General features: G+C 39.1%; 1 pseudogene; it reads right to left on the bottom strand.

Annotated features, from left to right (window-relative positions):
• Nucleotides 1-248,488: 248,488 nt before the first annotated feature.
• LOC142858298 (succinate dehydrogenase cytochrome b560 subunit, mitochondrial pseudogene) lies at nt 248,489-249,084 on the bottom strand (annotated as a pseudogene).
• Nucleotides 249,085-288,358: the final 39,274 nt, after the last annotated feature.

The following is a 288,358-nucleotide window of genomic DNA, read 5'->3' as shown; positions in this document are numbered from 1 at the left end:
CTCTTTTGTACAATATTTTTAAATATTAATTTTATGAGAATGAGTGTTTTGCCTACATATATATATGTATATGTACCCCATTCATGCATGTGTATACAGAAGTCAGAAGAGGGCATCAGATACCCTGTAACAGGAGGAACAGAGTTACATATGGTTGTCAACTGTCATATAGGTGGTGGGAAACAGACCCAGCTTATCTGCAAGAGTAACAAGTGTTCTTAACCTCACAGTCATCTCCCCAGACCCTACAACTATTGTGAACATACCTGTTTTCATAATGCAATAGTGAAATCAAATCTGAACAGCCCAAAGTCACATAATAACACTCAGTTTCAATTACAATGGCTCCTTCATTTTGCCTTCTCAGAGGACAGTCTAATGGGGTGGGGGCAGTCAAACTGCCGTTTGGGCAGGTAGAAGTCTTTCAAGCTTGCTGATTTACTTAGCTTGGATACTTCATTCTTTGTTTTCACAATGTTTTCTTTCTCAGACAAAGCGCACCTTCAAGAAGATAGACTAGTTATAATATTTTATGCACCCCATCTTTGACATGATGGAGCAAAACTTAAAACCCCAAGACAAGGCTAGATGGGTGCTACTCCTTACATACCAGACAGAGAAATGAGTCTAACCAAGAGACGAGTGGGGTTTCTTTGGAACATTGCTAGATCAGGACATTGTCTTAGATAACTTTCTTGGCTGTATTATATACTTTTTGTGATATTAGATCAGTTTTGCTAGGAACATTTCTGCTAAGACTGATTCTAAAATTTGCTAAACCATCATGGCTGGCCATAGATGTGAGTCGCACTTATACATGAAAAAAGAGCTGTGGGTGATGAGCCCCAAGAAGTAATTTAAGCAATAGTTCTTCAATCTAATTCCAGACTCACACTATCAGAAGCACCTGGAAACTTGCTAGACGCCACGCTCAGGTTGCTGCATCAGAAACTCGAGTGAAAATTAGCAGTCACCATTTCCACATAGCTCTGAAGTGACTCCAGTGCTTGGGGACTGCTGATTAGGGATGTTCCTGTCAGGCACTGTGAAGCCAGGGATCGTGGAGGAAAATCAGAGCCCTGAGTTTCAGCTGTAGCTCTTCAAAGAACTGGAAATGCACCATTTTCAAAGGGAAGCTGCAGCAATTTCCTAAGATGCAAATAAGCAGAAGGGGAAAGGTCTGCTAACGTTACATAGTAGAAGCAGGCCATAGAGCAAGGGTGGTAGAAGTCTGTCTCCAGTTGTGGTCCCATGAAAAGAGGATTGCTCAGAGACCGCAGACCTTCAGACATCCCTACACATATTTCCACATAAAAATGCTCAAGAGGTTTTGTAGAATTGTTATTGAAGGCTACTTTCTGCATCGTTGCCTTTGTACAGAAGGATGTGTTGAGTGAAGGACACTTCAACATAGCCAAGGTTTGCCCATGCTGCCTCCTGTGTACCTTGGGCCTCCAAACTGCCACTGCCCTCCTGCATCCGCCTGGGGCCCAAACTGCCATAAGATGTAAGACAGGAGATGGCAAAGGAAGAGAGGAAGAGAACACGGGTAAAGAATGCTTGAGGGAAAAGGAGAATGATCGTGAATGTGGGAAGAAGAGAGGGGAAAGGAAGGTTTCGAAGATATAAGGGCGAGAAAAAGAGAGTTCAAAGGAGAGAGGCAAGAAGCGAGGACCCGAGGGGCTGCAGAGAGGACAGAAGGGTGGGGCTGCCCAGCAGCTGTTTGGCATAGGCGGCTTGCACCATCCATTTTGCACTGACTCCTTCCTGTGTTCGTCAGCGTCTGCGACGCGGTGATTAATCATTTCATGTCAGAAGCCCTAAACCTATTCAATGGAAAACAAATGCCATGGCACCCAGCCTTTTGCTTATCCCGTGCGTGCTCTTCATAAGCTTGCTTGGATGAGGCCGTCTGGGACCAAGATGGTTTTTGCTGGGGACTTCTAACCACCTCCCCCCTCCCCGCCCACACCACGCAAATTCAGGGCAGCTCCACATGTTGGCAATGCTCTGTGATCTCCAGAGCCTTGCTTGTTACAGGGATGGGGCACTAGCTATAAAGGTCAAGTTGTTCTAGTTAAACAAACAACCAACTTTTAAAGAGCACATAGGCCCTGTTACTTGCAAGGCTTCTTCTCTGGACCCCAAAGCATATGATACTATTGAGGCCCTCCATCCTCCCAACAGCCCTTGTGGCAAGGGTTGGCATTGTGGTCTCTCTAGCAAACTCCTTTGGGATCTTTCTCCTACCTTGTTCACACTCCTCACTCCATTCCCTTGTCATTTTCCCTTCATCCATACGTAGTTGACACTGGAAGAAATGAGTTTAAAAACGTGATTTGCCCCGAATTGCACAAAGACAAATTGTCTCCTAATCTGTCACTTGCTCTGGAAAAACCAGTCTGTGTAGCCTAACGCTGAAGCATTCTGACTCTAGAACCATGAAAAGAAATCTTCAAATCCAAGTTTCCCATCTGGGTAGCAGTGAGCATCCATTAACGTTCATCAGCAGGTGGCTTCAACTTAGAGTCACCTAGGAGACAGAGCTTTGGGAAAGTTTGTGAGTTCACTTCCAGGAAGGACTGGCTGTGGAGAAAGCACCTCGCCCTGAAAGGTAAGTGGTGCCATCCCAGGGTTTGGGCTTCTGGCTGGGACATGACAGGGGAAAGGCGGAAGCTAGACAAACAAACAGCCTCGTTCCTCGTTTCTCTTCTCAGTCAGCCATGTGAATAGCATTCTGCTGCCGTAGGTTCCCACTGCCATATTTTTCTATCCAAACAGTTGTGAATTAAATTCTCCAAAACCAGAAGCTAAGGTGAACCTTTCTTCCCTTAAGTTGTTGTTTGTGTTTTAGTCACAGCTAAGGAAAGACTACACTGGAAGTCCCAATCTTTGCCACCCGTAAACTTTTGTTTTTTCTCATGTGCAAAGATGCTGAGACTGGTATGACCTGAAATGATCCATGCTCAGTGTGACGTGTAGCCTGTGCCCATTCTCATGAATTCTTTTTCAATCTGATAATCAGACACCCAAGGAGAAGTTGAGGAGGATAGCTGTACTCCAGGGATGAACATTGCTTTTTAACATTCACTACAAGGCAAAATGAGGAGCCTATTTCCTGAGAAGGCTTAAGGACTTTGACCGATGTAAGAGAGGAAAAAGACCTCATTGCTTCCAAGATCACACATAGTCTGATTCAACATCAAATCACTTTGCCTCACAATCATGACCACACTTTAAAAGACATGTGCATTCTGCCCTTCAAAGCTTTTCCTCCTTGTGTTTTGTGTGCTTGCTTTGCTGGTATACTCAAGAAGGGGTGTGTGTAGCTGTCTGCTGAGAAGCAGCAAGGAGAAGTGAGGACTTAGTTGGTCCTAAGCACATCTTCTTACTAAGACCTATTAGAAAGTCTGTGGGTGTGATTTGCATTACCAGACTTCTTGGCACTTCCTCTTGACAGCATTCTTATGTGGTAAGGATGAATAACTTCGTTTGCAGAGAAGGAAAGGATTTAGGGAGCTTTCTACAGATCACATACCGTAAAAATAATAATAAGTACAAACAACCCCTAGGACCAGAAATCTAGCTGTCATGGGTCGGATCAGCGAGGTTTCTTTGTGTTTCCACAGTTCCTCAATGGATGCTAACAAGGACAACTATGGGATTTCCTCCACTAGATAGCTTCTGGTTCCATAGTCCAGAGAGAATTTGTGGGTGCAGGGGGTGTGGCTCTCAAAGTAGCATTTCTGGCCTGGTTCTGCTAGTCTGAGTCCTGTGACTACCTCACAGAAGCAGTATCAGGGCAAAGGCAGGCTGCATCTGACTGCTCTCTCAGGCCCCACTGATTCTTGCTCAGTGAGAACTTTCTTAAAATTACAGAGCATATACAAGACGATAGCAGATGAAGCAAAGGAGGGTCAAGAACAGATCCTCCGTGGATTAGATGAAACCAACCCACACCCCCTTCCAGGCGTTCTTCTAACATAGCTTCATATCATTGGGTTATAATTAAGTTATTAGAGAATTGTGTGTATGTACAGAGGTGTACATGTATGTGTCTAGACATGTATGTGGTCTAGTAAACATTGGGCATGTTCCGGTCAAGGTCAGAGAATGACTACTGGTGTTATTCCTTCATGCTCCTTGTTTACTTGAGGCAGGGTCTCTCACTGGCCTTCAACTTACTCTTCAAGTACATTGCACTTGTAGGTCAGAAATCTTTAAGGCCTTGCCTATCCCCTGATACATCATCCCCCCCCCCCAATCATAGTGCTAGGATTCCAGGGGGGGTTCACCATGCTTGCTGTTTACTATGTGAGTCCTGGGCCTCAAGCTCAGATCTTCAGGCTCACATGGTATCCTGGCTAGTTTTATGTAAACTTGACAAAAGCTAGAGTCAAAAGGAGGGAACATCAATTGAGAGAATGCCTCCATAACATCCAACTGTAGGGCATATTCTTTCTTTTCTTTCTTTTTTATTTAACCATTGATGGGGAGGACACAACTCATTGTGGGTGGGGCCATTCCTGTGCTGGTGGTCCTGGATCTTATAAGAAAGCAGGCTGAGCACGCCATGAGAAGCAAGTCCTTGGTCTTTGCGTCAGCTCTGGGCCTCTAGGCTCCTGCCCCGTTTGAGTTCCTGTCTCAGCCACCCCTCTGCCAACTTGTTTTTAGTCATGGTGTTTTATCTCAGCAAAAGAAACCTTAAGAAACATGGTGGGTGCTTGGCCAACTCAACCATCTCCCTATCCTTCCTAATGGAACACTACATGAAATTATTCTAATGATGGAGAAGGGTCATCTGTCTATGTGTTACTTTCATTGGTTAATAAAGAAACTGCCTTGGCCCTTTGATAGGACAGAAAATTAGGTAGGCAGAATAAATAGAATGGGAGGAAGAAGGCAGGGAGCCAGACGCAATGGAGCCAGCTGTCAGATCAGACAAGCTGAATCTTTCCCGGTAAGCCACCACCTTGTGGTGCTACACAGATTATTAGAAATGGGTTAATCAAGATGTGAGAGTTAGCCAGTAAGAGGCTAGAGCTAATGGGCCAACCAGTGTTTAAAAGAATACAATTTGTGTGTTGTTATTTCGGGGATAAAGCTAACCATGCAGGAGCTGAGCAGGACAAAAAGCAGGCCTGCCCACAGCTCCTGCTACATTCTAATTCTGTACTTTAGAGCTTAAAACACTTAAAAGAAAGTTTTTTCGCTTTTTTCTTTTTGATTCCACTCATGGATTATTTGTAGTTTAACAAGAATAGCAAGATGCCATGTTTATTTGTTTGCAAGTAATAGGTGAATTTTAGCCCATCCTCAGTCCCTTGCCTGGCAGCCTAACAGGAGTCTAGACAGTGAATTTATTCCTCTCGGGACTGCACTTTATCATTACAGGGTGCTCTCTAAATCCACTTTTAATTCACTCTTATGTCTTGGCGGGCGTGGCTGCAGGCCTGAAATGTCCTCCCACAGAAGAATGAACAGAAGCCTCAGCTTCAGCGGTGATGATGCAGAGCCGTGAGGTCCTGATTGTCAGGCGTCTCTTAGATGGAGAAAGAGCATGAAACCTAAAGATAAGAAAATCTGAACCATTCAAAATTCCTCCTCTCTCCGAAGCAGTTTAATCTCGAAGCGTAGACACGGCAGAATTCTATCTTAATATTTTCTTACGAGCAAAAGTATAGACCCTCTCTTGAGTAGACGTCTAAATTCTAAGAATTTCGAGAATACATAAGAATGCTAAAGCAAGGGCTGGGGAGATGGATCGGAGGTTAAGAACACTGGCTGCTCTTCCAGAGGACCTCAGGTCGATTCCCAGCTACACGGTGGCTCATAGCCTTTTGTAAGTCCAGTTCCAGAAGGTTTGATGTCCTCTTCTGATCTCTCAGGGCACCAGGCACACACCTGGCATACTTTCCTGTATGGAGGCAAAACACCTGCACAAATAAAAGAAAATACTAATTTTAAAAGAATAGTCAGTTAAGGGTTGTATGGAATTAGGAAAATATAAAAGATGTTATCATTCATCTTTTATACTTAGCAGCCCATCTCGGATCTTATTACTGGGGTCTTCCCATCATTTTCCACTTGTTTTATTCTTCTTCGGAAGTCGATGCTTATAATAGGTTTCCACTTGTGATTTGAGTAAGATACTTTGAAGGAGACAGACATTTGGATTAATTTCAACCATCCCTCTTGCTCCTGTTCTCGGGCAGGACAGACTGAAAGTAAGTATCCTGTTTTCTAGTGGTGGCTGCGTGGACACCAGCATGAAAACCGAATAAATATTCTCTGCAGTTATTTCTTTGCTCAGTTTCACAGCATGGAAAACGAATGTGTGTGGCTCACGGTGCTTGCCTCCAGGTGGTTTATATTATAATAATTTCCTAGTGATTTGGAAGCTATTCATTGAGCATCTACTACGATCTGGGCATTATACTAAGGAGAAAATGAACAAAATTGACACAGTCCTTGTATTTTAAAAAATTAACAGGTTAATGAGAATTAGAGGTGAGGAAATGCTATAACAATTGTCATTATACGGTGAATCACAGGAAGAAACATAATCCACAAGACTGTGGCAGGCATTTGTATCAAAATATCAGATAAGTTGAAAAGTAGAAGAGAGGGACATTAAAAAGGACTCAAGAGTACCTTAGGAGAATGAAGCGAGAAGGGGGAAGTGTTACTGGGACCAAGTGAAGAATCTTCTTGAAGCTAGAGAGGACACTAAGAAAGGCTGGCTCACACAGGAAGGGGGAAACAGTAAGATGTGAAAGCAGAAACGGATTGACACCACCAATCAAGGAACAGCTTTTGATACCAGATGAACAATTTTGAGTTTTAGTTCAATAAGCCCATGGAGCCAGAGAGATTCGAGCTGGGAGTTCTCACTTTATTCTCACATAAGAGGGAGTCTTCTGCTTGCAATATTAGCACTGGAGTCAGGGAGCTCTTACAATAACCTGATGAAAGGGTAAAATTACCAGGCTGGAAAGTGGGAAGGGAGGAAAGTGAGCATATGCTGGAATTTTAAAGGGTGTTCCCCCAAAACTTGGTGTTTGGTAAAGTGGAAGCAGAGCTGTGTTCAGCTTGGTGGGCTTGATGCTTGGGTGGGTGTCAGCCCCAGGTGCGGAGATGGGGCCCACAGAACAAAAACAGGTTTGAGTAGGAAGACGAAGGCAGAGGAGAAGGGTAGCAAAAACATGTCATGTGATATACACAAAATAAACACTGGGAATTTTTCAAGCCAACTCAGAAACATGGAAGCGTACTAGCACCTCACATCTGGAGAACATCTGGAAGAACTCGGAAGGGGCAGGGAATGAAGCTATGGTATATTGAGTAAGAGCGAAGAAGAGTACGCCAAGGCACTGAACTGGGTTAGAGTCATCAGTTGTCATTGTCATTGTATCTAGGATTTCCAGGATTTCCAGACTGAGTGAATGAGCCAGATAGTCTTTCCAAAACCTATGACATATCTTACTCCTAACTTCTCTAGCTTCTCATTCTTCCATAAGTGAAGTTGTAATTGTTACCACGGCCAAGAAAACCCCATCTACCACACAGACATTTTCTCCTCTTTTCACATCACAATGGCCCTTGACTTGCTCCACTATGAAAGTTCGGTCTCCTCCACAGGTCCTGGGGCAACCCCATCTCATGATCTCAACATGTTCATCCTCCTTCTATGTTTACCCCATGCTCTCTTGCTATCAGACTGCGCTCAATTGTCACCCAACTCATAACACTCTGGGGAATAATCTGCCATTTAGAATCTCATCAGCTAGACCTCCCCTTCTCATCACCACCAGTTAGGACTTAAGTCTGAAGAGAGTAACATGTGTGTTATTAATATTATTATCATTATTATTATGATATCCCAAATCCTAATATACTATTATTACTTATTATAATATTATATTATCTCTATATCATTATATTTATTAGTTTGATAAAATTCCAAGTCCTAATATACTCTTTGCTACCAAGCACATTAGTTTGATGATAATATCCCAAGTCCTAACATATTCTCTGATGCAAAGCTCATATTTGTTGAGTAATTAAAGAGACGTGTAGGTTTGTGCTGGTTTTCATATATGCACTGGCTTCAGCCACTCTTTTAGCAATGCTTTCTTCTCTAGGAAGACAAACTGAAAATAGCATGCAGTTAATTCTTGTAAGGAACGCATCTTCACCTTAATTACACAGTAGAATTATCAGAATGGATTTAACATAATATAAATGTGTGGGTCCCACTCCTGGAGAACCTGACCTAAAGTTAAGGATTTGCTCATCCTAGGAGAATAGTAATTCTCTATTGACAGGCACTGTTGGGAGGAGGAGAAGAATTTGAAATGTAACCAGAAAAACAGGATTTTGAAACTGGAGGTCTTTGCTGCCATGTCTCTCCAAAGTTCAATGCTATGGGCCAGTGAGGTGGCCTAGTGGATAAAGATTCCCAAGTTTGATGACCTGGGAACCATATGGTAGAAGGAGAGAACCAACTGTCACATGTGGCATCCACTCACGTGTGTCCTCCTCCCACATTAAATTCATAAATATTTAAAAACTAAGTTTAGGGCCGACTTGGTAGTTAAGAGCACTCACTGCTCTTGCTGAAGGGCTAGACTCAGTTTTCAGCATCAACAGGACAATTCCCAAAAACTTTGTAAATCTAGTTCTGGGGATTTTGATACACTCTTGGCCTTCTTTGTCCCAGACTCACATGTGAAGCACTTACATAGATTTGGGCAAACATCCATACACATAAAAAAAAATATTGGCACTATTGAAGCTCATTGCTTTGTTTTCCTGTTATCTCTTCCACAGTGACTAACTCCATTCTTTTCTGCAGTCATGGCCCTTTTTCATGTTTTCTTCCCAATCTTCTAGCTATAAAACCCACATAGAGAAACTCTCTGAATATGTCTCCAACTCTTCTCCCTCCATTTCCAGTGACCTACATCCACTAGTTGGCCACAGAGTGCTCGTGAACAACTGCTTCCTATTTCCCTAAGTCAACCCTCATAATTGTCCCGCCTAGGTTATCACCAAAGCTAATGAGGGTCTCTCGTGCAGGACTTCATCTTCCACACAACAACTACACTCTACCATCCCATCACTCTAAAATCTCAAATTCCATCATGTAGCTCTCCTCATTTTTTTTTGCCTTAGCATCATGCTCATATCAAACCCTAATCTACCTTTCTGAAGTATTATTCTAATAAGTGCTCTTGGAAACTGTCACCTTCAGATAAACTGGGTGTACTGATTACTCATGGCAAGCTCATTCTTTTCCTGCCCTTTTGACATGTTTCTCATGTCTAAGATTGTCTCTACTCTCTTCTTTCTTATAATTTCAACCCATCTATTAAAGCCAACTCACCTCTTCAACATAGCTTACCCTAATCACCCAAGCATCATCTCTGCATGAACTCATAGCAATCATTGTTTATACCACTCATTTTGTACTTAAGGTTAAATCCCTCTGTGAAATTTCTCTGAATTTGTGCTGCAATTTGATGTCTCATTTTCCCAAATAGCTTATAAGCTGTCAGTGCAAGGATAAAACACAGTTCCTATAAAGCTCTTGAACATAACAAGCACTCAAGTTTATTATTTAAAGGAATGAATTGATGCATGAATAATCATCTGGCCTTAATGTATCCAGGTGACTACATGTCTTACTTTTGATGCTGATGGAAAGTCTTCTCCCCAGCGACCTTTCCATGTCTGTAATCTGAAGGGCTGCTGTGGTACCTAGATAGATTATCCAAGTCTACGATGGAGAAAATCAGATGCATGCAAGGAATGCAGAGGATAGGACGCTATGCTTTAATATGGTTGAAATTTCCTTAAATCCGAAGAATCTCCAGGAGAAGTGGGTTAGATCATTTCCTGCCCTATCTCTGCCTTTTTTTTCCCCCTTTGGACACTCGGTCTTAAGCCTCTTCTTTCTTGTCACTGCTTTCTAAACCCCTACACCAGTGTCTCTCAAGCTTTTTAAAGCTGTGACTCTTTAATACAATTCCTCCTGTTGTGGGGACCCCCAACCATAAAATTATTTTCTTGCTACTTTATAGCTATAATTTTGCTACTGTTGTGAACCCTAATGTAAATATCTGATATGCAAGATATCGGCTATATGACTCCAAAGGTGTCATAACCCACAGGTAGAGAACCACTCCCTTCCTCACGCTCATTCCCACAGAGCCTCACCTTTCCTCTTCTTAGTTCTCACCATGGGTTTTCTCTAATGGAGCCTGCAGGCTGTCATGGAGCCTCAGACTCGATTCCATATAGCCTATGAGACGGGAGAGGGATGACATAGAAAGTTCTTGAGACTGTGAACCTTTCTATGGTGCAAATGTGGTCAAGTATATGCCGCTTGAGAAATGTCAATTCTGTTTCGGTCATTGTGAAGGAATCCCATTCGGTTGTTTTAATATAGTAGATTTTTAGGATGACAGACAACAATCAGTGGTGAGGATGTGTGTACTCTGTGACCAAGGGGAACAAAGAGGAGGGAGAATACAGGAATCTTGAGATGACATCTACAGGAGACCACAGGGATAGAAGAAACCCAAAATGTATAATTTTCACACACAGAAAATGATAGTTTCTCTCTGGATGGAGGGAGGTTTCTGTGCTATACATAAACATCAGTCATGCTGAGATTATCCCCAAACAGGCTTGAGCCTTGTCTTTCCACAGGAAAACAATTTAGAGAGAACCTCAGACTTGCGGCAGAGGGACTGTAGGACTTACCCCAGAAAATACAGCCACTGGTCCCGTCTCAGCCAGCTTCCCCACCCTGCTATTGGAAAGAACATTGTAAGAACCTCTCTGTATCTGTGACCACCAGGTGGCAAATAACATCAAGAAGTGACTGTGTCACATTGCAAGCCAGAAAGTATCTCTGAAAAACATCAGTTTCATTCCATGCATTTTACAGATTCAAAAGAATTGGATCTAACGAATTATTGCTGTTTCACACTTACCATGCATGTAATGCAGCCCCCAGAGCAAACTGTGCCTGCAAAGTGGACTTGCTTTTCATAAGGATCAAGTGCTTATTTGGACTGAGCCTGATATTTTGGGTTCCCCGGCATCCAGGAATGTTTCTGCACTTGTTCAGCCTGCCTTTACATCTTGTCCATAAGACACCCTCTGACTGTGCTGCTGAACTCAGCTGAGCATGACTCTGTACCACCGCTGCCGCTCCACGGCTATCTGGACTTCCTGGGAATACCAGGAGCCAAAGCCACAATCTAGGACCATCATCTTCCCATCTTACTTTGGTACAGGCCATGTGTTAAAGTCTGAGGTAGCCTAGCATAACTCCCAAATTTCTACTGTCTACTCCTTTTTCCTCTTGTGAAAGGCATTAAGCTTAGGGGCAGAAATCTTGCTTTGGTCAACAGTTAGAAAACTGGAAAATCCTTCAAGTGGGCTGGGGCAGCTTCTCTGTCTTTTTTTTTTTTAAATAATGTTTCTATAGTTATCCACAGGAATAAGAATACCTAAGGATTTCTTAGATTTCTCAGAAAAAAGAAATAAGAAAACAGATTTAGAGTGGCTATCATGGGGCTTTGCACATGGTAAATGCTTAATTATTATAATTATTTTTATTAATAAGAACCTGGGCACTTAGTTTTCAAAGCTTTTTTTTCTATCCAATGAGTCTTTAAATTCTTACAATATAAGAATTCTTACCTCACACATTGTTAGCATAAATTGTCTCATGTACTTTGAAACAGGGTCGTTTTTTACACTGAAAGAGAATTGACTATTTTGAATGACTATACAACCTGCCAGCCAAGAGTTCAGATTTCTCTGTGTAGCTGCCTTTGTCTGGAAATGCATAGTGTAATTATTTGAACATTCCCTTTGTGCTTTTCTTTTATTATTTTATGAAAATGACTGAGAAACAGGAAAATGAATGTGCTCATAGTGGTGGCGGGAAGCTCGGGCACCATAAATTTACTGTAGTCGAGACAAAGATGGCAGTCCCTAGATATTCTAGAATTGATGAATCTTTGTTGGGGCCTTATGATGATCAAGTGGGTATGCAGGTACGAAGGAAACGAATAAAATAGCAGATAGAAAACGTTGGAAACATGGCTATTATAACCGCATCTAACTGATAAATTATTTTTTTAGGAACCGCTTTCATGCTATTTAGCTTTCTTTGACCAGAAACTCTGTATACACCTTAAGCGAGTTACTACATTTCCTTTATTAGATCTGCACGTAAAAAGAGTTACAGACGCATTCTTTCTTGGGGATCTGCTAGCAGACAAAGCTGATGTGAAAACACTACTAGCAATAATCGTGTTCCTTCTCTAGAGTATGTCTCACCTAGTCTTGTTTCAGATGCATAGAAAACATAAAATAACAGCACAATTTCCCCCTAAAAGGGCAGTGGGAATGTCGCACTCCCACGTATATGATGTGCTGCTGCTCGTGGACTTACAGAGTATCTCTCAGGATGTACAGGGTCCTTGTTGCTGCTATATTTAACACTGCCAAGTATGCTGGCTGGTGCTTGCCCTGGCAGTAGATAAGACTCTATATTTCTTTGAGCTCTGTAAACACGGTCTATTTATACTCTTGTGCATTTCTTGTTAACTAAATACAAAGTAGACTGTATTTAATAGTTCTTATCTCATTTTTGAATAAGACATATTCAAGGTGGGTCACTGGAAAAGCTTGGAATCCAGGTCATGTTTCTTTAAACAAAATGACATTTCTTAGTAAAGAGGTTCCCAGTGTCCCCTACAGAAATATATCTGATTTCAGAAAAGGATTGATTCAAATAAAAATGTGTTTGTATAAGAAAAATTATTTTCTGCTGAGAAAACACATAGTTTGGGGGTAAATTTATAGTTCTGGCCAGGTCATTAATATCTGGTTGTCAAAAAGTATTGGTTTGAACAAAAATATGTTGTAATAAAAATGCATTGTTTTGGAGAAATTTATTGGCCCCATGAAAACCTATTCGATTCAGAGAGATGTGTTGATTTCAATGAAAAATCTATTTGTTTTAAGGGAGATAATGCTTGGCTCTCAGCTTTTCTGTGGGAAATCTCTTTGACATTGATATTCATTTAGAAAGATGAAACATAGATGTGATTAGTGGAAAGACTGTGAGGCGCGAATGCAGGTCCTGTTTGGTCAATAATGCTTAACAGGACATAATGAGTGTCAGACTTCAGAGTGCATTGACAGACATCAGCCAACGACTCCTTTCACGTAGCTCAAAGAAGAATGTGGCTGGCCATGATTATAGAGCATGGACATTCACTGTCACACGAGGACTAGGGAGATGGACAGAACTCCTGACCCCAAAGGAGCTGTAGTTCTAAAAGTCCTTTTATGACTGTCCCTAGTCTGCTGCATGCCATACATCCTTCTTCTCTGCCTGTTAAAGATCGAGGTCCTGAAATATTTTTTTTTAAAAAAAACTTTTCCATAGATTATTTTTTCTGAGTAACTGTATACTGTAGAAAGATGATCATAATCACATAATGGCTTTGAGTTGACTCATTTTGGGCAAAGTCATCTGTTCATCTCTTCCAATTGTCTGTCCCTGAAAGTTGATGAGAAACTCCAAGTCCAAAAGCAATTCTGATGTTTTCAGCTGTTGACTTCAAGCAATACTTGGCAGAAAACCATTTCTTTAAAAGGGCTAGATAATAAATATTTTAGGATTTTTCAGGTCGTGCATCTTCTGTCAACCTTCAACTCTGCCAGTGTAGCATGGAAACAGTCACTGACAAGAAAATTCTTAATTTCCCTGGGTCCCAGTAAGTATTCTGTGTGTTTTGTGCAAATAGCCTACATACTAAATATAATTGAGGACTATAGTAAACATATAGAATCAACTTGCTGTACATTGTACAAGTAATTGTGCACTTAATATACCATTAAGAATGCAGTCATCATGCAGATATCAGGTAAGGGAAAAATATGGAACAAACAAACGAAAACACATAGGCAATCCCCATGAGACACATGTGGCGTTGAGGGAATTCAAAGAGGAGGCTGTTGAAGGAGGAAGAGCTTGCCTAGCATTCACCAAGCTTTGGGGACTCAAATGTAATTAGAGCCTGGTCTATTTCCTTTGTGCTAAGTACAAGTTCATGACACAACAGTGGTTTTAAAGCATTAGACAGGAGGAATTGTGTTTTAGGTGTGAACTCTTTCTCTCGGGAAAGCTTTAGAGACAAATGCGAACAAAAGGTGTTTCTTAATTCCAACAAAGGGCAGACACTGGGTTTTGCCTTCAGCAAAAACAGTGCAGCTACTGCTTAGGCCAATGACCATGCCTTTGCTTTGTACATTGATCAAGTGTGGTATTTTTCAAGATTCTAAGATTCTAGGATCCCTTGGTAGTACTAATTTGGACTCTGCAAGTAGGATCAGCAAATCCACCAAATATGTGTTGATTCCAGTCTAGATCATTCTGCACACCCAATATTTAGTGTCTCTTCTGCCGTAAGTTATTTGAGGCAACTATTCATAGATAATTCACAGATCCTTTGCATTTGTTTTTTTTACTATGGATTCATATAGTACCTTCTCTTGCCCTAAATTCCTTTAACATCACGGACTCCAACAATACATATTGCCCAAGAAGCAAAGGCTGCTTAAACTACTCTGTACCTATTGAGAGACCTTTTCTGAGTTAGTTTACCATTATTGTTTATTATTCTCAGTCAGGATGGAAGATATATATATATATATATATATCAATACATTTCTTTCAGATGCTTCCAATTGGTTCTCCCATCACTATGGCCCCAATTTCACATCAAAATAATTAGATTATTCTGATAAGTGCCATTCATATTTATTCTTATCATGTGATTTTTAAAAGGCAGAGGAAATGACAAGGGATAAGTCCGTGGATTCAGGTTCACACTTCTACTCTCATAGTTTAAACAGGAAGAATGAGGATGCTCCATCACCACAGCTTCCTCTCTTTGCTGGTGGTAGCACGGGATGGACTAAGAATTATCACCATCCACATATGCCGTGTAACTCAAGATGTTTTCTGCCCTTTGGACAATGGATTCCTACAAAATTTGTCTCAGAGATAGGAACTAGGCAAGGGACTGTGTAGATTGAAGTTTCTGTCAGTCAGTGTTTTATTAAACCAATACAAATGATAAATCTTTACAGTGTATAAGAGCATTATCCCACAGTAGGGCTGTAATTCTCTTCAGATAGTGGACATCAGATGCCTGATTACCCAGGTTGTTCTTCAAATATTCGTCTCTAGTTTTATAAATGTTATGTTCATCTCAATGGTTATCTATCCATTTTATTTCAAACAAACAACATGAAGTTTCTCAACTGTGACTTCTTCTTTCTTTAAGCCAAGCGTGTGTGTACTGACTGCTCTAGGTACCTGAGACCCATCACAGGACCTTTCTGAGGAAGAGAAAATCTGTATGTCAGTCAGCCTTATGAGTGGAGACGTCCCTTGTTAGTAGGAGCAAACAAAAGAGGCATTAAAGGACTATACAAATGGCACAGGGTGAACCTGTTCCCCATTGTCTGTAATAGATATGAAATGCAAGCAGAGGGAGATTAATGCTGGGGAGTCATGGCCCAAGCACTCCTGAGGTATAAGGTGCAAGTTTAATGTGTCTTGGTGCTTGGACCTGCAGCCTTGTGACATGCAAATGAGCTGGTTCCACTCCAGCGGGTAACCAGATTATCAGCAAGGCTAGGGCAAGGTTGCTCTACCAGTAGGAACTCAGGTAGAGAATTCGCTCCAGGCACCAAGTCTTTCTGTTTTTCTCACAAAAGATTTTCATGAGAATCAGCTACATAAAGGTCATCAAGGAAAACCATGGGTATTTAGCTTCCAGGGTTACTTGCCTGGGTGGGAAAACGATGAGACTGACCTTAGCAGAATCTTATGTCCTTTGATTTTCATTTCTCTTTCTTTCTTTTTGACATCATGGTCTTACATATATACTTAACAAATCAAAAAGGCACCCTATGAGAATAGAAAGGTGCTGGAAACAGAAGCTGCATATGTGCAGCCTAAGGAACTGATGGGAAACTATGGCTGTCATCTAACGCCTAGGTCCACAAAGGCCTTAGCATTGACTCTTAGTGTTATAAGGAGACATAAGGTGCATACAGTTCAATTGCTTTTTGTTCTATGTTTAAATTTACTTTAAAGAAGAACAAAGATAAAACAAACAACTCCATATGGATAGCTCAGTTATTTCTTCATGCATCTCTAGCATAGAAAAGTTGCTGAATCAAGAGAATATCCATCCCATTTTTAGAAAGTAATATGTTCTATATGACTTTCATTATATTAAGCTTTTACTCATGATTTCCTGTCTAAGGCTATAAATGATATATTGAATCTCTGTATTAGTTACTTTTCTAATTTCTGTAACAACATCCTGGACAACAAGTAACTTAAGGGGAAGAAAGGTTTGTTTTGATTTAGTTTGAAGAACTACACTCCATCATGGCAGGAAAAGCATGGTGGCAGGAGTATGTGGTCACTCCAATCAGGAAGAAGAAAGTGGATGGGAAGTGGGGCTGGGTTGTAAAACCCTTAGTTCCACCCTCAATGACCCACTTCTTCCAGCAATGAACCAGCTTATAAAGATTATACAGACATTCAAAATAGCATCAGCAGCTAAAGACCAAATGTTGACATAAACAGGGCCATGGAGAACACTTTGAACTGATTCCATGCCACCACACATGGGACTGTGCGGGGCACTTCACACTGAACCATGCTATCATGAGACTGTGGGGGGCACATCACACTGAATTCATGCCACTATACATGGGATTGTAGGGGACACTTCATACTGAACCCATGTGTGGGGGCATTTCACACTGAACTCATGCCTTTGTACATAGGATTTTGGGGGGCACTTCACAGTGAACTCATGCTATCAAATCTACTAGGCCTTTTCTGAATCTTCACAGAAATCAAAGACCTCCACGCTTGATGTGGGATTCCTTTCTGTATGCTGTGAATACCACTGGTTAATTAATAAAGCTGCTTTCGTCCTATAGCAGGGCAGAATAGAGTTAGGCAGGAAAACTAAACTGAACGCTGATAAAAAGAAGGCAGAGTCAGAGAGAAGCCATGTAGCAGCTGTAGGAGACAGGTGCCAGACAGAACCTTACTGGCAGGCCACAACCACATAGTGATACACAGATTAATAGAAATGGGTTAATTTAAGATGTAAGAATTAGTCTCTGCCTACACATGCTACTTCTGAACTTTTTTTCTCCCTGTGTAATACTTAGTGACAATCACCATTGGCTTTTCTTTACCTCCCTTTTCTAATATCATTTGTGTTGATTTCAGCCATTTCTTGTTCTTGTCCAGAATCTCAGAGCTTCATGCCCTTATCAGGTAGTCAACTGCTGACCTGGGGGAGTGTGTGTGTGTGTGTGTACACCAATTTGTGCATATGGAGGCCAGAGGAGGAGTTACTTGTCCTTATGTGACATTTTATCTGTTGTTCCCTTAAGACAGGGTCTCTCCACTGAACCTGGCAGCCAAGAAAGCCTTAGCAACATGTCTCCATTCCCAAACACACTGAGATTACTGAAGCAAACATAGACATACTAACTTTTTTACATGGGTGTTGGGGATCTGAACTCAGGTCCACTTGCTCATTCAGTAAACACTCCTAGTCACTGAACCTTCCAGCCACTGCTTTTTGCCTTATTAATCCTACCTATATATGTAACAGACAAAAAAGAAAAAAAGAAAATCTGCAAAAAAAAAGCACTGTTTCCTCACCCCTCACACAGTTCATGACTAAAGCCTAAACAAGGAGCAGATTACATATGAGTTTACCAGAAATGAAGGTCCAAAAAAAAAAAAACCCAAGTACTGCACACTTTATGGACAATTGATTAAAAAACATGATTAGAGAGTGAGTTTTCAGATTTGATGATAACAAACTCAGTAGAATTTCACAAATTCTTATCATTCAGCTATTTCAGAAGGAATTACTAATGATGGCCCAGTCTGTGCATTTATCTTTCTCATTTTGAGTGTAAAACTGCAGAGGGTTCTAGAAGGAGAGAAAATAGCTTTGATTTGAATGTGAAATTGTTTTCTTCCTGCTCATTTTTCTTCAACCATTGTTCATAACAAAATTTTCTATGACTAATGATGCGTAAATCCCCATGAGTTAATTCTGGAATGAGGGCTAGAGAGATTGGGTAAACATCTTCCTATTCAAAGTTATAAATAAAAAAAGATAACGTTAGGGCTACTTGCCCCCAAAGCATAGCCTGTGTCCTTCTGTGCATGTTGACAAATCCAAGTATGGATTCTATCTCTAATCCAACTGTGCTTTCAGTCTTTGCTAAGATCATTCAGCCTTTGGATTTTCAAACTCCTCTGGCATTTTGAATGAGATGACCACTTTGGGATCACATGTTTAAAAGCTTGACCCACAGTGAGTGGAACTCTTTGAGAAGGACTACAAGGTTTGACCTTATTGGAGTGGTCTGTCACAGGGGGTGGATGGACTTTATACCAGACCCAGTCTTTCCCATGTGTGTGTCTTTTCCAGCTTCAACCAGATGTAAAGCTCCCAGGTACTGCTCCAGGGCCATGCATGTCTGCTCCCTTCCATGATAATGATGGGCTATCTATAGCTGCAAGCAGCCCCCAGTTGAATGCCTTCTATTATGAGTTGCCTTGGTCATGGTGTCTTTACACAGCAATTGAATAGTAATTAAGACACTCCTAATCTGCAAAGTAGAAATAATGGAATCTAGAAATCTATGTACAGGGTAATTGGAAGGCTCACAGTTCAGTAGAATTTTGCATTCCTAATCTCAAATTTGGAAATACAAAATCCAGAATGTTTCAAAAGCAAAACTTTTCAGTGTTGACATGATGCCACAGGTATAAATTTCTATAACTGACTTCTTATGACAGGTCATAGTCAAAACACAGGTGCACTAAAAATATAGCATAAAATTCCCTCCAGCCTATGTGGAATGTATATACGAAATACAAATCAGTTCTGTGTTTAGACTTGGCTCATATCCCCAAGATAGCTCATCATGAATATGCAAATATTTCCAAATACCCAAAATTTAAAACATGAAACACTTCTAACCTAAGCATTTTGGATAAAGGATATTCACTTTGTACATGCAAAGACACTGGTAGAAGAATAGACTCTCTCTATTTTTCTTCTTTCCTGGAATGAATTTAAAGCTGCAGATCTTTGCCAGTCAAGATTCAAACAGAGAAACAGAAATGACTCTGTCTGCTTCAAACAATCAGACGTGCGTGGAGGAAATTGGTCATGGTGATGAAAGAATTGAGAAGCCAAAAATGATAATGAGATGACCAGGAAACAACTACCATCCCTAGAAATAAAGACTCACCTCCAGGAGATAGGATTATCAGATCACAGAATCCAAAGAGACTCAACAAAATTGGAATAGCTGCCTATTACAACTGTCTGCCAAAAGCTGAGATGCAACAGAGATGTGTTCTTAAGTCCATGTATATAGGAAGGAATTACAGCCAGAGACAATATACAGAGTAGAGAGAAGAGAAGACATTGCATTTTCTCATCCACTCACCTCCAACCTTCTTCCTACCATACAGATTGCCAAATACAGTACAAAAGACTCTGGGAATTGTAGTTTTTCTGAAATACAATAAAAAAGAAGGAACAGCAAAACAGACTCTGAGTCTTGGGGTGAGGGGAATTAGTTTTGTGTCCAAATATTCAGTGATTTACTTCCAGAAGAGAATGGTCTTTCTCATATCTTTCATTCCTTTTACCAGAAAGCAACTACTCTCTGGCTATCCAGCCAGGTTTTTATTGAACAAGACCATTTCTTGCTTCATAAGATGACTAAAGATCCAAGAGAGAGAGTCAATGACATGTAGACCCCAAGATTTCTTTCTCCATCTTTACTTCCTGCAGTAACTTGGTCTACAAAAGCTTTACAGCTGTTTAAAATATCCATATTGTATTGGTTACATTGTAAGTTTGGTTTTACATTTTAAATTCTTGCCATTTAAAACAAAATTATTTACTTTTTGCCTCAATTTGCCAAGGAGTTCTATACCTTGCAAATTGCAGAGACATTTAATATTGAGTACACTAAAATATTCACATGTTCTAGGAACTTACCAGAAAGAGTAGTGTCAGGATTGAATTTTATTATGAAAAGAATCGTTTTCTAGCGAATCTGATTTTTCACATATTGGATTTGATTTATTTGATAATTCCATTTGCTATCCCTCTGACAATAAATATTTTATAAACTGTTGTATTAAATGTCACAAGAGAAGAAGCAACAAAATATTATATAGATAAAGACAGAAGGAGGTAAGGGGGAATAAATTATAGCCACTGGTATATCAATATAAATTCATAAAAGAAGTTGTAATCTAACTAATCCTTGGCAGAACTGATAGATTTTTTTAAAAAAAAACATATACAGAGAATAAGCAAAAGTCACACTAGTGGGAAACTGTAATATCTGCTGAGTAAATGTGTAAGGATATCTGGCTGTAACATAGTAGAATTGGGGTGAGATGTGACTTATATGTTGGGTGTGGTGAGACTGTGAAGGATCTTGAAAGTTACGTTGAAGTATTTACAGTGTCCTTGGCAGTAGGGCATCCCTGGTGGTGGTTTTGTTTTGACAGCAGAGAGATATGACTAAGATCTTACAAACTGATAATATTCATTTCTACACCTAGGAATTCTTTTTAAAGATATTTTATTTTATTTACTTTTATTTGTATAAGTATTTGGCTGCATGTTTGGATATGCCCTGTGAGGTCAAAAGGCATTGGACTCTCTGGAACGGAAATTGCAGACTGCTGTGAGCTGCCATGTGGATTCTGGGGACCAAACACATCCATTTCTCCGGCCCATCTAAGACTCTTTTAGAGGACTAGGGAGATGGAAATGTGCTCACTGCTCAAGTATGCAGGCCTCATTTAAAATCTCCATCTCCCCAACAAAAAGCCACGTGTGGTGATGCATACTCTGGTGCTAGCACTTGGGAAGGCAGAGACAGGAGGGTTACCAGAGTTGGCTGACGCGTAGTCTAGGCTAATTGGTGCGCTCCAGTTCACTAAGAGCAGTCTCAAGGAGTAAAAGGGGAAACGGTTGAAAGAAACAACTAATATGAACCTTTTAATTGATTTTTCTTTTTAGAATGGCAGCACAGTGAGCCATATATATATATATATATATATATATATATATATATAAAATGTCACAGACTAAGAAAAGCAAATATAAAAAAATGGTTCCGATTTCCAAATTAATTATATATTAAAGTATGATCTTATAATAGTTGAATTTACTGTGTCCTTTACCATTTGTAGAAAAATAACAGATTAAGATTTTCAAAATAAGCCTAATATTTTCTAAGTATGATTTCAATCAACATCCCCCCCCAAAGAATACAAAATCAGTGTAAAACCTAAAATAAAACTAATTAAATCCTATAAAGGAAATTCCAAACCTTCTTTAGCTCTTTATTACCTGAAAAGATAAAGGTTAAAGGCATTTGTCTACATAGTCTTCCATATTATTTAAACCGAATACTCAAATATAACCCATTTAAATCAACTTCAAATTTGTATTATCCCCAAACTATGATGTTTTCACCCACTCCAAGAACCATTTCTTCTCTTCTGGACTCTGCTTAGAAAATTGAAGTAAAGGAAACCAAATTAAGTAAGAGCGAAAAAACGAACATTGTAGTGCCCAACACAATGCATTACAAGTAAAGTAGAATTGTCTCACCTACTGTGGTGCTGTAAAACTTTAGAGAGGAGACAGGACCTATGAATCATCAGTACCAATGCCTCCTTATCAGTCTGGGTGTGAATGGTGCTACCTCTGGGGGCACTGAAACTAAAGACCTGAAATGAATAATCTAGAACCATACAATTGATGCAACTTAGATCCAGATGTATCCAATTTAATTCCAGGCAGTTTAAATGTTTCCCACTCAACTGGGTGACCAAAGCATTTATTAAACTTGTGGTATTAGTTCTCTCAGTTCTCATTTGAAGAGCACACTAAAGTTGGAGAAAGTAAGGGAAGAGGAAGGGAAGGACTTTGGTGGTCTTTAAGGGAAGGTAAAATCTATTGGCCATCTAAAGATCAAACCCAGAGGCTAAATCTCCTTGACTTTTCTTAGAATTTATAGTGTGAGCAGTTGTATGTGGTTGACTCATGAGTTAAACCCCTCTACATCAGAAGACAGTCTGTGCAAACAAAGCACACAGCTCAGAGCAAATGCCAAGCCCGGTGAAGACGTCACAGTCTCAGTCTCGGCCCAAATCCAGTGGCAGCAGATACATAATGCATGACCAACAGGATTTCTTTCTGCTCTTCTATCTTGGCTGTTGCACAGGCACAAACCCCAGTGGAACCAAGTAATCAAATACAGATTTAGAGTCATTAAATCTTCAAGGGGAAAGTTTTTCAAACATTTGGTTTGAGCAGTGCTCACAAGCTGGAGAAGCAACATGAGAAAAATCAATTAGAAGTAGGAAGTTGGCTTGGATAATAGAAGAAATTATAATAAATTTTCATTATGACCTTGAGTTTTACTCCTGCTATTCTACAAATGGGACAGTTTAGAAAGCAGATTCTTTTTGTTCCTGCTCATCCCTTGGTTCTCTCTAAAAGAGCAAGACTGGAAGGAGGCAGCATGAATTTTGCTTCCTCATTCTTGCTAGTTATGAAACTGGAGGATGGTGTCTTAACTTCTGAGACCATCTGGCTCTTTATCTGCAAAATGGAAGAAAGTACTAGTGTCCTCGCAAGAACTCAATAAGGGTTACAGAATGGCTGCTTTCCACTCAGAAGAGAGTACATAAATTCATGGCTCTCTTGCTATTACACTTTAATGCAAAAGGCTTTTTTAAACTGGTAAATGAGTTTGTACTTTACCCTCCCATTATGGTCTCTACAGATAACACTTTTGCATTGTTCTTTTTTCTGAGACTAGGGCTGTGAGTATGAATATGGTTCCTTAGAAAAGGTACAAAGAAAGAGAGAGATCAAATAAACCTTGTTTAGTAATACAATTTCCAAATAGTAAAAACATAAATAAAATAGATAGATAGATAAATAGATAGATAGATAGATGGATGGATGGATGGATGGATGGATGGATAGATAGATAGATAGATAGATAGATAGATAGATAGATAGATAGATAGATAGATAGATAGATAAACTGTAGAGGTGATTCCTGTGCATGTAGTCTATCCCCTCGAAGTTCATGTGGGCAACTTCATTGTGTCTGGTAAATACAGTTTCACTCCAGACCTATACCTTTTAACTCTTATAATCCTTCTGCTCCTCTTCTCTGATAATTCCTGATCCCTGGGGACCAGGGGTTGTAGTATAGACGTCCTATTAGAGCCAAGCACTCTACAGTTCCTTTTACTCTACCTGTGTATTTGTTGTGCTTCTCTATTGATCACCACCTACTGCAAAAATAAGCCTCTCTGTTGCAGATTTTAGAGATGCATTAATATATCAGCTTGCATAGACATGATGATGGTAAGTTATTGTGTCCTTTTATGAGAATAGTTCTTCCTAGGGCCTATGGTCTAGCCTGCTGCTGGTTTTTGGTCCAGTTAGTAGTACCAGGCATAGGTTCCATTTTATGTGGTGGGCTTTAAATTCAACTAGAAAGTGGTTGGTTGGTTCTATAACATTTGTGCCACTACCCTACTGGTGTGCACATCTTGACCAAGCCAGTCATTCTTGTAGCTATCAGGGTTCACACTGGGTGAGATTCTTGATGACTTTTCTTCACTGGCAGCATGCTTTCACCTTCCAGCATTATGAAAGATAGCCTTCTGGAATAATGTTCTCAGGGAAGTACCAACTAGATTTTCCCATGTGCTGTGCTGCAAGCATGTGAAGTCTTCAGCAATAGAGTTTTACTATCAAGTTCTGGAGGATAAACAAGAGGAATGGGCATAGTGGGCAGGATTTGGAAGGGTTGTCACAACCCACTGACCAGTGACATGAAAGAGGTAACACATACCAGGCATTGAATTTTTTATTTGATAAGTCTATGGTATCTGGAAAAGGCATTATCCTTTTGTTGCAGGGTAACTCCATTTAAGAGCCCTTCCTATATGTTTATGTATGTATTTTAGGAAGCTTCCATAGTAGGAGGTTTCCATGGGGCATTTTAAAGTCCTCTAGTGTTAGTCTTTTTTCCCTGTGTTCCTTCCACTATCCTGCCCTCCTCTCCCTATTCCACTTAACTCTTCCTGTTCTGTTATTGCCTTTCTCCCTTCAGATTACAATTATTTTATGCCCTCCCTTTTAAGTTCCCACTGACATGGCCACCTGTACTTTTTTTTGTCTACTATGGGTTCTGCAATTCAAACACAGATATCTGAAGACTTAAAGCTGGAACTCCCTTTGGCTATGCCTGCATGCATAAGACTTGAAGAAGATCAAGCTAGCCAAAATTTTAGCATGGTTTGGGGGAGAGGACCATGAATTCCCATTACAATCTGAGGAGCTATTGACAATTAATAGCTTGCTGGGGAGGGAAAATCAGTTTTCTTCAAGAATGCGGTTGTGAAAGGCTATCCATACTTTAGTATATGGATGCATACTCAGGAATATTAAGGCATTAATTAAAGGAAGAATACATGAACATGGTAGAGAAAAGTGGTAGGGCTGTATGAGAGGTGATAGAATGTGCTTAATCACAACCCATAATATGCACATATGATAAAATATTTTTTAAAATAATAAAAGGAATAAAACTAAAGAAATAAAAATAATAGAGACAATGTACATGCTAATATAAGAGCTATAATAGATGAATTTGATTGGGCTTACAGTTTTAATATCTTTGACTTATTCTCTATTCTTCTGCTTTACCCTCTTCCTCATCTTTTTTCTGGATCTACTTGTGTAATAACTGCATTACATGTTTTTTAAGTTATGCCTGTGCTTTCCCATAATGGAAAGACAGAGACAGCCTACAGCCTACAAATAGACAAGGACACAATCTTGCATCATCAACTGACTAAATTCCTTGAACAAAAATATTATTGATGTGCATATGATCTACGTTCCCACTAAGTCTCTCACTGGCTATGGGAGAATGCGATACAATTAGCAGCATCCTTGGCTGAGCCTTTGCTTCCTTATATCCTTCACTAGACCCATGTTAAATGAGGAAAAATATGTCAAGAGGAAAGGGTATGTTGTGGACAAGACAAAGCTCTTTTACTACGTTAAATTTTAATGTGTGTGTGTATATGTATACATGTTCACGTGTGTATGGAATCACATACGTATATGTTGATGCACGTGCACATGAGCACATTAAGGTCAGAAATTGCTGCCAGGTGTCTTTCTGTATTACTTTCTAGTTTTACTATGGTAAGTTTTTTTTTATCAAGTTATCAGTGTTCATTCCTACAAACACTTAAAAACTAGTTCTAAAACCTTTTAGTAAATAATCAGTCTTGTGAGATAAGTCATGAAAGCTAGTGGACAGCATAGTATTGTTATTTTTAGTTTAAAAGAGGAAAGACAAGGCTAAGGGGGTGAAATAACTTGACACAGAGAAAGATGAAATGTCCAGCCTGGCTCTGAAACATGCTTCCAGGGCAGTGTCCTTCCATCATGATTGGGGAAATAGAAAAGATGGTTGCAAATTTTGGACAACATAGTCCTTGTAAAGAAGATAGTATAACCCTCAGAATGTGGGAGAAGAAACATACATCCAACACATGTGATGTAATCTCTGTTCTTTTCCCTCAAGTTTATAAGAAATTCCTAGGTTGTAGTAGGAGGTTGCTTGTTTCCTGCTTCCTAGACCTGAAATAATCACTCAGAAACTGTATTAATTAAATCACTGCTTGGCCTATTAGCTTATGCATATTTCTAGATAACTCTTACATCTTAAATTTATCCATTTCTATTCATCTGTGTATCGTCACATGGCTGTGACTTACCAGCAAGATTCTGGCACATCTGTCCCAAGTGGCAGCTATATGGCTTCTTTTGACTCTGCCTTCTTTCTCTCAGCATTCAGTTTAGTTTTCCCCACCTATCTCTGTTCTGTCCTGTCATAGGCCCAAGCAGTTTCTTTATTCATCAATGGTAATCACAGCATACATAGGGGAATCCCACATCACTAGATCCTATGTTCTCTAGTGAACATAGTTCGAACTTTAAAGAAGGTTTGTTTACCCAGTGTGATATTTCTGTTTTCTTTTCTGTGGTATTTCCAGAGATGATTGTTGTTGTCCTAATTCCTCCTAACATTTGAACTAATTTTTGCCATGCTGTCTTTACTTCATCTCTTTCAATCACAATGATATGAGATTAGAAATAGAAATAAGCCAGAGAGAAATGTCAGAGAGTAAGTGAATGATAAACACCAAGGCTATGTCCAAGGGAAAATTCCCAAGCGTTTACCACAGAAGTTGTGCTGGTACAGTATAGTCCTTTATTGCACATTTGCCAGACACTACGAGGGCAGTCTAGTCTGTGATGAAAACAAAGGGACAGCTAAGACGAAAGGTCACTTCGTCTAGGTTAATAGGGTAAGGTTCACACTCCCTAGTGAGATAACTTTCAAAATTCTCTATTTACCACAGCAGACAGACTTGACATGGATCTTCCACAAATAATTTCCACAACTTACCCTTGACCTCACCTATGAATTTAAATACTGAGACTTCTTTGCACCTGTATAATTTTCTCTCGTTCCATTTTGGAATTCTAGCATTTTCTAAAGAACCCGGGGAGATCTTAAGACTTTGTAAGTTAATAAAACTCTCCAGAGTAGAAGCTATCATCAGTGGCTTCCGTCCCTCAGCTGTAGGGGTAATAACAATATTGTCAGATGCCAAAGGACAGGAATGCAGTGCTTGGCTCATGGGCCAGCCAGCAGGGACTTGTTGAAATCCAACTCCACTTTGTAAGTCAAATGAAAAACCACATGCAGTCCCAGTCAGGATTAGAAGGGCAACTTCTGAGCTATCACCTGAAAGCCCCGCTCTCACACATTTGATTTAAAACAATCACTGCGTATTTGCCATAGACTTTTCTTTCATTATAGTCCAACCCTGATATTTAATCAGTCTCTGCTATGTTCTGTTTGAACAAGTTGATGCTAAACCACAATAAAAAAGAAGGGCCCAAGAAATGTCACCACTGCCATATTATCCCCTCTCTGTGAACACATTCATAATGCATTATGGTTTCAATAGGAAGGTTGTTTGTAATTAAAATTAATACAGAATTAAAGCTGTATTTGTGGTGATGGCCTCCTTTAATTTGGCTTTCATCAATTAGATCAGAAAATTGGAAGGTGGGGGATGAGGTACGAACTGTGAATTAGGAATTTATATTACATTCATTAATCATTACATGAAGGAAGATTTGAGAGCTAGTCTCTCCTTTATCTAACATCTCAGACTAAGACAGCATTGCATTCACTAAGAAAGTGCCTTTACATACTTTATTAAGCATAGCTAGTAATAAAATGAAATCCTGATGAACAAAAATCAACTGAGATATATCTTCTGGGTGGTTGGGGCTTCTGAATTCATTGTTCTGTCTGCATAACGGTGTTTTCACTTTCCCCCCACTTACAGGTCACCTCACTTCAGTGTCTCCTCCTTTCTAAGGACTCCTTATTCCTTCAGCTAGTGGCAAAGAGATGAAAGACAAGCAGTAATGAGTGAAAAGGGCGCCGGTGTGTGCATGTGTTTATCGGCTACATGACTATAAGTTATGGGGTGGTACGTCAGATAGTTGATCTCTCTCTCTCTCTCTCTCTCTCTCTCTCTCTCTCTCTCTCTCTCTCTCTCACACACACACACACACACACACGCACACACACACCTCTCAGAGCATATACTAGCCAGAAATAATCACCATTGTGGGTTATCTAAATATCATTCTCTCTACATAAATGTGAAAAACCCTTCCAAGTGCTATCTCCAAAGTAGTGTGACCTGAAAAACATCAAAGAGTGAAGGTGCTCCCTGAAAGACATCAAACACTAAATCCAATTTTAAAAGAAAAAAATCTTAAACATACCCAATGAATGGAGATATTAAATCAGCTAATAAATAAATACAAAGGAAACCATGGACTGAAATGACTTCACCATAGAATACCTTCAGGCTTTTGAAGAATTTATACAATGTTTCACAAACTCAAAACAGAAAAAAAAGCATTTCTTTTTATGAAGATAGTATTAGCATGATAACAAAAAAGGCCAAGGATATCACAAGAGAGAAGATTATGGACCCACATTTCTTATGAACATCAGGAGTAATATCTAGTTTCTCTAATATCAGGAACAACACAGGAATGTCTATTTTGAGCCAGTTCTGTTTAATATTGTATGGGAGGTTCTGTTCAGGAACTAGAGAAAAAGGAAGAAATGTAAGGCAATTAAATTAAAATAAAATAAAACTCTTTTTTTTACTCTAGATCCTGTGATATATATGATCTTGGGCCAGCAAGATTGCTTAACAGGTAAAGGCTCATGCTGCCAAGCCTTAGAACTTGATTTTAGTTCCTTGGACATATGCTTTGAAAGGAAAATATCTACCCAGAAAGTTGTCCTTTGATCTCCACATGCATGCAATAGCATGTATACATATGAGCATGGGTATACATGTGCATGTATGTATAGGCATGTATATTTGCGCACAAGCACACACATACAAAAAAAATAATAAAAATGAAATTATTTCAGAATTCATTAATATTCTCTTAGAGCTAATGAAAGAGTCCAACAAAGCTTCAAGATAAAAGAGCCATATGAAAGATTAATTTTATTTCCACATATGCATACAACTCAAAAATGAATTGAGGAAGTAGTATAATTTATAGTAGCATCATTGTGCATAAGATATGTAAAAATAGTTATAAAAGTGCAAAAAATAATCAATGGAAACTATAAAACACTTCTGAAATGTAAGCATCCTTGGTTTGTTGATTAGAAGACAACATTATTAATATAATGATGTCACCTAAGCTTATCCACAGATTTGATAAGTCTCTATCAGATTCCCAGATTACATCATCTTTGAGGAAATGTTCAAGCTGATAGTTAAATCCATATGGAATGGAAAAGAGCCCAGGACTAAAGCTTCAGAATTCAGAAATCACACTAATTCCAAAAGTTATCATGAGGTGACTGTGTTCAAGATGGGTACAATGTGCTACTGACACAGAAGAGAAGTATAGATCAACAAAATGAGACTTGCAACTGAGAGCTAACTAATTTTTTAATATTTCAGAAAGAAACCTGCATAACTGTAAATTGGCTGATTTCAGATGAGCCTTCTCTAAGGAATTTTCCCTCAGAGTCGACTCAAGAGTCCCCAAGACCAAGTTCTGAGCATAAAGATTTATTTGCCTCAGAAGATGGGAAATAAGAAACAAAGATAAGAGATAGAGGACAAGGGAAAATGGAAGTGAACAAGGGAAAGGAAGCAGGGGCATTTGTCTTAGAGGAGGAAGGACTGATTGTCTCTAAATAGAGAGGAGACAGGCATGGTCCATAAACAAATGACAGTTTAAACAGGTGAAGGAGGAAACCTTGTGTTAGGATGAGGTGTTTAATTTCAATTGGGCATGTTAAGTAGGTGAGCCAAAGGGGCTTTTGATTGCTGGACTTCAATACTTTGATAGCTGGACGTTGGTAGTCAGACTCAAGAGGAGGAAGTGGACAAATAAGGGAACAGACCATGGACTAGTTTTAGGAATGTGATCTATTGGTCTTTAGCAAGGCAGAGAGAACAGGGGAGAAGGGCAAATCCTGCCAGATACATACTTGCCATGCTCAGGCTGGCATCTTAGCCTATCTAATAGAAACAAAACAACGACAACACAAAACAAGTCTTTTCTACACATGATGTGTTATCTTCCTATTTCTGTGCAGATGTCTTAATGTGTCATTGGTCAGCTAAATAGTAGATGAGGGGAAAAAATCCCTTCCTAAGACAGTCCATCTGAGAAATAGAGAAGAAATGATACAGTTAGATGTTGCAAGGAGGAGGGGAGCCAGTTGTTTGTCCTGGCTGCCGGGCTCCCAGCCACCTGGCTAGCTTAGCCCTGAAATAACCACACAGAAATTGTATTAATTAAATAACTGCTTGGCCCATTAGCTTTAACCCCTTCCTGGCCAATTCCTACATTATTGATTTAACCCATTTCTTTTAATCTGTGTATCGCCATGTGGCAGTGGCTTACTGGGGAAAATTCCCAGAGTCTGTCTCTGGCAGATTCATGGCATCTCTCTCCAACTCTGCCCTTCTTTCTCCCAGCATTCAGTTCTGTTTTCCCTGTGTACCTAAGTTCTTCCCTATCAACAGGCCCAAAGCAGTTTCTTTATTAACCAATGAAAGCAAGAGAAAAACAGAAGAATCTCCTACAGTTAGATGACATAATTTACTTCTATTTACAGATTTGATATACAGATTTGATATATATATATATGCATTAAACAGCCACATTGCTGAGGTCAAGCACCCCTCACTTCTTTTGGCCTTTTGCTTTCTTTCAAAATATCATAATACAGCCAAATAGATATTCTGAGTTTATCTAGGTAGGAGTTTGAATGAGATGTCTCCCAGAGTCTCAGGCATCTAAATGCTTGGTCCCCTGTTGGTGATACTGTGGGTAAGTTTATGAGGTTTGGCCTTGCAAATAAAGATAAAGTATGGCCCTGGGCGTAGCCTTTGAGTTTTCCCTAGTACCACCTTCCTTTGGTGTTTTAGACATTGTAAATTCTCAACTTGTTGCCCCAGTCACCATGTCTGCCTGCTGCCATACTTCCCTTCAGTGATGGTGATAGGCTTTTATCTCTTTGGAACCATGAGCCCAAAGAAATGCTTCCTTCTGTAAGTTAACTTGGTCATGACATCTTATCACAGAAATAGGAAAGTAACTAATGAATCTAGTTTCTGGAATCAACTGTAAATTTGCAGGTAACATCAAAGACTGTATAGCAGAGCAAACTTTACCATGCAAATGCAAAAGCTAAATTTAGGCAATGGGACACTCTTCAGAATTAATTGAATCAAAACAAGAGCACTATGGTAGTAAAAGGAGAGGTAAGTTTGAGATGAAGTCCATGCAAGAATCTTCTGTAGTACTGGGGATATTTGTTTCTTTTTAAGTTGATTGTTTTTATGTACTTACACTGCTTAAGATCAAACTCTGGGTACACTTTTGTTAGGCAAGTTTTCTATCACTGAACTATAATAGCTACAGCCCCCAAACTGCTGTCATGAGCTAAACATGTTGATTTATTATGATCAATAAGTATAGTATAGTATTTGATGCATGTGGGTCTATGTATTCATGTTGTCTTTTAAAAATAAAGATATTTTAAGTGGGCTAGTTCATATTATGATATAGGCTTAATGGACCTAGTTCAGTGACTGGATATGTATCTGTTACATCACAGGCTACAGTGAAAGTTTTTGAGTAGAGAGTGACATGATTATAATGGCCCATTAGAAAATTAATCAAGCAATGTGTGGGCTAGATTAATGGACCAAAGATGAGAAGACATTCAGCAGATTATGAAGCAGCTTCAAAAAGAGTTAATTAAAATATGACCCAGGGCAAAAATAGATGTGACAGGGTTTGCAGATGCAGAGTGAGTCTTGAGAAGTGACTGCACATGTTTAGGGAAAATGAGATTTAAGAACAACCAGGAAGACTTTTATGGACCATTTTTTTAAAAAAAATTTAATGTATGTATTTGGTTTTCGGTGAAACAAGGTCTTACTGTGTAGTTCCAGGGCAGCCTCAACTTGTGATTCTCTTCCTCAGCCTCCTATGTTCTAGGGTTAAAAAAAATATAACACCAAGACCAGCATAAGATTTCCTTAAAGAGCTAAGAGATTGGTAGTGTAAACAGCAATATAAGTCAAAAGAATGCATGCTAAGTATTCATAAGCATTATAACAGCAGAAGTGTAGACCACACTGCTAGCCCAGTCTTCAGCTAAACCCTTCGTTTTCCACCTGCTGGTCTGTGAGCCCGAGTAACTAAACTTTCTAAAAGCACAATAGACTTGCCATAAAGTGGGAGCGATGCTAGAATTCATTTCAGGGGCTACTGTGAGGAGGATTCAACACCACCATGCAAACAAGAGGGCCAGGCTGGCAGTGAAGAGGATGAAGGCTGCAGGGGCTCATCTGGACCCTGAAAGAAATGCCTGGACACTAATAAACATGAGAGCCCACCTTCCAAATGCTTAAAGGTGGAGGAAAATAGATTTCTAGGGGGAAAAGATGGAAAAAATTTTAAAAATTTGCTGGAATTTCTGAGTGCTTATAGTGGAGGTGGGGTCATTTTCCTTTGTTTTGTCAATACTTTTGTCCTAATATTTTGTTAGGATTCTAGAACTTTTCCTCTTAGGAGTAATTCAGAGATATAAGGGCCATGTGGACTGATTGCTCATCTGCCTGCCATTAGCAGATACAGGAGGATGAGTTTCATATACCTCCTACCCCTCTGTGCATCAACTGGATTCTAGTCATCTGTGCATCAAGTCTCAAGTTGCAAGGTTCCTCAGTGCCCATGGATTTGGCGGTCCTATTGGTTTTGTGGTTATAATAGACACGGTTTGCTAACTTTACAGGAGACATGCTGGATCATAGACTCCCAGGTTGTGGTGATTTTTTTTCCACTCCCCTCCTCTTCCTCTTTGTTTTCTGTGTGGTTTGCCTGCATTTGGGTGTGTGCACTTATACCCATGCATGTACACAGAGGCAAGGAAATGATGCTGGGTGATCCCTTCTTCACTCTCTTATGCCGAGACAGGGCTTCTTGTACAATCCAGAGTTCATACTCTGATCCAACTTTCCCTGGGGATCAGGTCTCTGCTTCTGGAGCCCTCCAGACTTAAGAGATTGTAATCAAGAGCCCATGCTTGTCAAACTTTAATGTGGGTGCTGGTGATCAGGACGATGGTCCTCATGCGTGAGTCACTGAGCCATCTTCCTAGCCCTACTCTGTCTGTTGATTGGTCCAAACTAAAGACAAGAACAGACTTCTTTAGCCCAAAGTATACTTTAAAGAAACTGAGCTTAGTGCTCAATTGGAGGGTATTTCAGAGACTTTACACTAAGACAGAGTCTCACTTAACATAATGCCTGACCTTCCCACTCAACAGTCAGGTCCAGGTTGTTAGCATCTGACAGAACCAGAACAAAGCAACAGTCTTCAGTTCTACATTTATTCTCAGTGTTGCCCGAGTAGTAAATATTTGACAAAGGTCTTCTTCGTTGCATTCACTTGCTTCCTCTCAGCCTTATTAAATGATACCAAGTCCCTCTTCAAACAGAGGGCTCCAACTCCTATTCTAGAGTGCTGGCTTTTTTGGGGGAAATTAATAAGGAAGAATATCTTCATGGAGGTATGTTTTTTTTTCTCTAACCACAATCAAGTGTCCTTGAGAACCTTGTTTCACAATGCCCAGTGACTCTCAGTGTCATAATCCAGGCTCAAGTTGATTCATTTGCTCAAAAGATATGCTGCCTGCCTCGGATAACAATTTTAGAATGATTTTGATATGAAACCTCTGCCTTTTCCAAGATAACTTGCAAGAGGCCACATTTCCAGGGAAACAATTTTGAAAAGAGGAATTGATTACTATATATATTCCAAATATTCCAGAAACTTGCCCATATATGACTAATGCATGAGGACCCTACTTCTGTTCATCAGTACCCACATTAAAAGTCTGACAAACATGGGTTCCTGTATATAATATAATATATTATATAATTAATATATAACAATATATTATATATAATATATATTACTACATATATATCATCCTGTATATATACAGTACATATACAGTATACATACAGGATGATATGAGTAAGTTTCTGGAATATTTGGGACTGGAAGAAAAAGGTCCTCAGGGAAAAGCAAATACAGTGAGATGAACCCAGCATGCCATGGGCAGTTCGCCCCTTTGAAGTGTTTCCAGAAGCCATAGGTAGAAAGATACTGAAGAATTGGACAAGAAACTTCAGAATTCCTAAAGAAAGCCACAGCTGGGTACATGCCTTGGCAATTTCTTGGGACTGAGAACACAAAAGTCAAAATTTAGAATGTCTAACTGTTGAGGGTTGAGACAGGTGCCATAGGTAATTAATCTTGAAACTTTTAACAATGTTCTTTCTAGACAGCAACCGGAATTCACTGGAGACCCTAACCAAAAGCACATGAAAACCTCCGCTGAGATTTTGGCAGTTATAGTAGTGAAGAGATAAGGTTTGATCTTCAGGGTTTGGCAATCTGGATGTCTGACCCGGGAAAATATTATCTGTGTTGGTTAGGTTTTGTCATCTTGAGAAAATGCCTTCATCAGCCTGGCCTGTAGGGAAGTCTGAGGACCATTTTCATGATTAATGATTGACATGGGAAAGACCAGACCATTGTGGGTGGTGCCACCACTAGACAGGTGGTACTGAATTTGTAAGAAGCAAGCCAGTAAGATGATGGGATAATAGATTTATAATTGTGAGTTACTGCTTTTAGACAAATATATTGGTATCAATTCTTGTATATTGAAACAAAGTTAAATTATATTGACTATTGTATGCATGCATGTTTCTATGTCTGTTTAAAACATTTTTATGTATTGATATATATTGTATTGATATATATATTGTATATATTTACCACATTGCAATGTACATTTCTACCTCTGATTAAGATATTTATATAATGTTTGTGTATTGATATATATTTACCATATTGCAATGTATATTTGTACAGTGTTTATATTTGGAGGTCATTATCCTCATTTGTTACACAGTTGTTTATTGTCTTAGTCTTTAAGTTAGATAGATATTGAGAATTATATAGATAAATAGTCATCTAAGTTTGTCATTTATAATCAGACTAATCAGGTTCTTTAGATATATAGAGATTATACTCAGTATAGATAGATAATCTTCAACCTCTTCAAAGAGCTGTAGAAAATGGCCTTTAATCTAACTCAGTCGGTAGAGCATGAGACTCTTAATCTCAGGGTCGTGGGTTCGAGCCCCACGTTGGGCGCCATTTGTAGTAATAAAGATGGCGGCGGGGCTGCCTGCCCGGCTAGCTTTTGCCCCGAAATAATTACACAGAAACTGTATTCATTTAAACACTGCTTTGGCCCATTTCTATCTAGCCTCTTCTAGGCTAATTCTCACATATTAATTTAGCCCATTTCTAATCATCTGTGTAGTGCCCCTAGGTGCGCTTACCGGGAAGATTCTAGCCTAAGTCCATCCTGGGTCGGAGCTTCATAGCATGCGTCTTCCCTGGAGCAGGTAGCATGGCGTCTCTCTTGCGTCTGCTCCGGAGAGGAGAGCTGTGGAGTCTGACCTCACTTCTTCTTCCTCCCAGCGTTCTGTTCTGTTTACTCCTCCCACCTATCTCCTAACCAATGAGATGGGCCAAAGCAGTTTCTTTTATTTTAACCAATGACCTTCCTCCATCAGTAAGAGGACTTCCTCCAAGGTCTCTGCTTCTGTTTCACCCTTCCGGTTTCTATTTTGAGTTTCTGCCCTGACTTCCACTCATGATGGACTATAAGCTAAAATAAAGCCTTTTCCTGTTCAAATTGCTTTTGTTATGTCATTTATCACAGTAGATGTAAACTCGAGTTATTACCTTCTAGTGTGGACCTATATAGAGCTACATCCCAGGATGGAGAGATAAGAGAGCAGATGTAGCTTTTTCAGTGATTAATGTTGAAGATAAACATGCTAGATTCTGTTAGAAAATGCAAAGTAAAAACCATAATGACTATCTGAGGAGCCCCTGGCAGTAGGGATCTTTCCCTGGTACATGTTGAAGCCTATTCCCTATGGTGGGAGGCCATGCTCAACCTTAATGCAAGTTAATGTACCAGACTCCCCATTAGAGCCCTTACCCACTAGGAAGTGTGAATGGGGGGTGGGCTTGGGGGGTGAGAGGGGCAGGAGAGTAGGTTGGAGGGAGAACTGTGGTTGGGCTGTAAAAATGAAATTAAAAAAAAAACTACGTTAATTTAAAAAAAAATAATGAATCAAATACCTATTGATCAGAATAGCTTAGCTCAAAACACAGCAGCAAGCAACACTGACGAAACTGAAATCAGTGGCAAAGCAGCGAGCAATCTCCTCTGACAGACGGGGAAGCAGCTCAGCCATGTTGCAGAATGGGTAGGAAACAGCTCATGAAGCTAAACAGAAATACGACTGCAGTCCAGTAAATGCATTCCAATCCAGACATCACACAACATACATATTCATGTTCACCAGAAAGACACACAGGAAAAACATATCAGTATTAGGAAGGATATTCCTATCAGTAATAGAAAAGATAAATACACTAACAAGGGGACAAACTGCTCCACAGAAAGATGGGCCTCCTAAACATGAGAAAGAACCAAGGTTCTCTATTTGGTTGTTCCTCTGGAGACTTTTCCCATGAAGGATATACCCACTAAAATATGGCTTCTAAGGTTTACCAAACATTGACTTATCCAGTTGCAACTGATTCCAGATTGTAAAACGTTTGTTTTTATTTCATCATTTGAAATCATTTTGTGTGTTCCTTTAAAAATGAATTTAAACTGAAATTATGTAAAATGGAAAATTGATAACACAACAGTATAAAATCAACCCCAATATGTATTATGGAATTTAACCCCATGCTCTCATCAGCACTAAGAACTATCTTATTAGGCTATGTCAAATTGATTTTAAAAATTATGTGTTACTTTAAATAATAGTTGACTGATTTCTAGTTATCCATTATTTAAAATTACATTAATGTTTTCTAAAGTCTTTTTAATATAATGAAGATATTACTGTGTTTTGCTATTGAGAGAACTAACTAGTAAGAATTATACATAATGTTTTGCTATTGAGAGAACTAACTAGTAAGAATTGTACCTAGGTTCTCAAACACCCTATTCATAAACCACATTGTTGAACCAGTACAACTGAATGTTTGGTTCATCAATGATATTAGAGACAAGAAAAGTTTCTATGTTAAAAAAGCTGAAAATTTTTCCCTTTAGTTTTTTTTTTATTAAATTTGTGCTTAGATAATTAATTTCCTCAATTGTTTTAAACCTTTTACCTCTGATTTTTGTAAAGCCTGAATGTCCTGGTCTGTATATATCTCTAGCGATTTCATTGAGGTCACTAGCCTCTGGTCCTCATTCTGTACATGTGATTCCAAGGTCTGAAGTTTTTCCTTTAAAGATAACATCTCATCCTTGGACATTATTTGGATAGCATGCACATTGCTTCCTGGAGAGATACTCTATCTGCTAAACTATAATAACTTTTTAAAAATTTTTGATTGTCAAATTTAACAGTATGAATTCTTTCAAATAATTTCTCAGTACCCTTTGACATGGATTCAATTTTGCCTGTCAAATTAATGTTACCCTTTTCAATAGTATTAATTTTTCAGGTAAAGTTTGATTTTCAATGGTATTAATCCTGTCAGCTAGCTGTTCACTATTAGTCTGTAAAGACTGTATCATTTCTAAAAGTGCCTCATTCTTGGCTCTATTATCAAACCATTTTCTTAAGGATATAATATGAAGAAAAAAAACTGTGTCCCAATATCCAATATGGATAGATAGTCATACTGGTTCATTTTCTCTGGAGAATCCTGAGTAACACAATGTCCACTTACATTTTCTTCTGAGGGTTCACTGCTGTTCCTTATTTCATCTTAACATGACCCCGAGGTTTCAGCACAAAGAGGACATCAAATCTTGCTGCCTGTTGTGACGCTGAAATAACTGACTCTTCCCTTCAGTGTTTGAAAGTAAGTCGACGATTCTCTCCCCAGTGTCGTCATTGCACCCGAGTTGGTTGGTCTCTGTCCTACCCTCTTCTCTGCAGTTCAATCCTCCTGTCTCTACTGACAGTTTTGGCTGAGATCCTTGGCCCCTGACCTTCTCCTGGTACCAGGTTTTCTTTGCAGCATGTGTGTAGGAATCTGTGTCTGACACCTTTGCTGCTGGAGGGCTCACATATTGGAGATTTCATAAAGTCGGCTCTGTTCTCAGCATGTGTCATTGACAGCTCAGGTGCACTGATGGCATCACCAGTACCAGAGGAGTAGCACCCTGGTCCTTACTGCAACTCCCTGCCTCCCTCTCTCCCAATTCTGCTCCATTGAAGGTTCTAGGCTTATAATGGCTATGATAATAAGCAGCACTGCATAGCCAGAGGCTTTGGCACAGTCGTTTAGAAAGTGTGAGAATTGCAATAATAAGTCTTAGCCACATTAAAATTGTCATGCTGCTAATTTAGGAAATGGATAGATGACAGACTTTGCCAGATAAATCACAACACTTCACAGTAAACTTAAGCTTCAGATAAATAACCATTCGGATACCTAGACATCAGAACCTTGAAAAATCACAGGACCAGCCTAGGCACCTTAGTGAGATATTTTTGTCTCATAAGAAGAAAATTAAAGAGAGTTTAGGGTATGTTCCAGTGAGCAATTACTGGCATAGCATGCAGGGTGCCTTGGATTCAGTCTCCAGGACCAGGACTCCAAAATCAAAACTACATCATATGTATTTTTAAATTACATGTCCCACACAGTTCCTGAAAATCCTAACGTGAAAGTGTATTACACCCAGAAAAGCATTTATCAAATAAAAGTAACCAATAAGGTGAAAGCAGAGAGGAAAAGGAAGGACAATGATTTACTATTTATTCCTTTTTTTTTTCTACATTGAGCTGCCATCACTTGAGTATATAAGACACCTTTGCTCAGGTGTGTGTGTATGTGTGTGTGTGTATGTGTGTGTGCGTAATGGGAAAGATTGGCTCATGCAATTATAGAGGCTAAGAAGTCTTATAACAGGCTCTCTGCAAGTTGGGGGAAGAGCAAGGAAAACTGATGGTACAATTCAAATGCTAAGACCCAAGATCCAGAACAAGCCCAAGCAGACAGCAAATTCACCTGGCCTCTGTCTTTTATTCTACTCATCTCCTGAAGGAGTAGATGGATCCTACTCTCTTTATTCCAGCAGCTGATGGCTATAGCTAACCTCAGTGCTGTTCTCTTGTAAAATGGCCTCCAGAGACACACCCAGAAGTAATGTTTGGCCAACTATTCCACCATGCCCTTAGCACAGTCAAGTTGGCACATCCAACAGATAGACTTCTACAGCCCCTGCTTTCCTCCTCTCCCAGCTCACATCCCTCCCCAGACATCCAGGGCTGGTGATGAAAGAAGTAGAAGGAAAGGAAAAGAGAGGAGGGAGGAAACTGGCTTTTCCCAGAATTCCCAGCTTAATCTGATCTTGCATTATCCTCTTGCTGATGGTGACAGCTGAGCTGCCCTAGGCCCTGCTGATTCATTCTCAAATTAAAACAATAAAATTTACTAACAACTCTACAAGTCCTCGAGTGAAGAGAACTATAAAATGCTTTTACTGTCCTACAACTCCTTGCAATTGTTTCCCCAGCTCCCTTCCCTTTGAACTCCAGGGTTTAAGGACTCTGCTAAAACCTCAAAACCCTAGTTCTCCCAGTTGGCTCTTAGCTTTGGTCTTGCTCAGATTTTAATGTGTTTATTTTTTTTTCCAAACTGCTTGTTTTCCTGAGACAAGCAGAGGCTGGAACCTGCCAGACACAGGCTATGATACCATTCTCATTCTCTCCAATAATGTGTGTCTTAGAGACCTTCACCTGGTCCAACGTCATTATCTGTACAAAAAAGACCTAAGAGCATCGTTGCAGAATTTTTTTTTTTGTAATGTTGCAATTGAGATTTTCTGGATTACTTCAGATGGGTTTAGGTCTCAGATACAGTTCTTTGACAATTTCCATTCTGCCTCAAGACCAAAGAAGACACCCCGACTATTGAACCCTTGCTTTATGGTCAGGGAGATACAACAGACAATCCTAATGGTGGTGTGGAGTTAAAAGCCTCAGAGTACTGAGGGAATACAGGTACACAAACACACACACACACACACACACACACACACACACACATGCACATACACAGTCACAGCAATGCCTTCTTGGAGGTAAAGTTAACACAAATAGGGCTTTGAATTTATCTGGAGATGGATTCTTAAAGCTACCCATTTTGTAGATAAACAAAAAACCTATCCTAAGACACTGTGTGATTGTATTTGTATTATTTGGCCTTTCTGATAGACTTGCATAGTCATTTCATTAAGGAATCCAGCAAGCATTTTCAGCCTTGTTTAACAAGTGAAATAGCAGAAGCTTCAGGGAGGAACTGTGAAAGGCAATGTTGTTAGGGGGCATCCAGCCTAAGGGCAAGCTCTGTGTTCACCTGCACATACAATGGGTGTCCCAGGTAGAATGCTGGCTTGGAAGAAAGATGATTTCTGAGACACTATGAGATTGTTGTACTAAGGACTCTGTCCCACTGTGATGAAGTCCCCCTATGGCTAAGTAATAAATGCCACCCTTTAGTTAGATGAATTATTGAAAAATATTTAATCCCTCATTCAGAGGCGATTAGAAGGGTAGTCTTTTTCAGTTAGAGTAATAATTACAGGCAGAGGCGTGAAAACCATCTTAGCCACGCACTGCTCCTATCGGGTGTAGATAAGCCTCCAAAACCCTATTGGTCTCCTCTTTGCCAATAATATAAGCAAACCCAGCTCTATTGTGATTGTAATGAGAGCAGATACTCAATGAGCAAAATATCTCCACCAATATTTATCTACGATTTAAAAAAATATCTTCCATTTGCATTTTTCCTTCCCCCAACACTGATATCCATCAGCTTGTGACATCACTAGACAAGTGTAGTGAAATGTCACTGTATACAAATACATGTTTAGACCTAAAGAAACAGTGAGGAAAATGAAATTTTCTGAGTGAAAGAATGCAGTTGGGAACTTAACTTCTATCTATTAAAATATTAATCTGTTGATGAGTGCACTCCAAATCCCCAAATGCCACCACTCGACATTCGTTCCTTGGAGTCTACGAAGCGCTGAGCACTGAACATGAGATATGGGCTCTGTTTTTCAGGCCTTTCTCAGAAGCATCTACACCTGCAGGAAGTTAATGTCTTACAGAGAAGGCCAGCACAAAGCAACATGGCACCAGAGCAGATGACGTGAGAAGGTAAAGAATGGAAAAGCTCTGAGATTCTGCCTAGAAGATTCTCTGAAGTGGAGACTCTCATGCCTCATAAGAGAAGTAAATGGTGCTTTGGATATGGGACCCTGGCAATGCAAAGTTTTGATGGCTTATGTACTGCCTATTTATTTCATTTTCATAACAACAATAATATGGTGAGTCAAGATTATTACACACGCAGGGCAATGGTGGCGCACGCCTTTAATCCCAGCTCTTGGGAGGCAGAGGCAGGCGGATCTCTGTGAGTTCAAGGCCAGCCTGGTCTAGAAGAGCTAGTTCCAAGACAGGAACCAAAAAGGAGAAACCCTGTCCCGAAAATCAAAAAAAAAAAAAGATTATTAGACACCAGGCCAGCAAGATGGATCAGTCGTAGAGAGTGCCTGCTGTTAAACATAGCGACTTGAGTTTGGTTCCTGAGACCATTTGTTGTGGAGGGCAGAGATCATTTTGCTCAGGTTGTCCTCTGGCCACAACTAAACCCACTTGCCATGTACAAGAAATAAATAATTTGATAAATTTTTAAAACTTAGGGACCATACCCCACACCAAAACATATGCTAAATCCTTACAGCCAGTCTTCCTGGAAAAATAAACAAATAATAAACATCTTCATGTTTTTCTCTCTTCCTAGAGCCTTCAACACTTCTACCTTTGGAGGATTCTTAATATAATTGCTTTCTGCCTTTTCCATGATAGAAGCTAGAAAATTGAGTTTTCTTGTCTCCTTTACAAGAAAGGCACGGCTGTCGACAGTGTGTGACATAAACAAAAACACTGTCACTGCATGGTATATTTGTTCAACTTTTCTCTACACTGAAGTTTTACAGGTGAAATACTAAGCACCGAGCAAATATTGGCTAGAGACCCTATATGAGGCAGATTAGCCTGGTTTTCTCTTACTTCCATCGAAGACCTGTGAAAAATCAACTTTAAGGAAGGAAAGTTTAGTTCTGAACTGTCAATTCTTGCTTCGCGGCTCAGCTACTTTTAGGCCCGTGGCTGGGCAGTTCAACATGCCAGGGAGAAGATGCTCCTTCCTGCATGGGGGGAGAGGGAGGCAGCAAAGAAAAAAAGGAGTTTTTATAACAGAGCTCCTTGAAGCTATGAATCCAGAGGTGGATCAATGGACCAATAAAGGTAGGGCCTTTATGATCCAGTCACCCGTCTAAGACCTGCATCTGAACCCTACTCTGTTGGAAACCAGACCATCAGCACGGGCTTTTGAAGAACATTTTAGATACAAATTTTAATAAGAATTCAGTCACATGGAAGAATGAGGACACGTGGAGCCAACTTTCTGGTAAAGCTAGAGGTGGAGAGGATCAAGGTTTGTGCCACCATTGATCCTAAGGGTAGGACTGGGACACCACAGTGGTGAACTTGCCCTGTAGAATCCAGTGCTCAGGAGTTACGGAGCGAGGGTTCCAGCATCAAGCACCTCTCCAATGCGGTTGTGACACTGATTAATGAAGTAAGTTCTTAGAGGGGGGCAGAGAGAGGCTCACCACAGACCAGACACTAGAGAGGTGTCTTTAATGATGAAAAAAATAGAAAGGGATGCATCTCTTCCAGTTTAATGGAAGCAAAAAGGAACCACTCCCTGCAAAAAGAAAGAACTATAGGAGACTACAGATCTACTGTCCATAACCATAGAATCTCTGCTGGAAGCCAGAGAGAAAGAGAGATCAGTTGAGACAGAAATGGGTAGAGTGTAAGGGGATGGAAAATGACCACACAGGTTTATTGCAGTCCAGAAAAGTAGTTTGGAAGTGATTCTAGAATTTCTGGAAACCGCTGAAGATTCAGAAGTCTCTCTAATCTATAGGTCATCTATTTTCCCAGCAGAACATGGCATCCGTGATATAGACTCAAATAATGTGGATAATTAAGTTCACCTGGGATAGAGCTCTTGCCAAATAGAAGCAATGAACAGACAAGCGAGCAAGAAAATTTATTTCTTGAAGATCTGATTTTTGTCTTTTGTTAAGGTTCAGAGCAGAAAGAGCCTTCAATCTTAAAATTACACTGAAAAGAAACATTACAATTTTAATTGTTCATTTCTTGAAAATCTCGCCGATAGTAATTGTGAAAGGCATTCATTAGCGGAGGAAAACTGTATAAATTGTGACTCTTGCAGCACATTAAGCAAAACTGCAGTCTGCATTTTAAATTCCTGTTATCGGGAACAACAGTTCAAAGAATAATGAAATAAGCCATTTTCTTATATTCATAGCACATATTTATTATTCCCCATCTCTTAGAAAAAGAAGCCTATACAGATGAATTTGAGTGCTTTTTCCCTAGTATAAATAAAATGTTAAGTAGTGTGAGGAATTGCTATAATGCTATAGACTGAAGCACTTCCACTAATGTTTCTCTTCAACAATGGTCGCAGTTAAAAGAACATTTCAGGCCGTGTTTGTGATGATGACAACATAGACCCAAAGAAGTAAGATCGCTGTTCTTGAGAAGCATGTGACATGAGCTGTTGGAAGATGCCCACAGGGTCCATGTGTGTTTGAAAGAATGTGTTTTAGCATTTCCGTAACTGCTCCCCCTTGGCCATTCACACCCCAATCTAGCTGACATTCCTCTAGGACTTTGTCCTCTTCTTCTATATTTGTTATTCATTTGACCCCCCTCCCCCGTGTGTGTGTGTGTGTGTGTGTGTGTGTGTGCGTGTGTTTGTGCTTGAAGGTCAGAGGTCAACATTAAGTTTAAGTTTTCCTAAGAGGAAATCATGGAACCTACTGTGTAGAGGTCAGGTCTACAGGGTCTGGATAGAATTTCTGTCATTCTTCTTTCTCTTCTTATTGTCTAAGGCTCAGTGGCCACTCAGTTACATTCATTAGTAGAACAACACTGTCCTAGGGTTTATGACATGGCAAATCGGAAGAGATTAGGCACATAAGTGGTCATGTGACAAACAGTTGTTTATCATACCAGAACAGTCACCTCATATTGGAAAACAATTGAGTCAAGCTCATTCCATTTTTGCATTGAATACTTTTTTTTATCATAGCGGCTCCGTATTGCTGGAACTCTATATCATTTCCTTATAGCGCTTATCAACATTGTGTTGATTTGTGTTATATGTTTGTTTATGTTTTCCTTATTAGAAGTCTCTGTCCCTGAAACATCCATGGAAAGGAAATACTGGTATTGTTTCCTTGAGTCCTAGCATGGGGAACAGGCCAATATGAGGGATATACATGGATTGTGAGGGCAAGTATGACTGCTTCCTAGAACTGGAGTTACAGAACTGTCATTCTGGTCCCTTTGGTGCCGCCTCCCTTCCCTGTCTTTCATGTGTGCCTGTGTGTTTTACCACATGGCCTGTGAGCAGTCTGCCCTTTACTGATGTGGAGCTGGTGGTCAAACTCTGGTGAGGCAGCCTGTAGTCTCCTCTAGGAGCACAGCCCGACTCTAGAAATTCAGTTCTCTAACTTGGCTTTCTGAGGGTGTGCCCCTCTGTCAGGTAGCTTTACATTAACGGCCATTCCAAGGAAGAGACAGCTTGGCAAAGCAAAAGGAATCGAGCCCTGCAAAGAACTCATCTCGGAGATTAAATCTTTGAAGATTCTCGGATAGCCATTATTGCTCTGGCTCCTTTCCAAGTGGGAGAGTCAGCAGAATGAGCAGTGTCTTATCTCCCAGGTTAAAGATACTCACAGCCATTTCTTTTTGAGTGTATAAAATAAAAAAAAATTACTGAGTGGTTACTTCCTGTGTTTGGCAGTTTGAAAGATACACAGGAAGTGTCTGGAACAGAGGGGCACAGTCAATAGCCAGTTTTTACACACTAGGAGACCTTCTGGGCTTCTATAAAGGGGTGTATGTACTGCAATGTTTTCTTAGTTGACATAAAATTGTTAATTACATACATGTATATATTGAATCTCCAGGGCTAAGATAAGGTTCTAGCTAATTTGATAGTAATATCCACTAACATGCTAAGAGCATGAAAGATGTTCCTTTACAATTTTACTTTTACATTAATGACGTAATTCAACTATTTAAAGATGCACATATACATATGCCCAAATTCATTGTATTTTTACATTATATTAAACTACAAAATTATCTCTTTTTGTAGTTAGGGTGATCATTGGCCTTCTAATGATTTCATTTATCTTTTACCTTTCACTGTTTTTACATAGATGATGAGTTTCTTGAAAGTACAGTGTGACTTTAAAACTTTTCTTGTTCAAATCAGAGTTTAGAATTGTGATCTATTCTGTTCTCATGGAGACTTAAGGAATTGAGATTTGAAGTTAACCTGTTGTTGGAATATACTAAATTCTCTAAGAGTCTCCAAATTCTGCATATTTAGTTTTCATTAAACACCAAGTTATAGACACCGAGCCACAGATAGGAGTCCAAAACTGAGTCAGGCTGTTCCAAGGAATCACAGTGTGGACGCATTCATGTTCAATATCATCTGAGCTAAGGACTGAAAAATTTACCAGAAGTTAAAGATCTCAGTTTTCCCATTGCAGAGTTCTGGATGCTGGCACACTTCAGTAGCAGAGCCCTGCACCCCAGAATCCCCATCTCTGGAGCTTTCATGAGGGCGGTGGTGGTGAGGGCAGGGCCTTCCCTTGAAGATTCCTCATCTCCTTTCAGTACTGGAGCCAGAGAGTGACTGTGGTACTTCTGCACAAGAGGTCCTGCATACAGACTAGACCCCAAGTGCTCTGATCTCCCTTCTCCCCTTGGTGCACTACTGACCACTTTCTTCTCAGGGTTGACTCTGCTACAGTGAGCTCCAAGATTCATGTTTGGAGTATTGATAGGAACCTATGCCTCCAACTCCTCCGAGATGATGGTTTAGCAAGTGGGCCCCTCTATGGTGGATATTTATTTTATGGTATTGCATATATTTCACACACTGACTTATGTGGTACCCACATGTGCAACAGGATGAGTTTAAGGATCTCATCAATTATTCACGTTACACTAGCAGGGTTTCATGCTTCTGAAGTTTTCACAACAACCTGGCTCACGTGTGTGTGGCGGTAGCGCTACCTTCCGTCTGTAGAGCCAGAGGACAGCAGATGTTTCCCCTGTGTCCTTCCACCACTGGCACCATTCCTCCATCATCTTTACCATGTGTCTCACACGCAACACACATGATTGCGTCTGTATCCTTCAAAGTACTTCAAAACAAATGGCCCATGGTTTCAGTGAATATTCCTAGACATTATGCTTTCGTCTTTCAAATCAAAAAGGTAAAGCGCTGCTCCTGAGACAGTTTGTATCCCACTAGAAACATTGTCTCAGCTGATTGTAATCAATTAAGGCAAACCAGTGGCACAAAATAATAGAAGTTCATTCCTGGAGGCCAGCCATCCAAAATCAGTTTCACTGGGGTGAAATCGAAGCATGATTGGCGGACCCAGGCTGTTTGCGGAAGGTCTAGGAAGGGATGTGTTTCCTCCTGCCTTCTGATACCAGTGGCCCTGAGAATTTCTTTGTGACATCACCTGAATTATGGCCACAACAATTCCTCTTCTTCATTGAAAAATATCATGTGCTTCCTCTTATAAAAACACCCTAGATTGCCTTCAGAGCTCACATGGATGATCCTAAATTACCTATCTAGAACCATAAATCAATTGTATAGGTAAAAATTATTTGTTCAAGGGATTGTGATCTTGAACTATTTGTGACAATTACTTATTCACCCACACTAGATGAGAACAGACATTCCAAGTGTAGACACATCACTCTTTTAATCTTATGTATGAATCAATCTCATTGTTGGTGGTGGGGAGAAAACAGAGGTAGAGAACCATCACATCCCAGGGCTAGGGGATGACTTAGTAAACAGCTCACACTACACACATTAGTACCAAAGTTTGAGCCCCTGTGTCCAGGTATAAAGCCAAGCACAGTGACTTATCGTTCCAATCCCAGACCTGGTAGAGACTGGTGGATGCTCCAGAACACCTTGACCATCGGGCCTAACCTTCTCAATGAGTTCCAGACTCATGAGAGACTCAGTTTCATAAAAATATAGGGTGAATGGGACCTGGGGAATGAAACCTGAGACTGACCTCTGATCTCCACACCAAGATGCACCCACAGAGGTATACATGTATACATATACATACACACAAAAATTACATTCTAGGAGTGCCATGGGTATTTTCTCAAAGGAGACATGTATGTAAGACGTATCTTATGCTATATAAATGTGAAAAATAAATTTGGAAATAATTAATGTCCTCATTCTTCCTCTTCAATACTGGAGGTTTGTTTTTTGATGTATTATCAACGACAAGTTGTTGGAAGTGACTATGCCAAGATAACATGATGCATGGATGATGCAGCACCAAGATTAACTGGGTGACCAGCACTAAGCAAGTGGCATTGAGGGATGTGGTACATACACCGTCAGAAGATAGTTTATTTCAATAAAAGCAACATTTAAGGATTCATTATCTTCCAATCTTTTGTCATGGAGAGAGCTGAAATTCTTCAGAAGTGGCACATTGGAAAACAAAACCAGAGAGGGTCTTGTTAGAGATGAATAGGAAGACATGATGTCTAAAAAATATAAAATTGTTCTCTTGTTCACTGATTAGAACATTAAGTAGTTCAGTATTTTTCTATTCACTATCCCAAAACTTAATTAATAATATCATAGAGTGAGTGCATGGATTTTATAAAACATTTTAAAATTATTATTATATATAGGGGCTTCAGCAAAACTTTATGTTTGACCCCAGAGTCCATAGAAACAACTCTGAGCTTTCCTACATGCCAGGTACAAGGGAGGTGATTAGTTGATGAAATTAAGGTGGAAATTTTTTATTTACTTCACTAGTTATTTTCTAAGTAGTTTTAGTAACTACAGCTAGATTTAGATTTATATTAAAATTTAATGGAGTTTGTGAGAACAAGGATGCTTTAAAAAGTGTTTGGTGTCCGCAGTGTATTTCCGGTTGAGCAGGACATCCTGAAAGTGCTTCAACGATATGCAGAATGGCAGAGTAGCACCCGTAATAGCTGTGGTGCCTACCTGCCCGAGTTCCTCTTTGGAAGTCTAAAACAGCAGCGCTCACAGGCTGTCTTGCGAATACGCTCATGTGTATTATATCCCCAAATGCCTGAACTGTCTAACTGATCAGGGAGTCCATGTTCCCATTCATCACTTCCATATCCAGACATATCGTCTGCGCCAACCTTGGAAATGATAGACAGCACGTTTGCTTCTTCCATTGTAAACATTAAGTCATTGTTCAATATTTTCAGACTGGAGTACCCGTCATTATGGATTTCCACTTTTGGTGGCTGTGCCCATCTATCTCCAGGAGTGGCCCCTGCTCAGAAGAGATGCTGTGCCTCAGGTAGTGGTACAAGAAATGTCACAACAACCACAGAGAACGATCGGCATTCGGAGAGCAGGAGCCTGAAGCTTGTGGCACAGTGGAGAAGAGGGCTGTGCCCTAGATGACATTTTTGGAGGCGAAAAGAACCCACTGCACCTGGCCTGAGATTGAGAGCTGAATCCACCTTCCATGCTACATGTAAAATATTGTAGTTTTATGATACTATTAGTCTGCAATGAGGTTTACAGGATTGTAACTTCCATAGCAATTCAAGGAAGTCTTTGCTTTGCTTAAAATGGTCATAATCTGGTAACCATTTTGGAAAATTACATCCTAGAGGGGAAAGAATTTAATGCTCACCACATGCCATATGTAACAGTTTATCTGTAGCCTCCATGTCATTCATAAATGTTCATAGAGAGATGAACACCTAGTGTCTCAAACACAGCTTCTACTTTAGCGTTGTCAAACCTTTCTATATTGAAACCATCACATGTCTTAAATATGTCTGCAATCATTATACTAGACTTCTGCTGCTTTTATAAAACAGGTTTGTAAATAAGTAGTCTATATAACTTACCACAGGTCAACATGGTCCTTTTGGATAGATTTGGAGAAGCATTAGTACAGACGCCTACAGTGTAAGCCCCTGTTTATTGAGTCAGGGCTTAGGCTGTGAAGTTCAAGAGTACCAAGAACAGTTGCTTTGCTTCGCAGGAAGGGAGACCTGTTCAGGAAATGGATCTCCTTTGGTGTTCATTTTCCCTTATTGGTGACATACACCCAATGATAAGAGCAGAGGAGAGAGCCTGCAAGCCATAAAGAGTAGACGGAAGAAACTATGGTACTACGTAACCTTTATACACCTGAGTCTATTCAGAGTATAGTAACACTGCTGTCACCGAGGAAACCATCTCTTTCATTTGAGTTCATTTGTACCCTCTTGAGCACAGCACATGCAAAATAGGTTCTGTTGAGGGGAGAGTCCTGAGACAAATAAACAGATCTATTTCAGCAACTTCGGGATGTCTATCCTAGGAAGGAGAAGGCTACATATTTTGGAAGCATCGCCTTCTTGGTTCCTAGAAGAGAGTGCTGGTACCGAAGCTACCAAATATCATCTGTTAGTGTATGCCTGAGAATCACTGTGGGTCTTAGTTCTCTGAATGCCTCTGCATCATGATTCCCAATTAGTTTAATAGGCCTAAGTCTAAGTTCAGTGTTGAACAGACTGTTTTGGTGGTGGCAGCATCTCGAAATGTGTTTTTGCTAATAAAGTGTGGTTATTAAAAGCACAGTAAGGTTTTTATGCATAGAAGAATTAATAACTCACCCCAAAATATAAACTGACAGGCACGAAGGCCAGGAGGAACGCTTCACACAGCCTCTGTAGTACCGAGTCCTTGAAAGAAAGGCTCCACTGGCTAGAAGTCTGCCTCAATGGTTTCCATCAGAAGTTTATTCTGAGTCTATTTATTATTCAAATAGAAGAGAATTCAGCCAAATCATGAATCACTATCATTAATTATTCCCTGGGATTAAGGAATCAGTTATAACCATGTCTCCCTTTAATCCTGTTTTATTAATTTATATTCTTGGCAAACTCTTCTACTAAACGGATTCCAGCCTACCACAGGGACCCAGAGGAGAATGGAGGTCCCTGGGGTCAGAGAGCAGCATTTGCTTTAATTTGATAAAATAAATTAGCATGGGATTATGGGTGCTATTAGCATAAAATCCCCACTGCTGCTGCTCTGGCCTTCAAGAGAACGCTGAGTGATTGTGTTGACTCTTGTCTGAATTTCTATCAAAGACAGATTTCCAGGACAGCTGTCCTAAAGTGATCAGGCGGACGGGAAGCTCTGGGTCTTTGGGAATGAGTGTGTTTATAGAAGAGCATGCACCCTGTCATGTGGAGAAGTTAAGGTTGACTTTAAACGTAGAGACCCCCCCTCCCCTCCCCAGGTCACCAGTGTCACTCTTGGCATGGTTTTTCCACTCTGGCCTTGGAATGCAGAGAAACAGAATTCACTGGGATAACCTCTCCAAAGGCTGAGCTGAGCAGGCATGCCTTCATAATTTATCAACCAACATTGCAACCAATCTCTCTCTCTCTCTCTCTCTCTCTCTCTCTCTCTCTCTCTCTCTCTCTCTCTCATTCTCACTCCCAAAACATTCTAAATCAAACCAGGCCTTCTTTGATATAAACCATAAGAAGTTTCCACTTCTTCACTCGGTTACAATGAGCTCATCCTTAGTTCACTCACTCAGGGCTCCTCCACTTCCCACAACATGTAGAATCTGAAAACAATGGGCCCAAACTCACTGTCTACCCTGTAAGAATGGAGCAAAGTCGAACAGTGAGGGAATGGAGCTCCTAGGACGGCCCATGCCTATGGTAGCGTAAATATCCAGCAGCTGTCATAGAGCTGGCAAAGATGACCTAAAATGCAGTTTCTAAATTTTCTGACATGGGAGAAGCCGCGTGACAAACACTTCTGAGACAGTCTTTATAGTCAGCCCTGCCACCCTCTTCCTGACCAGCCACTTTGTTCCTGGGGCAAACTGAGTTTGAGCCGCGTGACTGTGAGCATCACACCATCTACACGACATAAACATTAGTAAGTTGTAGCATGCTGAAAGACTGAGAGAGTCTAAGAAAATGACTCCACCTTCCTAACTTCCCCTCTGCCGGCAACTGGGAGATGTGACAATAAGAAAGTCAGTGTGCCAGCCCCAAGAACTATAGGGAGCTACGGTTTAGAGTGTTAGATAATATGATGAGCATGTTTAAGGACTGCATTTTTCTTTACCAGTGTCTTTGAAACAGATATGCAAGCGAGACAATGAAGTCAATAGAACTTAAAAGATGACCCTCAATAAATGTTAGCTGGGACATTGATAAAGAGTATGTTATATCTGAAAAACTAAAGTTTACATATATTATATATCAGAAAGTAAAGGTCCCTTATACTGTAAAGAGAAATCCCATTAAAAGGGGGAAATAATGATTATTTTTTTAAATTTAATTAGAGGCATAATTCACCCATGCATTTTTGAATGGTATGTGAACAAAATTACATTTTTGTATTTTGGGGGGACAGCATCTGCATCTCCTACAGGTGTTGATTTCCAACTCTCAAAGTAAAAAGATGTGTGGTGTGGTATAGTGTGGTCAGGTGTGTGTATGTGTGCGTGCATATGTCCAACTTTGCATGGGTACAAAAATGGTGTGTGTGTGTGTGTGTGCGTGTGTGTTTCCAGCTTTGCACAGGTTCTGGGGACCCAGACTCTGTTCCTGATGCTTATGCAGCAGGTAAATTACCCATGGAGCCATCTCCATAACCCCCAAAGAGAGTAACTAAGATAGAGTCTCAAAGATTAAAAGGTGATTTTTCTTCTCTTGTCCCTTCTTCTTTTGTGTGTCTCTCTGTTGCGCCACTTGAGCCGAGTGTAAGCTATCCCACCCACCCCCAACCTGAGGGCGATACCATGCATGGAGTGATGCTCCCACCAATACCTTTGTTACTCTGGAGCTGCTGTTATCAATTAGCAAATGAAAATTCTAAGATTGCCCTGCAAAAAATGAGTTATTTCGTTTTGCGAAATTTGTATACGGGCTGTTCAAAGTTATTTGATATTAAAAATGCAAGAGGGAAACTCCACTGGGAGTCACAATGCAGCAATAACATTTAAATAAATTACTGAACCTGACATCCAAATCATTTATTTTTCAATACCCCACCACTCTTCATGATGATTTTCAGCCATAACCATGACACAAGAAGTACCAGCCTGTTTATCACACGTGGGCCACACTACCTGTTTTGTCTTTAATCCAGTTCCAAATGTTTTATCTTAAGAGCTTGAGAATGTAGGTGCAAGAAATGCTCCTACTCCAGTCTGCTCATACTTGACTTCTGCTCAGTGTGACGCTGCTGGAATAGTAGCTGCTCAGTCAACTTCTCCGAGGCCAGAGACGTTTATCAGCCCCATAGCAAAGAAAATGAAATAACTAGTGTCCTTTCTTTTTTTCTCCCTCCCTCCTTCCTTTTATCCCTCCCTCCGTCCCTCCCTCTATCCCTTCCTCTCACCCTCTCTCTTTCCTTCCCTCCCTTCTTTCTTTCCACCTACTCTTTTTATTTCAGACAGAGTCTTGCTATGTAGCCCAGGCTGTTCACAAACCTACAATCCTCCTGCCTTGATCCTTTAAATGTGGAGATTACAGGCATTCACCACTACTCATGGGATCCCCTTCCATCTGAAACTTTGTTCCTCTGGTGCCATCTGAGAGTGGAATATTGGCCTCACGGACTACTTTTTCTGTCAATAGTAGACATTGATCTCAGAATCTTCTCTGAAAAACTCAGAATTACATGACGAATCACTTTGAATTTCAAAGTGAATGGTGACCCAACTGAGTCTGGAATGACTTTTCTTTTATTGTACAGTCTATGAAAGAAAAGAAGGCTAGAAAGTGAATAGCTCTTCATGCCTCCCATCCCACCCACAATCCTCCTCCACGTCCTCATAAACTATGTGTGCCAGGAGAGCAGTGTAGAGCCAATGGTCATGCTGCATGCTCTGCCTTGGCTTCTGGAAAGAGAGTGGAGTAGGGACGAATCTGGTCTACTCACTCAAAGCTCGAGGCTGCACACAGTCCCACCATCCACACTATTATTGAGTCTCTCTCTTTGTAATCCATTTCCTTATCTGTAATCTATTTGTGCTTACGCACGCAGACCTAGGCTGCACTCAACCTTGGGCAGAGCAGCTTTATTTGGCAGTAGGCAGCTGTCATCAGACAGATGTTTAAGTCTCAGAGCAGTGAGAATAAGGAACTCAGTGCTCAGTCCTTAACAAGACATCTACATTAGCCCCGCCCACCTGGGAAGGAGCATCTCAGAGGAGGAAGTGGAAAGGATGTTAGGCCCGGAAGATTGGGAGGGGTTCTGTGGAATTCTGCCTGCTCAGACCTGGCATGGCTACCACACTCAAACTCACAGCCGCTGTGGCTACCTACACAAGACCAAGCCAGCTAACGTCCTGACACAGATGTTGTAGATGAGCTCCAGGCCCCACCCCATACTGAGAAGCTATTGGCAGTGGACAGTTGTCAGAGGAAGGAGATTGTTTTATTTTTTGAGGGTGTGGCCACTGGTAGCCACATGTGTGGGGGATTGTAGGGAGACATCGTGGTGGATAGGATCATAGGTCACTGTATGCGTGTATAAGATTCTCAAAAATAAAGACAGTATCTTTAAAAGATTAGACTAGTTCATGCTTTTGCACCAATACCAAACAAATAAAAAATGGTTTTGTGGGATTAAAACAATACTTTTAAACTATTATATTAATTTGTGACCTCCTAGAGTTTAGCTTACCGTGACAAAAATTACATTCTTAAACATTAAATTTACATTCTCAGAAGGGAGAAATAAACACACACACACACACATGCTGTGCATGTGTGTATTCATGCGTGTACACATATAGACACACATTTATATGTGGTTTTCCCTCATGGGAGTGACACTGGATAAGGAAAAGAGCTTGGCATGTACTAAACGCCATACTCTCTGGCATCACTGTATTCTTCATGTTACTGGACTGGATGGTGTGGCGGGGAATGAAATACATGAAGTGATACCCAGAGAGGTTTAAACTGCAACCTTCAAACTGGAGGTTGTCAAGAAACCGCTGTAAGGTCTCCATGAGATGTGTGATGCTAGTATATCAGTGTTACCAGGAGCGAGAAAAAGTGAAGTTCAGAATTTTTATAGAAAAATTATTTCCCACTATACCAAACTATTTTGAAACATGGTGTAAAGACAGCTTTACATAAATAAGCTTTACATAAGGACATAAGCCCTGTCTAGATTCCAGTGACTACATATTCTCTAGTTACTAATTAGTAAGCACTGCATTATTTTACATTAATTTTTTTCTATTTAATTTATTATTGCTGCATACATGTGTATAGGTGTGCTTTGTGAATGTTGTATATATGTGCATGAGCATGCATGTGCATTTGTGAAGGTCAGAGGACAACTTTGGAGAACAGCTCATATCCTAAGACAAGGATGAACAAATAAAACTAGGTCATTAGGCGCATCTCCTTGTTAAGCCATTTTTTTCTTGCCCTGATTTAACCTTTCTTTTATCACTAAGCATAAAAACAAACAAAACAAAAAATATAAATCTTTATGTACTTACTTGTGTATCAAGTCTTTCATGTTATTATGACTCTTGGATCTTTAAATTTTTATAAAGCCACTTCAATCATTTTAGAGCCAAAACTCTCTCTGCTGACAGCTCATGGGTATGGGAGTTGGGAGGTATGGATTTCAACTCTCCCTTCTTCGGGTTCTTAATTAACGCTTCCAGTGGTTCCTATATTCTTTTGTCCTTTAGCTCTTTTCACAAAAGAAAAGGGATTTTCTTAAATTCAGCAAAAGGCAGATGCAAAGGCAGCTTGGGCAGACGTCATGTGCTGTGATAGGAGCAACTTAAACTCTGGCTCAAGTCTCTCATCTGGGAGCTTGCAATTCCATGTAAGATTTTTTGCCTTAGGAACAGTGTATCAACCAAGTGCTCATATTATTCAGGGAACTGCTGTAGAACTTGCATGAATGTAGGTTTTTATAAGATAACAATTATGGCTATTAGCTATCTCATATATGCTTTGGTTCCAATGACTTTTACTATAGCCATCAGAGAAAAACACACAGGTTACGCTTAACTACAGCATTTTTGTAGTCTCTAACCAATAAAAATTATTTCATGCATGCCCCTTAATCACGTGACTAGCATTGTTTAAAACATCCCTATGCATTCTTTACATGCAGCTCCTAAGTAAGGGACTGTCTCATTCTTTTCTTAGACTGTCTCGACAGAAACTATCCAAACGAAAAGGCATGATTAATCTACAGCTCTTATCAGGATCTTTCAAGTACCATTCAAAACACAAGATAAGCATTGTTATAATGATGGAGCTCCCGACAGCCATTGACTGGCCTGTGCATTGGCAATCTCCCATTGTGCTCAATACAGAATTCCCTCTACTTCTGGAAACCACTGTCTGGTCTCCTGGGCATTACCTTACATCATCTAAAAACAGAAACAATTCCCTCACTCAAACCCTTTGCTTGGTTTCCAGCAGTAATGTTTAGCTTCTTCCCCACTTAGGACCATTGCTTTGAGACACTTACACATTTCAGTGAGAAGTTACTGTGCTGAATTCTTTACGAAAAACAGATTAATTGCCATGGTGGGCAGCTGGCTGGTAGGAAGATGCTGCAATAGAGGTGGTCTGCTTGTGGCCCACCCCATGTTCAGACAATCCTCCTCTCCCTCCCTTCTTCCCTCCCTCTCTCTGCACACTGTTAACTCTGAAGGCATTGTGTCTGTGAGTATGTATACTCTTACTTCCGAAGGAAGTGTGTCTGTGTGTTTATCTGTTTGTATTTATGTGTGTGTGTGTACTCTGACTTCTGAAAGCAGTAACTTTCAATTCTTGACCGACCCAGGTCAGCCTAAAGACCACTTTCAGAGCTAGTGTGACAATGTGTTGGGTATCTTTGCAGCAATACTGACCCAAATCCTCTGTATGGAACTAGACGTGATGAATTTTATTGCATATGAAGTGACAGATTGGCTTTGTACATATTCCTAATCAACTTTTTTAAATAATAAGTTTCTCACTGCACTATACTTCATGTTTTTATTGCCACTCTCAAAAAAGGATTACGATATATTCTTTCTGAAAGTGACTAAATTAGACAGATAATAATGACATTGAAAAAACATCTATCTTTGCTCTTCTCTCTGGTTTTGGAAAAATATCAGTTGACATGCAGATGCACTGGACTGTAAGAATTGATAAGTTTAAAATTTCAGCTGGTCCAACTTTATCATGAAAATGAGAATGAAGCCAAGGTGCGGAAAAACCTGACTAACACTGATGCTCACAGGGCTACGTTTGGGAGCTGACACATGGGTGCTGCTTTACCCAGAACTTTATTATCTACCTAGGTCAAGGGAGTTGGTCACTGAGATGTGCAAGTGAATTTGCAGTCTTTTTCATAAAGAAAGGACTCAAATCCTCTTGAAAGGCTGTCAATAGGCTCCAGGTTGATTCTTTGCATAATAGCTGACTCTTTTATTTGTGCCTGAATGACGCCTAATCCATGCCATTCTGTTGAGTTTAAGTCAAGCACGGGTGCTTCCCAGTGTCTAATAGAGTCATCTGCTTCCACACGAGATGTCTAGAACCTGTAATCGTGTTCTCTGTTAATGTGTAGGATGATCTTGTTGTATCAGTACACGATCCAGAAGCCGTTGAATGCCATGCATGTACAAAAAGGACAAAAGTTAGATCTTAGTTGAAAGTTAATAAACATATAGCCTGGCACTAAAATTAAAATAAGAATTAAATAATTTGTAAAGTGGTTTTGATTTGTAGAAGGAGGTTGTGACTAGAGGCTTACAAAAGACTCTTGTTCTTCATTCTGTAGTGACAAGAGGTGGGAGGTAGAAGACTCCTTTCACTGGGACATTGTTTCCTAGCTCTCTAGTTCCAGGGACTGGGAAGAAATGACGTGTGCTGTGTAAGGGAGAGTCCTCTGAGAATTAGTTCCACTATCTGCTTTTCATCATACAACTGAATACAGAATCCTCAGGGCCTGGAAAGTAGCAGAGAGAGCAGCAGTCAGCTTAATTTCTGAATCTTCACATAGGAGAGACAAACTTTATCCTCTTTGACTCCTCTCTGTGTGGCAAGAAAGTTGAATTGTGGAAAGCCTAAGAGAGTAAATGGTAGATACATTCCAACACAGGAATTATCGATATGCCAGAGTCAAAATAAAAATGACCAGATTTAGTCCGAACAAAAGGTACTTAAAAAAGAAGATATGGATTCTGGAAGAGATAGCCAATTGTACCAAATGGCATGGGTGCCAAACAAAGAGTTGTGTACTTCATACTCCATCTCTGAGCTCTATACACTTAGAGTCATGAACTGAGGATTGTAATTGAAAGGTCAGATTGATGAGACCAGCACCAGAGATAAGATTTCCATGACAGGTTGATGGATACTCCACTATCAGGGTGTACTTTTAATCATAATCTCATTACTTTACTTCTGGATGGTTGGACTCACCTTGCAAGAAGAATACTGTCCTGAGAGTGGACTGCAGGGCCAAGGGGAAGGTGAGTGGGGAGAGAGAGAAAGGACAAGTGAGTGGCAGAGGAAGAGATGAGAGAGAAAGAAAGAGGGGAGGGAGGGAGACAGAGAGAGAGAGAGAGAGAGAGAGAGAGAGAGAGAGAGAGAGAGAGAGAGAGAGAGAGAGAGAGAGAACACATATCAAGGTACTATTAGTCTGGTAAAGAGAACGAGGGGTTAGAAACTTAATACAGAGCCTGCAGATGTCTCCATGGGACCAGGAGGAAGTCATCCCAAGCCAATAAGCGTGTCATGGGGAGAAATGAGGATTTAAACTTAATAGCAAATAGATCCAGCAATGCAGCTTTGTAGAGCTGTGGGGGAGTTTGGTTCTTCGCCCAGAGAGAGCTTAATAGAAGTCAATAATGAAATCATCAAGATGCAAGCATTAAATGCTTAAATGTGCTGTCTTTGCCTTTGATTACAAAGGCTTTGTTTCTCTCCGAGCACAAGCACAGTCTTCACTCAAAAGAAAACAAAGTACTTACTTTACAGAAGAAAAAAAAGAGTCATATTGTCTTAGGGCATTATCTCTGTCTTCCTGGAAGGAAAATCAAAACCAAAGAAACTGAAACAGTTAAGGGGTGGAGTAAGAGAACTGAATATAAATAGAAATAAATATTTAAGTGGTTCTTTTTTTAAATCACCATCTAGTTAGAAATATTGTTTACAGAATCCTTTCATCTGAAATTTAGCATCAGTGACATCCAGTAGTCTAGTGTTTTCAATGCAATAGCCTAAATGCTTCGCCAACACTTTTGATTTAAATACCAATATACTAAAGGTAGAAAGGTAAGTATATTGTATTCACATACAGCTAACTCCCAATGTGATTATTGAGTCACATGGCACTTCATACTGGTAAATATACTAATATCACATCTGGCAGTAATTGTCTTTGGGAAGAGCATCATTAGAAAATCCTACGTATAAAATTAAATAGACTAAAGTCATAGTTCTGATGATTCAGAACTATACTATTAATTGTAAGTCATAGAAAAGGTGTGCCATCCATATATTTATTCATCCCAGTGCACTCTGCTGGACTTCTCCTCTGAGATGCACAGCTTCATGTGCAATGGTTGTAGAAATGTTATCTGACATTGTTTCTACCATTCAGAAGGTCAAACAGGACTGTTTTACTCTGTTCTGTAATTAAATTTCTAAACGGTAAATGGAAAGGAGGGAATAAAGGTAACAGAATCATAAAGAACATTACATGGTAGTTTGTAAATATGGGAAATGACTGGATATTTGTCAGCAAAAACTCAATCTGCTCTGCCATTAAAGTCCAAGTGTTAGAAGGCAAGAGGTAAGCAAGAGTCTGCACCCTTCACATTCTGTGAGTAAGGTTCTTGGAGGGTCTGCCAGTGGAATTTAAGCTCTATCCATCTCTTTTCTAGATTTCTTCTCCTAAGGACCTCATGCAGGAAATACATTGGAAAGAAGGCTGTGCTATAGTACACAAACACTCCAGATGTTGAAAATCAGCAGTAGGTATTGGATCCTATCTGGGGGTTCTCAGACAGACACTTCAAAATAAACATCAGGCTTCTAAACCTGTGAGTCACTGCATGGGTCAACTCACTGGTGTCCTAATAGCTGGGCAAAGAAGACAACAATGAAACTGGGTTCTACCTGTCACAGACAGACTTAGGTGGTGTGGTCTGTGAGTTCTAGGCGGGACCAGCACTCAGAAGGGAATACAGACACTGAGCAGATGTCTCTGGAGAGGTATAAACTTTGCTAAAAAAAATAAAATAAAGAACACAGCTTCTTCCTTTCTTTCTTATTTACATGGTGACAGAATTTACATGGAGGAAAATAACACAGATTTTAGTTGTGGTTTTGATGACTTTAGTTAAATGTCTGGGCTCATGTTACATCCTCAACAGCAACAACATTTTCTTAATCATCCCAGAAAGTCTCCTTTTCTGTCATTGCCTCTTCTTTCAGATTGGATTCCACTTTGATTTCTGTCCCTCTAGCCTTCTGGTGGCCATTCTAGCATTTCTTGTCAATGGAGTCATGTGATGTGGGTTGTTTCTTATGCCTAGTTTCATTCACTTAGCATAATGTGTTTGAGATTCATCAATGATGTTGACAATCATTTAATTAGAAAAATGCCATAGTTTTTCAACAGTCAACTGTGGATGAAATTTGAGTTGGTTTAATTTTTCCTATTATGATTAAGTTTGATACGAAAACTCTGCTTGATTTTTATAGACATACTTTATTACTCTCATTGTAAGTGTAATTACTGAGTCATAGGATAGATCTATGCTCAACTGTCTGTGTTCTAAATAGGTAACTACTTAGCAATGCTATCAACAAGACTTTAAAGTTCCAGTTCTTGGGGAGGAGACTTTCAGTTCAGTTTCAGACACATACACTTGTGTACACATACATAAACAAGTGCATGCATCATACACAGAGTATACACACACATAAAATAGTATGGCTCCTTTTAGCTTTTTCAAGCATCCTTAGTATTTATATCAAGTCTCTTCTCTTTTCTGAATTATCCTCCTTCCCCCTTTCCAGCTGAAGCTCTCCCACGTTTTGCCCGCTTAGCTCATCATAACACCTGTATCTTACTAGCCCTATCTCTAGAACACCTTCTCACAACACGGTCCTATTTTACTCTCCTGGTTTCTGTAGTCACTCCAGATTGTATATTCACATCTGAAGATTTGGAGGTAAGAGCCACAAATAAGAGGGAACCTGTGCTGCTTGTCTTTTTGCTTCTGCATTACATCACTCAATATAATATTTTCTACTTTTATTCATTTACCTGCAAATTTTGTTATTTTATATTTTTTATACATGAATAGAATTTCATTGTGTAGTGTGCCACCAAGCTGTAAAGCTTACAGGCCATAATAACTGACCTGGCAAGAAATCCTCCCACTTGTACAATGTATATATGTGCAATGTGTATATGCGCATATACATGTATACGTATTATGAGTACCAATTATTTTCTAGTTAGACTTAAGTTTCACTGAATAGAAGGGATTTAATACCTGGTACTATAAACCTACCCAAGAATCTATGGCTGGTATGGTCATAGACTCTAGAAGACAATGAAAGACTGTCACTTTCTTAAACCACTATAATGTCTAATTGCATTCTAAATATTCATTCTATGCCAACAGATAAATATATTTCTCACTCTTCATCAAAGAATTTTTATTTAGTTACTTTTTGCCATGGATTGATACCATTTTAGAAATCCACAACTGGCCAAAACTGCACAGAACACCTGGCCATGGAGTGCCCAGTACCAACTGATGATACAATACAACCCCTACATCTAAGGTTCAGGAAACATTGCAGAAGAGGGGGTGGAAAGATTATAAAGTTAGAAGACCAGGATATCTGCTGTGAGACTGTGTCTTCTAGAGATGTCAAGAGTTGCATTTCTGAAATCTCAACAATGTAGCTGACTAAACAATGTCCAGACAATGGCAATACCAGGTGGCTGTGGAAACTTCAGAATAAGATACTCCTGATGAAGAGCTACAGGTTTCTAGGGGAAGAAGAATCTGTCTCCTCCAAACATATAGGCTATCCAAACCAAGTGGTCACCCCTATACAGATACATACAAACAAAACAATACCAAATGGACTCAGAAGATTGAGTGTGTACGTGTGTAAAACAATAATAATGAGAAGAGACTGTGAATTTGAGAGGGAAAGGGGGAACTGTAAGAGGAAACAGAGGAGGAAGAATGTTGGAATATAGCACAAATGTGAAATTCTCAAAAAGTGTAGATGAAACAAATTGGATATAATTTTCCATTCCTGTTCTTAAAAACATACAGATTTGTGAGTCCTTTCATTGTGATCCTCCATTTCTTGGGGCAAGGCTGTAGCTGAGGCAAAGTCTCACTTTGTCCATCAACTGGTTTGTCTGAAACTCACTGTATATGGCAGGGTAGCCTCAAACTCAGGTCAATCATCCTGCCTCAGTCTCCTGAGTACTGGGATTACAGCATAAACCATATGAGAAGTTTTCAGCCTACCAAGAGTAAAGAGATTTGGTTGCCATCATAATAAGTATCCAATATAATTATGAAGGTTGACAGAAAAAAAATGATTAAAAGTTTGTTCAAAATCAAATATATATATATATGTATATATATACACATATATACATATCAATGCTAAATACGCAAATGAGATGATTTCAGGCATGAAACTGCAGCCAGAGAAAATCAACAAGATATTTGTTCTAGGTTCAGTGGCCTGGAGGGAGATATGCACACCTAAAAGGCTTTGTATTTTTAAAGCCTTTAAAAATGAAAACTATGAATGGACATATGTTTAGATGTTTAGACAGTTCCTCTCAAGTTATTAAGGTGTAAAAGTAATTCTGACTTTCATCATGAAACAACTCTTTCTCTTCAATCTGGTAATGCTCCTGAAACAACCCGGGGAGGTCTATTTACCCCTTCAATCATTATTTAATGCATGCCAATTTTATCACTTATATGAGCCCTGAGATTGCTCTGATTTTTCTATGTTTTCTTGCAGGTGGGGGAAAACACGGAGGAAAAGTTGGTTAGCAATTCTTAAAACCGTGAGTCCTTCTTCACTAATCATTTGGAAAAGCAGAACAGAAGAGTATGAGAAGTTTCTCAAAGAGCAGAACCATTGTGATTATGACATGACAGGGTATTCATGCTTATGGAAGGCAGAAGTGTCAATGCAACATGAAATACAAGGAAATTGGCCTTGCTTTACAATCTCTCCAACACTTGACCTGACAATACAGGTTATAGGTACAGTGAATTATGCTTCTCAAACATATCTAACTGCAGATCATCTTATTAATGTCTCAAGCAGCATTCATTTCCATCTTCAGGATCAGAAGTCAGCAGGCACAGTCTGAGGGATGGTATTCTAGTTGGTACCAACCTGATCCGTTATTTATGAGCAACTAATCCTTGTTAGCCCTCATCCCCATGGATGCCTCAATCTTCTCAGATCTCATTTTCATCATCATAGAACACTAATGAGGAAAGATCCAACAACAAAGAAAGAGATTTGACGATTTTGCAGTGGAATTTCGTTGGCCTCCCGCAGCCACCTTGCCTGTTCAAACCTCATCCGGCAGCCCCTCACCTAATAGCTTGTCAAATCATGATGTAATTCATTCCTTTCTCCCCCTTGAACCTGCTGGAAGAGTTAGTATGTAAATTTCAACCTATTTTTAAGGGTTATTTTCACTCAAGTGAAATCTATCAAGGAAGGAGGGTTATTTTTACAGCACACAGCAACTGCTGATCTCCATGGCAACCGGCCTGGTAAAATGCAATAAAGCATCCCTCTGTTATCGTAAACACAAAAGGGAAACACTGAAATCTAAAAGAGAGGCGGTTATTGTAGGGGAAGAAACAAGATGCCAATGGGGTCTTTGCAATATCACACGGTATCCCCATGCCACACTGGTCTGGATTTCCAGAACCTGCCCTGACCAGTCTTTGGCTCTCTTGATTAGGACTAAACAAAGATTCGGTTAAGAGTTCTTGCAAGAACCACATTTGCTTTCATTTCTAATTGACAAAATCAGACATTTTTGTTCAAACCAATATAAACCTGCTTTTCTCTCTCTTTTTCTCATTTCTTAAATCACGGAATGGGCTTAGAAAAGAGAGACATTGGGGAGGAGGAAGAAAATATCATTCCAGCATTCTTTAGGGGAACATTTCGTTGTTGATTGTGAAAATGTGGATAAAAAAAGAAAAGGGGAAGAACAATGTGTATAGAACACATCTTTTTTTTAATATTTTCTCTCATATCTTAATCATCTTTTACTATGATTACTAGTATTTCCAAGTAGATAGAAGTAAGGCCCCTTTTAACAAATGCTTGAATTTTACATTTAGTAAGCGCTAAGATTCATGTAAAATATGGAGCATCAAGAGTGCTTGGAGCACACATATGTATTGAGAAGAGGAGAAGTATAAATTTTTGTTTCCACATTGTGGATTGATGAGCTGGGGTTCATAAAAATTCAAGTGAAAAATGAGCTAAAATGGTGGAGTGACCAGAAATTGTGCAAAGAGTGCATGGGTCAGGATTTAAAAGATTGAAGACTTCACAAGCCCCATTCACTTTTGAGGTTTTGTTTCTTGTCCAGTGTGAAGCTCAAGAACCTAGTTGGGTTTTTCTTTCTCATCAGAACTGCTTCTGGCTAATGTGCTTAGGAATGGGAGTGGACTGCCCCAATTGCACTCCCCAGCAGGCAGCAACCTCCATCACTGCCCTCCTTCTCTACTTTAGCTCCTGGCCTAAAAATCACCGTGCATGCTCCTTCCCTGATAGGGGCCTGCCCTTTCTACCTAGAGCTCTGCAGAAGTGGATAAAGCATTTTCCGCCAGACTAGCATGCTGGAGTTGGGTTATTGACTTACTTCACTGTGTTTGCGTAAAATTTAAGGGAAGTACATCTCATAAAACAAGACAGTGAAACTGGCGGGTCATATATAACGTTGATGATCCAAAGGCGTAGTGTCCCAGGTTAAAGTCTTCATGTATACTGTTCAATTACAAAACTGGCTGTCTGTAATTCCCCCTGACAAAAAGCACTTTCCTCTTGTCTTTATCTTCTAACTTTCACCATACACCTCCCTATTCCATCCTCTTGCATCCATCAGTATATTCCATTACTCATCCAACAAATATTTATGAAGTGCATAGTATTTGCTAAACACCATCCATGTGTTGGGAAGACCCAGAGCAGGAGCACAGGTACTATGCCTCATGGAGCTTACAGTATAGTGAAGGAGGTGGACAATAACTTAATAACCCAAGCATGTAGTAGGTCAGATAGAGATAAATTCCAAAATAGAACAAAGTACAAGGTAAACAAAATAAAAATAAATACAAGGTCCACAAGAGGACATCGTTTCCATAGGCTGTAACAATGGCTATATTGAGAAGGTATCATCTGACAAGCAGATAAAGTCAGGTCATGCTTGTATAAATGAAACTGCAATAGAGAATTCCTGTAATGTTCATGGAGACTGGTGCCACTGTACACATGTTGGCTTTGTTAATAGAAGTGTCACAACCTGATGGATGTGATGCAAGAGCTCTGGGTTTTGAACTGAGAATATACTGCAGAGACACCAAAGCAGAGACCCAACTTGGAGGTTATGAGAGTAACCTAGGTACAGCAATAATGACTGCTCGAAAACCAGTGAATTCGGTGTGAATTGAGGTTCTACAGACACCTTCATATGCATTCAGATATTTAAGATGTAGGTTGTAAGAGTTGTGGATGGAGTTCTAGACCTGTGACTGTACCTAAAATAATATCTCAGTGGCCTCATAAGATAGTATCCTTTTGTATTTTTAATTTCTTTTAGGATCCCATATATGTGTACTGTATTTATATCATTCGCTATCTTCCTCAGCTCCCTCCGATTCTTCCTGTGTCCCTCTCACTCCTCCAATTATAAGTATTTTATTCTCTACTCATAACTTTTAATATGGGTATATGCATATAAATTTATAACTATTACCCATGTATTGTTTCTAGTTGAATTCTTTTCCTTTTTAAAAATCCAGACTCCTATGCCAACATCTCAGTGACCGAGGCTGTCACTTAGCTTTTTATTTTTATGGATAATATCAGTAAGATATGTTCATTTCGAGCTGTGTCAACATACCACAACATTAATGTCCAGGGGTATCTTCTAGAACTCAAGCTAAAGGAAGAAAGACCGAACCAGTCAAGCTTTTCCTGGAACTGGTGCCTCATATTCGCTCACCTTCAGTGCAGTAGGTCCCTCACACTGACCACAGTACCTGAGGTACATTGTGAGAAGAGACTACAGTGGTCACTTATGTCTTGGATATCGAGAACATGCTAAAGAAAGCCATCAAATCCATGCCTCCTCTTTGCAAGTCCCTGTAGAAACAAACTCACATTTCTTTCACGAAAGGAAGAGTAAGAAAAGTAAAAAGGTTTTAAATTCTTTAATATCAATTAATTGAATAAACTGCTAATTTGAGTTGAACTTTCACTGACTTTAACCCTATAGGGAAAAGTTCTTCCTGACCTTGAGTTTAAGAGGGGGAGGATAGAGAGAGAAGTGGGTTTGGCGCCATTATTGTTCCGCCGCTTATTAAATGGTAGAGAGCCCATGGATTAGTACATGAACACTGTCTCCATTTTTAATAAGTAATTAACCTCTAATGTTTAATTCAGGATTTTCACACTTTCCTTTTGCTATTAGCATAATGCAAAAGCTGGGTATATTTTAAAGAAGAGGGGTTTTATTCGGCCTTTTGTTTGGGAGGTTAAAACTCCACACACTAAGGTCCCAGCTCTGGAAAATCTTCACTGGTTAAGCAACATCACTGTGGATGGCTTCATGTCAGGAACAGAGAGCAAGGTTCTTATGGTGAGCAGGAAGCTATAGGCCACTACTGGTCTCGGTAAGAGTCCCAAGTTAACCAGAGCCCTCTGAGGACTGCTGTAATCCCTTCTAATGGCAGCACGTCCTGTGGTCTCACTGCCTATTACCTCTAAAGATCCCACCATCTCTTAACATTGCAGCACTGACCACCAAGTCTCACATAAACCACACACAAGTATAGCAATGACATCTTTCTCTCCATATCAGGCTCCTGACTGATGGTTATATAGAGAGATGGGCAAGTTGGTTGGCCCTTTGATTTTCTTTCCTCTCTACTCCCCTACTGTCCCAATGCCCCGCAACCCTGCCTGACCCAATTTGATGATCACTGGTTTAACCACCATTTAAGAAGAGAAAATCCTGGACAACACAATTCGTTCTAGCTTTAGAGCCTTCTGGAGGCAGGTACAGACTGTCTCTTAGATGTTTCCTAGTGGGCGGTACTCCTCTGTCTAGACTCCTCAAGCCTCAATTCCTGTGACTCAGGCAATTTTCTGGAGGAGACATTTCTTCCCTGTCCTGGTACGCCAGTGACTCACTCATATCAGGATCTCTGTGGGAAACCACTTGGTGTTTTCAGGGAATCTTTTCAAGCAAATGATGAAATATCTCAATGCTGCTTAGTGTTTTGCTTGTTTGGTTTTAGTTTTTTTGCTCATTTTTTCCTACATTGACCCACATCTATTTCGTGGAAAATATATATGCATCCAACCATTAAAGTGAAATTTGGAATTTCACAATGTCTTTATACATTTAACCTGTTCAAAAAGTCTAACATTTTAAGCTTGTAAACCAAGTGATGGTCATCTCTCTTTAAAATAATTTTTTTAGATAATAATACAAGTACATCATTCTCCCCTTTACTTTTCCCTCTCTAAACTCGCCCTTGGCTTCCTTTTCTTCAGTTGTTGTTACATGTATGTATATGCATGCCTGCATATGTATGTGTACATGCTTGTGTTTCTGTGTGTGGTGTATGAATGTGTGTATTCTGAATTGATATATTCTTCACACTTTTCAAACTACCCAAATTTCTCTTCACCTTTCTTATCTGATGACATAACTTCCTATTTCACTGAGAATAAGAAGCAACAGGATGGGAACTCCTGCATCAGCAAGCGTACCACCCAGGCTTCCCATGTGCATAAGATGTACAAACCAAAATATTAATTATGGAGGCTGTCTCAGTCTCTCTCCAAAACCAATTTTCTGTTTGTTCTCTGGACTTCAACGTCCCTGACTAAGGTGACGCTAATTTAAGTTTCCCTACCCTTTCCCCTGTGCCAAACATTTTCCTGCTCTTCTTAGTCACCATTGTCAGTGTGCAGACTTGCTCATTCATCTTCATGAGCACAAATCTTAAGCCTCAAGAATACCTTAAGAAGAAAACCTTAATACCTCCCTATAGTTTTCATATCTGCTTTTGTTCCTCTGATTCTTTCTTTAATCAACATCAGTTGGGCTTTTGACCTTCTACTTCCATAAAAATGATCTTAAGAACATTACCAGAGACTATGTCTCCAAATAATTTTGGCCTGGTCTAAACACATTTAACATTAGATTTCCCCCTCATTATGAACCCATCTTCCTGGGCCCCATGACATCAGTTCATCTCAGCTTTTCCTCTCTTGATGGCTGCTCTTTTCTCTGACCTATATCAGCTTCTTCTCATCCTATTAGCTATGACCTTGTATAACTATGAATCTCCTCATTCATAAAATGACACTAATATGAATATGGTATTCAGTAATGTTAAAAATTAAATGACTATTTAAGGTACTTAAAACAATGTTTAGAATAAACATTGTATAGATGGTAGTTTAGACATTATCATCATCATCAAAAACACTACCATTACCATTAATGCTAGGAACATTATTACAGTATCACAGATTCTGTCACCATCATCACCACAAACATTATTTATCGCCATCTTCATCATCATCACCACCACTACCATCTTCAGCACCACTGTCACCATCACCAACACCGTCATTATCACTAGCACTAACATCATCAACACTGCCATCACCAACACCTCCATCATCACCACCACCACCAGTACCATCATCATCACTACCATCAACATTATCACCACCCCTACCATCATTAACACCACCATCATCAACATCACCATCATCCTCATCACTCTGTCAACCTGATAAATTCTTAAGTGACTTGGCACTCAATTTCTAGGACTCCTTCTTTTTAATCTGGCCACATCCTTGAATAATTTAATCAGTTTATGACAATCAACAGGAAGAGCTTGGTAATTAGAATTTTTGTTCCTAATTTTATTCCTTCTGTATTATGTAGATCAGTCTTTATGTTCCCACCCAGCTTTCTCACTTGTTACCAAGAGCCATTTCACACTTCTTCCTCAAAAGCTACTTTTCTATACTTTTTACATTCTCAGCCAATCCTAATTCTGTCCCAGTTGTTAGATCAAACCTTGGTATCTTTTTAATGTCATCGCTGCTGGGAGCCGATTTGAATAGCTGCCATTACAAGATGGCATTTGTCCCCAGCCTCGCTTGATAGATAACTCCATATTAGGGTTGCAGTTCTTCCACCGGAAAACAGGGTGAGTTGTTGTGATCTAGCTGCCCACACTTCCCCTGACCGGCAGGGGAACATCCTGGTCTGTAATTGACAAGGATGTTCCCCTGCTTTCTTTCCTGCCGGTGGGTCTCCAGAAAAGTAGTTAAAGTATCAAAAGTTGCTAGGCAGACTCCCTATATAAGCAGCTATAGTTCAGAGATCTGGGCCCCTTGCTTTCTGCTCTCCCTACAACCAAGAGGCTCCAATAAAGCGTGATTTGAGAAGAATCCTCGTCTGGTGGCTGTTCAGGGAGCTCGCCGCACATCGCCATGAACTATTTTGAAATCTTTCATTGACTTTAAAATGTTACTCGTAGTAAACAGGATGGCACAGATATTTGAACTACGTTAATCTTGCTAATTGAATGTGGATGTAAATATCCTTCTGAAATCTTCAACCTAGCAGAGTCAACCAGCATCATTCTAGCCAGGGCCCCATTCCATAAGTGGCCATTGGAAGCCTTTCTGTTATTCTTTTCTCACCGGACAACCAGCATTTGCTGATTAGCATGCTGGATGTCAAATTTGATTTTTATTGGTGAAACTAGCAACCTATTAATTAGCATGATGGATGTTAGAAATGGGCTGTCTTTTATGAAATTAAAGCATTTAAGATGCAAGGATTGGCTTGAATAGCTTAGAGAGCCTCCTCACCTTTGCATTCAAATATTCCCCTGAGACCTGTATTCTGCGGCTCTCAGGGATGAGTCCCTTGAGGTTGGTCCCCTAATCAGTCTCTGTCCAGCCAGTAATTTGGGACTTCTGCTTGTATGATCCTGGCAATTATGCAAAAATCCTTCCTCTTGTCTAGCAAAATTGCTGCACGGGGTTACAGTTCATTATTCTTACATTGTATTAGAATCCGGCTCTGTTGAAGGCACCTACATGAGTATATGGAAGAGTACGCCTCTAGCCAAAAAAACATCTTACGCAAAAATGATTCTCTGTGTCACTAATCTGGCTTGAAAGCCTTGTTTATGATCATCAGATATTCTGTTTTGAGAAATTAGCTGTCTCTTATGACCTGAAGCTTTTTTTTTTTGGAGTGGTTACAATGATTTATTGAGAATAATCCAAATATTGCATTTGACCAAGCTGATTTAGATCAGCTTACAATGCTTCTTTTCTCCAATATACCTCACTTATACTACTTAATGCTACATGCACACCCCTTCAAAGCCCCAGAAATCAAGAGACATTTAGTTAACACCTCTTATCCTAGCATTTAGGACTAAAGCACATTGTAAGTAAACCAAATGTATTTTTGTTGTGAAATCATTTTTTCTCATTCATACAAAATGCAACAATGTTTCAAGGGTAAGCTTACTTTTTGCTAACTTTTAGATTATCTTGAATCATTTTTAAAGCCTTTCCCAATAATCCCCCTTTAGGTATGTACCAGACCTCTTTTGACAGTCCCCAGAACCTTCGTTTTAGAAAAATTTCCTAACACCGAAGATAAGAGAGAAATTGTTCTCAAGGTAACCTACAATTTGTAAGGTTGTACCTCTCATTGCTATAATGCAGTTTCTTTTTCCCAAGTAAAGTAGCATGAGTTCCATTCATTCATACCGTGGTCTCAGACACACCATACCACACTATGACTCCTGGGGCCTGTCAGGGTCAAGAGGGGGAGGCTACCAAGCAGTTTTATGACACAATGGCTGTTTTCCTACATAGTGATAACCTAGTGAGAGTATGAAAAATACTTCTAGTGGAGACTTGATTATTTTCTTGCATGCGGACATTGTGTGGATTGCTGATAAAGGGGGAGAGAACAAACTTGATGCAGGGGAATGCCTTCAAAGAGAAGTTGATTTGTTGGAGCTCTGATAAGCCAGTAGGTTCTCATCTCCCCTCCTCTCCCCTACCTTCTCCTTCCCTCCCCTACTCCCCTAGCTCTGGTAGAGCATCAGAATCCTCAACCAAACCTCATGCTAAGAATCAGTTGTTAATGCAGAGCAAGAGGAGAAAGAGGACTGGGAACTGTGGTGTAGCAATGGTGAGAACTGAGGTGTATCAGTGGTGGGAACTGTGACATAGGAGAAATAATTTTTAAAAGCAACTTGGAGAAGAGGGGGAAAGATAGGCACATGGATCGCCAGTAAAAGGGAATTTGGCCAGCAGGAGGTCTAGCTTGAGACCACAGACTGTCTTCCTTCTCTTTTATATTCTTAACTAGGGGAAGGGCTGTGTCCAACAAACAAATTGCAGGTCAAGCACTCACTCCCTGAGGGTACCCTGCTGAACAGGTGACTTTACAGACTAAGAAGGTGACTAGTCCAGTCAAATTATAAAATGATTCCAAGCTAATGTGATCTAAACTGTTTTTTTTAAGAGAATGTAAACTCGGAATGCACTCAGTTCATGAGGACCCATTAGAAAATGTTTGGTAAGGAAAATGTGGTACATTTACACAATGGAGTATTACACAGCAGGAAAAAATAATGACATCTTGAATTTTGCAGGCAAATGGATGGATCCAGAAAACATCATTTTGAGTGAGGTAACCCAGGCCCATAAAGACAATTATCACATGTACTCACTCATAGGTGGTTTTTAAACATAGAGCAAAGCAAACCAGCCAACAAATCACAATCCCAGAGAACCTAGACAACAATGAGGACACTAAGAGAGACATACATGGATCTAATCTACATGGAAAGTAGAAAAAGACAAGATCTCCTGAGTAAATTGGAAGCATAGGGACCTTGGGATAGGGTTGAAGGAGAGGGGAGAGGTAGGGAGGGAAACAGAGAAAAATGTAGAGCTCAATAAAAATAAAAAAGTCCAGTAATTTTGTATGCTGGTATCCCTGAAATATGATGCCTGACATCTGTTGCAAGGGAGTCCATTTGTTGATTACTGGCTGCTCAGCCCTGAAATAATCACACAGAAACTATATTATTTAAATCACTGCTTGGCCCATTAACTCTAACTTCTTATTGGCTAACTCTTACATCTTAATTTAACCCATCTCCATTAATCTGGGTATCACCAGAGATCTAAGTTTATAGATAAACTTAAAATCATACCTGTTGAGTCAAACAGGATCTCAGACATAATCTTTCAGTAACACTAGCATACTAAATTACTGAACATTTTCTAATGGGTCCTCATGAAATAAGTGCATTCCCAATGAGACTTTGTGTTTTGTAAAAACCAGGTTAGATCACACGAGTTTAGAATCAACAGCTCATTGCATAATTTGTTTGGGTTTGTCACCTTCTTAGCCTATAAAGTCACCTGTTCAGCAGGGTACCCCCAGGGAGTGAGTGCTTGACCTGTGGTTTGTTTGTTGGACACGATCCTTCCCCTAGTTAAGAAAACAAAAGAGATGGGAGACAGCTACAACCTACATCATATATAATCCTGACACAATGCCTGGAAGATACCAGCATTCATCAATTCCTGTGTCTGATTATTAAGACATTTAAATCTGGAAGCTTCTTCTGTCTAAAGAAAAACATAATTTTAAAGACAAGACAAAAAAATACAACTAGGTAACTTTAGGCTTCTTTATTTGAGCAAAGAATAAAGACTCCCTGACATCTCATCTTTGAAAGATTCGCTGTGAGTTTCGGCTTACTTATCCCTAATTAGAAAAAGCAAAAATGTCAGCACAGAAACTTTTTTCATCCCACTTACTCCTTTAGTGTCTAGTAATTGTTGCCCTTAATTCCTGGACATTTGATGTTCCTGGGAGCCAGGTATAGGGGCTCCTCCAGCAGCATTTCTTTCCACCTCCACTGATTAGCTTTTCTCTTACGTTCTGTTCTCAATTTCTAGAAGCAAGGCTCCACATTGCTGAGGTAACAACATTGCGATACTCATTAGTTTGCATTGTTCTTACCCTTATTTAAAAAGTAGGTTTATTTTCTGTATATGCATGTTCTACCTGCATGTATGTTTGTGCACCATGGAGGTCAGAAGAGATCACTAATCCCTTGGAACAAAATGGTTTGGAAGAATCCTTTTCTATGGTATGAAAATGTGCTGCTCTCATTGTTAATAAAAAACTGATTGGCTGATAGCTAGGCAGGATTTTCAGGGCAGAGAGAATGCTGCGATGAAGAAGGATGGAGTCAGAAGAGTTGCAAGAGAGACGCAGAAAAAGCAGGAGATAAAAATGCCATGCTAAAAGAAGGGACCACCACACAGCAGATGGGAGATAAGAAATATGGGCTAAATGTAAATGTAAGAGTTAAATTAAGAGTTAGTAACAACAAGCCTGAGATCAGCCGACCATTTGTAAATAACATTAATCCTCAAATGACTATTTGGGAGTGACTGCCGAAACACAGAAAAAGTCCACTTATAACTAAATTTATAGATAAACTGCCATATGGACATTGGGAATTGAACTTGAGTTTTCTGCAAGAGTAATAAGTGCTTTTAACCATTTAGCCACCTCTCCAGCACCCTAAATTGATTACTTTGAATCATGGGTTCACATTTGATTCAATCAACTATGGTGAATGTATAGGAAGGTGAAATAAGGTATGTGGTTGGATCACGGCCAGCTCTGTAGAAGAAGCAAATGTATCTCAGTTAAGACTATATATAACACATTTTTTCATTAATGGAGAATCATGAATATGATATATTTGGCTAATCTCACCATTGTCTTGCGTTCATCCTAAAAAGTGAAGTCTATGACATTATGTCAAGCTAGCATCATATATAATGGGTTATTTTGTGCAGTGCAATGATTTGAACTGATTTCTAGGAATATAACAGTAATATAAGACAGTTTAGCCACAGAAGACATAGAAGGCACAAAAGCAGAATCCAGGAACTCCATTCATAGGCCTCTGCAGTATCCAGCGAGACAGGTTGGTGCCGGGAAGGAGTGAAAAAGAGTCTGATACATCAGGGAGAGTTCCACATTAGAAAGAGCTTGGTCAGCGCCCCTGGGAGTTCTTAGTTGGATGCAGTTGGCCTATCTACCTTCTTTGTTTACCTGTAATTGCCCATCTGGACAACTCTGGCATTCTAAACTTCCACCACCTAAGGAGAATTTGGTAGCACTCCAGACAGCTGACTCAATAAGGCATTGTGGTTCTTGATGACTTATTTCTCAAGCTGGATATGGAACCGAAGTAAGAGGATCTGAGAAAGAAGCCAAACTCTTAGGCAGTGATCATAACAATGACCTACACAGGGAGGGGCCGGTTATTTCAAGGTCGACAACATTCTCCAAGCTGGAGGTCAATATTGGGATTGGAACCAGGACAATTTGCATGTGCGGCCTTCACCCAAGTGAGACACCCATTTGGCTTCTGGTTGCGGCCATCCTGACAGAGGGCACCTGCCCACCCATGGTGAGTGCACTCAGATGGAAGGTGCATTCCCCACCCAGCTGCCCAAGGCCCATGGCAACCATCTGGACTCACTAGAGCATGACTGCTCCAGCTGGGGTGGGTGAGCAAGCCCTCTGCCGAAGAGCTGCAGAGTTAAGGAATCCATGCAGTTCAATAATGAGAATTGGGCTCCACTTTTAACCAGGAGGTCTGAAATCTGTTTCGTACTCTTTTGCAGGAAATAGCGAGTCTACATGAATTGAATTGTTTCCATGAATGTATATTTCCCATGTGTCAGGAGCAGGCTAGAGCCACAAGGATTAATAACACACATTCCTAATTTTAACGAATCATTCTTTTCAAGGAAATGAGCACACCAATGCCGATATCAAAATGATATGGCAAGTATAATGAAAATATGCATACAAATGTTATGGGGACACATACTTGGGGGGAGAGATTATGGCCAAAGAAAGTAAAAATGCCGTATGTTTTGAAGAGGCAAAGTTTGTCAGTGAATACGAGAAAGAGAGATATTCCCGACTGCCTATGCAACTGCGAGAGCATAGGAAAGAAGGAAACGCCTGCTATACTTGGCAAATGATGAATAAAAAGATTTTAGCCAGCACACTGTACACAGGCAGAGAGCAGCGATTTAGGGGGCAAGTTGTTAACAGGTTGTAAATGGTTATTTTATTGGGTAGAAAATATAAAACCATAAAACATGTCTTGTTTTTCCTTTCTTTATCAAGAGAATAACAAGATGATTTCATAAAAGCAGAGCATAAATGTCTTCATAAGCTGAATTTGAACCTTCCACTCTGATTCAGTATCTGCACTTTATATTTTTTATTTCATTTCCAACTGTTTACTCTGCCCCCGATTTTCCCCTTTGCATTCTGCTCCACATTTTCTTCCATCTTCTTCCACCAATATAAAAATGAGACAGTGGACATCAGTGAAACTAGTAAAATACTGAAAGAAAAAACCATAAAAGGCCTTTTTTATACAACTAATAAATAGGTAAGAGTTAGTTTTTCACAGTCAGTGACACTAAAATTATTTTCTGACTTCAGATACAACCATAAATCACGACGTGTTTTCATTTTCAGCCCAGTCACATGAAAATATCACTTAATTTGCTTGAAAATTAAAGACTGTGGAGCTATGGTTCGCCCTTCACAGAGACACAATCCACATACATGTATTGCTTTTTGAATGATTTTTTTTGAGGCAGTTCTATGTGTAAAGAAATCCTTGTCCTTATGATTTTTTATTATTTTAATTTCCACTAGCAAAAGGCTATACACATGTAAAAAATCAGTAATATTTTGGTGACAAGAAAAATGGAAACAAGTCTACCCAGTTACCTTTAAATATGTTCAATAAGAAGGACTTCTTTGGGTTTGTCATCTCACCATTCTGGCAGCAAAGCATTTAGACACCTAGGCTGGTACTGACTAGCTTTGGGATGTTCGACCAAGTATTTCACTGTCTGGACACATCATTACCAATGAAAACTGAGGCTGTCCTTTGAACATTCAGTGACCACAACCTTCAATGAGGCAATTTTTACAGTAACTCATCACAGAGTATACTTTTCTGGACAGTGTCAGTAAAGTCCATTCCAGAAGCTCACCTGCCCACCACACTTCGGAAGCTCCCTGTTATTCACCAGTCTGACCAGGCTAACAGACTTCAGTAATTTCTTGACCATTCACCAGCTTCCATAAGTAAACTCTATAAATGGCCATGCACGAATTTCCATTTGTGAAGATTATGGTTTTGAAAAGCTAGTGAGGGGGGAAAGAAGAGTAGAAAGATAAGTGATAGAGAACTAAAGATCTAAAAAGGGGATAATCCGCACTTCACTACGGAAGTTTGCTTTCTCATAATTTCCCCTAATGGTTTATCCAAGCATTGAAAAAGGTCAGAGATTCTTATCTCCCAGGCAAGTGACACATCCATTTATCACACTTGAGCTAACACAAATGCTTTGGATAGAACTTCAAAAGAACTGGTAGACTGATTGCTCTAGTCTAGTTTCTTCTTTAAAAATATATTTTGGTTAAAGCATTTTATGTTAATCCTAGAAATGAGTGATCATGCTAGTTAGGAATTATGGGCAAACTCAAAAGTGATAGGTTTCCTAATGAAATATTAGCTAGTCAGCAGATAGACAGAGCGCTAACCTCCTCCAGTTCTTGTTGGAAGGAGATAAACACAAGGTATTTGCAAATAAATATGACTCCCTGTATTATGAGTCAGAATACTATGATAGGTGGATATTAGTCATTAAATCAATGATAAGCAACCTACAATCCATAGACCCAGAGAGGTTTGTTATAGAGGGAGAGACTACGGAGGACACTTGGATCTTCCTGGGAGGGGGAATATTATAGATTTTATGGGTGCATTGAGGTAGGTGGGGATGGGAAGGAGAGGACCAGATGGAGAACAAGAGGAGAAATAAGATAGAGGAAGAAACATCAGGAATTAGGGACACCCGAGGGATGATATAAAAACCTAGTATAGTGGAAACTTTCTAAAAATATATGAAGGTATAATGAGGTCCCCTAATAATGGAAGATACGGAGTCCCAACTGGCCATCCTTGGGCATCAAAGAAGACTTCCAGTAGCCTTCTTTGCATTCAATTGAGGTTTTGGCCAAGAGGGGCGGGTCCTTTAAAAAACCCCAATCAACTCAGACTGTTGTTAAGACAATGGGTTACTCTCTGCAAAATGAGAGCAGGACCATGCTGTGGAGTAGAACACCCACAGAATTCATGGGGCATAAAGAAATTGAGCTCATACCTACTTGGAGCCTTCACTCTTACATCCTAGTGTCTTTATTGCAGGAATACTCTGTGTGTGCTGCAAAAGGAGAAACATAAGCATCAAGCCAGTTATTAAACCTTTGACCTCTGTCCTGCCTGTAAAATATGTTTGGGTAGTGGTGGCACAAAGCTTGAAGGAGCAGCCAATAAATGTCTGATTTGACTTAAGGTCCACTCCACGAGATGTAACCCATAGCTAACACTGTGTGGGTGACCAAGAACCAGAGACTTGATAGCTCAGAGACCTAGGGTAAAGCCCAACACTACTGAATCAATAAAATTACTCCTAATGATATTTTGCCATCCTCATAGATCAATATCTTTTTATTCAGTCTTTTTTAGATAGACTTTATCCACGAGCAGTTGGGAATAAATACAGAGACCCACAGCCAGAAATTATGTGGAAAGAAAGGGTCCTTGGAACACAAAGCTTTAACTGGATTGTTTCCATCAATTCTTCCACTCAGAGTTCAGGGAACCCCACTGAAGAGGATGCAGAAAGAGTGCAAGATCCAAAAGCAACAAATAACACCAGGAGAGCAAGGTCCTGTAAATCATCTGAGCAGTGCTGAAGTCACAAGCACAGGGCCTATTGTGAGTCCTCTGCGTATGTATTACAGCTTTCAGCTTAGTATTTTTATGAGACTCCTGAGTGTGTGAATGAGAAGCTCTCTGATTCTTGTGCCTGCTCTTGGGCCTCTTTTCCTTTAGTTTGGTTTTCTCGTCTAGCCTCGATGTAATGTTTATTCTTTATCTTATCCTATTTTATTTTGCCATATTTGGTTATTATCTTTTAGAAGCCTGGTCTTTTCTAATGAGAGACAGAAGGGGAGTGGATCCGGGGAGGAGGGGAGGAGGAACTGAAAAAAGTAGAAGGAGGGGAAACTGTAAGTATATTGTATGAGAAAAGAATATTTTCCAATAAAAGGGAAGAATGGGAGCAATAAGAAAGAAAAACATGCATTAAATTTTCCAGATAACTTTTTCTAGCTATTCCCATTAATTCATTTATCTAGGAGGCACTACCTTCTCCCTTTGAACTCTGCTTCTATATGCCCGAGATGCCACAATTCTCAGCTTACAGCACTATGATCCCAGCAATTATTTTAAAAGTCACCAAGAATTTTAATTAAGAGAATAAATCTATTTTGAAACAAGTTAAATAACCTCCACTAGTTACAAGCTAAATATTTCCTTTACTATGACTTCTTTTATAAATCCCACTTGTATCAGATTTTTTGTGTTGTTAAACCAACATGAAAAAGAAAAGGGGGCATGAATATTTTTGTGGGTAGGAGGTGGCTTTTTAGCATCTTTGGCTGAATCCATGATTGCTTTTATCTCCCATGCACTCTGTCTGACCCCATCTGTGTAGCAGAGACCTGGCATGAGAGTTGACATCACTGTAATTAGTTCATGTACTCTCCTCGTGTGTTTTCTGAGTACTTATTCTGAGTTCTTAATTTGACCTATCACTCAATTCCTAGAGTAAATTCTATGGAATAACAACGCAACATTTCCCATTTAACAGGTGTTTTCTATGCACCAGGACTATTCTGAGAACTCCACAGATGATATAAGACCCAGGCATTAACACTATTATTTGAAACAGATACTATCATTTTATTTGTAAGAAAACTAAGACTCATGAAATTTAAATAATACGTGTGGATCACAAAGCTTATCAATAGTAGAGTTGGAAACTTAAATCCATTCTTTCTGACTCCAAATCTGCTGTTGTTGTTGCTATGATGATGATGATAATGATGATGATGATGCTTGTTATTATTATTTATTTCAGAAGTTTTTTAAACATTGGACTGGGAACTAGATTGTGATTCATTAGATTCTGAGCTATATAACAGAAAAAATCTGCAAGGTGAGAACGAAGATTTTCTTATGAAACTTTCATTTTAGTCTTCCTGTTTGTGAGTGTGTGCGCGCATGCACACAGACTAGAATGTGAGTTAAACTATCTCATGGAGAAACGATTTTGAAAGCCATTCATTTGCGTTTTTGAATTCCATATTAATCATTGGGGATAGAGATCCTGTTTTGCTTACTATCATAACTCATGCACATAGTCAATGTTTAAAATATTCCCTGATGAATATGGACAACATGACTATTTTGTAATTAAAACATTGCTCTGTTACGAGGCCTGTGGTTAGACGCTGGTTCCATCTGAATAATGAGGCAGCAGCTATGAAATGTCTTTCCAGTCAAGAGGTGTGAGTGAAGGGGGAATCTTGGACTGTTCATCCTAGGTTACTTTTCTGGGTCAAAACTGTCAGAGAAATCAAGGTTTCCCAGCTGGGCTTCTGACCCATAGCCTGTATTCCTCACTTGAAGTCAGGTTCCTGTCCTGGAACTAGCTCTTGTAGACCAGGCTGGTCTTGAACTCACAGAGATCTGCCTGCCTCTGCCTCCCGAGTGCTGGGATTAAAGGCATGCACCACCACCGTTCGGCTTAAGGAAGTTTTTTAAATTTGGAAAATGCATAAAAAATGTAAAGCAATCACTGAAGCTACTAGAGTCTCCATATCTAGGAAGCAGTATTGTTGGCATGCTGGCACTGTGTATTTTCAGCTGTGTTTTTGAGAATACTTTGAACATAGGACACACTTCTCATGTAATTTTGATGCTACTCCTCCCCTTTAACATTACATTGATGCTTCTTTTGACTTTTGGTAATTTAAATGTGTGTTTTTAATTGTGTATATTATATCATTTTCTATGTTTGCATCATATTTTTTCAATAAATCTGCTTTTTTAATACCCCATTTTGAGAATCATATAATCTGTCTGTGCATTCCTGCACTTTTTCCTAATGAAGGTTTAGGATTTTATTCTCTCTTTCGACGCCAACAACCTGTCCATCATCCTCATTTTCAGTTGATGATTTGGCGTGTGTTTCATCAAAAGTTTAGAGATCATCAGAAAAGACTTCCAGCAGCTTCTGCCATATGAATGTTTCTATGCACTGGCAGCTACCTGCCCTTTGCCTGCCTATATAGAATATTCTGTGTGCATATGGGTGTCTGCATCTAAATGCATGTGCAAGCATCCTTGCCTTTGCAAGTGTATATGGAAACCAGAGGCTGATGTTGGGATGTCTTCCTCAATCATTCTCCTCCTTGTTTTTTGAGAGAGTCTCTTCAATGACCTGGAATTTGCCATTTTTGCTAGACTGGCTGGCCAGTGAGCCCTTGGGATTCACTTATCTCTGTCCCAGTATTAGGATTACAGGTACACATGTTCATGCCTTGCTTTTATGTAGGTGTTTTGGGATCTGAACTAATACACGTATGCTTGTGTGATATGCATTTTACCCCTTGAGCAATCCTAACCCTGTTATCACAGAATTTTCTTTTTCTTTGAGACTCCTCTTTCCTTTGTGTGTAAGATCACATATCTTCCTGACTATAGGAAGATATGACCTTAGCAATTGTCCTCTGACTCTGTTGCATTATACACTTAAATATTTTCTTAGGTCACTCATCTCTTTTTTAGTAAATAATCAAGAGAATGCAATTACTTATACTCTACAGATATGGAAGTGGAAGTTAAGTAATTTCTGATTTTCACCTTACCCTCACTTTATTGATGTCTTTTCCCCCTGAGTATATTAGTTTGCTTTTGATGCATAATAATCATTTTTACAATCTGTAGATCATGATTTGACTGAATTGACTGGACATAGCTTCTAGGTCAGTTCAGTTGCTAATGACTGAATGACGCAGGATGACCCCAGTTGTAGCCCTGTCTCCCAGACAGGCTGGTGGCCAAGGGAACCTTGATTCTTCTTCTCAAGTCTGTTGCTCTTTTATATGCTGGGCTTTTTATGCTTCTATTCATTCACACTGTTAAGGTACCCTTGATCAAAATAATCCTTGTTACAAACCAAAAGTTGCATGCAGAAATATAACTAGCAGTAAGACAGGTTGAAGAGGAAGGGATTCTGGCAGCCACTGGACATCCTGAACATTGGCTGCAGTAACATGTCACTTTCATAGCTTTCTTCATAGATGTATCAAAGTAATCTTAAAGGTAGTAATTCCCCATGTAGCTCAGGCTAGCCTCAAACTTACAACCTTATGCCTCAGCCTCCTAAGTACCAACACTGCAGGTGTGTGCCACCATGCCCTACAAAATATTTCAGTGTATACTAGATTTTTTTTTATTTTTTATTGAAAAAAAAATTTCTGCCTCCTCCCGGCCTCCCATTTCCCTCCCCCTCCTCCCTCCCCTCTCCCCCTCCCCCCACTCCCCTTCCCTCCCTCTCCAGTCTGAAGAGTAGTCAGGGTTCCCTGACCTGTGGAAAGTCTAAGGTCCTCCCCCCTCCATCCAGGTCTAGGAAGGTGAACATCCAAACTGGCTAGGCTCCCACAAAGCCAGAACATGAAGTAGGATCAAAACCCAGTGCCATTGTCCTTGACTTCTCATCAGCCCTCATTGTCTGCCATGTTCAGAGAGTCCGGTTTTATCCCCTGCTTTTTCAGTCACAGTCCAGCTGGCCTTGGTGAGCTCCCAATAGATCAGCCCCACTGTCTCAGTGGGTGGGGGCACCCCTCGTGGTCCTGACTTCCTTGCTCATGTTCTCCCTCCTTCTGCTCCTCATTGGGACATTGGGAGCTCAGTCCAGTGCTCCAGTGTGGGTCTCTGTCTCTATCTCCATCCATCACCAGATGAAGGTTCTATGGTGATATGCAAGATATTCATCAGTATGACTATAGGATAGGGTAATTTTGAACATTAGCTTTTGCCATATCTGAAATATATGGCCAAATTGAAGCCAGCAATCACAGCTATATGACTGAACTTAGCAGAAAACAGGTGAGCTGCCTCTAGATGCTGTGACCTGTTGTCAACCAACAAGGACGTATATGATAACATAACAATATTGTAGTAATAAGGGGCGCGGGGCTGCGTCCCCAACACCCCAGCCGCCTGCCCAGCTAGCTCAGTCGGTAGAGCATGAAACTCTTAATCTCAGGGTTGTGGGTTCGAGCCCCACGTTGGGCGCCATTTGTAGTAATAAGGGGCGCGGGGCTGCGTCCCCAACACCCCAGCCGCCTGCCCGGCTAGCTTTACCCGAAATAATTACACAGACACTGTATTCATTTAAACTGCTCTGGCCCATTCCTATCTAGCCTCTTCTAGGCTAATTCTCACATCCCGATCAACCCATCTCTAATAATCTGTGAGCACCGGTCTTACTGGGAAGATTCTAGCCTAAGTCCATCCTGGGTCGGAGCTGGGGCATGGCGTCTCTCTGAAGCGTCTGCTCTGGAGAGGAGAGCTGTCGAGTCTGCCCTCACTTCCTCTTCCTCCCAGCGTTTTGTTCTGTTTACTCCTCCCACCTATCTCCTAACCAATGAGATGGGCCAAGGCAGTTCCTTTATTAGCCAATGACATTCCTCCATCACAATATCATCTGAGCTGGGAGGCAATGACCCAGGGGCACTGGTAGTAGGACAGAGAGTAATGATTGACGACAGGATCTTTGCAATAAATGTAGCTGATCCTATGGAGCAACAGCACCATGGGAGCACTCAACAAAGCTCAGTTCTCCTTCAGATTAGCTTTTCATCAAGGCTCATGCCCAAAATGTCTTCCAGTCTCTTAGGCATCCACCCTCACAAAGACTTAATGAGGTTAAAGTCTTAGAGAAGGATGAAGGTAAAGCCAAATGCAAGAAAGTCTTCATTAACATCAGCAACCCTACTTTATAGGAATAGGGAACGTAGAGGAAATGGCTGAAGCATCACACAACTCTGGAGATGAAAACTCCAGGAAGGAGTGGAGAGTAAGGCCTTTGATATGGTTCTGTGTTTAGAGTCTGGAATTGGCGTCCAGCACAGGACATTAAGAGGTGAAGAAAAAAGGTGGCATGGTCTGAACTTCTGTGTTCAAGCAGAGTCAGCACAGGGTGGGAAACACTGGATATGAAGACCAACAGGATAGAGAAGGTCACCGCTTGTAATTTTTCAAGTAGAGAAAAATACTAAGGAAGGTTGAGCCTTCAGAGTAAGAGTCGATGCTTGCTTAGCTAATCCACCTTTGTCTTCTCATAATGTACATCTGGCTGCCCAGATATCACCACGGGAAACCCATCTGGAGTGAGATGGACCCAATAACAGAGAGGAAGTGCTTAGATGGTCTTGAGTCTGATTCTGGTTTCTATAATTTGCTATTTGTATGAATTTGGGTGTTAAATTATACTTCTTTGTGTTTAATCCCCATTCTATTTAATAGTTATACTAACACACACCTTGATAGGTAATTGTCAAGATTAAATTGAGTGCATGTGTATGTCTGTGTGTGTGTGTGTGTGTGTGTGTGTGTGTGTTCCAGTAGTGAAACTGACAGTTAGGCCACATGAATTCACTTGCTATCTGTTAGCTTATTTTGTAACTTAGTTAAGTTACTAGTATCTTTTGACCTCAGTTTCATTTTCTGTAAAATAAGACCACTGCCAATTTGCAAGGTTGCAAAAGTTCCCCAAATCCTTTTCAATTATCTATAAATATTATAATTAGGGTATGCAGCACATCTTTCTACTATGCCCTTGAGAAGCCACGAAATTGGTTATTAATGAACCTGGACTTTCCCTTAGATCACGGTAATAATTCTACTGGCGTGTAGTTGGAGCTTTTGAACTGGGGTGAAAAAGGGGAGATATGTACAGCTGGAATGTATCCCTCATGCATGATACCTGCCCCTGTGAATCCGCTAGTGAATTTTGCACAGATGTCTCTTTGTTTCCAAATGGGAAACTAATTGCCTTTCTGGTTTTGGTCTAGGTTTTCCCATGTTGCTCTGCAAATAACAGGAGATTCTCAAGCTTTGCAAAGCTCCTCATCAGTGGTGTCTCAAACCAGATGCCTCTTAAGCATCCCACATCACAAGAGGGAACCTCGTCTTTGAAAAATCACCTTAGAGCAGCTATCTTATGATGATTGCTTGCCAATTGTTTACACACTTAGAAATCTTGCTGGTGTGTGAGTGTGCAAGCGTGTGCATGAACCTGTTTGGGGATTCATGCTAAACTCAGAACTTTTCTTTTTTTTCTTTCTTATTGTTTGTTTGCGTCTGGTGAATCCCAGGATGATGAAACATGCCAAATCCCGAACCCAGGATTCAGAAATGCTCTTCCCAGAAGATTAGAAGAGAGGACCTCACAGGCAGCAACTACTCATGAAGCTCAGCTTCCTCTGTGCCTCTAGTGACTGTTTCCCTGGCAACCAGCAGGAACCTGTAGTATCCCTGCACAGTTGCTACAGAAACCCCAAGGCTTTCCTAATTAGAGCCAGGTGGAACTGTAGCTGGTCAGGATGGGCGGGCTTACTTCCTTTGGGAAAAATCCGTTGAAAGGCAGACCATGGCATTCCTGATCCGTTCACAGTTTTCCTCCTACCCTTGTGAATTTATGTGCACTTGATTTGCCTCATTCTGTGGATGAACAATATTGGGCCTTGAGGTATGAGTTAAGTCTTCAAAAGCCTTAGTGTAACACCAAGTCCCATAGCCAGAGAAAATGTAGCTACCCAGATGTTCCGGGACAGGCCTCATTTCAAATACTCTGTCCTTTGTTTCCATGAGTATGGATGTATTTGACAGTTTATTGTGTGACCTGATTTTCATTTGTTATTAGGGTGAAAGCAATGTGGAGATTTTCATAGAGCTACTTGGCTAGCAAAAGAGATGAAGTCTGAACAGAAAGTACATAGTATATATGAACTGTAGCCAGAGGTGTAAACACACTCATTCTTTTTGTTTTTTAAGTCAACAACCTCTGTACTAAAAAGCCTTGTTTGAACACAATAGAACTTGCCTTTCATGACTTAGAATACAGATTTGGTCAGTCGAATCCCTGCCCCGGCCACATTTTCTCACTTTCCATCATTTTCATTTTCAAATGTGTTATTTCTCTTTTATTCTTTTGCCTCACCCATAAATTACAACCTTTCTTGCACCACGTAGAGACTTTGCCCCTTAATTTGAGAGATGACACAGCTAAACAGGCTTGGATCCTGTGGTTCGGCGTCATCCTGATCCATATTGCTGATCTGGTCCATATTGCTGAACTAGTCCAGATTTCTGAACTGGTCCATATCGCTGCACTGGTTCACGTTGCTGATCTGGTCCATATTGCTGAACTGGTCCAGATTGCTGAAGTGGTCCATATTGCTGCACTGGTCCACATTCCTGAACTGGTCAATACCCTTCCTGCAGTTCTCCCAGTTCAATCACTTTTTCATTTTTTTTATCAGTGACTATCTTTAATCTTCTCTTTATTCCTCCAGTCTATCACTTACTTGGTTCTCTCAGAAGATGAGATCTCCGTAACTTCTCACAGAGGCTTGGAGTCATCTGTAGTGAACACCTTTGACCTCTGAGCAGCAACTTAAGACTTTAATGCAACCTGAACTTACTCTACTAGTTTTCTTCTGCACCTTTAAGAGGTCCTGGTTTTACAAATGTCCCTTCTACTTCACGCAGAGACTGGTTCATCCCCATGCTCAACTTGTCATTCAGTACTGGTTTCTGGAACCTCAAATTGCTAACACAGTCACCAAGAAAAATATCAACAGAAAACATATCTTACATCTTACCTTTTCCCTCTCTTACTTGACTTTGTCAAGCATCGTGAAGTAATAACACATCATACATAATAATTATACAATATACATATTAAATACATACTTTGCCTTCTTTTAGCCTCTGTGCTACATAGGCAAATAGAGAAAATGAAAAATTTCACTTTTGTCTGAAAATGTGTTGTGAAAGAATACAAACATTACTAAATAAACAATAATATAGTGTGTTGCATATGATAAGAGCTATGATGGAAAAGTAAGGCTGAGAGATAGTATTAACAGTGAAATTTTAAAGAAAAATTACATTTATAACAGTACTGGAAAATCAGATGTACAATTATATAAAGGTAAGTAAGACCTCCATAGATAAATCTATGAAATATTATTGATATAAGTAACTGGACACACTAAATTATTCTATTAAAACATCATATTATAAGATGGAATTTCTCTTTAATTTTATACCTTCAGTTTCTTAAATTTCAACTTAAAATAGAAAAGTTCAAAAGCACCTAAGAAAACTATGAAAAACAAGATTTGAGGACTTTAAATAATTAAGCAGGTTTGGCATTACATGAGGATAGATGAATGAAATAAAAAAGAAACTACTGATATTTATTGATACATATAAGGCCATTCCGTATATAAGAAATATGATATAGAAAAGCAAGGGAAGTTTGGGTGTTTCAATCCTTTCTACAAGGTGAGTTTGTTTTATACACACATGTATCAACAGACATGTATGTGCTCCCACCCCCGACCTAACGTGACTCCAATGACTCTGAAATCCTCATGTTTGCACAACTAGGGCTTCACCCATGAGCAATCTCTCCAGCCCGCTTTCTAGAGTGATTTTAGACGAAATTTCAAATTAAAGAAGAGAGATGAGGGAAGCATTTCCATGCCACAAAATTAAACTTATTCGTTCAGATAAAATAATTGGCACCAACAATAATATATATATATATATATATGTATGTATGTATATTCTTTTTTGCATTTAGCACATGTATATGTCGATCACACCCATTCATTCCACAGAACATATGTAGAGATGAGACATCTGCCTGTGGGAGTTGGTTCTCTTTTTCTACTGTTTGTGTTCCAGGGACTGAACTCAATCCAAGCACCTTTACCTGCTAAAACAAGATGTCTCACTGGCTCAAGGAAAATATTAGAAAATAAGAACACATCAAAATTATAAAAGTCTATGAATTTGAAAATAGGAGTCATTTGTATGTTAACTTAATATTAATTAAAATGTTTTAAAAATCATGGGAGTAACCAGCAACAAAATATCCATATTCACACTATTCAAAATTTGCCTTTAATGTGAAAAAGAAAATTGGCCACTACAAACTTTTAATCTTATTTTTGAGATTGTAATGTATTACACTACTCCCTTCCCTTTCCTCCCTCCAAGCCTTCCCACATACCCCTCCTCACTCTTCTGCAAGTTTATGGCTTCTTTTTTCACTACTTTTTATTGTATATATGCATGTATATGTACATACAGGTATATTCCTAATACAACCTGTTCAGTCTGTGTAATGCTACCTGTATATTTTCAGGGCAGACTATGCAGTCAGTTTGTGTGTTCTTCCTTGGTGAAGGAAGATCAAATCTTCCACTGCTGGATTTCCTCAGTTGCCTATAATTCTTTGTATAGGGATGAGAGGCCTGCTGGGTTTTTCTCCTTCTACTTTCACTGGGGTGATCCGTGTTCAGCTTATGTCTGGGCAGTCATGATGGTGAGACTTCATGGGTTTAGCTTCTGACATTTTCTAGGATATATCATCTCCTGTATCAAATCAGCAATTCCATGATCCCCTGGATCTTACAATCTTTCCACTCCATCTTTTGCTATGTTTCCTGGGCCTTACATGTGGGAGTGTTTTGTAGATGTCCCTTGAAACTTGCCTCCACACCTCTCCAGTTTGATTGGGTATGGTATTCTAAGTGGTTTCTATTTGTTGCAAAGAGAACTTTCCTTTATGAGTGGTGAAGACTATACTTATGTATAGGTTTAGGGACAAATATTTATAGACTACGGTCAAAGTTTATGCTGACTTAGTAAATTGACAGTTGTAGATTCTTTTCCAATTACTGTGATGTGACTAGTCCTGAGTAGTTAGCTAGGTTTCCATACCAGGTATAGTTTCCCTCTTGTTGAGCAAGTCTTAGGTCCAATTGAAGAGCTGTTGGTTACCTCAAAAATATGCATGCCACTACTGTAATTTTTAGATGTTCAAAAGACTTGAACCCATTAGGCTTTGCTTCTTCTCACCACATAGTCAGTCCATCTCTTGTGTGATCTCTCTTCTCTAAGATACTAGGTAGGTATCACTCAATCTCACTACTTAGACCTCTTAGCTCTTCTGAGATTTAGTCTCCAAGTATTGTCAGACTGCCTGTTCTTCCAATGTATCCTACATCTTTGTCTCAGACTAACCCTAACTCTTCCTATGCTATAAGTCACCTGCTTCTCCAGGATTTTGTTTCTCAACACACCAAGGTATGTTTTGCTTCCTGGGATCTAGCAATTTTTTATTTATACATGCAGATTCACAAAATTATCTGTCTTCAATCATCAGTTAGCCATAGCTTATTCAAGGTAGACCAACCAGACTTGGAGTGATGCAGAAGAATTCCAGAGTGAAGGATCAAAGAATCTTTTCAACATAATCATTGAAAAAAATGCCCAAAACTATAGAAAATGAAGTCTATCTAGATACAAAAGACAGAACACCAAATAGGCAGGTCCGGAAAATAAACTCTTAATAACATATTATACATAAATATTAAAAAGACAGAATGGGATATTGAAAGCTGTAAGAGAACAAGGTCAAGTCATTATTGAAGGTAGGCTAATAAAAAATATCTGCTAATTAGGCAGAAAATACTGAAGACCATGCTTAAAAAACTGTCTTCCAGGTTCAGAAAGGCTACAGTTGTCAATCCAGATCATTATACTCAACGAAATTATCTATTAAAATTAAAGAACAGTTAAAAAACTTTCCATGACAAAAACAGATTAAAAGAATCTATAACCACTAAATCAGTTCTATAGATGACACTAGGAATATTCCAGTCTGGAGAAAAAGATAAATACTCTCATGAAATATCAGAAAATAAATAGACAATAACAGGACAGCTAATCAAAAGAAGTCTAAAAACAATCACAACATCAACAAAATGAAAGGAATGAATAGATACTTTTCAATTATAACTCATATTAATGATCTCAATCCCTCAATAAAATGACATAGACTAGCAGACTCAATTAGGAAACAGAATTCATCTTTTTTTTCTGCCTCCAAGAAACACATCTCACCATCAATTACAGATATCACTTGTAGGATAGCCAAAAACATTCCAAGCAAATTGAACTAGGAAACAAACAGGCATAGTTATCTAATATCCAACAAAGTAGATATATCAAAGCAAAACTAATCAAAAGAAGGCCATTTAACTCATCTAAGTAACAACCAACCCAGAAGATATATTCTAAACACATACACACTAAAACTGTCACAAAAGACATATTAGTAGATCCAAAACCACATAGTAGTATCAACACAGTGACTATGGATGTCTGCAGTATTCTACTCTTGCTGATAGATTAGTCATCAAGACAAAATTTAAACAGAAATATTGGAGTTAAAGAACATCTTAAGTCAAATATGCCTAATGTAAGTCAGATATATAATCTATTTATAGAATATTCTACCTTGACACTAAAAATGTATATTCTTTTCAGAAACGTATTGATAAATATATGAACATTAAAATAATGTTAGGCATTCTATCAGACCATAAATGGGTAAAGCTAGATACCTACACAAAAGACTTAAGAAATGTTAAAAAGTTAATAAAATTCTATAGGGCTTTGGAAAACAAGAAGGAGAAACAACTTAAAGGGCAGATTGAAGAGATAATCAATAATAAGGCTGAAATTAATGAAATAGAAATGAGAAAACAATACAAAGAATCAATGAAATAATGAAGAGTTGATTCTTTGAAAATATTAACAAAAAATTACAAGCATTTAGTCAATTTATCCACAAGAGATAAGACCAAAATTAATAACATTAGATAAGAAAAGGGAAGCATTACAAGAGACACTGATGAATTTTGAAGAACTCAAGAACAATGGCATTGGGTTTTTGATCCTACTGCATGAACTGGTTTTGTGGGAGCCTAGGCAGTTTGGATGCTCACCTTACTAGACCTGGATGGAGGTGGGTGGTCCTTGGACTTCCCACAGGGCAGGGAAACCTGATTGCTCTTTGGGCTGACGAGAGAGGGGGACTTGATGGGGGGAGGGGGAGGAAAATGGGAGGCGGTGGCAGGGAAGAGACAGAAATCTTTAATAAATAAATAAATTAATTAAAAAAGTCTAGAAATTCAAGTGCCATATTTCAAAATAATAAACACAATATACAATAAACCCATAGCACAAAACATATTATGCTGAGAAAAACTTCAAAGCATTTCCACTAAAATGAGAGATAAAGTGAATGTGAATAGGAAGTATATATATATAGTCAATTTATACTTCTTTCTCATGCTGCACAAAATTCAGCTCAAATTGGATGAAGGACAGCAATGTAAGACCTAACGCTTTGAATTTGATACAAGAGAAAGTAGGAGATACTCTTGAACTTCTAGGCACAGGAAAGGATTTTCTGAACAGGACTTCAGTAGTCCAAGCATTAAGACTAAAAGTTGGTAAATGGGACACTATGAAACTCAAAGGACACCATCAGGCAAGTGAAGAAGAAGCCTATAAAATGGAAAAAAAATCTTTGCCCGCTATAAATCTAGATGTAGTCTAGATACTAACTTTATAGTATTGAGACTACACCAAGAAATCAAAAAGCTAAACATCAAGAAAACAATGCAATTAAAAATACTCATGAGAAGACAATAAAATTAAACAACGAAAGTGTATATTCAAGGTCAAGAGAGATGGTTCGGCAGGCAAAGTCACTTGCTACCAAACATGGTGCCCCACACAGTGGAAGGAGAACACTGCTTCTGTAACTCTGACACACACGCCATGATATGTGTGTGTTGACATGCATACACAGAATAAATAAATACAATGTAATTTAAAATGTAAAATTATTATAATATTTTAAAATATCTTAATAAAAACAAAGGTAAAATCTTGAAAAAAAGTTGGGGGCATAGAACTAACCAGAGGGTTCTCAATAAAAGAAATATAAATGACTGAGAAATATTTTTCAAAATGTTCAATATCCTTGACCATCATGGAAATGCAAAATAAAACTACTTTGAGATTTCATCTTCCCCCAGTCAAAATGGCCAAGACTTGCAAATTGCAACAAATGCTGGCATTGATACTAGAAAATGAAACATGCCGAATCTTTCCTGCTAAACCACTGCCACGTGGTGATACACAGATTAATAGAAACGGGGTTAAATTAAGATGTAAGAGATAGCCAATAAGAACCTAGAACTAATGGGCCAAGCAGTGATTTAATTAATACAGTTTCTGTGTGATTATTTTCGGGGCTAAGCTAGCTGGGTGGCCAGGAGCAACAAGCAGCCCCGCCTCCAACAGATTACTGTTGGGTTAGGAAGAATAAGTGTTCTTCAGGAATGTGTTCCCTAAGAGGTTAGTCATGCTCCTGTAGATTCTACATTAGAATATATAGGCAGGACTAAGTGGGTTTAAAAACATATCACATGAAATTAGGAGCAAAAAATTGAGAGAAGGGAATAGGGAAGGATTGGGAGGGGAGACAGCCGGGATGGATTTAATCAAAATATATCATTTGCATATATGAAAATGTTAAGCAGTTTTTTAAAAGAAAAGAAAATGTTCTTATCTCTTCCAGAACATAAAAATTCTAAACAAGGTGGTGTGGTGGCACATGAGACAGAGGCAGGCTGATCTCTGTAAGTTCAAGTACAGCCTTGTCTACATAGCAAGTTTTGGTTCAGCCAGGGCTATATAGTAAGACCCTTTTCTCAAAAAGAAAAAAAAACTTTAGAACAATAATGCGGTTTGTCAGCATATGTATGCTGTTTATAATAAGATTTACATTTATTTAAAATAATTCCAATATTTTTACTAAGACTAAGAATTGCCATAATTAATGAATACAGTTGTTAATTTATTTTACTTAACAATATCCTTATTCCTGGCTAGAGAAATACCTTAGCTGCCAAAGGCTGTTAAATGGAACAAAATGCCCTTGTTCCATTTTGAAGAACCTTAAGACATATTACCAGACTATTACATGTACTCAAAACACTCATATTTATCCATAAGATGACACATTTTTAAAAATAATTGAGAACAAAAAGAAACATATCTATGTTTGACCCCATGCAACTTATCAGGTGTGCAGAACAATGAGGTGAAATTTTAAGATAACTGGGGCTTTCTTCACTCTTGATTCCGCTGCATCTGAAGCTCTTCCATTCCATGTTAACATCGCCTGCTTGTGGACCTTTCTGCAGGGCCTTTCATCACACATTTAAGGTTTTTTTTTTTTTTAATTTTTTTATGTATTTTTTTATTGAAAAAAGGAGAATAAAGAAAAGAAAGAAAAAAAAACAAATTTCCACCTCCTCCCAGCCTCCCATTTCCCTCCCCCTCCTCCCATTCTTCTCCCCCTCCTCCCACCCCTCTCCCCTTCCCCCCACTTTTCTCCCCCTCCCTCTCCAGTCCAAAGAGCAGTCAGGGTTCCCTGCCCTGTGGTAAGTCCTAGGTCCTCCCCCCTCCGTCCATATCTAGGAAGGTGAACATCCAAACTGGCTAGGTTCCCACCAAGCCAGCACATTGCGTTGGATCAAAACCGCGTGCCACTGTCCTTGGCGTCTCATCAGCCCTCTTTGTTCGTCATGTTCAGAGAGTCCAGTTTTATCCCATGCTTTTTTTGGTAACAGTCCAGCTGGCCTTGCATTTGTTCAACTATGTTCATAGCAGTATTATTTGTAATAGCCAGAACCTGGAAACAACCTAGATGCCCTTCAATGGAAGAATGGATGAAGAAAGTATGGAATATATACACATTAGAGTACTACGCTGCGGTAAAAAACAATGACTTCTCAAATTTTGCATGCAAATGGATGGAAATAGAAAACACTATCCTGAGTGAGGTATCCCAGACCCAAAAAGATGAACATGGGATGTACTCACTCATAATTGGTTTCTAGCCATAAATAGGGGCCACGGAGTCTACAATAGGCGAATCTAAAGAAGCTAAGTAAGAAGGTGAACCCAAGGAAAAACATATAGTTATCCTCTTGGATAAGGGAAGTATACAAAATTGCCGGGGAGAAAAGTGGGATGTTGGGGGTGGGGTGGGATGGGGGTAAGGGGAGATGGGGAGAGAAAAGGTAGAAGGAAAGGAGGGGGGACTTGGGGAAACAGGAGGATCGGGATAAAAGAAGGTTGGATAGGGGAGCACGGAACCCCATTTCTTAGTTAAAGGACCCACTTTAGGATGGGCAGGAGACTTGACCCTAGAGGGGCTCCCAGGTGCCCAAGCTGAGGCCCCCAGTTAGTTCCTTGGGCAGCTGAGGATAGGGAACCTGAAATGACCCTATCCTTGAGCAATACTGACGAATATCATGCATATCATCCTAGAACTTTCATCTGGCGATGGATGGAGATAGAGACAGAGGCCCACACTGGAACACTGGATAGAGCTCCCAAGGTCCCAAGGAGGAGCAGAAGGAGGGAGAACATGAGCAAAGAAGTCGGGACCACGAGGGGTGCACCCACCCACTGAGACAGTGGAGCTGATCTACTGGGAGCTCACATTAAAGGTTTTGGTATGCGTGCAGCAATGTTCTTTTAGAAAAATATTCCAATAAAAAAACCAAAAATCTATCTTGCAGCTAAACAACAACAACAACAAAAAAAGAATGAGGTAGGGCCCAGGGAGAGGCTGATCAAAGGGTTTGGACTTTCAGGATGTTACAGAAAGTGGATTCAATGGACTGCTTATTATAATAGATATTACAGCTCTGCATGATAAGCCTTGCTGAAAGGGGTGTTCAGTAGTTCTACAACATGTGCAATCCTAGTCCTAGGTATGTCTAATAAAGGAATCTATCTGTAAATCTTGATTAGATATTGATATGCAAATGTATACGGAATCATCAGAAATCAACGCTGAAATATACAGTAGTGTAGCCTGTTTAATTACTTGTGTGGAAAATACACAGCAAGAAAGAAGAAAGAAAGGTCAACACCAAAAAGTAAAACAAGCTTTGCTCTCCAAGATTTTAATATTCCATAGTAGCAATTCTGCCTGAAATAGAAATAAATGTGAAGTTCCTTTGTCATTTCCAGCTAACAAGTCATGGAGGGTGTGGAGAGATCTCTCATCTTATCATTGTCTTTCCTCAATACTGAGTGTTGTTAGAAGAGACTCAAGAAGTATTAGCTGTAAGTATTTACATAGAGAAGATTTATAAGTTATTTCCAGAAATTACTAATATGATGGGATTATCTATTCCAGAAGTCTTGATGCTGAAACTACCAATATCCTTAAAATAAGCACTAGAGGAAACATGAATTTTTTTGTATCAGTTAGAAATAGCATGGGGGGGCCTTCTTGTTATAACTTATTTTGTGAGCTTCCAGTTTAGTGCCTATTCTTTCTTTGTGTGAGAAAGGAAAGATTTCCTTAGAGAAAATATGAAAATATGCTAAATATGGCAACAGGAAGGGAAGTCTTCAGAGAGTGATGTATTGTACATTGTTAAATTTTAGAAACTTTCTGAGTTTATCATCGCAGATGTTCACCAAGTTATTTCTTTACCACCACCGGGCAGTTTTCTTAGGAGTATGTGCCACAGTGGAGCTGCGTGACGAAACTTTATATTGCATTGGATTCCTGGGAAGAGTGGAAGACATGAGCCTATATTCACTTTCTATCAAGGCTATTTCTACAAAAGAATGAGGTTCAGCAATAGCATGGGATCTGAAAACTATAACATCCACCAAGAACCATACTTTCCCAGAGCATTAAATACTTTTGTTCTTTATCTTATTGGTCTTTATTCTGATTTGATTTTCTTCTTCCTGGTAAGAATCCTAAACCATTCCTTTATATAAAAATGATATATAAGTTTGGACAAGAGAGATGATCCTGCAGTTAAGAGCACTTGTGCAATAATGAAGACCAGTGTTCTTTTCCCAGCACCAATGCCACAATCCGAGCATCTGGCAAACACCGGTAAACTCTAGCATCCTGCAAAAACTTCTCTAACTCTAGCTCTGAGATCCAATGCCCTCTTCGCATCTCTCCATGTGCACTCATGCACACATAAATAAGGCACTAACTACATCTTTTATATGTAATCTTCCACCTAGTACATCCTTTTTAAATTGCCATGTCTCATCCCATCTCATCACCAAAAGCCTGGCTATATGCCTCAAACCAATATTCTTCATGTGTTAAGTAGGAATAAAAGTGCACAGATAGAATTATCAACACTGGTAGTATTGCTTTTATTCCCTAATATATGTACCTGGACTCCCGTCTTATTCCAGAGAACTTTTGTCTACCTTGAGTTCAGGTTTCATAACTAGATCCTAAGTCCTGATACTCCATGACTAAGATCCTGTCTTAATACATTTTTCCCTTTCTTTGTGAGTTCAAGAACCTGCCTTACTTTAACCATTTTATGTGCTTCCTCCGATTCGCTGCTATATGCTAGATCATATGCTATCTGAGGCAGCCCATCTGCCACAGAAGACAGTGCCTTCACTCTGCAAGCTCATTCTTCCTCTGAGTCTCCCATTGCTATTGGCTGGCTTATGTTGATGCCCAGTTATCCCATTTGACTCTTCCTTAAGAGTATAATTTTACAGGCATGTCACTTCTGAGTTACATAAGAGTCTTTTCTGGCTAAAAGCTAGATCTATTTCTCAGAATCCTCTGCACATCACCTCTAATTAGAAAACCTAGTCCACTTCAACTTATTTAATTTAACTCAAAATGACCCACCTCTTTGAACTTTTCAAATGCATGCTGTAGTGTTCATTTTAATTCAATATTTAAGTTTGGGTACTTATATATCAATTTATCTCGTGAGCCAAAATAAGGATTCATTTTCTTAAAGCTTCTTTTCAGAATAAAAACTCACTTATTTTTAGATTCTCTTTTATTCTGAAATATAGATTTGACACTTTTAATCTTAGAATAGTGCTAACCTTATCTGTATATTTTAATTTCTAAGTCAATTTTCTAACTTTAGTTCACTTAATCTGCATAAATACTTCTTAAAATTTTTGTTAAGGCAATTGTAATCAAAACTCCAAATTCATCCAATACATGGTGAAAAACTATCTCTTAAAAGCCAGAATTTGAAACTAGTTGAAGTCTTCTGCATTTAAGGTGAGCATTTTTTTTAAGTAAAATCAAATTCTCACAGGCAAATGGCTTTGCACACGAAATTGCAGATTACAAAAATCATTTCACTCATCATCATTTGGTCAAAAAGAATAAGAGGGCAGTGAACTTGGGTGTGTGTCAGTCTCTCCTAAATGTCAGCAGAGTCCCTGTGAGTCCTGTGCACTCAGTGCCAGAGACTAGGATGAGCCTTGTTCCCGTTCACTGAAAGCCCTTTTCCTTTACAGCAAGTTGATTCGTTGAGAACAAAGTCTGAATGTGGTCAAGAATCAACCGACAGCTGTGACATACACCTTCCAAACAAGGCGTGGAGTGAGAATGTCCTTCACATGCTTAACACAGTTGCTTTTTATACCTACACTGAAGCCACAGTGATGACAGAATACCAAGACAGCCACGTCTTTGCCAGGTCATTCTGATTGGGAGCTGGTGTTTGTCATATGGTCATAAACTATCAGAGAGAACATCAGTTAGAGAGATGTGTTTTATAGTATTACTGTGACAATAGGACCATCTGCGAAGTATATATTCTATATTACACATTCTGAAAATTGAGGTTAGAGCCATTCAGACTTTCAAAGTGAAAATTAAAAGTGTCCAAATGATCTGAAGGGAAGCATCCTAGTGAGGCTGCTGTAACAGAATACCAAAGACAAGGTGGTCTAAACAGCAAGTATTTACTTACCATAGATCTGGAATTTGAGAAGGGCAAGGTTAAAGAAACCAAGTCCAATGAATAGGGAAGAGCCTGACCCTTGTTTTCAAATAGCTTTTGGTCACATCCTCAAATATGTAGAGAGTGTACAAAGAACAGAGAAATATTCTCTTCTTCTCCCAGCCTCCCCTCTTACCTCCCTCCCCCTCTCTCTCTTTCCCTCATTGTGTTGATCAATCTAAGACCTCACAGAGGTTAGACATGCTCTCTACCACTGACCTACACCCCAACTTTGTACCACTCTTTATGGTTTTCCTTCTTAAATTTTGTTCAAAGAAGTTTCAGCATGACAGCATTTTCCAAAGGCCCCTCCTTTCAATATTATGAGATTGAGCATTTATTTTAATGCATGGAATTGGGTGCCACACATTTAGCCTATAAAAGACTATGTGTCAAGAGAATATAAGCTTTCTTGAGTATTGTGTGACAGCATATTTTTTGGGTAATTTTTAGATACCAAATCCTATATTATAGTTATTTAAAAATATTCAACAAAAATTAGTTACATCTACTATTAGTTTATATGATAAATGTGTTGTGTTATACATGTATATACACAAACATAACAACAGTCACATGGAAGGGAATATATCAATAAGCAAAGAAACCAGATTTGTATATGTTGAAGGGGGAATACAGATAAATGCTCAGAATTAAATAGGATGTAATCAGGGAAAATTCTAGAGAAATGTATTTCAAACTGGGCCTGAAAATATCAGTAGAGGTCAGAGAAGAGTGACTTGCAGTTGGGGTGAATTGAATTAGGAAAGATATACACAGTTTAAAAATGAGAAATGACAAAGCAGTTAGCTTGGTTCCTGTAGGAGGGATGTACTGACAAAAAATGAGAAATCATATTGGCATGTAATGATGGCATTTTAAAATGTAAGAGTGATGTCTATCTAAAGTAAAAATCCTACCAGGCCCCAATCAATCTTCTAGCAGTGTTTGGATCACATTGATCTCTGGCTCAAAGCATTTGTTCACTCATTAAACAAAATGGTGGCATCATCATAGTGAGCTCTGCTGGCAGACATGGGCTGTGTCCTATAATCCCGGCTGACACTCTCACGACTCACCTCCCAGCCATTTCCTTCCAACTTCCTGCTTGGTGTTGTCTATAGCTGATTTGCTCTTCTTTAATAATGTCTTACATATTTCATCTCCTTTTCCTTGGGATATTTCTATCCACTGCTCCTTGTAAAAGCATCATTGAGATATGATTCATATTGTATAAACGTTGCCCATTAAAATCTGTTATGCAGTATGATCCAATGCTATCACTACGATGTCTACAATACTCTCATCACTTTTAAAGAAACTCCAAAGCAATATCTATTTATTCCCATCCCCATGGTTTCTGACCTAAACATTCATAAATGCAGTTTTAATATCTACATATTCATCTGCCTAAAGGTAGATGAGGGTGGATGGACCATCTCACAATGGCAATGTAAATGCTCTGCATTGGGCAGAATGTTTAGGAATGCCTAAGCTGTTTTCTTGCTGTGATAAGATATAGCCAGATGTGCAGTTATGTATGATTATGCTATGTGGCATATTTTACTTTTGTTATTTTTTCTATTGTAGAAGAATGAACTGCTACCCCACCCATGTTTCTGCATGGGTCCAAGGCTTCAGTCTTGCTGCTGTTGCCTATAATCTAGCCAAGAATGGAAATTCATGCTGTATGATGTACATTACTTTTCTCATAATCAGTGTTCTCATGAGCTCATTGATCAATGACATAGGTGACTAGGTAGAGCAGATAAGTGAGATCTACAGAATAAATGATTCTCTTCAATTGATTGTTAAGCCTTCTACATAGTTTCTTATTTCTTGGGCAGGCAAAGTCTCTCTGGATACTGTCATGTAAATAACCTCATTGGTAATTCTCCAACTTTGTTTTGTTTTCAAACTTCCTGATGCTCTTGTCAGGTCATATTTAACTACACATCTGACCATGCTGGATGAAGACAGTGAACAATGTTATGCATTGCCAAACATGCTTCCCAAATGCAAGGCATTTACATTGCACTGCTCACCTGGGATGGTCCAGCAAGGAACTATAGTCTTGTAGATGCTCACTGAGAAAGCCTGTATATCAGTTTGGACTGTCTGCAGACAGCTCTGAGCCTACTTTTCCTGTGCGCTACTCATCATGAGAACGAGGGAGCCTGCGAGGAGAGAAATTGTATTAGAAAGGATATGTAACTTCATTTTCTCCCACATTTTGCGTGTAGACAATCCCACATATCCCTCTTCCATTTCGTGTTGTAGTGTTACTGTATGGTTTGGGTCAGACAGTGCCTGGTTCTTTGGCACACACTGACTCTTCTACAGGGGCCCCACAGAGTCTGCGCAGCATCTCCACCTAACCCTGACCCAGCAGGCCTGGATTTGCTAGCTCTAGCAGCTCCAGCACCAGAGAAGCTTCCAGAACAGCTCGGGTCTCAGTTTTCCCTTGTTCTGGACCTCACTCAAAAGAGAACTGCATGCCCCAAAGGCAAATACATTCCTATAAATCCATAGGTATTATTATTTCAAGCATCAAGCACTGTAACAGGTTTCGGGTAGAGGAGTTGAAAAAATCCAACTTTTCCCTTACCTTAAAAATGATAGACCTCCTCCACACAAGGGGCACCCTAGAAATGTCAGTGAGAATGTGTCTACATTTTCAATTTATTTCTCTACTGTCTTAGACACAGTTGTCTGAGAAATAAGTTCAAAGCAGTACTTACCTTGGGCTCACCATGTCTAATGAGAATAATACCATAAATCTAACAAAGCAGTGTGATCTGTTGTAGACAGGAGAGATAGTCAGAGTTCCTGCAAAGTAATTGATGACATTGGTCCAGAGAGCTGATATCCCACTGTGGCAGGAGAGTGGAGGTAAATTGCTGGCTTCGCCACCTGAGAGCAAATCGCTTCTGGTAGTGTTCACAAGCGAGTAGCTGAAAAACACAAAGCTCATCTGCCAGCCTCATAATTTCCTGCCAGATACAATAGTGTGCATTAAACTGCTCAGAAGAGGAAGCCATGTCTTGCACAGAAAACTGTGGTCTAGAGGCAGTCACTACTCCTTTAAGTTTCTGAAAACTCACTGTCATTATCCAAGATCAGCCTGTCTCCTGCACAAGTCAAGTAGGGGAGTTGAATACGAATGTGCTAAAGTTTCTGTCTATGTCCTTCAGATTCTTCGTGGTGGCAGGAATGACTGCAATCCTGGAGGGATGAGACATTGGTGTTGGTGTGTTGTTCCATGGGACTAGATAATTCCACTAGCTTCCGTTTCTATAATGGCCCTTTCTCCAATGCTCAGAGAAACATTGTGGAAATCCTGCCAGTTTCTCTGTTATTCATTATACAGAGGAAGTAATCTGAGATGGAACAGGCCACCCAATAATACCTCTTGAGATGGATTTGAGATAAAAAAAATTATTGACCACCTGAACTTCATAATTCCTTTCTTTACCTAAATGACCCTTGGCTTTTTCTGTCTCATAAAATTACTATCACTTCCAAATCATATAGATTAGTCCTTGAAGGGTTAATTACCTCTGTTTACCTAACACCGGTTACTCTGGAAAAATCTAGGGTCCCTTCGAGATGTTTTAGGGCAAGAACTCAACAAGAAAACATCTCTTGTTGTTTACTCGTCATCTTTGCCCTGCAGTGGTCGCCCCTTTTTCCTCAAGGGTATAGAGGTTAAAATGTGGTATTTTTCTCCCAGAACCACATGTTCGAACATTTAGTGCTCAGATGATGGCGTTGTTTTGGGAGGTTGTGGAGGCTTTAGAGGAGAAAACATGACGGCAGAGGTCAGTCAATGAGGATGGGGCCTCCCAGGGTTATGGCCGGCCCTCCTCCTGAGCTGGGTGCTTAGCTTCCTGCTTTTCACTTCAATATGATTTCTTCTTCAGCGGTCACCCTTCTGTACAAATTAGAAAATTTTGGTCTTTCTCTTGTGGCCTTCAGCACATTTTCTCATTAGTAATACATAGTCCTTCACTACTAGCGGCAACTGAGACTTGAGTCTTTGACAAAAGGTGGGGTAAGTTGGAGTTAGAACCTAAGAGAAAAGTTTTAGGTTATAGAATTTAGAGTGTTACTTCATAATATCATAGGAATAACTATGATATTATGCTATTTTAGGTCTTGTCTACTGACATGACAAAGTAAGTAAACCTTGGTTGGGTTTGCTTATTAATCTGTTTCTCTGAGTATGACAACCCTTATTTCTTCTTTTGTCCTTATTTCTTTACTTTGATACAAATCTATTCCCAGTCGTTAATTGTTGACTCTTAGGACCAGTCTGGTTTAGCTTGGTCATATATTAGATCTACTTCTAGTGTTTTGGTGAACTATCATACTAATTTCCAGAGTGGCTGCAGCAATTTACTCTCCCGCCAACCGTGCATGGGGGCACCCTGTTCCCCACAGCCTTCATTTCCTCTTGTAGTCTCGGGAGGTGATTGAAGGGCTTTCAACCACTGTTGGTGTAGAGAACTTTCCCCTGAGGAAAAATGACATGAGAATTGAGGCCAGCTTCTGCAGGGCTCCTCCCACATTTCCATGTCAACATTAGCATCTGTTTTTCCTGCAGTCGGTTTCCCCCATAAGAACAGACACCTGACAATATTGGAGGATTTGTTTCGTAATTTATCTAATTGCAAAGTGAACGTTTGAAGTTCATTACCATCAGTCTCAGCCCTGCAACTATGGGGCACAAGGCTCTGCTTTTGAGACACAACTAATGCATTCAGCTTCCACACATGGAATTTATATATAAATCTGTGAATTTATATTTCTGAGTTCACCCTTACTTTTTATCAGTTTTTCTAGTTTTCGGTGTTGTTATTATACTTTTTTTTTCTAAAAATGACAAAAAACGACTATGTATATAGTCATCTGACTTCTTGCTTCTTATACAGGGTTGATTTCTTATCTGATCCAATTCAGCAACTGGGGGGGGTTGAGACTTCTGATAAGCAATTGACTCATTATAGAGGCTGAGAAAGCCTACAATCTGTTATTTTCAATCTGAAGAATCAAGAAGTCTTATGAAATAATATACTAACTTAAAAATAAGTCCGAAGTCCTAAGAGCCAGATCAGTAATGGCAAAAGTCACAGTCAATAAAGGGAAGAAAAAGAATGATTGGTCAACCTATTTGTAGTGAGGCAGAAATAATCCAGGTGTCCTTTGACTCTCCAATCTTCTCAGGTGCTTAATGGTAGATGCTGCACACCCATCCTGGAAGGCTCCCTGTGGGGTAGACTCTGCACACTTACCAGGGAAAGGAACTCTGCTTCACTCTGTCCACCAATTCAAACACTAATCACCTTCTAGAAACACCTTTGCAGACACACCTAGAAATAATGTTTACCAGATATTCTTACATCCCTGGCTCAGTCAGGTTGACACACAAAATTAAACAATCCATGTGGAAACTATTTTGAAGTTTTGACAAGCTGCCAAACAGTTCCACAATAGCTAAGACATTGTCATTTATAGCCTATGACAGTATCAATTTCTAGCCACCCTTAATAGCATTAGTAAGCTTGTACTACTTGTTGTATATTTGCTTATTGATAATAACCATCACAGTATATATGAAATGATGCTTCATTGTAATTTGCCTTTCTCTGATGTACTGAGAATATTCTTAAGGACATAAGACACTTGTGTATCTGTTTTATATAGTGCTAGTCATTTTTGTAACACTGTAACAGTATTCGCTCAACTCTTTTGTACATTTTTTTAATGAGATTGTGTGATAGTATTAAGTTCTGTGAATTCTCTGTATATTTCATGTATCTGTCAGGAACTTTCAGGATAAATTTGGAAACAAATCTTCCTGTTCTTGGTGTTGTGTTTTTGCTTTATCAAGAGTGCCCCTGTGTAGCACAGTTTCAATTCAATCCAATGTATGCAGGTTTTCTTTTGACATTTGTTCCTTTGGTCTAAGAAATAATGGCATAATTGAATGCCATAATGATATACTCTGGCTGATGGAATCACTCGGTGAGTACAGCCCGAGTCCAATCTCCAGAACCTACAGGATTTAAGAAGATAAGAGACTGCTTCATTTTATCTTCTGTTCTCCACTAGTATGCTATGGCATGTTCACACACATGCACGTATATTTGTGTGTGTGTTTCTTCTAAGAGTTCTATAGATTTAACACTGGCATTTAAGCCTATGATCCAGTTGCTTATTAAATTACTTTTAGTGCCCTGTTTGAGTTAAAGTGTTTATAGAATACATCTTAAATAATCCAACTCTACCTCTAATTTACTCACTTTATAATGAAAGAATGAAAAGCTTTTGTATGCAGCCCTCACCCCTCCTACTTTTTGTCAGCTGTTATCATTAGGTTATTGCTATTATGCTGTATTGTCTCTACATGTGCTACAACTTGATGATATGTAGAAGTAGCTATGCTATTATAACATCTAATGCCTTATCTACTGACAACATAAAGTAAGTCAACAGTTGTTGGGGTTGTGTATTAATATGTTTTACTATGTGTGATAATCCTTATTTCCTCTTTTATCCTTATTAAGTGAGGTTTATTTCCTTTGACACAAATCTGTTCCCAGTCCTGAACTGTTTACTCTTAGGACTAGGAGGGGGTTAGCTGTGTCATGGATTAGATCTATTTCTAGTGTTTTGATGAACTACCATACTAATTTCCAGAGTGGCTGTAGCAATTTACTCTCCCACTAATGGTACATGGAGCTACCCTCTTCCCCACATCCTCAGCCAGCATGTGTTGTCTTTTATTTTTTTATTTTTTAATTGATCAGCCATTCTGGCTGGGGTAGGATAGAATTTAGAAGCAGTTTTAATTTTAAACAGTAGATTAAAAGGAGATAGTAAAATATTTTACTCAGAATAAATCGGATCATTTTCTGGGCTCTGGGAGGTATAACAGTAAGAGGAATTTGAATAGATATGGGAAAGAAAGAGGAGACTTGGCAGTAAAGGACAGTGTTGGTTTGGCCAATCCTGATTGTGCAAACGTGTTCATTTCTGCATTTGTATCTGTTTCTTGTGCTTTCTCTCATGCTCTCTCTTCCTTCTGCTTGTTTTGTCCTATTCCAATATATTAGTTTTTATTTTATTACTGTTCCTTAGAAGCCTGTTCATTTTTCTTGTCGGAGTCCAAAAGGGGATGGATCTGAATGTGAGGGAGGTATGGAGGAAATAGGAAGAGTAAGGGGAGGAGAAATTGCAATATGAATATATTGTGTGAGTAAAAAAAGCATTTTGCTATAAAAGGGAAAAAAGGTTGTGGCCCTGGTAGGTCAAACATCTTTCCGTGAATTGGTACCCCACCTAATAGTATATGGTCAGCATAAACTCAATTTGGTGAATTATTAAAAAAAGAAAAGAACATGAATTGAGAGGGGAAGGGAGGTGGGGTGTTTTGAAAAGCTTTCTGGAGAAGTGTGCAATGACTATGATAAAAATATACTATATTAAATTTTTAAAAATAACAAAAATATTATATTAAAACTCCTTATCTTGTATCTTTTTGCAATTTGTATCTTAAAAATTGAACTTGTCATATATGACATTTAGTATGTTGAGGTAAAGTTCTTCAATAGTTAATTTCTATATATATACATATATATGAATAACTTTTATCACATACTTTTCATATATCCATTGAGATTATCATATTATTTTTATCCTCTATTCAGTAACAGGATGTCACACAGTGATTAATTAGATTATATTAAACCATTTTCTCCTGTAAAGGATAAAACGGGGCTAATTATGGAATGCAATCTTCTTAATATGATATTGCACTTAACTTTCTAGTTTTTCTTAGGATTTTTACAGCCATGTTCATTAAGGACATTGAATGGCAATTTTCAATTCTTCCAGTGTCTTTATCTGGCTTTAGTATGAAGATAATACTGGCCCCTTAAGACTGGAAAGGTTCCTTTTTCTCATTTCTATGTAAGATTTTAAGAATGTCATTAATTATTCTATAAATGCTTGGTAGAATTCATCCTTCAGGCCATCTGGTTTAGAGCTTTTCTTTGATAGGAGACTTTTTATTGCTCAGTCTTCTGACTTATTGTTAGTCATTCAGTCTTTGCAGCTTGTTTGTGGTTAAGAATGTATCCATTTCTTCTAGATATGTCTTGTAATAGCATATAACAATTCATTATCGTGAAGTTGCTCACAGTTATACCCAGCACCCTTTGAATTTAAATGTCTTCAGATGTAATGCTCTTTTGTTTCTGCTTTTATTTGCTTAAGCATTGTCTATTATTTCTTGTTGTGTCTGAAAGTTGCCATTTTTAAAAGTATGTATAAATAACGCCTCATTTGTTGAGATTTTGTTCTTGTTTCTTTACTCTTTATTTCATTTATCTCTCCTCTATCTGTTAAATTTGTGCTTAGACTTTTCTTGTTTTCTTAGTTTCTTGAGTTGTAACTTTAGCTTGTGTGAGTTTTCTTTTTGTCTTTTGCTGTGTTTGTGTGTGTGTGTATGTGGTCTGTGTCTGTGTCTATCTGTCTATATGTGTTCACTTGAATGTGATGGTACGCATCCACATGTATACACGTGGATGAGGAGGTCAGAAGTTAACCTTGGATGTCATTCTGCAGGCACTGTCCACCTCTTTTTAAAGGCAGAACTTCTCAGAGACCTGGCTCTTAATTACTAGGCTATGCTAGCTGCTCAGTGAGCCCTCGAACCACACGTCTCAGAGTTCATAGTCCTAGGAATGCAGAAATTCTTCCTGGCTTTTTTATTTATCACATGGGTTCCAGGGATCAAACTTAGATCCTTGTGACTGAAAATCAAATATATTATTGACCAAGCCCCAGCCCTCTTTTCTCTTCTTTTAATATTATCATTTATTGTTATAAACTTCCCTCTGTGTACTTTATGTTTATGATTTCCTGTAGATACAATGGTTTCTCTTTTTAATTTTCCAATGCACAATTTACTTAGGGATGCCATTTATTCTCCATCCTTGTGGGTCTTTCCAACTTCTCTCTTACTGGTTTATGGTTTCATACCAGTGCCATTAAAATATTTGATGTGATTTTTGTCTTTATAAATTAAAAAAATTTGATTGGTAACCTACAATGTGAGCAATCCTGATAATGTCAGGTGTTCAGAGAAATGTGTTTTCTGTTAGTGTTGGTGGTGTGTTCTACGCATGTCTGTCAGGTCCATTTAGTCTATAGTGTAACACAACTTCTTGGTTTCTCTATAGATTTTCTGACTAGATAATTGATCAATTACATTATCTTCTATAATTGCCTACATACTTATTTTAATGATAGAGTTTGTCAGGGGATGGATTGAAAGTACTGTCTGATATCATTGACACTCAACCTGAAGAGCCCTCTTCTTTCAAGACAGGTCTATAAAGAACAATTTCTCTCAGTTTTTATGTATCTTGGAATTTCTTTATTCTGCCTTCATTTTTGACAGGTGAATTTTTCTGGAAAAAGTTTTGGTTGACAATTTTCACTTCTCTTCTGAAGATGTCATCCCACTGCCTCCAACTTCCATTGTTTCCAATGCGACATCTGCCGTTAACATAGTCTCACTTGGGTTCCCTTGTCCTTGTCATTTTTGTCTTGCTGCCTTCTGGATTTTTTTCTTTGTCTTTTGCTATCATTGTTTTTATTATAATTTATCTAGCTATGGATTCAGATACACGCACTTGTCTTATTTGGAGTTTTAAAGTTTTGTATATACGGATGAATGTTTTTCGGCAAGTTCGGCAAGTTCACTTACTCTATCTTTGAGCAGACTCTCCCCTTACTATTTCTTCTCTTGTGTATGCTTCCCCCTTCTTTCTACTCTCTCTTACTGAAGCCCCATGGCAGTTAGTATGCTTTTCAGTTCCAGAGTTGCTCTGTGGTTCTTCTTTTTTTTATGTTTCTTTACTGATTCTTTATTTGGGAAAATATTGTCAGTATATCAACTTTATCTACACAGGGTCCACTGTATTTCTTTGAATATATGTTGGTTATATTTTTTGGTTTGATTGTTTCTAGTAAGTTTTGCTTAATATCCCTCATTTCAGATAGTTTAATATGTCAAGATCCTGATTCCCTCCCTTGACCCCATGGTTGATGGAATCATTTTACTTTGTCATTTATTTATTCATTTTAATGGATTGAATTGGTGCTGAAATATACCTCAGACATATTGTGTGACCTCTAGTATCTCTATTCAGACTTTGTCCCTTTTATCTTTTAACCCAGATGCCAGGGTAGAACCTGGGTTACCATATATAAAAATTTTTGTTCTTGCTGTTAAATTTTGTGATTAAACCTTCTTAATAAGGTATTGTTTTTTATTGTGTTGCTGTTATATGCAAATTGGAATATTTTTCTCACTTTAGGGAGATTGCATTCTCCCTTGTCATTAGCCAGGAATTATTCAATGGTTTGTTTTTTGTTTTTTTTTATAGATAACACTTCTGATAGAACACAACTTCCAGCAGTCCTTAAGACTATCAAAGGTGTGTGTGATTTTGTTTTTATTTGGCTTGCTAGGATTGTGTCCTTGACATGATGAGGTAATTAGAATGTATCTAATTTCCTAGGATGATAAGGCTTCTACCCTCTGACAATTGTTCCATGTGTGTGTCTTGGGAAATATTTTCAAACATTCCTTGTATCCCGTTCTGATTGTTTTTTTTTTCAGGTGCACACCTTGCATGTTCTGATTGCTCCTCTTCTTTATACATACCCTTCCTATCCCCTGACTGTGATTCCTGTAAGGTCTGTGTAGGCTCTTCTTTTGATTCCCCTAGTTAATTTTTGTTTGTTCTGAAATTTTCTTTGCTGTTAATTTTAATCACAAAGCTCTGAGAACTCATGTCTTTTCCATCAATGCCCTAATTGTTTTCATTAATGCTTTCTTTTAACCTGTGGATTTTTTCTTCAAGTTATTCCAAAGTTAATTCTTTCAAGCAGGGATGTGGAGTTGCTCATTATTTGTACTGATCTCTCCTGCATTTTTTCCACTGGGGCAAAGCCATGGTAGGGAAGAATGCACATTTCTCTTTGTTGTGCTTGTCCAAAATATTGTGTCTTTAACTCAGGTAAATAAGAAATTTTAATAACCTGCTCTTCCCAGGTTACAGGGTAGGGGGATGACTCATTTTATTGCTCATTTCCAATAGGAATTGAGTTCTCTTAGTAGTTTCTATAATAAATATCTTGAGTCATATCTGTGATATACAGATGCCATAGACTCTTTTCGTTCTGAGAAAGACTTAGACTTTTTTGAATGAATCCTTATCTTTTATTTGACGCTTTTAATAAAACTTGGAGAAACTTAAATAACCGTGTTTGTGGAGATATATTAAATAATTCTCTCCAGTTACATGGTCAGTTGTTAAGGAAAAAGTCTAATTCTGGAAGACGAAGATAGCTGGGTATTTTCAAGGTAATCCAGCCTTCCACTAAACTGCTACTTTATCCATGACACTCACTCCTGTGCAGGTTAGTTCAGAGTTATTTTCTTAGGAGTGTTTCTGACATTGCTTCAGGGGTGTCTATTTTCCTGACAAATATAACAGTGATTAAGCTCTTTATCTTGTCATTATAAACCATTTCTGAAACTTTCTTTCTCTGTGATTCATTTTAATTCCATTGCTGTATCCCAAAATTGATGTAGAAACCAATTCAAAAATGCTATCTATCTTGGCTATTCTGCTCTAAGGTAGATATTTTGATAGCAAAGTCGAATAAGATAGGTTCACTATGCTTGACAAATGTGTAATCACTATAGATAGTATATATTTCTTAAATATTATTTTAATGCATTCACTACCATTTGGAAACACGGAAATATAAATGTGAGAATTTATTCATGCATGGGACTTTTGTTTAAAACAATAATTACAAATCATTTCTAAATCCCATTATTCCCTTTGGTTACCTTCATTCTTGCACCCAAAGACTTCACATCTATTTTTCTTAGAAATAATTTATGCTTCCCAAACTACATCTCTTACCTTTGAGTCTTGGTTGATCTAATGGGAGCTCACCAAGGCCAGCTGGACTGGGACTGATGGAGCAGTGATCAAACCAGACTCTCTGAACGTGGCGGTCAATGAGGGCTGACTGAGAAGCCAAGGACAATGGCACTGGGTTTTGATCCTACAGCATGTACTGGCTTTGTGGGAGCCTAGTCTGTTTTGATGCTCACCTTCCTAGACCTGGATGGAGGGGGGAGGATCTTGGACTTCCCACAGGGTAGGGAACCCTGACTGCTCTTTGGACTGGAGAGGGAGAGGGGGAGGGGTGGGGGGAAGGAGAGGAAAATGGGAGGAGGGGAGGAGGTGGAAATTTTTAATAAATTTTTTAATAAAACAAAAACTAAGGCAATCTGGTGTGCACCTTTATTGTTCCACAGATAAGTGATTTGCTACAGTCATTCCCATCCTCACATTGCTCTACACAGAGAGTGCTCTTCTGCTATGACCTTAAGAGAAAATTGTGTAGCCTTAGACATAGCAAAGTCTGCCTCCCTCTTGAAAAGCATCCTCTTTTGAATTCTGTCATACTACATGTGGTGCCTCTTCTTCTGTTCCATGTGTTTCTGGGCCCTCTTATTGTTCTTTCTTCTCTGCTTTCCCTGAAGGTTAGTTCACTTTTCAGTTCTCATCATTTGATGTCACCATTTTCATGTAGTCCCCATCCCTACACTAACGTAATCGTCCATTTCTTACACATCTCACTATTTTGGTTTCTAGTTCTTTTAACATTTTTCCTTAGCCATCTGGTAGACCTCAGCCCTTTAATAAACAAAACATATGGGGAATTCACTGTAAAATGGCATATTCTAGCAAAGTCATCCTTCTCTAGTTTTTTGGAAATGCTCAAGATAATTTGAAGCTCGTGTAATTAAATTATATACTCCTTAGCTGAAATCAGTTAGTGATTTTAGCATCTGTCACATCATAGTCTCTGCTTCCAATCCAAACTTGAGGTTTGATAGTGCCAATAACCATTTAATTAAAACAGTCCAGCCAGTCTTCTGGCTTCTCACTTTCTTGAATGAGTTCTCCACCATTCTCACTTCTTCAAGACCATATCATGACTTTTGGGACATCAACTTTGATTCTCTTTCCCTCACCCTCTCTCCTCCACCTTCTACTCACAGCTCACTATAATAACTCCAGTAAAGCAGTTTCTTTCTCCTCTGAAGATCTCTAGCTGCATGTGTACCTTGATTCGTTCATCACTCTTCACTCTTGTCCTGTGACACAATGTAATAATCAAGCACTTGGAAGCCCCACCAGTTCCTCCATTCTCCTTTAACCTGTTAGCACTAACTTAATAAAATAATAAAACCTGGGTAAATCTTACCAAAATTGATTGTTTGCTAGTATTCATGCAAAAACATTGTTCTTCTCTTCTTTCCCCAGACCTCCCCATATTCATTCTCAACCCTTATCTTCAGCTAATAATTTGTCTCATAATTCTTTGAGAGGAATCAAAAGCAACTAGGAAGGAACAACCTTATAAAATCGCTACTAAATATATCTCTCTACTGGGTATTTTTAACTTCATTCTTCTTTTTGTATCCTACTTTCTTATTCCCTTAAAATCAAAACGTTTTACATAATAGCAAACTGTTTCATCATTTTCATATTGATGTGAGAATACAATTGCAATTCCTTACTTAAACCAACTCACTTCCACACTCTTGCTAGCCTTCGAATTCCTGCTCAATTTTGTGAGCATGTCGACTCCCATTGCCCCGCTCACCTGGTCACTCGAACAGCTCAGAGCATTTGTTTCTAGAATGTAGGTAGTTTACTCATACTTTAGAGCAGTGATCCTCAACCTTCCTATTGCTGCAACCCTTTTATACAGTTTCTCATGTTGTGGTGACCACCAAGCATAAAACTGTTCCATTGCTACTTCATAACTGCAATTTTGATACTGTTATGATTCATAATGTAAGTATCAAATACATGATTCTTGTGAGGGTCACAACCCATAGGTTGAGAATCACTGCCTTAGAACTGCTGGCCTATGAATACCTAGGAACTCTGCATACCAGGCAAAGGACACCAGCCTCATCTTCCCTCTTCATGCTCCCTTTTCTAATCCAGACTCCACAACAAGAAAACACTGCTTTTAAGTAATAAAGTTACAGTTGAATCTTTCATTATGTTAGCAGGTGAAATGTACATGAAAGGTTATTCGCGGTTTCAAAATCATTTCTCTTTACCATTCTCAACACCAGCCAAATGATAAGGCATGTATTTAAAACCATTTCCATACCAAAGCCACTACTAGAATGTAAGGGTGAAGGTTCTATGTAGGCAGCAGCTCAACCTCTCTGTGTTCAGATAGCTGTGTGGGTGTTGTCTTCAGCAATAGAAACTTACTCGTGGTTTGCAGAAAGCAACCTATAGTCTTGGCAACCTCCTGAGATGTTTGGAGTTTTCCATTTGGCCAGCACCTCAATTGGATGTAACCCAGTCCTAGTGAAAAGAGCAGGTCAAAGCACTTAGGCCTGGGTACTGCCATTTTGTCTACAGATTCCATTTTACCTGTAGGGTGAAACTAAGTACAGGTTTTTAAGCCCTAGTGGAGCTGAGAACCTTCCAACGGCTAACCAACCTCCTCCCTAAACCATAGAAATAGTCATAATATCATGTTTAGTTCTTTAGAAATATTATGGCTGGTCTAACAAGAGAAGGAAGAAATGAATCTGTCTGCTCATACTAAAAGGCTTTCATTGTATAGCAATTGACAATGATGGAACATTCAAAAAATCCCTAATCACTGAATCCTGATTAGTGAAAATCATAACTGTAATTTGACAACAAATGTTTGTGATTTTTGTGCTTATAAACCCCACTTCTGCCCCTGTTCGGGATTGTCAGGGGAAACCATCCTCCCAAGTTCTTGTAGCTCTGATCCATTAATGACCCACTCATGTGACGATTTAAAAAATCTCCGTAACTCATAAATGCTGTCTCTCCTAACTTGTGGCATAATGGCCTGGATGTAACATTTGAAGGTCCCACCGAGATGCCCCACTGAGAAACGGGATCAAGGTGTTTCATGGGCAGAGTCTAAGTCTTCTGGAGGCAGGTAAGTTTTTGGCATCAGGATTTGGAGTCAATAAAGAAGATTAGATGCATCATCACTCCTGGGTTTCCTGAATCTGGGGATGAGAAGGGATGACTCTTGACCCAGTGTGTCCCAGCATTGACATGGTCTCTCCAGTTGTTGAAGAGAAAGGGTGGGGGAGATAGAATTCAGGAATTGGTGTCCCAAGCTGTACAGGATCTAGGGGGTTCCCTGACTTGGACTGGGTCTCAGGTATCCTTATCAGGTGATATATATTTTCTGTATTATTTGTTCTTCTTGTCCATTTGTTTTAATGTGATCTCATCTGCCCTTTTTATCCAAGTTCATCTCAGTTTTATAGTATGACTCTTCTGTGGATCCCCTTCCTATTCACTAATAATCTTTTTTTAAACTCTTCTACAATTTCTGCTTCAGATTCCACATGTGAGAGAAAACAAATTCTTTATATAAATATGTTATTTCTACTGTGTAAAATACACAATTTCTAATTATTATTTGGGTTAAGAAACTCTTTCAACGTAGGCTGACATAGCTGTCTTGAGCAATTTACCTTTTGTTCTGTTTAATGGCATTATCATAAGCTTCTTCCTCCAGAGTAATTTTCTGCCCTGCCAGTCAGTTCCAAAATAATGACATGTAGACTTCTTATTCATTATTAAAGCTCTGCCTATAGTTTAGGCTTGTTCCTAACTAGCTCTTGTAACTTAAATTAACCCATTTATACTAATCTATGTTCTATCATGTGGAGCTACCTCTCTTCCATCTTGCACCTCCCATTTCCTCTTCAGGTCTCTTGTGTACTTAGAATTCTTCCCCTAGTTTTTCTCTCTCTCTGCTTGGAGAGCCTGCCTATTTTCTGCCTAGCTATTGGCCAAATAGCTCCTTATTAAACCAATTAGAAGGTGCCTTATTCAGAGACACATCTTTAGAAAGCAAAGAAATATTTTGCAAAATTCCTCTATGTTACTCTGCACCTGGACATTTATACTGTATTACTGGCATACAATAAACATGCGTTGGTGATTTTACTAATGTACATGTATAGAAATGACAGAAATATCAGGCAATAATTTTAACCTACTTAGAAAGGAAATGTTATAATTTTTCTGGGTGATATAAATACTCCTCCTCATATAAATACTCATCTAAATATGTTTATATATGGTTATAAAACATGCAAAAATGATCTACCATTGCTTGACACCTCTGCAAAAGGCCACAGCTGAAGCTATTATCCTTATGCTCTTCATCACTCGAACCATTTTAATTTCTACGACACTGAGCTCTTTTATTCCTTCCTTTTCTAAGAACAATTGACTCTGCCTGCCTGGCCTGAGGAGGGCTCTTGGGTATCGTTGCTCTGGCAGGTGGTTTTCATTTGCCTGCCTAGAGATGCTGGCATTCCTGCAAAAGCAGCTCCCATCTTCTTCACAGCCAGGTCCCCGGTGCTGCCTGCATCTGACACAATGGCTTGTTACCTCGTGGAATATGTGGTCCTAACAGCACCACAGTCTTCTTTTCCCTCAACAACTTTCAGAACTGTGATTTCTTGAACGTTGTAAATTATATCTTAAGTATAATTAAGTACACTAGTTTAAAGATGCTTCATATGGAATAATATGTGTTGCCCATTTAACCTCTGACAAAGGAACTGAATTGGAATGGGAGCTCATTGCAAAACCCTGACAGCTGCTGCCTAGGTTTAGTTTCCTAAGCAACCTGGAAACTTAATTATGTCCCAACAACAGGCATGGGCATTTAGAAAGGGGGAGATATAGTGGAATCGCTATCATCAAGGACCTACGAACTGAGATTATTGATGGGAAAAAAGTAAAAATGAGAAAATTCAATATGGTGATTAGAAAAATTAGCTTTGGAGAGATTTTAAAACAATGTTCTTGGAGTTTAGAATTTTAAATCTTTGTTGGGTTGTTTTCAGTAAGAGATTAGCTTCAATCATCTTGCCTGGGATAGCATGACAGCTAACACCTGTTGAAAGAAGGGAGGTGTTCCTTTGATAAATACTCCTGAATCTGGACCTTATATGATGGACTGAACTTATATAGAATGTTCACTTACATTTATGATCATTCACCTTTTTCCTATGTATATTTTACCGAGTTGTCATTGCTGTTTGCTTGATCCTTCATGATGTCCCCAGCATCATGCTATCTCCCACAACATCCATGAACACTAGTCCTGGGTAGCGTTAGGGAGTTATGAAGACTCTGTATCCTCATTTGATTACAGATATTTGTTTAAGACAAACTCAAGCCATTGCTCTTTTGATGTTCAGTTAAAATTGGAGATTAGATTCTCAAATAGACTTCCAACTAATTTATTACACTTGCAGTAGTATCTTGTTGGATGATCAAAGGGTTTTGCTTCACCACATCCCACAGAAAGGCTTTGGCTACCTCATCAAGATATTTCTGTATTAGGAAACTCTGAAAATCTTAATGTGAACCAGCAACCTTTTTCCTGTATAGTCAGCTCTTTTTCCTAGCTGTATACTCTTGTCAAACTAAATCTATCCCTTTTTCTTTTAGAACTTTTAATATTTTAAATAGATGCCACATCCCTGCTTTTGGTCTAGTCTCTGGAATAATTTTTAATATTTCTCCAATCAATTTTTAGCTTCTGTGGAGCAAGATGTTTGAAAATCAGAGTTTTATCTCCACTGCCACATTTGCCCTTTGTTGACTTTTAGTCTTTCATTCAACTTGCTTCCTATTGTGGACTAAAAGTGTCCACTATTTTTTATTTGATAAGATCCACAAATAAAAAAAGTCTATTCATTGTTACCATATACTTAGCAGTAACCCCATACCTTTGCCATGTTGGTCCATTCACTTTCACTACTTGGAAAACAGTATGACTTGGGAAGCAACTCAAGAGCACCTAAACTGTGTTCTGTTTTGGCACAACCTGCACTTGCACACTCTTCTTAGAAGCCTGGAGTCTATAACAGTAGGGATGAGCTGGCCATGCCTACTTTACTTAAAATGAAATAGAAAAAAAATGATTCATCAAGTATTTGTTCAAATATGACTATATGACCAATATAATTGTCTTATTGAGGCTGACAAGCTCACCCTGCCAACTATAACATATCTTTTCAACTTTCAAATTTTTGTTTCCAGAGTTCATTTTTTGTTTTTTTTTCTGAAAATCTTTCTTTCCTTGTTATATCTTTGCAGTTATATTCTTATAGAGATATAACTATTATAATGATAGATTTATTCCTGAAATACCTTTGAGTACTTTATGCGGATCTTCTTAAAATACCCAGATATTTTATGAAATAATAACATGCACATTTACTTCTGGTGAAAATATCCACATTCATCTCCCTTTTATTAGTCTAGACAGATAAAAATCTTTCTCAAAATTACTATTTTTCTTATTGCTTTTTTTCTTCTCTAATTTAGAGACTAGTGGAGAAATGCTAAATGCCTACCATATGGTTGATAAAAAGAACAGAATACCTTTAAAGAACCTAAATTGTTGATTTCGTTTAAAAAATGAAATACATAGAAGATCTCCATAGTTGTATGTGCAACAGAACAATCTTATGAAGGAAGTCAGGACCACAAGGGGTGCACCCACCCATTGAGACAGTGGGGCTGATCTATTGGGAGCTCACCAAGGCCAGCTGGTCTGTAACTGAAAAAGCATGGGATAAAACCGGACTCTCTGAACATGGTGGGCAATGAGGGCTGATGAGAAGCCAAGGACAATGTCACGGGGTTTTGATCCTTCTTCATGTTCTGGCTTTGTGGGAGCCTAACCAGTTTGGATGTTCACCTTCCTAGACCTGGATGGAGGGGGGAGGACCTTAGACTTTCCACAGGGCAGGGAACCCTGACTGCTCTTCGGACTGGAGAGGGAAGAGGAGAAAAGTGGGGGAGGGGGAGAGGGGTGGGAGGAGGGGGAGGACATTGGGAGCCTGGAAGGAGGCGGAAATTTTTTTTCTTTTCAATAAAAAAATTTTAAAAAACAAAAACAAAAGAACACACACTCACTTCAGTCATCTATGCATTGTAAAAAAAAGAAAAGAAACTATGATAAATAAGTAAAAATAAATATGAATCTAGATGAAGCATTGCCAAAATTTAATATTTAAAAATCACACTAGAACGGGGAGCCTGAAAACAGGGAGGATTGAAGTCAGAGGTTCAGAACATAACTGACTCCAGAAGGATGGAGATGTTGGAAAGACAACAAAGTCTCAACATTCACACTGTTGGGCATTAGTTTGCACCTTGGTTTGTTGTCTTCCTGTTTCTCTCCCCAGAGTCCCATATCTGGTTTTCAATTTTTACTCTCTGTCTATCCTCCACACTGGAAATGGTTTATTTCAAAACCTTTCTAAGAATCTGATGCAGGGCATGAAGTTATTGAGGCATGAGCCCACAAAGCCTCACTTAGTGGACAGACACAGTGATGTTCCAAATCCGAATGCTACTAAGTGAGAGTAATGTCTGCTCTCTGTGTGTTACTAAATGAGGAAGCCTATGATCGGGCCTACTGAGTGTTCCAGCATCCAAGTTCTCTACAATGGAAATATCAGAATTTAGGGTTGCATCAGAGTTTACCTGATCCAAGCTCTTGCAAATTCTTTTGAGGACAAACAGATTCAGGTGGATCCGGTATGCAATATCTTCAGTTTAGATTTTTATTTTTCTTATAGTGTGTTTGCCTTACTAATATCAATACCTCCTCTTTCATTTTCCTATAAATATGGCACATGGGGTAAAGAGAATGACCTCTAAGTTCAACTCGTGCCTCTAATACCTATTAACATTAGGACTGTTAAACCCCTTTCTTCAAACTTTATGCTCCTAATTTAGAGGGAAGTTGTGTGGGTTTTCTTCTTACCATGTGACCACATTTCTGACTAGGAACATAAGAGGTGAATGATTTATTTTAGCTTGTGGTTTGAGAGAATACAGTCCATTGTGGTAAGAGGGCCATGGAAGCAGGGACTTCTGTGTCGGCAAGAGCGTGCTGATGTGACTTATCACCTCCTCCATCTTAGTGGGACAGGCCGCAGAGAGAACAGTAAGTGGCCGGATGAGAAACCTCAAGGTCTACCCACCCCCACTCTTGTAACTATGTCCCATCTCCTAAAGGTTTTACAACCTTCTCAAACACTACTACCAGATTGAGACCAAATGTTCAAATGCATGAACATGTGGAACCATTTAATAACCAAGCCATATGAGCAGCCGTAATACCAGTATTATGGAGTTGTGATGAGCAATAGATAGGATAGCTAATAATAATTTTAGCACAGTACATATCACACAATATAATAAGCATTCAACCAATTTTATATTATTATTATCATTTCTATACGCTAAGCTTGCTTAGTATGGAAATGTAGTAATGCTAAAAAAGAAGGTGATTTATTAAGACAGTCAGAGTTCCTTTCATTGCAGACGATATGATGGTATATATATAAGGGAACCCAACAATTTGACCAGGGAACTACTATCGCTGATAAACACCTGCAGTGGTGTTGTGGGCAGGATACAAGATTAACTCAAAGAAATCAGTAGCCTTCTTGTATATGAATAACAAGCAGACTGAAGAAATCAGGGCAACAACACCCTTCTCAATAGCCTCAAATAATGCAAATATCTTGGGGTAACTCTAGCCAAGAAGGTGAAAGACTTGTATGATAAAAATTTCAAGTTCTTAAAGAAAAAATGAAGAAGATATCAGAAGATGGAAAGATTTCCCATTTTCATGTATCAGAAAGATGAACATTGGAAAAATGGTTATCTTATCAAAAGCAATCTACAGAACTGATGCAATCTCCATCAAAATTCCACCATGATTTTTTACAGAACTTGAAAGGACAATACTCAACTTGTTAGAAAATCAATCAAACAAACAAAATACAGGATAGCTGAAACAATCCCGAACAGTGAAGGAACTCCTGGAATTGTCACTATCCCTGATTTCAAGCTATACTACAGAGCTTGAAATAGTAATATAATATAGTAATGAAAACGGCATGGTATTGGCATAAAAACAGGCAGGCTAATTAATGGAATCAAATCAAAGACCCATATATAAATCCACACACCTATGGACATCTGAAGTTTGATTTTTAAAAAAGCCATAAAACACAATGGAGAAAAGAAAGCATCTTCAACAAATGATGGTGGTCTAACCGAATGTCTATATCTAGAAGAATTCACATAAATCGATATTTATTACTCTGCACAAAATCCAAATGGATCAAAGACCTCAACATAAAAACTGATGCACTAAATCTAATAGAATACAAAGTGGGGAATAGCTCTGAATGCATTGGCACAGGAGGCAACTTCCTGAACAGAACACCAATACCATAGGCCCAAAGATCAACAATTAATAAATAGGACCTCACGAAAGTGAAAAGCTTCCATAAGGCAAAGGACATCATCAACAGAACAAAGCAGCAGCCTACAGAATAAGAAAAGATTTTCACCAACTCCACATCCAATAGGGAGCCAATGTCAAAAATATACATAAACTCAATAAACTAGACATTAACAAATAAAATAATTCAATTAAAAGTGTGAGGGTACATATCTAAACAGAATTCTCAATTGAGGAATTGCAAATGGCTGAGAAACACTTAAATATTCAACAGCCTTAGCAGTCCAAGAAATGCAAATCAAAACTGCTCTGAGATTCTATCTTACACCTGTCAGAATGGCTAAGATCGATAACACAGGTGACAGCACATACTAGGGAGGATGTGGAGCAAAGGGACACCCCTCCACTGCTGGTGGGAGCAGCATCTGTCCAACCACTATGAAAATCAATACGGCCAATCCTCAGATAATCATACCATAGCCCACAGACCTAGAAAGCCTAAGTAACAAGAAGGGGTCTAAGGGGGACTCACGGATGTCCCTGGGTGTGGGTGGACTGAGGGTGGTTGGGAATGGGAGCAGGAATGATGGAGGTGATGGAAGGAGAGAGTATAGGAAGAGAAGATAGGAATTGGGAGCAACTGGAAGGAATAGGGGAGAGGAAACTGTGGTCAGGCTGTATAAGAGAATTAAAAAAATTAATTTAAAAGAAAGATAGCTAGCAGTATCCCCATTTAAATATGTTCACTCTTAATATTTATTACACAGAAAATGTCAATGCCCTTATAAGTTTAAGCATATTATTTATACATTGTCATTTTATGTAATAGAATTAATAAAAATAGAGTGGACTAACCTCCAACTTATTTGCAAGTATTTACCGATTTGTCAGTTTCTAATACTATCTTCATCTTGAAGAATACAAAATGAATCAAGCTTAAGTATGGTGACTTTATTATCAGTTTTATGCTCCTATCATTTTCAGGAAACAATAAGGGAAGTAATTATCCCTTAGCTTTGAATTGTGCATCTTGCAAGGATTTTCAGGACTTTTGTCATCATGATGTCCCATCAATCTTTCACAGGGACCTGTTCTAGAGTGTGATGAACCTTCAGCACACTGTAAAATCAGTCTAACCCACGAAAACACACAAAATCTGTGCGCGTAAGTAAAAGGCACACTGGAGAAGGCAGGTGAGTGTAGAATGGCCGCGTGGTGTTGCTGGTTATAGACCCTTCCCTGAATATAGCCAGTGGATTTTGCTCTGCAACACAGTGACCGTATTTGAATGTTCCTTGTTCTATTCATTTATTCCTTCTTGGGTTTACTTATTCAGTCTTTAGTGCCATACCTACTACAGCCTTGTCATACCAAAGGAGCCACAGAAACAGATAACAATAAGATGATGTCACCATTCTAAAAGATTCATCTTCAGCAAAGGGAATTAGCTAACAAAAAAGTTTTATTACATGGTGATAAAAAGAACTGAGAACAGAAAGGGCACTTACTATAGAATCATGAAGGTAAGTGACCTGTACTCATCCTGGAAGTGGCCAGAATAAATTCTTTTTGTTTTGTTTTGGTTTGGTTTGTTTTTGGAGACAGGGTTTCTCTATGTAGCTTTGGAGCCTTATCCTGGCACGCTGTAGACCAGGCTGGCCTCAAAATCACAGAGATGCACCAGGCTCTGCCTCCCAAGTGCTGGGATTAAAGGTATGTGCCACCACTGCCTGGCCAGGCAAGGTTCTTTAAAATACATGGTATCCAATTAAATTGAGTCTTACCATGTGAATCAAAGATTGTTACTAGGGTTCCATATGAATTTGGACATGTGTGGAGTTTGAGTTTTTGCACCTCCTTGGTGCTAGAATTATCACAAGTGCCTGCCTGTGCTTGGTATTATGAGAACGTTGCCTCCTTTTTATGCTATTGACTTTCGTGTTATTTCGTGCCTATAATTGCTTTATGTTCTTCACTCAATCTGCAAGTGATTTTTTTCCTTAATGACTTTATTTTTGTGCCCTCTGAGTTGGAGCCTATCTGGAGCTAAGGCATAGGTTTAATAACCCTCAATGCAGTATTCTAGTGCAGTCACAGCAGAAAACTGGGAACACTCCGGACCACTGACAAAGAAGTAGACAGTACGTCTAGTACGTCATTCTCTCCAGATGCTCCCCTGACAGCGCGGGTGGGGTGGGGTAGGGAGAGTAGTTTGTAAGTCTCCCAGCCATAACCTGCTTCATTCAAGAAACATTCTATCTGCTGTCACGTTTTAAAAGGTGTTTTTCTCCTAACATCCCTCTAAGCCGCTGTTTTTCTGAGAAAGATGTGTCTATTACAACAGAAATAATACTGTAATAGGAAGCAAGTGAAGGGGAAAAGCCATCAGCAGTTAAGAAAAAGATGCCTCGTGGAGTCAGAAGAAGTAGGAGAGGCTTGTGAGATACACAGCACAGGAAAGCCATTGCCTGATGGTCAGTTGCTCTCCCATTTTTATAAACGGCAGCACCAAGTTCTCCTCAAAATGGTGTGAGGGCTTTTCATGGCTGTAATCAATTGCTATCGCTACTGCCTTTAACTGACATGATCACTGATCATTACAATTAGTGCCCATTAGTATAGAGTCAAATTAGAGTTTCAGTCATATAGAATTGCCCATTATGTCCATAAAATACACAAAGTTCATCACTTATGATTATCATTATCATAACGAATTCAAAGGGAATTATAAAGGACCTGTCACTTTATAATGTTGCCACGTGTGATTATCAGAGATGATGGAGCAACTGTCAAAACAAGACACATTCTTGTTACATGTGAAAGATGAAGAATTAGGGTAAAACATTTAGCATACGGGAACTTTGAGAGGATACATAGATAAGGAAAACTGTTGAACAATTAAAATTATTGGGAATGTATTTTATAAAGCTAGGTTCTTAATAAACGTATGTTCCTGGGTTTTTTTTGTTTAAATGTATAAGCTATTCAAAGTGGCAATTCAGATTTATAAAGGGCCAGTGTGAGTGCAATTTTTGCCCTGACATTTTAATTAGAGTAGAAATTGGCCGATTGCAATATTCTTGTGATAATGATTACTAACAGCAGTGCTAAATGAACACATTTGAAACTGAAGGCTAAGACTGAAGTAAAAGATACGAGCTGCAGAAAGCTCCGTCTTCAATCTGAGACGGTGCAATGACCTTGAGCTTAGAATCCGCCAGGATAGAGAGAGCACCAAGATGGAGGGGACCTAATTCATCTGTAATTATTCAGCTTGCTTTCTGCTCTTGCTCTGCCAAGTGCAAATTATGAGATCAATCACTAAAAATACATGGAATGGGAAAGAAGTCCACTTTGTGGTCCTCAGTAACTACTGAACATCATTTACGCCCCCACAAGCTAACATCAACTCAGTGTTTATTTCAGAAAATTGAATAAAAGTGTGCTCTTCAAAATCATTAGCCAAGGTATAGAAGTAGTAAAAAAAAATAGTTTCCATGTCATTCCTTTGGACATGTTCTTTTACCAGCTCCCTGTGTCTCTTTTCCAACACTCCCTACACATATAAAAATTATTGATGTACTCCTGCCATTCTCATGGCCCCTTTGGGATCTGAACAACCCTTATACAGGGGTAGCACCACAGATATTCTGCATATCAGATATTTACATTATAATTCATAACAGTAGCAAAACTACAGTTATGAAGTAGCAGCAAAATAATTTCATGAGGAGGAGTCACCACAAGATGGGAAATTGTGATAAAGGGCCTGCTCAGCTTTAGGAAGGTTGGGAACCCTGGTGCCCTCATTCTCAATACACTCTTTGGGTATTTCAAGAAAGGTCACATGGTTATGTTCCACCCCAGTTTCCTTTTCCTTTGCTCACACTCTTCATATCTTATTTTATATCCTCTTTCATATTTGGCTTCGGATGTATTTAATAATATGGACAAGTTTCAATTTATACTTATTAATAGGCATTTATATTGTCAAATACAATTAAATAAATTATATCATATAATGATACTTTTTATGTTGCTACTGGTATTTTTTTCTTTGTTTTCTTTATTCTTCTCTCATACAATACATCCTGACCACAGTTTCCCCTCCCTCCATTGCTTGCAGCCCCCACCCCACACCTACCCTCTTCTAATCCAGGTCCACTGCTCCTCTATTTCCCTTCAGAAAAGAGCAGGCCTCCCAGGGATATCAACCGAACACAGCATAACAAGATGCAGGGAGACTAAAAGTCACAAACCCTCATATCAAGGCTAGATGAGGCAACCAAGTAGGAGGAAAATGGCCCCAAGAGTAGGCAAGAGTCAGAGACACCCCTACTCCACTGTTAAAAGTTTAACCCCAGGTTAAACAACCATAACATATATGTAGAGGAACTAGGACAGATTCATGCAGGCTTGGTGATTGCTGCTTCCGGTTCTGAGAGCCCCTATGAGGCCTGCTTAGTTGATTCTGTGGGCTGTGTTCTCCTGGTACTCTAGACCCCTCTGGCTACTAAAATCCTTCCTCCCCCATCTTCTGCTGCGTTCCTTGAGGTCAGCCTAATGTTTGGTTATAGGTCTCTGCATCTGCTCCCACCAGCTGCCTGGGGAAGCCTGGCTGATGACAACGGGGCAAGGCAACAATCTATGAGAATATCAGAATATCATTAAGAATCTTTTCATTGTCTTTTTTTTTTTTTTGCCAGTCACGTTTGGTTCTACCTTAGGCTTCTGGGCTATCCAGCATCCAGTTCCTGGCCATAGGCTTCCTCTCAGTGGCATGGACCTCAAGTTAGACCAGTTATTGGCTGGTCACTTCCAGAAGTTCTGAGACACCATTGCCCCAGCACATCTGGTAGGCCTGTAATCCAGCATTCGAGAGGTAAAGGCAGAAAGACCACAAGTTCAAGGTCATCCTCTGTTTTGTAATGAGTTCCAGCAATGATGCTTTAAATACTCTATATTTGTCTACTTGTAGATATTTAATATTATGTGTTTGTTTGCTCAAATTGAGTCCAAATACAATTTATATTTCTGATATTATATGCAAACATATTACCAAACTTAGATCTTTGCAAAATAACTGAAAAGTGGCATTTTATTTGAGTGTCTCAGTTGTGAAATCATGAAGTTAGTCCATCGTTTCTACATAAAGGTATTAACAGTTTACATTTCCCTATCTATGTCCTTTGGATTTTAAGCATTTTTGTCTGTGAGATTGATGGACATTTCTCTTTTTCTGTTTAAAAACTTTATCATGTTACTATGTCTAAAATAATACATTTTTTTTCCATCTAAAATATGACTTCATTTGTCTTGGTGTATTAACAGGTCTGGGCAAGCATTATTACTGTCTAATTCTATACTGTTTCCTGATTTAAAAGATTTTTTTTTTTTTTGGTTTCTTGAGACAGGGTTTCTCTGTGGTTTTTGGAGCCTGTCCTGGAACTAGCTCTGTAGACCAGGCTGGTCTCGAACTCACAGAGATCCGCCTGCCTCTGCCTCCCAAGTGCTGGGATTAAAGGCGTGCGCCACCACCACCCAGCTTAAAAGATTTTTTTAATTATATGGCTTTCTTTCTGTGTGTGTGTGTGTGTGTCTGTGTGTCGATACATGCATATGAGTAATGGTGCCCACAGATGAGGCAGCCTGTCCTAGAGCTGGAGTTACAGACATTTGTTGGTTGTTTGATGGGGATTTAGAGAAACAAACTGGGGTCTTATGTGCTCTTAACATCTGACCCATCCCTCCTGACACCTACCTTATATGATTTCATCACGTGTCATAAGAATAGCGCGCACATGAATAGTCATTGCTTACTCTTTTATACGATCAGTAACCCAGGTACAAATAAACATGAATCTACTTCTTCATGGGCAGATTTTCAAGACCTGCATGTTTTATATAAATAAAATATTACCAGCTGTGGCATTGGTGATAAGCTGCTTTCTGTTAATACATTCCCAAGGTTCTCATATATACATGTGTGTGTTGCGTGCATGTGCGCACATGTGTGTGTATGCATTATCACTTCATTTCTCTCAGTTGTGTTCCATTCCGTGGCTATAGAATTTCGTTTATTCATTTAGCATGGGAGATACTTCATCACTCATGGTTTGTATTTGTGGGCATCTATAACAGACACTGTTCATGGACATTTAAGCTATTTCCATATTGGTGCTATTGTGAGCAATGTTTTCATGAACATTGGAGTGTGGATGTATATTTCCATTTTTGTGAGTACATAATTTCTAATAGAATGGCAAGATTACATCATAATTGTACAATTAGCATGGAAAGCAATCATCAGGTGTTTTTCAGAGCAACTCCACCACTTTGCATTAATACCAGTGACTGAGTGCTCCAAAATTTCCAAACTGTCCTTATAGCTTCTTACTGTGTCTTTTTAATGTTAGCTACTGAAATGGTTATGATAACATCTTTACACGTGTCTTCTTTCCATTTGTATATACAGATTAGATAAATGCCTATTCAAGCGTTATCTATTTTCAAGTTATCATATTAGTCTTATTGCTACCAAGTTGTGAGTGTTTTTTACACATTATGCCAAGAGAAGAACAAAATCTTTCATGGTGTACTTTATCACACAAGTGTTTTATTCAAATACTACTTACCTATTTTTTCTTTTTCTATGCATTTGGAGTGAATAGCTAAGCAATCATTGTTTAACCCAATACAATAAAGAGTTATGCTTCCTTTAAATGATATCATAGTATTTTTATTTTTACATTTACCTCCTAATGTCTGTGAGCTTTTCAGTGAATGCCAACATTCAATGGATACCAGCATTCAGTCCATAAGAGTATTTTATGGGGAAAGCATTCAGTTATGCTGGTAGTAAGTTTTTCATTGATGTCTTTCATCAGACTGAGGCAGCTCTTTTCTTTGCCAAGTTTATTGAGTGTTTTTAAGAGGAAATAATATTGGATTTTGCAAATTTTTCTTCATCTATTGAGATGATTGTGTGTGGCTTGAGTCTATGAGTGTTAAAGAAAAGCAATCTTAAGCCTTTCAGTTATGGTCTTTGATCTGTTACAATGCTTAATCTGCCAATAATTTTTTGAAAATTGTGGTGTAGATGTTCACACGAAGTGGTACTGTTTAGCTTTCTTTTGTAGCAGTTTCTCTGCTTTTATTGTGTAGCTAATCCCCATGACAGAATGAACTGAAAATTGTCCTTTCTTTCTTTAGTTTTTGGAAGAGTTTGTGAGCAGGAAATGCATAATAGAAATTATGAGTAAATGTACAACGGCTTGATCTCTTTCTGAGATTGTTTTATTGAATTTTTAGCTTACTAATTCAACTTCTTTAATTATTATGTATCAAATGAGCTGATCAAGACTTCCCACAGGTCAGGGAACCCTGATTGCTCTTCGGGCTGATGAGGGAGGGGGACTTGATCGGGGGAGGGGGAGGGAAATGGGAGGCGGTGGAGGAAAGGAGGCAGAAATCTTTAATAAATAAATAAATAAATAAAATTCTTAGAAAAAAATTGAGTCAATCTTGTAGTTATTATATTTCTGGAAATTTGTTGATTTTTACTGGATTTTAAATTTTGGGGGGCTGAGTGGTTCAGTGTTCTCTTATAATTCTCTTTTCCTTCTGTAACTGAGAACTGCTCATTTTTATTCTCCACATGCCTGAAATTCCCAGAGTGAGACCCTTTTTCGTCTCTCTTTATAACAACATTAAATCAATGCTGCTAATTATACCGCTTTTATTGAAGAATTGTGGTGAACTCTATGCAATTTGAGTTCAGACATAAAATACCTTCGATTTGAATTTCAGATAGACTTCCTATAAATGATATGGATTGGGACATCTGACTAAGAACTGTTGCAACCATTTACTAGCTTGTGGTATTAATGCTGATACTGGTGCACAATCTCCATGCATCTTCGTTCTGAGTACATTTGCTTCCACAGTGTCTGTTGAATATACCATTACGCATTGATTTAAGTCCTTATCAAGTAGGAAGAGTTTTACCTTTTCTTTTTTGGACCAGTTCTTCTTTAGTGTTAGATTTCTTCCTTGCTCCAAAAATCTTATTCAATTTCAAACCGTGTGACTCTTAACATTTTAACATTTTTAAGAAATGACTGGTTTTTTTCACTGACCTATAATTTGCATTCTTTCTTAATGCTAAGAAAACTAAATTTATAAGTAGATATCGCTTTCCATTTTCATTCCAATGTCATCATTTCATAACTTACAGTTCTCTTCTGTTTTGTTTCATATCATTTTACCAAGTCATATTTCACAGTCTTGACTCTTTTAAACATTTATTGTAAATCTTAGCCAGTTTAAATGGGGAATCACTTCCATAAAAAAAAAGTGGTCTTTCTTTCCATTTCCCCTCTTTCCTTCCCTTTTTTCTGTTTCCTTTTGTTTTTCTTTACTTCTCCCCTTTTTCTTTCCTTTGCTTTTTCTTCCTTTATTCTTTTGCTTCTTTATTCTTTCCTCTTCCACATAGAGGGCATCTTTTTAAAGAACTTTTATTATTTATGTTTCTTCTTTAAATGAGGAAACACCCTATATACACCATGCTCTATGTGAAATTAGTGTTTTCTCATATAGTTCTTTAAACAAAATGTATCTTTATATCTCATTTTTTCTCCTTTGTTAAAGTTAGTCTTTTTCATTGAACTAATATTAGATAGAAAGATATCTTGGTTTTAATAAGAAATGGCCTCCACACGCTTGCATATCTGAGCAGTTATCCCCAGGTGATGCCACTATCTGGAGAGCTTAAGAAATCATTAAGAGATGGGTTTTCTGGAAGAAGAGCTGTGTCACTGTGTCACCACTGGTCGGTTTGGGGGGTTTAAAGCCTCACCTTCCTCTTGCTCTCTCTGCTTCCTGTGCAGGCGAAATGTGATCTCTTGGCTTCCTGTTCCTGTTCCCATGCCTCCCCCACTCTTATGGCCATGGAGCCTCCAGGAGCTGCAAGGCAAAATCAACTCCTCTCTGATTTGCTTTGAGTCGTGATATTTTGTCACAGCAACAAATATAAGTGACAAATACAGATATCTTTGGCTTATTAACTTTCTTCAAAACAGAGAATGCAATCTCAGCTCACCAGTGGAGATGGAGATGACCTGAGAAGTCAGCATGTCTAATTCGCATAAATTGCTTTTAAAGAAAGCAAGCCTGCTATCTTCTAATTTGAGTGATTAAATTTTCCAAAATTATTTCTTAAGCTGAATGGAGTACATTCATCAGAAGAAAATATCATGCAAGCTTCTTCATTTTCTTAGCCTGTGTAAATCTGTTGTCCCATGACCTCTAACCACAAACTGGAGGTGTTTGCTGTGAATTTTCTTCTACACGTTTTCCTCATTATGTTCTTATTTATTTGTTTGCTTGTTTGCTTAGGTAGGAATTGTAGTACCTGAAAATCAAGAAAAATTTCCTCCCACTTTATTCTTCTTTGGGTGAAACTGGATCACTCTAGGAATGCTTTTTGCTTTTCTTGTGGCAGACGTCCTTATCAATACGTAGGCCTGATGCCATCGTTGCCAAGAAAATGACATTATTAGGATCCACGCTACTTTCTTGTGGGGGCGGTTCATGCTGGTCAAGTGTGCCTCATTTTTAGAAACTCTGTTTAGCTGACATCTTTTCCTTCTTGGGAAATGGAATCTTTATTGTTGTAAAATGGTTTGGTTTTTGTGCAAGTGTGCATGTGTGTGTGTATGTGGGTGTGACATAAATTTCCAGAAATCACATGAAATAATAATTATTTCACTCTATCATCCTTTATAAGGGCACTCTTAAAAATAAGATGTTTTAATATAATGTTACACAGAAATAAAATCATCTTTCCCTTATGGTTATCAAGCAAAACTTGATATTTGGTGGGGAGGTGCCAAGTTAAAATTCTAAATTTTTAGCCAAGGGTTATCTGTGAAAAAATCTCTCTTTTTTGTGGGTTTTTTGGTGAAAATATTATACTAGGGAGTTGAAATATACCTCATCTTGTAGTCTGGCTGTGATAAAAAAGTTGAGGTGTGTTAGCATGTGCACAAACACAAATATGAACAGAGTTAATTATAACTTGATAAGTCATCCATTTTAATTATTAATTAATATTCCAGTCTTGCCTCCCAACAGGTAGTCTTCATTTCTTGATTTCTTGGAGGTTTGGTCACTGCTACATATCAGTAGGTTTCTCCTGGTGGAGGTCAGGCCTTCCTTCAGTGACCTTCTGCTCCGTTGTCAGTGAGTCATCTTCGTTCAGTATTCATCCATGAAATTGTCTAGGAAGGGTCAGGGGCCCCAGCCTTTGCCTCTTTGACCTGAGCCAGAGAGTTGGCAGATGAGAGCAAACAACCAGACTTCCTGCCAATGTCCTGGTTCAGCATATACAGTTTCGGCTTCTCTGCAAAATGCCTCGTCACTGCCCTGGTCAGGAGCTCACACTCTAGGCTTCTCTTCGCAAAGGATCATCAACGTCAACATGTTGTCTCCACGGCCGTAAATTTGCAATGTGATGAGACACAACCAGATGTTACCAAACGTGAAACGACTCACAAAGCAGTTCTCGCCTGCTCTGCTTTTCTCTCCCACTCAGAGTCGTTGATAGCCATTTGAGCTTTGGTGGTTTGGACAGACTTCTGTCATGGTGGGAAACAATTTTCTTTTTCACCCTGAGTACCGAACTACTCATTATTCCTCTTTGATGGAGACATTCTGTTTCTTAGATGTCATAGGGGGAAAAACCTTTCACTTTTTCATTTATCTATTCTAGTGCTAGCTGAAATAATGACACAGTACTCAGCACATTGTGAAGGGACAATAGGTTGTCCATCTCTCATCCTTTCTCTGACCTCTGGAGCTTGAGTTGTATAGTATATATGATTGCATTCATTTGGAATGTGTTTGGACTAGTCCAACAGCCCAGGACACAGTCCATTTCAATGAAAGTTCTTTGAGTCCCTTTGGGTTCTTGAGTATACTTTCTATTGAAGCTGAATCAACTAAGTGTACAGGAGTTAAACAAAAGATCCAGATTCATCTAATCTGCTACTCATTCCATTGCCTGGTGCTCTTCTGGGGTGTGTAAAACTTCTTCAGGAAACCAAGAGCTCATTGGCTTTGTATAAGAAGGGCATAATCATGACCTTGGTGCTTTAGAAATAAACCCTAGCTAAATTTAGAGCAAAACTCAATGGGAATTTTAGAGACCTCAATAGGCAGATATAGGACATAGGAGATGGCTTGGTTTGTAAAGATCAAGATCTTGCCAGAGAATCATAAAGACCTGGGTTTGAATCCCCCTTATCTACATAACAAGTGGGGGACACTGAAACAGATCTCTTGGCCTCCCTGGCCAGCTAGACTAGTCAATCCATATGCACATGTGTGCATACACACACTCACATACACATATACATACATGTTATATATGATCAGTCATCGTAAGTAATTCTTTCTTTTAATTTTCAGCTATTTCTTAAAAAACTGGAGAGAAGGCAAGAATCAGTCACTGTATCATATTATTCAGAAGACATATCAGCTAAGGCTTCTCTTAGAGATACCTGAAACTTGTCTGTGAAAAGGCACCAAATGGTTTCTGTTTTCCAATTTTGCCTAAGTGGTTTTCTTCCCATTTGTTATTAGTATGAGGTGATTATTTCATTAGCTGTTAATACCAAGCAATTGTATATTCCCATATGACCAGCAGAGCCAGGGAAGGACTCAGAAGAAATGCAGTCACTGTGACAGGCAAGACACCTTCATTAATAGTGAGACTGCTTTAAGATACTTCAATATTTCAGAGAAAAAAAAAGTCCCTAAGGTCTTACGTAACCTTCATTTCTCATTGTTGCCATTAATGTATGTTATATTTCTATTTTGAAATTAAGATTCTTTAATTTTTACAGGTAAGTTTGCATTCAGGTAAAGTGTTAATTCTTGAACTTAGTTTTTATTTTTAAATATAGTACTTATATTTATTTTATAGTTTGGATTTTTCTTAGTACCTGAAATTAAATTTAATTACTAGTTTATCTCAGCATCAAAACATTACCACATTGGTTTGTTTAATAGATGCACCTTAACACCATTTTGGAATCAGAAACTCAAGTGTAACATGATTTATAAAAACCCAGAGACAGATATTGGGGTTTAACCTGAAGGTCAGAAAAGCAAAACAGCTATCCACTGGCTCTTACCTCCACCTCAGTCTGAAATGGTGATTCTGCCTCCAGGAATCCACAGAATGAGATTGTGTGTGAGAACTGTCTCCTCCCATCTTATATTTCTCTGTTAGGACTGGGATTAAAGGCAAGCACCACTACTACACAGTTTCTATGGCAAACTAGTGTAGCTACTGGGATTAAAGTTGTGTGTCACCATGTGTGGTCTGTAAGACTGACCGGTGGGGTTGTTTTACTCTCTGATCTTCAGGCAAGCTTTATTTATTAAAATACAAATGAAATGGCACTATACTTAAGAGAACATTAGACCACTACACCTTCCTGGCTTAAGTATCATTTTGGTTCCTGGCCTTCAGTGTATTAGATACAACCAATCTGAAAGAATATGAATATTCATGCTCACTCCTAAAGACTAGGATTAAAATTACTGGGAATTAGGCCCAGGCACAGAAGCAACTCAAGCATGCTGAATTCTTGCATTGTCCCAAAGCTAGTACCAGAACCAACCTTTCTCCTACTCATTCTCTTTCCATACTCCCAACACAAAGCAGAAGGAGCTTGTGACCGGCTCTTGATAATCTCCTGTTGCCTTGCCCAAAATCATACATATCAAAGGTACTTTCAGAAACAGTCCCTAAACGTTGAATGGGGAAATCATTGGGTGACTGTAAGAAGCTCCCCAAGTCATCATTATTTTATAATTTTATTAAAATAATAAGAATATTTTCACCTGAATATGAAGACAAGTACTGAGTGTCAACTTTGATAGACGCTCCACATCTTCTCTGACTCAATAAGAACAATGTCACAGTCCTTGACCACAGAATACGTTCTTATTTGCTCAGAAAGCAGAGAGAGAAATTGACAATGGAAGGTCATCTTAGTATGGAGAGTGATACTCAAGGAAGACAGAGACTTTAGAACAGGTTGTATACCAGAAGAGAGGCCGTAGCTGTTCCCATAACCAAATACAGAAGTGTAGGGAGATTCATCAGTCTGAACATCAAGAATTCAAAAAGGCAGGCACTCAAAGCTCTCAGGGACCACGGCCTGTCTATTGTGACTGCTAATCCAAGTGAGTTTGGGTTAAAAGGGGTTAACAGCCCTCTGCTGTAACACATGATTGGTCTTTATGAGGTTGAAGCTCTTGTCTGTTTGAGGCCTACAGATGATGCTAAAGAGCCAATAATGACAGCAATTCAAAGCAATCTAATTATGCAAACGGGAGGCTAAACAATTTCATCATCCTTAAATTAGATTGTCCTAATGAGATAAAGACACCAATTAATCCTGAATTAATTTCAATAGCCTATTTCAGGCAAACACTTTAATATGCAAATGTAAATGAGAAACAAAGCCTACTGTAGAATGCCAGAGTTCAGAACCTCTCTCTTCACAGCTGCAGCGGGTGTAAATAGCGCCTAATGAGTTTGCATGGAAAGACACAACCAGTTGAAAATTTTAGACTTCATAAAGCACAGCGGGTACCTCAGGTATACCGAAGATCTCTGGAGTCAGACATATGAAGAGGGGGAGCTTTTCAGGGGAATGTTGTGGTGGGGGGGGTAGTTATGTATTGCCAGAGTCACACTTGCGTTCTTCCAAGCCATAACAGAACCATTGTCTAGGTAAGTCTCCATCTGTTTATCTGTATATGTGTTTTTCCTGTGTGTACATATGTCTGCGTAAGCATGTAGCTTCATGTGTTTACACATGTGCACATCAGCATGTTTGATGAAGAGAAGCTAGAGAGTAGAAATGATGGGGCAATCAGGGTAGGCAAGAGGGGACATTGAGGAGATACTTTTTAATGAGTTGACGTTTAGAGAGCCAAGTTGCCATAACATACATCTGGACAGAAGTCTCTTCTGTACATAAAGTTGATTTTTAATTAGTGACCACTTAATTATTTTCAATTAGCCATCCCTGACCCATTTAATATTTCTAAATAACTAATTTCCTAAATAAGACATGGGAACAGATTCAAAAATCCTAGTTGCTTATGCAGAATCCAAAGGTCTGTGATTTTAATGATATCTGGCTCGAGGGTTCTTTGATGGACTAATTCCTTTATAACTAACCAATTTTCTCATAAGCAATCAACAGGATCATAATCTCTCCTGCCTAGGAAGGAAAGCGATTGCCAATATGAGAAATGAATTTAAAGGGAAACAAAGGAGCCGGTGTTAAACTACCTTGATCCCCGGTTAAGACAATTCATGACTGATGACTAAATGCTTTGCCTACAAAGCACGATAAGCTAAGAGGTGCAAAATAATGTCAATTGTAGGCCTCACTCTCAACAAGATATTTGACATCCCTACCCCTAAGGCTCAGGAAATATGGCAGAAGAGGGGGAGGAAGTATCTGGAAGACAGAAGAAAGGGTTGTAAAATGTCTTTAATACGGTCATAAATCTATGACTGTTAACTGGACTCAGACCTCCCAAATTGGCCCTATTAGCAATTATTCGTGGAAAAGGGAGGAACTTTTTGGGTCCCACTCTTTACCAAAGAACTATTGGCTACTTACAGATTCCGAGAGAAGGAAAGTCATTCTCTTTTGATGAGAACACACTGTTGAGTTGAGGGGGCTCTAATGGATAGTTCCAGATCTATGGGCACATAGAATACCCTCATGAAGCTCAATAGGTTCACAAAATAAAATGAATGATCATACAAGTGTGAGAGACTGATCGGAGAATGGGACGAAAATGGGTGGTGGGTGAGTATATCCCATGTTCTTCTTTTTGGGTCTGGCTCACCAAGACCAGCTGGCCTGGGTCTGAAAAAGCATGGGATAAATCCGGACTAGCTGAACATAGAGGACAATGAGGAATACTGAGAACTCAAGAACAATCGCAGTGGGTTTTTGATCCTACTGCACGTACTGGCTTTGGGGGAGCCTAGGCAGTTTGGATGCTCACCTTAGGAGACCTGGATAGAGGTGGGCGGTCCTTGGGCTTCCCACAGGTCAGGGAACCCTGATTGCTCTTCGAGCAGATGAGGGAGGGTGACTTGATCGGGGGAGGGGGAGGGAAATGGGAGGCGGTTGCGGGGAGGAGGCAGAAATCCTTAATAAATAAATAAATTAAAAAAAAATAAAAATAAAAAAAAAAGAAAATGGGTGGTGGGGTGATGAGAGGTTGAATGTAAGAGTGGTCAACATGCACTGTGTATATATGTGATATTGCCTAAGAATAGGTTTTATTTGGAAAAACTAGAAAATATATGATGCCCATGTAATGTTTAGGGCCTAATCAAGCTAAAAATATTATTTTGAGATATGTTTGTTAGATAAATTTAATATGAAGTTATCATATAAATCATAATAAATAAAAATAAATTTATTAAAGCCAAGTCAAGCAATCCTAATACTACCACATAGTAAGTGCTCAAAAAGTATTTGTGTAAAGATATCAGATTCCTCTGTCATTAGGGAGTTGAAATGCCATTTGCCAAAGTCTTGTAGCAGATGCATTTGGACACCTGCTTCGTTTTTAAGGACTAAGTTATTCTTGGACAAAGAGCCTCTACGTTATATCTGATTGACTTTTAAATGTAAACATCTAATGGATGTTTACAAAACACAAAAAACAAGTGTCCCTGACAGAGATATTCATCTCTTTTTATTTCCTCCAGGTAGGTGTTGTCACAGTTTCTGAAAGACTCAGAATAGAGGAAGGGGAACTGGACTCCTACTTACACGTTCCTAGATATCTAATGTCAAAATGTGGGTCATGGATGTAAAATGGCTACCATTGGGCAAAAGCATGATCCACACTGATTCAGTATTTCCTTACTCCTGGAGTCAGATGAGTCGATTGTGAAATTTTCCTGTAGCAAATTCACAGAATTCACAGATGTCAGAGAAGTCTTGTGGCTCAGAAGTAGAATGTTTGCCTGTCCTGCAGGATACCATCCATTCAATCACCAATACTGAACCCACTACCCACCAAAAGGAAGAAAGGAAGGAAAGAAGGAGGGGAGCCCAAGGAGGAAGAGGGAGGGAAAAAGAGAAGGGAAGGGAGGAAAGGGAAGGAGGAAATAAGGAAGAATTCAAATCCTTCAAAATTCTGACAGCTTCAGTTGTTTCATCTGCACAATGAGACTTTTCCATCATGTATTGCACATTAAACTAGCAACTATGTAACTGGGACAGAACAGGAACTTGATCATTGGTAGCAGCAATGTATTTAGTTACCAAGCACTAGACTCAGACATTTCAAAGACTTTCAAAAGGAGTCAACCCAAGAATCAGAAAGAAAATGCTTCAAGTTCCTAGAGCTTAATTTATCCATGTAATCAAAGCATGGGTATCTTCAGCAACAGGGTCTTACCATGAAGCTATGACGGGCAATCAAGAGCAACGACAATAAGCTTGCTTGTTGAGAGTGCTTCTGTGGTCTTCCTGATCAATAACTCATAGGGAAGCATCCTTCACTTGACTCTGAGGTGTCTTGGGGTGGGCGTTATTACTCTAAGTAACCTCCCTTCAAACTTCTTTTGTAAATTGTATTTTAATAAACATGTAAAGTACTAGGTTCCCAGGAGGCTTTCACAAATCCTTAGCGTTGGTTTTATTCCCACTCACTCTGTCCTACCTTTCCAAAACCTCCCAACTTACACCTCCCTACCATCATAGTCCATGCTTCTATTTCCACTTCACCTCTATTCTATTATTCTTCCCTCCCCTGAGCCCTCTCTGTTTTGTTCTCCCTGTTTCTCTGATGCCTCTTTCTGTCTTCCTGACCTCTATGCCCACTCCAAGTTAAACATACTACTCTAAGAACTCCTAGCTAGGATCCACATATGAAAGAGAGAACACGGTATTTTTTCTGTCTGGTTCCATCCATTATCTAGCAAATTTTGTAATTTCATTTTTCTTTATAGCTGAATAAAACTCCCCTGTCTATACAACACAATTTTATTATCCATTCATCAGTTGATGAGGGCTATTTCCATTTCCTGGCAATTGTGAACAGTGCAGCACGGACCATGGATGTGAAAGCATCTCTATAAAAGAATATGGAGTCTTTTGGGTGTGTGCCCAGGAGTGGTCAAGCTGGGTCACACTACAGGTCTGTGTTTAGGTTTTGGGGGAAACTCCACGCTGTTTTCCAAAGTGGCTATACCATTTTTCACTCCCACTAACAGTGACTAAGGCTTTCCTTGTCCTTACATTTTTCCAGCATTTGTTATTATTTGCTTTATGCTAGCCATTCAAACTACAGTAAGATGGACTCTCAAAGTAGTTATAAAAGACATTTCCCAATGACTGAGGAAACTGACCACAATTAAAAGTAGTTTTTAGCCATCTGTAATTATTCTTTTGAGAACTTACTGTTCAGTTGAACAGATCATTTTTTTAAAGTTGTATTATATGATTTCTTGATATTTAGTTTTTTTAGGTTCTTTTTATATTCTAGATACTTATCCCTGTTCGACATAGAGCTAGCAAGGATTGTATTCACATTCCATAGGCTGTTTCTTCTTACAGTAAACTGTTTCCTTTGAATATAGATGCTTTCTAATTCCACAAGGTTCTACTGGTATCTTGCAGGGCTTATTCCCTGAATGATCAGGATCCTATTCAGAAAGTCATTCTAGTCTGAGGTCATGTCATCCTGAAGAAGCCTGACATCATCAGAAATTCCTCCCTTAGGCCTGTGTCCTCGTGTATTTCCTTAATTTTTTCCTCTAGAAATTTCAGAGTTTTGGATCAAACTTTGGAGTCCTTGATCAATTTGGAATTGATTCTTCAGCAGGATGAGACTAAGGATAAAGTTTCATTCTTCTATATGTAGATATCCAACTTTCCCAGCATCATTTGCTGAAGATGCTGTGTTTTTCTCCAATGTAAATTTTGGGTGTCTTTTCAAATACCAGGTGGCTATAAATATATGGACATATATCTTCTTTCCCATCATTCTATGTGTCTGCTTTTAATACCATGGCTCTGTAGCATACCTTGGAATCAGGTCTGGTGAGACCTCTAGAAGCATTTTTAGTGTTCAGAGTTACTTTTTAATCTAGGATCCTTTACACTTCTATAAGAATTTTAAGATTGATTTTTCCCCATTTCTATAAAAATCCATTAAAAATTTGACTGAGGATGTATTGTCCATGTAATTCGTTTTGTTTGAGTAGGATGGCCATTTTTATAGTATTATTCCTACCAATCCATAGGCATGGGAAAAATTTCTATCTTCTAATGTATTCTTCCATTTTTCTTCAGTATATAATTTTTTCATCCTAACCCTAATCTATAAATCTTTCACTTCAGTAGTTATAGTTATTCCAAGGTATTTCATGTTGGCTTTTATTTTTGGCTACTATAGTTGTTATTATTTTTAAAATTTCTTTCTTAGTATATTTGTTCTTGATCTACAGGAAGGCTACCAATTAGAGTATGTTATTTTTGTATGCTACTAACTTCTTTAACTTTACCCAAGAATATTTATTCATTTCCAGGAGTTTCCTGGTGCCATCTCTTGGGGTCTCTTGTATATGGAATCATATTGTCTGCAGTTGGAAAGACATATGCATGCTGTGATGCTGGCATGAATATTGTGGAAGTTTCCACCTTTTGGGTGAATTCAAGGCTTGCTCCACAGGAAGGGATTCAAACCTGGCCTGACAACCTGTTTAAGATCTGGTGGCTGGAAATGTCATAGGTCCTAATGGGGAGCCCACTAGGAGTGTCTGGCTAAGTGGACATGTGGTCAAACTGCCTTCTAAATACTTATGCTTAGATTCATAGATTAGTGCTGCTCTCATCCTTATCAAAGAAGTTTCTTATTATACTGAGCAGCATTAATGAGTCCTCAGACCTAAATACGTTACCTATAGCACCCCTTCCAATGCTCAGAGAACATCATGGTAGAGAGATTGAAAATAGGAAAGAGCTTGAGGATAACGAGGTGTGTTCCCAAAAGATATGTTCTGGAACCAATATGGCTGTTACAGTCATGAACTCAATGCAGCTGTGATTATCAACTCAAGTTTTAAATAATATTGGCCCAGTCCACACTTCACTGTGGAGGGAGAGGACCTCTGGAAACCCTATAGCTCCCTGAGAGGCTGCATACAGTTAAGAGTAGCTAGAGGAAGAGGTGTTGGCATCTCCAATGATATAGACACTAAGTTGATCATGTTCCAGTAAATAACCTCCCACTCATGTACATGTAGGCAATGCTAGTTAAAGTCAATGGAACATAAACATGCACACACACACAAACACACACATGCACACATGACTTGAAAGCAGAAGGGGAATTTTTTGAGAAAAGGGGTTCAAGTGACTCATATTCACTATATACATGGGTTCAAATCAATGAATAAAAACAAGTGTTAAATAAGTTGTATCTAAAAGCAAGTGTCATCAATGGACAGGCAATGCTGCTTACATGTTAATGATTTCTGAGTTTTCACATAAAATATATATTTGGTGTGTGGTGGGGGACATGATCCTGAGTGTAACAAAGACCCCCACTCTCATGAGCTGGATGACACATGCTCTATAGCCCTTTTTATCTGTGAGAGCTGTTGAAACTAGCACCAGCTTAAACTGCCAGTAAATAAATTTAAGTGAAAATAGTTTGGAAAATTCAAATTGCTAACTCCTAGAATACCAGGGTTTTCTTATCTTATACAGTAATAAGTTACTTCAGTAGCTATTTTCTTAAATAAAAAAGGTAAGGGCTTAGGATACATTTTTAAAATTTTATTATTATTATGCCCCAGTGTGTGTGTGTGTGTGTGTGTGTACACATGTAAGTATGTGCTGTGGTTCATGTGTGGAGTCAGTTTGTGGGAACTGGTTCTTTCCTTCTCCTGTGCGAGTTGCTGGGATCGAATTTATGTTGTCAGGCTTGCAGGCAAACACCTTTGCTTGCTAAGCCATCTCATTGAGCTAGCACTTAATGGCATTACTCCAAAGGTTATCACACCATAATGTTTTTCCTTATGTAGAGTGCACCATCTTGTATTGGACTTCAGGCTCTCTGAAGCTTTAATAGGCTGTCAGTCATGTTTTAAGCACTACTGTGAAATGCTATTTGCAGATCACTGTTGTGAGATAAAGTGGGCCAGAGTTATGATAAGAGGTCAGCACACCCTGGCCAGCAGCCCTGCTCTACTGCTGTTTGATAAGCCTAATAAAACAGTGGTGCTCCTTCAGATCTCTGCTCTACTAGGCTGGAGCAGCCCGAGGTCATCCATCCTCTGGAACTGAAGCCAAATCGAAGGTACGATGGAGCCACAATCTAGGGAAGGCAGCTGTCTCGGCAGAGGAGGTGGCTCCAGGCACTTATTTGATAGGGTCACTAATTCATTATTTTCTGGTATTTGTTCTGAAGAGAAGGATGGCCTTCTGATGAATGTTCATGCTCGTGGGAGCAATACGTGGTTTTGAGTCCTATTTGAATTCCTAATATGTTGTTCTTGGCAGGATGTTACAGAGGGGTTGGGTCACTAAGAATCCAGTCCATATTAAATGCATACCGTACAAATGATAGTTGCAAATACCACATAAGAATTTCTTGGCTATACTGATGAATATCTTGCATATCGCCTTAGAACCTTCATCTGGCGATGGATCGAGATAGAGACAGAGACCCAAATTGGTGCACTGGACTGAGCTCTTAAGATCCAAATGAGGAGCAGAAGGAGGGAGAACATGAGCAAGGAAGTCAGGACCACGAGGGGTGCACCCACCCACTGTGACAGTGGAACTGATCTATTGGGAGCTCACCAAGGCCAGCGGGACTGGGACTGAATAAACATGGGATGAAACCGGACTTTCTGAACGTGGCGGACAATGTAGGCTGATGAGAAGCCAAGGACAATGGCACTAGGTTTCGATCCTAATACATGAACTGGCTTTGTGGGAGCCTAGCCTGTTTGGATGCTCACCTTCCTGGTCCTGGATAGAAGTGGGAGGACCTTGGACTTCCCGCAGGGCAGGGAATCTGGACTGCTCTTCATTTTCGAGAGGGAAGGGGAATGGAGTGGGGGGGAGGGGGAGAGGGGAAAGGTAGGGGGGAGAGGGCGATGGACAAATGATAGTTGCGAGGAGGGGGAGGGAAATGGGAAATTTTTTTTGCAACAACTCAAAAAAATAAAATAAACAATAAATAAATGAATAAATAAATAAATACATAAAAGAATTTCTTGGCTAGCCTGAAATTACTCTTTCTTTTATGTAGTTGTATTCACCGTATGTATCCAAAGTCAATATGTTAGATTAACTTAACACTTCAAAAATAATAAATGTATGGTAATTCAAATACTGATATGTATATATAGTCATGGCAAACATTACCCAAACTTAAATATATATCCAATATTTTATAGCATAGAAGAAACAATTTATTTCTATAATACTCAGACTTGTTCCTTTTCTTGTGCCTAATTATAACACCATATTGTAGTTAGTCTCCCTAACCCAAACTCAAGTTAGAGTCTTTGGTTCTTGGAGTCTCATAACAAAACCCTTCAAATCTTGTCTATTCAACTTCCAAATTGCCATCTGTGGCAGTTTGAATGAGAAATGTCACTCACAGTCTTGTGTGTTCGAACACTTGGTGTGGGAAGTCATGGAACCCTTAGGAGGTTGATCCTTACTGGAAGAAGCACATCACTAGCGAAGGGCTTTAAGGTTCTATAGCCTCATCCCACTACCTGCTGGGTCTCTGCTTCCTGTTTGTGGATGAAAATGTGACCAGTCAGCTTCCTGTTCTTGTGATCATGCCATGCTTTTCCTGACATGATGGACTTTATCCCTCTGGAACCATAAATCAAAATAAACCTGTCTTTCTTAAGTTGATTTTAGTCAAGGTTTTTTATAGCAGCAACAGACAAGGAAACTAGAACACCACTTGTAAGTTACTTGTGTAAGCAGAGAATCTTTGAGGATATCAGTGAAACATAAAATCATTGTCACCATGTTTTGTTTTCCCTGAATACTAGAGAGAGTCTCCTTACTTGGTCCGTTGTACTACCCTTTGTATATTTGCATGTCTAACATAGCAGCCAAAGTAATTTCCTTAAAAAGAATGATCAGAAATGACCTAAAATTTTCCAGGGGTATCCCATTAGGATCATCTCCAAACTTCTTCTTCTCACAATATGGTAAAATGTCTTGGATAATGTTGTGGTTAAGAAAAAGAATTCTATTGTGTTTTGTTTACATTAGTGGGTAATTTAGATGAAGAAAGTAGACATTGTCCACTTGCTAGGATTGCTTGAAAATCAGAACTTTTTGCTTAGCAAATGGATCAGTATGTATAAGTTCCTGCTGCTCAACCCTGACGATTTGCGTTTGATCTAATAACACTATATAAAGATGGAAGGAGAGAACTGACTTTACAAAGTTGTCCTCTGACCTCCACATGCACACTGTGACACAGAGGCCCACACATATCATGCACATACACACATATTCATAACAATAAAGTGTAAAAATTTTAAACAAGCTTATTTTGAACATTTGCTAACTATCCAGTATATACTCTTTAAATGATTGTTCCAAAATAACTTACTCAGAAAGTCCCATTGTCAATACAAATCTAGAAGGTTCCCCCTTTATATTCACTAACTATATTTTCAATGAAAACTGTAGAGCCCTTTTAGTCATTGAAATGGTTAATATGCATTGACAACATGACTTGACATATTGGCATTTCAGAGGAGTCGCCTGAAGTAACGAGAACTGTTCTGTTTGTAGGTGGCATCATCCCATGGATTGTGGTCATAAAGTAAATACAAAAATGGAAACAAAAAAGCCAGACAAATGCCTCCATTTTCCATTGCCTACGTCCCATGGAGATGTGAAAAGTACCATGCAGATGGTCCAAACACCTTGAACTCTGCCATGATTTTCTACCACAATAGACTGTTCTCCTTTAGCCATGAGTCAAAACTAATTATTCCCTCAAATTGTTTAGATCAGGTATTTTGTAGTAGCAATTAGAAAATTAGAAATATATGGCTATGTTTATATAAGTTGTCACCTGCATTTTTTTGTTGACTAAGATAGAAATCATGCAGAAATCATTTAAACTGGGATGTTATTGAGAGATGGTCTTTTATCACTATTCTTTTGGCATATTAAACAATTGATATTACAGAGTTGATAGTACATCAAGAAATGGAGACATTTTTGTACATAGTAGGATAGTAGGAAAAAACTTGGAATCTAGTGAATGGGAAATTCATTCACCACCGTCTGTGTATTCAACATCATAAATAATTCTATTATCATTATAAAAATATTTAAAAGAGGTAGTAGATAATAAAACACAACAGCCTAAAAGATAAAGTTTCCATGTTTCATTTCATAACATGCGTTAAAATGTATACAGCATATTTCCATATGTTACGTTCTTTCGTTCAGTCAAAAAAAGAAACCAAAGGGAAAAATAAGAGCAAAGATGATAATTGAAAAGATAAAATATGCCAAGAACCACCAAGGACCCTAATTAATTAATGAGGGAGAAATAAGCAATATTTAAAAGCTTCATAATAAAATTCACACAGGTGCTCTTATTTCTCTTGTTTTATAAACAACAAGTGAACTGAGATATTAAGTATCTTGTCCAAGGTCACAACACCACACCAGATGGTCGAGCTGCGGCACCCTCCATCTTGACCGCATTCCCATATGGCCTCACTTTGCAAAAGAGTGACAGAGAATGTAGCAAAGCAAAGGGATGTGCTAAGAGGAGAAGCCAAGCCTAGGAAGAGTGAGGACAATAATGAAAGCGCCACCATCCTAAAACTAAATTGAAATATTTTGACCCACTCATTTATTTCTTACATATTATATTGCATATTTGTGGATATTTTTGACATAATTTCAAACTTAAAGAGAAAAATGTCAAATTCTAAGAACAATACAATAAGCTTCTTTAGACTCTCAAAAGAGAGTCTTCATTTATGTAACGTTATGGGGAAAGTGGATCTATCATGATTAATATCATTCATTCATCATCTTCTCTGTCTTCTAAACCTTTTAAAAATGCATTAAAAACAGCAGAGTTCCTGGTCCCTAAATATCTCAATGTGTATTTTCCTAACAAAGATGCATTGCCCTATACAGCCATAGAAGTAACAGGAGGTTTGGGGAAAGTTACACTTATACTGTATTCTTTTTTTAAAGGTGTAACATTACCTGTATTAAAATTTTCTAAATTGTCACCTCTAGAGCTATATTTTTCTGAACCATAATTCAACCCATGTATGAGCCTCTTTTAATATGCATTGCTTTTTTGGTCTCGCATTTTTGTTAACCTTTAGACATAAAGATTATGAACCCAATATTATATAGAGGGTCTCCTACTGACTCTTTTTTGAACTTTTAAAAAATTAGCTTATCGCATTCACTTGTGTGTGATGTGTTATTCGTGTGCACAGAGGTCAGAAAATAACTTGAGGATGCTGATTCTCTACTTATAAATATGGATCCCAGATATCAAACTCAGAGCATTAGATTGGGTGGCAAGTGCCTCTATCCCCTGACGCTTTTCAGCATTCACAGAAGGATTCTTTATGTGTAAGATTCAGATTATATGTTTCTGCATCCCAGCGTGGCCTGCATTTCACTTTATCTCATCAGAAGTGTTATAATGATGGCTTGTGCAAATATTCATATTTCAAACTTTGACCATGGGCTTAATATAGTGTCTTCTAGGTTTGACTACTGTAACATTACTATTCTTCACTTTGTAATTAATAAACAATTGGCCTAGCATTGTTTTGAAACTGGAATATGTCAGTTCTTGTTAAATGTTACCCACCTAATTTTTAGTTAGATTGTTTTGTTGTTCCTTTATTTGTTTATTTGTTCTTCTCACACTCTTTCCCTCCTTTTTTTTCTTCCTTCTGGCCTGTCATGACTCATGTCTACTTCAAATTACTCTTAAAAGCTGCTCTGTCTGAGGTCCAACTCCTAGCCTGGTTATGTCTGTATTCACTCATTGTAGCTACCTCCTCTAACCCACTGGCTTGTGCTAACAGGTGTGTGCTAATGGCTTCCGACTTTGATTACATTGTCAAAATTTTCTGGGGAATCTTTAAAGCCCCATGAGCTTCCAGATGCTCATTAAGACATCCCACAGACACTTTGGTTTCCAGTATACAACCTTTTCCATTTTCTTCCTCCTCCAAACCATTTCTGCTCTCCCATGCCTTATTCTATCTATCTATCTATCTATCTATCTATCTATCTATCTATCTATCTATCTATCTATCTTCTGTCTATCTATCTATCATCTATCTATCATCTGTCTGTCTATCCATCCATCTATTCATTCATTGATTCATTCGTTTTTAGTTTTCCTTTTTAAACTTTTTTAAATTTCATTTTACATTCCAACCACAGTTCTCCCTGCTTCCTGTCCTCCTGACCCCCCTAGCCTCCTTCCAGTCCACCTGCTATCCACTCCTCCTAATGAGTAAGGGCTCCCATGGGGAGTCAACAAAGTCTGGCACATTAAGTTGTGGCAGGACCAAGCTCCTCTCCTCTGCATTGAGGTTAAGTACAGCATCCCACCATAGGGAATGGTCTCCAACAACTAGATCATACACCATAGATAAATCCTTGTCCTACTGCCGGGGGCTTCTCAGGTAGTCTAAGCTTCACCACTGTCTCCCACATATGGAGGGCCTAGTTTGGTTCCGTGGAGGCTCCACAGCTGTCAGTCTAGAGTTCATGAGTTTCCACAAGCTTGGCCCAGCTGTCTGTATAGATTTCTCCATCACGATCTTGATCTCCCTTGATCATACATTTCATCATCTGTCTTTTTGATTGGATTCCTGAAGCTCTGTCTGGTGCTTGATTATGGATCTCTGCATCTGGTTCCGTTACTGGATGAAGACTCTATAATGATAGTTGGGGCATTCCCCAATCTGATCATAGGAGAAGGCCAGTTCAGATACTCTCTTTACTATTGCTAGGTGTCTTAGCTGGGATCATCCTTGTGGATTCTTGGGAATTGCCCTAGTACCAGGTTTTTCTTCAAGTCAGGGTTTCTCTGTGAAGATTAGGATTCTGTCCTGGAACTCACTCTCCAGACAAGATTGGTCTCAAACTCACAGACATCTGCCTGTCTCTGCCTCCCTAGTGCTGGGATTAAAGGCGTGTGCCAACATCGCCTGGCCCATGCTTTATTTTAAATTTAAAAAAATTATATATTCAATCTCAGACATCAGAAAGTTAGAATTCACAACAGGATCTTCTGCCCTCCCATTGATCAGCCTCCAAATTAATTGTTCCTCAGCATTCATAGTTTTGCCTGGTATATGTTCCTGAGCACTGTGAGAACTCCTCTTCTTGTGTTATAAATTCCTTAACTCCGGCCCTTTATGATGCTGCATATTGTCCCAGTGCCATCCTGACACATACTCCCCTATTTCTACTGATGTAATCTTCCTTGAACAGTGTCTAGAGGAAACATGGTGCTGGTCCATTTCAAACCAGACAGTGCTTTCCAAGAGCTGGCAGAGTGGTGCTCTAGCAGCTTGGCACAGTTGCCAAACACTAAGTAATCCAGAGTATAGTTGACATGTTACTTCCTGTACTCATCTATGAATTTCCAACATGTGATTTCAACCCCTGTCATTCATAATCTGTGACTGTATTTTATAACTCAGGGGACTTAGGGATGCTCTAACCTTCACACAAAATGTCTTGCCAGCCCTCCTTTTAAAAATTATTTATTACTGTTTATTATTATTATTATTACATCCTAACAATAGTTTTCTCTCCCTCCTCTCTTCCCAGTCCCTTCCCATGATTCTCTCTGCTCCCCAATCCACCTTTCCTCCATTTCTATTCAGGAAGGGGCAATCCTCAAATGGATATTAATCAAACAGGGCATGCCAAACTGCAATAAGCCTAGGCATCTTCCTTCATATTAAGGCAGGACAAAGCAACCTAGTATGAGGAATGGGGTCCCAAAATCCAGCAACAAAAGTTGGAGACAGCCTCTGATCCCTCTGTTAAGAGTTCCATAAGAAAATCAAGCTACCTAAATGTAACATACATGCAGAAGGCCTAGGTCAATCCTATGCAGGCTGGTGGTTCAGTCTCTGTGAGCTTCTATAAGTCTAGATAAGTTGATTCTGTGGGTTTTCTTGTGGTGCCGTTGACCCCTATGATTTAACTGGCCACCTCTTGTAAACAGACTAGACTTCCAGGAGAGGGATTAGGACACCAACCCAGCCACATAACCTTTCACCTACAATTTACCCTGCCTACAAGATGCTCTGAAGTAAAGGAGGCACAGAAATAGTGGGAATGGCCAACCAATGACTAGTCAAGACTGAGACGAATGCCACCCTTGACATTTCCAGGCTAGTCTAAGAGAGAGCCCACTTCTGACGCTGCCTGGAACACTGAGACCCAGAAGATGGATATCCCAGAGACCTAGGATAGAACCAAACATGACTGGAAAAATAAGTCAATGTAATGATGCCTTATGAAATTCTACTATACTCATAGGCCTGTGACTAGCCCAGTTGTGAACAGAAAGGTTTCATCTATCAACTTAAAGAAACAGGTGTAGACCCACACAGGCAGAGCTCAGGGAATCCTGGGGAAAATAGGGATGAAGGAATGTAGAGTCGATTCACTTGTGCTAAATCTAATAATGGTTATGAGGAGCTCATCTCAGTAACTCTTCATCTGGAAAGGGCCTCTAACCATTTCTCTACCCCATTCATTTACATGACACAACTCAACCTCTCTGATCTCACATATTATTTGTCCGTAATAACACTGTAACCTATTAGTGTATTTGCTTATTTACACCCTGAGACAGAATTCTCTTGTCAGCATGAATAATTTTGTAGGCTTTTCATTTTCAATGACTTGCATGATACGTGACTAGAAATACATAAGCAACATAATCCAATGAATGATAAATGAATGGATACATGTATCAATATGAATAAATGGTAAGATGTAATATTAGGCACATACTAGAAACTACTAAATAATAATACTGAAAGTACTGGAAGATAGAATGTTGTCCCACAGAATACCTCATCATAATTATTATTAGAAAGTATTTGAGCTTGGCCATGATCACATTTTGTGTACCAGGCCAGTTTGATCAGCCCATGGCACCTCTAACTTTCAGGCAGCACCACAATCAACAATCCAGTCCTCAATTCTAGTCCAATGAGTGCAACTCCTACCCAGCATCTAAGCAACTTCTTGCAGCAGACAGAGACCATTAAGGAAGGCCACAACAAGTCAATACCTAGAGAACAAATGACTGTGGGGTGCTCATACCCAGTTGATATATCTACAACACAAGGCTAAGGGAACTATGACTAAAGCTCAGGGAACATCATAGAAGAGGGGGCAGAAAGATTGTAAGAGCCAGAACACCAGGAAGTTTGCTGTGAGACTGTGTCTGCTATGTAAGACACAAGTTTCAGCCGTAAAATCTCAACAATATGACTAAATAAACAAGTCCTGAACAATGGCCACCTGCTGTGGGATAATGCTCTTGTACACTGTAAAGATTTGTCACTTGTATAAGTTTAATAAAGCACTGACTGGTCAGTAGTCAGGCAGAAAGTATAGGTAGGGTGACCAGATTAAGAGAATTCTGGGAAGAGGAAAGTCAGAGAGTCAGTCACAAGCCAGACACAGAGGAAGCAAGACGAGAATGCCATACTGAGAAAAGGCACCAAGCCACGTGACTAAACATAGACAAGAATTATGGGTTAGTTTAAGTTGCAAAAGTTAGTTAATTATAAGCCTGAGCTAATAGGTCAAGCCATTTATAATCAATAAAAGCCTCTGTGTGTTTCTTTGGGACTGAAAAGTTGTAGGACCAGGCAAGACAGAAACTTCCATCAACCAACCACTCCAGTTGATGTCCCTATGTGGATCGGGGAAATTTCACAAGGCCTTTCCCCTATCTGAAGAGAAACAGAAAGCAAATGACTGAAAGAGAATCTATGTTCTTCAGGGATTTGCATCCTGTGGTGTGTGTGTATCTGTGCGTGTGTGTCTCTGTGTGTAGTAATTTTAAAAGAACCCCCCAAAATGTCTAAAACAAACAAACAAGTGATCTAAGTAGCACTGGCTGAGTTTTTTTTTTAAATGATTCATTTATTTTTGTTTTATGTGCTTTGGTGTTTTGTCTATATATATGTCTGTGTGAGGGTTCAGATCTTAGAGTTATAGACAGTTTGTGCTGCCACATGGGTGCTGGGAATTAAATTCTGGTACTCTAGAAGAGCAGCCAAGTGTTCTTAACCACTGAGCCATCTCTCCAGGTCATTGCTGAGTTTTTAAATATTTGAATAAGATCATGTGTTAGCTACCCAAAAAATATATAGGAACAGGAGCAGAAGAATTCATTATCTAGAGAGAACTGGACAGATGGACTCAACACAAGGCAGAAAGATTTGTCTAATTTAAGAAATGAGAATCCTTATTAGAAAGTAGAGAAGAATGACTCCCTCTCTATAGTTGTGCCATAGAGAGATTCCAGCAGGAAGCAAGAGATCACCCACCTGTAATATCTTGAATTGAAGTAAAATAATTGAGAATTTATCATTTTTAAGGTTTATGGTATCTCTAATATTCCTTATTATTAGAATAGAGTTAATATCTGTTCAATCTCTCCTTCACAGACTATCTAAACTATTCTTATACTTTGTTACTCTCTTCAGTTCTTCTTCTGCAAGCACACACACACCCCACAGACACATAGAGATACACACACATACACATATACATACATATAACACAGACACATATACACCATCTGTAACACATATACTATATACACCACACATACAGATATACAGATATACACACACACCAAATACACACCATAGACTCACACACACACACACACACACACACACACACACCAAATATAGACTACAGACTCATAACACGCCAACAGCAACAGATCATCTTGCACTAATATTCTAAGCTCTTTTCATGATTTTCTTGAACTCAATATATTGACTAGGCACAAATGTCACAGCTAGGTAGGTACTCCAGAAAGTAGACAAGAAGTTTCTCAAGAGGAAGGTGGTTGCAGACGAAACATTAGGTGAAACCCAAGTTTCAGTTGAGAAATGATAAGAAGGGGGGAACAAAAGCAAAAGCTGGAATATCAAGAAAAGCTGGAATGTACATCATCATGGGACATAAAATAACAGGGAAGGGGCTTTGCGTAGAAGCCACCTATAGTCTCAGCGGCTGGGAAAAAAAGTAAAATCAGGCAGCTAGGGGGGATGTCATGTGTCTCTACAAACAGAAAACTAGGAATGACCTTCAAAGCAGCCTCCGTGAGTCTGGACTGGGTGACTGAGCCTCATCACGAGCCTCTTCAGGTGGTCATAAAGATTTGTGTTTGACCTGCAGTGGCACTGAGATCAGAGGAGGAAAGTGTTGCCACACGACGTTACCACAGAAGGTCAGTTTCTCTATGCCCTTGTCCATTTCATTGTCAAGATAAAATACAGTAACTGCTGCTTAATGGGCATTTTGTTTGAGGCTCCCTTTCTGAATGCATTAATCCATGACTCCCAGCTTCAGTCTTACAGTCGCTTCTTTGTAATTAAAGCAGATAGCTGATTTTGATAAGCCATTCCCGGATAGCTTTGTTGTCACCCACCTGCTATCCTGGTCATCAATGTCTTCCCTGTGACATAAAAGTGACCCCTTTACAGGGTTTTCTGATAGTTGCTCCATGAGTGCTTCTTTTTATGAACCAAATGAAAGCAAGTATCCTGCCCAAATCAAAAAATAAACTGTTGTCTCTTCTACACTGATCTCGTCATCATCTATTGCCCCTGTATGTAGTTGAGTTGACTTTTTTGTTTTGTTGAGATTTGGTTTGTATTGGTGTGTGTGTATATGTGTGTGTTTCTGTTTGTGTGTGTGTGTGTGTGTGTGTGTGTGTGTGTGTGAGAGAGAGAGAGAGAGAGAGAGAGAGAGAGAGAGAGAGAGAGAGAGAGAGAGAGAGATCCTCAACAGGTATGTAATAACATCATTATTTGAGAATTTCACAGATGTATGCACTGTGTTTTGACCCTACTCATTCCCAATCTCCCCTTCCCAGACCAGCAACCTGATCCTGTTCCTGGAAACTTGCTCTTTCCCAACTTCACGTGTTTTTAAAAAATCCACTGAATCTAATTAGTGCTGCCTGTCCGCACTTGGGTATGTAGCCAAACACTAAAGCCTGGACAACCTACCAGGAATGATATCTCTGAATATATAGCTAACTCTCCTTCCTCTGTTAGCCATCAACTTCCAATAATTCCTCAGCTAGATAAAGCCAGTCAACATCCCAACATGAATGGAGGAGGGGCACATGACCCTACCCCCTGTCTGCGTTAGCCCTTTCAATGCAGTGCCTCCTCATGGACCTGTGTTTCATCTCTCATAGCACAGCAGAGGTTTCCTAGAACTCATGTATTCTCTGTAAGTAATAAGGTCCATGGTTTGGTTGCAAACATCCAACTCCTATAGTCTAACTGAATTGAATTGAGCACATGCTCCCATTTCATTTAAAAAATGATACACCTTCCAACATTGTTTGAAAAAAAAAGAAAGAAAGAAAACTGCCCCTGGGAAACAAGAAGTGACCCCTAAGCATTATCATCCTCATTGCATCTCCGACACCGCTCTGGTAGAAGATTTGTAATCTTCTCTTGCAGCAAACCAGTCATATACAGAATGCTGACGAGAAAGCATTTCCCCTTTGAAAATGTCACGGGGCATCCAGGCAATCTCTTTTAGTTTTATCTTGGCAAACAAATGTCCACTGATCAATATAAATGAGAAACAGGCACACCAACATCAATAGGAAATGACTTTTGTGAAGTACGTTTTGATTCATGGCACGGAGTGGCCCTTCCTAAGTTTTGTTCTATTATCAGCTGGGAAGCGGGAGATATCATAAAAGGGGCCTCCCGATGACTGTCATTTTCAAGTGGGGTGCTCTTAAGTTATAGACTGCTGCCACCTCGGAGATAAATGACTGGCTGCCCTTGACTGACCCTGTCTTTGAAGAAGGGATGGCTGTCTTTGTCGACAGAAATGCAGCCTGGAAAACTTTGAACGACATAGCATTTAAAGACAATTTTATTTCTTTATCAACTGATAGTTCTCTATTTCACGTCTCCGCTTTTTATCACTTGCTGGCATATGTGTTGAAATGAGATCATGAGGTCTCAGCACTCTTCCCGTGGCCTCTTAGAGACTTACTCTACTGGAAGTATAATCCTGTGAGTAGTGAAGGTGGCAGAGATGATGTCACACCCCAAGGACAACTGACATTGTGTGTGATGGGCAGCTAAAAGTGACTGGCTCTTTAACCATCATGTCATATTTTTTTTTAACATAAGCCAGTCATAGTACATTTAAGAGCAAAGAGCGTAGTAACTACTGTGGTGATATTTAAACCTTGATGGGGTTATTTAGAATTTTTCCACATATTGAGAAATATTTCATGAAAAGCTATGTAAGAGAGCTGGAAAAAAAATCCTTACAAGCTGTAGGGACCTGTGTGAAATGAAGTAGTGAAATGAGTCGAGAATAAACAGTGACATACAGATACTGAGGCCAGAAAGTTTGGGTGAAACTTAAAGACTAACTCTTAGTCCAGGTCATGAATGCCTCGGCGGCTTCTGGTGCAAAATGAGGCTAGTGAGACTCTCTCCCTAAGTGCTGGTGACGAATGAAGGCAAAGCTTTTGAGCAGGGTTGTCAACCTGTTCAGTTCCCAGTGTGCCCCGCACTGCTATTTGTTATCCATTCTCTCCCTTTCCCTCTTCCAGAAAGGCCAAGTACATTTTATTTCAAATAGAGCTTTCTAACAAGTAATTAGGCTAAACGCTACATCCATGTCTGGAGATATCATGTTTAACCCGTGCTTTATGCCCAATATCTGTGATCACATCTTGACAAGTGTTGAAGAAACTATCTTAAATCCTGCAGTCACCTGCTTCAAGCCTGTTTTCTCTCCTGCGTTAAGATCCATAATACAAGCTTTACTTTAGATTTTCTTTATTGTTTTAAAAGCACATGAATGTACTCAAATTATGAGAGCAGAAAAAAATCATAAAATACATATGAATGAGTTAATAATATAGTATTGATTTTTTAAATAATTAGACATGACTAATAATGAGAAATGTATTTATTTAATAATTGGTCACTGTCTTAGGATTTCTATTGCTGTGATAAAGCACCATGGCCAAAAGCAACTTGAAGAGGAAAGGGTTGTTTCATCTTAAATGTTCAGGTCACACACAATCCCTGAGGCTATGTTAGGGCAGGAATTCAAGAAGGGTATGCACCTGGAGGCAAGAGCAGATGCAGAGGCCATGGAGGAGTACTGTTTATAGACTTTCCCTCCATGATTTTCTCAGCCTGCCTTTTTAAATACCATCCAGGGCCACCTGCCTAGGGGTACCAGCACCCACAATTGACTGTGACTTCCATATCAATATTCAACCAAGAAAATGTGTCATAGGCTTGCCCTCTGACCAATCTGTTGGGAGCTTTTCCTCAATTGAGGTTTCTTCTCCCCAAATAACACTAGCTTATGTCAAGTTGGCATAAAACTAGCCAGCAAAATCACACACACACACACACACACACACACACACACACACACACACACACATATATATATATATATATATATATATATATATATATATATATTCTGGAACAGTACTAGACCTTATGGAGACTTTCTGAAAATCAGAAGGTGTGCTCTCTGGGAACAAATTAGAAGAATGTACCATCTGTGCACACAATTGTTCCTAGGACACATGACCTGTCCTATCTGAAGGACAGGTCTTTCAGATTTACATATTCCAACTACATGACTGACTCCCTCCTGTAAAATGCAAAAACTCAGCACACACACTGGAGCAATGCATGTCAACTACACATTGTAAAATGCAAAAACTCAGCACCCACACTGGAGCAATGCATGTTAGCTACACATTGTAAAATGCAAAAACTCAGCACACACACTGGAGCAATGCATGTCAACTACACATTGTAAAATGCAAAAACTCAGCACCCACACTGGAGCAATGCATGTTAACTACACATTGCTGAAATGCACATTTACACATGCATAGAAATTAACACTAATTTGAGAAATACTTTTTCTACCTTTGTTTCCTTTTAAATGAAGACAAGTTTTAATCCATGAACTGCTTTGACAACTTACAATAAGGCCACTAAAGTCACATTTGAACTACATTTAAACAGTTCTTTTTTTCAAACAGTACTTTCTGTTTTCATTTTTTTCTCTCAACTAGGATTGTTATTTTTTTCTTTAGGAATTTAACTTCTCCCATAGACACCTTAATGTTTTTCTTTTCAAATTTTGAGGCATTGTGATCAGAAATGATCATTTGCATTATCTTTTATTTGGGGGAGAAAATAGCTTTCCTTTGTGATCAGTGGTTGTAATTATTACATGTGCAACTGAGAAGTATGTTCTTTCACAGAGTTTGATATAGGCAGATACATGCACTGCACACACACATATGTACTCATGAATGAGCACACATAATCACACATGTGTGCATGTGCACTCACTCATATAACCGCATGCAAATGCAGGCTCATGTGCACACACGCAGAGATACTCACGAATGAGCACACATAAGTGCACACAAACACATGCACACACCTGGCGCACAAATGAATGCACACATGCACACAAACACAGATCTAGATTAACTGGTAATGTCATTTGTGTCTTTGATATTCTTAAATGACTTTGATGTTTCTATGATCTGCATAGGCTGACAGTAGTGACCGAGCCTTCTTGTTGATTCCCTCTTAAGTCTCAGGCAGTTTCTGCTCTCTGTTGTTGTAAGGCTGTTAAAGAATAGACATTTATATCTGCTGCTAAGTTTCCTTGAATATTACAACTTTCAGCGTGTAATATGTTACTTTATCTCAGTTCATGCTTTTTGGCTTATTGTTCACTTTGACAATAGTATGATAAAATCTACTTTAATATTTTTCACATCTGCCTGATACATTTATTTTAGCACCTTTTAAATTTTCACTCTTCAGAATTATCTGAAGGTGTCTCCATAGAATGGAAATTTACTTTGTTTTCCTGTCAGTTTGACATGATTGCTCTTCCTACAGTAACGGTAACATACTTCGTTTTCAACTGGGTCTCAAGTATTCCCATAAATTTATGCAATGATTACTGTGTACATAGTGTATGTCCTTTGTTTCTAAGGGATGTGCTTTCTGTTCTCTTTCTTCATATTTGCCATCTGTATCTGGTTGGAATGGCTACAGGGTCTTCCCAGTTTTGGGATAGATGAGGACATGATCTTCTGGTCTGTAATCTTCGAGTCACCGGTCTACCAACTCTTGTGTTAGAGGGCATTCTTGGGCAGCCAGTATTTAACTTTACTTAAGACAGAATTCCCTCTACTTTATCTTCATTTCACCTTTGCTTGATTTTTTTTCATGTTTCCTTAAGATATTTTGATTAGTGTCCACGAGCTGTTCAAAGTAAGGGCTTTATTATGACGTGTCCATCCTTGCATGTATTCTCATTGCATTTATCCCCTCTCTCCTAGTTCTCTTCAGCCGTCAACTTGACACAGCCCAGAGTTACCTGAAGGAGTCTCACTTGGGAAATTGTCTCTATCAGATTGGCCTATGGGCATGTCTTGAGGGTATTTTCTTAGTTTCTAAATGATGAAAGAGGGAACCGCCTGCTCTGGGTGGCACGACCCTAGGATCTGGACTGTGTGAGGAAGACTGCTGAGATCTAGTCAGGGAGATGGCAAGGGAGCAAGCCAGTAAACAGTGTGCTTCTCTGACTTCCTCTTCAGCTCCTGTCCTGGTTTCCTTTTGTGATGGGTTATGACCCGGAAGTGGAAGCCAAAGAACCTTCTTTTCTGACAAGTTCCTTTTGGCAGTGGTGTTTAAAGTAGCAAACAAGTGACCTTAAAAACCCCTTTATTTGTATCTTTCCAATTTCCTGTGGTAAGATGTCATGTCTCTCCTGCTTCTTATCCTTTAATTGAATGAATGCTTCATGAAAGGTCAAACTTTGGAGTTCTGTATTTAGAATGGGAATTTCATCTGATGTGGGGTTGGTGAAGATCTTTTACCATTCAGGCTGCCTTTTTGTCTTATTGACTATGTCCTTTGCTTTACAGAAGCTTCTCAGTTTCAGGATGTCCCATTTATTTATTGTTGTCCTCAGTGTCTGTGCTACTGGGGTTATATTTAGCAAGTGGTCTCATGTGCTCATGCATTGAAGACTACTTCCTACTTTCTCTTCTATCAGGTTCAGTGTGGTCAGATTTATATTGAAGTCTTTAATCCATTTGGACTTGAGTTTTGAATAGAGATATGGATCTGTTTTCATTCTGCTACATGTTGACAACCAGTTATGCCAATACCATTTGTTAAAGATACTTTCTTTTTTCCGCTGTATAATTTTAGCTTCTTTATCAAAAATCAGGTGTTCATAGGTGTGTGGATTAATATCAGGGTTTTTGATTCGACTCCATTGGCCAACCTCTCTGGTTTTATGCCAGTACCAAACTGTTTTCATTACTGTAGCTCTATAATAGAACTTGATGTCAAAGATGGTGATACCTCCAGAATTTCCTTTATTGTACAGGATTGTTCTGGCTATCCTGGGTTTTTTGTTTTTCCATATAAAGTTGATTATTGTCCTTTCAAGGTCTGTGAAGAACATCAGACAAAGGACTGATGTCCAAAACATATATAGAACTCAAGAATTAGACATCAAAATTCTAAATAACCCAATTGGAAAATGGGGTACAGAACAAGACAGAATTCTCAAACAGAATAATCTCAAATAGCCAAAAGACACATGGGATAAATCCGGACTAGCTGAACATAGAGGACAATGAGGAATACTGAGAATTCAAGAACAATCGCAGTGGGTTTTTGATCCTACTGCACGTACTGGCTTTGGGGGAGCCTAGGCAGTTTGGATGCTCACCTTAGGAGACCTGGATAGAGGTGGGCGGTCCTTGGGCTTCCCACAGGTCAGGGAACCCTGATTGCTCTTTGAGCAGATGAGGGAGGGCGACTTGATCGGGGGAGGGGGAGGGAAATGGGAGGCGGTTGCGGGGAGGAGGCAGAAATCCTTAATAAATAAATAAATTAAAAAAAAAGAAATGTTCAACATCCTTAGCCATCAGAGAAATGCAAATTAAAACAACTCTGAGATACCATCTTACACCCGTCAGAAGGTTAAGATCAAAACACCAATGATAGCTTATGCTGGAGAGGGTGTAGAATAAGGAGAACACTCCTCAATAGATGGTGGGAATGCAAACTTGTACAACTGCTTTGGAAATCAGTATGGCAATTTCTCAGAAAACTCAAAATTAATCTACCTTAGGATCCAGCAATACCATTCTTGGGCATATACCCAAAAGATGTTTAATCATACTACTAAGTCATTTGTTCAACTATGTTCATAGCAGCATTATTTGTAATAGCCAGAACCTGGAAACAAACTAGATGTCCCTCAACCAATGAATGGATAAAGAAAATGTGGCACATTTACACATTAGAGTACTACTCAGTGGTTAAAAAAAAAAAACAATGACATCTTGAATTTTGCATACAAATGAATGGAATTAGAAAACACTGTCCTGAGTGAGTTAACCCACACCCAAAATGATGAATATGGTATGTACTCACGAATAAATGAATACTAGCTATAAACAAGGAATATTGAGCCTATGGTTCATGATCCTAGAGAAGCTAAGTAATAAGGTGAACCCTAAGAAAAACATATATAGATCCACCAGGAAAGTTGAAACAGACAAGCTCGCCTGACAAAATTGGGGGTATGGGGGAGAAGAGAAGGAAGAGTGGAAGGGAAAGGGAGAAGGGGAGGGGTGAGAAGAACTTGAGGGAATGGGATAGTCAAGAAGGAGGAAGGAAAGAGATGAGAGCAAGGAAAGAGATACCCTGATTGAGGGAGCCATTATAAGGCTAGCAAGAAACCTGGCTCTAGAAAAATTCCCAGGAATCCACAAGGATGACCCCAGCTAAGACCCTAAACAATAGAGGAGAGGGGCCTTGATCTTGTCTTGCCCTGTAGTCACACTGATGAGTATCTTAAATATCACCATAAAACCTGCATCCAGAAACTGATGGAAACAGAGGCAGAGACCCACAGTGGAGCACAGGACTGAGCTCCCAAAGCCCAGCTGAAGAGTGGGAGGAATGAGAATATGAGCAAAGAGGTCAAGACCATGATGGGTTCACCCACTAAAACAATCTACCTGAGCTAATGGGAGCTCACCAACTCCAGCTGGACTGGGAAGAACCAGCATAGGTCCAAACTAGTCCATCTGAATGTGGTTGACAGTTGCATGGTTGGGGAAGACTGGAGGGGCCGCTGGCAACAGAATTTATTCCTACTGCATGTACTGGCTTTTGGGGAACCTATTCTCTTTGGATGATTCCTTGCTCAGCCTATATATAGTAGGGAGGGACTTGAACCTTCCCCAAAGCATATACTTTAGCCTCTCTGAGGTTGGATGGGGGTGGGGTAGGAGGGTATGTAGAGGGAATGGGAGGAGAAAAGGGAGTGGGAACTTGAATTTGTATGTATAATGAAAAAAGTTTGTTTTCTTTTTTAAAAAAGAAAAAAAAGAATTGGGAACTTCCTCAAAGCAGTTTGTTAAGCTATGTCCCAGGATCTCTATACATTTTCTCATTAATTCATGAGGCATTATTAAAAGATACTTTGTAGCCATGTGTGCTGTAGATACGTACAATCTGGACACTTGGGAAGTGGAAGAAGGAACATTATCAGGAGTTTGAATGTATTCTGGGATTATCTAGTGAGTGCCACACCATACCAAGGGACTGGCTCAAAAAAATAAGTTAAAAAGTTTGTTGTGATCTTTATTTTACTTCAAGAAAGTTATTTTTGAGGGAGGTGAATTGCTAATTATAAATATTTATTATAAATAATTATATCTATTATAAATAATTATAAATATAAATATATTTCTCTTATTTTGTTTTTCCTGTCCAGAAAATATTTCAGTAAGGAGGAGAGAGAGAGAGAGAGAGAGAGAGAGAGAGAGAGAGAGAGAGAGAGAGAGAGAGAGCATGTTAGTGGTTTTATTATTTTTGGAGAATTTCGGAGGGCATAAGATGCCCTGGAACTGGAGTTGCAAGTGGTTGTGATCCTCCATGTGGGTGCTAGGATCTGAGCCCAGATTCCCTAGAAGAGAAGCCGGTGCTCTTAGCCACTGAGGTGGCTCTTTACCCCTCACCCCCTCCTAGTAACAAAGCTGTTCTATCTACATTCCCCCCTTTATGTTTTATTTTATTTTGATCAATTCACTTTCCATATCATTCTTTTTTTCTGGGTAATTTTTTCTTAGTTTTTGAAGTTTTGTTATTGCTTAATGAAGTTGCCCAACCCCACTCTCTGAATAGCCATTTCCACAAGATTTCGGGGATATTTCATGCCAGTAGAATTTCCTGAGTGCCAATAATCTAGACATATGAAAATATTTCTTGCAAGGCAATGGATTGTCAGGTCTGGCTCAGTGGCCAGACGACCTCTTTGGATTTTGAGTGTACCACATTGACACTCTGACCCATTAGCCAGGAGACATAAAAACTTATCTTTAGAGAGGTCCAGAATAGAAACAGACTTTTCAACAGGCCTGGCAAGCCTCATGGGTCTATCTGATTCAGCAAACAGAACTAACTCTGCTTGAAATGTTAGTGCAAGCAGAATATAATTTATCTAAAATGCTGGAGACCAGAAATGTTTCCAATTTCTAACTGTTGTCTCTGATTTTAAAATATTTGCAAACATATAATGAGTTGCTCAAGGATCAAACCATAGAATTCATTTATGTTTACATGCCTGTTAAATACATAAGCAGAGGGTAATTTTATACAGTAGTTTTTCTGTGCATATGTTTTGATGTGGTTCATCTTAATGGAACTTTCCTTCATCAAATCATACTGGCACTCCAAATTTCAAACGTTGAGGACAGTCATTTTTGAATTTTAGAAGAGAGATGTACAGCCTGAAATTCTGTCTGAAATTTAATCTGATTTTTCTGGTGAAACTTTAAATGTGAAGTTCTGAGTTCAGTAACACTTTCTTTGTAAACTCAGTGAAAGAGAGTTTCTGTCATTGTTGGCATCCTTGATCTTATCAGAGGTAGATACTGGTTTTGTGTGTCACAAATAATATTCCAGGTGGCTGGGGGATGACTCAGTAGGTAACAAGCTTGCCTTCCAAACACAGGGACTGGTGTTCGATCCCCCAGTACCCACGTTCAAAATGCCTGATGTGGTGGCACACATTCCCCAACTGGGAAGGCAGATACAAGCAGATTCCAGGGCTTCACTGGCCAACTAACCTAGTCTATGTGACAAATTCCAGGCCAATGAGAGTCCCTGCCTCAAACAAACAAACAAACAAACAAACAAACAAACAAACCAAAAAGCAAACAAAATTGTGGTCATGGCTGATGATCAACACTCGAGCTTGCTTGCACTCTGGCCTCTAAAACAACATACATAACATTTGTGTGTTAACCTGGAAACACCTGTACACACACCAACAGGCATACGTGAAAAGGAATTAATAAAAGCATACATAAATAATGCTCAGATGTATAGAGTTTCAGGCCCAGTGCCAGGGCTTCCTCAGCATGATGGACTGGATCCCTGAACCATGCATCAAAATAAATGTCTCCTCTTTCCCATTTTTGTATTGTTTTGTTGTTGTTATTGCTGTTGTTGTTTTGTCTTGTCAAGTATTTGACTGTAATGAAACAAAAAAGGAACTAATTAATTTTGACTTTAAGGATATTTAACAACAATTATCAAACTAGTTCTGAGACCGTTTGTAAATTCCTTTCTATTTGATGTGGAATTTTTAGAAAGAAAGAGAAGCTTCCATGACACATGAAACTCAAACTTTAATATTCAATGTTGTGTGTGGAAAGTCAAAATGAAATAAGTCAAGCTTATAAGACAGCTGAAATTATCCATCTTGAGCTTCATAACTGAACAAAAATGGAACCAAAGTTTTTTGGAATATTTGTGACCACGAGCTGACACTCACACAGAGGTGAAGCCTCAAGCCCTGCCATCTGCTTTTTCAAGTCCTCTTCTTCTCCAGATTTCCCAACCGTCCCAACTAAAGAGCCATAAATGAAAAACGAGCAGAGAAAGAAAAATGATAACTTACCTGTTTGAATGTCAAAGTTATGATATGTTAACTGAAACCTAAATATACTCAATCTGTTTAAAATATGAGTTAGGAAAATGAGGTTATAAAAATAACCAAATATACTTGAGAAAGATCCAGATTGAGTTTTGAAATCACTTAAGTTGATAGATGTGGGTAAAAGATTAAATACAGATGAAAAGACAAGTCATGAACTCAAAGTACATCACAGAAAATATCCAGAATGCAGCTAGGAACACAAAAATATAAATAGCTTACAATCTCCAAGAAAGTGAAATTTCAACACATATTTAATGCAGCTTCCAGGTGAAAAAAAAAAAAGAAGGCCAATAGCATTAGAAGAAATCATGGGGTTTTATGTTTTGTTTTGTTTTTAAATAGAAAAAGAAAACCCTAAAATTGTTTCTGCAAAGAAAGTTGTCAGTTTCACATTCCCTTAAAAAACTGATGTCTAGCCCAGCAGTGATGGCACAGACCTTTAATTCCAGTACCCAATAAGCAGAGGCAGGTAGGGGGATCTCCAAGTTGGAGGCCAGCTTGGTCTACAGAGTAAGTTCCAAGACAGCCAGGGCTACACAGAGAAACCCTGTCTCCATAGCCAAGAGTTCCTGGAGGTTAAAGAGAGGGAAGAAGGATCATATGAGTCAGGAGGGGCAAGATCATGATTGGGAAAACCACAGAGACAGCTGACTCAAGTTAGAGGGAGCTCACAGACTCTGGACTGATAGCTGTGGATCCTGATTGGGACCGGATCGAACTAAAACTTCTGATGTGGGTGACAGTTATGTGACTTTATCTGTTGGAGGGGCCTCCTGGCAGTGGGACCAGGCTTATCCTGGGTGCGAACTGATTTTTGAAGCCTATTCCCTATGGTGGGACGCCTTGCTCAGCCTTGATACAGGAGGGAGGAGCTTTGTTCTTCCTCAGCTTTGTTTACCAGACTTTGTTGACTCCCCAAGGGAGGCCATACCTCCTCTAAGGAGTAGTTGGGGAGAGGGTGGGATGGAGGAAGGTGGGGGCAGGAAAAGGGGAGAAAGGGGGAACTAGGGCTGGTATATAAAATTTTAAATAAAAAATACGTTAAAAAAACTGATTGTTGGGGACTAACCTTGACGAAAATAACTCTCGCCAGGGTACAGGCATGGGGATTTAGAAATACAGTAAAAAATGTATTGAAGATGCGAATAAAAAAATAAAACAGAGAAACATAGAATAGTATCAGAAAGGAATTTCAGTGAGTACTGAAATTTGCCCACGTTTAATTTCCAACTGCTTAAAATACTCCTGAACCAAAAAGGTAGGAGTAAGATGAAAGAAAGAAAGAAAGAAAGAAAGAAAGAAAGAAAGAAAGAAAGAAAGAAAGAAAGAAAACTACATTAACATGATATAAGGAAATGAACAGACCAATTGAAAGTTGTAGGCTGTTTCCAACATGTTCTGATGTTAGAACAAAACAAGTTGCTTTCTCAGCTCTTGTCTTAGACCAAAACATTCTGTAGGCAAACCACTCCCTGGGTGGAATCCAAAGTTATCTTTTTAAGGGAACTGGAACTTAGATCCTTTAGACTCTTGTTTGAGGTAGGAACCATCTACTTCTCTATTCCTGAAATACGCGGGGTCTGGCAACTAGCCACACCTGTGGACACTAACCTGAGAGAGCAGAACTCTAGGTGGAACCTTGGTTTGAGGTAGACGTGCAAGAGCCTTGAAGGAACTAGAGTAAGTTCCAATTCTCTGAGCTTTGGTCAATGTGGAAATAGGCTCCCATTTTCGGACCTTCACACCTGATGCCTAGACATGACAGAGAAACTGCAGTATTGCTGCGTGAATAAACCAGAGTGGAAAAGGTACATCAACCACATAATTGCACTATTGACAAAACAACATGGATGGGGAATTTTCACAGGTTCCACCCTTAGATGAGGAGCTACAGGCCATCAACGGCTGCTGAGAGAATGAGAGTCTATTTCCTCTTGACATGAAAACCCTGACAGGCTCTCCAAACCAAGGGGTCCATCCTGATTCAGGTACACATAAGCAAGCGAATTCAGAAGATTCTGGAGCTGTTCCTTAGTTTTATTTGTGTATAACAGTAATAACTAAAGAATAGACCATAAATTTCAGAAGGAGTAGGTGTTATGGTTTTCTGTCTCTTTAAGAGACAAGCCATGCCCACTCCCTCCCCCATCCGCTGAGACAAGCTGATCTTCAGCTTCCGGCCTGAGCTCACTCTCTTTTCCATCTTCCTCTCGGAGAGGCAGCTTCGCTTCTGCCTCCCTCCCCACTTCTTCACTTCCCCCTTCTCTGTCTCTTTCTCCACTTCTCTCTCTCTCTCTCTCTTTCTCTCTCTCTCTCTCTCTCTCTCTCTCTCTCTCTCTCTCTCTCTCTCTCTCCCCCCTTCACCCTTCCCCTTCCATAACCCCCAGAATAAATATTCAACCTCACTCTGCAAGTCATGTCTATCCATGTCTCTGTCTTCTGCTCACCTGCCATGTGTCTCCCTGCCTGGGACCAGCCATTGCTCAGGGACCAGCAGCCGTCTCTGCCTGGGACTGGCTGTTCCCATTGCCTGCTGTCCGTCGCTACATGGCCTGCTACCACCATTTAGGACCTACAGCATTTCTGCTGCAGGGATCTTGCAGCATTTTTTAAAAAAGAATATTAGTAAGGACATAGGGGCTGTTGGAAGGGGGAAGGGTTAGAAATAATGTAAATATAGTACTCATGTCTTAAATTCTAAAAAAAGAAAAAAGTTAAAGTTTTTAAAGAAAAAAATCAAAGAAAAATTTTAGCAACTTTGTTATTTTCAAAGATTTCTTTTTCTCTTAAAAATTATGACTTGTAAAGTACCGAGTTGTGGGCTCAGATGGTAGAGCGCTTGTTAAGCATGCATGGAGCCTTGGAATCCATGCCTAGCACTGCATAAAACCTAGTGGGGTGTCACATGCCTGTCCCACAAGAACTAGGGACATGGAAATGGGAGGATCATATGTTCTAGATATTCCTCTGCTGCAAAGAGTTCAGCCCGGGGTATGTGAGAACCTGCTTAACTAACTGAATAATTGACTAATTTAATAAATTAATAGAAAGAAAGTAAAAAAGAAATACACTTTTTCCCATCTGACTTTTTCTATTTTTATCTTTTGGTGTTTTTCAGTTTGGAAACAAGTATGTATATACACATACATACACATATACATAGATACATGTATATACTTTATTTCCACCTTGTCCCTTTTCATTCCTTCTACTGTATGTTGTCCTTTTGGTCTTGTACAAGTAAGAAAAATTCCATCTTATCGTCATCTCTCTTCTAGTTATGTTTCTGTTGCCATGACAAAACATCCTAGTAGAAAAGAACATAGGTGAGGAAAGGTTTCTTTGTTTTGGTTTTGGATTTTTGCTTTTGTTTTTCCTTTTCGCTCCAAGTACAGTCCATCATTTCAGGGACATCAAGTCCTAGTCACATTGCATCCACAGCCAGGAGTCAAGAGATACCGAGCATCATCACTTGCTTGCTTGCTTGCTTGCTTTCAGCTAGCTTCCTGCTCCCTTATCCTGTTCAGGACCCAATGTTGTAGGGACTGTGTTTATTGCCCACAATGTTCTGGGTCTTCCTGAATCAATCAAAAATCAAGACAATATTTCACAGACATGACAACTGGTCGGCCTGTTCTTGGTAGTTCTTCATGAGAACTCTCTTGCCAGCCTTGACTTTTCTGACTCTAGGTTATATCAAGTTGGCAGCTAAAACTAACCACCAACACAGTCTCCATGTTGTTCTCAAACTAAATACTTTCATTTCTACAAAGCCAAGAGCGTTATTTTACTTACCTTTTGTTTCTACTACTTATACAATGTTGAGTATGTGGTTGCATTCTATTAACCCTTTCTGAATGCAGTAACTAAAGGTGTAAGTTCCCTTTAATTTAAATTTGTGAATTTTTCGTAAAGCGAATAAATATTTAACTCCTAAAAAATCTATGAAAGGGATGAAGAGAGAGAGAAAGAATGACACACAATGGAGGAACGAAAGGGAAGGAGGGGGAGAGAGGAAGGGGAGAGAGAGGAAGAGAGAGTGGGAGAGAGAGAGAGAGTGGGAGGGAGAGGGAGAGAGAGAGGGAGAGGGAGAGGGAGAGGGAGAGGGAGAGAGAGAGGGAGACTATGTGAATTCATGTGTATCCTCCTCCTTATAGGAACAACAGGTTTGAATACTGATGAAGTGGAACCTCTGCTCCTGTGTGTGCACCGAACTGGAGTAAGACAGAAATGCATAACGGACTCATGACCAAATAGCAATGGTCCTGTCTGTTGACACAGCATATATTCTGAGCCCAACCAGTAAGCAGCAAAAACTGACATGAATGAATATGGTTCAGAGCAAATGAAACAGCCATCAAAGATGTTTCTCTTCCTGACGTGGTGGCGGCAGGCTTTTTGAGGTGCCCAGGAACAAGGGAAGGAGGAATCTGCATAAAATATTCTGAGCAGAGCAAGGGTAGCTGGTTCCGGAGTAGATAAACAATTTGACAAACACCCAGGAAGAATGTATCTAACCTTCATAAAACTGAAAGGACAGGCAAGAAATGAGATGGACGACACTGTCATGGAAATTACAGTCTCAGCGATTTGGAGACATTGCACTCTGCAAAGGAGCGGGCACGCTGGAGGAGGGGTAAACAGGAGCTTTGAAATCTGCCTGAAATGGCATGATGTGTTTTTGTTGGAAAACGGTATTAAACTGAGGCTAAAGTTCTCTCCAGAAAATAATACCTCCTAAAGTTCAGCTCATCTTGCGAACAACTCAGAGGATTGACAGGAAATATTTAAGCAATTGCAAATGTCGACTTCCTAGAAATCGTGACACTAAATAGTCTCGGGGGAAGAAACTGCTGAGAAGCAAAAGCATATCAGGCTGTTCGTGAAATGGGACACGTGCAGATCATGAAGGCGTGGAATCACACGTGACATCCTCGTGTGTGGAGCCCAGTTCTAGGCACTGTGAGAGGAGGAGTTTTCTTACCCTCGAAGGGTCTGTGGAGGGGACAGGATGGAGTGGAATGCACCCGAACCCTCAAATGCAGACTGACTCCTTAAGACTTGAATGCAGAGCACTTAAGAACAATCTGGATGCAAAGACGACAGTCAGGGAAGGCATCCTAAAAATAGTGAGCATGTTTTTAAAAAGTGTATTAAGCACTTGATGTTTTAATTTTGAATACTAAATTTTACTATATATGATATATTTTACATATATCTAACATGATTTAATTTGTACTTCAAGGCTCTTTGTATGTTTCTAGTCATAGACAATGAGGTTTTCATCACAGAATCACACTGCGATGGTTCGTTTTCTGTGTCTGACTAACTGGGCCTTCTTCTGCCCATACAGCCAGACAAACATTATTTCTAGGTGTATCTGTGAAGATAGTTCCAGGAGCGATTAGCATTTAAATTGGTGGATAAATGGGATGGGTGTCATCCAACCCTTTGAGAGCCTAAATGGGGGGGAACAAAGCAGAGGTTGGTTGAATTGACTGCCTGACTGTTGAGCTGGGCCATCCATCTTCTTCTGTCCTGGGTACTCCTTGTTCACTGGCTGTCAAACCTCGGCTGGAAGCCGCGTCATACATAGATATCCTGTCTCTCAAATCTCTGACCACCAACATCACTGATTATTCCCAGATATTTAGCTGTAGACAGGAGATTATGGAGCTTCTTGGCTTCTGCTTCATGACACCAATACTTTATGACGAATATCTTTGCATCGTTTGTGTCTCATTATATTTACTATATAAAGTATTAATCTATTGCATATAGGATATACATGTATATAAATATATGAGTGCATGTAACTGCATGCATATTTACCTATGTTTTCTGTTTCTGGGAGAATCCTGATGAACATCTACATATTACTTAGCCATTAGAAATCAGGTCTAGCCTTTTCTGAAATACTCAGTAGAGTTCTCCTATTGGCAAGTGGTGAAAAATAAAAGCTATGATTGGAATATTGTAAAGAAAAATTTATCCCAGGTGCTTTTTATATTTCTTCAAGTATATCAGTGTGTTAAAGGTCTTCGTGCAGTGGAATGAGCTTGACACAATGAGGATTTACACCACATGAAAGACTACAGAATCCTCTTCAAACAAATAAACACCATGGGGACATGTATGCAACTCCTTTAACAAAGCTGAATCCTGAAATCACCATCCAAATGACAGTAAAACAATAATGGACTGAGACCCCATTTCCTTCATTCTTTTCAAGAAATGGTGAAGAGAATAATCGTGAACCTGCAAATAGAAACCAAATGTCTTCAGCTTAGAGAAAGGGACACACACAGAAACTTCTATGATCTGCTTATCAGCTATTTCCTTTCCTCAAATCCATACCACTTGCAGAAAAAAAATCAGAAGCAAAACTTTTAATATAGCATCTTCCTGCCAATGAATTGTGATGCAGACACAGTAAGCATAGAAGTTGTTAATTTATGTTCACACCAATGTGTCATGTTAGCCTGAGAAGCAATATTCCTATTTTGTTAGTGTGAATGGAAGCTATGGGGGAGGAGATAAGCAGGAAGCCAAGAGAAGTAAGAGAATGTTCCTGGGGCCCACGATACAACTTTGCTTCTTTCTGGGAGGGTATTGTTTCCTCTAAAAGCAGGGAAGTTGGATATGGTGGCATGTACTTGCCATCCCAGTACCCAGGAAGCTGAGACAGGAAGATCAGGAATTTAAAGTAGTCAGCCTTGGCAACATAAGTTTGAGGTCTATGTTGGCTGCATCAGACTCTGTCTTGAAAAACAAACAAAAACCTTTGGAGTCAGATGAGATTAGAAATTAAACACAATTAGAAAGAGTTCAATACAATGATAAAGACTATGAATTCCAGAGTCTGTAACTCTTTCACATCCTGGGTCCATCATTTCCTTAAGGCAAGCTAGGTAACCTCTCTATATACACTACTCCTCATCTATAAAACGAGACGATAGCAGCAAATAGTAACATATTATTAATACTGTTTACATATTTTTCTAGATCCAGAGGTAAAATTCAGAGGACTGAAAACTCTGCACACAATCTTCCATAAAGTTTAAGAAGAGAGAACATACTTAACTCAATTATAATACCTAAATTACTCTAATACTAAAAAGTACAAAAATAAAATATTACAAACTAGAGGAGCACTAGATAGATTAATATCCATTACAAACATATATGCAAAGTCTTCAAGTACAGTTTTTGCATGTAGAAGTCAACATTGTGAAGACACTGCATCATTATCAAGTTGGATTTAACAGAGGAATCTAATGAAATTTTCCAAACTAAAAAGCTGTGACCCTCATGTTAACGAATTAAGGAACATAATGCAGATATGATCCTGATAACTGAAGAAAAATATATTTGCCAAAAATTAACATGTGTTTTTGACAGAATCATTCAGCAAACAAAGACAAGAAGCAACCTAATTCAGTTTCACAAAGGTGACTATAAAACCCCACTGCTAACAGACTTAATAGTGAAGGACTCAATGCATTTCTCCTCATGTCAGGTGTGGGATGACGATATCTGACTTTAAATGTCTATTCAAACTGCAATTTTAGGTGCTAGCCAATGCAATAAAGCAAGCAAAAATAAATAAATGAATAAGCAAGTAAATAACACAATATTAGGAAGAACTCTTTATTCCCATGTAGAATGAACTTACTAGTATAAAATCAATGCAATCTATAAAAACTACTATAATTAATTACTGAGAAGGTTGTAGATCTTCAAATCAAAACAAAAAGTCAATTGCCCTTTCTAAACACTAGAAATAGAAAGTACAAAATTAAATAATAAAATATCAATTTCAAAAGCATCAAGACTTAGACAAGAATATCTAAGAAAATAGGCAGAAGTCATACACTAAAAGATGCTAAGAAGAAAGAATAAGAAAGACTTAAGTAAACTGAAACATGCTGTGTTCATAAGCTGAAAAACTCAATACTGTAAAAATTTTCCATTTTGACAAATTAACCAAAAAGATGTAAAATTCAACCAAAATGAGTGGGTGTGCCAAAACCCTCATTATTATTCTCTGGAAGATGATCTAGGAGAACATTCGTGAATATTGAGACAGGCAAAAATTTATTGCTACAGCTTCTAAATCATATCCAGGGAAGAACATTTTTAATTAATTTGGACTGTATATTAATCCTTATCTTATGCAAAAAGATGCTTCCCTGAGGGTTAAAGATATACTAATATGGGTGCAATGGTATGATGAGAAAATTACTGAATGTTATCTGCATTGAGCAGAATAATAAAGGAGGCTCTCCTCTAAACCCTATGACCTCACAAGCCACAGGTAGTTGGCCCCAGTAGCAGTGCCAGGTACGGGTTTCATCTTGGAGAATGGGACTTAAATCCAAACACAACTTTTAACTGAGTATCTTCCTGCCAATGAATTGTGATGCAGACACAGTAAGCATAGAAGTTGTTAATTTATGTTCACACCAATGTGTCATGTTAGCCTGAGAAGCAATATTCCTATTTTGTTAGTGTGAATGGAAGCTATGGGGGAGGAGATAAGCAGGAAGCCAAAAGAAATAAGAGAATGTTCCTGGGGCCCACATACAACTTTGTCTCCTTCTGGGAGGGTATTGTTTCCTCTAAAAGCAGGGAAGTTGGATATGGTGGCATGTACCTGTCATCCCAGCACCCAGGAAGCAGAGACAGGAAGATCAGGAATTTAAAGTCAGCATTGGCGACATAAGTTTGAGGCCTATGCTGGCTGCATTAAACTCTGTCTTGAAATCCAAACAAAAAAAAACCTTGGGAGTCAGATGAGATTAGAAAATTGAACTTAATTGAGGAAGAGTTCAATACAATGATGAAGAGCATGAATTCCGGAGTCTGTAACTCTTTCACATCCTGGGTCCATCATTTCCCTATGGCAAGCTAGGTAACTTCTTTACATTTGCTATTCCTCATCTATAAAATGAGATGATAGTAGCAAGTATTAATATGCTATTAGTATTGTTGATATACTCTTCTAGATCCAGAGGTAAAATTCAGAGGATTGCCACCTCGACACACAATCTTCCATAAAGTCAAAGAGGGGAAAACACATGCATAGCTTATTTTCTAATACCTGAATTACTAATACTAAAATAATTTAAATATTAAATATTTATTTATTTAATTATTAAAAATTAAATATTAAAAAACAAAAGAATAAATTAATACCATATTTATCATATACATCAATTATCATAATATATCTAAAAGATTAATATTCATAACCAAAAATTGGCTTGTTACTCCCATGGTGTTTGTGCCCCTATTACACAGTAAGCACGTTTTCCCAGACCAGTTGTTAGGTAACTCCCAGGATTCACAGCTGACTAAGAGTGAAGATCACTTTTCTTCGCTGGCAGCACACATAGCCCCTTCCAGCATTGTGAAAGTTAGCCAGTATTGATGAAGGTTTCAGGTGTGTACCAGCTGAATTTCTTCATGTTATACTGACTAAAGCATATGGTGTATTCAACAATAGGGTCTTGTTATGACGGTTTAGATCATTGGCAATACCCTGCAATGTTTGGGAGTCTATGGGACCTCACTGGCCAAATATTTCAAAGAAAGCAGCTCATTCTTGGCACTGAGGTTTTTATTTGTTAGCCAGTAATTTATTATAAGAGCACTGTCACCCAATCATCTCTCTCTTTATTCCTTTCTGTACACTGCTTTCCTATTCCCAAACCCAATTTAACTTGGTATCATCACTGCTCTTTAACTCTTTGTATCATTGTAGTCAATTTCCCTTCCCTTGGGAGCCATCCTAGGGAAATTACTAATTTCCTCTCATCTATGGGTATTCCAAATGAATTACATACATTTGAAAATTCAAAGCTAATAACCGCAAATGACAGAAAATGTGACATGTGTCTTTCTGGATCGGTGTTACGAGGATACCGACTGATTTTTCCAATTTCATCTATTTATCAATATTCTACTTCATAAATGCCCCACACATTCATTATCCATTTGTCTGTTGATGAATATCTCAATTGTTTCTATTTCTGATCTTGCAAATACAGCAGCAATGAGTGTGGATGAGCAGATAGATCTGCTGTAATGTGGAAACATCTTTGGCTCCTTATTCAATAATGGAATAGCTGGATCATGTGACAGATCTATTTTTGAATTTTTGAGAAACTTCCACACTGATTCCTTCACAGAAATTGAAAAAAAAACCTTAAATTTCATATGGAAAGACAAACCACCCAGGAAATGCAAAAACAATCCTGAAAAAAATTGCTAGAGGTATTACCATCCCAGATAGCAAGATATATTAGAGAACTATCATAATAATAATAAAAAAACAGTATGCTACTGGCAAAAGAAAAATTATACATTGATCATCGGTAAAGAATTGAAAATCCATATTTAAGCCCACATGACTAAAGTCACCTTAGTTTTGTCAAAAATGTCATATAGTACACATTGGAGAATACAACAGTTTCAACAAGTGGTGCTGATCAAACTATATGCAGAAGAATGAAGTTTGCTCTTCATTTCTCTGCACAAAACTCGACTCCAACAGAGTCTGATAGAAGATAAAGTAGGAATATGCTTGAACTCATTGGCATGGGATAGAACTTTCTAAACAAGGCTCCAAGTAATGACAATATTAGAACCAGCAGTTAGTAAGTGGGATCTCATGAAGTTCATCAAAAGATTTAAAATATACTTTGTCAAGGAAGATATACACATTATTGTCAACTAGACACATAAAAGGTATACCACATCATTAGTCACTGCAATGCACTGACCAAAGCCACAAGGAGAATTATGATATATGCTATTTCAATGGCTGACGCTAATCAAACCAACAGTATTAGTGTTGACACTGGTTATGAGGGAAACCGGAACTTTCTTGTGCCTTTGTTGGCAATGTGAAATTTTACAATAACAACTCCATAAAATGTTGACAGGTTTTGCTGTTTTCATTTAAGATTAAGCAAATAGTTACCTGTAGCATATGACCTAATGGTTCTGTTCTTGATTCTTTGTTCCCGAGTAAAGAATATTTATACTAAGATTTTTTGATTAATGTTGATGGAAAATTTTATTTTTGTAGCCCCAAACTGGAAAGTCCCAAATGCCTATCAACAAGTGAATGAATAAGCAATTGTTGTATTCTGCTTGTAATGTGTAGTATTAATTTTCAATTTGACAGAATTGAGAATGTCCTAGGTGATGGGTTTCTGGAGGATTATCTTGATTGCATTAATTGAGGTACAAAGACATAACTATTGTGTGGCACCATTCCTTACTGGGTTCTTGAGCTGTATAAATAGAGAATGTCCCACGCATTCATTTCTCTGTTTCCTGATTTTGAATGTGATGAGAGCTGCTGTTTCAAGCTCCTATGCCTTGACTTCTCTACCATGAAGGACTAGACCTCTGGACAAGGAGCTAAAACAAATCCTTTCTCCCTTAAGTTGTTTTTGTTTGAGCATTTTATTACAGTAGAAGGACAAATTAAGACCCCAATAATACAATACAATTTAGCAATCCAAAGAAATGACTGAGTCTCCATCAGAATAGGGCGGGGAGACACACATAACATAGATGAGTTAAAATAGTCACGAGGGGTTGTAGTCATGATAGCAGAGAATATATCTTGATTCTGTTTACTTTAAAACTCCAACCTGCAAAGTAATCTGTAATGACAAGAAGCAAATCAGTTATTATCTCAGGCTGGGAGTGGGTTAGGGTGAGATGAGATGAAGTGTCTCAGTGAGAGAAGTTTGAGCTGTAAATATGCTCACTCTATAATCACAATAATGGTTTATGACTGTCTACATATGCCAAACTTATTTACTTAGATATTTGGATGTATGAAGTCTACTATTACATTATATCTCAAAACAGCTATCCAAAAGTACTTTTGTTTTTAATTTGGGTGGAAATTATAGCTACCATATTACTGTGTTTTGCACTTGATTGATAATAAAGTTTATAAAGTCAGGTCCATTTAGAGAGATTAGGAGGAAAAAGCACTGCCTAGCTGGTTGACTTGTTATTAATCCCAAGGACCCAAATGTTAGGAGAGAATTGACTCCCAAAATTTATCTGTTGCTCTCCATTCCTGCAACGTATGCTCTAACCTCCATACACACTACACATACATACACACAAACACACAAAAGCATGCATTTGCATACTTACATGCACACACACACTAGTAACTTAGAGATGGAGGATAGATAAGTAGAGATAGGTAGATAGATGATAGATAGATAGATAGATAGATAGATAGATAGATAGATAGATAGATAGATAGATGATAGATAGATAGATGATAGATAGATAGATAGATAGATAGATAGATAGATAGATAGATAGATAGATAGATAGATGATAGACTAGACAGACAGACAGACAGCTGATAGAGTTTTGTAATCATCTGTGATGAGGGTTTGGGTGTAGGTGTACCTGGAGTTGACCATAGTCTCATGTTTATTCACCGGCACTTATCACTGTATCGAAAGACAGCATTCAGTGACTTCACACCTAAACATCTGGTGCTCACTCTCTGTCTTTCTCTCCCCAAATTAATCCACTATAATGAAGACACATTTACAATGATAGCTAGTGCTCAGATCAATAAATTGATATGGCAAAAGACAAGGATTATTTTAAACAGGATCTGCAGATGAAATTAAATAATTTTCAATTCACTAGCACAATCTCCACATATAAAGTTTTATGTAGAATCTGCATACATTGAGAAAAGGATGAAATCACATCTCTATCACCTCTCCTCTCGGAGCACACTTGAGAATATTCATGCACATTACTACTAAACACCTACAAGAGAAGTTCAATTTGCTAAGTGTTCTCTTCCTATATCTTTACATTTATTTTTATTTATTTGCACAAGTGCTTGTGTGTGCCATGTGAATGCAATGCTGACTGCCAAAGTCAGAGAAAGACATTAGAGCCCCTGGAGCAGGAATTAGGTCTAAATGGCTATGAGCTGCCCTCCATGGGTTACTGGTACCCAACTCCAGTTCTTTAAAAGATCAGCAAATGCTCTTAACTACTGAGCCATCTCTCCAGACCCCTCCCACTGCCTTTAGGTTTATGTTTATATTTACTGATTCCTGTTATTGTAACCATTCATTTGTACCAAAGCAAAGTGCCCAGTAAGTAATTTTATTCTCCAAGACTTTCTGGCACTTCCTGGAAGCTCAGTAAATGATGTGTTGATGAATATAATCAAGAAACTTTGAGGTTTTGGCATGGATAACAAGGTAAAGTTCCCTTTCCTGTTCTGAATATGCTATATTATTCAATATTCCTGAATCTTCAAAAGGCAATATTGTTCCATTTGAAAAGGATAATATTGAAAGTAAGAGTGCTCTTCTCCATCCCCATGTGCTCCTGATTAAATTTTTAAAAAAAACATTCATATGGGCTCAATTTTTCTCACTTAGTTGATTAAAAGTTTGCCATTAGAGGGATTTTCTCTTTGAGTATATCCTGTACACCACAGCAGGCTTCCTAACTGGCTGTGTGTGTTTGTGTAGCCACCAGTGAACGTGACTAATTCCCCAGGCATCATTTCACCGGAGGGAAATAAACTCACTGGGTCAGAAAGGTCATCTAAGGATCACCTGGAGTGCTTGTGGTCAACAGCTGTGTTGTGGTGTGCTGCCCTGAATAGGGTAGAAAGTCTCTCACTGACAGATGGAGACACAAAACTTCCTGTAGTGTACATCCTCAATGATGTGCATGAGAGAATGAGCATAGAGTTTTTATCTATGTCTTTTTTTTTTTTTTTTTTGGTTTTTCGAGACAGGGTTTCTCTGTGGCTTTGGAGCCTGTCCTGGAACTAGCTCTTGTAAACCAGGCTGGTCTCGAACTCACAGAGATCCACCTGCCTCTGCCTCCCGAGTGCTGGGATTAAAGGCGTGCGCCACCACCGCCCGGCTGCATAGAGTTTTTAATATGTGTTTTGTATTGAAAACAATTTTTTCATATCATTTATTCTGACAATGGTTTCTCTTCCTCCATCTCCTCTCTGATCCTCCCCTATTTCCCACTCACCCAACTCCACTCAATTTCTTTCATTCCTCTTTAGAACACAAACAAACTGAGAAGCAAAGATAAATAAAAAATAAAAAGCTCAAGAAACCAATTAAAAAAAAACCATAAAACACAAAACCAGAGGCCATAATATACAAGTAAAAGATCACAAAGGAAAATGATGCTCAAAAGAACAACGTAAGACAAAACTCTGCACAAATACCATTGGATTCATTTGTGTTGGCCATCTACTACTTGGCATGGGTCTACCCTTATGAGTTATTAACGTGTCCATTGATACTCCATTGCAGAAAATGAATTTTTCCTTTGCAAGCAGAGGACAGTTGAGATAGCTTTATGGTTATGAGTGGAGCTCGTGTCTACTTCCCAGTCTCAGCACTGGGTTTCTGAATGGCTTGGACCTGTGAAGGCCTTGCTCATGCCACCATAGTCCCCCTGTGCGTGTCACCCCTGTTGGGTCTGGAAAACACTGTTTCCTTTCATTTCTCCTGACTCTTACAATCTTTCTCGGTTTTTTTCCCTGAACCCTGAGAGAAGGAGTTTGAGGAAGACATACCAAAGTCTCTCACTCTCTCTACATTGTCTAGATGTGGGCCTCTGTTTTCCCCATCTTCTCTTAGTGGAAGCTGCTCTAATGACAGAGAAGGGAGAAACTGAATGCTGGGTTTAGCAGGATGCCATTTGGAGTCATTTTATTGCTGTGTTCCTTTAGCAGAACAATAGTATTTGCCTTTCCCCTAGGCCATCACGGAATAGAATCCAGTCAGAGAGAGTGGTTGGTCATTCCCACCTTTACGATTGCACCAGCATACCATGCAGGATGGTCTCCATCACAGGTCACAGGGTTGATACCCGGGTAGGTGATTACCTTTCATCTTTGGTGGCACGTAGAGTACCCTCCAGTACCGTGAACACTAGTCAAGAGGGGTGAAAGCTCTAGTTAGGCACCAACTTTTCTGTATTCAACAAAATATGTGACAATAACATTAAGATTTATTCTTTTAACCAGTTTCAAGTACAAAAGCAGTTTTATTCAGTGTAAATGCCAAACTGTAATTCAGTCCTTAATTTCTCAACCTGCATAATTTTGATATATTATTGGTTATACATATATAATCAATAATCATTTTTTTGATCAACTCATCCCTTGATGGGAACTTAGGATGACCTCATATCGTTACTATTATGGATGGTGCCACAATGATCATGGAATGTAGATATCTTTGTCATTGTTTTTATGACTCAAATTCATTGTATATGTGGGTGGATTTCACACATACCATTTCTTTCAAATATTTCATGTAGTCAGATCATAGTCAATCCCATAACTCCTCTTTTTCCCCATTTATTCTATCTATCTTCCTATTATATGTCTTCACCCAGAATCCTTCACACTTTTGTGTCACCTATATGTGCATAAATGGTTTTGCATGCCTATGTGCAATATGTGGCCCACAAATAAGAAACAATTTATTTGTTAATGATTTCTAACAACAACAACAAAGGAAACAACTAATTGAATAAACAGTAATTCTATCAAATGGGACAATGCTTTTGCTATCTAACTACCTAACAATGAATTAATATCTACACTACATAAGGGACTCAAATATTAAATACCAAACATCCAAATAGATCAATCAAATATGGGCTAATGAAAGGAATGGATGGCTATCAAAAATAAAGTACCAATTGCCAGTAAGCATGAGAAATATTTTCAACCTTCTTAACCATCAGTTAAATGCAAATTAAAATTATATTGAGATTCCATTCATTTTACCCCAGTCAAAATGATTATCATTAAGAAAACAAACATAAGATTATGGTGAGGATGTGGTAAAATGAAATAAACTCTCTTACCCTACACATCACTAGTGTCACGTAAGGGGCCCACTATCATTTCCAAATAATTATTTCAATCTTCTTGGATATTATATCATGAGTAGATTATTATAGAATAGATGAATTTTTAATTATTCTTAATGAGAAGCCAAGGACAATGGCACAGGGTTTTGATCCTACTTAATGTGCTGGCTTTGTGGGAGCCTAGCCAGTTTGGATGTTCACCTTCCTAGATATGGACCTAGGACTTACCACAGGGCAGGGAACCCTGACTGCTCTTTGGACTGGAGAGGGAGGGGGAGAGGAGTGGGGGGAGGGGGAGAAGGTGGGAGGAGGGGGAGGGAAATGGGAGGCTGGAAGGAGGCGGAAACTTTTTTTTTCCTTTTCTCAATAAAAAATAAAATAAAATAAAAAAAATCTCAATACTGTTTTCCATTATGACTATAAATATATATCCACACCATGAGGACACTGGGATTTCAGTTTGTCTACATCATCAATACTTGATATCTATTTTTTTTTTAATCATTGCTATTCTAACAGATAGAGGGCTCTACTGAATTGTGGTTTGGATTTGAGTTTTTCTGGTAACTAGTGATGTCAACCATTTTTCACGTATGTCCTGGATGCTTTTATGTCCTTTCAAAGAAATATTTGTTTGGGTCTCTGCATGTTAGTTTTGTGTCAACTTGAAACAAGCTGAAGTCAGTTGAGAGGAAAGATCCTCAATTAAGAAAATTCCTCTTAGAGGATTAGGGCTGCAGGCAAACCTGTAGGGTATTTTCTTAATTAGTGGTTGGTGGGGAAGGACCAGGACATTGTTGGTGAGGTCATCACTGGGCTGGTGATCTTTGGATCTCTAAGAAAGCAGGCTAAGAAAACCATGAGGCGCAAGTCAGTAAGCGGCACTTATCCATAGCCTCTCCATCAGCTCCTGTCTTCAGGCTCCTGTTGTGTGTGAGTTCCTACACTTTTGATGGTGAACTGTTGTATGTAACTGTGAGTGAAATAAACCCTTTTATCCCCAAGTTGCTTTTGGTTGTGGTGTTTCATCACAGCAATAGTAACCCTAAATAAAAATTCCTATTTTTCTTTCTTCTTTTTTTTTTTTTTTAGTTTTTCGAGACAGAGTTTCTCTGTAGCTTTGGAGCCTGTCCTGGCACTAGCTCTTGTAGACCAGGCTGGCCTCGAACTCACAGAGATCCGCCTGCCTCTGCCTCCCGAGTGCTGGAATTAAAGGCGTGCGCCACCACCGCCCGGCTAAAAATTCCTATTTTTCTTGGAATGACTTGTGTGATGTTTATATCTTAAAAATTAATTGCTTGGTTTAAAATTGTTTTCTCCTCATCTGCTTTTTGCTTCTTCATTTGTCTGCTCCTTTGCTGTATAAAAAGAAGCTTTAGGTTATTGTGGAATCCCCAACAGGTGAGCCTCATGGACAATGATCATTATGCACATATCAGTCTGTATTTTATTGCTATTTAGCAGAATGCACTGAAATTTGGCCCATTTGTTCTTATGGTGTGTTTTAGTTTTATAGGTACTTATTTTTCTGTCATATTTATCCATTTTAGAGTGATGTATTGAATTCACACAATACTATCTTATTGTTATCTCTTTTGTTATTCACTTGTATAAATACTTTCTTTGTGTATTTAGATGGCAATAATGTGGGATTTTTTAATGTGACTTTCGTCAACCCAATTGAACTTGATCCAATTACCTAGAATACTGGACACTAACAATGCCCAGATAACGGCCTAGGAGAATAGCATCCAAGTTTGTTGTCTTGTGCTAATGAAGATAAAAGATGTGGGTCTTTGTGGGTGTAAGAAAACCAGAAGTAGGCTTTATTAAGGAGAATAGGGGAAAGTGAGAAATCAATAAAAAAGGGAAAATTCTAGAAATGGAAAGAATTTTTATGAGAGATGGAGACATTGAAATTTCTTGTCCAGGAGTTTTTATAGCTCAATGGGAGAAACTGGACAAAAACTGGGGTATGAGATTGGTTAGTTCTCTAGAGTATAATAGACCAAGCTGATGGAAGGCCCTTATGCCAGGTGCATTTTCCAGTGACCTAACCCAAGGGATGACCGTTCTCCATTCACAGGCTGTCTCCAGTTGCAGATGGTTGAAGCCCCTCTCTACCTTGTCCATCTCTATCTTCAGCCTTCTTAGTTGCTGGCATTGACCCCTGGGGGGTGTTGGTTCCTCCCATCTTTCAGGTTTTTCAAGTGCTGTTAGACACACGAATCTCTCCATTCCCACAGTTGTCTTAGTTCACTCCTTACACAGGATGGCCTGCAGTTTCTCCTCTGAAGTAAGTGGGGGCTTTTGTAAAAGTTATCTTTACTTCAAAAAATTAGTGCATTGGAAGCAAGAGTATATACTCATCCCTGGTCTTTCTCCTTTATCTCTAACCTTTTTTACCCCAGAATCTATTTTCCTATAATATGTGTGAGCCACTTGCAGTTTTCCCCATGTGCCCTTTCCCCTGACTGTTTATAGAAAGCTTGTGGCTGCATCACTAGGGAGTTGGAAATCTGTATCTTCATCGTCCTTACACCTTCTTAGTAAACCACTTCCTCTGTCTGCTTTAACTAAGTTCTATTTGCATAAGTATAGTCAAGTCTACTATTTTGGTTACTATTTGTATAGAATACACTCTTCTATTTAAAAACCATTATTTGTTCTTAGCTATAATCTATTTTTGTAATTAAATATGCAATTTTTAAATGTTTATCCTTATCTACAAGATCCTCTCACAGTCAGATCGTGGTTGGATCTTTCTTTGAAAAATCTATTCAGCTGTTTTCTTTCTACTAATAGAAGAAATGAATCAACTTTCAATTTAATTATTATTCAAAGGTCAGGGTTTACTATAACTATATCCCTGTCTTTGCTTTACAAACTATTTTATAGTTTCTCTATTTTTCCTTTCCACTACTACTGTTATTATTGTGGTTTTGTTTTTAAGTAGTATGTTTTGGTTGTTTGCTTTTATTTCTTTGTTTGATCAGTTGGTGGCTTGTTTGGTGTGTGTGTTCAGTTACTATTGGGTGAATATAAAATTTCTTGCTGTGATCATAGTCTACTTTTAGGCATTACCAACTGAATTTTGAGTACACAAAAAAAACTCAACACTTTAAATTTCCTGACTTACGTAGATTATCATGACAATGAGAACATGTCAAGACAGGCAGTGGCCATGGATAATGTTCCCCAGAAGATTGATCTCCAGTGACGTCCTTCCTTCACCCATCCCTATGTCTTAAAGTTCCTACAACATTTCAAAATAGTACCACCAAGTGTTCAAAGTATAAGTGCATGGGGAGCACTTCAAATTTGATCTATAACATTCTCCACGAAAGTTTTCAACTTTCGGGTGTATTCCTCAGCTCCATGATTTCTGGTTGGATTTCTCTCATGGTTTCTACTTCTTTGAAACTCTAATTTTGTTCGCTTTTTATTGTTTTTGTATATTGTCTTCTGGCAGTTACCTTGTTGCTTACTTGTTTCCTCTTTAATGCCATTGAAATTCTTCAATAGGATTATTCTGAATTTTGTTTTTTTTTTTTGGTTTTTCGAGACAGGGTTTCTCTGTAGCTTTGGAGCCTGTCCTGGAACTCCCTTGGTAGACAAGGCTGGCCTCGAACTCACAGAGATCCGCCTGTCTCTACCTTTCAAGTGCTGGGATCACCGGCGTGCCCCACCACCTCCCGGCTTATTCTGAAATTTTGAAGAGTTTTTTTTTTTTTTTTGTATCTCCATTTATTGGAGATTGGCTGTCTTTGTTTTTATTTTGTCTTTTTATGGCCATATTTTCCTGATTATTTGTAATCCTTATAGTTATCCTTTGGTATCTGTGAGTTTTGAGAAGTAGACATCATTAAGTCTTTCAAAATGAGCATCCATAAGAGTAGTCTGTAGGAGTCTGAGGAAGGCTTAGTGAATTTGTAAGAGTAGATGAAATCCCACGTGAGTATGCAGCATCTGACCTGGGTAAATCAAGGTAAAAGACTAAATGTCTCAGATCCATGAGAATGGTAAAGCCTTCCTTGTATGGATAAGACCCAGAGGGATGGCAACATCTTTCTCTGGTCGGAGTGCAAATGTCAGCATTATATGCAAACATTAACAATGGCAGCTTTCTCTTACCAAGTGATTTCAGAGACTGCTCCTCTACAGAGATCTCCTACTGAGACGAGCTAGCTCATCTGTATATGCTATACAGAACAAACACACTGAGGTTCTGGACTCTGACAGCATTAGGGGCCTGCCTCCCTTATCGGAGTGTGTGCAATGGGCCATGAAATCTCAGCTTTTACATATGTGTATCTGCATGTCAGTCCTTTCTTTATTCCTCACCGCCTTTAGTCAGAATTCCAGGATCCAAGCAAAGTTGGACTCAGCAAAAGTCCTTCCAAGATTCTGACTGGGCTATCTGATTAGATACATGTCACAACCTTGTGACTATCCTCAGAGTAGTGGCAATTAAGCCTGTGAACTTTGTCCATGAGGCTCAGAATGAAACATGAGTTCACAGGAGCTGATTCAGCATTGGAGTTGTACTTGAACCTGAGTCTTCTTGTGCCAGCCTTAAAACAGAATGACCTTAAGTCTGAGTCTGTAAAGATACATCTGGGCAAGTGGTTTATTGAAGAATTATGGTAATGTATAAGCCGCTGTGGCCCTGAGGCAGGTGTATTGCCACGTTTTATGATAGACGCTTGCCCAATACATTGGCAATGTGCTCCAACTGCCCAAAACTGGTACTGATAACCTAGCCTGCATTTGATTCTAAATTACTTTAGAATCTTGTTAGATATTATCCTGTTCTTATCTCCTATCTTTTTTTTCTAGACACATCTGAGGCTTCATACCCCTTTTCTCTTTAATTCTATCATACCAGATTCTTTGTTTTCAACCTTTAGAAACATTTTTTAATTCTTTAACTGTTGCTTATACACATCACCTTTTCTCAATAAAACATGAATAATAACCTCACCATTAATAACTAGTCTCTGTCCAGCACTTCATTCTCTATGGCCATTTTCTTCTTCTTGATCCCTTTTGACTCACTCCTTAGTGACATTACACAAAGGAAAATTAGTCCATAAAATAAGGTATGGCCAAGCAATGAGTCGGTAACAGAGCTTGACCAGCTGGCTTGAAGTCCTGGTTCAAACCCCACCTTCATAAGATGTGAACAGATAATAATATAGGTATTAGGTAAGTAGATATATAGATTGACTTATAGTCACTACGTAGATGATGGATAGATGACAAATTAGACAGACAGATAGATAAACAAATAGATGATTGATAGATAGATAGATTGATTGATTGATAAAGTAATAACTTGTGTCATCATGTGAAATAATACAGAATATTAATTCAGTTTTATATTATTTTACTTTTAATTATCTGCAGGTAGGTGTGCATCTGTGCAACTGGGTGCAATTTTCTCATGCAGGCTTGAGGCATTGAATCCCCTGGAGCTGAAGTTATAAGCAATAATGAGGCACCCTAAGTGCATGCTGCAGCAGAACTCAGATCCTCAGGGAGAGCTGAACATGCTCTTAATGGCTGAGTCATGTCACCAGCCCCTTGACTCAATTTTTTTACCCCAGGAAAATCAAAATTCTGAAAAAGCAAACATAGAAACATCAAAGGGACAGTATAGGAAAGAAGCAATTGAAGAGGCACTTGACAATTTAGTAATAGGTGTGCAGACACACTATATTAATGACATTATTAATCAAAATGTGTGTATGTGTTTGGCTCATACATAATCGAATTTCCTAAAAATTTTCAGTTGGGTTCATTCACTAGAAGTATAGCCAAATGGGAACAAAATCATTCTAGTCTAATTCTTTGCTGCTGTTTGTGCAGTTTTCGTAATTTTACCTTTCTTTCCAGACTCAGTGTTATCATTTGAAAATGTGGATAATAACACCTTTTGCTAGGGTTGCTGTAAATAATGATTAAGAAAATCCACATCAAACACTCAACATGACACATAGACACTAGTAATTACTGTCTATAGGATTTTGTTCAAATATCTTTCAGATAACTTATTAGTTAACTTTATTATTAATGTTGTTTGATCTTTCTTTTTATTGGATGCTACATATTTTTGCTTTTGCAATTATACGCAGGGCTACTTAAGATGGTTTCTCAGATTTACTTTCCTAGACCACAAAACCTGTTTGCCTGAGTTATACTGAATTTTAATATTCATTCCACTAACTAGTATGATATTACTTGTGCACCTAATGAACATGGTCATTGAGGTTATTGATTGAGCTATGAAATAGCATGAAATACAAGAATAATTATGATGGAAAGTCAATTGTTATGCCACTCCAGGTTAACATGATCCACTGATATCAATCTTTGCATATGCGCTGTTGATATCTGCCCACTTTAATACACAGGTATGGTCCATTATGTCAACCCAGGGAAGTGAGGGGCATCTATCATCCACAGCAGCATCAACAGCCTCACTGTGGCACAACAGAGCAGCTTCACATCCCTGCTAACTGTAGTCCGCCATCGGTTGGTAACAGAACTCAACAGCCATGTAAAATTACTTTTTAAAGACATATCACTTTAACAACAATCTCACTTCTTGTTATCAATGGGAAGATAAAGTGCACCCGTGACTGTCCTTCCTTCATGCACTCACCACCTCGAGTCATGTTGGGTTTCTGGCACCTACATCAGGCAGCTCACAAGTGCCTGTCACTCCAGTCCCAGGGGGTCTGACAGCCCCTTTAGTCCTCTGCAGGCACCTGTGTACATGTGGTGCACATAAAGAAAACCAGGCATGCGCACACGCACATTAAATAAGTGCCCTTTGAAAAATGTCTGTCCACGTGAACCCAAGCTGTAGACTGTTAAATTTGCTTTATAGAAGATCTATGTCTGATTATCCTGCCTTGTAGTTGAAAACTGAAATGGGGACGACGAAGCGGTGGTCCCTGGTCACAGTTTGGGGACTAAAGCTGGGAAGCCAAGTTTAAGTGATTTAAGAGACAGTGATGAAGAATAGTTAGATTGTAATGAAAGAGCAAACACCTGGATTCCCTTTGTATGTGCAAAGGCTGTGCCGAATAAACACGCACCAGCATGCTATCCACACAATGGACAAATTGCTAAAGAGAAAACAAGTCATTAACAGACATTCAAAAGTACCCCATTTTTAAACATATTTATACTTTTTAAATTAAACTTTAAGATAATGCTCTAAATGACAATATACAGCATCAGTGACTTAGGACAGGTAATCATAGATTTATACAAGTTTCAGGAAATTAATTTATCTGTTTGGTAAAGAGCGTTAGCAACATTCAAAGCACCCATTCCACTTCATGCAGTATTGAAACTTCAGGAAAATGACCTGGAGTAATGACACACAAAGGTTAAGCCAAGAGAAAGCATGATATTATTTTATTGAATCAGGAGAGAAGAAAACATTATAAAAAGAATGGTTGGGTGGCATAGGGTTGTGATTTACAAAAGGAAATATGTCACATGCCACTAAATCATGTGATTTCTTAATCATAATATTTCCCTAATGTGTAGAAATATAGAACATCAACGACCAATGTATTTATGTGCAGTCTCAAAAACATAAACACACAAACATGTCTAGAGAGAGGGAGATTTAAGCCAAAGTATAGAACTAATACCTTAGGAACTATAGCCTCAGCTATGGCATTGTACCATTTACGTTGACTGAAAATGGAATTTGATACATAATTGCTTTAATCTGCAGTCTACAAAATAGAACACTTGTTCCTACTTTTCTGTTTCTTAGTGGTCAGTGGACAAAATTAACGAGGGTGTGTCTTCTTGGCGGTGCTAAGTGCCCATTGTCAGCATAGCTTAGGATGCTGTGTGGAAGTCTGGTGTCCTCAGCCCCATTCCGACTCCCCCCATGTCTGCCGCAGTCGTCTGCCTGGTGGACTCCCAAAGGTGGCTGTGCTTCATTGCAAGACTGTATTAGTGAAGCCCCTGGGCTCTTGTATGAGGAAAAGCGCTATATAAATGCAAAATAGTCTATTTTATTCATGCTGTCATAGAAATAGAGATCTACTTTATGCCAGCCGTTTTTCAGGGGAACTGATTATTCTTAGTGTGAGGCGTCTCATTCGCAGGGCCCCCATAATCTATTGGGCAAAGTTATTTTCTACCCCCAGACAACATGGTCCTTCCTGCGTGCAGAACGGTCATCAGGAATTCACCTTGCGCCAGAGGCATTCCACACAGAGTTACGTGGTTATGGAGATGGTTCTGCAGTGGCTGCTTTCCCCTGGCTCTGCCTGGAGTTGCTGGGGTCTGGCTGCAAGAACACAGCATGCCAACTCCTTCCAGCTCTCCTCGGCGGTGACCACTTTTCACATCACCTCCAGTGTGAGACACAGAGGGAAAGCGTTTCACAGTCAGGCTTGAAATCTGTCCTCTAAGTGCTGTGTCTTTGACTCTGCATCTTCATCGCCCATGAGTGTGTGTGTGTGTGTGTGTGTGTGTGTGTGTGTGTTGTATGATATATTTCATGGGAATGCAAGTTTGTGTGTCTGCATATGGGCCCCAGAGGTCAACCTTAGGAGTTGCTCCTGGAGAGCCATATAATTTATTTTGTCCTTTGTTTTGTAGCTGTTGTTTTGTTTTGTTTGAGATAGGGTTTCACCTTGACTTGGAGTCTGACCATTAGGTTAGGCTTACTGGTCAGTGAACCCCATGATTTGCCTGTTTCTACTACAAGCATGAGCTACCACAACTGAATTATTTTACGTGTGTTCTGAGGCTCTGCCTCTTGTCCTCCTGCTTGCCTGGCAAGCATGTTACAGACTGAGCCATTGGACCAGCTCTGTTCTCCATTTTCCGACATTTGCCTTAAGGAGGTAAGGGATGCAGCAGGGTCGGAAGCCGTTCAGGAACACAGTAGGTCAATACATACGTGCTTCCCCTTCTCTCACTCAGCACCAATAGGAAATGTGATCCTGACCCTGGGCGTCAGGCAGGGGCCCAGGGTGCAGCTGGAGGATGGGCGTCATAGCGCCTCGTATCCGCTGCCTAGAGAATTTACAAGCCCTAAACATAGAAAGGTTAGGGCTATGAGTGACCTTAGAATCCATCTGTTCTACTCCCTTCATTTTTCAAACCAGGAAACCTTATTAAAGCATGCCAATATGGCTCTGTCGTCCCGTCTGATATGCTGTGAGCTTCGAAATGAATCAAGCGCACCTGACACATGAATTTGGCTCAGAGATGATTTCGGTTATATGCCCCTATTTTCTGTTTTCTTCCTCCCACCTCTGAAATGTTATTGTAAAATTGTTTGGGGGTCCCATGGCCTTTTCATAATGCACTGCCTTTGAATCTGTGCCCGCCATAACATCTTGCCTGGTAACTTAGCAGCGTGGCTTTGCTCCGTCACAAGTAACGCTCAAGCCAGCTTTTCCTTTGCGTGCAGTGGTTAGCAGAATCCTGCTTCAGCGCCATCGCGCTTGTTCTTTCTCCATTTTGGGTGCTCAAAAAAAGGAACTGAGTGACAAGAGCAAGCCTGCATCCTTCTTGCCATGACACTCCATCAAGGAAACCGTCTGTCTCACCAGATCAGTTTTAAATGAGGTATCATTAAACTGGCCTGCTCTCACTCTAAGATCCCAACCCTAAGGGAAACAAACTTCTCTGCCTCAACTCTGTCAGAAAAACAAATCCCTCCCTCCAATGCTTCTGTCATCACCCACCCCTAGCTTAGCTTGATTTTTTTTCTTTTATTTAAAAGATGGTTTAGTTTGTTTGTTTGGGGAACTGATTTTGTTTTTTTGTTTCTTTGTTGTCTAAGACAAGTTTTCTCTGTGCAGCCCTGGCTATCCTGGAATTCACTCTGTAGAACAGGCTAGCCCCAAACTCAGAAATCTGCCTGTCTTTGGTTCCAAGTGCGGCGAGCAAAGGCATGTGTCACCATGCCTGGTTAAAATAGATGTGTGGTATTTTTCCCTTTCCGCAGTTTCTGCAGGGTCACCCCCACCTCCACTCTCATTTAAATCCACACCTCTCCTATCTCTTGTTGGAAAACAAAGAGACATCTAAAAAATAATAATAAAATAAAGTGAGAAAACAAAATCCAAATGGAATAGAGCAAAACAAACAAACAGAAGAAAAAGTATGTGAAAGACTGATCAGGAATCTCTGTTAACCCATCACACCCAGTTAAAGCTTGGCTACCTGGAGCCCAGGAAGTAAAAGAGGGGGACCAGGAGTGTGTTCTCTCGCTAAGCAGTTCCCGCCGGACAGAGGAAGTCGGGCTTCCCATTCTTGTGGTGTGAGTTTTCCTATTATAACAATTAAAAATATAATTGTTATCCTTAAACTGGCCTGGTTATTTCCCGTATCAAGCTAATTCGCGACAAAAGACATGTAGACACAGAGACACATGTGTTCACTCACACAGCAATCATATAAAACCACAAAACCAGAAGCTTTAATATATTCACAAAGGACCTTTAAGATGATGGTGATAATAATAATAATAATATTTAAATTCTTTGACAAAAATCATAAGACAAAGAACCTCCGAAGATACCTTTGAATTAGTTTTGTATTTGCCATCTACTGCTGGGCATGGGGCCTCCCCTTAGATTGATTTAAAAAAAAGTAAGTAGCTAATATTATATAGCTGACCAGTGTTTCGAACATATTTATTCCAGGTGTGCCCAGTCATCCCTCTCCTCCACAGGTCATAACTTTCCAAGCCATGTGCTTTTTTGCAGGATAATGAGTTAAAATGTAAAGCATATGTAAAGGTAACTATATTAAAATAGCTATCAAATTATGAAAAATGGTGAAGTAGACCTAAATGTGTCTCATTAGCATATTAAATGAGACACCGTGGCAGGTATAATCACCACCATAATCTTAAAATAGTGGTGAGCCTGAATGTTGTTCTTATGCAGAAACATGGTACGAAAGCCTGTGATTCCACTGATGAAAGCAAGAACTCCTCAGGCTAGTGTGATTTCTTCTCTAAGTTTGTCACAAAAGCAAGTGAAAAGGGTGAGCTATTATTTCTCCATTCACATCCAAGCCCAAGTGAACTCCTCCCTAGAGTCCTAGAGTCTGGAAGTCAGTTTTGGACTCTAGCTGATCTCGCTACCATGGATGACAATCAACCTGGTCCAGGCTAGTGTTTAGTCCTGTCCTCCTCTTTCCTTCCCTGAGACAGAACTTAGGAGCTGGTTCCCTGTTGTTCTTAAAGACTCACCATTTGCCCTCCCCACATATTCTTTAAGGGCATGAGACCAGACTAGGGTGGCTGAGTTGGGATGACCACGAGTTGAGGCCAGCCTGAGCGAAGTAGTGAGATCATGTCTCAAAAATCTATGGTGGGTCCCAAGTTTAAATGCAGATTGGCAGAAAGCAAATAGACTTTGCTGGCTAGGAAATAAATTCCATAGTAGCTGCATCTTTCTTCTGTTTCCCAGAGTCTTCACATCAAACCTTTGTCATAATGATGAGTCTAATGATTATTACAACCTGATTTTCTGTGCACATATGATCCAAATAATATATACATTCACAAAGTCATGTGTGAATACATGTATAAATATATATGTGTGTGTATATGTATACATATATAATTTCGTTTACTATTTAAAAAGGAGCTCAGAGCTTTCTCATGAAAGAGAACTTTTCTGGAATTAAGGCTCCTAGAGGACAGACTTCTTTATTTTATTCACTGCTGCTAGGAGCGGATGGACGAATACTTTAACTAGAAGGTACCATGAAGCAAATTAAAGTGAGTAATTTTCTCTTCTTGCTCCCAAACAATAGGTCTTTGATTGTCTCAAAAGGACAAGATAATGTGGCTGGCGAGGCTGCTCAGTAGTTGTCTGAGAGAACTTATTGCTATTGCAGAGGACTGGGCTCCAGTTCCCAGTGTCCACACAGCAGCTCACAACCATCTGTAACTTGAGTTTCAGGGGTTCTGATGCCTCTTTTCAGGCGCCAAATACAGTAGGCACACATGTGGAGCATACACATGTGTGCAGGCAACACACACACACACAAACACACACGCACACATACATATCAATAAAAAGAAAATTTTCTACAGCAAGATACTTAGAAATGTCAGAGTAGACTGGAGTTCAACACATTATGATCACAGGTGCATTCATTTATTCAATAAATGCACATTATCAATATGCTTAAAATACTTCCTTGATCCCAGTAAGTGGGAAAATAGGACACATCAAACAAACGCAAACCTTTGAATATTAGAATTGACTCCCAAAAGTCTCAAATATGTTTTCAAAATTAAGTTTTCTGAATTTGCCTAAATATCAGATTTTGATGCTCATATTGATCCATCTTATCTTTTAAAAGAACCATTCTCAACTAGACCAAGGCTGTCCGAGGACTTGATTTTCTTAGATTACAATGAAGTCCCCTGCCTCTGGCTTCAGCCTAGGATTTCTACTAATAAGTGTAAGTGTAAAAGTCTTCTCCTCATTTCCATCACACACTGGAGTTTTACGTCGAACTGGCTCAGCTCTTAACCTAGGCCTTTCTTGATGTTTTTATAGTCTTCATCTCGACTTCCTACAGTTTTTAAGGTCTGTGTCATAACATTTTACTCTGTGTTAAATGTTAATTTTTCATTTGTTTGTTTCAATGTAACTGCTCAATGTCAAGGTAACATCTCCCATGTTCTTCTGCAGCTCAGAATAAAGCACCTTCCATTTTGATTCTTTATTCTTTGTGCCTATTAGAGTTCACCTTGATTGCTAATGTGATTGAGTTAAAACGCCACCTGATAGATTAGTAAGGCAATATCTAGATGTTCCTGTAAAGCGTTTTTTCAGAGACAGATCTTAGAGGCTTTGGCCATTCAAGGTTTTGATCCAGTGGGCAATGATATGCCATGATATGAACAGAACACTAGGAAAGAAGAGAAGAGTGGAAAGGGAAGAATCAATGAAGGAGGTGGGTCTGTGTGGGGATGTCTATGAAGAATGTGCTCTTTATCTTGCCCCTTTCTATGATTTCTCCCTGCTTCTTGGCCCCCATAAGGTGGGCAGCCCCTGCTTCAGGCTCCTTACTGTTCAGCTTTGCCTCACTCCAGGTTCAAATGGATCCAGCCACCCTTGGACCGAAGATGAAATGGCTCTTTCCTCCTCATCAGCTGTTGCTCTGGGATATTTGTGAGGTGATGAGAAGGCTGGCTAACCCCTCCCCTTCCACTAGCCTGTCTAGTTAATCAACCCTCTACTTCCTGTTAAACTGATACTGTCATTTCTACATTGTTCTCACTGACATCAAGTTTACTGCTAACTACTGAACTGTAGACTCTAATGCTCCTTTAAATCTTCATCCTACTAGACCCTTCCATGCTATGGGTGATATTAACAATTTATTTTTAAAATTTATCATTTCCTAGCTCTGATTCGTATTTTTGCAGAAGCTTTGAATCATGTTAATTTTGTTTTTCATCTTTTTGTGCACAATTTCCATTTACTCAACTATTTCTATGGTTTTAAATTGTATTACAAGTCTCAGAATGATAACATTCTTTCCAATACAAGAGATGTATTTTTGAATAAATGCTATCAATCTAAATTTCACTATGTTTAGCCCCCCTAAAGTCATCATTGAAAGAAAGCTCTGTGTAACTGTAAGCAACAGGAAAACCTATAAAATGCATCCTCTGTCACTGCACATCAGATATAGAGCACAGATGTGACGAGGTTATTTACATTTTTATAGAGGTCAATATATCCTTATCTATATGCTATTTTATAAGAACCTCCGCAGAAGGGCTGGAGAGTTGGCTTGGTGATGTTTTATTTGTGCTTTAATAAATAAAACTTGCCTTAGTGCAGAACTAGGCCACTAGAGGCCAGGGCATGGTGGCATACACCTTCAATTCCAGGACTCAAGTCCATCCTGGGCTACACGAGATTGACTGTCTAAAAAGAAGAAATAGAACTCACACAAAGGTATTCCCTGTACTGGAGAGTCACATGCCTTTAATCCCAATTCCAGCACTAGGGAGGTGGAGACAGGATTGATATGGCTGGGCAGAGAGAGGTATATGAGGCAGGAGGAGACAAAAGTTCACTGCAGTCTGAGGTGTGGTGGAAAGCATGGCAGTCTGTACTCACATTGAAGACAGGCTCATCCCTTTGTTTGCCTGTGCCTTGGTAGATGTAAGAACTCTCTAGTAATAGACGGCTTTGCTTTTGTGATCCTCAGATTGAACCCCAGTACCTGTTTCTGTGTTTTTATTATTCATACTACAGTTAAGAGCACAGCCTGCTCTTCCGGAGGACTCTGGTTTAATTCACAGCACTTGTAACTCCAGTTACATGGAATCCACCTCCCTCTTCTGGCTTCCTTTGGCACTGCACTCATGAGATGCACATACAAACCTGAAACCAAAACACCAAGGCATGTAAAATAATAATTCAAAATTTCAAAAGAAAAAAACCTTCAGAGCTGAGTGTTAGTTACTGTGGACCTGACTGAACTCTAAGAACTATTCTATATTAATACAATATTACGATAAGTTCAACAACTCTATAGAGAAGGAACTATCAGCCCCACTTTAGAAATGAGGAAGTGTGTAACAAAAGGACAAATAAGGCCCCCAACATCCATCCTGTGACAGGAAAGCCAGGACACAGACACAAAGTATCCTACTGTGATGTTTATTCTTTTGATCTCCACACACTATGGCTTTTGCTTTTCGTAAGGCTGATTCGGCAGATTTACATCCTTATTGTATCAATGCCTTCATTATAGTCTGTTTCCAAAACCATCAAATTCTGTGCCTCTCCAGGAGTCTGTTAGTGTTACTATGGATTAAATGCCTTTCTGACTCTCATGATTCTTTGTTGCTTTGAGGATTTAAAAGATGAGCAGAGCAGTAAAAATGAAACACTTACTTCAAGACATAGCTTTAGGAAAAGAGGATTCTCAATTTATACCTCAGAGGTGTCTGAATTGGCTCACTTTAAGACAAAGTAGTGCGGCCTTATATATCTCTATCTGTCCATTGCAGGTTACACACATACAATACTTGGCTGGGGACACTCATAACTTGAAGGTGTCTCTGGATAAATCAGTTTCATCAATCCAAGGACAATCAATCATCTAATTGCCCCTACTAATAAAATTTTCATTACTCTTAGATGACTTGAAGTTTTCTTAGAACAAAGTAGAACATTAATGTTTAATAAGTTAGTCATTTATTCATGTTTCCACAGCAAGAAAGAAGGAGGGAGCTTTTGAATTCAAGACTTGATGCAAGCAATGATGAAACACAGCTGATGATGAAACACATCAGCACTAAACAGCTAGCCTTACATAGGGTACCAAACACATACAAAATATTTACATATCTTAGGTCTAAAGTTAATTTGTTCTTTCATGCTAGCATTAAAGATCTAGATTACTTGTGAAGATACAGGGCATCTCAGAAGGGTGTGTCTTAGCAGCATGGTGCGCATCCATCCTCTGTGGTTTCTTTTAATTCACACTGCTCTGCCTCAGGAAATCCTTTAAGTGTCCAACCTGTGTTAGACCAAGATGATAAACTCCATGACTTTGTAGGTCCACAATTGGCCAGAATCCCACGTTTAAGATTCCTGAGTTACTCTGTGAACAGAGTTTTATTCATTTCTTGTCTTTGCTCCTTAGGAACAAGTCTGGATGAAGAATCCACCTCTGAGAGTTGAGACACAATTTTCACCAACTTCCAAAATCCCAACAACCTCGCTTTTGTATCTTGTACAAAATAAGAAGTCTATATATTTTTCACAAAAGAGACATTCAGAAGTATCTTCTCATTGAATATTTGGTGGATTCAGACATGCACTGATGACTAGTAAGATGCTGTGGGTTTTAACAATGGGACACTATGAAGCCTTTATAAGTACATGTAGTCATTAATCACTTGTCCTTGGCTATGATGAAATATAAAAGTAATCAAAATAAATGAGTGTGTCTTTTTAAAGCAAAATTTAAATCATTCACACAAAACACAAGCACATGTGCACAATACTAAGGGCAAAAAGAAAAAAAGAAAAATGAGACATGAAGCATGGAATGAATTCTGAAAATAATTAAAACTGCACGTAAGCAATTATACAAGTCTTATAAGGAAGCATGCAAACAGAAATTTATACATCGATTATACTAGAACAATTAGCTTCAAGAGTAGGATACATGGGATGTGGAATTGGAGCATGAAAGAATACACAAAACGGAAAAAGGTGCTTTCTGAAATAAGAATGATAGTACTTAAACAGAGAGTGTGTCTAACTCTGTTTGGATTGCTATAACAAAATAATAGACATGGAGGAGAAAGTTTATTGCCAAATAAATTTATTGGGAGGGTTGCTATTAAGTTATAAGCAGGTTGAGTGCCTGGTGAATAGCCATCTCCACTCTATATGTGTCTTTGTGTAGAGGGAAAGAGCATCGCAGCTTCCCAATAGTTCTTCTTCCCCATGTCAGGGTGGAACTATGGTTCCGCCTGTGAATTTGGTTGCACACACTTTCATCCACAGTAGAGTGTAGTTGACTAAACTTTTTGGATCTTAAGTTAAACACGCAAAAAGTCTTGTTGCAGTTTTATGTGATACACACTTCACTCTTTTAGCCATATTTGACATCCATTTTAAAACACTCCTTGACTATACTGCATGTCCTCCCACAATGAAAAATAGATTACTTAGAAAACTTTATGGGCCATTTACTATATAGTAAATCTACAAATTAGACAAATTATACCATGATATTTTGTCATGTTGTACAAGGTCTGATCAAAATATACCAAATTGGAACAATGTAACAAAACAAACATCAAGTTGAGATTTTCAGACAATGTATTTTTGAAAGCAGATAAATAATGGTTATGTTTACATTTGTCTTCCTTGCTGGTCTCAATATGGCTTCTCTCTATTTGGAATTCCTCCTTAAATCTTATAAAGCTGCAAGTCCTCTATAAAGAAGCTATACATTGAGCAGTTCTGATAATATCTCAATCACTCAATACAAATATTATGGGACAGGGTAATCAAGTTAGGCCCTAGAACAATATGTCTTTTAGTAAGAGTGTAGCCAATAAGTGAAGGGTAAACAACTAAGTCATATCTACTTCACACCTTTCTATTCTGGTATCTTCTTTAATGGCAAATCAATACATAGAAGGGGAAAGGAGAATGCAAAGGACAGGGCATGAGGAAAAGGGAGGAAGAAAGAACAAAGTGGTTGCTTGAAAAATGCAGTAATGAGCCCTAATTTTTCATGAGTAAATACAAATAGAAAAATACAAAGCAACACACATTTTACCCCATTTCAAAAGCCAAATATTGAAAAAATATTAAAATCTACTTGGAGAATAAAACAGAAAATATATATGATACAAAAGCCAGTTACACCTATGGGGGTACAGGTTGGTATATGTCCATAACACACACACACACATGCACATACACACAGACACACACAGACACACACAGACACACACACACACACACATGCACACACACACACACACGCTGTTAGAAATACAGAAATCATGTGTGGTTTCCTAATTTCCTTTTCTTCCTAATAATATAGCAAGAATATTTCCATATGTCACACTCTATAGAAAACTTTAACTCTATCATTAATCACTTGAAATAATACCTTTATTATGCATTAACTCTTCATTCATTGTTGACCTCTCCATGTTCTTGTCTTGTTCTCTTAATTTCAGTATTTGTTTATCAATGCTAAACAGTTAAGTTGCTTCTAAGACATGCCTTAGGATGAATTTACATTTTTTCTACCCATAAATAACCATCGTAAATGTATTTCCTCTGAAACATTAATAAAACATCAGATTATTGAGGAAACAAATGATCTATTTGCAATAACTATTCCAGTTTCAAAAAGAGTGTAACTTTGAGAATAAAAGCTTCATGTCCTTGGACTTCAGAGGGTTGTCGCAGCTTTCCTCATGTTGGCCTTGGACCTCCATTGAGTTCACTGTATTATTTCTTTCATGGTCATCATAAACTCTGTCTTTTCTTCTAAGCAATTACAGATAACACCGATGAATGTTCTTATACTCTGTCAATTTCATATCTTGCTAATGTTTCATATCTATAATGTTTGATTATAGTCTGTGATTATTTTTGTGTGCTTTTCAAATACTATCTTATCACTTTACCATGATTTAGTACTTTTCATTCTAAGTTTCACACATCCCTTTCTTTCTCTTATCTACTTAATTTAAAAATGCACCTGAATCCTACATTGTTGAATCCTTACATATAGTAGGTTCATAGTATAAGTCATGTTTTCAAGGAAATGTGACTCATGTTTCTTAACAATCACTTTCTTGCTCTTAATTAAGATATATGCATTAATGGGGATGAGAGGAAAATGAAGAGATATGATTTTCTAAAATCAAGTTTTCATAAAATTCCACAGCATATTTCCTAGACTGCTTTTAGTCATGCTAGAGATGAGCAAGCAAACGGTTTCATTGTGCCACAATTTTTACTACATTTTATAATACTCAATGTCCATATGTTCCTAGGTTGACCTAACTTGTGCAAGACTGATACCCTAAGTGTATTTCTCCATGTGACACCATGTTGGGCTGTCTTTCCATACTCAACTTCGCAGTCATCATTTAAAATATTTCCTATTACCATTTATGTATATGCCATATGTGTTTAGTAATGTCTTCATGTTTTAAGATTTAAAGACCATGCTTTCATCTTCCCATTATCATTTTCTTGGATCTATTATAATTTGGATAGTTATGACTTTGCTTTTATTTAATTTGGAAGTCTCTTCTCTTTTCTTCTAGTCTATGATGTGGGATTTCCCTCTGTATATTGTGAATATCATTGGTTAATAAAGAAACTACTTTGGGCCCATAGCAGAGCTACATATAGGGGAACAGAGCTAGGCAGGAAAAACAAAACTGAATGCTGGGAGAAAGAAGGCAGATTCAGGGAGAAATCATGAAACCCCTGCCAGAGCTAGACGCGGGATGAAACTTTACCAGATAAGCCACACCATGTGGCGATACACAGATTAATAGAGATGGGTTAATTTAGGATATGAGTTAACCAGAAATACACTTAAGCTATTGGCCAAACAGTATTGCAAATAATGTTTTCTGTGTGATTATTTTGGGGCTGAGCAGTCGGGAAACAAACTAGCAGCCTCATTACAACAAATCAACAATACTAATTAAGGTCAGCAGACTTAGATTTGTTGAGTTAGAATTTTTAAGCAGTGAAAGCGAGAAGTGGGGTGACACTGATAGACCACATCACCTTCTTTCCCTCCAACCCTCTGAGTTCTGTGTTAGCTGTTTGTGTACGCTATTGTTGTAATAAGGGCGGCGGGCTGCGTCCCCGGCACCTGGCCGCCCCCATGGCTAGCTTTACCCGAAATAATTACACAGAAACTGTATTCTTTCAAACACCACTTGGCCCATTTCTATCTAGCCTCTTCTAGGCTAGCTCTCGCACCTGGATTAGCCCATTTCTAATAATCTGCTGTAGCCCATCAACTGGCTTACCAGGAATGATCTTAACCTGCATCTGCCTGGAATGGGAGAACCATGGTGACTCCTGACTCAGCTTCTTTCTCCCAGCCTTCCGTTCTGTTTACTCCACCCACCTAAGGGTGGGCCTATCAAATGGGCCTAGCAGTTTCTTTATTGCTTAACCAATGAAATCAACAGATTGATATATGACACTCCCACATCACGCTATAGTGAATCTTTCAATTGCTATTTGAGCCAACTACTTTTACTAATGTGTGTCAGCATTTCTTTTCCTACTGTGAACAAAGTTATAAGTGTTTTCCCTCTCAAGCTCTCTCCACGGCCCTTTAAGGTTGTTCTCAGTAAGTGCCTTCTTTGAGAGAGTTCAATGAATGCCTACCTCACAGAGCACGAGATGAGCAATGTCTTGGTGTTTGTAAATAAATTCCATTATACTCTATAATTCTGCTCAATGACATATTTCTCTTACAATTTCAAACATTCTAGTGTCCAATTTAGCCCATCATTTTCCTAAATGAAACTTCAACAGTTTATATGCTTTTGGTTTTTCTCTTCTTGTTTGCATTTGTCACGTTGATTTTTCCCAGTCTTCTTGTGTCCCCCACTGTGGCCTCAGTTCTGTCTGTTATCCCTTTCTGCTACTGCTTATGTGACTTTTATTTTTTAAAAAATGTTTCCATTGCTTTTTGAGTCTTGAACTCTGTCAACTCAAATTTCATCACATTCTGTGGTATTATTTCCACTTCAGCTTTTGTATACATTGTTGAGCTCTTTTGGCCTCAAAAGATCATTTTTCCTTTAATTTCTTTGACATCTTAAGGTCATATTGACCCATAATTGTCATCTGCTTCATATGTAGCATTCACACTGTGTGTTTTGCATCTTAGTCTTGTTTTCCATTTGTCTTTACTTCTCTGGTAGTGCCCAGCAGGCACGGTGTCTAGATGTTTTCTTACTATTCTGAACAAGAACCTGGCATTCACGTGGTCAGCTGTTTGTAAGAAAGAGGAGGTCCGAGTGGAGTTTACAAGCAGCTTGGATGCTCTTCCATCTCTTCCTTTCTAATTGTGTGGGTCAGTTTGTGTGCCTGTAACAAAACAAAAGGAATTTGTTTCTCACTGTTCTGGAGGTGATGTCTGAGATAGGGGGCTGGAACAGGGGGATTTATTGAGGTTCTTTATAGAGTAGATGCCTGACTTATTTTATCTTCATTTGACAAAAAGAGGCAGAGGGAGAATGAAAGAGGACGGGCGAGGGTGGGTGCAAGAGCATGGGGGTGAGCTGGGATCGGGATGCGTGATTTGAAAGACACAAGTGATAAACAGAAAGGAAAGTTTAAACAAAGAAATAAACAGAACAGCCTTGCAAAGAAAAAACTACATGGCAAAACATGGCATACCATCCTCTTTTGAGTTTGGTAGCACTTGGTTGTCATCTTTTCACTTGTAAGGCTGAGACGGGAGGATCGTGAATTCCAATGCTGTGTGAGCCGTGGAAGGACATTCTATCTCAACAAGAGAAAGCTTGTTGAAAAGGGCACAGATCCCATTCATAAAGGTACTACCCAAGAGCATTAGATCCTGTAACGTCATTACATGGGGAGGGAGATTTTCGGTAGAATATTTATAAATATTCTGTCCATTGCTCACTTTGATATCAGTTAAAGTATGGTTGTCCTTGTCTTGGGGAGATGCTAGGAATTTAAAACTGGAGGATTTGCATGGTGGCTCTTCTTTACATTGTGACTTTGGCCAGTTACTCCCACTCTGAGCCGCATGCATGCTCCTTCCTATTTTGTGATGATAACGCCCACTTCATAGCATTCTGTTGACAGAAGTGTAAAGTTTGGGACTGTGTACATCTGTGCTTTTGTATCTAACTGTCTTTGGAGAATTTTTCAAAAGGTTCATGTGCTGTAGAGAATGCCTCTGTTTGTGGATTTCAGGTGTTCAGGTATATAGGTTCTGGGGAACCTGCTTTCCAGTCTTGACAGTGAGGTTGCTTTCTGACCTCATTAAAGACAGAGTTCTTTGATTATTCTGTTTGTTTTCAAATATTTGCAGAAGGCCAGTAAAGGTGCTGTTACTCTACTGCCTTTACCAGATGCATGTCACACGTGTCAGGCATTCCTCAAAATGTCTACATGTCCCTTCCTTTCAGCCGTAAGACAGGCTTTTCTCTCTTGCTGTATTGTATTAATCATTCAATGTTGCATTCAAGGGATTCAACCTTATGGTTCAAAGTGCCATATTACTGAACACTCCTCTCTATAGCCCATTTCAGGAACTGTCATTGTTAAATGTGTGCTTCTGTTTTGTGTGTATATAAAAACATAAATGTATCCACATGTACATTGTTATTTTGTATTCTATAAAAAGGAATGATATGCTAGTAATATGTGTGTGTACATGTGTGTATGAGACAGTCATATAAGCAATCATAATCTTAGCCTCCTTTTTGAGCTAACGGCTGAGAATTTTCACATGTTAAAAGATGAAAAGCTTTTGGAGATTGTTCTCCACTTCTCTGATCATTGATTGCGTTCAGAGATCCAAAAAAGTAATTGCCTAGTTGCAAATATCTTGTGCTCAACAACTTATAAGAATTCAAGGCACAAATGTGTTTGGGAAGTAAATTATCCCCTAAATAGGTGACCCTGAAGCCTCATGAACTAACTGTGCCTTCTTCACTTATTAATAAGCATCATTTCCAAGCAACCAAGATGTATTGAGTTGGGAGTCCCTAAGTGCGAGAGGGTCCAGAAATAGCTTTGACTTTTCCTTTTTTTAATTTACCTTGTGGGGCTATGGGGAATGAGCAATCCTTTAGTCTGTCAATATCACCAGCAAAGGCACCATGTGAAGAGTGGATGGGGTGGGGCGAGTGAGGTGATGGGGGAGGCTCAGCTGAGAAGATGGAATATCTCTTTGACACAGAAGAGGGTCCTCAGACCTCTGCAAAGCCGAAATGTCAAAATCAGCCACTGAAAAAGAACTGAGTCATCAGAATTTTGACATTGACAAGGCTCTTCTCCACACAGTGAGTGTGACTTCTGATACTGCTGTTGTATTCATGGATCAGGATATTTTCTGTTTCTGTTTTTATCCTGGTAAGCTTACATACTCACTTCATTAATTAATTTATCAATTTATCTATCAAACAACTTCTCTCATTTATTTTCTTTTTATTACTTCCACTCAATAAATATGAACCAGTTTATGTACTGAAAACCATGCATCTAGATATTCTTATACAGTCATTTTTCTTATCTTTGTCTAACTTGACTATCCTAGAGATAAGGGAAGTAATTCATTAAAACTGCTCCAAAAGTATAAAAAATACTTGCTTATTAACCAAATACCTGGAAAATAATATGGTGCAGATCCTTGTACAATTTTTCAGCATCATTTTAAAAGAAAGCAGAGAAACCCTTTACATGAAACGAACAACTATATTTTCTTTGCACCCAGCTTTCCTTCAGTTCCAGTAAGTATTTCGATTCTTAACCGGAAGTACTATATGCGATTGTTGCTGTGGCCCCATTTTATTCAGCAAGGCTTTCAGGTAGGGTTCAACCTGTGACAGAGTTATTGTTAAACCAAGCATAAACTTCTGAATCAGGGAACCTTCTTGTGGTTGCAGTCGAACAGCTATTAGAAAACAATACGGTATTGTGTCAAGGAAATACTTCTGAGGCAAGTATACCTCTTCCTCGGGCAACCTAGGCATCTTTGTCAACTTTCATATACACTATCTGTTCATTTCTAAAACATAGCAAGTAATGGCTGCCAGTAATGTGGATGGGAATCTGGGAAACAAATTATTTGTAGGAAATACTGTATAAGTAAGTAATTATGTGCAGGTCAAGGGCAGAAAGATTTTTATTGGCTTGAAGGAAGAAAGAACTGCAGAGACTCCCCGCCCTCTGTCCTTGCTCTTTGCTGTTGAAAATAGCAGCATTTGGACAGTTTCTGCAGAGGCACTGAGCATCTGAGAAATGGGAACTACACCTAAGACAGGAAAGGTCACATTTTCTTCCACTTTAGATGTGTTTGTTAGTGTATGCTGTGTGTTGTGTGGGGGGGAGGGGGTGCACAGTATATGTGACTCTGTGTATGTGTGTGTGTGTGTGTGTGTGTGTGTGCACAGATGTGCCTGCTGGTATGGGCATGGAGAGGCCAGAGAAGGATGTCAGGGGGTCAGCTCTACAGCTTTCCACATTCTTCCCTTGAGACAATGTCACTCACTGAGCCAGGAACTAGGCTGGCATCCAGAAAGCCCCATTCCCACCCCCATTCCACTTAGATTTCAGGTTTGCACAGCCATACTCAGGTGTTTATGTGGGAGCTGGAGAGTTGAACCCAGGTTTTCATGCGGGCACAGCAAGTACTCTTATCCGTTGAGCCATCTCACTAGCCCCTAAGTTTCTCTCATTTTAATTTTAAAACTTAGAGAAATATAAAATCTTTTCTATTAAATACAACTTTATCTCAAGGTAGGAATTTCTTTACTTATGTGCCTGAATGGACAATGTTAAGATTAGAAGGCTTCTTCAGGATTACCCATTAGACCATTGGTTTTCAAGTTGTGGTTCATGACCCCTGACCCCTTTGAGTCACATATCAATCATCCTGCACATCGGATATTTACATAATGAATCAGAACAGTAGCAGATTCCAGTTTTGAAATAGCAACAAAAATATTTTTATGGCTGGAGGGGTCAGTGAAACATGAGGTACTGTATTAAAGGGACACAACGTTAGGAAGGTTGAGAACCACTGCATTAGATCCTACATGCCATCAGAAGGAGTGAGAAACAGAAAGACCTGAGCACCCCCAGAAGAAAAGGAGGATGATATGGCCCTGAAGGCAGAGACTGAAGCAGGGCAAATATCAATCAGGAACTGCCAGCAGCCACCAGAAGTTGGAAGAGGTGAGACTGGATTCTGCCACAGAAACTTCAGAAAAAACATGGGCTTGCCAACCCTCAGTTTGTGCCCAGTGGAACAGATTTCAAGCTCTGGCCTCCAGATCCCTTTGTGCTCAGAGAAAATAAATTGTTTTCTAAATTCACCGAGCTTGTAGTAATTTGGTACAGCTGCTCCTAGACGCTCAAACCGGACTGAAATGCTGGGGTCATATTAAGTTAAATACAATAGCATGTTAAAATTAATTTTACTTATATAAGGCTTCTTCTTGAAGTCTGCTGTTTCCTCTTGTGGCTCTCATTAAGTTCCTGTTGGTCAATGCTGTCCTGGACTGTGGCTCTGTGAGACGCAGCCAATTATTTCCTTGAACAGCCTAAAGAGAAGGTGATTTCTTTCTGGAAAATCATACCCAAAAGTTTCTCTACTGTACGCTTATTTCATTGTTACTATAAAAGGGTATCTCCGTTTGTTAAATAAAGATGTGGACAGCAGGTTTTCAAGCTAAATGTCCGTGTTATGTTAGCTACTTTTCCATCACTGTGACCAGACACCTGAAAGAAAATCTTAGGAGAGGGAGGATCTACTTTGGCTACTGATTTCATGGGGCTCAGTCTGTCATGGTGGAGAAGCCATGGCATGGTAGAGCAGTTTACATCAAAGTAAACAGGAAACAGCCAGGGCTAGAGGAAGACTCTGGAACATCATCTGCCCCTCCCAACAAGGAGACTTCTCCAGGGTGGAGATTAGTGTTAGCTGTTAATTCGACATGAGAGAAGGGTCTCTGTGCCCACCTGTGGTAGATTATCCTGATTGCATCCCTTGAAGTGGGGAGACTCACCACGTGGGCGGTACCACTCCCTGACTGGGATCCATCACTGTATAAGTGGAGAGACCTAAGCATCAATGAGTATTGATCATTCTCTGTCTCCTGATTGTGTGTGTGTGTCGGGGGGTGGGCGGCAACTGCTTCAAGTTCTTGCCATCTTGACTTCCCTACTATGGAGGACTGTACCCTTGAACTGTGTGCCAGTGTACTTTAAGTTGCTTTTCTCAGGCTATTTTATTACAGCCACTTTAAAACATCTGGTGGCCTACTTCCTCCAACTTAACCTCACTTCCAACCTTTCACTAATTCATATTGTGAATTCACCAAAAATTTAAGCCACCTGTTAATTCAGTGGCCTCCTCACTTAATTGTCTCTGGAAACATCCTCTCTCTCTCTCTCTCTCTCTCTCTCTCTCTCTCTCTCTCTCTCTCACACACACACACACACACACACACACACACAGTAGTCCTAACATGTTCCAAAAGTCCCTATGAATTTACACTTCTCCATATATTCCACATATAGCACCCTCCACTGGACAGACCCAGAAGAAAACGGAGGGATGATCTGGCCCTGGAGACAGAAACTGGAGCAATGCAGCCACCAAGCAGGAACTGCCAGTAGCCACCAGAACTTGGAAGAGGCAAGAATGGATTCTGTGACAGAAACTTTTAAATTTAAAATGGATGGTTGGAGTTTGCCCAGCACGTTCATCATCCAAATGCTTACAAATATGAGCTTGGTTTTTTTTCTCCCCTTTAAGTATACCATATAATACTGAGTTGGGATCCAAGTGAGGGTTGGAGAGAGATAATTCATGGTGTATGGTTCCATGCTCCCAGCCTTACCATTATGTGAAGCAGCCAACAGAATAACAGTAATTACAGTCAACACACTGTAATGAGTTAATTTGATAAAAAGAATGTCTTGTTACTGTATGAAGAGGCTCCTTCAGAGGCCCTGTGATACATGATTTCTGATTTCCCTGTGGTTTATATGGTATAGGTTGATGAACCTGTTTGAGGTGGTGGAAACCCGTTTCTCCTTGCATGAGTCGGTGAGGCTAGCATGCAAACATGAACTGCAAACCTTGCTGTCGGCTTCCTTTGAGGCTGATGCATTTATACATTCCAGTTTGTGGTTTGGGAGTGTTTGCTTGTTTGTTTTGTGGGTTTTTTTTAGTGAACCTGCATCCTCATGAATATTGGTTAAGTGCTCTACCACTGAGATATGTCACCAGGTCAAATGCCTTTATGTTTCCGAACAAGAAAGAGAAAGGCAATGATCTCCTACTTCTTAGATAAGCTGCTGACTTATGCCTAAAAAATCTACTTGGGACTGGAGAGATGGCTCATCAAATAAAGTCACTTGCTACTCACCTGATGACAGGAATTTGACCTCCGAAATCATAAGCTGGAAGGAAAGCACCCACTCCACATATGTACCATGGCACACGCATGCTCCCATACAGAAACTTAGTAACTGTAGGAAACTGGAAAACAATAGTAATTCTACTTGTTGTTAGAAGGAATTACAGAACTTTCCCAAAGCACCATGTACCAGAGCTGAATTCACCCTCTTGCCTTGGCTCCTTCTGGATGTATGTGAGTGATTTTACACAGAGAATGCTATCAGACTGGTGCTGACCAGTCTCATGACATAATCACATCCCCATCCTCTTCCTCATCCCTCATACCTAATAGTGACTTTAATCTGCTCGTCTAGTGGTCCCAATCCCCTTTCCAGCTTTAAGGCACTTTACGGAGGTATATGATTGACATTAAAAAGCTGTACTTGGGTGATGTATACAATTGCATGAATCTGGCAATAAATGAACGTTCAGGAAGCCATCACCACCATCAAGGCCATAGATATATTGTTGGGCCTTTCGAAGCTTTTTCCACTTCATTATTACTTGTGGTTTGGGGGTGGTGAGAACACTTACTGTACGTTCTACTCTACTAATGAATTTTTAAGTCTGTAATGCAGTGCAGTTGGTGACAGACATTATCCTTTAGAGTAGAATTCCGGGTCTGAACATTTGTCTATTGGAAGGAAAATCTGGACCTCCAAAAGACTCCTGTGTTCACTACAGGATCCCTCACAATACCTAAGACTTAAGAACAGCAGAAAGTTTCATTGAGTAATGGATAAAGGAATGCGTTGCATATCCATTGTAATAGAATAATTTTAGTCTTTTCTTTAAAATTCTTGCTATTTGCAATATCATGGAAGAAACTCAAGAGCGAGTACTTGAGAAAATTCGAGTAGTCCTGAAAAGACAAATGCTGTAGAATCTCACATTTATGTGGGTGCTAACCTAACAAAACTAAAAGAAACAGAGTAAAAAGGAGGAAATTTCATGGGGTTAGAGGAAGGGGGAATGGACAGATGATAGTCAAAAACACAGTGTTTGAGGGCAGGGAAATGGCTCAGGTAGAAGCACTTCTCAGACAAACCTGGTGACCTGATTTCAGCTCCTCAGGCTCTGTGTAAAGACCTGGATGTGGCTATGCACATCTGAAACACCATGGTTCCTATGTCAGCAAGGATCACACACGCGCATGTGGGGCCAGCTCCCCTGAAGTCCACAGCAGAAGCAACAAGAGAGACTCTGTCTCAACACAAGACAGGAGGTAAGAACAGACTCCTTCAAGGTTGTCTCTGATCTTTACCTGGGCACTATGTGTGCGCGCACCTGCAATCATATGCCCTTCTCTCAGTCTCTGTGTGTGTCTGTCTCTATCACTCTATCTCTCTGTATCTGTCTCTCTGTGGGTCTGTCTCTGTCTCTCTCTTCTCTCTGGCACACACACAAAAGTTACAAACTGCCATTCAATTTGATGTTAAGATGATCTTTTTATAGACTGTTCGGTCTTAATTATGCTTCTACATATGTCCCCCAAACCCTAACCTAGTTTCTTCAATATTGCCACATTAAAGACAACCCCTAATCATGTCCCTCCACTCAGTAGCTCTTTATTCCATTAGCAATGGCGTTCACCTACCTTAATTAGGCATTTAAAGCCCTCCACAATTTGACCTCATTCTACTCTTGAGAGTCTGACACATGCCATAATATGACAGACATTGAAACAAGCGCGATTCTGGTCCTTTTTTCCAACCTCTCTCTGCTAATTCTTGTCACAGTCAAGATGCTTATACAGTTCTTTATCTTTGTTGTGTCCTTTCCTGCCATTGCCCCAGCCTTGGCCAAACACTTTACCTGCTCCTAATTGTCCAGGTTTCTCTGTGGAGCTGATCAGAGTCTCTTCTATCAAAAGTAACCTCTCATTCCCATGCACTTCCTTAGCTTTCTAAGAAAGGCACGGTATTCTACCTTATATTGAATTATGTGCCTCTCTTATTTCTCATTCAAACTGGTGAAGTCATGCAACTGCAGACCATGCCATAGTCACCCTTCCATTCACCATGATGCCTGCATGTTGCAGGTAGACATCAAAGTAGGTGAGAGAGGATGAGATGGAATGATACCAGCACACACGGAGATGATGCTGGGGCGGGTAAGAGCATGGCACATGGTCGTATTCAACAGAAATTTCTTGGTGATAGATGTTGAAAGGATGAGGCAGAACAGCAAAAGGGAATGGGGTTTCCTTGAGTCAGAACCAGGCCAGAGCAATAAGGGTCACAGTAGAAGTCTTAGGCAAAGCGCTTGACCACAAAGAATTCTTAAAGCTCCTTGGCTCCTGTCCTGCTGAGAAACCACAAGAGGGATTTGCTTCGAAAGGAGGCCTGCACACATGATTATTCCTCTCCTCTGAACCCCAGGGGTAGGATGTTGGTAATTACTTTTGGATCTCTTCAGTGTAATTACACAATAATCCGCAGCCACCTATAAATACTGTGTCATTACATGGTATTGTCCTGGTAAACTCTACTGGGTTTCCTTGTCGGGTAATTATAGCTGTGCCACGGGGCAAAGATTAGCAGCACTAAGAACTTCCATTACACTCATATCTCAGCTGCATGACACTTTCCATTCAGAGAAACACAAACTGCACAGAGGTGGTGGGTGGTGGAGTTTGGGGTGATGAAAGAGTCCTTGCTGTTTCAAAGGGTTGGGGAGAGACTATTAGAATAGTTGACCTTCGTTTTCTCACAAGTGAGGGAGGAAATACCTAGTGGAAGGACATGACTCTCAGGCTCTCAGGCTGGGTTATTTAAGGAACTGTTGAGAGCACCTGCCAAATACACCAGAAGAATAGCTTATATGTATAAAATCATAAAATAATAAATAGTTTATATGTATAAAATAGCTTATATGTATATAAACAGGAAGTACAGAATCAAGTCAGTGATTGGCATGTATGCTTTTCCCATTGTTTTATAATGCCTTTGGAGACCAGTTAGAAATGTCTTCTTGTGAAGCTTGGTGATACAAGTCTGCAGTTCAGCTACATGGAAGTATGAGACAGAATGATTATAAGACAACTCTAGACAATAGAGGGAGTTGAAGATCAATCTGGGCAACTTAATGAGACCATGTCTCAAAACAAAAAGTTGTTTTTAAGAAATGTGGGGAGGGAGTGGCTGAGAGGTGGCTCTGTTGTTAAAGTATTTCCTTCACAATCGTGCAGACTCAAGTTCTATTCCCAGCACCCACCTTAAAAATAATCCTGCAAGGGTGACCATGCTGGATATCCCACACCTGGGGAAGTAGAGGCAGGCAGAACCCTGAGTCTCACTAGGCAACCAACCTCGCCTAATCTACAGATTCAGAGTAAAAAACTGAAAAATAAATAAAAACTAGAGTTTGGCCTCTGGCTTCTACATGTATGTATATACATGTACACACAAGACATATATACACCTGGCCACACAGGTGTACCTGTATACGCACACACAGACACACACACTCACACACACACACACACATAGTGGACGAGGCCACGGTCCATCTTAGCAGTAAATGCTTTCCCAACATGTGTGAGACTCTAAATTTAATCCTCAATGCTAGAAAATAATCTCTGCTCCATACCTGTGGAGCCCACAGAAGAGGATCCGTTCCACCTTGACTGAAGGTCAGAGAGTTCAGACCTGTTCTTGCTCCTTCAAGGTTATATGACAGGATGTTTGATATGAGGTGTGGTTACTAGGCGTCTTGATCCTCAAGGTCAGATAACTGAATGTTTCATTTAACGTGCAGTTACTGGAGGCTCTGAGAATTAAGGAATTACACTCATTTGTTCTTTGTTTCATGGGAGCAAAGTTGTTTGCACTCCCCCTTTTGCTTTGGGTCTAAGAGGACTAAAAAAAGTCAACTCAAGGTGGATCACGGTATTCACGGGATGCCCTCCTGAGTCTATCTGTTGTCTCTTGTCTATTTCTCAATCCTCACTCTTCCCTCCAAGAATGGACAAATAAGTCGGGTGGGACCCCAATACATACCTTCTCCTTCACACTTAATAAAATTGGAGGTCTCAAATAAGATGCTCTATGACAATGTATAAAGAAACAAGTGGAAGCTGGGTAGTGGTGGCGCACGTCTTTAATCTCAGCACTCAGGAGGCAGAAGCAGGCTGGTCTCTGAGTTCAAGGTCAGTCTGGTATACAGAGCAAGTTAGAGGACATAGAGAAACTGTCTCAAAAAAGATAAACAAAAGAACCAAAAAGAAAAAACAGAAAAAGGAAAGAAGCAAGCGGAGATGAAAGAAAAGTTAGAAATAAAGCAACCAGTAGGAAGAGGAAAGGAAGCAAGGAAGGAAGGAAGCACGTTAACAGCAGGAAATAAACATTATAATCACATTTCTAAGTGTTCTTGAATACCCTTTTTGTGTGTAGCAAGAGCACTTGCCATGATATCAACCCTTTTTTATATGCACAACAGTTAATGGTCAATCACTGCTGTACACACAACCCCTGGTCTACGTTCATCTAATACTGTAATTTGTATCTATCAAATAACTCATCACATCCCCCTTCCCCAAACCCATGGACACTTGTTCCATTTGCTGCTTCTGTACATCTGATGAAACTGCAAATATCACACCTTCTGACTTCAAAATGTCTTACAAGATGTGGACAACTTTAGTATATATTAATAATAACAGGATGCAATATAGAGCCTCAAAATAAAACACACATCCATGTCCAACTGATCTTTGACAAAGGTGCCCATAATATGTGATTGAAAAAGGTACATTTTCTCCACCAATTCGTTTTAAAGGTTGCCTGGAGAAGTGTACTGGACAAGAATATACAAGAATTATCCTTATGAGGGGGTAATATTGTCTGGACTGCAAAGAATATATAATGAGAAGCAGATGTGGAATTTCTGCTCCCCGAATGTCTTTGAGTTCATTAATCAGTTTCCTCAACTGAATAAACCTTGAATCACATGAGATCACTGAGCCTCCAGGTAGCCATTGAATATCCAGGTCCATCTGCCCTTTCCCAAGGATGACGATGGCAGAGTTGTTATAGCAGAGACCTAGGCAGTTCTGTAACCAGACTTTTTGGCCAGCTACATAGTAGTGAATATGATACTCATGTATGCATTTATGGAAAATCAAGGGAATGATAAGGAATTAAAAGCTGCACAGTTGGGTTTTTGTATGAAGTATTGTCTAAAAATTTACAATAAATGACTTTATTCCTGTATCTCATTGATTTTATTTTTAATTCCTAGACTATGCTTGTTTTCAACCTTGTTTCCTATTACTGCTGGGGCCATTTTTTTCAAGTGTGAAAGTGGATGACGATCACATATAAACTCGGCTGCCTCCCATGTGACTCTCCATTTTCACACGTGGAATGAAGCCCAGGAGGTAAAGTGGCAGGTGTTTGGTGGCTGACTGCTGATTTAGAACTCTTCAGTTCTGTGCCATTAATTTTTTCAATGTTTTAACTGAAGGTTATTGGCAACTATAAATTAATCTTCCTCTTTTAAAATTACAGTGGCCTTGTCAAATATTAAATTTATCTTTAAGGGGATATTACAATTGTCTTCGTAAGAAAGAATTTAGGAGAATTTTCTTTTCCTTCTTTATTCACTAGGCCTGTCCAACCTCTTGGCACTGTGACATGATGCTGTTATCTACAACACTCATGCTCAACGAGTGCACAATGGAGTCTTTTTTTAAAAAACAGAAAAAGAAACTTAATATTTTGAGTAAGTTTACCTTTGTGTTGCGTTGCCATCATGGCTATCCCGGGGTGCTGTGACCTGCAGTCAACAGGTTGGCCAGGCCTCACAGTGAATATATAGTGTTCTATATCATTATGAATTTTTTTACACCAAACTATTGTGGACTATTAAGTGGTATGCTGTGTGATGAGTACATGGGAAGGAGGGGCTATTATGTTATCCTCTGTACTTGATAAAATTTTCATCACTGAAAATCTTCAGGGCTATTAATGATTCTAGTAAGAATAATTTTAGAATTGAGATGGAATTGAAATTTCCATAAGCATTTAATTTTATGGGTGATATAATTAAGATCTAGACAGACCAAGTAATTCACCTCATTAAAATCAATAAATAGCTTGAAATAGATACATGTGCATTCTGTAATCTGAAAGAGAGCTTTCTGTATGATTCCAACTGCATGACATTCTGAGAAGGGTCGGGGTCTCCAACAGCAGGTAAAATGTGATTGAGCCACCAAGAATGATTCATCAATGTCCTTCTGCAAAAAGGCATGAAGGTAAATTCATGTCACTTACCCAAACACTCAGACTATGCAATGCCAAAAGTAATGCTTAATATTAACTGCATTTGGGGTGATAGTAACCTGTCAATGATTGTTCATCAGTAATAAAGGACATACTACTCTGTGAGGGATGAGGCTCCTGGGGAAGGATATGCGTGTGTGTGTGTGTGCGCACACACACACACACACACACACACACACACACACACACACAATCTTAATTTCATTGCTTTTTAATAATTGTATAGATATGGACTTTTACTGTGTACAGTTTAAGTAACAAATGCACAAACTGTTAAAAGTCAAAGCAATCAGAATATAAACCAGTGTCTTCTTATACATATGTGTGTGTGAAAGTATATGCATATATATGCAGGAACCAATAGAAGCCAGAGGACAAGGTCAGATCCCCTGGAGCTGGTATTACAGACAGTTATGAACTGCCTGAGATATGGTCTAGAAACTGAACTCAAATCCTCTAGAAAAACAGTAAGTGCTCTTAACCATGAAACCATCTCTCCAGCCCCTGTGTCATTTGAATTCTGCTTTGGTAGGTGTTTTCTTCTTTGGTCACCTTCCTTTTACATGCAGTTGGCCATTGCAGTCCTAGTACAAGAGAATAGGAAAGGTGACATGTCCTTGTCATTGTACCTTTCTTATACCTGCTTCCATTGTATCAAAATTATGCATTTCTCATGAGAAGGAAATCTCTTCCTGAAACATAGATTCTCCCTTCAATTTTATGATCTACAAAGAGTATTCTTAATTGTGTGATAGATATCATCCTTCTTTTCCTTTCTAACACAATCTATGTTCTCCAGTGACTCTCCTCTGGTAGATTCACAATCAGTACATCACCAACCACATTGATCTTCTAGGAGAGAGGGATTCCCCAGAACTCTGTACTTACAGCACGAAATCCAGAAGCATCTTCTTTTTAAAAAATTTCTTTTATTGAGCTATATATTTTTTCTCTGCTCCCCTCCCTTCCTCACCCTTCTCCTTCTGTCCTTCACCATGATCCCCATGCTCCCAATTTTCTCAGGAGATCTTGTCTTTTCCAACGCCCCATGTAGATTAGACCTACATATCTCTCTCTTAGGGTTCTCTTTGTCATCTAAGTTCTCTGGGACTGTGAATTATAGGCTGGTTGTTCTTTTCTTTATATCTAAAAGCCACATATGAGTGAGTAAATATTATATTTGTCTTTCTAGGTCTGGGTTACCTCATTCAACATGATGCTTTCTAGATCCATCCATTTGCCTGCAAATTTCAAGATGTCATTATTTTTTCCTCTGTGTAGTACTCCATTGTGTAAATGTACCATATTTTCTTTATCCGTTCTTCAGTTGAGGGATATTTAGGTTGTTTTCAGAATCTGGATATGACAAAAAATGTTGCTATAAACATAGTTGAACATATGTCCTTGTGGTATTATTGAGCTTCCTTTGGGTATATACCTAAAAGTGGTATTGCTGGGTCTTGAGGAAGGTTGTTTCCTAATTTTCTGAGAAATCACCATACTGCTATCCAAAGTAGTTGTACCAGTTTGCACTCCAACCAGCAATGGATGAGTGTTCCCTTTTCCCTACATTCTTTCCAGCATAAGCTATCATCAATGTTTTTGTTCTTGGCTTTTCTGACAAGTGTTAGATGGAATCTCAGAGTTGTTTTGATTTGCATTTCTCTGATAGCTAGGGATGTTGAGAATTTCCTTAAGTGTCTTTTAGCCATTTTAGATTCGTCTGTTGAAAGCTCTCTGTTTAGGTCTATACCCCATGTTTTATTGAATTATATGTTCTTTTGATGACCAATTTCTTGAGTTCTTTGTATATTCTGGAGATCAGTCCTCTGTCCAATGTGGGGTTGGTGAAGACCTTTTGAAGAAGACACTAGAAATCGGAAAGACCTCCCATGCTCTTGGGTAGGTAGAATTAACATAGAAAAATTGGCAATCTTACCAGAAGTAATCTATAGCTTCAATGCAATGTCTATCAGAATCCCAGAAAAATTCTTTCCAGACCTCAAAAGAACTTCATATTGAAAAAAAAAAAAAAACAGGATATCCAAAACAATCCTGTACAATAAAGAAACTTCTGGAGGCATTACAATCTCTTACTTCAAACTCTACCTCAGAACTACAGTACTGAAAACAGCCTGGTAATGGCATATAAACAAACAGCAGGACCAATGGAATCAAACTGAAGACTGCTGTAGGCTGTCAGTCCACACACCTATGAACACCTGATTTTTGACAAAGAAGCAAAAAGATAACATGGAAAAAAGAAAGCATATTCAACAAATGGTGCTGGAATAACTGGATATCAACATGTAGAAGAATCAAAATAGATCCATATCTATCCTCATGCACAAAACTCAAATCCAAATGGATCAAAGACCTCAACATAAAACCAATAACCTCATAGAAGAGAAGTACACTTGAACACATCGGCACAAGAGACCACTTCCTAAATATAACCCCAGTAGCACAGACACTGAGAGAAACAATTAATAAATGGGACCTCCTGAAACTTAGAAGCTTCTGTAAAGCAAAGGACACGGTCAACAAGACAAAACAGCAGCCTACAGAAACATCACCAACCAATCGGTATAAGTTGACCTCCCTGAAGACAGCTATATATTTGAATTCTGTGTGTGATCCAGGTTTGGTGCCCACCATCCCTCGTCTGCTGAAGGCAAGTAGATAGCAAATCATTTATTTTGATTATTTGAAAGGTAGCATGTAAATCTGTTTGATCCCACAGTCTACATCCAGACTTTCTCATCTTAATGAAGGTGCCCTAATCCAAAGCTGGAACTATGACGGGTGGCCACTTTATACACGGAAGAAATTCACTGCTGTCTTTATCTTGTGTTTTTTCAGCCACCGCGCAGGTAAACAACCCAGGCCTACGCAAGTTCACACACAAAGGCCTGCACGAGAGTAACATTTATCTTGTACATGTTCCATTTATCTTTGGCAAAAAGCTTCAGCCCCAAACTATCTTAAGTGATCTCAAAAAGACAGTGATAAGTACCTTCCCCCGTCATTATTGCTCCATTTTATCACAGTGGTGATAGCAATAATGGTGGTTGTAACCCCCATCAAGTCCATTTAACATGGCTCATTTTCAAAAGCCACTCAATGCCTTGTGACAGTCTGGCCAGGCAGTATGAAAAGATCACTTAACCCGCACGATCTGAGGAAGACTTTGAGTGGGGAAAGAAGAGCCTACAGTCAGAGCTGAGGCGGCCAAAGAAGAAAAGGGATGAAAAAGAACATTGATTTTATGACAAGGGGCAGAGCCACTGTCAAAAATGAGCAGTGTAAATTGAAGGAATGTTTCAATTAGCTGTTTGCAAGAGAAATTCCTCAGGAGCTCTGATTTGCCAGCTTCTGTGTATCGTTGCTTAGGTGTGTGCCGTGGCCTGTATATGTGTGCGCACCTGTCCATTTTTAATACTGAGAACTATAGAATTCGAATTTCGGTTAGCAATCACAGGTATTAAAGTAGAGACATCACTGTTTCAACAAGATGTTAGATGGTGCTGCAGAGAACTCGGCAATGACGGCCAGGGTGGAAGAGGAAGGTGGAGACTGTGGGCTTGCCTGCCACTCACGCACCCTGACAGCAAACTGCGACAGCTGCTGCCGTTTCTTGGAGGCTTTGTGTCACTCGAGTTCATCCGTAACCTTTCTGCCATTTACTTAGCAGGGGTTGAAATTGCTAGCAGAATGCCCTGGTTTCTAGAGGCCACGGACATGGAAGAGCATGAGAGATGGACAGACAGTGAGTGTACCAGATAAATCAACTCTTCTTGCTGTCCCACAAACACTGCATTCTGAAAAGCAGGCTTAGCACCTGCGGTCGCTGGTACATGATCAGGCTGGAAACCTGATATCACAGCTAGTGGGCAGCAGACCATGAGCTGGTTCAAAATCCACTTCTGGCTGGGGACATCCCCTTGGAACCCCTCTAGAGCCAAGTCTCTTGCCAACCCTAAAATGGCTCCCTTAATTAAGATATCATCTTCCCTGCTCCCATATCCACCCTTCCTCTATCTCAACCATTCCACTCCCCCAAGCTCTCCCCAATCCTCCCTTCTCCCTTCTCTTTCCCCCTCTCTCCTTTTCCCAGCTAGGTCCTTGGGCAGCAGAGGAGAGGGTGTCTGAACTGACCTTCTCCCATAGCCACACTGATGAATATCTTGCATATCACCATAGAACCTTCATCCAGCAATGGATGGAGATAGAGACAGAGACCCACATTGGAACACTGGACTGAGCTCCCAAGGTCCAGATGAAGAGTAGAAGGAGGGAGAGGATGAGCAAGGAAGTCAGGACTGTGAGGGGTGCATACACCCACTGAGGTGGTGTGACTGATCTAATGGGAGCTCACCAAGGCCAGCTGGACCGGGACTGAACGAGCATGTGATCAAACAGGACTCTCTGAATGTGGTTGACAATGGGGGCAGACTGAGAAGCCATTGATAATGGCACTGTGTTTTGATTCTACTGCATGTACTGGCTTTTTGGGAGCCTGGTCTGTTTGGATGCATACCTTCCTAGACTTGGATGGAGCAGGGAGGGTCTTGGACTTTTCACAGGGCAGGGTACCCTGACTTCTCTTAGGACTGGAGAGGGAGGGGGAGGGGGAAGTGGGAGGGAAATGGGAGGAGGGGAGGAGGTGAAAATTTTTAATAAATAAAATTAAAAAATTAAATTAAAAAAACAAAAAATCCACTTCTGTCCCTCGTTGGTCATGTAACCTTGAGTTTAAAGGTTTATCCCTTCTATTTCTTTGTCAGTGAAATGGGAATATTAAGTACCACTGTATGATACACCTGTAGAACTAAAACAAGATAATTCACCTGAAATGTCTGGTTCATAGTTACCCCTACAGGCAGGTAAAGCTGATTCTGATGAATCCCTATAATGTTCATAATTTTAGCTAGATTTTCTGAGCACAGTTCTTAGTAAATTAATTCCTTTTAACATATCTCAAAGTATAACTGTTTCTGTAAAACAGACGAAAGGTCATGTAGGCTAAATTAAAAACATTGAAAAAAAGTAAAAGACCTTGATCCCATTTTTTAAAGTTCAGGCTCCATTACACAGAAACTCTGTGATCTTGATAAGCCATAATCACTGTATTTAGCATCAAGGATAATATTACATGATAGTTAGAAGTTCAAGGTTTAGAGGCATAAAAACCTGGTTTTGAATATTCACTCTGCTGCTTTCTAAGGACATGGTATTCTACCTGCAGCACTAGCACCCTGGTACCCATGCTTGAGATTTCAAATTAAATGGCTTTTCCTTCAGAATTCTTCTTTGATCTTCGCTTCTACATTCTTATTGTTCTCCATAATATTTCCTAGAATGATTATGAATTGATCATGCAATTCTTGTCCTCGTTGCTCAATACGTGACAAACTCCAAGGCAGGAAACCTAGTATTTTTTTTTTCTCACAATGTCTGGTACCTAACAGGTGATGGCTCTCAAGTGAATAAAGGTGTTAAAGCGGGAAAGTAACGGGATCCAAACTTCCTTTCAAGCAGTTGTTGTTTCAGAGACACTGTAAAAGGGAAGAGACAGAAACCAGACATTGAACTAGATGTGAACGCAGTGATTTAGAGTAGATGCTGGTGGCTTAGAGGGGTGGACACTAATAGAGGCTCTGAGAAGGAAGCTGACTCTGTATCCACTGCACAGTCTGACTTAAAGGGTTCGCTAATGAATAAGGTGTAGTATACAAAAAAAAGAATAAAGATTGATTTCAAAATGTTGTGCCTGGGAAAACTGAATAGTTGGACAGCCAAGGCTTTAGATAGGGGAAGTCGCAGAGTCAGATATATGTCGGAAGCTTGAGTTTATCTTAGGAACACCTTTAATTATTGTGCCCATGAGATACCCAAATAGACTTGTCAAGCAAGCCACTGTTAGCTCATTCATAGCTTAAACTGGGAATTCAGAGCAGAGACCATAAGTTCATAGTTAAAGCTGTGAGACACACCGTGACACCACCCAACAGGAATAGGCCAGGTACGAGTTGCTAGAGCAGTCACACTCAGGAAGACAAGAGGTGATATCAAGTCAGTAGACAGTGAGAAAGAGCAGTCATGAAGGAAGAAGGGTAGGCCCTTCAGATGGAAGTGAGTTATAAGCCATATGAAGTAATGAGGAGGCTTCGAATTTCCCAGTTGGTTTTCCAACATGATGATCATTGCAAATCCTGACAAGAACTATTTTAGCATGTGCTGGGAACAAAAAAAAAGAAATATGATTTAAAAGTTCATTTAAAAGAGAATGAGAAATCATTGGGGAAGATTTGATGAGATACCAAAATGAGATTGCTTTCATACTCAATGGAATAGCTAAAATCAACGAAGCGGCCTGCACTCAGTGATGGTGAGGCTGTGGAGCCCGTGGAAGACTCTCACAGTCCCAGTTGGAATGTGATGGGTTCCACACAACCACATTAAAGAGTCGTTTTGCAGTTTCCTTGAAATGAAATATTTACTTTCTAAGATATTCAACACACCCACTGTTAGAGAAACTGAAGCATGTATGCATTCAAAAACTTACGCGTAAATCTTCAGAAAAAGCCTCTTCATGGTAACTTAAAGCCATGGACAGTGAAAACAGCCATCAACAGAATGGCCCTTCCAATCACACTTCATTAATACAATTGAATCCTGCTCCTCTATAGATCACAATTTTATACCTGCAGAAATGCTCTGTTAATGCATATTTTTTATAAAAATAACCTATAATAGTCAAGAATATAAGTTAGGCTAAAAAATAATTATGATGTGATTCCATTCAGGTATGAATTCCCCAAACACACTGTATTATATAAAATGTAATTCTTAGGGGTAGTGGGGCAGTAGCTGTTGAGGAAAGGGATGTGAGAACATTTTCTATGGTGTTAAAATGACGCTGAGTATTTTTAAAAGATGCTTCTTGTCTGAGTGCAAATATATTTAAAATCACTAGCCTGGACATCTCAGATATATGCATTTTATGAAAGACGATCACCTTAATGTATAATTTAAAAGGTCAAAAGGCAGGGCTGGGAAAGACAAGTTAGGGCTCCCCACTTTATAACTCATACTATTACTCTTATGCTACAACAATGCTGTGCAGTATGAAAAGTCAAAGAATCTCTGTTTCCAGTCCAATCAAAATGCACAGGAAACCTTTTGCTCCTTAGGACTGTTGCTTTGTCCTTACTCTGATGGCTCTTCCCTGTAAGCTTGTCACCTCTGGTGCTTCACTGATGTGGTTTACAACAAGGTCATCTGTCAATCTGTCAGTAACTCTGAAATTTGTAATGCCATCTTATCCTTCTAATTCATGATCTGCATCACACTGAGGAATTAAGATTCAGAATTACTAAATTCTTAGAATTGGATCTCTCATGGGGTAATTAAGCCCAGACCGTCATTTATTGAAGGATTTTTAGCATTCTTCCTCCCAGTGTAGTTGGCTTGGTCAGTTGCTGCTTGCTTTTCAGATGTCTATTTAGATTGCCTTGACATAGAGAAGTCATCTCTGCTTCTAATCATGAGATTGCCTGTTTCTATAGCTAAAAAAATTTTTTCAGCTGGTAGGAATGTATCTAAAATTAACTGAGCTCTTTCAAGCATAAGAGAGAGGGGATTAATTCATACAATTTAAATGTTATAAAGAAGAATGTGGAAAGATACCACACATGCAAGTGTTAAAAAATCTGTGTCTGTTAACATCATCTTCTCCATTTAGTTAATCTTCATTTTCTCCTTTCCTTCCAAGGCCTTGTTCTCTGATAATTTTTCCAAAATACTGATAAAGTTGAGAAGGTTTTGATAAGACCTTAAAAGTCTAATGAAAGAAATACTTCCCTCAACACACTCATTCTAACATATTCCAAGCATTTGTTTCATTCAGATCAACCGAGGAACAGATAGGAATACTTTAGTAATTTGGATGACCATTTGCAACATTAAAAGTAAGGAAATAGGATGAGCCACAGCTGTTCGTCATGAACTTTCAGCATAACATACAATTCATTCTAGAATGTAATATGAGTGGATTCTAGTTCAATTCTAATAGAATACCATTTCCATGTGAAGCCTCATGGGCACAACCTCTATTGTCAGCATTTCTGTAAGTATTCTGGTATTATATATGCCCAAAAGAGTCACTGAATATAGCACTCTAAGGTATTTAGTGCCAATAGCTACAAACATTTCTACATTGCTCTCACAAAACAGTTCCAAATGCCTACAAACTACATAGTCAGATTTATCAGAGCAAAACTCCACTCTTGGTACTAATTTTCTCTATTACTTACTTTTTTTGTCATTGTGACCAAAAAAACTAACAGAAGCAACTTCAAGGTGAAATTTTATTTTAGTTCATGATTCTGGAGATATAGTTCATTGTGTTGGGAAAGTCATGGCAACAGGACCAGATAGTATCCTTGGCAGTAGAATTGTCTGACTCCTTGCCTATATTTTATATCATCAGGAGGCTGAGAGCCAGACCGAAAGTAGAATCAACCTATAAACTCCAGTGACCCATATTCTCTAGCTAGGTTTCATCTCCTAAAGATCTCAGAATCCTTCCAAACAATATCATCATTTGGAGACCAAGTCTTCAAATACAAGAACCTCTCAGGGATATGTTAATCAAATACTACATCAAGTGTGATCTTGTCTGGAAAAAGATTGAGAATCAGAAAAATGGATGTTAAACTCACAAGCTGCAAAAGCCCATGAAATGAAAGAAATGAACTTTCTTGAAATTAATTCACTTATTGAGAGCCCACTAAATACCAGAGAGCTTTGGGGTGCTGAGAATAAATGGGGAATACTACCAAATGCGTGACCTCAAATTATTTCCAAAGTATCAGAGAAAACAGCAAACCAAACACCAATGTAGAGAGTGAGTAACCATAGTAAAACTGTACTAGACCCCCAAGACAGTAGAAGTCAGATATTAGTACTTTACTGGCAGTTCCCAAGGAAATATGACTTAACTCTAACTGGTATTAGGGAGGCCTAACCTGTGTAGTGATAAGTGAAAGTATAGGTAGAAGTAGATGGACATATAACAAGACTTACGGCTCTAATCATCAAGGTGGGGAAATAGAAGGATGACTAGGAGGTTTAGAGAAACCATTTCAAAAACTGGCATGACCTTTTCCTAGATTTCCATATCTTTACAACTTTGGATGCCAAAAAAAAAGGTGATTAAGGACTCCAGATGAATACTTGATTATTTCCTGACAAATACACACAGTAAAAATTCTATCAGTCTATCTCCAAAAGTTAATATTGCATTTTTGGTGGGTACAAAAAAACTACCTAGACATTTTAAAGACTGTTAAACACAGAAAGAAGATAAGATTAATTCACAGAGACCTCAAGGATTATTAGGCTTCCTGTTGGAGAAGAGACATAGGGTAAATAACAGAATTTTGTCTAAGAACCTTTCTACCAGGTCTGTGGACTTACCAAGTAGTAGTTTTCCATTTTCACTTGTACAAATGGGATCAGCATACTTGCAATTAGTTCTGTTCAAACACTAAGTACTTTCTTAGTAAGTACCAGCTTTTATAAACAAGAAAGTCAGGGGCAATATTTTACCTTCCTTTGGCTAAGACAGTAAACCAAAAGCAATATTTAATCTTGAAATGATACAGGGGTTAAATGTTCTCAGTAGAAAATATGGAGACACTATGTTTTATTTTTTTTCTCAATTAACTGCATATTCCCTGAAGAAACTGACTAGGTCCTGAAGAAAAATCATATACACTATTTCAGACAGCCTTAACCACAACAGCTATTCCAGATGTAGTTATTTTCTAAAGCAAAGTATTACAATTTGCATACATCATATGTATGCAAACATATATGTGATTATATATGTTGATTATATAACATATATAATATAATTTTATTAATGCATTCTTTTCTATCTCAAACACAATAGGAACTAAAAATAATTTCCATTCATATAGAACACATAACAATAAACTTTTAAATATTTTTTAAAAGATAGGCTCTTATTTTTCCAGTTCTTGTACAGTCTAAAGATAACTGGAATATTTTGATGTCCACATAAATTCATGCTGATTTGTACTGATAATCTTGTATTTCTTAGACCAGATCAAGAGGTGACAAGCACACTGGTGGCTTTAAGAAAGTATATGCACTCTAGAACTTAGAACATTTGAAGAAGGCTTGGGTGCCAAATATCCTTAAAGTCTGTAGTACTCCAGTAGCAGGAGATAGACCAGATGATGCTCTCCAATGGGTGAAAAACTACTTCTTACAATGCTGTCTTACTTAGGGTTTCCTATTGCTATATAGAGATAGCATGACCATGGCAACTCTTACAAAGAAAACATTTAATTTTGCTGGCAGTTTACAGTTTCAGAGGTGCAGTCCACTATCACCATGACAGGGAGCCTGATGGGTGTGTAGGCAGATGTGGTGTTGGAGCTGAAAGTCCTACATTTTGACTCAGAGGCAACAGGAAGTCAACTGAGAGTCACACTGAGGGAAGCTGGAGCAGAAGAAGTTTCAAAGCCCGCCCTCACAGTGACGCACTTCCTCCAACAAGACAACACCTCCTAATTGTGCCACTCCCTTTGGGGCCATTTTTTTTCAACCCACTACAACAACCTCTCATCAAAAATAAAGTCAGTTCTGGTGTCTACGTACGCTACACCTAGGAAGGCAGCAATGATACAAAGAATTACCAGTCCCACATGAGACCCAGCATAAGTTCTCTGCAGCAAATCCAGACTATGAAAGAGTCTTTTCACCATGATCTTAGAATACTCAAGGTGGAAATAGGTACCATGCCAGGTTTGGGGAGTAAAACTTTGTACAACCTATGGATTTCTAAATGTTGAAGGACATTAAAATCCTTTTTAACAGCTACATCATGCTGGTCGACCCTAGAATGAAATGAATGAAAGATAACTGTTGAACATCAATGATCATAGACCTTTAGTTGTCCCTGAGTGCTGGATATCATCACACACACCACATAACAACATGAGTGGACCCAGTCATCTGTATACTATAGGACAGAAATGGTGTCTTTGAGCTGGACTCAACCAAAACCAAATGGTACAAGAAAGTTACAGATCTTGTTCATGGTATCCATGACTTCTATACTATCTGCTCCCCCAGCTTACAGCGGTGTTTCTTTGGAGGATCCAAATGAACAAGAAAAAAGCCCAAACTTGGTTTATGGAAGGGTGAAATCAGTAAATGGAAGAAAACTTGAAAACACAAACACATACAACCACACACACAACAGCTCGGGAAAGGAATCAAATGACAATGGCAAGAGGAAATCTCAATAGGCGACTATTTGGAAGGAACACCTGCTTGTGTAGCTTGAACATAAGGGAAGTGGTCAAACATTAGGATATATAAGAACTCATGGTAGTAAGAAACAACCTAAACAAAAGGCTGGGGGTCTAAAGGGAATCACTGTGGAACACTGAAGAAAAAGAAATATTGGATGGTATCATATGAAAGGAAATGGAACTGAATGCTAATTGTGGATGTCTGTTACATTAATATCCACCAAAGTGCATTTGCCACAGAAGAGGTACTAAGTGTGCATGTCACAGAGATGAGCTCTGTGCGTGGACTCAGAAACCTTGACTCCCAGTTACAAAGACTGCCATGTATACTCTTGTGGCTGAAGGGCCAAGCTGACAGTTTAAATTTTTCATTAATTATTTTTCTTGCTGAAATGAGAATAAACTTCTTTTAGAAGAAGTATTCATTTCAGCTAGTACCTATCTGAGGGCTAACCACAATAGGACCCATTTCACATTGTCCTCAGCTTAAGAGTAATCGCATGAATATAGAAGGTGCTCACTCACCACAGTGTCTAGAAGCAGCTGGCCTTGCAGACACTAGAATGCCTACCAAAGCACAGCTGCTTTTCAGCTTAGAGGGTGTGCTCCTGAGCAGGGGTTGGCAAGCCATGCTGACACCTGTTTGTATAAATAAAAGATTTACGTGAACATCGTGCCTTTATTCATTTGTGTGGTGTCTGGAGCTGATTTGGCATTACAATGTCAGAGCTGCATTACTGTCACAGCACATACATGGCCCACACATTCTAAAATAAGATACAGTGTGTAACATGAGCCAATAGGAATAATAAACAGGCCCAGGAAACAGAGCAAGTCTTACCACTGCAACGAGTAGCATATTTGACTTCATGTTTTGTAGTACAACGGCTCTGAGCTGTGTGGGGGCACAATTTGAGGTCTGGATCCTCAAAAGTAGTGTGCCTCTTTAGGAGACACAAAGAGAGCCCTACTGAATTATACAGAGCTGTGCGATCATCTGCACAATGTGTTTTAGTGGCACAGAGAGAAGGGCATAATCACGAGAGAAACATATTCATGATGTTCCGGTGACAAGCAAGCAGCTGCCTCACACAGAAAGAAAGGCAACCCCAAGTTTCCCCACGTTCTGCCACACAACATACAAGACCTGTATCTTGGTTATTTTGAGTGTTGTAATAATGTCTTTTAAAAATAAAATGACAACTACCCTGACAGAGGCAATCTTACAAATCTTACTTAATTTGGTTCTGTGGTCCAGTTCTTCATGGTTAGGAGGCAGACTGAGGCCTGATAGCAAAAGCCTTAAGCTCATATCATGCCCACCCACAGGGAAGAGTGATGGGTTTCCCCACTCAGCTAGCTTCCTCCTGTTCATTTAGCACAGTCCTCCAGCCTAGGGAGTGGTATCATCTTCCTGGAGACCGGGTCTCCCTGCCTCCACCAACCTGAGGAAGACAGTCCCTCCCTGGCATGCCCAGCACCTAACCTTATCTGTACAATTCCACAAAGTGTACCTGGAGGTTTGGCTCCTAAAGGATTCTGGAAAGACTCTAAGTTGCAAGTCTGCACTGACCATCACCAGTGTGTCTCACAGAACAACCCACATCTCATGTGTGTGCAAAGAAAGGGCATGAAGTCTGACCAAGTGGATGTGATGTGGTTTGTGGTATGTTTCAGTCAGTTACAATCTTGCATATGACAATTGTATTCACGAAATTCCAATTGCCTGCCCATGGATATCTACTTGGGAGTCTGAACTCAGCCATGATAGGAATATGTCGGCCATGGAATGCAATGCATGGCTATTTCCATTACAACACTGAGGCACCTGGTTAAGCCATAGTCACTCCATGTCTCACTGCCATGTTGGCAGGGACACTACAGAGGAGGTTGAGTTTTTTCCATTTTTTTAGGGTTGCCTCTCTCCTTTCACAGATATCAATCTCTATTAAACATTCTACACCCCAAATTTACCATAGTGTCTGCTTCCAAAGAGTTCACCCTGCCACATGAAATTTCAAATACAAATGTTATCAGTAGTACCTCCACGTACGGGAAGAGCATGTTTTAATGTTATATTCAATTTAACCGACACTATAGAATTGCTTTACGTACTGATCCGCAGCAAGTAGCAAAACTAATGGTACAAAATTCCGGGTTCTTTCTGATAGGCACATTCATAAGAATGTACCCAGAACAAAATTTCAGAAAGAAGGCAGCTACAGGGCCCGGAAAGATGCAAGGTGAACATTGCCAGGGAAAATGATGCTGAAAATGCTGTGTTTTGATCACTCAGCTACCTCAAAACAAAAACACGCTGGAGTGAGTCTTCCTCAACAACTCAGATATAAAATACACAATCACTTATTTTACATGCAAACTAGTCAGTAAAGATGAATTAAAATCCTCACGTGCACTTAAACTTTAAAAAAAATGTATATATCTCCTGTCATGAATGGAGTCACTAATTTTTAGTGACTTTACAGAAATGAGAATTTAGATATTTTAGTGTGAGGAGGAACCAGCTCTGATCCAGAATTCGAAGAAAGAAGCAAACCAAGAAATTGGTCTCAAATGTGATAAGAGCATCTTCTAGATACCTGCTTGTCACATACACACACACACACACACACACACACACTAACCATTGATTCAAGACGTCTTTCTAGATAGTTCTTTCTGAACATATCATCTAATGCTATATGTTTCATTTGGCTTCCTGGTTTTGAGCAGATTTGTCACAGCTCCATATCCATCCTTTTGAACATGATCTCCACTTTGTCTTTGTCTTCCAGACTGTCCCTGTCCTGTGACAATGAGCCTGGCTTTCTGGAATCCCTTCCAGGTCTGCCCTAACCTTGCCCAGGACTTAAACTCCAGCTTTGAACTGGTACGTGCTGGCCCCAACCACTTCCACAATTGACTCCTGAGAGCTCAGTCTGGGAAGGGGTTGACGCCCTCTCCCATTCCGTTCCTCCATCCTAGTTTTCCATAAGAGGAGACCAGAGGACCAGTGGTTCCTGATCTCTTGGGGAACAGGGAGGAGGGCATCATTCCTAGGAAAAAAAGAAGAAAGGTGTTTTCTCCACAAGTTGAATTCTATTTCCCTTAGTCTCAGTAGGGCTGATTCTTGTGAAAGCACCTGTCATAGCAGAGATCAGACCACATTGTCCAAAGGGCCTTCCCAGCAGGGAGAGGCCATGAGTCAGAGCAATGTTTGAAAGTGAAACTTATATATGAAAAACGTGGGCAGGGAAGTACAGCTTTGGTGACAGTGGATATTTGCGTGGGGAATGAGGCAGGCAGATGTAAGCGGAACAACTTTTACAGTGGAAAAATAGAAGGAAAGTAGAGTATGAAGGATATTTCGATGATTTGTGGACTATCCTGCTTCATACTTTTATCGAGACAAGGAAGAACAATTTCTATACTCTTCAAGATCTCTGAATGCAATTTGTGATTTCCATAAATCTTATATTGCTACAAAGCTGGACGATGAGGCAGGTTTGTATATGTTAGATGGTACACCCAAATATAGTGTTCTTCCTTTTTTTTTATCAACACACATAGGAACTAAATAATCTAGGAATGAGATTGAGTAACTAGAAATTCAGGCCACACACAGTGGAGGACTCTGTGAGGTCAAAACACTCAACATGTAATGAGATGCTATATCTTATATACCATTCCAGTAACTATTTCCTTTTCCAGTTGTCTTCTGTTAGGGTTTCTATTGCCGTGATAAAACACCATGTCCAAAAGCAACTTGGGGAGGGTTTATTCCATCTTACCCTTCCACATCACAGTTCATTATTGAAGGAAGTTAGGGCAGGAATTCAAAGCAGGAACCCAGAACCAGGCACTGAACCAGAAGCTATAAGGAGTTCTGCTTACTGGACTAACGCTCATGTCTTGCTCAGTGGACTTTCTTATATCATTCAGCACCATGGACCAGGTCCTATTCTATCAACTACTAACCAAAAAAATACCATTCAGACTCAACGAGAAGCGATCTCAGCTGAGGTGTTTCTTCACAGACGGCAACCATGTGTCAAGCTGACTGAAACCTAACCAGGACACCTGTCCCATCACGCCAAGTATGAGGTGCTAGAACTTCATGTTTTTAATGAACTTATTATGAAGCTATCATAATTAGAGAAAAATATTTTACAGAAAATGAGAATGGAAAGATGAAAACGTTAGTGCTGAGACGTTAGTTATTTCCTGGCTTCCTGCCCTTTACACCCAATGAAGGTTCGCTCTGTCCCCAGGCCCAGCACACTTCTGATTCTGCTAGGATCCAGAGGCATTGGAAAGAAGATCAACACCTCCTTCTCTGTAGTTCTTACATTTATTCCCGGTCCCGTTCATTCTCCATCATATAATCCCAGAATGTATCATTTATGTCTCTCAAAAAAAATCCAAGAATATTTTTACTCTTGTGCTGCTCAGTTCCTCCTAATAAAGGAAGGCAAGCTCTTCTCATAGCAGATCTTCAAGATTTTATTTGCATTACTTTTTATTTCTGTATACAGGTGGAGGCAGATGACTAAGGAGGCCAGAATATAGTGTTGGAGTTCCAGGAGCTGGAACTGCACGTGGTTGCAAGCCATCTGACCCAGGTGCTGGGAACTGGACTTGGATCTTCTGGAAGAGCAGCACATGACCCATCTCTCCAGGCCCTCCAACCCCAGCAGACCTTTAAAGAAGTAGGGGTGTGTCCTCCTCTAGATTGCCACACTCGTATAACCCAGCCTTTACCTGCCTCTTTCAAGATTAGTCTCTTAGGAATTGCAGGTGACAGTATTCAAATGGAGAGGATATTTTGACCTGACTTTTCTGAATGGGTTAAACACATCAGGGCAAACAGTGGCCCAGGACAGCAAAGGCAGTGGAGCAGTGGGCCATGTGACATAATGGGAGTCCAGCTTTTCCAGGCACAGCTGACAAAAAGCAACCAGCACGATTCCAATTTCATTAAGATAAGAACCCAACTGGCCATTGGCCAACAAAGATGAGGACGCTTAAGAGGGGTGCATTGTTTGACGAAAGAGAGGCCCAGTGTTAGATAAAATGTTCAATTGAGAAGCATCTTGGGATTCCAGCTGCTAATTCCACAGAGTAGCAATGAAGGTGGTGGTGGTGGGGGGATGGGAAAGCCGGTTCCACACCTCACTTGCTAACAAGAGCTAAATGCAAAGGCTGACACTGGAACCAGGCTTACTTGTAACTCGCTTGTCTGCACAGTCTTGGTGAAGTCATGATAAACAACGATCTGAAAGGCCCTTTAAAGCACCCAAATGTTTCTTTCAATGCACTAAATTTGCTTCTTTTGTTTAATTCTTTTTGCAATAATAGTCTAAAATCCCAGGAATAGAAATGCTTTTTGTGCGGTGTCTGCGGCTGTTCTCTGTATCCCGTCTTTATTGCCATACTAGCACAAGCATCAAAACCCCATGAGCCAGTTTGCTGCTCCCCCTTGCCCACAGGGGACGCCACTGCACCCTCCAGGGCCAGTGTATTGCACTGTCGTCAAGCTGTTCCTCTGAGTTGCTTTATTCCTTCTCTGTCAGATGTATGCCCACCCGTGAAATGTCCATGTTAATAGCCTAGCCTCACAAAGCATGGTAAATAAGCCCCTGCCTGGATTTGCATCATTTATCCCTCCCTTCCTTAGAAAGCTGATTACCCAGAGCAATCTACCTGACTATTAGCAAATGTATACAAAACACCAAAACACCGCTCCTGCTGTTGAGCACCAGCCCCTCCATGTTACAGAGACCAGGGGTGCTTTTCCTTGGTAAAGCAATCCACCAGCTTTATAATTCCTCTTTCATATACATTTTGTCTCGCATGCTTTGTGCTTACCGCATACAGCTCTCTAAAGTCTGTGGATGAAAGGCACAACAAAAAGCTGCAATTCTTCCTGTTGCCTCCACTGTAGCTTTCTTACAATCGACTTTACCGGAGCAAGCATACAATTATATATTTTCCCAATCACCAGGTAAAATACAAGACACTCTTTTCTGCTCATAAGATAAACATATATCAGATTTTATAAGCTAAACAAATATTATCTTTGTTGTTATTTTTCTATTGTGCTTCTGTAGTTGGTCATGTGGGTAACACAAATAGTAGTCCCACCGTGATTGTTTGGGGTCTGACTATTGTCAATAAAAGAGAAACTCCTTCAGTTCCCTTTTCTCTCTTGCAAAGAAGCGGTTGACTGAAAGGACTCAGAGACAGGATGTAAGTCGATCATCATGATGAAAGCAGCAAAGGCCCTTGCTTGAAACACGTTAAGAAGATGAAAGAGAGGGTTGCTTCAACCACAGCCACCATGTGGCACCGGGGAGCTTTATGTGCAGAAGCTGAGACACCCATAGAGAAACTAGAGGCCAGCAACAGAAGCAGTTTGTCAAGAGAAATAGCTGTCTAAATTAATTATGTATTTGCATTTCAAAATTTCATGGAAAAAATCAATCACATTGATTGATTGACAGAATAGAGGAACTGACCTTTGGAGCTTCCTTGAAATATGGTTGGGAAAGACTCACAAAGTGGAGAAGACTTTCGTACTATATATGTGTAATTAAGACTGGACAAGTGTTCTTCAGGGACACTAAAGCCAATGATCTTTCTCAGAGTGGAAACCATCTCAGATATATTCTTGATTGCTCCTCTTCCAACTCTGATTCTATAAACTTTTTTTGGTCTACAGCAGACACATGCCACTTTCTTCCAGTTCTTCCATCTTCGACAAATCTCAGTTAGGTCTTGTCTAAGCAACAATGATTTTTCTCCTCTCTACTCTAATCTTTGTATCAAAACTCAGATCTCACCCAAAATATGATAAGTAAAATTGCGTCCCCCTCCTGCTTAACCTCATTCTGGTCTACACAGAGTTTGAAAGATTTGTCTCTCCTCTTTCTTTACAGACTCCTCTGTTTCTCCCAAATTCCATCACCAGAGTCTCTTGCTAGAGTTTTACCTAGATCTGCCTCCTATTTCACAAAGCTGGTCAAGTTCTGTTTCATTCCAAGTGTTTCTGCTCTTATCCCTTCTTCAGCACCCCATCTCTCATCTTACTCTCCTGATGGTTAGCATTGTCTTGTCTCTGAGGTCACCATCTTCAAGACAACTCTCATAGACATGTCACCTCTTATTGTGGTTTCTTTTACTGTTTTATTAATAAATAAAGCTTTGGAGTCAGACATGAGGGTATTAAACCTAATATAACCACATAACAACAGAGAAAATGAGTAGTTGATCCTCCTCTCCATCTTCCCAAATCAAAATCGGTACACAAATCTTTACAAACCCCTCCTTATTCCTCTCTGTGTCTATCTATCTTTATCTGGGTCTGTCAGAAAAATCTGTGGTTTACTCTGGCAAGCTGAATATGAACTCTACTGTCTGAATCAAGATTTAATACCATTAATAGTCTTGAAGTGACAATCCAAACAAATCTCCCACCGAATTTTTCACTTTTTTTCTAAATAAAAGGGAAGCATCTTCACTCTAACAAAATAAAACAGTATACAATAAGAACAGGTATCAAGTAAGAATTACATTCCCAAGTCCAGTCCATTTGTACTTGAAAAATTTTGAGGAAATACTCAAGATACTCCATTATCTATTCTTTCTTGGTGAGGCCAAAGTTTTGTAACTATTTTACTTTCATCATAACTGAGGAAAACTGAACTATAACTATCTAGTCTTCAGCCCAATCAGAGACCTGAGATGGACTAACTAACACCCTTCTTACTACAAATTGGCATGCCAATGTAGTGGAAATAAATCCACATAAAACCTGAGAGGGCTTGGAAAAAAATTCTAGACACTAAAAAGCAAGGTTTAGCTTCATTTTTTTTTTTTTTTTTCCAAATGGGCATTGCTCACTGGTGGCATGCTGCGGCTTCTTTAAGAGAGGTTTTCCTGATTCAGCAGTAGTGAAAGAAAAAAAGCTGTGCCATTTTGAAATGCTGGCTTTCTGGGCCTTGCTGCTGGCATGACCTCTGGCTCTTACAGGAGGCCAAGCATTTAAATGGGGTTTGTAAGCCATGTGTTACAGACTGCTTAATGGCTCTACATAGGCCCGCTGCATACTTGGAACTGGGGCAGTGTGCACAGCTCAGAGGCAGTGAACAGACCTTCTCTGCCATGTCAGACTGGGTGGAACAAGCAGGAAGGCTGTATATACCCTAGTAATGGTGCAGCTTAGGTTTTTAAGAAGTGTTTAGCATTTTAAGAAGTGCTCTTGAGCAGTAAAGAATTACAGATACACAATAGGACAGATTCAGACATACAACACCCCTGAGTCACAGTGTTGGATAAATGTTTGTAGGCTTGGGAGAGAGAAGGAAAAGAGTATAGAGAGTTATAAAAAGAAATAGTTTTAAAAACAAAACAAAGTCTTTAAAGAGACAGAGTAAAAATAAGACACAAAAGATGGAACATACACAGAGAGTCTGGATTATGTATATTATTGTTTTTTATTATTATTTGACTGTGAAGGAGCTAAGTACAGAGAGACATTTTATTATATGGGCTGCTAAGATAAACCAGCATATATGTTCTAAAGGTATCATGACTTCCAAATTTGTGTCTAAGGATATGTTGCTTTGAAAAAGAGGTTCTTCTTTTGTTTCCACAGACGATGAGAACCTGTGGATTGCTTCCAGACTAATGTAGTTTGATGGACCAAGTTTTAGGGAGAATTCAACCATACTTTCAAAGAAGAGTTAATACCATTATTCCTCAAATTATCCCACAAAGTAGAAACAAAAGGATTATTGCCCAGTTCAACTTACAAGGCCAAGAAAACAAGACCCTTTAAATCAATAAGCTCTACAAACAGATGAACTCATAGAGACTGAAGCAGAATGCACAAGGCCTATACAGGTCTGAAATAGATGGGGCTCTAGAACTAAAAGAAATGAACATATGCCCCCCTCATCCCTAACTCTGAAGCCATCATCATCAATAACCATTTGCAAATTAAATTTTTATTTCCTCCAGGAGAGCCTCACTGGGGAAACAAACTACTACTCTTAAGGGTAGGCTGCATGCCTAGCAGCAGATGACCAACAGAAAATAAACTCAACAATGACAACTTTAGAAGTTCCTTGACTCATAATGTTGAATCACGGCTTTTATTTATCTTAAAGTTTTTAATTATTTTGAATTTTAATGTTTTTCAATTTTATTCATATGTATTTCTTCCTTGTATCTTTTTACACTACAGGTCCTTTCCATGCACATTGTCTCTTCCAGTTTAGTGTTTTTATGGGATCCTGAGTTTGCAAACAAGTGGTTCCCTGTTTCTAGTGCGTTCTCTTGGGCTCTTTTCCTTCTGCCTATTCTGTCCTATTCCAATGTGTTCGTCTTCATTTTACTTTATTATATTATGTTTTGTTATGACCATCACTTAGAAGCCTGTTCTCTTTCTCATGAGAGATAGAATGGTGGTAGATTTATACTTGAAGAGAGTTGGGGAAGCCTGGGAGGAATAGAGTGAAGAGAAACTACAATCTGGATATATTATATGAGAGAAAAGTCATTTTCAATAAAAGAAGACATTTTCAAATACTTTTTAGAAAATAAATAAATGTACAAAAAATATTGCTGTAAACTCATAATCCTTTGGTAATCAGATGGTTTTCTTGAAAGCTGTTCTCCATTTAATGATTGGATTTTATATTTTGTCTTCAAATGTCTGTGCATTTTCAAACACTTCATCACATTTTGGTAATAGCACATGTTTAATTCTACTTTTGTTTCTCCTTTATCTTTTTCTTTTTCTTGATATGACTAAAATGTTTCTTCAGTTCCTTCTTTGCTAGCATACCTCAGTGACCTTACATATTTTTCTTCACTTCTTTTCATTAACATTTTTTTCATTTTTATTTTACATGTATGAGTGTTTGCCTGCATGCATGTATGTATACCATGTGCATGTCACACCCAGCATCCAGAGGTGGGGGTTGAAACCTCTGGAACTGGAATAACAGATGGTTGTGAGTCATCATTTAGATGCTGGTAACTTAATCCTGGTCCTCCGCAACAGCAGCAGATGCTCTTAACCACTGAGCCATCTCTGTAGATCCGCTTTTCCTCTTCTTCATAGAGCATGTTGGCAAATATTCCTCCATCCATCTTGCTGTGTGGATGACTTTGTTCACTTCTCCATCAATTCCTAATAAGTCATTAGATTCACTAATGATTTCACTCCATCCATTCTTCCAGCAGGCATTCACCGTTTCTGGTTTTAATTCATCCATTGCACCTTGATAAATGGTATTGTATTAGCAATAGTGAAGGATTTCCAGTACTGTGCTATTCCGTATTAGGAATGGCATCAGTTGTGAAACTGATGCAATCAAATGCCAGGGATATATTTGAGACTTTGACAGGCCATCAAGGCCCTAAACAATGAGGTTGTGTTTGGAAGTAAAGATACGATGTCAGTATTTTCACTTCCATAGCAACAGATTTAGGATGGCCAGGTGTCTTGTCAATTATTAATGGGCCTTTGAATTCCAACCTTTCCTCCTCCAAGTAGTTCCTCACTTCTGGGATAGAGTTTTGATAGAGCTATTTCATGAACAAGATGACTGTTAGCCATGCTTTCTGGTTAATTTGCCAGAACAGGGGGCAGATAATTTTTGTTTTAAAGGATGGATGTACAGTGTCCCTGCATACATCACCTAGCTTCATGTTGTCCCCATATCATTGCCATATAGCACCAAAGTTCATCTGCATTTTTTTTGTACTTTTGTGAGCATAGATTCCTTTGGATTATCTTCTACCAGTTACACCTGGTTTATTGTAATTGAGATTGGTATCTTTTCTTTGATTAGCATCTTTTCTCCCTTAAAAGAGTATTCTTTGTGCCACCAGATCTGTGACCACAGTTTCCAAATTGTCAGATGTGATATCTTTAGTCATTTTTATTTCCTGTCCAAACTCATTTCTGCATCTGTAGTCATCCGTTGTTTGGTGTCACTGATTCTGGGGAAGCCTTAGATGAAAATTTTGTATAATTCCAGTGATCCCTGGTGCTACATATTGCCATTAATTGAAACTTTTCAATTTTCTTTCTTGTACAAACTTGAGGAAATTTCATCTTAACCTGAGTACTTATCACACTCACTCTGTCTGTAACTTTTGTGATTTGAGGTGTGATGGAAAAACTAGTTTAAATTTTTTTTCTTACACCTTTACACATAGTAGATTCACTCTTGAATTTTAGCAACCTTAGTGTATGTTTTTTCCCTCTTTCCTTATGCAATTGAAAAAATTAATGAAGTGCTTTAAAATTTTTGGCTTTTTGGTTTGCATATCTGAATTGTTACCATCTGAAGCTTTGGATTCATCGGTAAGCATACAATCCAAATTTCTCAAGCCATGAGGTAGGTAGTTCAATAATCTTGCTGAAAACTAAGAAGTGTCTAGCAAAAGTGTCATATACTTCATGGATACGTTGAATGAATAAATGGTATACATTCTGAACAGGATAAGGTAAGAAGGGCATTATGAACTTTTAAAGCACTTCTTAAAATGGTGTGCAATTTGAATTATATTTTTATTTAACATAAACAATAATGACAATCATATACACATTTAATACAGTGTAGTACGAAGACCATTGTACAATTTATTATTCCATATGCAGTACATGATCCTTATAAAACTATGGTTCAGTTTCTCCCCTTTTTGTATTTTACTGTATTGACTTACATTTCTCTTTTACAGTTTAGAATCTTACCATAGAATTGATATTATAACTCCTTTAAGTAATTGCATGTTCTCACATATATGTGAGATGAGATTTTGTACTCATTACTTATTGTTACTGTGACAAAATGCCTGTTAAATCTATGTAAGAAAGGAAGGGCTTATTTGAGCTCATGGTTTGAAGGGATATAGCCTATCATAGTGGGAACATTTGGCACCAGAAGCACGAGGCGACTGGTCACACTGCTTCTGCACTTGGAAGGAAAGAATAAGGATCGCTGCTGCTCACTTCACTTATAGCATCTTACTGCACCCAGGATCACAGCCCATGGTATGTTGCTGCCTATATCTAGTCTGGCTCTTTTCTACTCAACTAAACCTCAGCAGAAACATCCTCACAAACAGGCCCAGGGGGTGTGCTTCTGGTGATAGTGAATCCAGTCACGTTCACAGAGATGATTAATCATCCCAGACCTTCCTGCATTTATCCCGTGTCAGAGCTGTTCCTAGTGTTTGTTCATTCTTTGTTTTGACTCAGATCTTCATCTGGTATCATTTTGTTCTTCTCCATTGGCTTCCTTTAAATTCTTTCATGTGATGGCTGCACTAACACTTTCAACTACTGTCTGCAGGAGAAAAAAAAGAGTATTCTGCCTTCATATTTGAGTGATGTTGTATAGAATGTAGAATTGAATGGTAGCTTTTTTTCTTTCAATATCTCAAAGATCTTCTCCTATTGTATCATTGATATGTATGATTGTGAGTTTAGTGAAGCCTGGCAAATTTTCTGCCATTGTTTCTTCAAATATGTTCCTCTACCAAGAACTCAATTTATATGTATATTAGGTCTCTCACAGCTTTTCCACAGTTCACTAATGATTTTTAGATTGTATTGTTGTTTTAGTTCCTGAATTTAATTTGGGGAAGTTTCTATTAGTCTATTATTACATTCACTGATGCTCTCTTCTGCAATGATGAGCTTATCGTTAAGCCATATGAGTGTGCTCTATATATGCTCCATATATATACATAAAAACATTTTAGCTCAAAATTTTTGATTTGAGAAATTTTCATGTCTTCTCAGTCTACACTATATATTTCAAGTATCAAAGGTAACATTAAAACAACTGTTTTTAATTTTATTCTCTGTTCGTTTTCATATCTGTGTCAGTTCTGGGTTGACTTGATACTTGTTTCTTCATTCTAAGTCTAAACCTTTCAGCCCTCTTAATTATACTCAGTGTCTTATTGTGAGCCAAATGGATTACAGTCAAAAAGAATCAAAGTGGCAACAGATACGGCCCATGGAGACCATCCATCCTCTCTGAGTGACTTCCCACAGTGCTCTCCCATGGACCTCGCCAGGCAGTTGTTCTCTGAGCCTCTTTCAAAAGATCACTAATCCTATCTGAGAGAGATCTGCTGTCATTGACCTAACTATCTCCACAATGGCCCTACCTCATCATACCATCTCTTTAGGGATTCAAACGACATATGTGTTGGCAGGGGATCAAGGATGTGAACATTCAGACCACAGCGTTTAGTCGTCTTCCATCGAGGGTTATACACTATGTACTGGACCTTCCTAATTTGACATTGGGGGTTATACACCATGTTCTGGACCTTCCTAAGTGACAGCTGTTTTTATTTATCAATGAATTTCTCCAGCTTTGTGTTGAGATGTAATCTTGCTACTGGGTAACAGTTAAACCTTTTAAGGGTCTTGCTTCTAAGATTTGTTAAGCATCACCTTCTGTGTAATTCATGAGTAATGATTTTGCATTATCAAAGTTACTGTTTTCTAAAGAATGCTTCATGAAACATGAGGCTATAGACCTGTGCGAGGACTAAATTGCTACCTTTATTTCTTTCAGCTAGTTAAGGCTGACTAATAGCTTTCTATAAAGGAACAGATCGTATATGTATAGGCAAGCCTCTGCAGACCTCTGGATCTTCCCCTTTCCATCTTATCTGGTGCTGCGTCCTATGAACACTACGTCCTCCTTCCTGTCTTCTCACCACTTTCTCTTTGCCTCCTAGAGGCCATCTGGCTTTGTCTTGATTCTCCCTTCTTGGTTAATAGCATAGGCATATTTTCTGAACATTAATATGAACTAATCACGCACCACCTCATTTTGGTTCAGTGTCTTGAAAATAATTATTTCATCTGTCTTATTCATTTTAGTTGCATTATGTGGGAAGTCCTGTTGACAGTTGTTTTAGAGGTGTTTAGTATGCTTTATCTTTATTCTTATGTTAATGTTGAGTTTGGGTTAGAGCTAGTTTAAGTCAGCAGGAGAGGTGAGGAAAGTACGGAAAGCAAGTGGTAGAAGCTGGGACAGGAACATGCCAGCTGCCAGGAGTTGACACATGAAGGAAGGTGTGAGAAGAGAAAATTAAGTATAAAAATTAACTTTCCTTATTTTTATTCACTTGAAATTTGTAAGCAATGTAATTAAATTTGATTTTTTTGTCCAAGACATTCATTTTGGTTTGTTTTGGCTATCATACCTTACATAAACTTAACCACTGGCTTCTATAATGTTTAAAATTTCTGCCATGCATTTTTGAAAGTCTATCCTTGCCCATATGTTTTTCCTTATATTTGAAATGTGATTCTACTTTGACCTTAGCAATGTCTTCACATCCTTTTCTATTTAGCAGAAAGGCATTTTCCCATGATATCTTCCACTTCTTCCCTCTCACTAAACCTATTTCTATTTCTTCTAAGTTCCCATAGTTCTTTGTGTATGCATCAAATCCTGTACATACGGATTTGGCATCCTCTATCTGGGATGTTCCTTCCCCAGACTGGGAATATATGAGGGCAGGAAACACAACACAGTCACTTTTGATTGAGCTTACCTGTGCCGAGCACTGTATCTCCTTATTCTCTTGTGCACTGATATAATCCTGTTTGTTATCCACATGGCCTATACTTCACTTCCCTCTACATGTTTAATTCTTCAAACATCTAGAATTATCCACTGTTATCCTTACATACATGTTTAATTCCTTAAACATCTAGAATTATCCACTGTTATTCTCACATAGAGTTATTGAAGAAACGAGCCACCAATTTGGCATTGCCAGAGCTGTGTGCTTTGTACCATAGTTCCAAACATCATACTCTATCTTTGAGCTAGAAAATCAAATTTTCAGGAGTACTCCCAGGAATACATAATCTTAAATAGTCATCATAGTAAACCTGATTATTGGCAGATATCTAATTTTATTCCTACTTAGTTGGGGTAAAACTGGAACTTGCTGGAATTTTTTAGAATAATTCAGTTCCTAAGTCAAATTGATTTTACAATAAACCAAGATAGTGAGATAAGCAAAGGTTTGTATGGATATGTGATAATTAATATCCATACTTCTATTTCTATCTAGAAAGGTGGGTAGAGTTATTAAATGTGTATATTTATTGAAGGAATAAAGAGCTGAGTGGTTGGAACGTCTAGCATTTGAAGAGACGATCCTACTGAGTATTAAAGATGAAATATGCATGGTCGCCTGCCTTTTATTTATCTTTCTACTTATTTATTTATTTACTTAGTTGTTTATTATTTGTTTGTTTGTTCTTCCTTTGCCATTTTCTAGGAATCACATCCCATAATTCGGCTGTAATAGAATGTGACTGCTCGGGAAGTGTTCACAGAGTTGGTCTTCATTTGCATGCTGCTTCCATTTCAGCCCAGGGCACTCTCTCCTTTTCCTGGTTCTCTTGCCTCCCTCCCTGCAGCCTCCCCAGAAGAGCACTGATGAGATGTGACAATGGAAAACACAAGGGCATTTCCTGGAAATTTACCAACATCCAGAAGGAAAGCTCCAAGGAAAAGGAACAATAGAAAAAGCAGAATTGTGGAAGGAAGAAAGTTTCTAAGGCTATCATTTGCAAATGTCAGCTCCATTCTCCGAGAACTCTAGAGACTGTTAAGCAAACCTGTTTCTAATGAATACAACAAGAACTGTTTGAATCCTCTAGACTTGAACCAGTCACATTTAACAGATCACCCAGTCTATCTTCCATTATCCTCAGAGGCAGTGTGGGCCTCATAGCCTCTTTTCAATTTCAGCTTCAAATGACCCAAGCTAGAGGCTGTCTTGGGCTTCAGTGCAATTCAGCGGAAACAATGTCAGAGGGTTCACATAGTTTCCTTACTATTTTATATAATTGCTGTGTACTTTAACCACCCTGTTCTCTTAGCACGAGGGGTTTCGGCAGCCAATTAGTCTTCATTATTTATCGATGGAATTAGGTAGGCAGCACTGAAATGCATAAAGCTAAGAGAGATGTGCCCTCTACCCCAGCATGCATCTCTGCTTTTCCGCTGGTGAAACGTCTCTTTCATTTCTGCACCTATGAAAATGAGATGGAGTTTCCTTTTACTATATTGCTGAAAAATTAAAAGGAAAGGATCCATTTGGAAAGTATAAAGTCATGCAAGCCCTAAGCTAATAGGATTACAGGGCATCGTGGTCTCCAAGCAGGTGAGGTTAACTTTTTCTTACATCTTTATGGTTTTTGTGGAGTTGCCTTCTTCATAACAGCATATTCTGCTCTTCAGCATCACCTGACCGAGCATGCTCATCATCATGTCTTCTGTTGACTGCTTCCATTCACAACTCATTCTTGTCATCCCAAATCCTCTCTTCTTTGCTATCTGATCTAGAGGGGTCCATTGAGCAAAAATATTTAATAGAGTACAGTGCTGATAAGATTCTTGTTCCAAGGTCATTACTTCGGTTGGACCCAGTTTACATACACTTCATTCACTTAGTTCCATTATGATCTTCCTCTAATGCAGAAATTCTGATCAAAACCAAAATATTTGTTTTTAATAAAGAAAGTACATTTTCATGGACCAGTAGCTAGTAGTTGTTTTTATGTTCTTGCTTTGTAAAACTAGTTACATGTATTAATGATAAATGCATGTGATCTTATAATGAACAGGTTTAGGGTGAATGTTTTACCAAGGATTCTATGTATTGATTCAGAAAAACAAATACACCAGACTTACCACATAGTTTGGATTTCTTTAGAATCACATGAGTTTCTATAGTCTTGCTGGTTGATCAGGACTTAACAGAATCAGATGTGATGTGGTTCATGTTTATCACATACAGGGAAAACATGTCATCAGTGGTCAGGGAGAAGGGAGAGGATACAGAGAGCTGGTAGGGAGAAGAATGCAAGTGAGAAGGCAGGAGAGAAAGGAGAGGAGTACAGTGAAGAGAAGCCCTGAGGGTAGGCAGAGAAGTCTGAAGACTGGGGTAGCTTGCTTGTATATTCATTGTATAACATTGACAGCGGTCAGACCTGTCTTCCTCTGTCCCCTTTTAACTTCCACTGACAACGCCTGAGTTGTGAAAAAAGAACCAGGAGCCAGATATTTCCAATTCAACAGGAAATGGTGAGAATGCAGGGAAGGACACAGGGAAGCGGGTTAAGGAAGGATACAAGGGCAAAGCTAAGGGGAAGTCTAGTCTTGCTTTTACACTGCAGAAAACAAAATTACCAGTGCTCAGTTTTAAAGCATTCCCTGTTTCAGTGTCTCTAATGAACCCTATAAATGGAACCAATTGTTATTTTCCTTGAGACATGGTTGCTATCACTTCTCAGTGTATTTATTTCACACACGCCACATTCATCCACATTCAGACCAATTGTGCACATCAGTGAAGAAGGCAGAAGGAGCTAATTGTCTATGGTAAGATGGGATGAATACAGCAGGGATGAAGCCACAATTGGTCCTATCTGTAAACTCATCTTTCCTCAATGGCTGACCGACCCTTGCTTCTTGCTGGTAAGGAATTATGAAAACGGGTCTCATTCTCTCAGAACAGCATCAACCTAACTCTGCATGTCTGCTGGTTCAGGATTGAACCCCTCTCTAAGAACCTCGTCTCTGCTGTTGTTCTCTAAAGAATTTTTTTCTTTTTAGTTTTCTTTCTTTTATTTTATTTTTTTTTATTTTTTTATTTTTTTGGTTTTTCGAGACAGGGTTTCTCTGTGGCTTTGGAGCCTGTCCTGGAACTAGCTCTGTAGACCAAGCTGGTCTAGAATTCACAGAGATCCGCCTGCCTCTGCCTCCCGAGTGCTGGGATTAAAGGCGTGCGCCACCACAGCCCGGCTAGTTTTCTTTCTTTTTTAAAAGCTACTTTTTGTCTCTACCTTAGTTAGTCTTTTCCTCAAGTCCTCTCTCGGAGTCCTGTCACCAGGAACCCGGACTTTGGTAAGTGTATGGGAGTAGTTTCTTTCTGATTAGTTCATAATGTTGTCTGCTACAGCATCACCTCTGTGAATGTCAGGAGGTACCTCAGCGTCACTGGTTCAAATCCCACACATGCATTCTTATAAAAAGCATAACAGATGTCATTGTTCTTGATTTCTCTTTATGGAATATATCAAAGTGTATATTTCCCCATCCAACCACTCTCTGTGGGGGACATTTCACATCCATGCCACATCAGTACCATGTTACAGGACAGACCTCAGATTCCAAATCACCTGATTCTTCCTGTAAAACTAAAGCAGTTAATATGTAAGTCCAGCACCTTGGAAATGACTGACAATTTTATGAAACAGTGTGCAGATCAAACTATTTTTGAGGTATTATCCTGGGGTGTGATACCTTGAAATTTGATGAAATCATGGAGTTAAATAAGCACACACACACACACGTGTGTGTGTGTGCACATATATAAATCCTTAGTTCAAATCCCTCATGCATTCTTATGAAAAGCATAACAAATACCATTGGTCTTCATTTCTCTTTATGTGATACATCAAAGTGTACATTTCCATAAAATTCTACAAAGTGCTCTATTTCTTTTTTATGTAGGAATTCATAATTTTCTTTTACCTATATCAAGTAGGAGCAGTATACTCACGAGTGAGAATGAAGAAGTAGGAATACTGAAAATGGAAACACATATGATGCCCTTCTAGCTTATGACATGATACAGGAACAGAGTGGTTTTTTTTTCTTTAATTGTTGTTTTTTTTTTAATTTTAAAACAAACTTTTCTCATTCTACATACCAATCCCAGTTTCTACTCCATCCTCTCCTCCTGCTTCCCTCACCATCCCCCACCCCCTCCTCAAAGAGGGTAAGGCTTCCCAAGGGGAGTCAACAGAAACAGAGAAAGAGTGGAATGTTGGGTTAGAAGGAGGGTGTGGGGAGATGGATGGGAGGAAGGAAAGGAGGGGAAACTGCAGTTAGGATATTAAAATAAGAAAAAAAGAAGAAGGGGAAGGAAAAGATAAATAGAAGTAGTATGGGTTTACAAGCCAGATCACTGCATTCAAGACCTGCTTAGGTTTGGTTTCATGGTATCATATCTTTCCCAATGCCTAAGAGCAAGTTCTGGAGTCCATCAAAGTTTCCCTTGGCAAGCCAGTTTGTGGTAGGTATCAGCAGAGACAACTATGCAACACTGTAGCAGCGTAAATGACAGAAATTATAATAATATATTCAGCTTTAATTGGGAGAGGGACTTACAGAACCCTGGGTTCCAGCGGAGAACAGGAAAGCAGAAGGGGCGGGGGAGAGCATGCCAGCAATAATTATTAATAAAAAATATCCTCAGGCGACCCCGCCCTACAAGCAAGGTGATTGGCTGGGGCTACCCCTACATCTCCCCCTTTTGTCTAAATAAGAGAGCCAAACCAAACACAACTATATACAATAGGAACAAAAAATAAATACATTAAACATTTTATTTCAAGGAGTCTAAATAATGTAGAGAGTAACTACAATTATCTAATCTTTAGCTTTGTCAAAGATATGAGAAGGGAATTAATATTACTTAACAAACGAGAGATATCCAAACTGTGCAACAAATGACAGAGACAACTGACTACCTGGGCAATTATCCAAAGTCTCATTTGTAACGTTGAGTTAACCAACTTTGGCTAAGGCCTAACATAGCTGGCATACCATTATTAAAGGCAAGGAAATTTTTTAGAATTATCCTACCCTGTCTCGGCAAAATAAGACAATCCTGTTTTATCTATTTATGGATATTTTATATTTTTGTCAGAAGTTGAGATATGGGCTTTTCTTAACCCAAAGGCCAGTTTTGTCAAGAAGACAAGCTCCCAGTGGAGTGTCTTTGGTGCTCAATTTTTTTCGGGAGTAGAGTGGTGTTGTCAGGAGTGATTGTGTCTTGTTGGCATAGAATTTTAGGTTAGATTAAAGGCCATTTTTTACAGTTCTTTGAAGAGGCTGAAGATTATATTATTTATATTAAATATAATCTCTATGTATCTTAAAAACCTGATTATCCTAAAAATAAATAGGGCAAACATATAATTTTCAATACCTATCTAATTTGAAGACTAAGAGAATAAACAGTTGTGCAATATATGAAGACAATGATCTCCAATTGTAAACAATGTCATTATATATCAAATGTAAACAATGTTATTATATATAAATAATATCAGAGGTAGAAACGTACATTGTAATATGGTAAATGTATCAATACAATATAGACAAAGTTATAAGCATACTCTTATACAAAAAATAGAGGTAGGAACACTCATATTTAATATTTAATATATCAATATACAAGAAACAGTACCAATACAGTTTTCTAAAAGCAGTAATTTACAAATACCAGTCATCCCATCAAACCAGTTAATCCCCCCCTTTTACCCCCTTTTTTTACAGTACCCATGAGACTCTTAATCTCAGGGTCGTGGGTTCGAGCCCCACGCTGGGCGCCAAAAATGTAGCACTGTAAATGAAGGCAGACAGAAATTATAATAATACATTCAGCTTTAATTGGGAAAGAGACTTACAGAACCCTAGGTTCCAGCGGAGAACAGAAAAGCAGAAGGGGTGGGGGAGAGCACACCAGCAATATTTATTAGTAAAAAATACCCTCAGTCGACCCCGCCCTACAAGCAAGGTGATTGGCTGGGGCTACCCCTACACAACACATTCTAAACTGTTTCAGTCTCTGCAAGTTTATATGAGCTATGATCACGTGGATTTAGAGGGCTTTGCTTTCTTGGTGTGCTCCATCCCCCCTTGCTCTTATACTCTTTCTGCCTACTCTTCTGTGATGTTCCATAAGCCATGAGGTGGGGGGGGGGGGGTGATGAAGACATCCTATTAGGACTGAGTGTTCCAAGGTCTCTCATTCTCTGCATCATTTCTGGCTGTGGGTCCCTGTGTTTGTTCCCATCAGCTACAGGAGGGAGCTTCTCTGATGATGGTTGAGGAAGAAACTGATCTATGAGTATAGCAGAATGTCCCTAGGAGTCACTATATTGCTGCATTTTTTAGAACAGTAGTATTTGGTTTTCTCCTAGGTCCCTGTGCTATCTAGTCTCAGATTTTTGGTCACCCAAGCAATGTCACATATGAATTCCATCTCCTGGAGTGGGCCTTAAGTCAAATCAGACACTGGTTGTTTACTTCTGTAAGCTATGCTACTGTTTTCTTTTCAATTCAATTTTAAGGTAAAAGTAACATCTTATTGACTGTGGTTTTGCTGAGCCCAATATTGTGCCTAATAAATATTGTACAATTGATTGATTGCATAGGATAGTTATTGTTGTAAAAATCAATATACAAAGAAAATATTGTTGTCGAAAAATTCTTTGTACACTCTAAAGAATTTCCACTCAGACTGATTTAATAAAAAGCTGATTGACTGGAAGCCAGGCAGGAAGAATAGGGAAAGCCAAACTGAGAATTCTGGGAGGAAGAAGAGAAGAGTTAGAAGTGACACCAGCCAGCCTCCGAGGAAGCAGAACATGTAGAAAATGAGGTAACAAGTCATAAGCCACGTGGCAAAACATAGATAAGAAATATGGATTAATTTAAATGTAAGAGTTAGCTAGTAACAAACCTGAGCTATTGGTCAAGCATTTACAATTAATATTAAGTTTCTGGGTGGTTATTCAAGGTCAGTTGCTGGTACAGGAAAATGCCATCTATAAGATACCTTTAATTATTGTGGAAGAAATTAGAATACTATTTCCTCAATATCAGTTAGGATTAAAGCATCATCAGGAAACGTCTCTGTTTTGGGAAAGAATACAAGATCATGGGAGTGTGGCAAAGAAAATATACTAAAACAGAATCTGGTGAAGGAAACTGCTTGTGCAACAGCCCTGACACAATATTAAAGAAACATCTTAGTATAGCTTGGTATAGAGGTAAAGAGGATGGTAGGTAATGGGAGAAGAGGAGGAGCAGAACAAGAAAAAGCTAAGACACAGAAAAGCCAATTGGGGTAAATCAATGATTTGTGTTTACAAAATAAAAACAAAAGCAAAAGATATCTAGAGTACCTAGGTGCTCCAACCAAGAAAAGTATGATACTTTAGAGAAAATCATAACAGATTAAGAAGCAGGGAACAATTCATCACAGGATTCCCAGACCCAATAAATACCTCTAAGGGCTCAGGAAACATCACAGAAGAGGATATAGAAAGATTGTAAAGGCTGGAGGACCAGGAAAACTGCTGGAGAGTATGTCTCGTAGAAACAACAGGGAAGCTTCATGCATGATACCTCACCAATATGGCTGCCTAAACAAGAGATGTACAAGGAAAGCACCAGTAGACATGCTCGCATTGAAGACGGAAAGCTCAGGGTCTCTAACTCCAGACAAGACCTACCTGATGCTGAGAGAGGGGAAAATAGTCATCTCTGAAATCACATACAGACAAGCAATACTAAGAGGACTCCACAAGTTGTATTTATATATTTATGTATATATAATAGTTTACATTAAAAAAGAAAAGAGTTTTGGAGTGCAAGTTCATGCCATCTGATAAAAATTGATTTTCCCATTCTTCCCAAACCTTAGAGATGACTCCACTGAGTAGCTTGAAATCATTTGTAATGGGAATGTTCATGAAATGGACAAATGGCCATGAAAAGGAATTTCTCTCACTCCTACCACCAAGCATCCTCTCAGGAGGTTGTGAGAAATCTACCAACCCATCACTGTATCATGTGGAAACTTATAGATGTTTATCCTTCAAAATCACAGGTGGAACTCAGGGGTACTTGCAGCAGACAGGGAACCCACCTGAGATGCTCATAGCCAGGTTCTTGAGAAACCCAGCCATCGTCCCCTGATACCTGTCCTGTTGACTCTGCCCTCGGAGATGCTCAACACTCTTCAATGCATTGGGAATCATTGTTTATCAGCTTCTAGCAGCAGCAGTTGGCATAGTCCTGTGCTATCCAGATCTATGGCAAGTTGTAGGTCCATTACTGGGCCTGCCCCTCCCTATTGGGATGGCTAACCTTTTCAAGTTGATAGAATTTAGAATCACCATGAACCAACTTCTGGGCATGCCTGTAAGGGATCTCATAATGAGGCTGAGAAATGAAGACTCATTCTAAACGTGGGTAGTGCCAATCCAAGATCTGACATCCTGCACTGCATGAAAAGGAAAAAGTATACTGAACACAGAATTCATCTCTGTCTGCTTCCTGACTACAGACAAGACTGTGACCACCACCTCAAGCTCTTGTTGCTATGGTCCCCCTACTGTGACGGACTGTACTCTTGATCTCTGACCTGAAATAATCTCTTTTGTCCTAGCAACTCATAAAGTAAGTAACATACCCACTGAAAGCCAGTCTATGACTGCTTGGGTTTCAGGGTAATAACAGAGAGGCTGACAGCCCACCGCAAAGGAATTGCCTCTTTTCAGAAACTTATACTGGTCTATGAAATAACATCCCTTCATTTAAATGAAATCAATGTGGATATGGCTCATTAAACAAAATCCCATATAAGAAAAGGTAAATTTGGTAACAAGTATTTATTATAATAAAGACTTCACCATAGGATAGCATTAAATAACTGGCTTCCTGAGTGCACTTACATAAAGTCTTTTTAAGAGCACTGCCATTATAGAAAGTGAGCTAATATTTAAGCTGAATGTACAATGACTCTTTAGGGGAAAGAGTGCTTAACTACTGAGAGTAATTGTGGACTTGCTTTAAATTTAGGAAGTCTCTGGTTTCTATGGTGCCACTGTAATAATTCCTCCATCCTAGCCTTTGGCTGGCTCATCAGAAAAAACACAACTGGAAGAGAAGATCATGTCTTTGAGGAATGTAGGGACAGTGGATACCTTCAAGTCAGATTCCATTACTTTGTCAACATAACTAGGGTATTATTTACGCATCCATTGAAAGGGTCACTGACACATTTGTAACCATTCAGCAAGTGCTAGGAATTATTGAAATTGGAATTCTATCAATATGCAGTCATTATAAATGTGAAGGTTGGCTAACTATGGTGATGTAAATCCTGTGGAGTTTTTAATTGAGCAGTTTTGTTCTGTTGCTCATGAAATTCGGCTAAGCATGTTTGTTTTATAGTGTTCTTTGAAATTTAGCCAGGTATTATAAAACAAGTATAATTTTTTTCCTTCCACCTAAAAAGGCTTCTGTAGCAGGAAGGGACAGCAAATAAAATGAAAAAGGAGAAAAGATGAAAAATATAAAGAAAACTTACGGTTATTTGCAGTTAGCAATGTTATGACACTTTTCAAGTTTAACCATCCCCAAAAACACACACTTGGTAGTATTGATAAATACGTATTACAAATGTGTAAATAAATTCCAAGAGCTTAAATTGTCAAAATCCATACATTTTAACAATAACATTGGTCATAATAACTGACCTTTGAAACTATTTGATTCTGAAAGTCTGGTATCTGGGCAGATATTGTTGATATCCCCAGATTAGTAGCATACTCATTTTTAAAAAAATGACAAAGTAATATAAATACTTAAAATTAAGTAAAATCAGACTGATTATTCAACCTGGAGGTGTGCAAGGTTTGTACACAGTTGTTATTTTCCAGTCTTTTAAAATGTTTGTTATTCTCTTTTATGACTTACTTGTATCTTTTTACAAAAAGAATACATATTCACTGGAGAAAGTGCAGGAAATACAGGGAGATGCACCCCATCTTTTAATCACTTTTCTCTTGATGTCTGACACAAAATGGGGCAGAACCAAGTGTTGTATTTTCCTTTCTTTAGTTACACTTACATGTTTAGAGTTTTGTGACCATGTAAAAGAGTATGACAAGGCTTTCCATAGCATGACAATTTATCCCAAATTATGTGACCACTAATTTTTGTTATAAGTTGAAATAATTTCCAGTTGTCTTTCACATTAAGTAATGTTGCTGTGACCACAATGTCTCGCATATCTTTAGCTCCACTTAAAAATATTTCCTTAAGAGAAATTCCTAAAAACTAAATTGCTGGATTAAGGCACCTGAGAGGTTTTGTAAGGTTTTTATGGACCAAATTGCTTTCCAAAATAATTGTACCAATTTGCAAACCCACCTGCAGAGGCCAAGACTGATTCCAGTTATAATAAGGTCTTTACATTGATGGAAACGTATTCCACTTGTTATTATTTCCAAGGACTCTGCTCTTTCCTATGTAACACTTAACAAAATGTGAAGTAAGTATTTTTCTTATTTAACATAGACTTCACTTATTAACTGTAACCCTGCTTTTTTTAAAAAAAGGAAAATATATTTTTCCACCATTATTATAACCAATAATACAGGTGTGGAAAGAAACTATTGTCTCTGTTAAGTGCACAGAGGAACTGTTTCCTGGGATGGTGTTTTTCCAAGTCGCAAGTAACACAAATACCTAGGCATAGATCTTTGAGAATTTTTTTATGGTGACCCTTTTTAAAAATTCATACTAATCCGAGGACAGTTTCCTGTAGTGTTCAATGTACTATCTGGTTCAGGTTCTGGAGAAGCGAATGTGATTTCAATAGCTGAATTTATGCCTAGGGCACAAGGTGCTGTAGATTGCACAGGGTTCCACTACAGTCCCACAGTGGATCAAGGTGTTTGTGCCAGGAGTCTGAGATGTAGTCAGGTAGTTTATGCATGAATGGTAGTGTGTGCCTTGTCTTTAAAACATAGTACAGGTCCTGGTTGCTCCTTGCAGAGCTGACCTCCTCAAAGTAGCTTGAAATGAATCATGAAATATCACATACATATAAAAAGGGCTTTTGCAAATTAAAAAAAAAACAACTCTTTACTGACTCTCACAGCACCTTCATGTGTAGATTCCTTAGCTGGTTGTCTGTGCATGACGACCTTGGCTGATGCATCTTGGTTGTGTTTCTATGAATCACTTAAACTGGGCATGGTAACGCAGCCACTTTTAGTTCTATGGCCCCTTCAAGTTGCCAGACTTGGCTAGCTTCAGAAATAAGTGTGCCCAGCGCATGGGGTATCACAGCACAACCTTAGTTTTCCTTACCGCAAAGCTGATTTTGAAGGGTGGAATGTGGATTACTGTCTTCCCAAAACTTGTTCCTTAGTTTTGTGTGACTTATTTTGGTCCCTTGTGGGATCTTCATGGCTGTGGGAATTTGGGTGTAGGCAGATGTGTGAAGCCTTCCCTTCCTCCTACACCTGCTTTGGGTTTTGCTCTGATGGCCATTCCCCCAAAGCTGTGTGACACGGGGGAAGCCTGCATTTCACCAAATCCTTGCTGTATCACACCACAAGGACTCTCTCCCAGTCCCATTTACTTTCCTGAAAATAGGGTTCAGCCAGAATTAAATAGCTTCAGCCAGTTCTTCCTGCTCTCAAGATTCGTCTAATTTATAGAAAACTGTTATAAATCTTTCACTCCCACAAATGGGTGGCATGCAGCAGACTTCCCCTGAAGTCCCACAGCAAGGAAGCCTGGCTCTCCCACTGCTCCCTGCGGGGCTTGGCACCAAGAAGACTTCACTCTTGGATCAAGCAGGGGAGCAGGCTTTTCTACTCACTCCATGTCTTCCTACAGGGACTCAGATTTCCTTTACTTAACCCCAGCAGGAAAATATATGAGACAGATCTCTTGGTTAAAGACAACAAAGAAATCAAGAGACAGACAATTAAATCTACTAAAGTTATCCAAACATTTGGAACTGAGGTATAAAACACTGGGATGGAGATGTTGCCAAAAAAGAGAGGTAAAAAACTAGATGTCTATAATTTTAACAATAGAGGCTGATGCAGGATCTCTTCACATTCAAGACCTTCAAGGCAACACAGAGAATCCAGGCTAGCCTGTGTTAAGTAACAAAGCCTGTATGGTGTAGCAGGTGCTAGCATGACACACTTATTGGGCATGTATTTAGTTGGGCCAGAGGATGTGAATACCACATGTCAAGTGCTACAAAGAATTAAATGATCCAGTAATCACACAGAGGACATTTGGGAAAACAAAACAAAAACAATCACAACAACAAGGTAGACATTATTACCTTTAGAAAGAAATGGTCAGTTAAGGGGCAAAGGTCAACTCAAAACTCAGACTCAAAGGGAAAAGAAGTTAGGCACGATAAATAGACATAGTTGTCTAAAATTGCTTCATTCAATGCATGTCTAACCTCCGCCCTCCTTGAGAGAGTATGTCTAGGGTGTGAATCTGGCTTTCTTTTTCAATATGCCCCCTTCACTAGGCCAGTTACCAGTCCATACAAACGCCAGCATTTCTTCTTCAATTCCTCTAAGTCTGCAACATGATCCTCTAATGTTCTCATGCCTGACCCAAAATCAGGATCTTTCTGCTCCAGCCTGATGAGTGCTGAGATTACAGGTGTGTGTCACCATGATCACCCTCCTTTATGTATTGTCATAACATCTTGAGTGTCTATGAAGTCTGTCTTAGCCGCTTTCATAATCTATGCTGTTTCAAGTATCCTCACATGCCAGTTTTCTTTTTACTTTCCTGAGTTAAGATCTGTACACAAGAAAGATAAGCTGTGCCCTGTGTTATGTCTAGACCACACTGTTTTGATGTGGGAGGTCCTTCTGTCTATGTGTTGTTTTTATTGGTTAATGAATAAAGAAACTGGCTTGGGCTGGTGGGGCAGAGTAGAGCTAGATGGGGAAAATTAAACTGAATGCTGGGAGAAAGAAGGCGGAGTTAGAGAGAAGCCATATAGCCCTACAGTAGACAGTCCCTGGAACTTCACCCAGTAAGCCACAACCTCGTGGCAATACACAGATTAATATAAATGGGTTAAATTAAGGTGTAAAATTTTGCCAGTAAGAAGCTAGAGCTAATGGGCAAAGAAGTGATTTAATTAATACAATTTCTGTGTGGTTGTTTTGGTTCTGGGTAGCTGGGAATGGAATAAGTGGCCTCCTACAACATTGTTTTTTGCCTTAATTTTTTTTGAAATGAGTAGTATTTTAAATTTTGCCAAAGAAATACAGTACAAGAATTTAGATCAGAAAACATGACATTAAAGGTGTGTTTCACTAGAAGTGAAAAACAGAACAAAAAATAAAGCAAAAAAAAAAACAATTTTTTTTTTTGGATCTTCCTTATCCATCAAAAGCTGTGTATCTTTTTCCCAAGCATGAGCATCCAAGATCCAACTCACTCTGTATCTCCTAGCTGGACAGAGCAATTCCCTCCACCTCCACCTCTCTTCTCTCAGTCCCACTGTGTGGGTGCTAAAGGCCCTGAGCTGACCAATGAACAGAGCTGTCCTTTAAGCCAGCAGCCTACAGACAGTGGCACCCAGGGCAGCCCCAGAACTGGCATGATTTCCACTGTCTCAGAAAGAAGGAGCTGAAAGCAGACCCTTGCACAAATCAGAGTCAAATGTGGAGAGGGAGGAAGGGCCTGGGCCCAGGAAAAACAGCCTTTAAGTGTCTACTGAGTTCTTTAAGTGTCTACTGAGCTCGATGGGATCTGAAGCACGTGACATCTAAGCAAATCAGGGGAACTTTGGTGGCTGGCAATAAGAGTGGCAATAAACAGGAATATAAATCGGTGTGATGATGTATAGGACAATGCTGGGAATTTCAGCTCTTCACATGGCTGCCAGTCCTACAGAGGACAGCATAGTAAGAACCAAGACAGCCATTCCAGACTGCTGGACCTGGAGGATCGCCAGGCCTTTTCCTAGATCCCACATCAAGTGTCGGATCCCATTCCACATGTGGTACATGGGAGGGAAGACAAGCACAAACTTAGTTGTGTGGATGAATGCTGTTCCCAAACACAGGGACATCAGATAAGACTCAAAAGTTTCCAAGAAGCAGCAGTACCAACAGGTCCAAAAGAGAGGTCCCTTCCTCTTGAGGCCATACGAGCGCCACAGTGGCAAACAGACATTGCCATGGGAAGAGATCAACTATTTATAGCGTTAGGGGAGAAACAGGGCACTTTGAACTCGCGTTTTTATTCTAGACTCACTCCATCTCTTCTTTGCCTGTGGTTCCCAGAGGAACAGCATTTGTGAGACAGTGCTGAGAATTAAGGTGGATTCGGAGGCCATGATGGCCAACACGTCACAGCAAGAGCACAGTCATCTTGAGTCATTTTGCCTTACTATTAAGCATGGCTCTGCTGTCTTTTTGCATTTCTTACAAGGTAAAGTCAATGGCACTGACCATACCACACAACTCCATTATGCTGTGACTAGTAACATAATTACACTTTTCCACATCAAGGCTTTGCCCATGCGCACATGGAAATCACACTCTGAATTCCCTTAGTAACTGTGATCCAGACATCATTGTTCAATATAAAAATATTAAATATTTATCAAGTGTCAGGCATGAGACCCAAGGAACTAGGTTCCTGGAGGTTCTCTATGGCATTCTAATAAAGCAGTACAGATAGAGCAACTTAAACCAGCACAAATTTATTACCTGAGAATCCAGGAGATCAGAAGTCTAACTAGAATGTGCAGGGGCTATGATCAAGTTGTCTATAATGCTGTGTTTCTTTGGGAGACAATCTATGCCTTATGTCTGTACCAAACCTAGAAGCTGAGTGTACTCCTGGATTCTGGAGTCCTCCCATCTTTAAAGCTCCCAGGGAAGAGTCATTCCTCACTCTGTCCTTGCTTCTCACGTCTTTATAACTTGTAACTTTCTACATTATTCTCGTTTTGAGTCCCTGTGACTGAATTAGGCCAATTTGGATAATCTCAGCTAATCTCCTTATTTGAAGATCAGATGTTACAAACCTATTTTTCTCAATGCAATGTACCTATTTATAGTTCTGGGGATTAACCTCTAGGCATCTTTGGGGAGCCATTATCCTGACTGCCTTATTGATGGAGACCATAATTAATAAATGACTCAATAATAAATTTTATTATCTCAAAGCAGTCTGCTAAGAGGGACACAGAAAAGCGCATGAGAGTCACACTGGACAGTGAGATCATATTATCCTGGTAAAGGGCCAGGTATTGCTCTAAAATTAGGTGACACTGAAATTAGGGTCTTAAAATTACTGTACTTTCTTACCAGGCTAATGAGATGAGATAATATTTGATGAAAGTAATTCTGAGTAAAGGAGACAGTAAGCAGAAATGCTTATGTGCATAAAACAGCAAGACAAGTTAATGCAAACTGAAAGAGTTTTAAATGCTATGAAAGACTGTATCATACTAAGATAGAAACTGAAAGAAGAAGAAAGTCAGAGAGAGGCCACTAGGGGAAAAGAGCCCCACTTTGGATGTAGAAGATCCTGGACCTCATCCCGAAAGCAGTAATTAACAGATAAAGGTATATTGAAGCAATAAGTGAGTATTTGAGTTTGAGGGACAATTTGTCTAGTCAGGGACTGCTGGGAGCTAGTGGAGGGATTCAGCTTTGCTTACATCAAGAACTGATGAGACTGAACTGATAGAGTTGCAGAGACGATGGAGGAAGGCATCAGCTAAAACTTGGTGAGAAAGATTTGAGAACTGGAAGGAAGAAGTGAAGCAAGCTTTGGGGTGACTCTCAGGATTGGCGTCACAGACAGACCAGATCAAAAAGTAGTCATAGGGAAAGAAATGTGTTAAAGGTAAAAGATAGGTTCTGTCGGAGATGGGTTTATATTAAGATGGTTGCAAGAAATCCATGTGAAGGTTCCCGGGCGTGGCTAAAGCATGGTTAACTGTATTTGATTTAAGACAGGTGAGATGTACCTGTGATATGTACACAGTAATAGTGGTTGAGTATACAGTGAGAAGAGAAGAGAAGCATGGGCAGAACTAAAGCAATCACTAACACCCATGACATGGGCAGAAGACTATCCTGATCAAGGAAGCAAGAAATAATACTCAATAAGAAAAAAAAAAGGCATAGAATTCAGAGGAGCCTTTGAAGCAGGATAGTCAGAGCTCTCCCATCAGAGAAAGGTCAAATGTGAAAATGGTGAACAAAACCACTGGGTGTGATGGTGAGGCAAACACTGTCTTTGAGGAAATACAAATGAACCCTAAGTGTCATAAGCTAAAGAATAAATAATGATATCAGTCTGCAATTTCCATGCTAGTAGCTCTGAAGGAAAGTTTTCAGAAAATTAAAAATCTAAAGAAGTTTATGTACTGTATTTTATGAAGCAGTTAAAGATAGAAGGATTGCACATCTTCCTTCCCCATAAAATTTCTTGCCACAGTTTCAAAAACAATTGAGGGATTCTTTCTCAGAAGTCTCATGAAATGGGATATACTACTGTGAGTGTTTCAATAACACACAGGGAAAAATAATCAAGTCTTCTACGTAACCATAGGCTAATGCATGTTTTTTTATGTATACAGACATGAATGAACAAATTCATTCATGCTAGTTGATTGGCCAAATTTTGAAACCATAAAATTCTCACATCTGAGGACTGAATATGGATTTCCACTATGTCCCCTTGTCACTGGACACCAAGAAATATGACACACAGGCAGTATTCAATATATTTCTTTATAACCAACAAACAAAAACTGGCAGAGCATTTCTCCCCATAGGGATTTAATTTTCATTAGAACGTTTTCTTTATTGCTTACACCACCCTTTCTAATAAGTAACCTAAAGCGAAAAAGTCCCCACGAGATGATTCTTTGGAGAGAGATTTAGTTTGTTGTGCAATTCCTGCCGCCCCAACCCATCAGCACTAGGGAATCACAGGCAATACTTTCTTTACACGTTGAGCCTAGTGAGAAGAGGAAAAATAAGAGCACCACTTGGAGAGCTTAACACATTCCTTCTAAAGTCTTGGGTATCTCATTTTCATCTATTGTAGATGGGTTCCGAAAGAGATACCTGCTTAGAGTCTGAAAACAGAGAGACAGCTGTGTCAACAGGTGTACCTCCATCAGCAATAAGGGTGAGAGCAACTGCATTCTGGATACAAGATGCGGGACTTGTGGTCAAGAACTACCATCCCAAATCAACTACAAATAATATCTTAGAAATGAATTCCTGGAGAAAAGCCCTCAGCAGGAAAGATGCCATGAGGGGAGGTCCACAGAGGTACTTTTGGGTCCTGAACAAAGGGGTTAGATATGTGACAAGCATTGATCCAGAAGAAGGGGGCTTTCTATCGATGGGACAGCTGGAGGGGCCCCACAAAGGAATGCGGACAGGAAATCACACGTGTGTGAAACAAAGCTGTGGCAGTAGATCGCAGAATATACAGTAGGCTCAAAGGATGTTTTAAAAGCAGGATAAACAAAGCCTGGTGCCTAACAGAATCAGGGCAAAAGGTGAGGCTCAGAAAGAAGCTGATAGCACCCAAATGAACAGAGCATCCAGAAAGAGGTCCAGGAAGGAAGAATTAAAAGGTCAGCCCCTTGTAGATAGAGTTTCGTCATCGATGTGGATTCAGTCAGGTGCTCTTAGTGACTTGACATGTTGCAGCCAGGTCCATTATTAAAGATGGTACAAGAAACCATCTTGGTAGTGCACACTCATTTAAGACAGGGTCCATCCTAAGAACCTGATGGGTTCTTTTCTCATGAAGGCAAAGTGACCAGCATCCCATAAAGTTCTCTCTACCTACTAAAAGAAAGGAGGTCTAACAGCTTAACAAGAAACTGAGTTAAATCTGTTAATTGTCCAAGAAGATACCTTGGTAGTCAAAAGAACAGAGTTCTTTCTTAGTAACTAATGATTTTTTTACTCCTGTTTGAATGTTGCATTTCTCCCTTCCAATCCTAATGCTAAATTAAGAAAAATCTCAGCTCTACACAAAAGTAATGAGCAGTGGTGATTCATAAGTGACTGACTCATCATTCTTAATAAACCTTAATTTCCCTTATTTCCTGTAGGTTTTTAAATACAATACTCTACAAAATCACCTTCCTTTCTTCTATTAAACTATCACCTGAAATATGGTTGTCATAGATGGACACCTATTGTCCTTTGATCTGTACATATATGTATTCATGCTAATACAGCTAGCTATGCCAGGGTTACCCTCCTTTCATTTAGTAATGGACCACAGCTTCTCTAGATGTTCACATGCACTTATTTACCATGTACATCTAAATAGAAGTGCGGGATCCTACCTTGTATATTTTTTTTATTTAGTATTTAATGCCAAAATAATTGCATGGTTGAATAACCCATATTTATGCCATGTCCAACATAGTACTTAAAATATCAGACAATTTAATTAGTGGTATTCTGATTATGTGTTACAGAACATAACTTTAGTTCACATTTCTATGATAAATAATAATGTTAATTTTTTCATAACTTCTAGTCACTTAGATATTGTGTTTACTCTGTTTCTATGCAGAAATAGCTGAATGAGACACTTTAAAGGAGGAGAGGTTTCGTTGATGGCCTCAGAGGTTTCAACCCTGCTACTTGGCTCCATTTTTTTTTCCTGAGCTGAAGGAGAACAATCCAGCAAGAGGTGTGCACCAAGTTAAAGATGTTTATTTCAATCAGGAAGCAGAAAGATAGGAAATAATCCAGAGTAAGGCACATCTTTTCAACAGTCTATCAGTGTGCATGTATTGATGTATTCACCCACTGATTAGGTCAGAGCCCTCATGATCCATCACCTCCCAACAGTGCTGCCTGATAGGGACCAAGTCTTATGCACATGACCACTTTATACCCAAGCAGATTTTCTTACTTGGAAAATACTTTCTCAAGTCTTTTGCCCATCTTTAAATTTATCGATCTTGTCTGCATATGAAAGCATGGGTGTTCCATGTGTGCAATGATAAGAGGGTAATTCTCTGGACTCACCCTCCTCCTTCCACTCAGGGAAGAAGGGTCCCATCTGTTTCTGCAACTCCATGTACACCAAGCTACCAGACCCTTGAGCTTTGAAGTAATTCTCCTGTTTTCAACTTGCATATCACCACAAGAGTGCTGGAATTACAGATGTGAAGAACCACATCTGACTTCTTAATGTTCATTTCTGAGGATCCAACTCAGATACTCAGGCTTGTGCTACCTCCAGAGTCATCTTCTCATCTTCCCATCTTTTTTTGGTGCACTTTTAAAGACAGTTTGCCTTTCCCTGGTGAAATTAGATTTCATGTTCAGTATGAAATTCTTACGTAGACACACACATTACATGTTGGAGACACTGTCTCAGAATTCTTTCCTTCTTTCTCCACCATTCTTTGCTCTAATCCCCCATTGATAGAACTGGAAATGTATCCTACATGCCTTTGAACTGCTTGCTGGTGGACTTATTTTCTGTTCTTTCTAGAGTTGGTGTTCATAGTTTTTCATTACATTAATGTTCTCTTTGAATCTAAAGACTTCTGCCTGTTGAATTCCCATAATTGTAATTGATATTTAACTTTTTAATTACATGCACTGAAATAGATTCTTTTTATATAAACACCACTAATGTGATCTTTAATATCCTCTTTTTCATTTCAGTGCATATATTTTCATTCATCTGCATATGTGACACATATTATTTATTTTAAATGGTATTCAAGTTGTCTATGAAATTTATTTCACTGGAGCTTGAACTAACTGAGCATTTGATTTTTCACATACTTCGTTGTGTTTCTTTAAAATTTATTTTCTTGAATTCTTGAAATTTTTCTTCTTACTTTCTTAAGATTTCCTTTTTTTGACTGGTTAAGAGCACTGACTGCTCTTCCAGAAAACCCAGGTTCAATTCCCAGAACCCACATGGTAGCTGACAAGTGTTTGTAACTCCAGTTCCAGGAGATCCAAAACCCATGACAAAACATCAATGCACATAAAAAAAAAAGATAAAAAAAATTTTTTTTAAAAAAAACTCCCCCCTCTCTGGAATCAATGACTCTGCTATTCTTGCAGCTTCGTCTCCCCCACATCCTCAAATCTTGCTCCATTCTGATATGAATTTATCAGCTCAGTGCTTCTGTCTTCTATCATTTCATGGTGTACCCAGTAGTCAGTACAGAATATTAAAGTGACAAAGTACATGTCAGAGACCAGCTTCAACAAAAAATACCTCTTACCAGGGTAGGGGCATGGGAATTAGAAAAATAGTAAACAGAATGAAGAAGCAATCACTAAAATAGAAAACATAGGGATAGTACCAGAAGGGAGTTGCAGTGAATACTGAAATTGCCCGTGTTTAATTTCCATTTGCTTAAAATACCCCGACCCCAAGAGTTAGGAGTATAATAAAAAAAACTGCAGGAATATGATACAAGGACATGAACATACTAGTTGAAGGTTGCTGGCTACATTCTTAGTTAAACATTCTGTAGCTAGAATGAGATAAGTAACACTCACATCTTCAACCAAAACGTTCTGGATGCAAACTACTTCCTGGGTGTAACCCATAGCTATCTCCTTAACAGAGTAGGAACTTAGTAGGATCTTTAGATTTTGTTTGAGGTAGAAACAGATCTACTTCTCTATACCTGAAATACAAGGTCTGGCTGTTAGGCACACCTTTTAACCTTGAGAGAGTAGAACTTTCTGACCTGAATCAAGGTGGGGACCTTTGTTTGAGGTAGAAACAGACAATCACCTTGGAGTAATAGAAGTTCCAATTCTCTGACTTTTGGTCAGGATGAAATAACAACAACTTTGAGCAAGCTGAAACTCTCTGACCTCCAGACAACGTGGGGAAATAGGCTTACATTTTTGGGCCTCCACAAATACAAACATGGCCCTGTAGTCCTGTGCTGTCTGATACTTTTCCAGACTTGCATCTTTTTCTTTATAAACCAAGATCTTGGCAACAAGATGAAAAGGAGGAAAATAATGATGGTGGTGGTGGTGGTGGTGGTGGTGGTGGTGGTGGTGGTGGTGGTGGTGGTGGTGGTGGCGGTGGTGATGGTGAGGATGATGATAATGATACTAACATTTGGTTGGACTTTTTAAAATGAGTTACCAGTAGGAGCTGCATTCATTTCCTTACTTTCAAACAGTGAGCCTGGCTCCAGTTTTCTCTTGGGATATGGCATGATATTTTTGTATTTTGCTTCATAAATACCAAATTATTGACCACTGTACTCAATTCCAGCTCCCTGGCCCAGCAGGTATGTGACAATTTAGTCTATTTCTGTGTGTTTCAATGTTTGAATTTCCTTAAATAGGATTGCTACTCATGGAAAATATCTTTGAAGCACAATAATAACCTGCATGGCAAGATATACACAAAACCGCAATAAATGACACTGACATCTTGGTGGAACCAAACAACTATCTAATAGGACCTAAGATTCATTCAACAGAAAGAATGCAATACTCAGGACTGAAAACATAGCCAGTTTCTAGAGTACCACTGTTATGAAGATCAGCCTCCAGCAGCATAAGGCTTGATGGGGATTCAATGGAGCCAGCAAACTGAGACTTTTTATCTGAGGAAGTAAAGGAAAAGACACACACACTCTCATGATGATTCCTTCTGACTTTTTCTTTATTCATCTAATCTTTACTGGTATTTTCTTTCTCTCCTTTTTGATGTTTTCCTTCTAACTTTATTTTTTTTCTTACAGTTTATGTACCCTGGTAGAATCTTCTAAGCAACATAAAAATTACAGGGTGGTACATCTTATTTTGAAGTGAATGATACAACGAATACAAATAAAAAACAGCATATTTTCCATATCACTTACATGATTAAAAATTTTACATATTACAGGTGAAAAACAAGTCCCAAGAGCCTATATACATTCTTGTCCAAGCAACTTGTTATAGATTAACAGTGTGAGCAAAAACTGTATTTTTTTCTCACCAGTTCTTTTGTTGGCGGGCTGTATTTTGCAGTTACAAAGAAAGGACCAATCATTTTATTACTTATCTTGAAAGGTAATTTTATAAGAAATCTTAAAAGAATCATAGATCTAATCTACATGGATTGTAGAAAAAGACAAAATCTCCCTTGTAAATTGGGAGCATGGGGACCTTGGAGAAGGGTTGAAGGGTAGGCAGGAGGCAGGGAGAGGAGCAGACAAAAAGGTAGAATTCAACAAAAATCAATAAAAAAGACTCATAAATCTAAACTTTTATATATAAAAAGAATCAGTCGTCTCTATTTTGAATCCTCAGGATGCATACCCACTCATCAACAGCTTTTATATCAGAAAGCTAAGGGTAGAAATGGGCACAAAGAATTAATCATAGCCTTTGGTCATTAACCCATTCTACCATGGAAGTTAGATTAGCTAACTATCATGGAAGTTAGATTAGCTGCTTTGTCTCTGATTCCTAACTTTAATGAATCTATCACTCAGCTATGTGCCCTTGTGAATTTTAGATTATTTTCTGTTATTTTCTAAGGTTTTTTAAAGTTTCTTTTTACCTCAAAGCTATGATCAAAACATCTTAACCTAACTTGAAATCAATTTAAGACTTTGTTTCAGCTATGACGCACTCTGAAACCTGTGAACACATCTCTCAACATTAAGATTGAAAGAATTTAAGCTAGCTAGGAACTGGTACTCAGCTGTTTCTCTTAATCATGAACCTAAGCTACGGTCTATGCAACTCCTTGATAGAAATGAACGAGTTATAGCTGTGGGACACTTCTTCGTACTTATTTTCAACCATCAAAACTCCATTTAAACCACCATTATTATTATCAGTTAAACAGTACATGTTAAGATAAAATAATCTTCATAATAATCCACAAGTAAAAATGCCCAGCAGAACAGGATATAGCTAAGAGATGATCATACCGCATTAAGAGCACTGGAATCTCCCCACACCCATTCACACCATGCCAGATACCAGAGAAAAATGGCATCTACAAACATACAAAGACACAGCAGTACCAAGAAATATTCTGAGGCCAAGGCTCTCAAGGTCTTGCCTATCCAAAATTCACCCATCAGGGCTTTTTTTCCTGATAGGATGATTCCCTGAAGCCAGCTGCCATCTGCTGCTCCTCTGACATGGCTAATAGCTAGTGACGTCACAGACCTTGGAAAATCCTCTACAATAGCCACTTTGCTAGACCAGCCCTTACTACTTTCTAAATCTTAACTTTATATGAGCAGGTTAAGTGTAACTCCCACCTCTCATCAAAGAAACCTTTCTTGTCGAAATTTAAATGAGCATCTTGGCTTAAAATTGAAACCTTTAAAAATCTACAATATTATCATTAGACTAGGATCCTTGTATAGTTATTTAGTGGTTGTAAAATAAGGAACAATCTTAATCACAAAGAAGGGACGGAAACTTCAAATTCTCAAATTTAAAATGTACTCTATTCAATCTCCTGAGGGTTCCTGGGTCATTGTGAAGGATACATGAGTAAAAAGATGCCTTATTGTTGGGAGTTTATCCTGCTTGAATCAAAGCAAATTCAGCAACAGGGGATAACTCAGTTCTTGCTGCACAAAAAAAAAAGGACTTGAGTTTGATCCCCAGCATACACATGAATGACTGCATGGTGTGCATTTGAATTCCCGACTCTAAGAAGACAAAGACGGGGGTCCTCTGGGGTTCCCTGACCATCTGCCTATCTGAATCAGACATCCACAAGTCCTAAATGAGTGATTCTGTCTTCAAATGACAAGGCACATGACTGCTGAGGAAGGATACCCAGCGTTGACCTCTGACCTCCATACACACATAGTCATACACATGCACAAACATAAATGTCCATACACATGTGCACATTCACACTTGTGGCTGCATACACGTGAACACCCATACACATATACAAGTTCCGCCATTACGGATTGTACAAGAGCCAAGGCTCAGGTCCTGTAAAGAAGGAATTTGGATCTCACAGTCACAAGTTGATCCTGAGATTCTAAACCGTGACCGCAAAAGGAGAAAAGAGGATCAGGCTGGCTTCTGCAAGGCTTCCTAGAACATCCTCCCCTGCTATCCTATTATTTACCATCCCATTAGTATGTCTTAGCACTATTTTTTAAACTGAGTTATGCCAATGTTTATCTTGTTTATTTTTCAAAAGGCAATACCAGCCTCTTGGCATGGTGCTAATGCTGTCAAGCCTTTACTTCAAGGATGCTCCAGAGAGACTGAGCCCTCCAGTCTTGCCCTCCCAGCTCTCTCCATCCCCACCTGCCTCCCATTCGAGCTTCAGGAAAGCTCTTCTCTTCCTGCCTCTCTCCAAAAGCACCTCCACAGCTGTGAGCCTATGACCTGATTGTTCTAATGGCATTCCCAGGGTCCCCTGCTCAAGGCCAGAGAAATCACAGCCCTTTGGCCCTCCAGCCAGTAATTCATGGTACTTAGTCAAACTCCTTTCCCTCCTGCAGCCCCCCTCGGCTCCCCTCCTCCTGTCCTCTTGCTCCCACTCTGTGCTCTCTCCTCACACCAGTCTGAAGCAGCTTGATCACCTGCCAACTAGTATTGATTTTTGCTTCCCAATCTCCAGGCTGGATGGAAGGAAAAGATTAAAAACAGTTTGTCAGTTTGAAGTTGAATAAGAATTCGGCACAAGGGACATCTCAGAAATGTGAGGGCAGTGGCGGGGGAGGCTGGGGTGTGGGCAGTCAAGGCCAAGCAAAGTCTTCAGGGAGTTTAACCCTACATCACAACAGGTTCCAGCTCTTTTTTTATTAATAGTATTTTAGAGAGAATTGTGCTATAATCCTACACACACACCCTTTCCAGTATCTCACAGGCTCAGATCCTTTCAGGATTTGCTCTCAGCCAGCAGCATCCCCTGAAGTTTAGCAGAGACTCTGCCAGGTCCTGCGACACTCCCCTCTTTCACTTACTGAATCCTACAGCCACGTTAGGTTAACAGGCAAAGTTCCAGCTACTTCCTGCAGCCTCCCCTGCTCCTTACAAGGAGGCAGCATCACTCCGGGTGCTCCATCCCTCTGTGCTATGTGATTGTAGGCATCCCTGACTCTGTGGCCTCTGAGCTCAGCCAGCGGCCTCTGTTAGTATTCATCGTGCAGGTCAGATGCTGTCCTTGTCAAGACAGAGTAGAGGGACTTCAAAAAAAATGAGCTTCTCCAGCTCATGAAGGATCCTTTTTGGTTGTTTTGTCTGCTGTGGAGATGACAGATTGTTTGCAAGTGTCTATAGAAAACCTGAAGGGCCAGAGCACAGAGAATCAGCATGCACAGGAGTCAAATCCAAGGCGCTGACATTTTACTCACACAGAGCCAAGTCACTGGTCTCCTGGAGTTCAGTGACCGCGTTGGCATTGTTCTCCTTTGGTCTCAATCTTCCTGGTGAGCAGGACAGATACATGCAAGGCAGGCACACTCGTTGCCACTCATAAAGGCAGAAAATGGGGGACTTCTGCGTGAAAGATCAGCGGTGAAGCTGTGTACTCAGGAGGCAGAGGCTGGAGGATCTCTGAGCTTGAGGTCAGCCCGCACTGCGTAGAGAATTCCAGGTCCAATAGGGCTACAGAGAAAAACCCTGTTTCAAAATCAATCAAACAATAAATAAATTGGAATTCAATGGATTTTGTCCATGTACCAAAGAAAATACTCCACTAACAAGATGCAATTTCCTCTTCTTTCACCAGTCATTTCCACTGGGTGCAGTGCTTAGTGGGTTGTGCAGTGTGTAGCTTAAACAGAGAGTCAGCCTTGTTACCGTTCATACCTAAAAGGTGGAGTATCCTAACTGACCTCTCAATTTGCCATATGATTTGCCACTGGGAATTAACTATAGCTCACTTAGTTTAAGTAAGTCACTTCTGTAGAGCACACCTTGGCGAGTTCTGTAGGTTGGAATTTTGTCAGGGCAGCAAAGGTAAGCAAGCACTAGTGGCAACTGGCTGGGCATTGGGAGCACCAGCCCCTCTTGTGGCAGTACTGGAGCTGGATTAATGAGCGAGGCAGATGCTCTGCTCTTGCTGATGGGAAGGGCTGACTAGTCTGGACTTCCTCTTGGTCCTCCCATCCCTTTCCCATCTCATAGGCTATACCCTTTCTCCAGAATCTTTGATATGTGGCCTCTAGTTTATCTTTTGAACACCCTCTAACCTTATTCTTAATCTTGGCTTTTTCTGGGAGAGTTATTTTTCAAATTTCCACTGTGGCTGTGTGATTACTCCATACTTCTCAGAGCCTGGTCTTTACGCTGCTTCTCTTTGGATCATGTCTTTATTACTTCTCTTTGGATCATGTCTTTATTGCTTCTATAATGAACTGAATATTCTTTGGCATAAAAGAAGGGATTCAAATCTCATTTGGAAAAAAAATGTCATTTGGCCCTGGAAATAACTGCTACATAAAAACGATCAGAAAACATTCCTCCCAGTAGGTAGAAAAATGGACACCAGGATACTATATCTCTCCCAAGCTCAAACAGTCATCCATCCTTCTCCTAAATGCATTTGTGTAGGACAGCAGTTTCCTGTTACATTGTAATAAATTACCACAAGTGTGGTACCTTAACAACAAATGTATTCATTTACAGTTCTGGAACCCAGAAGCTGGAAATCTTTTTACTGACTAAAACTCAAAGCCTTTGAGTATGACACTGGTGCCGGTTCGCACTGCAGGTGGCAGGGGGCAACTCTTATCTTGCCTTTTCTTGCTTCTGGAAGTCTCTTTGATTCCTGGGCTTCTGCCAGAGTCACTATTACCTATTGTTACTGTCATCACATCTCCAATACTACTTGACCTTCCTGTATCTAAGGACTGTATTGGGAATATTCAGATAATTTAGGGTAATTTTCCCTCCTTCATATCCTTAGCTAAATAACTTCTCGAAAGTTGGTTCTGCTATGGCAAGTCAGAAACCTCACATGTTTTAAGAACTGGGACAATAACATTTAACATATTTCTCAGCCTACTTATTCATATAGTATAAAACATATTCATTAAATATAAAATTATTGAGCTTCACCTATTACTCTGGAACTCAGAGGGAGAGAGAACGGATAACCACAAATACAAGCTGGTCTAGTCTACACAGTGAATTCTAAGTTGGCTATAACTACCTATCAAAATGTGTCTCATAAAGATTTTAAGGAGGTGGGGGCAGAATGCACTAGTATAAAGAGCTAAGAGGGAATAAATTGGGGTAGATGAGGAGAAAGCAGAGTAGAAGAGGGAAACTGGGAAGGATAAACAACACTAAGAACTTAAACCCACTGCTGTAGAAACTTCCTAAAATGTATCTATACACATGTATTAAAAATAATTAAAATGGAATTATTCTGCAATATGGCAACAACATCCCTATTAGATATCAAAGAATAACAACAAAAGCATCCAATGCCAGAAATGTGTTACTTCTCTATGATTCAATAGACAGTGAGATCCCAAAGACACCCACATATTACACACAGGTCCTTGGTTATTTTCCACAACATAACAATAAGAACCTATTGATGAAAATATCATATATTTGAGTCATAGAACATGTCATAGAGTCATATAACTCATATAACATAGAGTCATAGAACTCAAATATCATATATTTGAGTCATAGAACAGGCCAGTGTCCTTGGTTATTTTCCATAACATAACAATAAGAACCTATTGATGAAAATATCGTATATTTGAGTCATAGAACATGCAGAAATCAAGCTTGAACTGATTTTGAAGCTTCATCCCTGCTGCCTAGCTTTCATGTTGCTGGGAGGGACTATGTTCCTTGCCAGAGAAGGGAGCAAGCATCATTCTTACCCAGCTGTGAGCCCTGAAAGCTACAGTAGCTATTGCCCTGAGAAGACCTTGACCTCTGGCACAACGGTGAAATAAATTTCACATGAGTATTCAACTACTTTTTGATTGAATTTAAGACTCTCTCCACAAAATAAAATCCATAGTTGGAAGAATTATTGAGCCAAAAATCTGTGACAAGACATATTAAAGACTTTAGGAAAAAGCCTAGGGCTCTTCTGCTAAGTCAACGTAATATTAGACTAACTCCTAACAACTTCTTCTTATATTCATAGTCTAAGAGATCTCCCAACCCTCTTATACAGCTTCTGTTTGCAAGAGGTGACAGTCAACATGGGAACCCATAATTGGCCAAAGTGTACAAAATTTTCAACCCTTGATGGAATATATATACCACACCTCCCTCCAGAGGCTCAGGGATGATGGTAGAAGGTGGGTGTAAAGAGTGCAAGAACCAGAGAGTGTAGATAACTACAAGGAGTGGTGTCTTCCAGATACAGCAAAACAGATGGACATATGAACGTGGTTGTAGCAGCATGGACAAAACCCATGCAAGCCCAAACTAGATCGAATCCCATCATGGGAAGAGACTCACTCAAAGTTCTACCACTAGGTGAGAAGCTATTGCAATCTTAACTACTGGAAGAGAAAAGGTTATTTTTCTCAAGGAGTTTTGTAACCCCTTTCCTGCCAGTAAGCTGACCACACTTTAGTGGAAAGTTATACATCCAAAAATATTTGAGTAGCCCAAATTGACCTTGATTTGGAAAGAAAAGACACAGAGTTGGATATGTAGGGATTCTACTCAAAAAATTTGAGAACTTTGGGACCTGGGGGTGAGTCTAGGAAGAGACATGGAGAATTAGTATGATAAAAACACATTGTAAGAAATTCTTAAATATCAATAAATGCATGTATGAGAAAATTAAAGATAAAAATATTACAAAATAATTGACAAGTACACATACTACACAAACATGTATATAAAACAAAGGTAGCAGAAATTTAGAATGTCGGTTTTGTCACTACTATTTTTCCTCCAGGATCCATTTAGCTCAAATTTTAATTAGGGAAAGCCAGAATGCTGCTATCACTTATTCTGTTCTTGTCCCCATCAGTCCATTCTTTTTAGGACAAATTTTAAAATCCAGCTCCATGCGCAAAGCTACTGAACACACTTCTACCTTAACAGTGCTCTGGAGTTTTTATATTTATTCCCATACTGACCGCTTGCTCTTAGAGGATCCTGTTGGCAAGGTTAGTATATAGTTCCTTTTCACAATTCCCTCTTTTCCAAGCATTCTTCTACCTCATAACCTGTAAAGTTGTTCTTCTCCATCAGCGTCCACCTTAGGCAACATCAATCAATGAACCTTCCTTGACTTCATCTTCATCTTTCCTGTCCCTCCCCAAGATGGCTCACACTCTGTGTGATCTTGGAATGCTTTCCTCTCCCCTCACATCTCTTATCACACTGAGGATATCTCAATTGTTTGCATGAACAGACTAGAACTATAAGATAATTTTTATTTTAATCTGAATTAAATTTAATAACATTTTATTTTAATGAGATATGAAAAAGGATACCATATCATAGCAATGTTTCTTCATATTAATGTTTGGCATAAAGTGGGTACTTCATACATTTCTTAGTAGAAAACACACAGTAGTGGTATAATCCCCCAAACACAATACAATATTGCAAATATCTAGTTGTTGTGCCATGTGCCTTCCTTAGAATCAGAGCAGTAAGAATGCGCCATTCCTACAAAACAAGCTTCTATAATTAGAGTAGGTCAGTTTTACAGACTGATGCATCAAGCGATTTTTCCACTGTGTTATTTCAGTGACCCATTATAATAAATTAATTTCAAAACACGTATGTATATAATTGTATATATATATGCACACATGTGTGCATGGATTTGGTGGGTATGTGGGGGTGGGTGGGTGTGTTATGTGAACTTCTTGGCTTTCTGAGCATCACCCCAAGCCCGTCTACACTTTTTCAAGGATGAGAAAATTTGAGATTTAAATGAGTTCAATCCTATTTACTTTTTCAAGCCAGTTATACACTAGAAAGATATAGAAGAAGAATATTACTCAGCAATTGGCTGTGTGCATAATATGACTCTGACGAGTTTTGCTTCTGAGTATCTTAATTGGACATATGGAGTCTGATTGTGCCAATCACACTTTGGAACTAGACTCTAGCCTTAATCATAGCTTTTGTAACGCACTAGTGTTAATCACCAATCTGTGTCTGAGGCAAAAGAATGAATGCTCTCCTGGTACTATACTCATTTGGACACTTCAGCTAATTATTTACCATCCCATAATCCTCCACTGCACAATTCTTCCTGGAATTCCTGGGATTTCTTGCCTATATATACTACAATGTGAATTCACAGATTTTTCACACTAGGACTGAATGATTCCTTTTATCTTCTCTTGACAAAACTGTATTGGAGATGCGCTGCCAAGTCATGTAAGCTTCAGTGGGGGGGGGGGGGGTTGTGCTTTTTGATTTTGTGTCAACCTGACACAAGCTATCGTCTTTTGGGAAGAGGGACTCTCAACTGAGAAAATGCCCCCACAAGATTGCCCTATTGACAAGTCTGCAGTGCATTTTCGTGATTAATTATCAAGGTGGTAGCACCCAGCTCATGGAAGACGGTGCTACCCCTAGGGAGGGTATGCAGGAAAACAAACAGGCTGAGCAAACCATGAGGAGGTAGCCAGAAACACCACTCCTCCATGGCCTCCTCCTTCAGTTCCTGTCTCAAGGTTACTCCCTGACTGCATTCAGGAAGGGACTAAGAGTTGAAATAAATCCCTTCTTCTCCAGGTTGCCTTTGGCATGGTGTTTTATTTAGAAACCGTGACTAGGGTGGTGTGCCATTACTAAAATTTACAACACATTATAAATATAATTTAAACATAACATTAGCATACATTATAACAGAACAGAATTGAAAAAGAAAATTAGAAACTATCTTTCTAACATAAAGAAAAGATTAATTATTTAATTTTCTCTGAAAAAAAACATCTATTTGGAAAACACAAATCAAAGTTTTTTGTAAAATTAAGCTAAATTATTTACTACAATGATACATATATATGTTTTATATATATAGTTATATATATAGTAGTTGTCTAGCTATTCTAACCATAAAAGCAGAGAATAAATCAATATCTAAAATTGTTGAAATTTGATATAACAACATTAAAGACTAAGCTTCTACACACAAAAAAGATGCTATAAACAAGATAAAAGAGCAAAAATGGAAGTGGGTAAATATTTTAATTCATGTAATGAAAAGATACAGTATCCCTGCTGTTAACAGATCAGAATCTCTATATAAAAATTATTCTTAAATAAAAATAAAGAGTCCAAACAATGCACATAACAACTGCACACTTTTAAAGGACAGCTGTTTGCATTTATCTAGGAGAAATGATAATTTTATTCAAATCATAAATTAATTCAAAGTTTAAAAATAGCTTAAAATTAAATAACACAGGCAGGCCTTAACATTCCAGATAATCTTTTATATCTAACAGTATAAACTAACTATATGAGCACATGTAAGAAAATATGCCTATAAAAAATTCCATTTCATGGAACAGAAACCTCACTTACAATATAATATCAAATTATTCAAGAATTTTATCATCAAGGTGGCTCTGTAACAATACCATCCCTCATCATCTATGATATTATGAATGGGTTAGTAAGGAAATTTTCTCCACAGAACCTGGATGATGACAAGTTCTTTCAGTCAGCCATGAACGTGTGTTTATATCTCAGGTATTTAGAGCTTGTTTACCAAGGACATAATCTTTGAAATACAGGAGGGCCCCGGAAATTTATTTAATATGATCTTCAATATAATTTCTATTATTCAATGTTTTTAGGTTTGATTTGTTCAATGGAACAAATCAATGTCACCTTAGGTGGAAGAAGGACCGAACAACTTCCGTGTTCCTTTCTGGTTCCTAAGCAATGATAAGTCTTCTCCAAGTACTGGATGTGGCCAATCAGCTAAAAAACATTTCCTCTGATTTGGAAAAACAGTAAAGAATTTGTTATACTTTTAGACGTGATCTAAGAGAAGAAATGGCCAGAGATAAGCACCTTCCATGCTTCAGGTGGCATTTGCTGACCATTCCGCTGACATCAAATACATTTATGAAGAGCAAGATGCCTGGCAGACCACTCTTAATTGGCCAGCAAACCCTCTACATTGTATGACTGTCTTTCCTGTTTTCAGTATTTGTTAGAAAATACATTAAGAAACAGTAACACTTTGACAATATAGTACTTAAGTCTTAGCTAGAGCCGTAAAGGAACTGAAAGAGATTAAGGGGTAAAAATTGAAAAGAAAGTATCTAAGTGACCCCAAAATTCCACCAGGAAACTCTTACAGTATAAATTCTTTCATCAAAGTAACTAGATATAAGATTAACTCACAAAAAAATCAATATCTTCCCTAAATACAAAAGACAAGCAGACGGAGAAAGAAATACTGGAAATACCACCTTCCACAGTAACCTCAAATAATATAAAATATTTTGGGGTAACTCTAACCAAACAAGTAAAAGACCTGTATGATAAAAGCTTTATGATATTGAAGAAGATGTCAGAAGATGGAACAATCTCCCATGCTCATGGATCACTAGGAATAACAAGAAGAATGAGCTTTCCACCTGAAGCAAGCTACAGATACAATATGAACCTGAACAGACTTCCAACACAATTCTTCACATACCTTGAAGTGATAATTTTAAATTTTGCATGGAAACACATGCACACACACAAAACAAAACAAAATAAGATAGTTTAAACCACCCTGAATAATTAAATAACTGCTGGAAGTAACACCATTCCAAATTTCAAGCTACACTATAGAGCTATAGTAATAAAAACAGCATGATATTGGCACAAAAACAGACACATTCGTCAGTTGAAGATTCAGACAAAAAGCTGCACGCCCATGAGCATCTATTTTTGATAAAGAGACTAGAGATATTCATTGTACAAAAACAAAAACCTTCAACAAACGGTGCTTGTCTCACTGGATGGCTGCATGTTGGAGAATCCAAACATCCAAACAGACCCATACTTAACACCTTGCACAAAACACAAAGATCTCAACATGAAACCAGATACACTGAACCTGGTAGAGAAGTGGAAAGTGGGAAATAGTCATGAACTCTGGTCAGGAAAAGACTTTCTGAACAGAACACCATTAGCACAGGCACTCAGATCAACAATTAATAAGTAGGACCTTATGAAACTGAAAAGCTTCCACACAGTAAATGATGCCTTCAGACGGATGGATGAAGTAGCAGCCAATAAAACGGAGAAATATTTTTACCAACTACACATCCAATACAGGGCTTTCATCTAAAAATATATAAACAACTAAAAATATTAGATATCAAGAAAACAAATAACCCCATTAAAAATTGTATACAGAGTTAAACAGAAAATTCTCAACAGAGGAAACTCAAATGGCAGAGAAGCACTTAAAGAAATGTTCAACATCCTTTGCCATCAGGGAAATGCGAATCGAAACTACTTTGAGATTTCATCTTACACCAGACAGAATGACTAAGATCAATACAGCAAGTGAAAGTTCATGCTGGTAACAATGTGGAGTAAAGGGAAAATTCACCCATTGTTGTTGGGAGGGCCAACTTATAGAGCCACTATGGAAATCGGTGTGGTAGAGTTCCTCAGTAAGATGGAAATTGATCTACTTCAAGATCTAGCTGTATCACTCTTCCACATATACCCAAAGGAGGTTTTATTCTACCACAGAGACACTGGCTCAACAATGTTCGTTGTTACTGTCTTCATAATAGCCAGAAATTGGAAACAACCAAGATCTCCCTCAGCAGATGAATGGACAAAGAAAATGTGGTACATTGAAACAATGGAGTATTCCTCAGCCATTAAAAAATTGCAAATTTCATGATTGCATGTAATTTTCAGATACATAGATGTAACTAGAAAAAAATCACCTGGAGTATAGCGGTTTCAATGCAAATGTCCCCCTTAGAGTCTTAGGGACTGGCACTATTAGGAGGTGTGACCTTGTTAGAATAAATGTGGCCTCATTGGAGGAAGTATGTCACTGCAAGCAGGCTTTGAGGTTTGAGACGATCAAGACAGACCCAGTGTTCATTCTTCCTGTTGCCTACTGATCCAGATGTTAAAATCTTGGTTCCTTCTCCAGCACTCTAAAGGAGTTTTTATTTGTTTATTTTATCTTATTATATTTTGTTTTACTTTATTATTATCCTTAGAGCCTGTTTGTTTTCTAATGAGAGGCAGAAAGGGAGTGGATCCAGATGGAATGGGATGTGTATGTGGGGTTCTTGGTGGAGGGAGGGGAAATCATAATCAGTATATATTATGTGAGAAAAAATAATTTCAATATAAGAAAAAGAAAATATTTTAAGAGATAAAGTAAGTTATCTTAATTGACTTTATTTTGTTATACTTAGTCTTATTATTTCTATTTTATAAATCAAACTATTATAAATGTATATGCATAAGGAAAACTATACAAAGGGCTTAAGATGATGTAGAATTGCAAGCAGCCGCTGGTAAGTGTGGAATGTATTCCCTGTGTCTAACAGAAGATTGCTGAATCTGAAATATATAATCTGTAAAACCATGTGTTGTTCGTGTTCTTTTTGAATGTAGTTTCTTCACCTGACAGAGAAACTTCTAATATCCCACAAGTGCAGAAATAGTAAAAGGTAGTCACTTATGCAAAATCATATTATCAGATGTAGAATGACACGGAGAACATTCTTCATTACTGTGAAATATGCATCCATTCAATGCCTTAATTGACTATCAGTGGCCACCTACAGTGAGCTAGAGACAGTTCTAGGATCTTGTGGTGCATGACTGAATGCAATCTGAGTCCCCAATATGAAGGTGAGGGAAGACAAATAAAAACAAAAATGAATTTTAATTGACATCAAGAAAACCAGTGTATTAATAGATCAAGAAATATGAAACATTTTTCCTAATGTAGGAGAAAAAATGTCACAATAGTCTTAGACAAAACAACAACAACAAAATCAGGGAACCCATAGAAAGAAAATAGGTTTCTATTTTATAGACAGGAGAGCAGAAATCCAGGAAGTAAAAGCTGTCATAGGCATTGCTTTTTAAGTGGGGGATTTAGTCAATTTCAGAAGAGTTGTTAAGAATGACCTAGGTTGAAGGTATTCATAAGTTCGCTCTGAGACTTACCAAGACACAAGTAGCCACTAACCTCACAGTTTTTAGTAATGAAATAATAAAGTCACACTTGACTGTGATAAATCTGACAAAGATAATCTCTCCATACTGGCATCCAACTCTCCTTGAAATGGAATTAAGAAGATATTGAATTCTTAATACATCAAGACTCTGGGTGAAATAAGCATAAGTTCCTTCTGCAAAAAATATAAAAGTATTGGCTGTCAGTTATTACAATAATTTTAGAGTAGACTAATATTTCATAAATACAACGTCAAGCATAAAAACAATTGTAGTGTCATAGTTAGGGTTGCTATTGCTAGAAAGAGGCACCATGATCATGGCAACATTTATAAAAGAAAACATTTAATTGGGGCTGGCTTACAGTTTCAGAGGTGTAATCTATTGTCATAGCAGGCGGGCATTGTGCAAGGAGACATGGTGCTGGGGAAGGAGCTGAGAGTTCTACATCTTGATCTGCAGGCAGCAGAAAAAGAGATTGTCTATCACACTGGGCATAGTTTGAACATGTAAGACCTCAAAGCCTACCTCCACAGTGATACGCTTCCTCCAACAAGGCCACACTTACTCCAATAAGTTCACACCTTCTAATAGTGCCACTCCCTACAGGCCAAGCATTCAAACACCTGAGTCTATGATGATCATTCCTATTCAAACCACCACAAGTAACCAACAGAAGAAGCAAAATATTCTAAATAGATGAAAAAAAAATAACTACAGAGAGCAGAAGCCAGCCAGTCAAGAAGACACAGAAATTGTCAAACTATCAAACGTTAAAGTAAACACTCTCAGAGCCAGGGAGATCCTCAGCAAGCAACATGTTTGTCAGATAATTGTGAGGATCAGAATTTGGATCCTGAGCACTGGTGGAAATGCAGGGAAAGCATGGAAGTTTGCCTATAATCTCAGCATCTAGAAGAGAAAGAGACAGGACATGATTGAAGTAAGCTAGTCAATTGGGCTAACTAAACCAGCAGTTCTTTGTTCAAGTGAGAGAACTGTTTCAACATATAAGATGGAGACCAATCAAGACAGACATCCAGTATCACACACACACAAGCATGTATTCCCACATATGCAGACATGTGTACATATATGTATGTGTACCACACATGTACATAGGCAAACAAAAATAAATATTTTTTTTACAGAAATAAAAATAAGAGGGCTAGCAAGATGGCTGAGTGGCCTAACAGAGCAGCCTGAATTCCATCCCCAGGAGACTGGAAGCAGAAGGAGAAAGCTGATTCATGCTAGTTGTACGCTGGTCACCATAAGTGTTTTGTTGTACATTTATGTCCCTGCCAATAAGTAAAGACATGAATAATGTGAAATAAAATAAATGTGAAACTTTCCAAATAAATAAGGAAAACTTTCAGCGGAGGCCTAAAATAAATGACAAAATGCGATTTTTTTTAAGGTTAAAAATAACCAAAGTAAAATTCGTTGGATAACAGATTAGACATCGATTTAAAAATGTGAATTGAATAGCAACACAGAAAAATAACGATCCTAACTCAAATGCACCTAACAAGAGAGGATGGAAATAGGAAGAATGAAAGAATTACCATACAGAGAAGCAAAACTCTTGCTTTGTGGGATCTCTCACCCCTCTCTCTCAGTGATTAGAAGGAGAAAGAAAATTACCACTAGAAGCTGCAAGCTGATTTTATATCACTGTGACAGGAGTGGGGGGGTGTTAAACACCAATAAGAAGATATAGAGAATTGCTAACGACAAATGTCAGCTCTACTGGGACATGAAATGCAAGGCGTTTGTTTAAATATTATCTTGGGAGTGTATATCCCTTTTAAATCACCATTTAAATCTATAGACCGAGCAAAGCAATCAACAGCCTTCCATTTAGGTAAGCTTCACAGAATAAAAGATTTGCACCCATCTATGTGCTCCATGAAAGAGACCCTAAACTCTTATAGCTGAGCTGGGGCCAGGAGCGGGCTGAGGCAGCTGAAAGTCAAACACAAAGTATCTTCCTGCTGCTGGCTAAATTGCGATACAAATTGAACCCCAAACCTCACTTGGAGAGATCCTCTTCATCAGTTGAAGAGGTTTCCTTTCCCCACGGAAGTGCCCTCCCCACTCTTGCCGCTAATGGCATTGTCCTCCAGTGTTAGGCTCGCCATGTTGCGGGAGTATCAGCCATGAATTTTCTGGGACTCAGAAGAGCAGCTGTCATGCAAGACAAGATGAATTGTTCTCAGTACCAGCTTTGTTACTGGTCCTACTACACTCAAGTCTTCAGAGGACTAAAGATGAAGCAGAATTGTGATCTCTAAGAAGATACAAGAAGTCCCTGTAACTAATGATATCAAAACTGCAGAAGATACCTACAAAGGAAACTAAAAAAAAAAAAAAAAATATTGTGAGAAACCAAACATCCAATGAATAGACAAAGGAAGTGGGTTCATAAATTAAATGTCAATACAGTATTACTAAGATATGGAGATTGTCCAAACTTATCTACAGAATTTATACAGCTACTGATTCTAATTAAAATCTCTTAATGGAATGTGTACCCTCCACTTCTATGTGTGGGAGAATTTTCTAAAACAACTCCCAAATTGGTATGCATATTCACTTATAAAGAATCCTCAAAATCTTCTAAAAAAGATGATAATGGTTGTTGTATAAGACATTTATTTTTACCTATAATTATTAATGTTGTTTTAAGGCAGACGTCTAATTTAGGAACTCATAATCTGTTAATCAACCAAAATATCTGTGCTACAGTACAGGTTTGACTATTTCAAATAATCCCAAAGAAAAATTAATTTACTACAGTTATACTATAGATTCAAATATAGGACATTAATAAATGAAACTTCTAAATATTAAGTAGAATTTAGGGGTGGACTTTGAGCATGGCATGAGAAAAGCAAAGAAATATTGGTGCCTGGAGTATATTAAAATCAAAATTCCTTTTCAAATAAAGGCATTATGAGAGAATGCAATGATGATGCAGAGTTTGGAAAGACATTTTCAACAAATTTAATCTAAATGATAATATAGATAAGAGAGAAAATTCTCTGAGCAGTCCACTGTAAAAACACAACTACAAACACAGGCTGACTTCAAGAATGTACTTCCAAAAAGAAAACATTGGAATAGCTAATAAATACTTAAACAAAAACAAAGCCAGCCCCCAGTGTAACTATCAATAAAGAAAATAAAAATTAAAGTCACAAAAAAAGTAGCTGCCCACACGGGAGCTCAGACACACGTTTAAAAAAACACACAGAACTGAATGTTGGCAAAAATGTTGGGTATTTACCACTTTCCTGACCGCCTGATGAGACTGTAAATCAGCACAATCACTTGAAGTATAGTTTGGAATTATTAGCTAAAATTTAATATCCCCTTAACCTATGATACAGAAATCCCATTCTCGGGTATATAACCCACAGAAGTCTGTGTACATATGCATAGAGATCTACACAAAAGCATTTGTAGCAGCACACTTCATATTGCCAATTGTTTATCAGTGACAAAAATTAAAAACCAAATTATATATATATATGTATACATATACATATATATATATATATATATATATATATATATATATATATATATATAGCCACTCAATGGAATAGCATGTTGTAAGGAAAATAGAAATTAGAACTGCATGCAACAAAATGTACAAGTCAAAATCTATTGTAATAAGCAAAAAGAATAAATAAAAAATACAGAGTCCACTGTATATAAAATAAAAATGGCAGTCAATGTTATGTTCTGTGGGACTGAACACTGTAGAGGTCAAATTTTAAGAGAAGCAGGGAATTAAAACTAAAACCCAGAATATTGTTTCCCTTCCTGGAGACGAGTACAGCTACTTCTTAAGTGCCGACTAGAGGAGACACAGTGGGGAAGCTCGAGCTGTGCTCATGTCTCATGGACGACAGTCACACAGGCAGGTTCATGACAGATCCGTTCCTTTTTCTACTGTCAGAATTTAAAAGATTCGTTTAAGGAGTCGTATGAGTAAATGAATTTTGGCAATTATTTTGGAATTTGAAAATATTTGAAGATATTTTCCTCCAAATTTTACATGAAATAATTAGGTTTTGGTAATAAAATATATAATAATACTGTATAAAGCTTCAACCTTCCTAATGCTACAGCCCTTTACTACAGTTCCTCATGTTACAGTGACACCCAACCACAAAATTATTTTGTTGCTACTTCATAACTGTAATTTTGTTACTGTTATGAATTGTAATGTAAATATCTGTCATGCAGGATATCTGTTATGCTGCCTCCCTCCCCCATGGAGTCAAGACCTACAGGTTAAGAACTGCTATTTTAGAAGGGAAGCAGAAATTATAATATTTGGTAGTTGTGGTGGTTTGAAAGATAATGGTCCCCAAAGGGAGTGGCACTATTAAGAAACATGGCCTTGTTGGAGTAGGTGTGGCCTTGCTGGAGTAGGTGTGGCCTTGCTGGAGGAAGTATGTCATTGTGTCATTTTGCAGGTGAGCTTTGAGGTTTCATATATGTTCAAGTCACATGCAGTGAGACACATCACTTCCTGTTGCCTGTGGAATAAAGATATAGAACTCTCAGCTCCAGCACCATGTCTACCTGCACACGACCATTTAACACCATGATGATTGTTGGGGTCACACAGTGATGGGGCACAGGCCACCAAAGTCTAAACCAGAAGCAAGCTTTATTCCAGAAAAAGAAAAAAAAATCACCATGGGGCACACAAAGCTGATCAGCTATACCTATGACCAGACACAGAGATTGGGTTTCTGAAATTATGGCCATGGTGGCTGGTTTGGGGCCTCCTCTTATACTAAAATCAAGTACCAGGTGTGGGTCAAAGAGCTTTACCATCCTTGAGGTCAGGCTTAAAGTCACATTACATTTATGCTTAAATTTTAAGTTATAGGATACTAGAATGTCAACTTAGGATGTTTGGAAATGCCTATGGCTGGCACAGCCACTTTTCCCTGTCCTTGAAAGAATGCAAGGCAGAGAATAGAGTCAGATAGCAGGACAGTTAAAAATTAAAGGAACACCAGCAGAGGGTCCCATAGAGGCAATAGTTAGAAGCTAACCTTTGTCTGCAGTGCCTGCCTAGCTGGGAAGCTGGGAGGCAGGAGAAAACTGCTAAAAGTTTATCACTGACTACAGTGGCTGCCAGGATGTCTTCTCTTCAGGCAGAAAGTATTTGTTAAAGGTTAACAGTAGCTGCCAGGTTTTTTTTTTCTTCCAAAATGTGTTTGGACTTACAATGTTACATTTCTATATTCCTGTACCAAACCTTTATTTCTATATTCTATTCCTGAACTCTTCTGTGATAGTGAAGTCAACCTCTGAAACTATAAGCCACCCCATTAAATGTTTTCCTTTATAAGAGTTGCCACAGTCATAATGTCTCTTCAAAGCAAAGAAACCCTAACTAAGACAGAAGTTGGTACCAAGGCGTTGAGTATTGCTGTGATAGACCTGACCATACTTTTGTTTGGAGGAATTTAGATTTTGGAAGTTTGGGTTAGGAAAGCAGTGGAAATCTTTAAGCACTGCTTAATCGGCCGTACCAGGAGGAACATGGATGACAGCGGTGCAGAGTGATTTGAACTGTGGGGGGCTGGCTCAAAAGGTTTCAGAGGAGAAGAATTTTAATATGTTGTCTAGAGATTGTTGTGATATTTTGGTGATGAATGTGGCTGATTTTTGCCCTTGTCCAAAGAGCCTGCCTGAGGCTAAGGAGAAGAGTTTTGGATTAATTCTGCTGGCAGAGAAATTCTCAAGACAGCCTAATATAGACTCTGTTGTGTGATTGGTAGTGTTAACTTTAATGAAGATTTATAATGAAAAGGAGCACGTGAAGTAGGGAAAGTTACAACATGTAAAATTTGAGGAGAAAGGGAGTGCCATGAAGTGGAATGGAGCTAAGTCCTTTGTTCAGGGAGATAAACAAATCAAGAAATGAGATAAAGGGAGTGGTGACCCCAGAGCAAGATCTCACCCAGCTAAGTTTCCCACCTGTGAAAAGGAATTAAGGAAAAATGTAGAGCCTGGTTTGGTGGTTCATGCGTTTTATCCCAGCACTCCAGAGGCAGAGGCTGAGGCATCTCTAAGTTTGAAGCCAGCCTGGTCTACAGAACAAGTTCCAAAATAGCCAAGCCTAGGCAGTGAAGGAAACCATCAAAAACAGAAAACTGGTGAAGATGTAATTGAAAAATCCAGTTCCAGGACAGCCAAACTTAAACAGTGAAAGAAACCATTAACGACAGAAACTTGGTGAAGGTTTAACTAAATGAAGGGCTGTATTCCAGCCCAGAAAGCAGCAGAATTTGACAGCTTTGGCCATGTGGCTCTGGCTTTAGAATTAAATATAGAAGAAGGACATTATGGAACCTTCCTTTCTGACTAAGGAGACCGCTGAGACAAGGCACCTGTCAGGTGTGTCCCTGAAAGGAGCCTGTAAAAATGAAGCCTGGGTTGCCTTGGAGAACCCAAGATGTGGGAGATGCCAGAGAAATGGGAACCCTGCTGAAGAAAGCTGCACAAAGGGAGTGGAACCAGCCCTAAAAAAGAAGTGTGTTGCAGTCAACAAAGTTGAAAGGAGTTGAGTATCTGAAGTGCATTTTGACATCAGACATGAGATGCAGGGTTTGGAGTTTGCCTAGTTGGTTTTATTCTTGCTTTGGTCCAATATTTCCTCACTATGCTCCCTTTCCTACTTTTTGGAATGGTAATATATATCCTGTAGTGTTTGGAATATTGTATCAAGGTATGTTACTTTTGTTTATGTTACATTTGTTTAACTCTGTGAAGCTGTGATGCTTTGCTTGTCTAGAACACCTGACAGTCTAATAAAGCTCTGAACATCCAATAGCAAGGCAGGAGAAAGGACAGGTTGGGCAGGAAGGTAGAGAGAATATATAGAAGGAAAATCTGGGGTTCTAAGGAGTAGCCAGAGAAGGGGGAGAACGTCAGGGGCCAGTCATCCAGCTACACAGCAATCCACGGAGTAAGAGTTAAAGAAGTAAGAGAATGGGAAAAACCCAGAAGCTAAAGATAGATGGGATAGTATGTCTAAAATGGCTTGCAAGAAACAAGCCAAACTAAGGCTGAGTATTTCTTAAAATAACCCTCCATGTGATTTATTTGAGTTGGGTGGCAGACCCCCTCAAAATAGACAAAAGAATAAAAAAAAATCATACTACTACCACTGCATTATTTTGGTGTACCAACGTGGTGCTCATATTTCCATAGAGCAGGAAAAAGCGTTTAAAGGAGTTGGAGGAGGGGGGAGCCAGGCTGTGGTGGTGCATACCTTTAATCCCAGCACTCCGGAGGCAGAGTTTGAGGTCAGCCTGGTCTACAGAGCTAGTTCCAGGACAGGCTCCAAAGCTACAGAAACCCTGTCTTGAAAATCCCCCCCCCCAAAAAAAGGTTGGGGTGGGAAGAGATGAGGAGGATCCTTTAAGAGTTTCTTCTGGACAGTGAGCTCCTGAGCACCCAGTATATTAAGTACGAACATAAACAAAGTAAAATTCCTGCCACAGTGCAAGCATCTGCATTCTAGAGCACTAGGAAGGCTGAATGTAGTTTCTGGTAAGATGAACCTCCCACAGGGATACAAGCCTTAGGCAATGGAGAAGCTTCACTGGCAGAACCAGCAGAGAACTGTGCAGAGTACCCAGGTGTCTAAAGTTTGCTCCTGCAGTCAAGAAAGACTAGAGATACGCAGTAGAAGGCCCAGATGGAATAAAACCTCTAAATAGGTTCCAGTGTGTTTTACAATGTGCATAGGCTTAAGAAAGAAAAGAAAATGCATATAGGTAGTTATAGAAAGAAATAAAGAGTTTTAAAGAGATAATAAAGCACTTAAAGAGACAGTAAGAGTAAAAGAAAAAAACCACTTAAAGATGGGAAATACATAGGAAGTCTGGATCCTGCATGCTGTTGTGTTGATTTTGAAGTTTTGATTCCTGAAAAGCAAAGGACAGCTGCTAAGAGACCTAAAATTGAGAGAGGGTCTGTTGAAATAAACCAGTCTAGATATTTTAAGAATACCTTAATTTTAAAAAAAAAGTCAAAGAAATATTTGTAAAGTAGAACTTAAAAGATGCATTGCTTTGGAGAAGTGGTTTTGCTTTTGTTTCTACAGGAAAAAGAGGCTGCAGATTCATCCCAGGTTGATATGGATCTGGTTTGATCAAGGAAGGCCTCCTAAATCTTGACATGTGATATCTATCAACAAAGGTTATAGGTAGTCTTGCCCAGGACTTAGTCATTGTCTCAAAATTTTCTCCCTGGCACCCTAAAGACACTTTACCCACAGTCAGCAAGAAGCAGTTTAGAGAAAACTATGAGCACATTCCCAAGCGCTGGGCTGTGGGAGATTTTTTGTTAATTGGTGGGTCATAAGTGTTTGTTATATTTAGGGGAATATAGGAATGATAAGATAAAGGGTAGATTGTTGAATCTACTTTAAACTAAAAACAACTATTAATCTCAAAAAACGTATTGGAATGGGCTTTTGTTTGTTGTTACAACACACTGTGTATATGCTCCTATGCTTGTCTAAAAGGTTGTATATTGATACAAATTTAAGGTTGTTTTTGTTAGCACAGTTTTACTCGTGTGAGGTATTGTGCCTATGCAGTTCATTTGGAAAGATAGGATGAAGTTCTAGGTTTTGAAAGGTATTATAAACTATGTAGAACAATCAAGATATATAGGTTAGTAGTTAGTCATTGAAAATAGTCCCATTTGTAGATATATTAGGCATGTTTTCTAGATCATACAGAAAATGTAGTTTAGATAGATAAATGGTCTTCAAATATATCAAAGATCTATAGAACATGGAATTTAAAACGTTTTGTTAACCTAATGTTTTCCATGACAATGAGACAAATCTGCTCCTGGCAGTACTAATTTACTTCAGAGAGGATGATGGACATTGAAGAAAGTTCATAGAAGTTTGTTTTTATTGTGGTAAGATTAGCTATTTGAGCAAGAAACTGCTTTTGTCTTGACTGCTTGGCTATGTACTGTGCAGACTGGACACACAGGACCCACAAGAAAGTGACTGCTGAACTTCACCAACACAAAACTGGATGGTCCTTTAGGATTTCTGCTTCACAAAAGAAACTGTCAAACATTCTGAAGACACAGAAAAAAGTGACAAACTGCCAATATAGTTTTTCAAATTTTCTGTTTCATCGAAAAGTGTGGATACTATGGGCCTGTAGGCTGAAGATGGATGCCCCAACATTGCAAAGGAGCTTTGGGTGACTGTCCAGGCAGTCAGATATCTCTGCCATTTCCAGAATCTTTGGGAGTCATTTACAACGTACTTTTTGTTTATTTAAATGGTATTATATCCTTCTGGTGCCTTTGAAGTTGAAGACCAGATAGTTATAGTTGCAGTTTTTCTTAGGTATGATAGAAAGTAAAGTATAAAATTTTAGGTTTACTAAGATAGAATAGACTATGGAGTATTTTCTTTAAATTTACCAGACACAGTGAATTGGAATTCAGTACATTGTAAACATAATCTTTACTTGATAATTGTTCTTATTGTATACATGTCTACTATTTTCAAGTAAAAAATTTTCATTTCTGTTTAGAAAAAAAGAATATCCCTAAATGATTGTTTATAAATGTTTGTTTACCTTTAAAGGGGAATATGATATAGAGATGAATACTTTACATTGGTGTGGATCTTGGTTTATTGATACAAATTTAAGGTCAATTTTGTTATACTGTGTATATGTATTTCTGATATTGATTAAGGTATTACGTTTGTACAGCTCATTTAAAAATGTAATGTATAATTAAGAAATGTAGGTTAATAGATAATCATCTATAATAGTCAAGCTTGTAGTCATGTTAGTTAGATTTTCTAGATATACAGAGATATATTTCATTTAGATAGGTATTCTTCAAATCTTTAAGAGACCTACAGAATATGACATTTAAATTTTTTAATAACTTAGGACTTTTCATAACAACGAGACACATCTGCTCCTGGCAGCACCAATTACTTCAAGAGAATGATGGGCACTGAAAAGGCTCTTTATGGTGTTGGTTAACCATTTAGGCAAGAAACTACTCATGTCTGAACTGCTTGACTGGTCTTGCAGGACTCACAGAAAAATGACTGCTAAACTTGCCTAAAGAAGGTGAGACAGTCCTTCGGGAATCCTGCTTCATCAAAGAGTCTGCAAGACATTTTGAAGAACACAGAAGAAAGTGACTGACAAACTGCCAATATAGGCAGAACTGTCTTTGAAATTTTCTGCTTTATGGAAAACTCTGCTAGATACTCTGGGCCTGTAGGCTGAAAGCAGATGCCCCAACAGTACAGAAGAACTTTGAATGACTGTCCAGGCAGCGAGAGGTCTCTGACAATTTTAGGAGTTGCTTACAAAGCGTTTATTGTTTTTGTAGGTAATATTATATCCTTTTGGAGTTTTTGATGGAGTTGACGATTTTATAGTTATAGTTTTCCTTAGTTATGATAAAAGATAAAGTAGATATAAATATTGTAACTGTAATTCTTGTTTGATACCTGTTTGGTTATATCTAAAAGAAATCATTTTCCACAAAAAATTAATTTAAGTTTCCTAATAAAGTTTAAACTTTTTAAAATGTTGTTTAGGGATCTTAAGAGAAAAATGGAAATAATGACAAGGTGTGAAGCTCAGACTGACAATTAACTGGGGAGATTTGTACTTGAAAAGACTAAATTCATAGTCCAGTGTGGTAGTAAACTCTAAGCAATCTTAAATTAAGCTTAAATTCTGCTACTTAATAGCAGTAGACCTTGCATAAGTCGCTTTGTTACATCCTACCTCAAATTCCCCTTCTGCAAATCTGTCAATATTATACCAGGGTTTAAGTCACATCATTAGGTTGTTTGTTTGAGATTGCTCTGATTTTTTTTTCTTAATGTAAAAACTTCCCTCTTAGGAGAGTGAAGTTTTGTCTTAGAGAGGCCAGTAGGTGGTAAATTTCTTTCCATTTGATTCAATTTTCTCCATGATTTTTTTCAATGACTCACTATTTATTCAAAACTACATCATTTACTCTTCATTTCTATAGAGCCTGTAGTCATTCTTGGCATCTATTTCTGCTTTTATTCTATGGTGGTCTGATATGCAAGTATGTAAGGAATGACTTCAATATTCTCAGATTTGCTGAGGTTTGCTTTGTAGCCTATGGTGTGATTGTTTTTTTAGCAGCTTCCATGTTCTGTTGAGAAGAATACACGTCCCTTCCATTGCATGGAACATTCTGTGTCTCTATGAACCACTTTATATACAACATAATATAGATAATAAGTTTTTTGGTCAAGTTTTAGCTCAGAACATCCTTCTATATATGACAGTGGGGTATTGAAGTTTCCCACTATTATTGTGTCTGGATCTATATGGCCTTTTATACATTTTAATGCTTGTTGTACAAAGTTAATGACTCCGATATTAGGAACATACATGTTTGTAATTATTATATCATCTTTATACACCAATCCCTTAATTATGATGCAGTAGTACTCTTTATCTCTTCTCATTAGACTTGAAGTCCACTTTATCTGATAAAAGGATAGCTATTTCTACTTGCTAACAGATTCTACTTGCTTGAAAGTTTGATTTCCACCACTTGACGCTCAGTTTTGGGATGCTTTTGCTAGCTAAGTGTGTTTCTTATAGACAACAAAGAGTTTCTTCTTGCTCTCACTCAAATGCAGTTCCTACATTGTAAATTTGTTTTACACATGTAAGAGGTCTGTGAGAATGAGTGTAGGCTGTGAACATGATAGAAGACCATGAGAGGAGGCAAGAGGTGTTGGTAGGAGGTAGGGTCACCAAAGAGTCACCTGTGACCTGGAAGTGGAAAGGAGGCTAATGGGGGTAGGAGGGCACCAGGGAGAGAAAAAAAGATGGGCAAGGAGAAGGGAAAGAAATAAGAACAAGTTTATCTGGAAAATGTCAGCATACAAATTAATTCTTTGTAAGATAATAAAAAGAAGGGTCACAATATAGATCTCTGCCTGATGTGAGCATTAAATAACAATAGCTTCACAAAGAACTTGGAGAGTCCCTAAAATGTAATTAAAAACTTTAGTAGGTGTCATGCATACACCGTCATAAGAAAAAAAGGATCTAGCCAGGCAGTGATGACACATGCCTTCAATCCCAGCATTGGGAAGCAGAAGCAGGCAGATTTCTGTGAGTTCGAGGCCAGTCTGGTCTACAAAAGCTAGTTTCAGGACAGGCTTCAAAACTACAGAGACACTCAGTCTCAAAAAAAACAGAAGTAAGAATAATAATAATAATAATTTAAAATTTAAAAAAAGAAGAAAAAGGAACCAGCTAGCTAAATGTGAGCAATTTATCCAGAATAGGAAGGCAATCTTACTGTTGTTTTTTATTTGTATTTATTCTTTGATACTTTCATATGCAATGGTAACTTATTTAGATCATATCTACTCACTGGTTTCTCCCCATGAACTGTGGTAGGTTGAATGAAAATGGTCCCCATAGACCCATAGGGAGTGGCACTATTAGGAGGTGTGACCTTATTAGAGTTGGTGTGGCCTTGTAGGAAGTGATCAGCAGGCCAGCTTTGAAGTCTCAGATGCTCAACCTATGCCCAGAGTGGCTCAGTCTTCTTGCTGGTTGCTGATTCAGATATAAAACTCTTAGCTCCTCCTCCAGCACCATGTCTACCTACCATAATAATAATGATTAAACCTCTGAACTGTAAGCTGCTGTCTTCAATTAAATGTTTTCCTTTATAAGAGTTGTCATGGTCATGGTGTCTCTTCACAGCTATAGAACCCTAACAAGACATAAACCAATCCCTACATTCCCTTCCCAAATTTATTTCTTCCCCTTTTCCTTTTCCTTTCTTCTTCTTTTCTTTTCTTCTTTACCTACTATGTCCACTTGGTAATGCCCATATATGCATGAGTGGGGCACCATCAAATAGAGCAAAGACAATGTGCCATAGGACACACGCTTGAAGAAAATGAACTGTCCTTCCCCCAGTGGTCATCAGCTCTCAGTAGCTTCTCGGTTAGGAGAAAGGCTTTGTGAGCCCCTTCCCACTCCAGCTGGACAGGTCCCGTGAAGGCCTGGTGCCAGCATCCACTGCTGCTCTGAGTTCATGCTTTCAGCAACCCCATCGAGTCCAAAAGACATTGTGCTGAAGGAGTCCTCTGCAACTTCTGCTTTTACAGTCTTTCTGCCCCCTTCCTCTGTTCCTGAGCACTGGGACGCCAGTGGTACAGATGTTTCGTTTAGGAATAAGCACTTCACAATCACTTTCAACGGTTGCTAGTCTCTGTTTGCACTGCCATCTACTACGTAGAGAAGCTTGATGAGGGATAAGAGTTACATTAGCCTAGGGGTGCAAGGAGAGGTACTTAGAGATTTAGAGGGCAATTTGTTACTATGTCCATTTAGCACAGAGATTCTCAACCTTCTTAATGCTGCAACCCTTCAATACAGTCAGTTCCTTGTAAGCCCTAGCCATGAAATTACTTTCATTGCCTCTTTAAAACTATAATTTTGCTACTGTTATGAATTGTAATGCAAATGTCTGTGTTTTTCCCACGGTCTTAGGTGACCCCTGTGAAAGGGCCAAGGGATCATGACCCACAGGTTGAGAATAGCTGCTTTAGCAAAATAAAAGTGGTAGAGGGTCCATGACTCCTCTGAATTGGATTTAACTGAAGGCCTTTCCACTGCTAGATACATATGAGGCACCGACCCCTAGGCTCTTTTCTCATGAAGATGCTATTTTTGATGATTAGAAGACAACAAAAGGATAATCTAGGTGATACAGTCTGCGGCTTTAAACTCACAGCTGCTCCTCTTGCGTCATCTAATTCTTCCCTGCTCTTCCTTCCCTGTGCTGCACTGTTTTATTTAGCCTGCACTGGCTCTCCCCTCTTATGACACCTGATCCTGGGGCCGACTGGAGCCCTGGATAAGAAGCTGCATCTTGAACCATTGCCTGCACCTTATGATGTCAGCACCGTGCTAAATGCCAGCTGAGTTGAGATGTATGATTTCCTTAAGAACATGTGTTGACAGCTGCTTTCCTCATTGGTCTCCCTTCTTGGTTCCAAGAATCCATAAAATCTTATAACCACACAAACCAAAATTATATAGGAGACGTTCCGCTGGATTTGGCACAAAGTAGATTCTGGGAGTTGGAACCTAGCTTTCTCTTCTCCAGAACTTTCTAGGTCTACCCCCTGGGCATGGTCTCATCTGTAGTCTGATTGGCTCTCTGTCTCCTCTAATGTCACAGACCTTGCTGGACCAGGCAGCACTTCTAGTGAACAGACAGGCTCCTGTTTTCACTTAACGTGCGTGACCTCACTGAAGCAAATTTGAGCTCTGAATTAGAAAGCTTTCTGGCATTTCAGTGAGTTTTCAAAGCCCCTCCAGGAGCTTTGCCAAGGTAAGGAGGGATTTAACAGACAGCTTTCCCTCAACTCAACAGCTCCTGCTGTCTGGACCTCAGGCTCTGGAGACAATCTTACTGTCTACGTTGAAATGCCATTTCCTTTTGTTTTGCAGTGCAACCTATTCTGACTCTATCTATAACACTGTCTGTAAACATCACTCAGTGCTTGTTGGATTAGGTTAAAATGGCAAATGTTTAATTATACCATAAAATCATTAACATGACCTCCCAGACCACCCATACATTAAGGGACTTACAGACTCCCTACGGGTGTGGGTTGCTTTACTCTTTACTCTCTGGGGGGCCCACCACCTAGCTCCCAAATAAATCACATGGAGTCTTATTCTTTTTTATGAATGCCTGGCTTTAGCTTGGCTTGCTGCTATCCAGCTTTTAACTTAAATTATCCCATTTATCTTTTGCCTCTGGGCTATTACCTTTCTCCGTTTCTGTATATCTTTTCCTTTCTCCTTATTCCATGTCTGACTGTATGACTCTGTGACTGACCCCTTGCATCTTCCTCTCCCCCTTTTCTCGTTCCTTCATCTTTTTTTCCCGGATTCCTCCTATTTATTCTCTCTGTCTACCAACTCCACCTATCCCTCTCCTGAGTAGATAGTAGCTATTCAGCTCCTTATTAGACCAGTCAGGTGTTTTAGACAGGCAAAGTAACACAGCCTCCCAGAGTTAAACGAAGGCAACAGAAAAGAATGCAACGCATCGTTGCACCATTAAGCAAATATTTCACAGCATAAAAACAAATGTAACACAACTCAAACATATATTCTGCAATGCCCAACAGCCAAACTTTCAAGGACATTTTATTTCTAAATAAAGCAAAAGCGCCACAGCGTGGCCTACAAACCACCTCTGCCTGTCTATATCAACTGCCCCAGGCAAGCTACATCACCTCTGTCCTAGCTCCACAGCTGTGTCCTCTCGGTTGGACCAGGTCTCTGCCTGGAGAACCAGCTCCTGTGTGTGCCTATGGAACATTTATTGTTGTTGTTCTCTAGGCTTTCAATGAATCATCATGCCTTCTGGGACATAGTCCCTAGTGTTTCCCTCCACCTGGAGGCTAGCGTGCTCGCTCACACAGTGATTCTCGGCATGGTCACTACTGAAATTCTAAGCAGCATGATTCTAACCAGTATCTTATTTTGATGCACCTTTCAATGTATAAAATGTACAAGTGAGCAATGTCAATTAAAAATATATAAATTATAAACAGGGCTCGTAAAGCCCTCTAAAAGGTATTTATTATCAACTATTATATGTACACATTAAATAACACATATTTTATAAAGTAATTATATATAGTCATTGGGTTCACCTTCTTATTTAGCTTCTCTAGGATCACAAATTATATGCTCAATGTCCTTTATTTATAGCTAGAAACCAATTATGAGTGACTACATCCCATGTTCATCTTTTTGGGACTGGGATACCTCACTCAGGATAGTGTTTTCTATTTCTATCCATTTGCATGCAAAATTCTCAAAGTCATTGTTTTTTACCGCTGAGTAGTACTCTAATATGTATATATTCCACACTTTCTTTGTCCATTAAGTGTGTTATATGTAATATGTATTGTAGTACAAAATATGTTACTTATTACATGTAGTCAAGGGTTACATAACAGCATGCTGCACATCTCTCAAAACACATTCCTGCCATTAAGTAACATAGGAATACATTGTTGTACATACAGGTTTGTGTGTCATGCATGCATGTTCTCACATGTTTACTATCTTGATTAAGACACACTAAATCAAGTTAGTGTATCATTCTCGCTTACAACATGGCTTGACTTTCATGTTATTGTCTTGGAAACCAGTGTAACTCACCAGATACCTTTTCCTAATGTAAATATGTGTTTATTATATAGGTACTTATTTTGGTAAATGACAGCCCCTAAGTCAGTACTTCTAAACTTCTGAATGTTATCACTTGCCAAAGATACAGCCTTTAGAGGCTTGATATAAATAGTGAAATGTTTGCAAAAATGACAGATGAAGGTTTTAGTCCCATTGGTTTCTGCTTTCTTCATGCACAGTTGTTCACTAGAACTTTCAATTTCTGAGGAAGTCCAGATGCTGGGGAGCCACACCCTTTACATCAAAACAAGACACCAAGGAGGCCAAATCAGGAGGGTTGTGACAAAGAACACATCAGCCAGGGTTATAAGAGAGATCTTGTATTAAAACGAAAATTATTGTTTTAGGGAGCTTCTTGGACTCCCCTGACCATCAACTTGAAATAGGGTGTCTAATGCCAGTCACTGGAAAGGAGGTGATAGATAGCTCATGGCTTTGGGGGAAAACATTATTACTCCAGGTGGTATAACTTCATATATACATATATGTATACATACAGTGCAGTTTAACCATGCATAAAATATTGTATTTTAGGTATACATATAATAATATGATTTTCTATGGTCTTTTCAAATATTCTTCATGTTATTTATCCTTCCTCCTCCCTCCCTAAACTATTTCACATAAATGAAACAATGGCCCTGCAAATTAAGCAAGAAGTATGTCATCTCCATTATATCTAGTGGAGTTTTAGGGATCTTAATTGCTGGTTACAAAAGGTACCAAGATCCTTGGAGAGATGGCTCAGCAGCTAAAGTGTTCCCCACAAAACACAAGAGCCCACAGTGCTATGCAAATGATTTGGGTGGGCAGCTTGGCTATAACTCCAGCTTCCAAGATGAAGAGAAGATCCCCAGTGCAAGCTGGCTAGCAGTCAGACTAGCTATTGATGAGTTATGGGTTCAGCTGAGAGACCCTGCCTCAAAAACAAACAAACAAGCAAACAATAAATAAATAAATAAAATGAAGAATAAAGCAATGATTTCCACATCAACCTTGTGCCTACACATACTTGTATATGCACATACATATATAAACATGCATATACACAAGCACATACCACAAATAAACATGAAAAATATTTTAAAAAAGGAAGGAAAAGGTACCAAGGTACCAAGGACCAAATCCAACTCTAGACTTCATCTGGATCTTAATGGATTCTGATTGGCTTTAGTCTTGGAGAACCCAGAACTAAATCAAGAACGAACCAAGGGGATGAATTGTTTTCCCAGTGACCACCCAACACGCACGCACACACACATACACACACACACACACACACACCAATTATTCCACATCATCAGTTTAAGGGCGTTTCCCCTGATTGTCCTATCCATGTAATTTTTGCGGGGTCATCCCTTCCACCCTCTGTCACATCTGACAGAAGGGACAGCGAGCAGGTACATGTCCCGCTCAGAGGCACTCTAACCCTTCCACCGCCTCCAATAAATCACAGAGCCTTTGAGAAGGCAGCCACCTCTGGGCTGAACACAGCAAGTGTTGAACTCTGAGTAATAATTTATACCACAGAGTAATTTCAGACTGAAAGTGAAAAAGATTTCTCAACCCTCCCGCTGCTGAAAGGAGACGTAAGTCATATAATTTTATGCCAGCAACACATGTATCATATGAAGGGGGAAGTATTCTTTCGGTGACCCGAATGTTATGTGTTGTAATTAAAATATGTTTAGCCGAGGCTGTGGCTCAATTTGAAGCCCATTTGAGGCTGCGTGTCGTGCTTGGTCTGGGGGCAGGACCTGAAGCCAATTTAGAGAGTGTGTGTTGTGGGAAGTCTTCATGTTCAAAGTGTGAAATTTACAGTCAATAGAAAGTAATTTTCTGATTGGAACTTGGCCCAAATATTGCAGTGGATCTAGAGAGAATGCCATGGGACCTGTAATACCCATCAGAGAGAAATTCTGCGGTTTAAATTCTCTCTCCAAGTAGAACAAGGGCAGGCAAGACCCAGAACTGGACCAAAACCATAAAGAAGTTGTGCCAATTTGTGGCCTTATTTCAAACCTCTCCCCACGTACCCGTAATCTTTTGTTCACCATACCGGCAGCAAGGTTTCAAAAAGCGACCCTCCTCCTTTAACCCCTGTCTTACTTATAGCCCTGCACTTTGAGACCTTTCGATTTCATGTATTTGTGAATCTCCAAGCATACTAAATTTCTGCC

The sequence above is a fragment of the Microtus pennsylvanicus genome, chromosome 10 (assembly GCF_037038515.1).
Source record: "Microtus pennsylvanicus isolate mMicPen1 chromosome 10, mMicPen1.hap1, whole genome shotgun sequence".
Classification (NCBI taxonomy): domain Eukaryota; kingdom Metazoa; phylum Chordata; class Mammalia; order Rodentia; family Cricetidae; genus Microtus; species Microtus pennsylvanicus.
Note: the sequence above shows the minus strand (reverse complement) of the source record. Positions and strands in the feature narration are given on the sequence as shown.